General features: G+C 42.5%; 7 protein-coding genes and 1 long non-coding RNA gene across 16 annotated transcripts; 5 read left to right on the top strand and 3 right to left on the bottom strand.

The window, feature by feature from the left end:
- Nucleotides 1-55155: 55155 nt before the first annotated feature.
- On the bottom strand, nucleotides 55156-69523 carry LOC106572199 (thioredoxin-like protein 1). 3 transcript variants are annotated; one of them, XR_014379022.1, is made up of 9 exons: nucleotides 69228-69471; nucleotides 68202-68298; nucleotides 67788-67961; nucleotides 62247-62369; nucleotides 57512-57581; nucleotides 57104-57276; nucleotides 56292-56396; nucleotides 55359-55777; nucleotides 55156-55323 (listed from the first exon to the last, which is right to left on the bottom strand). XR_014379022.1 is itself a non-coding variant. In XM_014146194.3 (8 exons), exons 2-8 carry the CDS (start codon nucleotides 68259-68261, stop codon nucleotides 55748-55750), a joined length of 735 nt encoding a protein of 244 aa, XP_014001669.3. In that variant the 5' UTR covers nucleotides 68262-68298; nucleotides 69395-69523; the 3' UTR covers nucleotides 55156-55747. The 3 variants fall into 3 exon arrangements, 2 of the variants coding, with proteins under 2 accessions (XP_014001669.3, XP_014001635.3); XM_014146194.3 differs by having other exon boundaries at nucleotides 55156-55777; nucleotides 69395-69523; XM_014146160.3 differs by having other exon boundaries at nucleotides 55156-55777.
- A 98-nt stretch (nucleotides 69524-69621) lies between these two features.
- LOC123726661 (uncharacterized) lies at nucleotides 69622-71144 on the top strand. Its single transcript, XR_006758757.2, has 3 exons — nucleotides 69622-69913; nucleotides 70241-70276; nucleotides 70666-71144. It is a non-coding gene; the product is annotated as an uncharacterized LOC123726661 (long non-coding RNA).
- Nucleotides 71145-74093: 2949 nt separating this feature from the next.
- On the top strand, nucleotides 74094-81854 carry LOC100195197 (syncoilin, intermediate filament protein). Of its 2 annotated transcripts, XR_014381815.1 has the most exons (16): nucleotides 74094-74309; nucleotides 74805-74887; nucleotides 75020-75085; nucleotides 75175-75267; nucleotides 75544-75633; nucleotides 75812-75890; nucleotides 76511-76581; nucleotides 76714-76800; nucleotides 77026-77247; nucleotides 77816-78015; nucleotides 78222-78357; nucleotides 78602-78715; nucleotides 79114-79245; nucleotides 79516-79647; nucleotides 79917-80613; nucleotides 81027-81854. XR_014381815.1 is itself a non-coding variant. In NM_001140226.1 (15 exons), the coding sequence occupies exons 1-15, from the start codon at nucleotides 74267-74269 to the stop codon at nucleotides 80046-80048; spliced, it is 1680 nt and encodes a 559-aa protein (NP_001133698.1). In that variant the 5' UTR covers nucleotides 74189-74266; the 3' UTR covers nucleotides 80049-80968. The 2 variants fall into 2 exon arrangements, 1 of the variants encoding a protein (NP_001133698.1); NM_001140226.1 differs by lacking the exon at nucleotides 81027-81854 and having other exon boundaries at nucleotides 74189-74309; nucleotides 79917-80968.
- A 2672-nt stretch (nucleotides 81855-84526) lies between these two features.
- On the top strand, nucleotides 84527-91410 carry LOC145850137 (asparagine--tRNA ligase, cytoplasmic-like). Of its 2 annotated transcripts, none has more exons than XM_082956930.1 (15): nucleotides 84527-84730; nucleotides 85242-85324; nucleotides 85457-85522; nucleotides 85612-85704; nucleotides 85981-86070; nucleotides 86249-86327; nucleotides 86948-87018; nucleotides 87151-87237; nucleotides 87463-87684; nucleotides 88253-88452; nucleotides 88659-88794; nucleotides 89039-89152; nucleotides 89551-89682; nucleotides 89953-90128; nucleotides 90354-91410. In XM_082956930.1, the coding sequence occupies exons 1-15, from the start codon at nucleotides 84688-84690 to the stop codon at nucleotides 90409-90411; spliced, it is 1650 nt and encodes a 549-aa protein (XP_082813056.1). In that variant the 5' UTR covers nucleotides 84527-84687; the 3' UTR covers nucleotides 90412-91410. The 2 variants fall into 2 exon arrangements, with proteins under 2 accessions (XP_082813056.1, XP_082813046.1); XM_082956920.1 differs by having other exon boundaries at nucleotides 84528-84730; nucleotides 89953-90084.
- Nucleotides 91411-95804: 4394 nt separating this feature from the next.
- Nucleotides 95805-103651, top strand: LOC106596693 (asparagine--tRNA ligase, cytoplasmic). 2 transcript variants are annotated; one of them, XM_082956945.1, is made up of 15 exons: nucleotides 95805-96008; nucleotides 96520-96602; nucleotides 96735-96800; nucleotides 96890-96982; nucleotides 97259-97348; nucleotides 97527-97605; nucleotides 98207-98277; nucleotides 98411-98497; nucleotides 98724-98945; nucleotides 99514-99713; nucleotides 99929-100064; nucleotides 100309-100422; nucleotides 100821-100952; nucleotides 101222-101397; nucleotides 101623-103651. In XM_082956945.1, exons 1-15 carry the CDS (start codon nucleotides 95966-95968, stop codon nucleotides 101678-101680), a joined length of 1650 nt encoding a protein of 549 aa, XP_082813071.1. In that variant the 5' UTR covers nucleotides 95805-95965; the 3' UTR covers nucleotides 101681-103651. The 2 variants fall into 2 exon arrangements, with proteins under 2 accessions (XP_082813071.1, XP_082813070.1); XM_082956944.1 differs by having other exon boundaries at nucleotides 95806-96008; nucleotides 101222-101353.
- Nucleotides 103652-103848: 197 nt separating this feature from the next.
- On the top strand, nucleotides 103849-125764 carry fech (ferrochelatase). Its single transcript, XM_045694003.2, has 11 exons — nucleotides 103849-104096; nucleotides 105055-105181; nucleotides 105899-106018; nucleotides 107095-107243; nucleotides 109090-109224; nucleotides 111722-111828; nucleotides 114240-114338; nucleotides 114804-114911; nucleotides 118448-118612; nucleotides 120342-120401; nucleotides 123212-125764. Exons 1-11 carry the CDS (start codon nucleotides 104057-104059, stop codon nucleotides 123341-123343), a joined length of 1242 nt encoding a protein of 413 aa, XP_045549959.1. The 5' UTR covers nucleotides 103849-104056; the 3' UTR covers nucleotides 123344-125764.
- Nucleotides 125765-149346: 23582 nt separating this feature from the next.
- LOC106572165 (one cut domain family member 2) lies at nucleotides 149347-181932 on the bottom strand. 3 transcript variants are annotated; one of them, XM_014146081.3, is made up of 3 exons: nucleotides 180601-181932; nucleotides 176337-176423; nucleotides 149347-149633 (listed from the first exon to the last, which is right to left on the bottom strand). In XM_014146081.3, exons 1-3 carry the CDS (start codon nucleotides 181715-181717, stop codon nucleotides 149347-149349), a joined length of 1491 nt encoding a protein of 496 aa, XP_014001556.3. In that variant the 5' UTR covers nucleotides 181718-181932. The 3 variants fall into 3 exon arrangements, with proteins under 3 accessions (XP_014001556.3, XP_045549935.2, XP_045549940.2); XM_045693979.2 differs by lacking the exon at nucleotides 176337-176423; XM_045693984.2 differs by lacking the exon at nucleotides 176337-176423 and having other exon boundaries at nucleotides 149515-149633; nucleotides 180591-181931.
- Nucleotides 181933-198575: 16643 nt separating this feature from the next.
- On the bottom strand, nucleotides 198576-219060 carry LOC106572171 (alpha-N-acetylneuraminate alpha-2,8-sialyltransferase ST8SIA3). Of its 2 annotated transcripts, XM_014146093.3 has the most exons (5): nucleotides 218338-219060; nucleotides 215905-215967; nucleotides 213244-213366; nucleotides 211866-212423; nucleotides 198576-204807 (listed from the first exon to the last, which is right to left on the bottom strand). In XM_014146093.3, exons 1-5 carry the CDS (start codon nucleotides 218499-218501, stop codon nucleotides 204525-204527), a joined length of 1191 nt encoding a protein of 396 aa, XP_014001568.1. In that variant the 5' UTR covers nucleotides 218502-219060; the 3' UTR covers nucleotides 198576-204524. The 2 variants fall into 2 exon arrangements, with proteins under 2 accessions (XP_014001568.1, XP_014001595.1); XM_014146120.3 differs by lacking the exon at nucleotides 215905-215967.
- Between the last annotated feature and the right edge of the window lie 5940 nt (nucleotides 219061-225000).

Raw genomic sequence — 225000 nt, 5'->3', positions numbered from 1 at the left:
CTTCATCTGTATGGGGCTGCATGTGCTGTATGGGGCTGCATGTGCTATAAGGGCTGTATGGGGCTGTATGAGCTGCGTGGGGCTTTATGGGTCAGTTCAAACACTCTTCATCTTAATCGCCTGGAGAACAGTAGCCAAGCTCCATATGTCCTTCTATCCTGCTGATTATCTTCCGCAATTAGAAGGAGCATTCTCCCACAGGGACAATGCCCTCTCTACTGTATGTAGCTCAGCCATACTGGAGAGAGAGAATTAAATAACAATGGTAAAATCACAAACTCAACTAAACAATGCTTAGCCAATGAACCAGTGCAGAATTAAAAACATTGACTGCAACGTCACACATGACTGAGTCCACAACAATTAAATTAAACCCTCAAGTGCCTCTGCAGTCATGTGGAACAAAGACACCCTGGATTGACCTCGGTGTGAGAACGTCAACGTTCCAGGTGTTAGAACACAGAACACGGAACACTTTCTCCGGGTCCTTCCGTCTGGGAAGGATTCTTAGAAGGCAGGTTGAGAGTTCTACAGTTCTATCAGTGATGTAATACTATAGTGATGTAATACTATAGACTTAATAATGTTTTAGTAATATTAACATACCCAGAATTGGTTAGATAATAATACTGAGAATAATAAAATGGGTAGAGACTACTGGTTTGTTAGCGTGTGAAGAAGGAAAATGATCTTGTATACATTTAGCCTGGGATGGTAGTAGTAAGCATTCTAAAAAAAATGTATAAAAAACTGGCCAATTCTCTGAATCACTGGCAGCGAAATGATTCCTGTCTCAGCCATTTCCTACACAGGGTCAGTGCATCGTTTAGGGATCAACGAAATGAAGGTGTGGCAAAATGAACTTTGTGCTTGTGGGCATTTGTGTCGAGTTCATCGCCTTGACAACAGGGATAACTCCAACAGCAAGCACATCGTTGGAGAACCTTCAACAGCTCTTAGAACCTTCAACAGCTCTTAGAACCTTCAACAGCTTTTAGAACCTTCAGCAGCTCTTAGAACCTTCAACAGCTCTTAGAACCTTCAACAGCTCTTAGAACCTTCAACAGCTCTTAGAACAAAACTCATAACAGATCATCGAAAAGGCCGTTGTTTCAAAACTCTAAGCACATTTTCAATTGAATATAGGTTCAACACACAAAATCGTACAGTCACTTTTTTACACCAAACTTAATCATTGTTTCCATCTAGAAATACATGTCTCACATTGCAGTACATGTTCGTATGAAGTTGTTGCCTTTCACAATGCAACGGTCACATTACTTTTCATACGATTCTCTTTTCTTTTGTTCAAAGACATTTTAGTATTACTTCATCTGACTGCTCTTATGATAATTACTAAACAGTTTGGCAAACCTAGAGCTTTTAAACTGGTTTACATAATGAAAATATTTGTCTGGTAAAGCAGAAAGAATTGTATGTACTATTACTAATATCATAATTTTAATTTACAGTAAGTTAAAAAACTAAAATCTAATTGACAAGATCAAAGATATACTGTATGTCACGATGGCATCCCCTATACAGGTAAACAGGTATTCCGGTATCCAAAGTGACAACAGTGATTCCACACATTTTGGTATGTGGACCCCCAGTGGGAATCGAACCCACAACTCTGGTGTTGCCAGAGCCATGCTCTTATGAACTGAGCCACGTACAGGACCACTCCCTTACATAAGTACAATACAATACTGTAAAATACAATACTGTAAAATACAATACACGATTACAATACAATACTGTAAAATACAATACACAATTACAATACAATACTGTAAAATACAATACACGATTACAATACAATACTGTAAAATACAATACATGATTACAATACAATACTGTAAAATACAATACACGATTACAATACAATACTGTAAAATACAATACATGATTACAATACAATACTGTAAAATACAATACATGATTACAATACAATACTGTAAAATACAATACACGATTACAATACAGGTGGAAGATGTATTATTGCCAACCCCATGAGCACACCACCCGCGTTGATACCAACCACGTTTACACCACCCACGTCTACACCACCCACGTTTACACCACCCACGTTGACACCACCTGCGTTCACACCACCCACGTTCACACCACCCACATTTACACCACCCACATTTACACCACCCACGCCCACACCACCCACGTTCACACCACCCATATTCACACCAGCCATATTCACACCACCCACATTCACACCACCCACGTTCAAACCCCCCACATTCACACCACCCACGTTCACACCACCCACATTCACACCCCCCACATTCACACCATCCGTGTTCACACCACCCGCGTTCACAACACCCACATTCACACCACCCGCATTCACACCACCCACATTTACACCACCCACATTTACACCACCCACGCCTACACCACCCACGTTTACACCACCCACATTCACACCACCCACATTTACACCACCCACGTCTACACCACCCGCGTTCATACCACCCACACCTACACCACCCACATTCACACCACCCACATTCACACCACCCGCATTCACACCACCCACATTTACACCACCCACGTATACACCACCCACGTTCACACCACCCTCATCTACACCACCCACGTTCACACCACCCACATCAACACCACCCACGTCAACACCACCCACGTCAACACCACCCACGTTCATACCACCCACGTCGACACCACCCACGCCTACACCACCCACGTTTACACCACCCACGTTCACACCACCCTCATCTACACCACCCACGTTCACACCACCCACATCTACACCACCCACGTTCACACCACCCTCATCTACACCACTCACGTTCTCACCACCCTCATCTACACCACCCACGTTCACACCACCCACGTCTACACCACCCACGCCCACACCACCCACGTTTACACTACCCACGTTCACACCACCCTCATCTACACCACCCACGTTCACACCACCCACGTCTACACCACCCACGTTGACACCACCCACATCTACACCACCCACGTTCACACCACCCTCATCTACACCACTCACGTTCTCACCACCCTCATCCACACCACCCACGTTCACACCACCCACGTCTACACCACCCACGCCTACACCACCCACGTTTACACTACCCACGTTCACACCACCCTCATCAACACTACCCACGTTCACACCACCCACGTCTACACCACCCACGTTTTCACCACCCACGTTCACACCACCCTCATCAACACCACCCACGTCTACACCACCCACGTTCACACCACCCTCATCTACACCACCCTCATCTACACCACCCACGTCTACACCACCCACGTTCACACCACCCACGTTCACACCACGGATGAGACATGCAATGACGTCCATCCCAGACCAACGTCAGGCTTGGATTCGCTACGCTAAAAAGGTTTTTCCACAGGTGCACGGACAATGAGGATATTTCCTGTGATGTCGATGAGACCCTACGGCCAAATGTTCGAGACAGGCTTGATGCTAATTGGTGCCTGTTCAGCATTATGTTTCTGTCATTTGATTACAGTACACCTATTTATTTTTGTTGCGTTAATGATTGTGAAAGATGTCGTCGGTGATCGTACCTTGGGATATAAATGATGGTGATGTGATGTTCATTTTAACGGGTAGTGAGTGTGTATCGCCTAAAGTGAAAGCAGTGTAATCTACTGTAATTTGTAGCATATTACATTCAAAGGACAATTTTGAAACATGAATCTTGCATTTTTTTTTGCCTAATTGGTTGTTAAAATAACTAAATTCAGAAGATATGTCATCATGTTGTGTTTTGGTGAAAGATGTCTTCAAACAAAAACGAAGGCACAATAAAAAAAAGTTTGAAATATGAAACTTGCAGCGTTACAAGTATAGTCTGTTTGTAGTTTTGAAAATTCACCAAATACTTGTGAAAATAGCACTAAATCGATTTAAAAAAAAACTGTAATGAATCTAAAACTGGCTCAGATATCCATCTCTGGCAGTAAAGGGGTGTGTGTGTGTGTGTGTGTGTGTGTGTGTGTGTGTGTGTGTGTGTGTGTGTGTGTGTGTGTGTGTGTGTGTGTGTGTGTGTGTGTGTGTGTTGTGTGTGTGACAGAGGATCTACAGGAAACAGGCACCATTTGGCGTTTATGCAAATGAGAGAAACAAGATGGCCGCCTGCCAAACCCTGTCAGTAAACAAAGCTTGTTTGACTGCTATGGGGGAAAAAAACTGTTAAGGTGGTCGAATCAAGATACAGTATGTGTTGACGGTAGATATGTTAGACATGAGCAGTCCACCTTAAACTACTTAAAAGATCCATTAACTTGTGATCCATTGTGAGTCTGTTGGTCTTGAATATCAAATGGCATCCTATTCCCTATATAGTGCACTACTTTTGACCAGAGCCCTATGGAACCCTATTTCCTATATAGTGCACTACTTTTGACCAGAGCTAATTTGGGATGCAAACTCTGTTGGTCTGCATCCTAATCCTCTACATTGTTGCCTGGCCCCTTCTATAGGGACACTGGGTAACCATGGCAGCCACACATCCAATGCCAACCCAACCCACTAATTAGCCAATGGTTGAGGTTGGACATCGGACGATCTCAGGGTTAGAAAACACCTCGTTTGAATTGAATAGACGAACTGCACTGTAATTTACTCCAGATAGCATGATGAAATCACACAGACTGGAGGAATAGCAGATGGCAGTGGAGGAGTCGTTACTAGGTCAAGATAATGTCGAACGAATGTGGACCTTTTTTTAAATTTACAGAACAGCCATTAGAGATGTGGTCCGTTCTACTGGTCTGGTTCCATAGTAACGCAGAACAGCCATTAGAGTTGTGGACCGTTCTACTGGTCTGGTTCCATAGTAACACAGAACAGCCATTAGAGTTGTGGACCGTTCTACTGGTCTGGTTCCATAGTAACGCAGAACAACCATTAGAGTTGTGGACCGTTCTACTGGTCTGGTTCCATAGTAACACAGAACCGCCATTAGAGTTGTGGACCGTTCTACTGGTCTGGTTCCATAGTAACACAGAACAGCCATTAGAGTTGTGGACCGTTCTACTGGTCTGGTTCCATAGTAACGCAGAACAGCCATTAGAGTTGTGGACCGTTCTACTGGTCTGGTTCCATAGTAACGCAGAACAGCCATTAGAGTTGTGGACCGTTCTACTGGTCTGGTTCCATAGTAACGCAGAACAGCCATTAGAGTTGTGGACCGTTCTACTGGTCTGGTTCCATAGTAACACAGAACAGCCATTAGAGTTGTGGACCGTTCTACTGGTCTGGTTCCATAGTAACACAGAACAGCCATTAGAGTTGTGGACCGTTCTACTGGTCTGGTCTGGTTCCATAGTAACGCAGAACAGCCATTAGAGTTGTGGACTGTTCTACTGGTCTGGTTCCATAGTAACACAGAACAGCCATTAGAGTTGTGGACCGTTCTACTGGTCTGGTCTGGTTCCATAGTAACGCAGAACAGCCATTAGAGTTGTGGACCGTTCTACTGGTCTGGTTCCATAGTAACGCAGAACAGCCATTAGAGTTGTGGACCGTTCTACTGGTCTGGTCTGGTTCCATAGTAACACAGAACAGCCATTAGAGTTGTGGACCGTTCTACTGGTCTGGTTCCATAGTAACGCAGAACAGCCATTAGAGTTGTGGACCGTTCTACTGGTCTGGTTCCATAGTAACACAGAACAGCCATTAGAGTTGTGGACCGTTCTACTGGTCTGGTTCCATAGTAACGCAGAACAGCCATTAGAGTTGTGGACCGTTCTACTGGTCTGGTTCCATAGTAACGCAGAACAGCCATTAGAGTTGTGGACCGTTCTACTGGTCTGGTTCCATAGTAACGCAGAACAGCCATTAGAGTTGTGGACCGTTCTACTGGTCTGGTTCCATAGTAACGCAGAACAGCCATTAGAGTTGTGGACCGTTCTACTGGTCTGGTTCCATAGTAACACAGAACAGCCATTAGAGTTGTGGACTGTTCTACTGGTCTGGTTCCATAGTAACACAGAACAGCCATTAGAGTTGTGGACCGTTCTACTGGTCTGGTCTGGTTCCATAGTAACGCAGAACAGCCATTAGAGTTGTGGACCGTTCTACTGGTCTGGTTCCATAGTAACGCAGAACAGCCATTAGAGTTGTGGACCGTTCTACTGGTCTGGTCTGGTTCCATAGTAACACAGAACAGCCATTAGAGTTGTGGACCGTTCTACTGGTCTGGTTCCATAGTAACGCAGAACAGCCATTAGAGTTGTGGACCGTTCTACTGGTCTGGTTCCATAGTAACACAGAACAGCCATTAGAGTTGTGGACCGTTCTACTGGTCTGGTTCCATAGTAACACAGAACAGCCATTAGAGTTGTGGACCGTTCTACTGGTCTGGTTCCATAGTAACGCAGAACAACCATTAGAGTTGTGGTCCGTTCTAGTGGTCTGGTCTGGTTCCATAGTAACACAGAACAGCCATTAGAGTTGTGGACCGTTCTACTGGTCTGGTTCCATAGTAACACAGAACAGCCATTAGAGTTGTGGACAGTTCTACTGGTCTGGTCTGGTTCCATAGTAACACAGAACAACCATTAGAGTTGTGGACCGTTCTACTGGTCTGGTTCCATAGTAACACAGAACAGCCATTAGAGTTGTTAACCGTTCTACTGGTCTGGTTCCATAGTAACGCAGAACAGCCATTAGAGTTGTGGACTGTTCTACTGGTCTGGTCTGGTTCCATAGTAACGCAGAACAGCCATTAGAGTTGTGGACCGTTCTACTGGTCTGGTTACATAGTAACGCAGAACAGCCATTAGAGTTGTGGACCGTTCTACTGGTCTGGTCTGGTTCCATAGTAACACAGAACAACCATTAGAGTTGTGGACCGTTCTACTGGTCTGGTTCCATAGTAACACAGAACAACCATTAGAGTTGTGGTCCGTTCTACTGGTCTGGTCTGGTTCCATAGTAACACAGAACAGCCATTAGAGTTGTGGACTGTTCTACTGGTCTGGTTCCATAGTAACGCAGAACAACCATTAGAGATGTGGACCGTTCTACTGGTCTGGTTCCATAGTAACACAGAACAACCATTAGAGTTGTGGACCGTTCTACTGGTCTGGTCTGGTTCCATAGTAACACAGAACAGCCATTAGAGTTGTGGACCGTTCTACTGGTCTGGTTCCATAGTAACACAGAACAGCCATTAGAGTTGTGGACCGTTCTACTGGTCTGGTTCCAAAGTAACGCAGAACAACCATTAGAGATGTGGACCGTTCTACTGGTCTGGTTCCATAGTAACACAGAACAACCATTAGAGTTGTGGACCGTTCTACTGGTCTGGTCTGGTTCCATAGTAACACAGAACAGCCATTAGAGTTGTGGACCGTTCTACTGGTCTGGTTCCATAGTAACGCAGAACAGCCATTAGAGTTGTGGACCGTTCTACTGGTCTGGTTCCATAGTAACGCAGAACAACCATTAGAGTTGTGGACCGTTCTACTGGTCTGGTTCCATAGTAACGCAGAACAGCCATTAGAGTTGTGGACCGTTCTACTGGTCTGGTTCCATAGTAACGCAGAACAGCCATTAGAGTTGTGGACCGTTCTACTGGTCTGGTTCCATAGTAACAATGAACAGCCATTAGAGTTGTGGACCGTTCTACTGGTCTGGTTCCATAGTAACGCAGAACAACCATTAGAGTTGTGGTCCGTTCTACTGGTCTGGTCTGGTTCCATAGTAACACAGAACAGCCATTAGAGTTGTGGACCGTTCTACTGGTCTGGTCTGGTTCCATAGTAACACAGAACAACCATTAGAGTTGTGGACCGTTCTACTGGTCTGGTTCCATAGTAACACAGAACAGCCATTAGAGTTGTGGTCCGTTCTACTGGTCTGGTTCCATAGTAACGCAGAACAGCCATTAGAGTTGTGGACCGTTCTACTGGTCTGGTTCCATAGTAACGCAGAACAGCCATTAGAGTTGTGGACCGTTCTACTGGTCTGGTCTGGTTCCATAGTAACACAGAACAGCCATTAGAGTTGTGGACCGTTCTACTGGTCTGGTTCCATAGTAACGCAGAACAGCCATTAGAGTTGTGGACCGTTCTACTGGTCTGGTCTGGTTCCATAGTAACGCAGAACAGCCATTAGAGTTTTGGACCGTTCTACTGGTCTGGTTCCATAGTAACACAGAACAACCATTAGAGTTGTGGTCCGTTCTACTGGTCTGGTCTGGTTCCATAGTAACACAGAACAGCCATTAGAGTTGTGGACCGTTCTACTGGTCTGGTTCCATAGTAACACAGAACAGCCATTAGAGTTGTTGACCGTTCTACTGGTCTAGTTCCATAGTAACGCAGAACAGCCATTAGAGTTGTGGACTGTTCTACTGGTCTGGTCTGGTTCCATAGTAACGCAGAACAGCCATTAGAGTTGTGGACCGTTCTACTGGTCTGGTTCCATAGTAACGCAGAACAGCCATTAGAGTTGTGGACCGTTCTACTGGTCTGGTCTGGTTCCATAGTAACACAGAACAACCATTAGAGTTGTGGACCGTTCTACTGGTCTGGTTCCATAGTAACACAGAACAACCATTAGAGTTGTGGTCCGTTCTACTGGTCTGGTCTGGTTCCATAGTAACACAGAACAGCCATTAGAGTTGTGGACCGTTCTACTGGTCTGGTTCCATAGTAACGCAGAACAACCATTAGAGATGTGGACCGTTCTACTGGTCTGGTTCCATAGTAACACAGAACAACCATTAGAGTTGTGGACCGTTCTACTGGTCTGGTCTGGTTCCATAGTAACACAGAACAGCCATTAGAGTTGTGGACCGTTCTACTGGTCAGGTTCCATAGTAACACAGAACAGCCATTAGAGTTGTGGACCGTTCTACTGGTCTGGTTCCATAGTAACACAGAACAACCATTAGAGATGTGGACCGTTCTACTGGTCTGGTTCCATAGTAACACAGAACAACCATTAGAGTTGTGGACCGTTCTACTGGTCTGGTCTGGTTCCATAGTAACACAGAACAGCCATTAGAGTTGTGGACCATTCTACTGGTCTGGTTCCATAGTAACGCAGAACAGCCATTAGAGTTGTGGACCGTTCTACTGGTCTGGTTCCATAGTAACGCAGAACAACCATTAGAGTTGTGGACCGTTCTACTGGTCTGGTTCCATAGTAACGCAGAACAGCCATTAGAGTTGTGGACCGTTCTACTGGTCTGGTTCCATAGTAACGCAGAACAGCCATTAGAGTTATGGACCGTTCTACTGGTCTGGTTCCATAGTAACACAGAACAGCCATTAGAGTTGTGGACCGTTCTACTGGTCTGGTTCCATAGTAACGCAGAACAGCCATTAGAGTTGTGGACCGTTCTACTGGTCTGGTTCCATAGTAACAATGAACAGCCATTAGAGTTGTGGACCGTTCTACTGGTCTGGTTCCATAGTAACGCAGAACAACCATTAGAGTTGTGGTCCGTTCTACTGGTCTGGTCTGGTTCCATAGTAACACAGAACAGCCATTAGAGTTGTGGACCGTTCTACTGGTCTGGTCTGGTTCCATAGTAACACAGAACAACCATTAGAGTTGTGGACCGTTCTACTGGTCTGGTTCCATAGTAACACAGAACAACCATTAGAGTTGTGGTCCGTTCTACTGGTCTGGTTCCATAGTAACGCAGAACAGCCATTAGAGTTGTGGACCGTTCTACTGGTCTGGTTCCATAGTAACGCAGAACAGCCATTAGAGTTGTGGACCGTTCTACTGGTCTGGTCTGGTTCCATAGTAACACAGAACAGCCATTAGAGTTGTGGACCGTTCTACTGGTCTGGTTCCATAGTAACGCAGAACAGCCATTAGAGTTGTGGACCGTTCTACTGGTCTGGTCTGGTTCCATAGTAACGCAGAACAGCCATTAGAGTTTTGGACCGTTCTACTGGTCTGGTTCCATAGTAACACAGAACAACCATTAGAGTTGTGGTCCGTTCTACTGGTCTGGTCTGGTTCCATAGTAACACAGAACAGCCATTAGAGTTGTGGACCGTTCTACTGGTCTGGTTCCATAGTAACACAGAACAGCCATTAGAGTTGTGGACCGTTCTACTGGTCTGGTTCCATAGTAACGCAGAACAACCATTAGAGATGTGGACCGTTCTGCTGGTCTGGTTCCATAGTAACACAGAACAACCATTAGAGTTGTGGACCGTTCTACTGGTCTGGTCTGGTTCCATAGTAACACAGAAAAGCCATTAGAGTTGTGGACCGTTCTACTGGTCTGGTTCCATAGTAACACAGAACAGCCTTTAGAGTTGTGGACCGTTCTACTGGTCTGGTTCCATAGTAACGCAGAACAACCATTAGAGATGTGGACTGTTCTACTGGTCTGGTTCCATAGTAACACAGAACAACCATTAGAGTTGTGGACCGTTCTACTGGTCTGGTCTGGTTCCATAGTAACACAGAACAGCCATTAGAGTTGTGGACCGTTCTACTGGTCTGGTTCCATAGTAACGCAGAACAGCCATTAGAGTTGTGGACCGTTCTACTGGTCTGGTTCCATAGTAACGCAGAACAACCATTAGAGTTGTGGACCGTTCTACTGGTCTGGTTCCATAGTAACGCAGAACAGCCATTAGAGTTGTGGACCGTTCTACTGGTCTGGTTCCATAGTAATGCAGAACAGCCATTAGAGTTATGGACCGTTCTACTGGTCTGGTTCCATAGTAACGCAGAACAGCCATTAGAGTTGTGGACTGTTCTACTGGTCTGGTTCCATAGTAACACAGAACAGCCATTAGAGTTGTGGACCGTTCTACTGGTCTGGTTCCATAGTAACGCAGAACAACCATTAGAGTTGTGGTCCGTTCTACTGGTCTGGTCTGGTTCCATAGTAACACAGAACAGCCATTAGAGTTGTGGACCGTTCTACTGGTCTGGACAGGTTCCATAGTAACACAGAACAACCATTAGAGTTGTGGACCATTCTACAGGTCTGGTTCCATAGTAACACAGAACAGCCATTAGAGTTGTGGTCCGTTCTACTGGTCTGGTTCCATAGTAACGCAGAACAGCCATTAGAGTTGTGGACCGTTCTACTGGTCTGGTTCCATAGTAACGCAGAACAGCCATTAGAGTTGTGGACCGTTCTACTGGTCTGGTCTGGTTCCATAGTAACACAGAACAGCCATTAGAGTTGTGGACCGTTCTACTGGTCTGGTTCCATAGTAACGCAGAACAACCATTAGAGTTGTGGACCGTTCTACTGGTCTGGTTCCATAGTAACACAGAACAGCCATTAGAGTTGTGGACCGTTCTACTGGTCTGGTTCCATAGTAACACAGAACAGCCATTAGAGTTGTGGACCGTTCTACTGGTCTGGTTCCATAGTAACGCAGAACAACCATTAGAGTTGTGGTCCGTTCTACTGGTCTGGTCTGGTTCCATAGTAACACAGAACAGCCATTAGAGTTGTGGACCGTTCTACTGGTCTGGTTCCATAGTAACGCAGAACAGCCATTAGAGTTGTGGACCGTTCTACTGGTCTGGTTCCATAGTAACACAGAACAGCCATTAGAGTTGTGGACCGTTCTACTGGTCTGGTTCCATAGTAACACAGAACAGCCATTAGAGTTGTGGACCGTTCTACTGGTCTGGTTCCATAGTAACGCAGAACAACCATTAGAGTTGTGGTCCGTTCTAGTGGTCTGGTCTGGTTCCATAGTAACACAGAACAGCCATTAGAGTTGTGGACCGTTCTACTGGTCTGGTTCCATAGTAACACAGAACAGCCATTAGAGTTGTGGACAGTTCTACTGGTCTGGTCTGGTTCCATAGTAACACAGAACAACCATTAGAGTTGTGGACCGTTCTACTGGTCTGGTTCCATAGTAACACAGAACAGCCATTAGAGTTGTTGACCGTTCTACTGGTCTGGTTCCATAGTAACGCAGAACAGCCATTAGAGTTGTGGACTGTTCTACTGGTCTGGTCTGGTTCCATAGTAACGCAGAACAGCCATTAGAGTTGTGGACCGTTCTACTGGTCTGGTTACATAGTAACGCAGAACAGCCATTAGAGTTGTGGACCGTTCTACTGGTCTGGTCTGGTTCCATAGTAACACAGAACAACCATTAGAGTTGTGGACCGTTCTACTGGTCTGGTTCCATAGTAACACAGAACAACCATTAGAGTTGTGGTCCGTTCTACTGGTCTGGTCTGGTTCCATAGTAACACAGAACAGCCATTAGAGTTGTGGACTGTTCTACTGGTCTGGTTCCATAGTAACGCAGAACAACCATTAGAGATGTGGACCGTTCTACTGGTCTGGTTCCATAGTAACACAGAACAACCATTAGAGTTGTGGACCGTTCTACTGGTCTGGTCTGGTTCCATAGTAACACAGAACAGCCATTAGAGTTGTGGACCGTTCTACTGGTCTGGTTCCATAGTAACACAGAACAGCCATTAGAGTTGTGGACCGTTCTACTGGTCTGGTTCCATAGTAACGCAGAACAACCATTAGAGATGTGGACCGTTCTACTGGTCTGGTTCCATAGTAACACAGAACAACCATTAGAGTTGTGGACCGTTCTACTGGTCTGGTCTGGTTCCATAGTAACACAGAACAGCCATTAGAGTTGTGGACCGTTCTACTGGTCTGGTTCCATAGTAACGCAGAACAGCCATTAGAGTTGTGGACCGTTCTACTGGTCTGGTTCCATAGTAACGCAGAACAACCATTAGAGTTGTGGACCGTTCTACTGGTCTGGTTCCATAGTAACGCAGAACAGCCATTAGAGTTGTGGACCGTTCTACTGGTCTGGTTCCATAGTAACGCAGAACAGCCATTAGAGTTATGGACCGTTCTACTGGTCTGGTTCCATAGTAACACAGAACAGCCATTAGAGTTGTGGACCGTTCTACTGGTCTTGTTCCATAGTAACGCAGAACAGCCATTAGAGTTGTGGACCGTTCTACTGGTCTGGTTCCATAGTAACAATGAACAGCCATTAGAGTTGTGGACCGTTCTACTGGTCTGGTTCCATAGTAACGCAGAACAACCATTAGAGTTGTGGTCCGTTCTACTGGTCTGGTCTGGTTCCATAGTAACACAGAACAGCCATTAGAGTTGTGGACCGTTCTACTGGTCTGGTCTGGTTCCATAGTAACACAGAACAACCATTAGAGTTGTGGACCGTTCTACTGGTCTGGTTCCATAGTAACACAGAACAGCCATTAGAGTTGTGGTCCATTCTACTGGTCTGGTTCCATAGTAACGCAGAACAGCCATTAGAGTTGTGGACCGTTCTACTGGTCTGGTTCCATAGTAACGCAGAACAGCCATTAGAGTTGTGGACCGTTCTACTGGTCTGGTCTGGTTCCATAGTAACACAGAACAGCCATTAGAGTTGTGGACCGTTCTACTGGTCTGGTTCCATAGTAACGCAGAACAGCCATTAGAGTTGTGGACCGTTCTACTGGTCTGGTCTGGTTCCATAGTAACGCAGAACAGCCATTAGAGTTTTGGACCGTTCTACTGGTCTGGTTCCATAGTAACACAGAACAACCATTAGAGTTGTGGTCCGTTCTACTGGTCTGGTCTGGTTCCATAGTAACACAGAACAGCCATTAGAGTTGTGGACCGTCCTACTGGTCTGGTTCCATAGTAACACAGAACAGCCATTAGAGTTGTTGACCGTTCTACTGGTCTAGTTCCATAGTAACGCAGAACAGCCATTAGAGTTGTGGACTGTTCTACTGGTCTGGTCTGGTTCCATAGTAACGCAGAACAGCCATTAGAGTTGTGGACCGTTCTACTGGTCTGGTTCCATAGTAACGCAGAACAGCCATTAGAGTTGTGGACCGTTCTACTGGTCTGGTCTGGTTCCATAGTAACACAGAACAACCATTAGAGTTGTGGACCGTTCTACTGGTCTGGTTCCATAGTAACACAGAACAACCATTAGAGTTGTGGTCCGTTCTACTGGTCTGGTCTGGTTCCATAGTAACACAGAACAGCCATTAGAGTTGTGGACCGTTCTACTGGTCTGGTTCCATAGTAACGCAGAACAACCATTAGAGATGTGGACCGTTCTACTGGTCTGGTTCCATAGTAACACAGAACAATCATTAGAGTTGTGGACCGTTCTACTGGTCTGGTCTGGTTCCATAGTAACACAGAACAGCCATTAGAGTTGTGGACCGTTCTACTGGTCAGGTTCCATAGTAACACAGAACAGCCATTAGAGTTGTGGACCGTTCTACTGGTCTGGTTCCATAGTAACACAGAACAACCATTAGAGATGTGGACCGTTCTACTGGTCTGGTTCCATAGTAACACAGAACAACCATTAGAGTTGTGGACCGTTCTACTGGTCTGGTCTGGTTCCATAGTAACACAGAACAGCCATTAGAGTTGTGGACCATTCTACTGGTCTGGTTCCATAGTAACGCAGAACAGCCATTAGAGTTGTGGACCGTTCTACTGGTCTGGTTCCATAGTAACGCAGAACAACCATTAGAGTTGTGGACCGTTCTACTGGTCTGGTTCCATAGTAACGCAGAACAGCCATTAGAGTTGTGGACCGTTCTACTGGTCTGGTTCCATAGTAACGCAGAACAGCCATTAGAGTTATGGACCGTTCTACTGGTCTGGTTCCATAGTAACACAGAACAGCCATTAGAGTTGTGGACCGTTCTACTGGTCTGGTTCCATAGTAACGCAGAACAGCCATTAGAGTTGTGGACCGTTCTACTGGTCTGGTTCCATAGTAACAATGAACAGCCATTAGAGTTGTGGACCGTTCTACTGGTCTGGTTCCATAGTAACGCAGAACAACCATTAGAGTTGTGGTCTTTTCTACTGGTCTGGTCTGGTTCCATAGTAACACAGAACAGCCATTAGAGTTGTGGACCGTTCTACTGGTCTGGTCTGGTTCCATAGTAACACAGAACAACCATTAGAGTTGTGGACCGTTCTACTGGTCTGGTTCCATAGTAACACAGAAAAGCCATTAGAGTTGTGGTCCGTTCTACTGGTCTGGTTCCATAGTAACGCAGAACAGCCATTAGAGTTGTGGACCGTTCTACTGGTCTGGTTCCATAGTAACGCAGAACAGCCATTAGAGTTGTGGACCGTTCTACTGGTCTGGTCTGGTTCCATAGTAACACAGAACAGCCATTAGAGTTGTGGACCGTTCTACTGGTCTGGTTCCATAGTAACGCAGAACAGCCATTAGAGTTGTGGACCGTTCTACTGGTCTGGTCTGGTTCCATAGTAACGCAGAACAGCCATTAGAGTTTTGGACCGTTCTACTGGTCTGGTTCCATAGTAACACAGAACAACCATTCGAGTTATGGTCCGTTCTACTGGTCTGGTCTGGTTCCATAGTAACACAGAACAGCCATTAGAGATGTGGACCGTTCTACTGGTCTGGTTCCATAGTAACACAGAACAACCATTAGAGTTGTGGACCGTTCTACTGGTCTGGTCTGGTTCCATAGTAACACAGAACAGCCATTAGAGATGTGGACCGTTCTACTGGTCTGGTTCCATAGTAACGCAGAACAACCATTAGAGATGTGGACCGTTCTACTGGTCTGGTTCCATAGTAACACAGAACAACCATTAGAGTTGTGGACCGTTCTACTGGTCTGGTCTGGTTCCATAGTAACACAGAACAGCCATTAGAGTTGTGGACCGTTCTACTGGTCTGGTTCCATAGTAACACAGAACAGCCTTTAGAGTTGTGGACCGTTCTACTGGTCTGGTTCCATAGTAACGCAGAACAACCATTAGAGATGTGGACCGTTCTACTGGTCTGGTTCCATAGTAACACAGAACAACCATTAGAGTTGTGGACCGTTCTACTGGTCTGGTCTGGTTCCATAGTAACACAGAACAGCCATTAGAGTTGTGGACCGTTCTACTGGTCTGGTTCCATAGTAACGCAGAACAGCCATTAGAGTTGTGGACCGTTCTACTGGTCTGGTTCCATAGTAACGCAGAACAACCATTAGAGTTGTGGACCGTTCTACTGGTCTGGTTCCATAGTAACGCAGAACAGCCATTAGAGTTGTGGACCGTTCTACTGGTCTGGTTCCATAGTAATGCAGAACAGCCATTAGAGTTATGGACCGTTCTACTGGTCTGGTTCCATAGTAACGCAGAACAGCCATTAGAGTTGTGGACTGTTCTACTGGTCTGGTTCCATAGTAACACAGAACAGCCATTAGAGTTGTGGACCGTTCTACTGGTCTGGTTCCATAGTAACGCAGAACAACCATTAGAGTTGTGGTCCGTTCTACTGGTCTGGTCTGGTTCCATAGTAACGCAGAACAGCCATTAGAGTTGTGGACCGTTCTACTGGTCTGGACAGGTTCCATAGTAACACAGAACAACCATTAGAGTTGTGGACCATTCTACAGGTCTGGTTCCATAGTAACACAGAACAGCCATTAGAGTTGTGGTCCGTTCTACTGGTCTGGTTCCATAGTAACGCAGAACAGCCATTAGAGTTGTGGACCGTTCTACTGGTCTGGTCTGGTTCCATAGTAACACAGAACAGCCATTAGAGTTGTGGACCGTTCTACTGGTCTGGTTCCATAGTAACGCAGAACAACCATTAGAGTTGTGGACCGTTCTACTGGTCTGGTTCCATAGTAACACAGAACAGCCATTAGAGTTGTGGACCGTTCTACTGGTCTGGTTCCATAGTAACACAGAACAGCCATTAGAGTTGTGGACCGTTCTACTGGTCTGGTTCCATAGTAACGCAGAACAACCATTAGAGTTGTGGTCCGTTCTACTGGTCTGGTCTGGTTCCATAGTAACACAGAACAGCCATTAGAGTTGTGGACTGTTCTACTGGTCTGGTTCCATAGTAACACAGAACAGCCATTAGAGTTGTGGTCCGTTCTACTGGTCTGGTTCCATAGTAACACAGAACAGCCATTAGAGTTGTGGACCGTTCTACTGGTCTGGTTCCATAGTAACACAGAACAGCCATTAGAGTTGTGGACCGTTCTACTGGTCTGGTTCCATAGTAATGCAGAACAACCATTAGAGATGTGGACCGTTCTACTGGTCTGGTTCCATAGTAACACAGAACAACCATTAGAGTTGTGGACCGTTCTACTGGTCTGGTCTGGTTCCATCGTAACACAGAACAGCCATTAGAGTTGTGGACCGTTCTACTGGTCTGGTTCCATAGTAACGCAGAACAGCCATTAGAGTTGTGGACCGTTCTACTGGTCTGGTTCCATAGTAACACAGAACAGCCATTAGAGTTGTGGTCCGTTCTAATTGTCTGGTTCCATAGTAACACAGAACAACCATTAGAGTTGTGGTCCGTTCTACTGGTCTGGTCTGGTTCCATAGTAACACAGTACAGCCATTAGAGTTGTTGACCGTTCTACTGGTCTGGTCTGGTTCCATAGTAACACAGAACAGCCATTAGAGTTGTGGTCCGTTCTACTGGTCTGGTCTGGTTCCATAGTAACGCAGAACAGCCATTAGAGTTGTGGACCGTTCTACTGGTCTGGTTCCATAGTAACACAGAACAGCCATTAGCGAGAGAGAGAGTTGGTTAAGTATGGTGGGTATTATAACGACTTTACTGTAATTATGGCTGTAATGTACTGTAATTATGGCTGTAATGTATGGTTGTAATGTATGGCTGTAATGTATGGCTGTAATGTATGGCTGTAATGTACTGTAATTATGGCTGTGATGTACTGTAATTATGGCGGTAATGTACTGTAATTATGGCTGTAATGTACTGTAATTATGGCTGTAATGTGCTGTAATATACTGTAATTATGGCTGTGATGTACTGTAATTATGGCGGTAATGTACTGTAATTATGGCTGTAATGTACTGTAATTATGGCTGTAATGTACTGTAATTATGTCTGTAATGTACTGTAATGTATGGCTGTAATGTATGGCTGTAATGTATGGCTGTAATGTACTGTAATGTATGGCTGTAATGTATGGCTGTAATGTACTGCAACGTATGGCTGTAATGTACTGTAATGCATGGCTGTAATGTACTGTAATGTATGGCTGTAATGTATGGCTGTAATGTACTGTAATGTATGGCTGTAATGTATGGCTGTAATGTACTGTAATGTACTGTAATGTATGGCTGTAATGTACTGTAATGTATGGCTGTAATGTATGGCTGTAATGTATGGCTGTAATGTACTGTAATGTGCTGTAATGTATGGCTGTAATGTACTGTAATGTATGGCTGTAATGTATGGCTGTAATGTACTGTAACGTATGGCTGTAATGTACTGTAATGTATGGCTGTAATGTACTGTAATGTATGGCTGTAATGTATGGCTGTAATGTACTGTAATGTATGGCTGTAATGTATGGCTGTAATGTACTGTAATGTACTGTAATGTATGGCTGTAATGTACTGTAATGTATGGCTGTAATGTATGGCTGTAATGTACTGTAATGTACTGTAATGTATGGCTGTAATGTACTGTAATGTATGGCTGTAATGTATGGCTGTAATGCATGGCTGTAATGTATGGCTGTAATGTACTGTAATGTATGGCTGTAATGTACTGTAATGTATGGCTGTAATGTATGGCTGTAATGTACTGTAATGTACTGTAATGCATGGCTGTAATGTATGGCTGTAATGTACTGTAATGTATGGCTGTAATGTACTGTAATGTATGGCTGTAACGTATGGCTGTAATGTACTGTAATGTATGGCTGTAATGTATGGCTGTAATGTATGGCTGTAATGTACTGTAATGTATGGCTGTAATGTACTGTAATGTATGGCTGTAATGTATGGCTGTAATGTATGGCTGTAATGTATGGCTGTAACTTACTGTAATATATGGCTGTAATGTATGGCTGTAATGTACTGTACTGTATGGCTGTAATGTACTGTAATGTACTGTAATGTATGGCTGTAATGTATGGCTGTAATGTATGGCTGTAATGTAGTAGTCGTTGTGTCCGAATACACCTGATAATGATCTCTTAACCCATCCAGTGGCTGTCACTCACTGTTCTTGCATCAGGAACCCATAGGCCACAGTACTCACCATATACAGTACATCACACTATCCCTGGTTATACAGTACATCACACTATCCCTGGTTATACAGTACATCACACTATCCCTGGTTTATACAGTACATCACACTATCCCTGGTTTATACAGTACATCAAACTATCCCTGGTTTATACAGTACATCACACTATCCCTGGTTTATACAGTACATCACACTATCCCTGGTTTATACAGTACATAACACTACCCCTGGTTTATACAGTACATAACACTATCCCTGGTTTATACAGTACATCACACTATCCCTGGTTTATACAGTACATCACACTATCCCTGGTTTATACAGTACATCACACTATCCCTGGTTTATACAGTACATCACACTATCCCTGGTTTATACAGTACATCAAACTATCCCTGGTTTATACAGTACATCAAACTATCCCTGGTTTATACAGTACATCACACTATCCCTGGTTTATACAGTACATCAAAAACACCCAACAGTTTTCCCTCCATCTCTCTATCCCTCTATCCCTCCATCCCTCTATCCCTCTATCCCTCTACCCCTCCATCCCTCCATCCCTCAGTCCCCATCCCTCCATCCCTCTACCCCTCCATCCCTCCATCCCTCAGTCCCCATCCCTCCATCCCTCTACCCCTCCATCCCTCCATCCCTCAGTCCCCATCCCTCCATCCCTCCATCTCTCCATCTCTCTATCCCCATCCCTCTACCCCTCCACCCCTCTATCCCTCTATCCCTCTACCCCTCCATCCCTTCATCCCTCTATCTCTCCATCCCTCTATCTCCATCCCTCCATCCCTCCATCCCCCCATCCCCATCCCTCCATCCCTCCATCCCCCCATCCCATCCCTCCATTCCTCTATCCCCATCCCTCTATCCCTCTACCCCTCCATCCCTTCGTCCCTCCATCCCTCTACCCCTCCGTCCCTTCGTCCCTCCATCCCTCCATCCCTCTATCCCTCTATCACCATCCCTCTACCCCTCTATCCCTTCATCCCTCTATCCCTCCATCTGTCCATCCCTCTATCCCCATCCCTCCATCCCTCAATCCCTCTATCCCTCAGTCCCCCATCCCCATCCCTCTATCCCTCTATCCCCATCCCTCCATCCCTCCGTCCCTTCGTCCCTCCATCCTTCAATCCCTCCATCCCTCTATCCCTCTATCCCCATCCCTCTACCCCTCTATCCCTTCATCCCTCTATCCCTACATCTCTCCATCCCTCTATCCCCATCCCTCCATCCCCATCCCTCCATCCCTCCATCCCCATCCCTCTACCCCTCCATCCCTCCATCCCTCTATCCCCATCCCTCCATCCCTCTACCCCTCCGTCCCTTCGTCCCTCCATCCCTCTGTCCCTCCATCCCTCTACCCCTCCATCCCTTCGTCCCTCCATCCCTCTATCCCGCAGTCCCCCATCTCCCCATCCCCATCCCTCCATCCCTTCATCCCACGCAGCCCCCATGAAGAGTGTTTAAAGCGTGCAGCGCCCAGGAGGGAAAAGGAAGTGATAGTAGGTTTTTTGTTTGGGTTACAAAATGGAAAACAGATCATTAGGAAATGGGGAGTCTGTTATTTAACTCTCCAAACTTACTCAGGCAAGGCCCAGAGCCCGTCAGTACTGTTACTGCAGCACAGCATATTTGCTAAGCTATTTGCTTACCTTGTCATTATGAAAAAATATATATATTAGCTAATTATTAATTATTTTGAATAGTGCAATTAAGATATGCATATTTAGCATAAATTACACACACAATGAGAAGTGCATCAGTCAGCAGATAGTTGGTCTGTAGTGTAGTGTGTGGTGTGGTGTGGTGTGACGTGGTGTGTAGTGTGTAGTGTGGAGTGTGGGGTGTGTGGTGTGTGTGTGGTGTGGTGTGGTGTGTGTAGAGTGTAGTGTGTGGTGTGTAGTGTGTGGTGTGTAGTGTGTAGTGTGTAGTGTGTAGTGTGTAGTGTGTAGTGTGTGGAGTGTGGAGTGTGGAGTGTGGAGTGTGTAGTGTGTGGCGGTACAGAGCAGTCTCTGGTGGCAGCACGGCTGAGAGGAGCGGGAACCTAGGCTGGGCACACTGGCTGACACAACATTCATCTCTGGCTGTGCCAGGGGTCCGAACGATATGGTACAAGCTGGGGAGAACGCAGACAGACAGACAGACAGACAGACAGACAGACAGACAGACAGACAGACAGACAGACAGACAGACAGACAGACAGACAGACAGACAGACAGGCAGGCAGGCAGACAGACAGACAGACAGACAGACAGACAGACAGACAGACAGACAGACAGACAGACAGACAGACAGACAGACAGACAGACAGACAGACAGACGTCTAGTATGTATTAGTTTTGATATAATATATGCCATACCCCAGGTGTGTGCCAGCCAAGCACAGCTCTCTCTCCCTGGAGTGGGCACCTCTGTGAGGGGAATGGTGGGCGGCAGGCGGGCGGAATCCATACCTGCCCTCCTAATGAGCTGCAGCTGTCTGTGGTACTGTGGAGGAGAGGAGAGGAGAGGAGAGGAGAGGAGAGGAGAGGAGAGGAGAGGAGAGGAGAGGAGAGGAGAGGAGAGGAGAGGAGAGGAGAGGAGAGACAAGGAGAGGAGAGACAAGGAGAGGAGAGACAAGGAGAGGAGAGGAGAGACAAGGAGAGGAGAGGAGAGACAAGGAGAGGAGAGGAGAGGAGAGACAAGGAGAGGAGAGGAGAGGAGAGGAGAGGAGAGGAGAGGAGAGGAGAGGAGAGGAGAGGAGAGGAGAGGAGAGACAAGGAGAGGAGAGGAGAGGAGAGGAGAGGAGAGGAGAGGAGAGGAGAGGAGAGGAGAGGAGAGGAGAGGAGAGGAGAGGAGAGGAGAGGAGAGGAGAGGAGAGGAGAGACAAGGAGAAAAGAGGAGAGGAGAGACAAGGAGAGAGTGACTGAGGGAGCAGGGCTGGTCTAACTCTTTCCCAGTAGACAGCAGCTGTCACAGACTGACATGACAGATTTGACTCTGTGTAGGGTGGGGAGAGAGGGGAGAGAGGGGAGGAGAGAGGGGAGAGAGGGGAGAGAGGAGAGTAGAGAGGGGAGAGAGGGGAGAGAGGAGAGTAGAGAGGGGAGAGAGGGGAGTAGGGAGGGGAGAGAGGGGAGAGAGGGGAGTAGGGAGGGGAGAGAGAGGAGTAGAGAGGGGAGAGAGGGGAGAGAGGAGTAGAGAGGGAGAGAGGGGAGAGAGGAGGGTAGAGAGGGGAGAGAGGGGAGTAGAGAGGGGAGAGAGGGGAGAGAGGGGAGTAGAGAGGGGAGAGAGGAGAGAGAGGGGAGAGAGGAGGGTAGAGAGGGGAGAGAGGGGAGAGAGGGGAGTAGAGAGGGGAGAGGGGAGAGAGGAGGGTAGAGAGGGGAGAGAGGGGAGAGAGAGTAGAGAGGGGAGAGAGGGGAGTAGAGAGGGGAGAGAGGAGAGAGAGGGGAGAGAGGAGAGAGGGGAGGAGAGAGGGGAGAGAGGGGAGAGAGGAGAGTAGAGAGGGGAGAGAGGGGAGAGAGGAGAGTAGAGAGGGGAGAGAGGGGAGTAGGGAGGGGAGAGAGGGGAGAGAGGGGAGTAGGGAGGGGAGAGAGAGGAGTAGAGAGGGGAGAGAGGGGAGAGAGGAGTAGAGAGGGGAGAGAGGAGAGAGAGGGGAGAGAGGGGAGTAGAGAGGGGAGAGAGGGGAGAGAGGGGAGTAGAGAGGGGAGAGAGGAGAGAGAGGGGAGAGAGGAGGGTAGAGAGGGGAGAGAGGGGAGAGAGGGGAGTAGAGAGGGGAGAGGGGAGAGAGGAGGGTAGAGAGGGGAGAGAGGGGAGAGAGAGTAGAGAGGGGAGAGAGGGGAGTAGAGAGGGGAGAGAGGAGAGAGAGGGGAGAGAGGAGAGAGGGGAGAGAGGAGAGGGGAGAGAGGGGAGAGAGGAGAGAGAGGAGAGAGAGAGGAGAGAGGGGAGAGAGGGGAGAGAGGGGAGAGAGGAGAGAGGGGAGAGAGGGGAGAGAAGAGAGAGGGGAGAGAGGGGAGAGAGGAGAGAGGGGAGAGAGCAGAGTAGAGAGGGGAGGGAGGGGAGGGAGGGGAGAGAGGGGAGTAGAGAGGGGAGGGAGGAGAGTAGAGAGGGGAGAGAGGAGAGGAGAGAGGGGAGTAGAGAGAGGAGAGAGGAGAGTAGAGAGGGGAGAGAGGAGAGGAGAGAGGGGCGAGAGGAGAGTAGAGAGGGGAGAGAGGGGAGAGAGGGGAGTAGAGAGGGGAGAGAGGAGAGTAGAGAGGGGAGAGAGGAGAGTAGAGAGGGGAGAGAGGAGAGGAGAGAGGAGAGAGAGGGGAGAGAGGAGAGTAGAGAGGGGAGAGAGGAGAGTAGAGAGAGGAGAGAGGAGAGTAGAGAAGGGAGAGAGGGGAGAGAGGAGAGTAGAGAGGGGAGAGAGGGAAGAGAGGAGAGTAGAGAGGGGAGAGAGGAGAGTAGAGAGGGGAGAGAGGAGAGTAGAGAGCAGCTGTCACAGACTGCTATGACAGATTTGACTCTGTCTACCTTTCTTGTCTGAGCAAATATGGCTTCTTACATTTGGAACTGTGAGACGTCATGGTGTGAATCAGCCCACACCACGTACCCCATCATCACATCCAGTGTTCCCCACTTCCACCACCCAGGGGTAGACTGGGATCAGAAATCGTCTCTGGCATTTCCAACACAGTGGCCCATGTTTTTTTTCCCCTTGAGGCCCCCATTATCTGCAAGATAATGATAATTTTGTTAAACAAAAAAAAAGTTATACAGGCCCACAGGGCAAAAAAATGGACCAGTTCTTCTGGCATTTGCCAAAAATGCCAGATGGCCAGTCCGCCCTTGCACCACCATTATCACCACAACCAAGCCCCTACAGAACAGACAGGAATACATCTCAGAAGAGCACACTAAGGAGACTAAGGAGGGGAGAGGGGAGAGTAAAGAGAGGAGAGAGAGGAGAGAGGAGAGGAGAGAGGAGAGGAGAGAGGAGAGTAGAGAGGGGAGAGAGGAGAGGAGAGAGGAGAGAGAGGGGAGAGAGGAGAGTAGAGAGGGGAGAGAGGAGAGTAGAGAGAGGAGAGAGGAGAAGAGAGAGGGGAGAGAGGGAGAGAGGAGGGGAGAGAGGAGAGTAGAGAGGGGAGAGAGGAGAGTAGAGAGGGGAGAGAGGGAGAGAGGAGGGGAGAGAGGAGAGAAGAGAGGAGGAGAGTAGAGAGGGGAGAGAAGAGAGGGGAGAGAGGGAGAGAGGAGGGGAGAGAGGAGAGAAGAGAGGAGGAGAGAGGAGAGTAGAGAGGGGAGAGAAGAGAGGGGAGAAAGGGAGAGAGGAGGGGGAGAGATGGAGAGTAGAGAGGGAGAGAGAGAGAGGGGGAGAGAGAGAGACAGGAGGTTGTATATGAAAGAGAGGAGAAAGAGGAAGAGTAAGCTGTGGCCTGCAGCTCCAGAGATGTGGTGGTGGGAGGGAGGGAGGGAGGGAGGGAGGGAGGGAGGGAGGGAGGGAGGGAGGGAGGGAGGGAGGGAGGGAGGGGAGGGAGGGAGGGAGGGAGGGAGGGAGGGAGGGACCCAGCTGGCAGTACAACCATGAGTTTCAACAGTACGTGTTGTTGTGCACAACAGCTAACTGGAACAGCTGTAAATATGCATGCTACTCACACACGTATAGTGAAAAGTTTCACTGTCACGTCTGAATTTACATAATGATACTTATCCATTTAATTTATTCATTGGAGAATAAACTTCCTCTTGGATGAGACAGCGGATCAGTAGCATTTGCTCACAACATCAGGTCCAATGAAAAGTTGCTGTTTTAAGGTCAAGCGGACCTGCAGTATGTGGGGAACAAAATGACTAGAATAAGGTTGCAACATTCCGGAAAGGTTCTTAAAATTCCAACATTTTCCCAGAAATCATGGTTGGAGGATTCCTGGATTTCCTGTTTATTCCATCTTGTTATCTTCCAACCAGGATTTCTGGAAAACCTGGGAATTTGGGAGAAAGTTACCGGAATGTTGCAACCCTAGACCTGAGTATGACATCATCAGCTTTCTGCTGCAGCCCTCCGTAGGAGGAGAGGGTCCAGAGTCTCTCCGTAGGAGGAGAGGGTCCAGAGTCTCTCCGTAGGAGGAGAGGGTCCAGAGTCTCTCCGTAGTAGGAGAGGGTCCAGAGTCTCTCCGTAGGAGGAGAGGATCCAGAGTCTCTCCGTAGGAGGAGAGGGTCCAGAGTCTCTCCGTAGGAGGAGAGGGTCCAGAGTCTCTCCGTAGGAGGAGAGGGTCCAGAGTCTCTCCGTAGGAGGAGAGGGTCCAGAGTCTCTCCGTAGTAGGAGAGGGTCCAGAGTCTCTCCGTAGGAGGAGAGGATCCAGAGTCTCTCCGTAGGAGGAGAGGGTCCAGAGTCTCTCCATAGGAGGAGAGGACCCAGAGTCTCTCCGTAGGAGGAGAGGGTCCAGAGTCTCTCCATAGGAGGAGAGGACCCAGAGTCTCTCCGTAGTAGGAGAGGGTCCAGAGTCTCTCCGTAGGAGGAGAGGATCCAGTCTCTCCGTAGGAGGAGAGGGTCCAGAGTCTCTCCGTAGGAGGAGAGGATCCAGAGTCTCTCCATGGGAGGAGAGGGTCCAGAGTCTCTCCATGGGAGGAGAGGGTCCAGAGTCTCTCCATAGGAGGAGAGGACCCAGAGTCTCTCCGTAGGAGGAGAGGGTCCAGAGTCTCTCCATAGGAGGAGAGGACCCAGAGTCTCTCCGTAGGAGGAGAGGGTCCAGAGTCTCTCCGTAGGAGGAGAGGGTCCAGAGTCTCTCCGTAGGAGGAGAGGGTCCAGAGTCTCTCCGTAGGAGGAGAGGATCCAGAGTCTCTCCATGGGAGGAGAGGGTCCAGAGTCTCTCCGTAGGAGGAGAGGGTCCAGAGTCTCTCCGTAGGAGGAGAGGGTCCAGAGTCTCTCCGTAGGAGGAGAGGGTCCAGAGTCTCTCCGTAGGAGGAGAGGGTCCAGAGTCTCTCCGTAGGAGGAGAGGATCCAGAGTCTCTCCGTAGGAGGAGAGGGTCCAGAGTCTCTCCGTAGGAGGAGAGGGTCCAGAGTCTCTCCGTAGTAGGAGAGGGTCCAGAGTCTCTCCATGGGAGGAGAGGACCCAGAGTCTCTCCGTAGTAGGAGAGGATCCAGAGTCTCTCTGTAGGAGGAGAGAATCCAGAGTCTCTCCATGGTGGGGAATTAGAGGTTGGGGGTGGAGGAATCCCGTAGGTTGTCGGAAGGAGACTAAGCCCTGGGGGCCATTCTCCACAGCCGCCCCCTGGTGCAAGGAAATGATGCGTGAGGCATGATCCCATTCCGGATGGTTCACTCTGGGAACAGACGCTCTCTCTTATCCTGCCCTCCCAGAGCGCTTATTCTCCTCACTTTCCTCTCTCTCTCTTTCTCTCCTCTCCTTCCTCCCCTCTCTCCTCTCTCTCTCTTTCTCTCCTCTCCTTCCTCCCCTCAATCCTCTCTCTCTCTCTTTCTCTCCTCTCCTTCCTCCCCTCTCTCCTCTCTCTCTCTTTCTCTCCTCTCCTTCCTCCCCTCTCTCCTCTCCTTCCTCTCCTCTCTCCTCTCTCTCTCTTTCTCTCCTCTCCTTCCTCCCCTCTCTCCTCTCTCTCTCTTTCTCTCCTCTCCTTCCTCCCCTCTCTCCTCTCCTTCCTCTCCTCTCTCCTCTCTCTCTCTTTCTCTCCTCTCCTTCCTCCCCTCTCTCCTCCCTCTCTCTCCAGCGTGACCGCCCCGACCGCCCGCCTTAAAAATAACTGCAGATTAGGAGATGGAGCATGTTTAATGTAATTACACATTGACTTCTTGTGATGCAGGAGCACGTGAGGCAGAGCTAATCCCTAAACAGCTACCTGCGGGGAGGACGATGTGGAACAGCTGTTTGGACTACAGGAACTGAACCGTGTGAACTAGGATGCTCTGCTCCAACACTACAGCCACACTTTTGTACTGAAGCAGTGGTGCAGCCAAGCCCACGGTTTCATCATGGCTGTACAGCTCCGTACACAATCACAACAAAAGGCTAAAGCTGCGGCGGCTACGCGGGAGGGCCTTGAAAAGACACGAGGCCGATGATAGTCCTGATGTCTGGCCCTCACACTGTGCTCAACCACGACAGTGAGGACTGTCTCTGTATCTGAGACTAGATTAGATTCATGTAAATTGTAAGGAAAACAGGAGATAGATAAGAGGGACATTGATGTGTCCGAGTGTGACATAATGCACCAGATAACAATCGACTTCACAATCAAAGAATAGATAAACAATTCCACCATAACATGATAGTGTTTTTTTCAATTACATTTTTATCATGATGCTATTTTCTACAATGATAACAATTTCAGTCTTGTATGTGAAAGTCTGTGACTGACATGGTACATTAAATTGTCAATTACTGGCTTTATAACATTCTTGTTACAGTACTGGCTAGGTAAACTGAGAGAGACAGAGAGACAGAGAGACAGAGAGACAGAGATAGCCATGTCATCCCTAAGCAAACTTAGGCAAGACATGCCAGCAACAAACGCTGACACTACACATCCAGGTATATCTGACCAAATTATAAAAATACAAGAATTGTACTTTGAATTCCATGAAGACAGTGTGGAAAAGGTGAAAAGCCACCGGGGTCTGACAATCTGGATGGAAAATTACTGAGGATAATAGCGGACGATATTGCCACTCCTATTTGCCACATCTTTAATCTAAGCCTATTAGAAAGTGTGTGCCCTCAGGCCTGGAGGGAAGCTAAAATCATTCCGCTACCTAAGAATAGTAAAGCCCCCTTTACTGGTTCAAATAGCCGACCAATCAGCCTGTTACCAACCCATAGTAAACTTCTGGAATTAATTGTGTTTGACCAGATACAATGCTATTTTAAAGTAAACAAATTGACAACAGAATTTCAGCACGCTTATAGGGAAGGACATTCAACAAGCACAGAACTGATACAAATGACTGATGATTGGCTGAGAGAAATTGATGATAAAAAGATTGTGGGGGCTATTTTGTTTGACTTCAGTGTGGCTTTTGACATTATCGATCATAGTCTGCTGCTGGAGAAACATGTGTGTTATGGCTTTACACCCCCTGCTATAATATGGATAAAGAGTTACTTGTCTAACAGAACACAGAGGGTGTTCTTTAATGGAAACCTATCAAATATAACCCAGTTAGAATCAGGAATTCCCCAGGGTAGCTGTCAAGGCCCCTTGCTTTTTTCAATCTTTACTAACGACATGCCACTGACTTTGAGTAAAGCCAGAGTGTCTATGTATGCTGATGACTCAACACTATACACGTCAGCTACTACAGCGACTGAAATGAGTGCAACACTTAACAAAGAGCTGCAGTTAGTTTCAGAGTGGGTGGCAAGGAATAAATTGGCCCTAAATATTTCTAAAACTAAAAGCATTGTATTTGGAACAAAACACTCACTAAACCCTAAACCTCAACTAAATCTTGTAATAAATAATGTGGAAATTGAGTAAGTTGAGGTGACCAAACTGCTGAGAGTAACACTAGATTGTAAACTGTCATGGTCAAAACATATTGATACAACAGTAGCTAAGATGGGGGAGAAGTCTGTCTATAATAAAGCACTGCTCTACCTTCTTAACAACACTATCAACAAGGCAGGTCCTACAGGCCCTAGTTTCTACCTTCTTAACAACACTATCAACAAGGCAGGTCCTACAGGCCCTAGTTTCTACCTTCTTAACAACACTATCAACAAGGCAGGTCCTACAGGCCCTAGTTTCTACCTTCTTAACAACACTATCAACAAGGCAGGTCCTACAGGCCCTAGTTTCTACCTTCTTAACAACACTATCAACACTATCAACAAGGCAGGTCCTACAGGCCCTAGTTTCTACCTTCTTAACAACACTATCAACACTATCAACAAGGCAGGTCCTACAGGCCCTAGTTTTGTCGCACCTTGACTACTGTTCAGTCGTGTGGTCAGGTGCCACAAAAAAGGACTTAGGAAAATTGCAATTGGCTCAGAACAGGGCAGCACGGCTGGCCCTTGGATCTACACAGAGAGCTAATATTAATAATATGCATGTCAATCTCTCCTGGCTGAAAGTGGAGGAGAGATTGACTTTATCACTACTTTTATTTGTGAGAGATATTGACATGTTGAATGCACCGAGCTGTCTATCTAAACTACTGGCACACAGCTCGGACACCCAGGAAAAGTAGCTTCTGCTTTGGCAGCATTTAATGGGGATCCATAATAAATACAAGTACCTACAGAGAAATGAACCTGGAGAAGAGTCCCCTAAGCAAGCTGGTCCTGGGACTCTGTTCACAAACACAAACAGACCGAACAGAGCCCTTGGACAGCAACACAATTAGACCCAACCAAATCATGAGAAATCAAAAAGATAATTACATGACACATTGGAACGAATTAACAAAAAACAGAGCAAACTAGAATGCTATCTGACCCTAAACAGAGAGTACACAGTGGCAGAATACCTGACCACTGTGACTGACCCAAACTTAAGGAAAGCTTTGACTATGTACAGACTCAGTGAGCATAGCCTTGCTATTGAGAAAGGCCGCCATAGGCAGACCTGGCTCTCAAGAGAAGATAGGCTATGTGCACACTGCCCACAAAATGAGGTGGAAACTGAGCTGCACTTCCTAACCTCCTGACACATATTTCCCTCAGATTACACAGATACACAAAGAATAAAAAAAAATAGAGGGGGGGGGGGTGAGATAGAGAGGAGGGAGAGAGAGGAGGGGAGAGAGAGGGGGGAAGAGAGAGGAGGGTAGAGCGAGGAGGGGAGGGGGAGCGATGAGAGGGGGGAGAGAGGAGTGGTAACACTTTATTTGGTAGATGCTCTACAGACTATCAGTAACATTTCAACTGAGAGAGAGAGAGCTCTGTCTCTCTCCATCTATCTCTGTCTCTCTCAGTCTCTCTCTGTCTCTCTCCATCTATCTCTGTCTCTCTCTGTCTCTCTGTGTCTCTCTCAGTCTCTCTCTGTCTCTCTCCATCTATCTCTGTCTCTCTCAGTCTCTCTCAATTCAATTCAATTCAAATGGACTTTTTTTGGAACACCATTATTTTAGTCTTATTGAGATTGACTGACAGAATCTGTGCAGAAGATCCCCCCCCCCCCCCCACTCAAATTCTTTGTGGATCTGTGTAATCTGTCTCTGTCTCTGTCTCTGTCTCTGTCTCTCTCTCTCTCTCTCTCTCTCTCTCTCTCTCTTTCTCTCTCTCTCTCTCTCTCTCTCTCTCTCTCTCTCTCTCTCTCTCTGTCTCTGTCTCTGTCTCTCTCTCTCTCTCTCTCTCTCTCTCTCTCTCTCTCTTTCTCTCTCTCTTTCTCTCAGTAGGAATAGATCAATGAACAGAGATGTCCACAGTAGCAGTGGTGATGTGAGGTCCCTGCTCTAACAGCCAGGCACCATAACATCACACGTAGAAACGAAGCATGGTGTTAGACTAGACTAGAATCAGACCGTATCTCAAGGGCTTCAAACTGCGGTGGCCACGCTGACAAAATCGAAAACTATGAGTTGAATTTGAATTTGATTTTTTTTTTAAACTCAAAACAATTGTTTTGGTGGTCCGTCTGTCCTATTATCATACAGGTGTAGAGGGAGGATATCTGTTGTGAATATCTCGCATCGCTCTCTGACTCTGCTCTTTCTACTTTCTCCCCTGTGGATGTCTCTCTGTGGAAACCCTTCAACCCTGAACCAGTGTCTGAAATTGGAAATCATTGAGCTTGTCTGTGTTTTCCATCCAATGTTTGTTTTTTTTAGACATTAAAAAAACGATTTATGATGCAAAGTATTAATTTTTTTTGTCACCTGCTTTTATGTATATGGACTATGATTTGGAAACCTTTAGGGACAAATGCACTTTTAAACCCAAATTACTTTTCATTTTGCACAACAACAACAAAAAAAAACAGACACTTAAAAGAAGCTTAAAAGCAATGGGGGGAAAATCATGTCTTGGAAATCAATTAGATTTGATGCCCTGCAACAAGATAACTACATTGGTTGGTCTGTCCAGGAGGCTTTGGCCAATGATTAGCTCACATGCTTTCTTTTGATTCTCTATTTGGTTCCAGAACGATAGAAAATAAACAGGAAAACAGCGGTTAAAAGGCTGTAGTTTGGGGTTTCAGGGTCGTCGTAAATAGCTAGTGAATGAATGTGTATGTGTGTGTAGAGGGGGGGGGCGCTTTGGAAATGTTACTGCTGTTATAACCCCTGCTGGCTAGCTCAGAAACCCCAGTGGACAGTTATAATGTTTTCACACAGTACACAGAAACATTTAAATCCTTCATCTGATAACACAAAGACTGCTTTAACAACAACAGTCGAAAGAGTAGTCGTGCTATCTGACGTAAGACAACGATCCACGACTGGGAAGGAAAAGCGGAGCAACATTTGTGCTGAACTGTATCGCACTTTACTTTCACTCGAGTCACTTGTGAACTTTGCCACAACTATCCAAAGTGAAGAAGTATACCCAGTCGAGGCAGCCATTTTGAGATCTCAGCCTCATAGCTCTGCTCTGTTCTGTAGGGATTGTGTAGGGATTGTGACTGTCACGTCCTGATAACTGTAGGGATTGTGACTGTCACGTCCTGACCAGTATAGGGGTTATTTGTATTTGTAGGTTGGTCAGGACGTGGCAGAGGGTATTTGTTTCATGTGGTTCGGGGGTTATGTATATTGTAGGGGTGTTTGATTTAGTATTTTCGGGTTTTGGTTTATGTTCTATGTTTTGTATTTCTAGGTTCATTCTAGTTCTTTTGTATTTCTATGTCTAGGTAATTGGGTGTTGGACTCTCAATTGGAGGCAGGTGTTTTTAGTTGCCTCTGATTGAGAGTCCTATATATTGGTATGTGTTTTGTTTGTAGTTTGTGGGTAGTTGTATTTCGCACTGCTGTTATTATTGTAGCCTGTGAAACTGTCGGTCTGTCGTTCTCGTGTTCACAAATAAATAATATGATGAACATGCAACCCGCTGCGCCTTGGTCCTCTCTCTCTCTCCTACGACAGCCGTTACAGTGACGACGCATCAACATCACACAGGAGGCTACGTTTACATCCCACTGTGGTTAAACTGTGGATATATATATAGTCGGGTGGAAAGTCTAAACACATAATTAATGAGAGGGGTTCTTAGGCCTCAGCGTTAATGTTACCGTTTGTTCCTTAAAAAAAACGTTCATAAATCTTCTTTCATAAATAATTTAAGGAAATTATTGCAGTAAACATGAAGTGCTATTCCACATTGTGTAGTGAAAAATGAATGTTTTTTTTAAGTAAAAAAATTTGGTCATGGGGCTTTTGTCCTTCCTATCGCATGTCTGCTGCAGTTCCTTCACCAGTCAAGACATGTTCATTTCAGGGTGTGAAAAAAGCAACACTTTATTGTGACAACATTGTAGTAGCAAGAGTGTCTTCCCCAAAACACAGTGTGCATTCCAAACTGCAACTTATTACCTAGATAGTGGCACTACTTTTGACCAAAAGCCCTATAGGGAAGTAGTGCATCACATAGGGAATTTCTTGCCAATTGAGATACATATTTTCTTTCATAGTGTGAAGGAGAAGTACTCTTTCGGGAACAGCACTGTATCACTAAGAGGGGTTTTCCTAAACAACGTCATTTTCCCTCAGATGAAAAACACAAATCATGTTTTTTTTTTTTCTTTCTTCTTCTTCTTAATCTCGCCAAAATATTACCCAAAATATTAATATATTAATATTAATTACCCAAAATATTACCCAAATACATTTATTGCAATGATGGTCGAAGCATAAAGAAAGGATTATTTTTATACTGAGAATATACTGTACGTTGGTATTAGTTTAATGAGAATCTGTTGCATATAAATAGTATAATGTACTGTATGAGAGTCATGTCGGTGATTTGTTGCTTATTTGTTAAATACATTTCCTCAATAAATGTTTTGTTTATTTGGATCTCCATTAGCTGTTGCATAAAAGCCAAAGCTATTCTTCCTTGGGGGTCTTCCAGGGGTCTTGTTAATATATTAAGTAACAGCGAGACATCTGTTTGTTTTTTTGTTTGAAACCCATCCAGCCTGTTACAGCTGGTCCGTGAACAGGAAGTACAGGAGGGGACTGGTCCGTGAACAGGAAGTACAGGAGAGGACTGGTCCGTGAACAGGAAGTACAGGAGGGGACTGGTCCGTGAACAGGAAGTACAGGAGAGGACTGGTCCGTGAACAGGAAGTACAGGAGGGGACTGGTCCGTGAACAGGAAGTACAGGAGAGGACTGGTCCGTGAACAGGAAGTACAGCAGGGGACTGGTCCGTGAACAGGAAGTACAGGAGAGGACTGGTCCGTGAACAGGAAGTACAGGAGGGGACTGGTCCGTGAACAGGAAGTACAGGAGGGGACTGGTCCGTGAACAGGAAGTACAGGAGGGGACTGGTCCGTGAACAGGAAGTACAGGAGGGGACTGGTCCGTGAACAGGAAGTACAGGAGGGGACTGGTCCGTGAACAGGAAGTACAGGATGGGACTGGTCCGTGAACAGGAAGTACAGCAGGGGACTGGTCCGTGAACAGGAAGTACAGGAGGGGACTGGTCCGTGAACAGGAAGTACAGGAGGGGACTGGTCCGTGAACAGGAAGTACAGGAGGGGACTGGTCCGTGAACAGGAAGTACAGGAGGGGACTGGTCCGTGAACAGGAAGTACAGCAGGGGACTGGTCCGTGAACAGGAAGTACAGGAGAGGACTGGTCCGTGAACAGGAAGTACAGGAGAGGACTGGTCCGTGAAACAGGAAGTACAGCAGGGGACTGGTCCGTGAACAGGAAGTACAGGAGGGGACTGGTCCGTGAACAGGAAGTACAGGATGGGACTGGTCCGTGAACAGGAAGTACAGGATGGGACTGGTCCGTGAGGGGTCCCAACTTCTCACTAAAACCATTTAACATATTCCTAAATCATTAATAATAAAACAGGATTCCTATTAAATTACAGTTAAGTATTGTAATTCCTAATTCTATGATTCCAACTGACGTTCCTGTGAGAAAGGGCAGAAATACGGGTCCTAGACTCAGTCATGTTTAATGTTGACATCCACAATGTAATATCACAATATTATTCTCATTACTATAATTTTTTTTTACAGTATTTTATGTTTCTGGATAACAAAAGTTATAAATATGTTTTATGAGTCGTGTTTGACCGTTGAACGGTAACAAATGAATCCTAAATAGTTTTAATGTGTTTTGTCCATTCAGATGGTTTTATACTCAACCAAACTAGGACCAAACTGACAGTGAAATAGTCCAATTTATAGAACTTTTCATTTATTTAGCAATGTATCGTTATACCTTTTATAGAAAGTATGTAACAAAGTATCCATATTGGTATGCGTTAAAAAATGAAATCTTGCCCAGCCTTGATCCACACTAATATGGCTCTGGTGAAACCTTGTCGGCCCTGGTGAACTACATAGGGAATAAGGTGCCATTAGAATTATTTTTAACCTTTATTAAACCAGGCAAGTCAGTTAAGAACAAATTCTTATTTTTAATGACGGCCTAGGAACAGTGGGTTAACTGCCTTGTTCAGGGGCAGAACAACATATTTTTACCTTGGTCAGCTCGGGGATTCGATCTTGCAACCTTTTGGGCTTTCATCTTGGGGCGGCAGGTAGCCTAGTGGTTAGAGCGTTGGACTAGTCCTACCTACCTGCCGTCCCAAGATGAAAGCCCTGTGATGGTAGAGAGGAGGAGGGTCCACCATGGCTGTGATGGTATAGAGGAGGAGGGTCCACCATGGCTGTGATGGTAGAGAGGAGGAGGGTCCACCATGGCTGTGATGGTAGAGAGGAGGAGGGTCCACCATGGCTGTGATGGTAGAGAGGAGGAGGGTCCACCATGGCTGTGATGGTATAGAGGAGGAGGGTCCGCCATGGCTGTGATGGTAGAGAGGAGGAGGGTCCGCCATGGCTGTGATGGTAGAGAGGAGGAGGGTCCACCATGGCTGTGATGGTAGAGAGGAGGAGGGTCCGCCATGGCTGTGATGGTAGAGAGGAGGAGGGTCCGCCATGGCTGTGATGGTAGAGAGGAGGAGGGTCCACCATGGCTGTGATGGTAGAGAGGAGGAGGGTCCGCCATGGCTGTGATGGTAGAGAGGAGGAGGGTCCACCATGGCTGTGATGGTAGAGAGGAGGAGGGTCCGCCATGGCTGTGATGGTATAGAGGAGGAGGGTCCACCATGGCTGTGATGGTAGAGAGGAGGAGGGTCCACCATGGCTGTGATGGTAGAGAGGAGGAGGGTCCACCATGGCTGTGATGGTATAGAGGAGGAGGGTCCACCATGGCTGTGATGGTAGAGAGGAGGAGGGTCCACCATGGCTGTGATGGTATAGAGGAGGAGAGTCCACCATGGCTGTGATGGTAGAGATGAGGAGGGTCTACCATGGCTGTGATGGTAGAGAGGAGGAGGGTCCACCATGGCTGTGATGGTATAGAGGAGGAGAGTCCACCATGGCTGTGATGGTAGAGAGGAGGAGGGTCCGCCATGGCTGTGATGGTAGAGAGGAGGAGGGTCCACCATGGCTGTGATGGTAGAGAGGAGGAGGGTCCACCATGGCTGTGATGGTAGATAGGAGGAGGGTCCACCATGGCTGTGATGGTAGAGAGGAGGAGGGTCCACCATGGCTGTGATGGTAGAGAGGAGGAGGGTCCACCATGGCTGTGATGGTATAGAGGAGGAGGGTCCACCATGGCTGTGATGGTAGAGAGGAGGAGGGTCCACCATGGCTGTGATGGTAGAGAGGAGGAGGGTCCACCATGGCTGTGATGGTAGAGAGGAGGAGGGTCCGCCATGGCTGTGATGGTATAGAGGAGGAGGGTCCACCATGGGCTGGTTGGATTATTCACCTCTCTGTGCTACGCTGGCCTCTTACAGGGATGCCAGGGTCTAATCTGACCAGCGTATCAGAGGGAGATAAGGCTGAGTTCAGTACAGAAAGAGGATCTGACCCCATTTTGATGAGCAGAAAACTAATTGAATAATGCATCATTTTATATTATATTATATTATATTATGTTATATTATATTATATTATATTATATTATACAGCTACTTACAGTAGGGGGACTCTGCCTTTCAGCGCAGGGCAGCTTTTTGTATCTCCCTCAGGTAGTCTCGCGATAGCCTCGCAAGCCGCCTGATCTCGTGAGCCTACATGGATGGTTCGCTGCTCAGCGGTAATCAGGCTGGTAATTGCGAGTCTCGCAAGGCCATCCTACCAAATGTCTCCTCATTGACTCGAGGAGAGCCTGGGTACAGTACCCTCAGACAGAAGGAGAGGAGACATTCAAAAAACAAAATTATTTCACCTTTATTTAACCAGGTAGGCCAGTTGAGAACAATTTACAACTGCGACCTGGACAGTGCATTTTCACATACTGTGAAGTAACATTTCATCACCTGAAGAAGGCAATAATTCCTTATATCCACAGATGTAGTAATGTCTCTGTCATTGCCTGTTGTCCCTAGATACAATGTAGATAAAAAAAATATATATACATATATTGTTTATATGAAACACATTGCCACACAAATACATTATGTAAAACATTCAATCTCGTATTTATTTGTGTTTACATACAAGTGATATCCGTTTAAAATGCACTGTTGCTGCATGTTATCATATACATATATTATCACCAAGATACAGTGTTGATATTTAACGGTTTAAAAGGATGAATGAAGCTGTAGTATTCTGTCAGGGTACGTGTGTATTGACCTCCTCCTCACTGTCTACTGAAATATGATAGTTTTGTTCCTGTCACGCCCTGGCCATAGAGAGGGTTTTATTCTCTGTTTTAGTTAGGCCAGGGTGTGACTAGAGTGGGCATTCTATGTCCTTTTTTCTATGTTTTTGTATTTCTTTGTTTTGGCCTGGTATGGCTCTCAATCAGGGACAGCTGTACACCGTTGTCTCTGATTGGGAGCCATACTTAGGTAGCCTGTTTTCCGTTGGGTTTTGGTGGGTGGTTTTATTTCTGTTTAGTATTTCTTACCTGACAGAACTGTTTGGCTGTCGGTTTCTGTTTCTCTGTTTATGTGTTCTCAGTAAAATAAATACATGATGAGCACTAACCACGCCGTTACGGTAGTACAGTATGTATAATACAGTTATACAGTTAACCACGCTGTGCCTTGGTCTACTCCATTTGACGGCCCTTACAGTTCCACAGCGCAGATCTTAATAGCATAGTGGTGTAGCTAAGTCAGTGATCAGGTCCCTTGATCCATCTTATAACAATGTGTCTACCTACTGGGGGACAGACGTCAGTTCAACGTCCAGTTTTGATTTACATTTGGTTGAGTTGGGAACTAATGTGAATACAATGTGAAATCGACACCCCAAATAAAATAAAAAAATGTCACCATGTCGATGGATTTAGGTTAAAAAGTTGGATGAAAAACTAAACGTTCTTACGTTGATGACTTTTTTTGCAAATCCAAATCACGGTTACACATTGGTTCGACGTCGTCACGTAGATTTAGGGGGGAATTATGTGGAAACAAAGTTGATTTAACCAATTTTTGTCCGATGGGTCTGCAAAATATCTAATTTATGTTTCCTGTCTTTGTGTTTAATTGTAACGATCGTCGTAGAGAGGTGACCAAGATGCAGCGTGGCACGTGTTCACCTGCGGGACAGGTACAGGATGGCAACAACAACTGCCTGAGTTACACCAGGAACGCCCAATCCCTCCATCAGTGCTCAGACTGTCCTCAGTAGGCTGAGAGAGGCTGGACTGAGGGCTTGTAGGCCTGTTGTAAGGCAGGTCCTCACCAGACATCACCGGCAACAACGTCACCTTATGGGCACAAACTCACCGTCGCTGGACCAGACAGGACTGGCAAAAAGTACTCTTCACTGCCGAGTCGCAGTTTTGTCTCACCAGGGGTGATGGTCGGATTCGAATTTATCGTCGAAGGAATGAGCGTTACACCGAGACCTGTACTCTGGAGCGGGATCGATTTGGAGGTGGAGGGTCCGTCATGGTCTGGGGCGATGTGTCACAGCATCATCGGACTGAGCTTGTTGTAATTGTAGGCAATCTCAATGCTGTGTGGTACCCTTCCTGCAGGCTCATCCTGACATGACCCTCCAGCATGACAATGCCACCAGCCATACTGCTCGTTCTGTGCGTGATTTCCTGCAAGACAAGAATGTCAGTGTTCTGCCATGGCCAGCGAAGAGCCCGGAACTGAATCCCATTGAGCACGTCTGGGACCTGTTGGATCGGAGGGTGAGTGCTAGGGCCATTCCTCCCAGAAATGTCCGGGAACTTGTACAGTGGGGGAAAAAAGTATTTGATCCCCTGCTGATTTTGTACGTTTGCCCACTTACAAAGAAATGATCAGTCTATAATTGTAATGGTAGGTTTATTTGAACAGCGAGAGACAGAATAACAACAAAAAAATCCAGAAAAACGCATGTCAAAAATGTTGTAAAATGATTTGCATTTTAATGAGGGAAATAAGTGCTAATTTCATGTTGAATTCACATCCCTAGTCAAAACATCTATCAGAATCCTATCGGACAAAATTTTTCCAATTGGAATTCAAAAGTAATCCTATTGGATCCTGTAGGATTCTGTGTCACCTCTATCAGAATCCTATCAGAATCCTATGGGAATCCTATCAGAATCCTATCGGAATCCTATTGGAATCCTATCAGAATCCTATTGGAATCCTATCAGAATCCTATCGGAATCCTATCAGAATCCTATCGGAATCCTATCAGAATCCTATCAGAATCCTATTGGACAAATTTTTTCCTATTGGAGTCTTGTAGGATATTGTCACCCCAATCAGAATCCTATTTTGTTGTTAATTGAACCCATTAAATTATAGTTTGTTGTCATTTGTTCCATTACAATACAACAACATTAAAACCTCTTGAGGCCACCCCTTCCCGTTCTAATCCCGGTAACGGGATTGCTTGACAAGATACATGGCGCGAAATTCAAAACAGCAAAAATCAAATAATTTCAATTTCTCAAACAATCAACTATTTTACACCATTTGAAATATAAACATCTCCTTAATCCAACCACATTGTCCGATTTCAAAGAGGCTTTACGGCGAAAGCATAAAGTTAGATTATGTTAGGACAGTACATAGACAAAAAATTACACACAGCCATTTTCAATGCAAGGACAGGCGTCACCAAAAGCAGAAAACCAGCTAAAATTATGCACTAACCTTTGACAATCTTCATCAGATGACACTCCTAGGACATTATGTTAGACAATACATGCATTTTTTGTTCTGTCGAGTTCATATTTATATCCAAAAACAGCATTTGACATCGGCGCGTGACGTTCAGAAAATGTATCTCCCCCAAAACTGCTGGTGAATTTACAAAAATACTCATTATTAACATTGATAACATATTAAACTGTTATTCAAAGAATTATAGTTTAACATCTCCTGAATGCAACCGCATTGACAGATTTCAAAATAACTTTACTGGGAAAGCACACTTTGCAATAATCTGAGTACTGCACTCACTAGGCAATACAGATAGTCGCCATTTTGGAGTCATCTAAATGCATAAATAACATTAGAAATATTCACTTACCTTTAATAATCTTCATCAGAAGGCACTTCCAGGAATCCCAGGTCCACAATAAAGGTTGTTTTGTTCGATAAAGTTCATAATTTATGTCCAAATAACTCCATGTTGTTAGCGCGTTCAGTAAGCTACTCAAAATGTAGGACGCGCGAGGAAAATGTCACGACGAAAAGTCCCCCAAAAAATCTAAACATGTCAAACGTTGTATAGCATCTATCTTTAGAGCCATTTTAACGTGAAACTTCAGTAATATTCCAACCTGACCATTCCAGTGTCTTGAAAAACGTTTTGGAACAGAGCTTCCTCTCTCGTGAATGCGCGCCAATGAAGTGATGTCATTCCCTGGGTTACCAACTTCCCAGCCTTCTTGTTCGGTCTCTGTTCATCATAGACGCCTCAAACAACTTTCTAAAGACTGTTGACATCTAGTGGAAGCCTTAGGAAGTGCAAAATGAATCCTTAGTCACTGTGTGTTCGATTGGCAATGACTTGAAAAAACTACAGGCACCAGATTTTCATTTCCTGCTTGTATTTTTCTCAGGTTTTTGCCTGCCATATGAGTTCTGTTATACTTACAGACACCTTTCAAACAGTTTTAGAAACTTCAGAGTGTTTTCTATCCAAATCTACTAATAATATGCATATGCTAGTTTCTGGGCCAGAGTAGTAACCTGTTTAAATTGGGTACGTTTTTCATCCGGCCGTGAAAATACTGCCCCCTAGCCCCAACAGGTTTTAACTTCAACATTTTTGTTGATTGGAAACAACAGTTATTATTTATTCATTTTGGTTTTATTCACCACTAGAGAGTGATTGAAGGCCTCAAGTTATTTTCAGTATGAGCACCAGTATAGTACACCTTTCTCAACAAAACACTCACTTGAGTTATTTGATCAGATTCTTATTCATGCAACTTCTTGTCTTTGAATTGGAAATAAATTATCTGGGGTTTTCTGAGAATCTTTACAATGCTTATACGCAAATAAAAAGTACAATGAAAATATATTTTTAAGGACGAGTAATACAAAGATATGAGCATTTCTTTCATTTAATATGTAATAGTCAGCTATGCATATAAATATGTTTCCTTTACCCTCTTTATGTAGGGAGAGGAAAATAAAAACCTAAAGATAATGAGACCTCCCTCTCCCTCCCTACCTTCCTCCTTCCTTTCCGTTCCACCCTCCCTTCCTTCCTTCCTCCCTCACAGGGTTATATCACCCCCTCTCTCTCTCTCTCCCTACCTTCCTCCTTCCTTTCCGTTCCTCCCTCCCTTCCTTCCTCCCTCACAGGGTTATATCACCCCCTCTCTCTCTCTCCCTACCTTCCTCCTTCCCCTCCGTTCCTCCCTCCCTTCCTTCCTCCCTCACAGGGTTATACCACCCCCTCTCTCTCTCTCCCTACCTTCCTCCTTCCCCTCCGTTCCTCCCTCCCTTCCTTCCTCCCTCACAGGGTTATACCACCCCCTCTCTCTCTCTCCCTACCTTCCTCCTTCCCCTCCGTTCCTCCCTCCCTTCCTTCCTCCCTCACAGGGTTATATCACCCCCTCTCTCTCTCTCTCCCTACCTTCCTCCTTCCCCTCCGTTCCTCCCTCCCTTCCTTCCTCCCTCACAGGGTTATACCACCCCCTCTCTCTCTCCCTACCTTCCTCCTTCCCCTCCGTCCCTCCGTCCGTCCGTACCTTCCTTCCTTCCTTCCTTCCTTCTTTCCTCCGTCACAGGGTTGTACCCTCTCCCCTGCCTCCCTCCCCTCCAAAGCCCCCCCCCCCCCTCCATCCCTAGAAGGTGATCCCTCCCCATCTTCCCTTTCTCCATCCTGGGTGTAACTACCAGTCCTCCTGGGTGTAACTACCAGTCCTCCTGGGTGTAACTACCTGTCCTCCTGGGTGTAACTACCAGTCCTCCTGGGGGTAACTACCAGTCCTCCTGGGGGTAACTACCAGTCCTCCTGGGTGTAACTACCAGTCCTCCTGGGTGTAAATACCAGTCCTCCTGGGTGTAACTACCAGTCCTTCTGGGGGTAACTACCAGTCATCCTGGGTGTAACTACCAGTCCTCCTGGGGATAACTACCAGTCCTCCTGGGGTTAACTACCAGTCCTCCTGGGGTTAACTACCAGTCCTCCTGGGTGTAACTACCAGTCCTCCTGGGGTTAACTACCAGTCCTCCTGGGGTAACTACCAGTCCTCCTGGGCTAACTACCAGACCTACTGGGGGTAACTACCAGTCCTCCTGGGCTAACTACCAGTCCTCCTGGGGGTAACTACCAGTCCTCCTGGGGTAACTACCAGTCCTCCTGGGGTTAACTACCTGTCCTCCTGGGTGTAACTACCAGTCCTCCTGGGTGTAACTACCTGTCCTCTTGGGTGTAACTACCAGTCCTCCTGGGGGTAACTACCAGTCCTCCTGGGTGTAACTACCTGTCCTCCTGGGTGTAACTACCAGTCCTCCTGGGGGTAACTACCAGTCCTCCTGGGGGTAACTACCAGTCCTCCTGGGTGTAACTACCAGTCCTCTTTGGTGTAACTACCAGTCCTCCTGGGGGAAACTACCAGTCCTCCTGGGGGTAACTACCAGTCCTCCTGGGTGTAACTACCAGTCCTCCTGGGGTAACTACCAGTCCTCCTGGGTGTAACTACCAGTCCTCCTGGGTGTAACTACCAGTCCTCCTGGGGGTAACTACCAGTCCTCCTGTGTGTAACTACCAGTCCTCCTGGGGGTAACTACCAGTCATCCTGTGGTAACTACCAGTCCTCCTGGGTGTAACTACCAGTCCTCCTGGGTGTAACTACCTGTCCTCCTGGGTGTAACTACCAGTCCTCCTGGGGGTAACTACCAGTCCTCCTGGGGTTAACTACCTGTCCTCCTGGGGTAACTACCAGTCATCCTGGGGGTAACTACCAGTCCTCCTGGTTGTAACTACCAGTCATCCTGGGGTAACTACCAGTCCTCCTGGGGTAACTACCAGTCCTCCTGGGGTAACTACCAGTCCTCCTGGGGGTAACTACCAGTCCTCCTGGGTGTAACTACCAGTCCTCCTGGGTGTAACTACCAGTCCTCCTGGGGGTAACTACCAGTCCTCCTGGGTGTAACTACCAGTCCTCCTAGGGGTAACTACCAGTCCTCCTGGGGTTAACTACCAGTCCTCCTGGGGTTAACTACCAGTCCTCCTGGGGTTAACTACCAGTCCTCCTGGGGGTAACTACCAGTCCTCCTGGGTGTAACTACCAGTCCTCCTGGGGTTAACTACCAGTCCTCCTGGGGTTAACTACCAGTCCTCCTGGGTGTAACTACCAGTCCTCCTGGGCTAACTACCAGTCCTCCTCGGTGTAACTACCAGTCCTCCTGGGTGTAACTACCAGTCCTCCTGGGGTTAACTACCAGTCCTCCTGGGTGTAACTACCAGTCCTCCTGGGGTTAACTACCAGTCCTCCTGGGTGTAACTACCAGTCCTCCTGGGGGTAACTACCAGTCCTCCTGGGGTTAACTACCAGTCCTCCTGGGTGTAACTACCAGTCCTCCTGGGTTAACTACCAGTCCTCCTGGGGTTAACTACCAGTCCTCCTGGGTGTAACTACCAGTCCTCCTGGGCTAACTACCAGTCCTCCTGGGGTTAACTACCAGTCCTCCTGGGGTTAACTACCAGTCCTCCTGGGTGTAACTACCAGTCCTCCTGGGCTAACTACCAGTCCTCCTGGGGTTAACTACCAGTCCTCCTGGGGTTAACTACCAGTCCTCCTGGGTGTAACTACCAGTCCTCCTGGGCTAACTACCAGTCCTCCTGGGTGTAACTACCAGTCCTCCTGGGCTAACTACCAGTCCTCCTGGGCTAACTACCAGTCCTCCTGGGTGTAACTACCAGTCCTCCTGGGTGTAACTACCAGTCCTCCTGGGGGTAACTACCAGTCCTCCTGGGGGTAACTACCAGTCCTCCTGGGGTTAACTACCAGTCCTCCTGGTGGTAACTACCATATAGTGCGCTCTTGGCACACCTGATCCAGGTGTTGTAAAAAAATATAAATATGATAACCTGTCACTAAGATTAGTTAAACTAGTTAACCTGTTCTGTTAGGTTGTAATGACACACGGATCACCTTGTAGACACAAACTTAAACAACCTTGCAGACAGTCACAGTAGGTTTCACAGCCGTTGCAGTTGCAGTTGGCACAACAACTTTAAGGTGTGCTGCAGATGGTCCAGATGTTTACTCCCGTTGTGTCCCTTGGACCTCTGGGAGTGGGATGGGGCAGCGTGAAATCGCTACTGGGTAGAGGGGACATTGCCGGCGGTTTCCCACTATAGGGTACCCATCTCAAGTGGCAAGGGTGGCAGTTCAAGATTGAATACTTATGACGTTATTATAGTTCACGTGTGTCCACCATCATAGATAATTGTCTAGGTTTGGAAGGTGGGTTCTCGATTATGTTAAGCATCCAAGTTAACTATAGTGTATAGCCACGTTTTGAGGATAAATCCTTTAAAATGTAATGTAAATATCTATACAATTCCCATCGACAAAATGTATATAAATCCTAAAGGATAAAAAAAAAAAACAACATTGAATCTTATAGGATCTGGCCACCTGTCTGCCGACATTAAACACTTTCTATGACTCTCTCTAAACGTCTCCCTATCTGAACTTACATCTGTCCTGTAAAAAAAACGTTTCACTCAGATCTCCCAAAAAGAAAATACAATTTTACCCTAGTAAAAATAATCCTATAGGATGTTGGAACCAGTCCTATTGGACTCCTAGAGGATACTATCTATAGGATACTAATATATATATATACATGGTACAATCTTATAAAATAGGTTCTAAAATCTGATTGGATATTTTTCGGGTTTTTTTATTAATTGAAATCCTGAAGGAATTTTGGACTAGGGGTAAATCAAACCCAGTAGGCACCGTCCCCCCCCCCCCCCCCCCCCCCCCGATATCAATCATGTCTTTAAGAGGTACCGTAACTAGCTTGCTTACAATTTGTGATGCCGCGTGTGTTGTTGCAGAAATCAATAGGCCTATGTTAAAAAAAATGAGGGAGGGGTGGGGGATTTCATTTTGAGCACCTGCCCCCATGAAAGGTCTGTGCACTGTCCTGTCATGGACACATTCCAGTGGACTCCTGTGTGGGTAGAGGTAGAGAGACAAACACACACACACACACACACACACACAAAAACACAGAGTGATGTGAAAGGCCATGTTCTCAGAGCAACACAAAGAGCTCTAAAGACACGGGAGAGGAATGGTGGCAGGAAACAAAAAGTGTTCTACTTGTTGTGTCTCTGATGACATACTCCTGATGTGCCAAACATCAGAGACACAAAGGGTGAACTTGGTTTGAGTGGTTGTCTCGATGCTCTATTTTGAGGTCTGCGAGATAGTCATGTTTGGAAGGGACTTGTTAGATCTCTTGGGCTGTATAACAGACAGTCCACATACCTTGTGGTTTGGAGAAACACAATTTCTCTGGATAAAACGATGTTTGTAATGTTAATAGAAAATGTTCGCAGCTGCAGATGAAAGTCGTTTTCTAAAGCGTCATGAAAGTGAAAACAAAATGGATACATGTAAAATGTTTCAGTATCATTAATATCACTTGAACATGATCATAATGCAGTAATCTGATCAGAGTCACACCACGACTTAATCCCACCATACAGCCGTTGAATTGACCAACCACTTTTAGACAACATCCCATCCCATGTATAAATCTCAGGTCACCCCTATCTGAGGAATTCATCAAGACCACTAGAGGACAGCAGATTGTTGATAGCTGGCTGCTTCCCAACTTCAAAACATAGCTCTCTGGTCCTTATGTCCAGGGACACATTCATTAGACACCAAACAGAAGAAAATGGGCCGAAACAGGGACGGTTAATTTGAATTTGACCAATAACAAACCCTTATTTTCTTAGCAAATTGTTTTATTAGGGTGTGCACTAATGCATATGACCCAGTTCTCTTCCATCCTATTCTTCCATTCTCTCCCTGCAACTAGACAGGAGTACAACCTGTGAGGAGAGGATTAGGATGTATTCTTTACAATGTGATCAGAGACTTATTAACCAATGGAATTATATGCCTCTAACAGATGCCCCTACACATTTTACTATATCTAAATTATACCACATTTTTATTTATTTTACTAAGCAAGTCAGTTAAGAACAAATTCTTATTTACAATGACGGCCTACCGGGGACCAGTGGGTTAACTGCCTTGTTCAGGGGGCAGAACGACAGATTTGTACCTTGTCAGCTCAGGGATTTGATCTTGCAACCTTTCGTTTACTAGTCCAACACTCTAACCACTAGGATACCTGCCGCCTCTACACTCTAACCACTAGGCTACCCTGCCGTCACATGAATGCTGTATATGTAGCTAACAGCAGCAACATCTGGAAAACAGTCAAACAACTGGATACCAATAAATGGCAGAGTTTAGAAAAGGTATAGTTGTTTTTGATCATTAAAGAACATCATTAGTTTCCAGTTGTTCCCAGTCCGTTACCAGTGGCTCCCAGAGGGTTCAAATTAAGGCCTATATGGTTTAAGCTTTCCTTTCTGCCATTTAAAATGGCTGTGATTTATTGAAGAACTCACGTTGGCTTCTTCTCTTCTTCTTTTTAAATACACAGCCTTAAGTATTCCTAACCCTTTTAATTATAACACATTTTGTTGTTACAGCCTGAATTCAAAATGTATTAAATCTTTCTTCTTTTTTTTTGTTGCTCTCACCCATCTACACACAATACCCCATAATAACAAAGTGAAAACATGTTTCTAGAAATCTTTGAAAATTAAATAATATAATTTACATAAGTATTCACACCCCTTGAGTCAATACATGTTAGAATCACCTTTGGCAGCGATTACAGCTGTGAGTCTTTCTGGGTAAGTCTCTTAAGAGCTTTGGACACCTGGATTTAACAATAGATGCACATTATTATTTTATAAATTCTTCAAGCTCTGTCAAGTTGATTTTTGATCATTGCTAGACAGCCATTTTCAAGTCTTACCATAGATTTTCAGGAACATTCAATGTTGTGGTAAGCAACTCCAGTGTAGATTTGGTCTTGTGTTTTAGGTTATTGTCCTGCTGAGAGGTGAATTAATCTCCCAGTGTCTGCTGGAAAGCAGACTGAACCAGGTTTCCTCTAGGATTTATCTGTGCTTACCTCTATTCAGTTTATTTTTATCCCCCCCCCCAAAAATCCCTAGTCCTTGCCGATGACAAACATACTCATGACATAATGCAACCACCTTGAAAATATAAAGAGTGGTACTTGGGGGGGGGGGGGGGGGGGGATGTTTTGGAAATTGTTTTATTCTGTTCAAGCGTCCTTCTTTTCACTGTCATTTAAGTTAGTATTGTGGAGCAACTACAATATTGATCCATCCTCAGTCCTATCACAGCCATTAAACTCTGTTTTAAAGTCACGATTGGCCTCTTGGTGAAATCCCTGAGGGGTTTCCTTCCGCTCCGACAACTGAGGTTAGGAATGACGCCTGTATCTTTGTAGTGACTGGGTGTATTGATACACTATCCAAAGTGTTATTAATAACATCACCATGCTCAAAGGGATATTCAATGTCTGCCTTTTTACATTTTTACCCATCTACCAATAGGTGCCCTTCTTTGTGAGGCATTGAAAAACCTCCCTGTTCTTTGTGGTTGAATCGGTGTTTGAAATTCACTGCTGGACTGAGGGACCTTACAGATAATTGTATGTGTGGGGATACAGATATGAGGTAGTCATTCAAAAACCATGTTAGACACTAGTATTATTGCACACAGCGTGTGACCATGCAACTTATTGTGACTTGTTAAGCAAATATTTACTCCTGAACTTTATGTTTTCCATAACAAAGGGGTTGAATATTTATTGTCTCAAGACATTTCAACTTTTCATTTTTTTTATTCATTTGTAAAAATGTCTAGAAACATAATTTAAAAAAAATCTCAATGTAAATCAATGTTGAATTCAGGCTGTAACACAACAAAATGGGGGAAAAAGTCAAGGGGTGTGAATACTTTCAGAAGGCACTGGTATGTCTTCAGGCAACAGCCACACCTACCAAAGATTTTTTGTCATAACACAATTTATGAAAACCTTTTATAATATTGGCTACTACTGTCCTCTTCAATCAATCAATTTATAATCGCATTCAAATAATTAAATACAATGACAAATACGAACAGTACACATACACATTAGTCAGAGAAAATATAATTTGATAAAGAAAATAAACCTATAGGCCTTGACTGCCAATGCAATTGGCAGATGATAGACTATTCAAAACAACAAGGCTTTTTCACAGAATGGTAAATTATCTTCGTCATAAATTAACAGACAAAGTGCCAAGCTAAGAATTAAAATAAATACACAGGCCTAAAATAGCCTATGACAAAAAAACAAATGCAGCCGTCTAGCAGCTTTTACAACGATTTGAATAAGAGAAGCGTCGTCAACAATTATCTTTAATATTACTACTATGTTATTATATTTTTCCCAGCTTAAAGAATAATTATACTAGATTGTTTTTAATAGAAATATCACCAATAATCATATTTTTGTTATATAAACATATTGATATTTGTTATTTGAAACAAATGAAAACATAATTAAAAAATGTTTTGGTATCCACAGAAAAATGACCAGCAACATTTGTTGCTTTAATTCAAAGTATAAATGTTAATTCATTCCTAAGTAATTCATTACTAAGTAATCCTGTGTAATTGCAAAATTACAAAATTATTTAAATCATGGACTTTCTGTATGTTATGTTCATACAAAAAAATTAAAAAGGGGTACTGTAAATATAGCTCACGAATATCTGAAATCACTTCATACAAATATTGGTTTACCAAAACCTTCATAACATAGGCCAAAACGACCAATATAACTGAGAACCTGTATTTCTGATGAAATCAACCGTTCAATGGAAAGAAAGGCTCTCTGAAGTGAACCAGGCTACATCTGTTGCGTAAGAGGGGATAGCGTAGGCTTTGGTGACACCATGCGGTCACAAATAACATTACAGCTCATCCCTCATTTAGAAGTGGACTCAAGCACCTGCATCTCCTCCATTTTCTTCACCAGGAATTATTACCTTTTTTTTGCATTGTAAACATGGAATTAGTCATAATTATTTCCACAGGGATGCTCAGTCCTTGTAGCGAACTGAAATATAGGTGCGGGGTAGTTTACATTTCTGTGCCCGAACTGTAATATTTTATAAGAGATACAGGAACTCAAGTAGCATGAAGTGAGGTGCCGGCAACGTTACCTCTAACCACGTCCGCAGTAACCCCAAGACTTCCACGTAGAGAACATTATAAATATCAGCCCACACAGAGAAGCACGAGATTGAACTTCCCCGTTAGTTAATACTATCAACGTTTCCCTTTACTGTGGAAATTGTGATCGAATCAACCCAATATTAGCCACTTTCGAGGCAACATACAGAAACAAAACGAAATATGCAACAGATTTTGTTGTAGGCAGAACACATCAGGAGTAGGATTCTATTGGTGAGCCGGTGAGGTATAACCAATCAGAGCTGCAGTAGGACCTATATGCAAATAGACCATTGCCATATATGGATCTGTGCCATTTACTTTGAACTGGACTGTGTTTACAGAATGAGTGGTTTTGAGAAAATGTATTTGTTTTGAGATCAAAGCGAGAGCTGCATTTAGCCACGTGTGCATATTTTGTTCATATCCTAGTTAGTGAGTTATTAGCCTGGTTATAGATCATTAGTCGTCAGCAATAAGGGAGCGAATGCTTCCTACATCGTTAAGATGGCGCCGAAGAGGATGGCTAACATTTACATGCTCCTAACCAATTGTGCTATTTTGTTAGTTTTTTTCCCTTGTTTGTAACTTGTTTTTTTTTTACTTATTTTGTACATAATGTTGCTGCTACCGTCTCTTATGACCGAAAATAACTTCTGGACATCAGAGCTGCGATTACTCACCTCGAACTGGAAGAAGCTTTTTCCTTTAATGAGTCCGACGAGAAGGATATACTGCTCTCCCGGGAACAGGCCCAGATCCACGTCAATTGCGTGAAGAAAAGACGGAGGAAAAGAGGACGCAGATCGGGCTGCCTTCTGAGAAACCATAGGTGAGCGAGTAAACTCCCACTGCCATCCGTCCTACTTGGTAACATGCAATCATTGCAAAATGAAATTGATGACCAACGATTACGATTATCCTACCAACGGGACATTAAGAACTGTAATATCTTATGTTTCACAGAGTCGTGGCTGAACGACGACACGGATAATATAGAGCTGGCGGGATTTTCCGTGCACCGGCAGAACAGAGACGATACCTCTGGTAAGACGAGGGGTGGGGGTGTGTGTCTTTTTGTCAATAACAGCTGGTGCCCGATGTCTAATATTAAAGAATTCTCGAGGTATTGCTCGCCTGAGGTAGAGTACCTCATGATAAGCTGTAGACCACACTATCTACCAAGAGAGTTCTCATCTGTATTATTCGTAGCCGTCTATTTACCGCCACAAACAGATGCTGACACTAAGACCGCTCTCAACCAACTCTATAAGGCCATAAGCAAACAAGAAAATGCTCATCCGGAAGCGGTGCCCCTAGTGGTCGGGGACTTTAATGCAGGCAAACTTAAATCAGTTTTACCAACAATTTTTTTATTTTTACCAAACATGTGCAACCAGAAGGGAAAAAACTATAGACCACCTTTACTCCACACACAGAGATGCGTACAAAGCTCTCCCCTGCCCTCCATTTGGCAAATCTGACCATAATTCTATCCTTCTGATTCCTGCTTACAAGCAAAAACTAAAGCAGGAAGTACCAGTGACTCGCTCAATACGGAATAGGTCAGATGACAGAATGTTCCGGGATTCATCCAATGGCATTGAGGAGTCATCGGCTTCTTTAATATGTGCATCAAGATGTCGTCCCCAGAGTGACCATACGTACATATCCCAACCAGAAGCCATGGATTACAGGCAACATCCACATCGAGCTAAAGGCTAGAGCTGCCGCTTTCAAGGAGCGGGACACTAATCCGGACACTTATAAGAAATCCCGCTATGCCCTCAGACGAACCATCAAACAAGCAAAGCGTCAATACAGGATTAAGATTGAATCCTACTACACCAGCTCTGACGCTCGTCGGATGTGACAGGGCTTGAAAACTATTACGGACTACAAAGGGAAACCCAGATGCGAGTTGCCCAATGACTTAAGCCTACCAGACGAGCTAAATAACTTCTATGCTCGCTTCGAGGCAAGCAACACTGAAGCATGCACGAAAGCACCAGCTGCTCTGGATGACTGTGTGATAACACTCTCGGTAGCCGATGTGAGCAAGACCTTTAAACACTTCAACATTCACAAAGCCGCAGGGCCAGACAGATTACCAGGACGTGTACTCAAAGCAAGCGCAGACCAACAGGCAAGTGTCTTCACTGACATGTTCAACCTCTCCCTGACTGAGTCTGTAATACCTACATGTTTCAAGCAAACCACCATAGTCCCTGTGCCCAAGGAAGCGAAGGTAACCTGCCTAAATGATTACCGCCCCGTAGTACTCACGTCGGTAGCCATGAAGTGCTTTGAAAGGCTTGTCATGACTCACATCAACAGCATCCTCCCTAACACCCTAGACCAGGGGTGGGCAACTCCTCACACTTTTTCTCCATCCCTGGCAAAGACAGCATCAATGCATCAAATTGCATTCTAAACTGAAGATCATGATTAGGTGATTACTGGAGTCAGGTGTGTTAGCTGGGGCTGCGACAAAACTGTGAAACCAATCAGGTCCTCGAGGACAGGAATTGCCCACCTAGACCCAGTCCAATTTGTATACCGCCCCAACAGATCCACAGATGACGCAATCTCAATCGCACTCCACACTGCCCTTTCCCACCTGGACAAATGGAACACCTACAGTAAGTGAGAATGCTGTTCATTGACTACAGCTCAGCGTTCAACACCATAGTGCCCAAAAAGCTCATCACAAAGCTAAGGACCCTGGGACTAAACACCTCCATCTGCAACTGGGTCCTGGACTTCCTGACGGGCCGCCCCCAGGTGGTAAGGGTAGGCAACAACATGTCTGCCACGCTGATCCTCAACACTGGGGCCCCTCAGGGGTGTGTACTTAGTCTCCTCCTGTACTCCCTGTTTACCCACGACTGCGTGGCCAAACACGACTCCAACACATTTATTAAGTTTGCTGATGACACAACAGTGGTAGGCCTGATCACCGACAATGATGAGACAGCCTATAGGGACGAGGTCAGAGACCTGGCAGTGTGTTGCCAGGACAACAACCTCTCCCTCAATGGGAGCAAGACAAAGGAGCTGATAGTGGACTACAGGAAAAGGCGGGCCAAACAGGCCCCCATTATTTACAGTGACAGGGCTGTCGTGGAGCAGGTTGAGAGTTTCAAGTTCCTTGGTGTCCACATCACCAACGAACTATCATGGTCCAAACACACCAAGACAGTGGTAAAGAGGGCACGACAACACCTTTTCACCCTCAGGAGACTGAAAAGATTTGGCATGTGTCCCCAGATGCTCAAAAGGTTCTACAGCTGCACCATCGAGAGCATCCTGATCGGTTGCATCACCGCCTGGTATTGCAACTGTTCGGCATCTGACCATGAGGAGCTAGAGAGGGTAGTGCGTACAGCCCAGTACATCACTGGGGCCAAGCATCCTGCCATCCAGGACCTATATAATAGGCCACCGGACTATTACATTGACCCCCCCCCCCCTCCATTTGTTTTGTATACTGCTGCTACTCGCTGTTTATTATCTATGCATAGTCACTTCACCCCTACCTACATGTACAAATGACCTCAACTAACCTTTACCCCCTCACACTGACTCGGTACCGGTACCCCCTGTATATAGCCTCGTTACTAACCTGTACCCCCTCACATTGACTCGGTACCGGTACCCCCTGTATATAGCCTCGTTACTAACCTGTACCCCCTCACACTGACTCGGTACCGGTACCCCCTGTATATAGCCTCGTTACTAACCTGTACCCCCTCACACTGACTCGGTACCGGTACCCCCTGTATATAGCCTCGTTACTAACCTGTACCCCCTCACACTGACTCGGTACCGGTACCCCCTGTATATAGCCTCGTTACTAACCTGTACCCCCTCACACTGACTCGGTACCGGTACCCCCTGTATATAGCCTCGTTACTAACCTGTACCCCCTCACACTGACTCGGTACCGGTACCCCCTGTATATAGCCTCGTTACTAACCTGTACCCCCTCACACTGACTCGGTACCGGTACCCCCTGTATATAGCCTCGTTACTAACCTGTACCCCCTCACACTGACTCGGTACCGGTACCCCCTGTATATAGCCTCGTTACTAACCTGTACCCCCTCACACTGACTCGGTACCGGTACCCCCTGTATATAGCCTCGTTACTAACCGGTACCCCCTGTATATAGCCTCGTTACTAACCGGTACCCCCTGTATATAGCCTCGTTACTAACCGGTACCCCCTGTATATAGCCTCGTTACTAACCGGTACCCCCTGTATATAGCCTCGTTACTAACCGGTACCCCCTGTATATAGCCTCGTTACTAACCGGTACCCCCTGTATATAGCCTCGTTACTAACCGGTACCCCCTGTATATAGCCTCGTTACTAACCGGTACCCCCTGTATATAGCCTCGTTACTAACCGGTACCCCCTGTATATAGCCTCGTTACTAACCGGTACCCCCTGTATATAGCCTCGTTACTAACCGGTACCCCCTGTATATAGCCTCGTTACTAACCGGTACCCCCTGTATATAGCCTCGTTACTAACCGGTACCCCCTGTATATAGCCTCGTTACTAACCTGTACCCACTCACACTGACTCGGTACCGGTACCCCCTGTATATAGCCTCGTTACTAACCTGTACCCCCTCACACTGACTCGGTACCGGTACCCCCTGTATATAGCCTCGTTACTAACCGGTACCCCCTGTATACAGCCTCGTTACTAACCGGTACCCCCTGTATATAGCCTCGTTACTAACCGGTACCCCCTGTATATAGCCTCGTTACTAACCGGTACCCCCTGTATATAGCCTCGTTACTAACCTGTACCCCCTGTATATAGCCTCGTTACTAACCGGTACCCCCTGTATATAGCCTCGTTACTAACCGGTACCCCCTGTATATAGCCTCGTTACTAACCGGTACCCCCTGTATATAGCCTCGTTACTAACCGGTACCCCCTGTATATAGCCTCGTTACTAACCGGTACCCCCTGTATATAGCCTCGTTACTAACCGGTACCCCCTGTATATAGCCTCGTTACTAACCGGTACCCCCTGTATATAGCCTCGTTACTAACCGGTACCCCCTGTATATAGCCTCGTTACTAACCGGTACCCCCTGCCTCGTTATTGTTATGGTGTTACTTTTTTATTATTTACTTTATTTAGTAAATATTTTCTTAACTCTTCTTGAACTACATTGTTGGTTAAGGGCTTGTAAGTAAGCATTTCACGGTAAGTTTATACACTTCTTGTATTCGGCGCATGTGACAAATAAAGTTTGATTTGATTTACAAGAGCACAAAACGTGTTCATTTCTAGACATCTTTGAAAAGCCAGTCAGGTAAAGAGCTTTGTTTTTGTCTTAAAGTGGCAGTGTTGTATTTTGAGACAGCTTATTCAAGGCTAAGTAGCCAATAGGCAGAGGGTAGAATAATTTGTCTGATTCTCTGTAATAATGGTATGGGAATAATAATGCATTTTATTTTGTAAAAGTGGTTTCTTGCATCAAACAACACAGCATTTTCAGTCACATCCTTGTCTGAAGGACAAGCGGACAAACAGGTTCATGTCAAGCCCTGTGTGTTTATTTTCAAAAGTCTCATGGAATGTAGTCCTACATTGAATACCACACATTGGCTGCTACTGTAGGCTGAATGATAGAACAGCTATTTCCATGTTAAAATATTTTGGGATACATTTTCTCCATTGTTTTTGATGGTAGGCCACTCTGATAGGCCTAGATTATGATCAAATAGTCACAGTAGTCACAGCCTGTGTTCACAGTAAAACTGAAACTTAAAGTGGGTACAGCCTCAGTGTTCACAGTAAAACTGTAAGTTAGACCAGGTAGTTTCAGTGTTCACAGTAAAACTGGAACTTAAAGCAGGTACAGCCTGTGTTCACAGTAAAACTGTAACTTAAAGCGGGTACAGCCTCAGTGTTCACAGTAAAACTGGAACTTAGTGCAGGTAGTTTCAGTGTTCACAGTAAACAAACGTGCACTGGAAGTTGTACAGAATTTTCACAACTTTCAAGTTTGACTCAGCAGACCTGAAATTTGGTCATCGCTGAAAATCTGAGGGAACCTTGGGTGTCAAAGATCTCTTTTCCTTGTCTTTGTGACGTGGTGTGGAGCAACCTTACTTTCTTTATTAAATTCAAGAGACATCAAATACCAACAAGCCTTTTTGGATTGTGTTTTTATTTACAGTGTTTGTCTGAATTACAATAAAAATGTTTGAATGAATTGATTGAGATGCCTCATCTTGGTAATTTCACTGGCGGACATGGACGACAGCTCATAGACTTTCACATCCAAAACAGCACCCTATTCCCTATATAGTGCACTACCTTTATAGAACCCTATTCCCTATATAGTGCACTACCTTTATAGAACCCTATTCCCTATATAGTGCCCTACTTTAGATCTCAGACATGTCTTTGGATCCTGGATCAAAGCCCTAACTTCAGGATGAATACCAGGTCCAACAAAAAGCATTGTAGTATAAAGGGTCAAAAGCAGTGCACTATATAAAAGGGAATATGTTGCCATTTTGGACACATCGTTGGTTGTCAGTGTTGTATTACAGTAGAGCTGACTCTGACCCGGACCCATCCAGCAGCTTTGGCAGAAAGACAGGGATCAACCGCAGAAATATGGCCATTCCTCTCCTCTCCTCTCCTCTCCTCTCCTCTCCTCTCCTCTCCTCTCCTCTCCTCTCCTCTCCTCTCCTCTCCTCTCCTCTCCTCTCCTCTCCTCTCCTCTCCTCCTTATTCAGTGACTCTCTCCTTTCTTGCCCACAACCTAGTCAAACAAAAACACAGCCATGTGGAAAAAAAAAAAAAATGCAAACAATTAAAACTATCAAAAAGTTTCTATCCAATTGTTCTAGAGATTCCCCAAAAAATTCCCAACAATGTGTTTCCAACAAACAGACTTGTTGCAGATAAAAACCAGTGTGTGATGAGGTAAGGCAGACAAAATGGAACTTTTTGCTTATATATATATATATATATATATATATATATATATATATATATATATATATATATATATATATATATATATATATATATATATATATATATATATATATATATATATATATATATATATATATATATATATATATATATATATATATATATATATATATATATATATATATATATATATATATATATATATATATATATATATATACATACACATCATTGCAGATCTCATACAATCTTGACAAGGACATTGTGAACATACTTTAATAGACCGGTTCCATCTAACATGAAATACTACGCTGTTGGTAGAGGGCAGAACTCACCCGTTTGAAGTCATTCATGTTCGTTGCCTGTACAGGGGTTCCAATAAAAGTAAGGTAATTGATTTTAGTCGTCTCTTCATCCCCTTGGTTGTTCTTCACAAACATCTGTTAGAACAAAAACGGAACAACTTACAGATTATATATTATTACAGGGGACACAACCGGTAGAAAATAAAGGATGTCACTTCACGCAGGGTTGGTTGGAACCTAGATTGCAAATCAAGAAGTATTGCAACACCTTATAAGCATTATTAAGATAGATTCTTTATATCACAGCTAGAGTAATAAACTCCAGTTGAACAGGAGAGGAAAGTATTGCCACTAGATGACAGCATTGTCCTATATTTACATAACTAATTACACCAGGGCTACATCTCAATAGTTAAAACTGGTTTCCTCCCTCTCCTCCATTACACCAGGGCTACATCTCAATAGTTAAAACTGGTTTCCTCCCTCTCCTCCATCAAAAACAGAGTTAAGAACGGGACAAGTGAAAGGAATTTCCTGAAAGGCTTAAACTACATATACATATATATATATATATATATTTCTTTTTTATTCATCTGTTATTTAAGAAGACAGGGCTCACTCTTTTTCAAGTGAGCCCTGTCCAAGAAAGCGAGATATATATATATATATATATATATAATATAGTTACACTGGAGACAACATAAAACATAACCATGAATGATATCGAAGTAGTCAGTTCGCAGATGCTCTCATGAACGAGCAGTGCATTGAACTCCAAGTACCTTTGCCGATCATTTCAAACTATATCACAAAGTAACACCTTCAAAACAGTTGCTACTTACGGTGACGCTCTGAACGTTCTGGAACTTGACGTATCTCAGTGGAATCAACCCGTCGTCCTTGAAGTCCTCCTCTGCCAGGTCCAGGGTCTGGGTGGCTTCGCTCCGCTCAGCATCGTCAAAGTCCATGGAGCGAGGCAGGTTAATGAAGATCTTCACACACTTTGGTGCCTGGGCTGTAACAGGGAAAAAAGGAATGTACAAGAATGTATGACACAACGAGGCAACCCAAGCTATCATGGGAACTCAACACAACACATGACTGTGATCATTCCAGTAAAACACCAAAATATACTCAATGGGTAAAGGATGATATTTCAAAGGCTTTTCTTGAATAAAATTAGACTAGTACGGGTGTTTTACTAGGAACGGAGAAACCTTTATGTGCACCCAGGAAGAGTAAGGACTCACCGAAGTCAGAGGACTGCAGCTTCATTGAGTACAGCTTGACGGGTTGGTTAAAGGCCATCGTAACGAGGAGCTGTAGGGGTGAAAATATGGGTTAAGTGAGGAGTGTAACTTCACAGACACGTAAATCTACTAAGACGGTTTACCCTGCAGGTTGGAATGAGGTGACACCAGCCAGGAAGACTGTTTACCCTGCAGGTTGGAATGAGGTAACACCAGCCAGGAAGACTGTTTACCCTGCAGGTTGGCCTGAGGTAACACCAGCCAGGAAGACTGTTTACCCTGCAGGTTGGCCTGAGGTAACACCAGCCAGGAAGACTGTTTACCCTGCAGGTTGGCCTGAGGTGACACCAGCCAGGAAGACTGTTTACCCTGCAGGTTGGAATGAGGTAACACCAGCCAGGAAGACTGTTTACCCTGCAGGTTGGAATGAGGTAACACCAGCCAGGAAGACTGTTTACCCTGCAGGTTGGAATGAGGTAACACCAGCCAGGAAGACTGTTTACCCTGCAGGTTGGAATGAGGTAACACCAGCCAGGAAGACTGTTTACCCTGCAGGTTGGAATGAGGTAACACCAGCCAGGAAGACTGTTTACCCTGCAGGTTGGAATGAGGTAACACCAGCCAGGAAGACTGTTTACCCTGCAGGTTGGAATGAGGTAACACCAGCCAGGAAGACTGTTTACCCTGCAGGTTGGAATGAGGTAACACCAGCCAGGAAGACTGTTTACCCTGCAGGTTGGAATGAGGTAACACCAGCCAGGAAGACTGTTTACCCTGCAGGTTGGAATGAGGTGACACCAGCCAGGAAGACTGTTTACCCTGCAGGTTGGAATGAGGTAACACCAGCCAGGAAGACTGTTTACCCTGCAGGTTGGAATGAGGTAACACCAGCCAGGAAGACTGTTTACCCTGCAGGTTGGAATGAGGTAACACCAGCCAGGAAGACTGTTTACCCTGCAGGTTGGAATGAGGTGACACCAGCCAGGAAGACTGTTTACCCTGCAGGTTGGAATGAGGTAACACCAGCCAGGAAGACTGTTTACCCTGCAGGTTGGCCTGAGGTAACACCAGCCAGGAAGACTGTTTACCCTGCAGGTTGGCCTGAGGTGACACCAGCCAGGAAGACTGTTTACCCTGCAGGTTGGAATGAGGTAACACCAGCCAGGAAGACTGTTTACCCTGCAGGTTGGAATGAGGTAACACCAGCCAGGAAGACTGTTTACCCTGCAGGTTGGAATGAGGTAACACCAGCCAGGAAGACTGTTTACCCTGCAGGTTGGAATGAGGTGACACCAGCCAGGAAGACTGTTTACCCTGCAGGTTGGAATGAGGTAACACCAGCCAGGAAGACTGTTTACCCTGCAGGTTGGCCTGAGGTAACACCAGCCAGGAAGACTGTTTACCCTGCAGGTTGGCCTGAGGTGACACCAGCCAGGAAGACTGTTTACCCTGCAGGTTGGAATGAGGTAACACCAGCCAGGAAGACTGTTTACCCTGCAGGTTGGAATGAGGTAACACCAGCCAGGAAGACTGTTTACCCTGCAGGTTGGAATGAGGTGACACCAGCCAGGAAGACTGTTTACCCTGCAGGTTGGAATGAGGTAACACCAGCCAGGAAGACTGTTTACCCTGCAGGTTGGAATGAGGTAACACCAGCCAGGAAGACTGTTTACCCTGCAGGTTGGAATGAGGTGACACCAGCCAGGAAGACTGTTTACCCTGCAGGTTGGAATGAGGTAAGACCAGCCAGGAAGACTGTTTACCCTGCAGGTTGGAATGAGGTAACACCAGCCAGGAAGACTGTTTACCCTGCAGGTTGGAATGAGGTAACACCAGCCAGGAAGACTGTTTACCCTGCAGGTTGGAATGAGGTAACAGCAGCCAGGAAGACCGTTTACCCTGCAGGTTGGCCTGAGGTAACACCAGCCAGGAAGACTGTTTACCCTGCAGATTGGAATGAGGTAACACCAGCCAGGAAGACTGTTTACCCTGCAGATTGGAATGAGGTAACACCAGCCAGGAAGACTGTTTACCCTGCAGGTTGGAATGAGGTAACACCAGCCAGGAAGACTGTTTACCCTGCAGGTTGGCCTGAGGTAACACAAGCCAGGAAGACTGTTTACCCTGCAGGTTGGAATGAGGTAACACCAGCCAGGAAGACTGTTTACCATGCAGGTTGGCCTGAGGTGACACCAGCCAGGAAGACTGTTTACCCTGCAGGTTGGAATGAGGTAACACCAGCCAGGAAGACTGTTTACCCTGCAGGTTGGAATGAGGTAACACCAGCCAGGAAGACTGTTTACCCTGCAGGTTGGAATGAGGTGACACCAGCCAGGAAGACTGTTTACCCTGCAGGTTGGAATGAGGTGACACCAGCCAGGAAGACTGTTTACCCTGCAGGTTGGAATGAGGTAACACCAGCCAGGAAGACTGTTTACCCTGCAGGTTGGCCTGAGGTAACACCAGCCAGGAAGACTGTTTACCCTGCAGGTTGGCCTGAGGTAACACCAGCCAGGAAGACTGTTTACCCTGCAGGTTGGCCTGAGGTGACACCAGCCAGGAGAAGCATACTAGAGGTCGACCGATTAATTGGGGCCGATTTCAAGTTTTCATAACAATCGGTAATCGGCATTTTTGGACACCAATCATGGCCGATTACATTGCACTCCACGAGGAGACTGCGTGGCAGGCTGACCACCTGTTATGCGAGTGCAGCAAGGAACCAAGGTAAGTTGCTAGCTAGCATTAAACGTATCTTATAAAAAAAACAATCAATCTTAACATAATCACTAGTTAACTACACATGGTTGATGATATTACTAGTTTATCTAGCGGGTCCTGCGCTGCATATAATCGATGCGGTGCCTGTTAATTTATCATGGAATCACAGCCTACTACGACAAACGGTTATTTAACAAGCGCATTCGCGAAAAAAAGCACTGTCGTTGCACCAATGTGTACCCAACCATAAACATCAACGCCTTTCTTAAAATCAATACACAAGTATATATTTTTAAACCTGCATATTTAGTTAATATTGCCTGCTAACATAAATGTATTTTAACTAGGGAAATTGCGTCACTTCTCTTGCGTTCTATGTAACAGATTCAGGCTATATGCAGCAGTTTGTGCCGCCTGGCTCGTTGCGAACTGTATCAAGACCAACTTCGCCAAACGGGGGATGACTTAAGAAAAGCTCATTTGCGAAAAAAGCACAATCGTTGCACGACTGTACCTAACCATAAACATCAATGCCTTTCTTAAAACCAATACACAGAAGTATATTTTTTTAAACCTGCATATTTAGCTAAAATAAATCCAGGTTAGCAGGCAATATTAAACTAGGGAAATGGTGTCACTTCTCTTGCGTTCATTGCATGCAGAGTCAGGGTATATGCAACAGTTTGGGCCGCCTGGCTCGTTGCGAACTAATTTGCCAGAATTTTACATAATTATGACATAACATTGAAGGTTGTACAATGTAACAGGAATATTTAGACTTAGGGATGTTATCCGTTAGATAAAATACGGAACGATTCCGTATTTCACTGAAAGGAAAAACGTTTTGTTTTTCGAGATGATAGTTTCCGGATTTGACCATATTAATGACCTACGGCTCGTATTTCTGTGTGTTTATTATGTTATAATTAAGTCTATGATTTGATATTTGATAGAGCAGTCTGACTGAGCGGTGGTAGGCACCAGCAGGCTCATAAGCATTCATTCAAACAGCACTTTTGTGTGTTTGCCAGCAGATCTTCCCCTGTGCTTCAAGCATTGAGCTGTTTATGACTTTAAGCCTATCAACTCCCGAGATTAGGCTGGTGTAACCGATGTGAAATGGCTAGCTAGTTAGCGGGGTGCGCGCTAATAGAGTTTCAAATCGGTGACGGCACTCCCTCTGAGACCTCGAAGTAGTTGTTCCCTTTGCTCTGCAAGGGCCGCGGCTTTTGTGGAGCGATGGGTAACGATGCTTCGAGGGTGGCTGTTGTCGATGTGTTCCTGGTTCGAGCCCAGGTAGGAGCGAGGAGAGGGACGGAAGCTATACTGTTACACTGGAAATACTAAAGTGCCTATAAGAACATCCAATAGTCAAAGGTATATGAAATACAAATCGTATAGAGAGAAATAGTCCTATAATTCCTAGAATAACTACAACCTAAAACTTCTTACCTGGGAATATTGAAGACTCATAGTTAAAAGGAACCACCAGCTTTCATATGTTCTCATGTTCTGAGCAAGGAACTTAAACGTTAGCTTTTTTACATGGCACATATTGCACTTTTACTTTCTTCTCCAACACTTTGTTTTTGCATTATTTAAACCAAATTGAACATGTTTCATTATTTATTTGAGGCTAAATTGATTTTATTGATGATAAGTTAAAATAAAAGTGTGCATTCAGTATTGTTGTAATTGTTATTACTACAAATAAATAAATAAAATTGAAAAAAAACAATAATTAAAAACCGGCCAATTAATCGGCATCCGGATTTTTTTTGGGGGGGGGGGTCCTCCAACAATCGGTATCGGCGTTGAAAAATGATAATCGGCCCATTATTAACCAGGTGAGTGAGATTTTATCCTTGTAAATATAGAAAAAGGACAACAGATGCAAGTTCTAACCTGTAAAGTGTACTAGAAAGTACCCACACTGAAGTGAACAATTTCAACACGCTCAGACCGCTCTGAACTAATGAAGGAGACGGTGATGGCGATATATCCTCAGACTCACCTGCTCATCACAGTCAGACTCCAGGTAGGTGGTGTCCTTGACTAAGCAGTTGTCAAAGCCGCTTTCGTCACTCTCATTTAGGCACTCACAGCCAGCTTTGTTCACAAACGGCATCAGGTCCATCTGAACACACAGACACAGTATCAAAATGATTCAGACAAGGCAAGCCCATGTTAAGTCCACATTAAAAGCCCATGTTAAGTCCACATTACAAGCCCATGTTAAGTCCACATTACAAGCCCATGTTAAGTCCACATTACAAGCCCATGTTAAGTCCACATTACAAGCCCATGTTAAGTCCAAATTACAAACACAAGAGCAGCTTCACAGCATGCAGCAGCCCCACCTGAAATGTTAACTTTGCTTTAGAGAAATGGAGTATCCTTTTGTAGTGGATAGTTAGCTCTGCTTCTGTCTTTTCTGTGACGTTTAGATTTGAGCCATTTAAACAGACGTTCTTATCCAGAGCGACTGAGGGTTTTTAAGTGAATTCATCTTAAAAGATAGATATGTGGTTGTCCCACCTAGCTAAGTCACAGTAATTAGGGCCGGGACGACACCAGTATCTCAATGGGGTTTTTTTACTGGCAAAAATGAAAACCCGAAGCAGACCAAACTCTTTGATCCTTTAAAAACCTGCTGTATGTAAAATATTGTGCTATAGTTGTGAAAATAAATAAATAAGACTCTCTCTGACAACATAATGACCTTTGTTTCCAACATGCTATTTTCCTAAAGAAGTGAAATCTGCTTTGTACGCCGATACTGGTATAATCCCAGCCCTAATAGTAGCTACACGTTTCCTCAATAAAGTAACTATCAGCAAAGTCAGAGCTAGTCAGAGACCTGTCCAGAAGTACTGCCATACTGGATCCAGAATTGTCTTGGCTTGGCTCTGTTGTATTAATGGAGCTTCTGCAGTACGCTGTGTTACAGTCCAGAAGCTTCTGAGTTGGAATCCACTCTGTTATGGGGCAATTCCACTGGAAACAGAATGATGCTGAAACGAATCGCCAAGCCGACTAGGTCTGTCGATGTTGAACCCTAATTGCTACTGTGAGTCACTATGGATAAGTGCGTCTGCTAAATGACTAAATTGTAACTTAAAATGTTAACAATCGGAGTCTCAGCATCATTATTTTACTATGGAATTGCCCCCTTATAGAGTGAGTACACCAAACATTAGGAAAACCTTCCTGATGTCAAATAGGGGAGAGGTGTTGTGCTGCGAGGTGTTGCTTTATCAGGTTTGCTGTTCATCTGAGCAATATGAGATGGAAGGAAGTTCCATGCAATAAGGGCTCTATATAATACTGTACATTTTCTTGAATTTGTTCTGGATTTTGGGACTGTGAAAAGACCCCTGGTGGCATGTCTGGTGGGATAAGTGTGTGTGTCAGTGCTGTGACTTTGCAAACAATTTGGGATTTTCAACACATTAATGTTTCTTCTAAAAATAAGTGATGCTGTCAGTCTCTCCTCAACTCTTAGCCAAGAGAGGCTGGCATGCATAGTATTTATATCAGCCCTCTGATTACAATTAAGAGCAAAATGTGCCACTCTGTTCTGGGCCAGCTGCAGCTTAACTAGGTCTATCCTTGCAGCACTGGACCAATTGTCTCAAGGCTTAAAAATCCTTCTTTAACCTCTGTCCTCCCCTTCATCTACATTACTTGAAGTGGATTTAACAGGTGACATCAATAAGGGATCATAGCTTTCACCTGTGTAACCTGGCAGGTAGGAGCATTGGGCCAGTAACCGAAAGGTTGCTGGATCAAATCCCCAAGCTGACAAGGTAAAAACCTGTTGTTCTGCCCCTGAGCAAGGCAGTTTGCTTTGCTTACTTAGGGGATACAGGGTCCTCGATGGGATCATTTCTTTGTAGAAGGACTGAAAACCTCATTTCTGGTGACTTTTTAAAAAGGACATTCTACTCTAAAATGAATAGGAAAAAAAGTATATAAAATAAAATGTCCACCTCCAGTAATGAGCCCAATAACATACTGGTAAAAAAAATATGTTACAATTATTTTATTAAAATATTGGATCACATAGCCTATGGTCTATATGATCAGATGTGCTATTAGCAATAAGCATTATTACCTATAGCCCAACTGATGAAGCATAGTGGCCGTAAAATGTACATAGGCTGAAGCATTAGGGTTTGTCCATCTGCATTTACCGCATTGGACACAGCATCCTGATTGTTATTAAAGCTGCAATATGTCACTTTTTTGGTGGGATCCTGACAAAATTCACATAGAAACGTGAGTTAAAGATCTGTCACTCATTGAAAGCAAGTCTAAGAAGCGGTATAGCTGTTATATGCACTATTTCTATGCTTCCCGTTCTTAAGTTCTCTTTTTGCATCTTTCCAACAAGTCAGTTTGTCAAATTTCTGCCCTGCTAGAGCTGCCCCCGGTCATCCGTAAGCGTATTGTGAAGTTGGGATAATCTCTGGCTGGAGCACATAAAGCAGTAGCAACAGAACGCGGATCGGGGAGCCAAATGAACGGCTCTTTCAAAAACCCGATTCGGTTCCTGACCTTCACCAAAAAGAGCCTTTAGTTCGCAAACTACCATCAATATTGCCCCTAAGCCATTCTTGAAACTCTGGTTGTCACTGTATTTGTAAGATGACCCCACTTGCACAATTGAAGGAGTAGTGAAATAAATGTAGTAGAAATGGAAAACTGGGATGCCCCTCTTCTTTTTTCTTTTTTTAACAAACCAAAACTGATTTCAAAAGAGTTTCCCCCGTAATTGCATTAAGAATTGTTGTGCATTGACTGCTTGTAAGAATACATGTTTCCCTCGCTATGGGTCTCACAACTTGAATGTGCGTGGAGAGGAATATTTAAGAGTATATTTGATTTATCTTGCATTGAACACACATCAAGCCGACTAGGTAAATAGGTAAACTATTCTGCTATGGGGTTGTCTGATTTTGTTTTAATAACGTTACAAAAATAGTAGCACTTGCAAGTAATCCATCCACCTGACAGGTTTGGCATATCAAGAAGCTGATTAAAACAGCATGATTATTACACAGGTGCACCTTGTGCTGGAAAGAAGACCACTAAATGTGCAGTTTTGACACACAACGCCACAGCTGTCTCAAGTTGAGGGAGGGTGCAATTGGCATGCTGACTAATGAATGAAATGAAATGTATGCATTCATTACTGTAAGTCGCTCTGGATAAGAGCGTCTGCTAAATGACTAAAATGTAATGTATATGAATGTCCACCAGAGCTGTTGCCAGATAATTGAATGTTCATTTCTCTACCTTAAGCCTACAACCTTGTTTTAGAGAACATGGCAGTATGTCCAACCAGTCTCAAAACCGCAGACCACGTGTAACCATGGCAGCCCAGGACCACCACATCCAGCTTCTTCACCTGCGGGATCGTCTGAGACCAGCCACCTAGACAGCTGATGAAACTGAGGAGTATTTCTGTCTGTAATAAAGACCTTTTGTGGGGAAAAACTCATTCTGATTGGCTGGTCCAGGGTACCCAGTGGGCGGGCCTGGCTCCCAAGTGGGTGGGCCTATGCCCTCTCAGGCCCACCCATGGCAGCACCCCGGACCAGTCATGTGAAATCCATAGATTATGGCCTAATGAATTTATTTAAATTGATTGAGTTCCTTATATGAACTCAGTAAAAATGTTGAAATTGTTGCATGTTGCATTTATATTTTTGTTCAGTATACTTTGCCATTATTTTTTTACTTTTGTTTATTTGGTAAATATTTTCATAACTCTTCTTGAACTGCACTGTTGGTTAAGGGCACCTCTTGGGGCTAGGTGGGACGCTAGCGTGCCACCCGTGGTGCACTCCATCAACAGCAGGTGCATTTCAAGAGCGGCAAATTTGAATCCAAATAAATGTCAAAATTCAAATTTTTCAAAAATAGAACTATTTTACACCATTTGAAAGATAAACATCTCCTTAATCTAACCACGTTTTACGATTTCAAAAAGGTTTTACGGCGAAAGCATAAATTTAGAGTATGTTAGGACAGTACATTTACAAGAGTTGTGTGTAATGTTTTGTCAAGTCAAAGACAGGGTCACCAAAACCATAAAACCAGCTAAAATGATGCACTAACCTTTTACAATCTCCATCAGATGACACTCCTAGGACATTATGTTAGACAATGCATGCATTTTTAGTTCTATCAAGTTCATATTTATATCCAAAAACAGCGTTTTACTATGGCATTGATGTTGAGGAAATCGTTTCCCTCCAATAACCGGCAGTCAAGTCAGCGTCACAAATTAAATAATTAAAATTAGAAAACATTGGTAAAATATTATATTGTCATTTAAAGAATTATAGATTTACATCTCTTGAACGCAATCAACTTGCCAGATTTAAAAATAACCTTACTGGGAAATCACACTTTGCAATAATCTGAGCACTGCGCCCAGAAAAATACGCGTTGCGATACAGACTAGACGTCATGTTGGGGAGATCTAAAATCGAAAATACTATGTAAATAATCCATTACCTTTGATTCTCTTCATCAGATGTCACTTCCAGGTATCACAGGTCCATAACGAATGTAGTTTTGTTAAAAAAAGCTCATCATTTATGTCCAAAAATCTCCGTCTCGTTAGCACATGATGTAAGCCAGCCGGACTTCTCGTCATGAACGAGGGGAAAAAATATATTTCCGTTCGTTCAAACATGTCAAACGTTGTATAGCATAAATCATTAGGGCCTTTTTTAACCAGAACATGAATAATATTCAAGGTGGACGAATGCATACTCTTTTATAACGTATTGGAACGAGGGTACCCAACATGAACTCGCGCGCCAGGTGTCTAATGGGACATCATCTTTCCATGGCTCTTGTTCGGTCAGATCTCCCTCCAGAAGACTCAAAACACTTTGTAAAGGCTGGTGACATCTAGTGGAAGCAATAGGAAGTGCCAAAATATTCCTAAACCCCTGTGTTTTTCAATGGGATAGGTTTAAAGTCAATACAACACATCAGGTATCCACTTCCTGTCAGAAAATGTCTCAGGGTTTTGCCTGCCAAATGAGTTCTGTTATACTCACAGACACCATTCAAACAGTTTTAGAAACTTTAGAGTGTTTTCTATCCATATATAATAAGTATATGCATATTCTAGTTACTGGGTAGGATTAGTAACCAGATTAAATCGGGTACATTTTTTTTATCCAGACGTGCAAATGCTGCCCCCTAGCCCCAACAGGTTAAGGGCTTGTAAGTAAGCATTTCACAGTAAGGTCTACACTTGTTGTATTCGGCGCATGTGACAAATAAAGTTTAATCTGATTTTAATATATGTATTGATTTGGGAATATATGTATAAGGCTACGCCATCTCCAAACCTGCCACACCCACTGGAGATGTGAATTGCTACACTGAACTCAAAAAAACAACCTCTCCAGAATCCATAAGACGGAAATCTGTTGCAGTGACTGAGAACTTCGACCCCTTGCTTCAGTCATTCACAGAAGTTTAAGTAGACAGAATGTCTGAGTGATACAATTCATCATATACTCACATATCCCTTGGGAATGTCTGAGTCCTCGTTGCTTCCAGGGTCATTTTCTACATGCTGCTTGATCTTCTCCTCTAGTCCTGAGGCATCTGCACCCTGATACAGATCAACGCGCACTTTGTTACGGAAAAACAAAAACGTTGGCGTTGCAGAGATGTTGTTGGTGGCAGCCGTTGCCTGAGAGAGAAAAGAGGGAGATTGACATTGAAGTCACATGCCCAATCACACACACACACTAGATTTCTTCATCTGTATTGCTCAATGAATGACATGAGGATGTCGACATGTTTGAGGCTATAAATCATTTTTTTTGTTTACAGCGTCTCCTATGAACACATGAACAACAGAATACCTGGTGTTTCGATTATGATACAGTAGGCTGTATTATCAAAACTCTTTATGCAAAAAGAACCTCACCTGACAGACTTGTACATCTACTTCAAGGAAAACCACGTGTGGGTACTTGTTACTCAGCATGTTGAAAGCAGGGGATATTCTGACACAGGGTCGACACCTGGGGAGAGAAGGAGTTTATTATGAAGCTTGTATTGTCCGACTACTGTTGTTGTTATTTTTGACGTTAGCGAAAGTTGTCAACCATACACATGGATTAACTAAAGCTAAAATAATAGCCAGGTACGTGTTCTTCACCAGGGGTGTATTCCTTCAGGCTATTCTGTTGCAAAACGTTTCTTAAACGGAAACAAACAAAACGTGCCTACCTGGGGTGTATTCATTAAAGCAAAAACGTTTACCGGAAGCAAACAGAACAATACGGGGAGGGGCCTACATGAATTTGTCCAATAGAAACTCTTTTTTTTTTTTTGCCTTTTCCGTTTGGAGTAAACGTTGTCTGTTGCACGTTTTGGAACAGAATGTGCGTAATGAATACACCCCTGTCCAATATAAACTGTCGTTTCAGTTTGCCAACTGTTTGGCGGAATGAATACACCTCGGAGCCCGCTAGTTAAAAGATGTCTGTGTGTCCCCCTTTCACTGGGAAATGCATTCTAGATTCCTATCAAAACCACCAGATAGCTAGCTAACATTGTTGTACCACAAATTATACAGAAAACATTTCACTCTATTGCTAACTAATATCAGACTACTGGGTTGCCAAGTACCGCAACTCCTCTGTGGAGTTAGCTTATCTTGCTATCTTAGCCTGTCTGATATTGCTAAGTCACAGCTGGCTAATTACCGTTAGCTAGTTAGCCAACGTTCGCGTAGCTAACAGCGTGGTGATGTCTTTGAGTTATTTCTCACGCTTTTAAGTAGCTTGTTTGAAAGTATTCAACAACCGATACACTACGAAATCCGAAACCAGTTGACCTACTAGGTAACTATACATTTGTCAATGAAATTGGATCACCCAGTTCAGTTTAGATCCTGTCTAGCATGCTAGCATCTAGCCAAGGCCTGGGAATATATTTTGAACCTTACCCTGCCATTGTGAACTTCACTACGGCAAGCCTCGAACCGGCGGCTGCTAGCTCAGGTTGGAATTCTGAATCATTCCCGATTACTTTTACCCCGACCATTTTACAGAATACAGTTGTAAATATGTATTTTATTATTTATTTTTCCGATTATATACAAAACAGTGTCACCTGTAGTATACACACTGTCCAAACTCAACTCGTCTCTCGAATCACACACTTTCTTGAGTTCCTTGACGAAAGTTAGCCATTAACCAATGAAAACCAAGCAGGGCGTGGTCAACTGGCTGAAATAAGAACTGATCCGAGGTCTGGTTAAAAAACTAAACGGGTAGCTTATTGATTACATATTTTACCATACATCTGATCCAGGAACACATGAGTGTCTACAGAACATATAGAGAAAACATTCGGCTCGGAATGTCCCACACGAGACTTGTCATTCAAAAATGAACGGATTATTAACGGATTTTTTATTTTTAAATTTAATTTTGTTATTTCCTAGTCTCTCAGTCAACACAGCCAGCTGAGCAACACTGTATTCTTCCCATAGCATAGCTAACCTAGTTAGCTAAAGCTAAGTTGCTCAACACATCTCTACAGTGGCTTTGATAACTGTCAAGATGGTGTCAAAAATACTAATTTCACTTGTATTGTTAACAAATGTTTTCGTGAACCTGAGAGCGATGGGTAAGTAGACATAGCCAACTAGCTAAAGTTCTGCGATTATTTAAAAAAAAAACAACTGTAACGATGTCTTTGAGAGACAAGTGTTCATTTTGCACACTTATTTATGTTTTTAAACTGCATAAAAAAATTATGAAGCGTAGTCGTATTCAGTTCCTGATTGGTCAACAAGCTTATTTGATGCGTCAAATAGTGTTAATTGAGGTGAATCTTTGTTTCTATGTTTGGGTCTTTGCAAAGACAAAGCTGACCGTAGATTAGTTTTCTAACTAGCTACTCATAACTAACATTAGCTTTCCATGTCTAAGCATTCTAATTCTATTGTAACAGATCCTCCGAAAACAACCGACTCCAAAGACTCTGGTGGTAAGTTGACTTTGGCTATCTAGCTAGCTAGCTATCAGTGGAGGCTGGTTGGAGGAGCTATAGGAGCTGCAATGGAATCAATAGAATAGAGTCAAGCATTTGGTTTCCGTATGTTTCCATTCCAACCATTAATGAGCCTGTCCTCCTATAGCTTCTCCCACCAGCCTCCACTGCTAACTATGTATTTTGACCATCAAAGGCCCTTACTAATTTGGTCTGACCTTGAGACTTTTTGAGGTCATGATAGGGTTTTAAATAGTTTCTCATGTTCAGGGAAAATATATTTCACATACATTGAAATGAATGACCAATGAACATCAGGGAGAATTTGAAAGAGAATGCCTTCAATCACCATCCTGCATTGTTCAAAAGTTGTTTTGGTTTCACAGACTCAAGGGTCCAAGAATCGAAGAAGAGGTGGCAAGGAGAAAGACAGGAGTTGTTGAAATTCCCTTTTTTCCTTAAAAAGGATCCTGCAACTAATGTAAAAGGAATGCAAGCCAGTGATGTAAGTTATTTGTAGGGCATCTTTGTTATGAATTAGGCTGTGGTTCTGGTGGGGGTTTCATATATTGGCATTGAGTATGGGGCATCACCATTTTAAAATGTTTTATCACTTAGAAAACACTTAGTTTTTTCACATTTATCAAATTAGGCCCAATACACACTTCATTTGTAGTCTTTGCTCACTCAGATTAGCGGCCTACTTAGCCAGGTTCAGTAGATTTTACTGATATATTTATGAGAAAAAATAAGAAACCCACACACTGCTCTTGCTACTATCACTGCTCTTTATTACGTTTTATCAAATATAACAATGTGCATTTCATAAATATTCTAATAAAGTGTGCACATAAAAAGTATTAAACATGTCTGTAAAACGTGTGTAGAAAAGAAACGAACAGAAATACTCCATTACAGGGGGACAGCTTCCACCATGAGCAATTAAAAAGAGGACTTCCAAGAAGCCAGTTTTTCAGACTGCGCCGTATATGCCACTCCACAGAGGATTATCTAGAAAAAGAAGCGGAGATGCGCAGTAGGTTTCTAAGAAGAGGCTACTGTCGACAATGTGTGAATGAAGCTCTTAATTTGGCATTAGGGAAAACATGAGATGAACTGCTACTAAAAAAAGACCCACTAAAGCTAAAGAACACGCTGTATTGTTGATTTGATTTTGTTCACCACCCCATACACTTTTGAACTCGCGTAAAGTGGGAGATGCTGTCAAGAAACCCTGGTATGTTTTATCATCGGACCCAGCTTTGCCAGCTGAATTTAAGAATCCACAATTTATTGTATATATAAGAGGTCGCAATTTAGGCATTAAATTGTTCCATGCCAACTGCCAGCCACAAAAGAAAACGAGCCAGTCTCTTTCATGCCCTCTTCTGAATGGTAGCTATAAATGCAGAGGTCGCGCACAGTGCAACAATATGATGAAGTGTGAATATTTCTCCCACATACAGGAAACGATTCCAAATTAAATGACATTTCTAACTTTAGATTTTGTGGCATAAAGAAAGTTAAGATATCAGACAAGGGGAGGTGATATAAATAATATTCTGAGTAAAATACAATGTTTTGGGATTTTGACCCTCCAGACATGATTTCCTAAAGGTCTTAATGATGAAATGCCTATGTATGTTATGGTGTAAATGTGAACATGAATTAATGCCTCCATTTCAGATTACTTTGACGTTTTTCTTACGCTGTTCCCAATGATTTATAAAAACTAGCTTGATGGGTTGATGTCCTCATTGTGGTTTTACAGACGTGTTTTATGTACACAACTTTATTAGAATAATTATGAAATTAACATTGTTATATTTGGTAAAACGTACTTATTTCCCACGATTCCAACCCCATTCGATGTGGGTGGAGCTATGTATACATAAGGGTGCTAATCATTTTTTCAAAACTCACAAAAGCTCTGACTAAGGCCTTGAGGTCGATACATAGAGCTTAATAAAAAGCAGTGATACTAGCCAGAGCAGTGATACTAGCCAGAGCAGTGATACTAGCCAGAGCAGTGATACTAGCCAGAGCAGTGATACTAGCCAGAGCAGTGATACTAGCCAGAGCAGTGAAACTAGCCAGAGCAGTGAAACTAGCCAGAGCAGTGATACTAGCAGTGATACTAACCAGAGCAGTGAAACTAACTAGAGCAGTGATACTAACTAGAGCAGTGATACTAACTAGAGCAGTGATACTAGCCAGAGCAGTGATACTAGCCAGAGCAGTGATACTAGCCAGAGCAGTGATACTAGCCAGAGCAGTGATACTAACTAGAGCATTGATACTAGCCAGAGCAGTGATACTAGCAGTGATACTAGCCAGAGCAGTGATACTAGCAGTGATACTAGCCAGAGCAGTGATACTAGCCAGAGCAGTGATACTAACTAGAGCATTGATACTAGCCAGAGCAGTGATACTAGCAGTGATACTAGCCAGAGCAGTGATACTAGCCAGAGCAGTGATACTAGCCAGAGCAGTGATACTAGCCAGAGCAGTGATACTAACCAGAGTAGTGATACTAACAGTGATACTAGCCAGAGCAGTGATACTAGCCAGAGTAGTGATACTAGCAGTGATACTAGCCAGAGCAGTGATACTAGCCAGAGTAGTGATACTAGCAGTGATACTAGCCAGAGCAGTGATACTAGCCAGAGCAGTGATACTAGCCAGAGCAGTGATACTAGCCAGAGCAGTGATACTAGCCAGAGTAGTGATACTAGCAGTGATACTAGCCAGAGCAGTGATACTAGCCAGAGCAATGATACTAGCCAGAGCAGTGATACTAGCCAGAGTAGTGATACTAGCAGTGATACTAGCCAGAGCAGTGATACTAGCAGTGATACTAGCCAGAGCAGTGATGTGTGCAGTTTTTTTTCTTTCATCTGTTACCATGCACCTGCAAAAAAGATGGCTCAGGTTTGTGACTACCTTTTGAACTGATACATTTATGAAAACTGTTTAAGCACTTGCTAATGCATTAAAACGTTGGTTGACTTTTTCAACATTTCAGTATAAAGATGAAATGCCCCTGACATACTCCATGCTCTTTGAAAACACCATCTACATCGAAACATTCTTCTTTTGCCTTGTTGTAGTGTATGGAATACTACATTTACCCATTTGGGTCACTGTAAGTACTTATTCTTAATGTATGCAGCTTGATATGTTTTATTAATGATAACATTTGGCTCAATAAGGGGAAATATATTTGACTGAAATTCTGAGTTTATTTCTGGTGCTTTACAAGACTCTTATATGAAATACATACTTGATCTGATGTATCTACTCTTCTTTTTTGTGATACAGTTGTATGAGAAACTGCACAGGGGTAAAGTTGAACCGCATCCCACTGATCACATGACTGAAGACTTGGAAATTAACGAGACCCATACTAAAAATGTGAACTTCTCAAAGTGATCCATAGCTGTTGTATTCATCCAGTCCGGATGAATTATGAGATGAATTTATTATTCACAGCCACAGAGGCATTTTTCCATTGGAAGATTGGTTCTATAATATTTCAAGCATTATTAACAAAAATGTATTGATAAAAAAAATGGAAGCAACGTTTTTGTCTTTTCTTTTGTAGTTGTCACATGCACAGGGTGCCCTAGGTGTAAAACAGTACAGTGAAATGCTTAATTTGCGAGCTCTTTACATGATGCAATGGGTTGAATTAACAATGAAATAAGCATGAATCATATCTAGCCACATCTCTCGAGCCATAAACCACACCGTATTGGTCCTTTCATCATTTCAGGGCGGAACGACAATGAATGGCAGGGACTGGGTACGAATCCACGTTCAATTTACTGCACACTGTAACCAATCACCGTTCACGATCTATGCGGAAATTGTATGCACCATACGCATGCGCACAAACACCAACGAGAGCAGGTTCATATTCGTATTATTATTAGCTAGCTAGTAATCCGTTAAAATATACACATTTTATACAATTTCTACGTGGGTATGGCAGAGGAGGTAACGAAAACCACAGGCGGACTCTCAGTGGGTAAGTAGATAACATGGCTAGGTAATTTACAACCATTGTAACAATGATGAACTCATGCGATGTGTTGCATCAGACCGGTGTTGCTAGCTAGCTTTCATAGCACCAATGTCATGACTTAAAAAATTTTAAAAATCATTGCATAGCTCAAGCTTATCTTGACTGTCTAGTTAGTTAAAACAAGTTAAGCTTACTACGCATCGGTGTGAGCTCTACTTTCGTTTGAGCTTTTTTTCCTCCATTTCTGTCGTCCCTGTACCCAAGCATGTGGTAACATGTCTGTCACGCTCCTGTTATCTAGCCAACGAGCATCTTGCCTAGCTAGCATAATCACTGTCATGCTTCATCAGATCTCCAACCTTTGGGTGGGTGAAATAGGCTGCATAGTGGGGTGTTGAATACAGGAGTTTTCATCATGAATGACCATGTCAAACTAGGTTTAGTTAGTTGAAATAACACATTCAGAATCAAGTGTTGAGTTGTTTCCACTTCTTCCAGGTGGGCTGTATGTGTCTGACAAAGAAGGAAATGACCAGGATGGTGATGGAACAGAGCAGAAGCCTTTCAAGACCTCATTGAGGGTAAGATGAATCAGTGTTGTGTACACCTATTTGTGTTTAATTATGACTCCATCCAACAGAACTGATATGTCTACGCATCTTTGAATCAATCAAAATTAAGTGAATTGCTATAACAACTATTTGATTTCAAAGGCTTTGACATTTGCTGGAAAGGAGCCATTCCCCACCATCTATGTGGACTCTCAGAAGGACGGAGAGGTACATAGTTAGAAGCATTGAAAACGAAGTCGTTTGGTTTCACTTTCATTTGGTTTCACGTTCTGATTTAGTTTCCCCTATTTCTCTAGCGTTGGGCAGTGATCTCCAAGACGCAGATGAAAAATGTGATGAAGGTATTTGCTAGAGAGCAGATGAAGAGCGACTCCAAAGACAAAAAGGAGGTATGTGGGAGAGGCGGCAGTGTGGGGAAATAGTCTGAGGCATGTTCATTCCAAATGGAACCCTATTCCCTATATAGGAACCCTATTTCCTATACTTCTGGTCAAAAGTAGTGCACTTTGTAGGGAATAGGGTTCCTTTTGGGATGCCACTTTTATAATTATTCACACAGTCTCATATTTGGCCATAAACTGTTGTGGCTATCAGTAAAATATTCACAGGCAGCAGTATCCCATGTGAGCTACTATTTATAAGTTATTTTCAACGTTGATTTAAAGGCAGAGGATTCTGAGAGACGAGAGAAGAACCTGGAAGATGCTAAGAAAATCACCATTGAGAATGACTCAAGCCTTCCAGAGCCCAAAACGGTCAGATCCACTATATTCTCTTTTGTCAGCATCCTGTGAAATTCATCTTTGTATGTTTTGTATTGTTTAAAAAGGATTAAAACAAATACAAATAAAAAGTCACGTTTGGAAATAAGAATCACATCTTTATCTTCCATTGTGTTGAATTCTAGAAATGTAATCAACCCTTTCCCAACAGGTGAAAATCTATCAGCTGGAGCCTCTCCGGGGGGAGAGAGTGAAGGTGTTTGGCTGGGTGCACCGAATGAGAAAACAAGGTGAGGATTGTTAGTTAATGTGTGTCTAACCCAGCAGTTGTCAGCATGCCACAACACTGTAACTAGATTATAACATACAGGTTGTTAACTAACAGTATATGCTCAGGATACAGTCAACACAACACCCTCTGAGTTTCCTATTTACTACAGCAGGGATCATCAACTAGATTCAGCCGCGGGACCATTTATTTCTGGTCAGGGGCCGGAACATTATTACAAATAATTTGGAGACTGCAAATTGAACGCAACAATCTCAAACCGATATAATATTTGACTAAATAGTTCAAACCTTTCTTCCATTTGTAAACAATCACGTTATTTATTATGCGTGCGAATACTTGAACAGATTTACACAATCACTTGAAGCTGATTTCCTGGTGTTTTGTACTGTTTTATGTCCAACAATGAAAATTCCCCCAAAAACCAACATGGGGGGAATAAAACCACTGGTCCTCCAGCTAGAGAATCCAGCACTACAGACTTATTTGGAGTGCTTTGTTGGCAGCTGGATGAGAGGGGCTTCATGGCTCATAGTGTGTTTTATTATTCTCTTTATTTTGTATTTGACCATTATTTTACCAGGTAAGTTGATTGAGAACATATTGTCATTCTCTTGCTAGGAAAGAACCTGCTGTTCATCGTGCTGAGAGATGGAACTGGTTTCCTGCAGTGTGTTCTCAACGATAAATTGGTAAAAAAAAAAATACAAAAATCTCTTAAATAAATGTGTTCATTTCTTTCTTTTATTACAAAATGGAATAATATGCTTTCTTTTATTTTTTTCTCATTTGTTAAATTCGTTTTGTTTTTGTCACCATTATAGTGTCAGTGTTATAATGCCCTGGTGCTGTCCACTGAAAGCACAGTGGCTCTGTATGGGACAGTGAAGCAAGTACCTGAGGGAAAGCAGGTACAGATTTTTCACTTACTTACTTTAATTACCCACATTAAACTGTAATATTTTCCTTCAAACCTTGTTTTATTTTTTTTGGCCCAGGACTAGGCCCAATCTGGTTCTGGGAAAACTGTCCCTTTTTAACTCTGAATCTAATTCATGTATTAAATGGTTTGTTATTTTCTTGTTAGAGCTATGACTGACTAGGATGTCCTCTCTCCTCTCTTCCTCCTTCTCCAGGCCCCTGGTGGTCATGAGCTGCACTGTGACTTCTGGGAGCTGGTGGGTCTGGCGCCAGCTGGAGGAGCTGACAACCTGCTGAACATGGAGTCTGATGTTGACGTTCAGCTCAACAACAGACACATGATGATCCGTGGGGAGAACGTGTCCAAGATACTCCGGATCCGCTCCACTGTCACACAGTGTTTCAGGGATCACTTCTTCAACCGTGGATACTATGAGGTAAGAGTGGGTACACTGTACAAACGTCCTCTGTTTGAGCTCTTTGAAGCTTAAAACCACCTAAATAAATAGAACATAGAATAGTAATATACAGATGCAGTCAAATATATTCTCACCTTTGCGTAATTCACAATTTCTTCTAAAATAAGTTGAACTTGAAAAAATGTGGTGTTTACACATATTTGATTGATTTAAAACTGCACAGGACCAAGAGAAACACTAAATCACAACTGAAATTGAGATTTTTTTTCTCTTCAAGGGGAAAAAAATGTCCTGGACTAAAGTATTCAACATTAAAATGTTATTTGGTTGGAGGCCATGATTCTGGTTTAATGTGTAATTTATCTGGTATGTGGTAAATTGCAGGTGCCTATTATCTGTCGGATTTATAAAATTGTACTGAAACGGCCTGTTTCCATCACTGCTGTTGTGATTTATCGTTTAATGTGACTTGATTCACAAAATGGATGGCAATGTGGTTAGTGGGAAGCCATGAATCTTGAATTGTATATTTTCAGCCTTGTGCGTGTATGTCTAAATCTCTGATTTTGTATTTGTTCCCCCAAAGATCACCCCACCCACTCTGGTGCAGACCCAGGTGGAGGGAGGTTCCACCCTGTTCAACCTGAACTACTTTGGGGAGGAGGCGTTCCTGACCCAGTCCTCTCAGCTCTACCTGGAGACCTGCATCCCTGCTCTGGGAGACACCTTCTGTATCGCTCAGTCCTACCGCGCAGAGCAGTCCCGCACCCGCAGGCACCTGTCTGAGTGAGTGCTGGAATTGTTTTATTTTGCTGTTTCAAATTGGAGTCATTCTGATAGCAAAACATGACCTTAGGAAACCCTCTATTTGTTTTATTTATACAGGTTAGTTTCACTGACAACCTATTCTTCAACAGACACTTTCTAGTGTTTAACATAGTATAACTACATACTATAGGGCACTCTGCCTCTGCTTCTCATCCCTTGTGTAGGTACACTCACATAGAGGCAGAGTGCCCCTTCATGACCTATGAGGACCTACTGAGCAGGCTGGAGGATCTGGTGTGTGATGTGGTGGACAGAGTCCTGAAGTCTCCTGCTGCTTCTCTACTCTACCAAGTCAACCCTGTACGTCTGACGTCTCATTGGCCGCTATTAGTTATCTCTGTTTGACTCCCTCTCCCCTTCTCTCTCGTAGTCTTGTTCCCTGAGACGGATGTATTCTTAAAGGGTTTATCTTGAAAGAATGTTTCCTTTTTAAGATTCAAGTTTCCTTGACCTTTTTTAGAATCCTTGTGTGGTGGTGAAAGGCTAAACATGAGAATAGCACAGTACTAATGTGGCCTGTCCTTTTCCTTTCCATCTTCTCCAGGACTTCAAGCCCCCCAAGAGGCCCTTCAAGAGGATTAACTACTCAGATGCCATCATCTGGCTGAAGGAGCATGACATCAAAAAGGATGATGGGACATACTATGAGTTCGGAGAGGTACATTTGACTATGAATAAATGACATTTGATAAATGGTTTAGGGTCGGCATGTACCACTGTCAATTATAATCACTCCATCTATTCACTATCTCCCTCAGAAATAATATTTGGACAGTGTCGACCTGTGGTTGTTTGCTGACATTTTTAGGACCGGTTTTCAGGACACAGATTGAGCCTAGTCCTGGACTACATATTACTTTCAAAGGAGAATCTGTTGAACCAGCTTTTGAGTCCATAACTTAATCTGTTTCCAGGAAACTGACGTAAAGAGAAAAGCGGAATGTCCGCTCGGTGTTTAGCTACTCCATCAATGTATTATTGTTCAGTGGATCTTCTCTTCGTCCAGCTCCTGTTATTGTGATGTGTTATAAAACCTTCTCCCTCCTTTTGTTTCAGGACATCCCAGAGGCCCCAGAGAGGCTGATGACTGATGCCATCGGTGAGACCATCCTGCTGTGCCGCTTCCCTGCTGAGATCAAGTCCTTCTACATGCAGCGCTGTCCTGAGGACCGACGCCTCACTGAGTCGGTGAGTCACTGACCAGCAGAGAGCTTACATCACGGAAACCATGACCTGAAAAACCACACCTCAGAGAAGCCATCATGAACCTTACCCAGGGCCTGATTAAAAAATGTCTCTGGGTTCTGATCTGAGATCAGTTTTGTCCTGTTAGATAATAATGAATAAGAATATGGACAGGGGGGGAGCTGATTCTAGATCAGGACTCTTTCTCTGAGAGGCTTTTTGAATATGGGCCCTGAAAGACATCCTCATTGTCCCTGCTGCTCCTCTCCCCAGGTGGATGTGCTGATGCCTAATGTTGGAGAGATAGTAGGAGGGTCTATGAGGATCTGGGATGCTGAGGAACTGCTGGAGGGATACAAGAGGGAAGGCATTGACCCAGCCCCTTACTATTGGTACACTGACCAGGTATGTACATCTACCCAACCCTCTAATACTGGTACACTGACCAGGTATGTACTCAGCCAGGAAGAGAAAATCAGACCTGTAAATCTTATTAATGATTTCAGGAAAAATACACAAGGGGGTGTTCTTCATTGCGATTTTAGTATGGCAGTTGGGGTCATAGGTTAGACACCCTAGTGTTTCCAGAAATGTTTTATGAAAATAAATAGAGAATCTGTTAGACATTTTTGATGGTGTGTTTCCTTAATAATGTCAACATTTGTGTCTTCCAGAGGAAGTATGGGACCTGTCCCCATGGTGGCTACGGGCTGGGCCTGGAGAGGTTCCTAACCTGGCTGCTGAACAGACACCACATCAGAGACGTGTGTCTCTATCCCCGCTTCATCCAGCGCTGCCGACCCTGAACTACCAACTACCCTGCCCCCTGCTGGAGATGGATCACACTGCCTTTCAAGAGACCAAGAATCAAATCAAATGAAATTGTATTTTGTCAGATGCGCTGAACAGGTGTAGACCTTAGCTTGAAATGCTTACTTACAAGCCTTTAACCAACAATGCAGTTCAATAAATAGATTTAAGAAAATATTTACTAAATAAACTTAAAAAAATCTAATCAATCACAAGGTAACACATGCTAACTATGTATTTTGACCATCAAAGGCCCTTACTAATTTGGTCTGACCTTGAGACTTTTTGAGGTCATGTTAGGGTTTTAAATAGTTTCTCATGTTCAGGGAAAATATATTTCACATACATTGAAATGAATGACCAATGAACATCAGGGAGAATTTGAAAGAGAATGCCTTCAATCACCATCCTGCATTGTTCAAAAGTTGTTTTGGTTTCACAGACTCAAGGGTCCAAGAATCGAAGAAGAGGTGGCAAGGAGAAAGACAGGAGTTGTTGAAATTCCCTTTTTTCCTTAAAAAGGATCCTGCAACTAATGTAAAAGGAATGCAAGCCAGTGATGTAAGTTATTTGTAGGGCATCTTTGTTATGAATTAGGCTGTGGTTCTGGTGGGGGTTTCATATATTGGCATTGAGTATGGGGCATCACCATTTTAAAATGTTTTATCACTTAGAAAACACTTAGTTTTTTCACATTTATCAAATTAGGCCCAATACACACTTCATTTGTAGTCTTTGCTCACTCAGATTAGCGGCCTACTTAGCCAGGTTCAGTAGATTTTACTGATATATTTATGAGAAAAAATAAGAAACCCACACACTGCTCTTGCTACTATCACTGCTCTTTATTACGTTTTATCAAATATAACAATGTGCATTTCATAAATATTCTAATAAAGTGTGCACATAAAAAGTATTAAACATGTCTGTAAAACGTGTGTAGAAAAGAAACGAACAGAAATACTCCATTACAGGGGGACAGCTTCCACCATGAGCAATTAAAAAGAGGACTTCCAAGAAGCCAGTTTTTCAGACTGCGCCGTATATGCCACTCCACAGAGGATTATCTAGAAAAAGAAGCGGAGATGCGCAGTAGGTTTCTAAGAAGAGGCTACTGTCGACAATGTGTGAATGAAGCTCTTAATTTGGCATTAGGGAAAACATGAGATGAACTGCTACTAAAAAAAGACCCACTAAAGCTAAAGAACACGCTGTATTGTTGATTTGATTTTGTTCACCACCCCATACACTTTTGAACTCGCGTAAAGTGGGAGATGCTGTCAAGAAACCCTGGTATGTTTTATCATCGGACCCAGCTTTGCCAGCTGAATTTAAGAATCCACAATTTATTGTATATATAAGAGGTCGCAATTTAGGCATTAAATTGTTCCATGCCAACTGCCAGCCACAAAAGAAAACGAGCCAGTCTCTTTCATGCCCTCTTCTGAATGGTAGCTATAAATGCAGAGGTCGCGCACAGTGCAACAATATGATGAAGTGTGAATATTTCTCCCACATACAGGAAACGATTCCAAATTAAATGACATTTCTAACTTTAGATTTTGTGGCATAAAGAAAGTTAAGATATCAGACAAGGGGAGGTGATATAAATAATATTCTGAGTAAAATACAATGTTTTTGGATTTTGACCCTCCAGACATGATTTCCTAAAGGTCTTAATGATGAAATGCCTATGTATGTTATGGTGTAAATGTGAACATGAATTAATGCCTCCATTTCAGATTACTTTGACGTTTTTCTTACGCTGTTCCCAATGATTTATAAAAACTAGCTTGATGGGTTGATGTCCTCATTGTGGTTTTACAGACGTGTTTAATACGTTTTATGTACACAACTTTATTAGAATAATTATGAAATTAACATTGTTATATTTGGTAAAACGTACTTATTTCCCACGATTCCAACCCCATTCGATGTGGGTGGAGCTATGTATACATAAGGGTGCTAATCATTTTTTCAAAACTCACAAAAGCTCTGACTAAGGCCTTGAGGTCGATACATAGAGCTTAATAAAAAGCAGTGATACTAGCCAGAGCAGTGATACTAGCCAGAGCAGTGATACTAGCCAGAGCAGTGATACTAGCCAGAGCAGTGAAACTAGCCAGAGCAGTGAAACTAGCCAGAGCAGTGATACTAGCAGTGATACTAACCAGAGCAGTGAAACTAACTAGAGCAGTGATACTAACTAGAGCAGTGATACTAACTAGAGCAGTGATACTAGCCAGAGCAGTGATACTAGCCAGAGCAGTGATACTAGCCAGAGCAGTGATACTAGCCAGAGCAGTGATACTAACTAGAGCATTGATACTAGCCAGAGCAGTGATACTAGCAGTGATACTAGCCAGAGCAGTGATACTAGCCAGAGCAGTGATACTAGCCAGAGCAGTGATACTAGCCAGAGTAGTGATCATAGCCAGAGCAGTGATACTAGCCAGAGCAGTGATACTAACTAGAGCATTGATACTAGCCAGAGCAGTGAGACTATCAAGTGATACTAGCCAGAGCAGTGATACTAGCAGTGATACTAGCCAGAGCAGTGATACTAGCCAGAGCAGTGATACTAACTAGAGCATTGATACTAGCCAGAGCAGTGATACTAGCAGTGATACTAGCCAGAGCAGTGATACTAGCCAGAGCAGTGATACTAACTAGAGCAGTGATACTAGCCAGAGCAGTGATACTAACTAGAGCAGTGATACTAGCCAGAGCAGTGATACTAGCAGTGATACTAGCCAGAGCAGTGATACTAGCCAGAGCAGTGATACTAGCAGTGATACTAGCCAGAGCAGTGATACTAGCAGTGATACTAGCCAGAGCAGTGATACTAGCCAGAGCAGTGATACTAGCAGTGATACTAGCCAGAGCAGTGATACTAGCCAGAGCAGTGATACTAGCCAGAGTAGTGATACTAGCAGTGATACTAGCCAGAGCAGTGATACTAGCCAGAGCAGTGATACTAGCCAGAGCAGTGATACTAGCAGTGATACTTGCCAGAGCAGTGATACTAGCCAGAGCAGTGATACTAGCCAGAGCAGTGATACTAGCCAGAGTAGTGATACTAGCCAGAGTAGTGATACCAGCCAGAGCAGTGATACTAGCAGTGATACTAGCCAGAGCAGTGATACTAGCCAGAGCAGTGATACCAGCCAGAGCAGTGATACTAGCAGTGATACTAGCCAGAGCAGTGATACTAACCAGAGTAGTGATACTAGCAGTGATACTAGCCAGAGCAGTGATACTAGCCAGAGTAGTGATACTAGCAGTGATACTAGCCAGAGCAGTGATACTAGCCAGAGCAGTGATACTAGCCAGAGTAGTGATACTAGCAGTGATACTAGCCAGAGCAGTGATACTAGCCAGAGCAATGATACTAGCCAGAGCAGTGATACTAGCCAGAGTAGTGATACTAGCAGTGATACTAGCCAGAGCAGTGATACTAGCAGTGATACTAGCCAGAGCAGTGATACTAGCCAGAGCAGTGATACTAGCCAGAGCAGTGATGTGTGCAGTTTTTTTTCTTTCATCTGTTACCATGCACCTGCAAAAAAGATGGCTCAGGTTTGTGACTACCTTTTGAACTGATACATTTATGAAAACTGTTTAAGCACTTGCTAATGCATTAAAACGTTGGTTGACTTTTTCAACATTTCAGTATAAAGATGAAATGCCCCTGACATACTCCATGCTCTTTGAAAACACCATCTACATCGAAACATTCTTCTTTTGCCTTGTTGTAGTGTATGGAATACTACATTTACCCATTTGGGTCACTGTAAGTACTTATTCTTAATGTATGCAGCTTGATATGTTTTATTAATGATAACATTTGGCTCAATAAGGGGAAATATATTTGACTGAAATTCTGAGTTTATTTCTGGTGGTTTACAAGACTCTTATATGAAATACATACTTGATCTGATGTATCTACTCTTCTTTTTTGTGATACAGTTGTATGAGAAACTGCACAGGGGTAAAGTTGAACCGCATCCCACTGATCACATGACTGAAGACTTGGAAATTAACGAGACCCATACTAAAAATGTGAACTTCTCAAAGTGATCCATAGCTGTTGTATTCATCCAGTCCGGATGAATTATGAGATGAATTTATTATTCACAGCCACAGAGGCATTTTTCCATTGGAAGATTGGTTCTATAATATTTCAAGCATTATTAACAAAAATGTATTGATAAAAAAAATGGAAGCAACGTTTTTGTCTTTTCTTTTGTAGTTGTCACATGCACAGGGTGCCCTAGGTGTAAAACAGTACAGTGAAATGCTTAATTTGCGAGCTCTTTACATGATGCAATGGGTTGAATTAACAATGAAATAAGCATGAATCATATCTAGCCACATCTCTCGAGCCATAAACCACACCGTATTGGTCCTTTCATCATTTCAGGGCGGAACGACAATGAATGGCAGGGACTGGGTACGAATCCACGTTCAATTTACTGCACACTGTAACCAATCACCGTTCACGATCTATGCGGAAATTGTATGCACCATACGCATGCGCACAAACACCAACGAGAGCAGGTTCATATTCGTATTATTATTAGCTAGCTAGTAATCCGTTAAAATATACACATTTTATACAATTTCTACGTGGGTATGGCAGAGGAGGTAACGAAAACCACAGGCGGACTCTCAGTGGGTAAGTAGATAACATGGCTAGGTAATTTACAACCATTGTAACAATGATGAACTCATGCGATGTGTTGCATCAGACCGGTGTTGCTAGCTAGCTTTCATAGCACCAATGTCATGACTTAAAAAATTTTAAAAATCATTGCATAGCTCAAGCTTATCTTGACTGTCTAGTTAGTTAAAACAAGTTAAGCTTACTACGCATCGGTGTGAGCTCTACTTTCGTTTGAGCTTTTTTTCCTCCATTTCTGTCGTCCCTGTACCCAAGCATGTGGTAACATGTCTGTCACGCTCCTGTTATCTAGCCAACGAGCATCTTGCCTAGTTAGCATCTTGCCTAGCTAGCATAATCACTGTCATGCTTCATCAGATCTCCAACCTTTGGGTGGGTGAAATAGGCTGCATAGTGGGGTGTTGAATACAGGAGTTTTCATCATGAATGACCATGTCAAACTAGGTTTAGTTAGTTGAAATAACACATTCAGAATCAAGTGTTGAGTTGTTTCCACTTCTTCCAGGTGGGCTGTATGTGTCTGACAAAGAAGGAAATGACCAGGATGGTGATGGAACAGAGCAGAAGCCTTTCAAGACCTCATTGAGGGTAAGATGAATCAGTGTTGTGTACACCTATTTGTGTTTAATTATGACTCCATCCAACAGAACTGATATGTCTACGCATCTTTGAATCAATCAAAATTAAGTGAATTGCTATAACAACTATTTGATTTCAAAGGCTTTGACATTTGCTGGAAAGGAGCCATTCCCCACCATCTATGTGGACTCTCAGAAGGACGGAGAGGTACATAGTTAGAAGCATTGAAAACGAAGTCGTTTGGTTTCACTTTCATTTGGTTTCACGTTCTGATTTAGTTTCCCCTATTTCTCTAGCGTTGGGCAGTGATCTCCAAGACGCAGATGAAAAATGTGATGAAGGTATTTGCTAGAGAGCAGATGAAGAGCGACTCCAAAGACAAAAAGGAGGTATGTGGGAGAGGCGGCAGTGTGGGGAAATAGTCTGAGGCAGGTTCATTCCAAATGGAACCCTATTCCCTATATAGGAACCCTATTTCCTATACTTCTGGTCAAAAGTAGTGCACTTTGTAGGGAATAGGGTTCCTTTTGGGATGCCACTATTATAATTATTCACACAGTCTCATATTTGGCCATAAACTGTTGTGGCTATCAGTAAAATATTCACAGGCAGCAGTATCCCATGTGAGCTACTATTTATAAGTTATTTTCAACGTTGATTTAAAGGCAGAGGATTCTGAGAGACGAGAGAAGAACCTGGAAGATGCTAAGAAAATCACCATTGAGAATGACTCAAGCCTTCCAGAGCCCAAAACGGTCAGATCCACTATATTCTCTTTTGTCAGCATCCTGTGAAATTCATCTTTGTATGTTTTGTATTGTTTAAAAAGGATTAAAACAAATACAAATAAAAAGTCACGTTTGGAAATAAGAATCACATCTTTATCTTCCATTGTGTTGAATTCTAGAAATGTAATCAACCCTTTCCCAACAGGTGAAAATCTATCAGCTGGAGCCTCTCCGGGGGGAGAGAGTGAAGGTGTTTGGCTGGGTGCACCGAATGAGAAAACAAGGTGAGGATTGTTAGTTAATGTGTGTCTAACCCAGCAGTTGTCAGCATGCCACAACACTGTAACTAGATTATAACATACAGGTTGTTAACTAACAGTATATGCTCAGGATACAGTCAACACAACACCCTCTGAGTTTCCTATTTACTACAGCAGGGATCATCAACTAGATTCAGCCGCGGGACCATTTATTTCTGGTCAGGGGCCGGAACATTATTACAAATAATTTGGAGACTGCAAATTGAACGCAACAATCTCAAACCGATATAATATTTGACTAAATAGTTCAAACCTTTCTTCCATTTGTAAACAATCACGTTATTTATTATGCGTGCGAATACTTGAACAGATTTACACAATCACTTGAAGCTGATTTCCTGGTGTTTTGTACTGTTTTATGTCCAACAATGAAAATTCCCCCAAAAACCAACATGGGGGGAATAAAACCACTGGTCCTCCAGCTAGAGAATCCAGCACTACAGACTTATTTGGAGTGCTTTGTTGGCAGCTGGATGAGAGGGGCTTCATGGCTCATAGTGTGTTTTATTATTCTCTTTATTTTGTATTTGACCATTATTTTACCAGGTAAGTTGATTGAGAACATATTGTCATTCTCTTGCTAGGAAAGAACCTGCTGTTCATCGTGCTGAGAGATGGAACTGGTTTCCTGCAGTGTGTTCTCAACGATAAATTGGTAAAAAAAAAAATACAAAAATCTCTTAAATAAATGTGTTCATTTCTTTCTTTTATTACAAAATGGAATAATATGCTTTCTTTTATTTTTTTCTCATTTGTTAAATTCGTTTTGTTTTTGTCACCATTATAGTGTCAGTGTTATAATGCCCTGGTGCTGTCCACTGAAAGCACAGTGGCTCTGTATGGGACAGTGAAGCAAGTACCTGAGGGAAAGCAGGTACAGATTTTTCACTTACTTACTTTAATTACCCACATTAAACTGTAATATTTTCCTTCAAACCTTGTTTTATTTTTTTTGGCCCAGGACTAGGCCCAATCTGGTTCTGGGAAAACTGTCCCTTTTTAACTCTGAATCTAATTCATGTATTAAATGGTTTGTTATTTTCTTGTTAGAGCTATGACTGACTAGGATGTCCTCTCTCCTCTCTTCCTCCTTCTCCAGGCCCCTGGTGGTCATGAGCTGCACTGTGACTTCTGGGAGCTGGTGGGTCTGGCGCCAGCTGGAGGAGCTGACAACCTGCTGAACATGGAGTCTGATGTTGACGTTCAGCTCAACAACAGACACATGATGATCCGTGGGGAGAACGTGTCCAAGATACTCCGGATCCGCTCCACTGTCACACAGTGTTTCAGGGATCACTTCTTCAACCGTGGATACTATGAGGTAAGAGTGGGTACACTGTACAAACGTCCTCTGTTTGAGCTCTTTGAAGCTTAAAACCACCTAAATAAATAGAACATAGAATAGTAATATACAGATGCAGTCAAATATATTCTCACCTTTGCGTAATTCACAATTTCTTCTAAAATAAGTTGAACTTGAAAAAATGTGGTGTTTACACATATTTGATTGATTTAAAACTGCACAGGACCAAGAGAAACACTAAATCACAACTGAAATTGAGATTTTTTTTCTCTTCAAGGGGAAAAAAATGTCCTGGACTAAAGTATTCAACATTAAAATGTTATTTGGTTGGAGGCCATGATTCTGGTTTAATGTGTAATTTATCTGGTATGTGGTAAATTGCAGGTGCCTATTATCTGTCGGATTTATAAAATTGTACTGAAACGGCCTGTTTCCATCACTGCTGTTGTGATTTATCGTTTAATGTGACTTGATTCACAAAATGGATGGCAATGTGGTTAGTGGGAAGCCATGAATCTTGAATTGTATATTTTCAGCCTTGTGCGTGTATGTCTAAATCTCTGATTTTGTATTTGTTCCCCCAAAGATCACCCCACCCACTCTGGTGCAGACCCAGGTGGAGGGAGGTTCCACCCTGTTCAACCTGAACTACTTTGGGGAGGAGGCGTTCCTGACCCAGTCCTCTCAGCTCTACCTGGAGACCTGCATCCCTGCTCTGGGAGACACCTTCTGTATCGCTCAGTCCTACCGCGCAGAGCAGTCCCGCACCCGCAGGCACCTGTCTGAGTGAGTGCTGGAATTGTTTTATTTTGCTGTTTCAAATTGGAGTCATTCTGATAGCAAAACATGACCTTAGGAAACCCTCTATTTGTTTTATTTATACAGGTTAGTTTCACTGACAACCTATTCTTCAACAGACACTTTCTAGTGTTTAACATAGTATAACTACATACTATAGGGCACTCTGCCTCTGCTTCTCATCCCTTGTGTAGGTACACTCACATAGAGGCAGAGTGCCCCTTCATGACCTATGAGGACCTACTGAGCAGGCTGGAGGATCTGGTGTGTGATGTGGTGGACAGAGTCCTGAAGTCTCCTGCTGCTTCTCTACTCTACCAAGTCAACCCTGTACGTCTGACGTCTCATTGGCCGCTATTAGTTATCTCTGTTTGACTCCCTCTCCCCTTCTCTCTCGTAGTCTTGTTCCCTGAGACGGATGTATTCTTAAAGGGTTTATCTTGAAAGAATGTTTCCTTTTTAAGATTCAAGTTTCCTTGACCTTTTTTAGAATCCTTGTGTGGTGGTGAAAGGCTAAACATGAGAATAGCACAGTACTAATGTGGCCTGTCCTTTTCCTTTCCATCTTCTCCAGGACTTCAAGCCCCCCAAGAGGCCCTTCAAGAGGATTAACTACTCAGATGCCATCATCTGGCTGAAGGAGCATGACATCAAAAAGGATGATGGGACATACTATGAGTTCGGAGAGGTACATTTGACTATGAATAAATGACATTTGATAAATGGTTTAGGGTCGGCATGTACCACTGTCAATTATAATCACTCCATCTATTCACTATCTCCCTCAGAAATAATATTTGGACAGTGTCGACCTGTGGTTGTTTGCTGACATTTTTAGGACCGGTTTTCAGGACACAGATTGAGCCTAGTCCTGGACTACATATTACTTTCAAAGGAGAATCTGTTGAACCAGCTTTTGAGTCCATAACTTAATCTGTTTCCAGGAAACTGACGTAAAGAGAAAAGCGGAATGTCCGCTCGGTGTTTAGCTACTCCATCAATGTATTATTGTTCAGTGGATCTTCTCTTCGTCCAGCTCCTGTTATTGTGATGTGTTATAAAACCTTCTCCCTCCTTTTGTTTCAGGACATCCCAGAGGCCCCAGAGAGGCTGATGACTGATGCCATCGGTGAGACCATCCTGCTGTGCCGCTTCCCTGCTGAGATCAAGTCCTTCTACATGCAGCGCTGTCCTGAGGACCGACGCCTCACTGAGTCGGTGAGTCACTGACCAGCAGAGAGCTTACATCACGGAAACCATGACCTGAAAAACCACACCTCAGAGAAGCCATCATGAACCTTACCCAGGGCCTGATTAAAAAATGTCTCTGGGTTCTGATCTGAGATCAGTTTTGTCCTGTTAGATAATAATGAATAAGAATATGGACAGGGGGGGAGCTGATTCTAGATCAGGACTCTTTCTCTGAGAGGCTTTTTGAATATGGGCCCTGAAAGACATCCTCATTGTCCCTGCTGCTCCTCTCCCCAGGTGGATGTGCTGATGCCTAATGTTGGAGAGATAGTAGGAGGGTCTATGAGGATCTGGGATGCTGAGGAACTGCTGGAGGGATACAAGAGGGAAGGCATTGACCCAGCCCCTTACTACTGGTACACTGACCAGGTATGTACATCTACCCAACCCTCTAATACTGGTACACTGACCAGGTATGTACTCAGCCAGGAAGAGAAAATCAGACCTGTAAATCTTATTAATGATTTCAGGAAAAATACACAAGGGGGTGTTCTTCATTGCGATTTTAGTATGGCAGTTGGGGTCATAGGTTAGACACCCTAGTGTTTCCAGAAATGTTTTATGAAAATAAATAGAGAATCTGTTAGACATTTTTGATGGTGTGTTTCCTTAATAATGTCAACATTTGTGTCTTCCAGAGGAAGTATGGGACCTGTCCCCATGGTGGCTACGGGCTGGGCCTGGAGAGGTTCCTAACCTGGCTGCTGAACAGACACCACATCAGAGACGTGTGTCTCTATCCCCGCTTCATCCAGCGCTGCCGACCCTGAACTACCAACTACCCTGCCCCCTGCTGGAGATGGATCACACTGCCTTTCAAGAGACCAAGAATCAAATCAAATGAAATTGTATTTTGTCAGATGCGCTGAACAGGTGTAGACCTTAGCTTGAAATGCTTACTTACAAGCCTTTAACCAACAATGCAGTTCAATAAATAGATTTAAGAAAATATTTACTAAATAAACTTAAAAAAATCTAATCAATCACAAGGTAACACATGCTAACTATGTATTTTGACCATCAAAGGCCCTTACTAATTTGGTCTGACCTTGAGACTTTTTGAGGTCATGTTAGGGTTTTAAATAGTTTCTCATGTTCAGGGAAAATATATTTCACATACATTGAAATGAATGACCAATGAACATCAGGGAGAATTTGAAAGAGAATGCCTTCAATCACCATCCTGCATTGTTCAAAAGTTGTTTTGGTTTCACAGACTCAAGGGTCCAAGAATCGAAGAAGAGGTGGCAAGGAGAAAGACAGGAGTTGTTGAAATTCCCTTTTTTCCTTAAAAAGGATCCTGCAACTAATGTAAAAGGAATGCAAGCCAGTGATGTAAGTTATTTGTAGGGCATCTTTGTTATGAATTAGGCTGTGGTTCTGGTGGGGGTTTCATATATTGGCATTGAGTATGGGGCATCACCATTTTAAAATGTTTTATCACTTAGAAAACACTTAGTTTTTTCACATTTATCAAATTAGGCCCAATACACACTTCATTTGTAGTCTTTGCTCACTCAGATTAGCGGCCTACTTAGCCAGGTTCAGTAGATTTTACTGATATATTTATGAGAAAAAATAAGAAACCCACACACTGCTCTTGCTACTATCACTGCTCTTTATTACGTTTTATCAAATATAACAATGTGCATTTCATAAATATTCTAATAAAGTGTGCACATAAAAAGTATTAAACATGTCTGTAAAACGTGTGTAGAAAAGAAACGAACAGAAATACTCCATTACAGGGGGACAGCTTCCACCATGAGCAATTAAAAAGAGGACTTCCAAGAAGCCAGTTTTTCAGACTGCGCCGTATATGCCACTCCACAGAGGATTATCTAGAAAAAGAAGCGGAGATGCGCAGTAGGTTTCTAAGAAGAGGCTACTGTCGACAATGTGTGAATGAAGCTCTTAATTTGGCATTAGGGAAAACATGAGATGAACTGCTACTAAAAAAAGACCCACTAAAGCTAAAGAACACGCTGTATTGTTGATTTGATTTTGTTCACCACCCCATACACTTTTGAACTCGCGTAAAGTGGGAGATGCTGTCAAGAAACCCTGGTATGTTTTATCATCGGACCCAGCTTTGCCAGCTGAATTTAAGAATCCACAATTTATTGTATATATAAGAGGTCGCAATTTAGGCATTAAATTGTTCCATGCCAACTGCCAGCCACAAAAGAAAACGAGCCAGTCTCTTTCATGCCCTCTTCTGAATGGTAGCTATAAATGCAGAGGTCGCGCACAGTGCAACAATATGATGAAGTGTGAATATTTCTCCCACATACAGGAAACGATTCCAAATTAAATGACATTTCTAACTTTAGATTTTGTGGCATAAAGAAAGTTAAGATATCAGACAAGGGGAGGTGATATAAATAATATTCTGAGTAAAATACAATGTTTTTGGATTTTGACCCTCCAGACATGATTTCCTAAAGGTCTTAATGATGAAATGCCTATGTATGTTATGGTGTAAATGTGAACATGAATTAATGCCTCCATTTCAGATTACTTTGACTTTTTTCTTACGCTGTTCCCAATGATTTATAAAAACTAGCTTGATGGGTTGATGTCCTCATTGTGGTTTTACAGACGTGTTTAATACGTTTTATGTACACAACTTTATTAGAATAATTATGAAATTAACATTGTTATATTTGGTAAAACGTACTTATTTCCCACGATTCCAACCCCATTCGATGTGGGTGGAGCTATGTATACATAAGGGTGCTAATCATTTTTTCAAAACTCACAAAAGCTCTGACTAAGGCCTTGAGGTCGATACATAGAGCTTAATAAAAAGCAGTGATACTAGCCAGAGCAGTGATACTAGCCAGAGCAGTGATACTAGCCAGAGCAGTGAAACTAGCCAGAGCAGTGATACTAGCAGTGATACTAACCAGAGCAGTGAAACTAACTAGAGCAGTGATACTAACTAGAGCAGTGATACTAACTAGAGCAGTGATACTAGCCAGAGCAGTGATACTAGCCAGAGCAGTGATACTAGCCAGAGCAGTGATACTAGCCAGAGCAGTGATACTAACTAGAGCATTGATACTAGCCAGAGCAGTGATACTAGCAGTGATACTAGCCAGAGCAGTGATACTAGCAGTGATACTAGCCAGAGCAGTGATACTAGCCAGAGCAGTGATACTAGCCAGAGCAGTGATACTAGCCAGAGTAGTGATAATAGCCAGAGCAGTGATACTAGCCAGAGCAGTGATACTAACTAGAGCATTGATACTAGCCAGAGCAGTGAGACTATCAAGTGATACTAGCCAGAGCAGTGATACTAGCAGTGATACTAGCCAGAGCAGTGATACTAGCCAGAGCAGTGAAACTAGCCAGAGCAGTGAAACTAGCCAGAGCAGTGATACTAGCAGTGATACTAACCAGAGCAGTGAAACTAACTAGAGCAGTGATACTAACTAGAGCAGTGATACTAACTAGAGCAGTGATACTAGCCAGAGCAGTGATACTAGCCAGAGCAGTGATACTAGCCAGAGCAGTGATACTAACTAGAGCATTGATACTAGCCAGAGCAGTGATACTAGCAGTGATACTAGCCAGAGCAGTGATACTAGCCAGAGCAGTGATACTAGCCAGAGCAGTGAAACTAGCCAGAGCAGTGAAACTAGCCAGAGCAGTGATACTAGCAGTGATACTAACCAGAGCAGTGAAACTAACTAGAGCAGTGATACTAACTAGAGCAGTGATACTAACTAGAGCAGTGATACTAGCCAGAGCAGTGATACTAGCCAGAGCAGTGATACTAGCCAGAGCAGTGATACTAACTAGAGCATTGATACTAGCCAGAGCAGTGATACTAGCAGTGATACTAGCCAGAGCAGTGATACTAGCCAGAGCAGTGATACTAGCCAGAGCAGTGATACTAGCCAGAGCAGTGATACTAGCCAGAGTAGTGATAATAGCCAGAGCAGTGATACTAACTAGAGCATTGATACTAGCCAGAGCAGTGAGACTATCAAGTGATACTAGCCAGAGCAGTGATACTAGCAGTGATACTAGCCAGAGCAGTGATACTAGCCAGAGCAGTGATACTAACTAGAGCATTGATACTAGCCAGAGCAGTGATACTAGCAGTGATACTAGCCAGAGCAGTGATACTAGCCAGAGCAGTGATACTAACTAGAGCAGTGATACTAGCCAGAGCAGTGATACTAACTAGAGCAGTGATACTAGCCAGAGCAGTGATACTAGCAGTGATACTAGCCAGAGCAGTGATACTAGCCAGAGCAGTGATACTAGCAGTGATACTAGCCAGAGCAGTGATACTAGCAGTGATACTAGCCAGAGCAGTGATACTAGCAGTGATACTAGCCAGAGCAGTGATACCAGCAGTGATACTAGCCAGAGCAGTGATACTAGCAGTGATACTAGCCAGAGCAGTGATACTAGCCAGAGCAGTGATACTAGCCAGAGCAGTGATACTAGCAGTGATACTAGCCAGAGCAGTGATACTAGCCAGAGCAGTGATACTAGCCAGAGTAGTGATACTAGCAGTGATACTAGCCAGAGCAGTGATACTAGCCAGAGCAGTGATACTAGCAGTGATACTTGCCAGAGCAGTGATACTAGCCAGAGCAGTGATACTAGCCAGAGCAGTGATACTAGCCAGAGCAGTGATACTAGCCAGAGTAGTGATACTAGCCAGAGTAGTGATACTAGCCAGAGTAGTGATACCAGCCAGAGCAGTGATACTAGCAGTGATACTAGCCAGAGCAGTGATACTAGCCAGAGCAGTGATACCAGCCAGAGCAGTGATACTAGCAGTGATACTAGCCAGAGCAGTGATACTAACCAGAGTAGTGATACTAGCAGTGATACTAGCCAGAGCAGTGATACTAGCCAGAGTAGTGATACTAGCAGTGATACTAGCCAGAGCAGTGATACTAGCCAGAGCAGTGATACTAGCCAGAGTAGTGATACTAGCAGTGATACTAGCCAGAGCAGTGATACTAGCCAGAGCAATGATACTAGCCAGAGCAGTGATACTAGCCAGAGTAGTGATACTAGCAGTGATACTAGCCAGAGCAGTGATACTAGCAGTGATACTAGCCAGAGCAGTGATACTAGCGAGGGCAGTGATACTAGCCAGAGCAGTGATGTGTGCAGTTTTTTTTCTTTCATCTGTTACCATGCACCTGCAAAAAAGATGGCTCAGGTTTGTGACTACCTTTTGAACTGATACATTTATGAAAACTGTTTAAGCACTTGCTAATGCATTAAAACGTTGGTTGACTTTTTCAACATTTCAGTATAAAGATGAAATGCCCCTGACATACTCCATGCTCTTTGAAAACACCATCTACATCGAAACATTCTTCTTTTGCCTTGTTGTAGTGTATGGAATACTACATTTACCCATTTGGGTCACTGTAAGTACTTATTCTTAATGTATGCAGCTTGATATGTTTTATTAATGATAACATTTGGCTCAATAAGGGGAAATATATTTGACTGAAATTCTGAGTTTATTTCTGGTGGTTTACAAGACTCTTATATGAAATACATACTTGATCTGATGTATCTACTCTTCTTTTTTGTGATACAGTTGTATGAGAAACTGCACAGGGGTAAAGTTGAACCGCATCCCACTGATCACATGACTGAAGACTTGGAAATTAACGAGACCCATACTAAAAATGTGAACTTCTCAAAGTGATCCATAGCTGTTGTATTCATCCAGTCCGGATGAATTATGAGATGAATTTATTATTCACAGCCACAGAGGCATTTTTCCATTGGAAGATTGGTTCTATAATATTTCAAGCATTATTAACAAAAATGTATTGATAAAAAAAATTGAAGCAACGTTTTTGTCTTTTCTTTTGTAGTTGTCACATGCACAGGGTGCCCTAGGTGTAAAACAGTACAGTGAAATGCTTAATTTGCGAGCTCTTTACATGATGCAATGGGTTGAATTAACAATGAAATAAGCATGAATCATATCTAGCCACATCTCTCGAGCCATAAACCACACCGTATTGGTCCTTTCATCATTTCAGGGCGGAACGACAATGAATGGCAGGGACTGGGTACGAATCCACGTTCAATTTACTGCACACTGTAACCAATCACCGTTCACGATCTATGCGGAAATTGTATGCACCATACGCATGCGCACAAACACCAACGAGAGCAGGTTCATATTCGTATTATTATTAGCTAGCTAGTAATCCGTTAAAATATACACATTTTATACAATTTCTACGTGGGTATGGCAGAGGAGGTAACGAAAACCACAGGCGGACTCTCAGTGGGTAAGTAGATAACATGGCTAGGTAATTTACAACCATTGTAACAATGATGAACTCATGCGATGTGTTGCATCAGACCGGTGTTGCTAGCTAGCTTTCATAGCACCAATGTCATGACTTAAAAAAATTTAAAAATCATTGCATAGCTCAAGCTTATCTTGACTGTCTAGTTAGTTAAAACAAGTTAAGCTTACTACGCATCGGTGTGAGCTCTACTTTCGTTTGAGCTTTTTTTCCTCCATTTCTGTCGTCCCTGTACCCAAGCATGTGGTAACATGTCTGTCACGCTCCTGTTATCTAGCCAACGAGCATCTTGCCTAGCTAGCATCTTGCCTAGCTAGCATAATCACTGTCATGCTTCATCAGATCTCCAACCTTTGGGTGGGTGAAATAGGCTGCATAGTGGGGTGTTGAATACAGGAGTTTTCATCATGAATGACCATGTCAAACTAGGTTTAGTTAGTTGAAATAACACATTCAGAATCAAGTGTTGAGTTGTTTCCACTTCTTCCAGGTGGGCTGTATGTGTCTGACAAAGAAGGAAATGACCAGGATGGTGATGGAACAGAGCAGAAGCCTTTCAAGACCTCATTGAGGGTAAGATGAATCAGTGTTGTGTACACCTATTTGTGTTTAATTATGACTCCATCCAACAGAACTGATATGTCTACGCATCTTTGAATCAATCAAAATTAAGTGAATTGCTATAACAACTATTTGATTTCAAAGGCTTTGACATTTGCTGGAAAGGAGCCATTCCCCACCATCTATGTGGACTCTCAGAAGGACGGAGAGGTACATAGTTAGAAGCATTGAAAACGAAGTCGTTTGGTTTCACTTTCATTTGGTTTCACGTTCTGATTTAGTTTCCCCTATTTCTCTAGCGTTGGGCAGTGATCTCCAAGACGCAGATGAAAAATGTGATGAAGGTATTTGCTAGAGAGCAGATGAAGAGCGACTCCAAAGACAAAAAGGAGGTATGTGGGAGAGGCGGCAGTGTGGGGAAATAGTCTGAGGCATGTTCATTCCAAATGGAACCCTATTCCCTATATAGGAACCCTATTTCCTATACTTCTGGTCAAAAGTAGTGCACTTTGTAGGGAATAGGGTTCCTTTTGGGATGCCACTTTTATAATTATTCACACAGTCTCATATTTGGCCATAAACTGTTGTGGCTATCAGTAAAATATTCACAGGCAGCAGTATCCCATGTGAGCTACTATTTATAAGTTATTTTCAACGTTGATTTAAAGGCAGAGGATTCTGAGAGACGAGAGAAGAACCTGGAAGATGCTAAGAAAATCACCATCGAGAATGACTCAAGCCTTCCAGAGCCCAAAACGGTCAGATCCACTATATTCTCTTTTGTCAGCATCCTGTGAAATTCATCTTTGTATGTTTTGTATTGTTTAAAAAGGATTAAAACAAATACAAATAAAAAGTCACGTTTGGAAATAAGAATCACATCTTTATCTTCCATTGTGTTGAATTCTAGAAATGTAATCAACCCTTTCCCAACAGGTGAAAATCTATCAGCTGGAGCCTCTCCGGGGGGAGAGAGTGAAGGTGTTTGGCTGGGTGCACCGAATGAGAAAACAAGGTGAGGATTGTTAGTTAATGTGTGTCTAACCCAGCAGTTGTCAGCATGCCACAACACTGTAACTAGATTATAACATACAGGTTGTTAACTAACAGTATATGCTCAGGATACAGTCAACACAACACCCTCTGAGTTTCCTATTTACTACAGCAGGGATCATCAACTAGATTCAGCCGCGGGACCATTTATTTCTGGTCAGGGGCCGGAACATTATTACAAATAATTTGGAGACTGCAAATTGAACGCAACAATCTCAAACCGATATAATATTTGACTAAATAGTTCAAACCTTTCTTCCATTTGTAAACAATCACGTTATTTATTATGCGTGCGAATACTTGAACAGATTTACACAATCACTTGAAGCTGATTTCCTGGTGTTTTGTACTGTTTTATGTCCAACAATGAAAATTCCCCCAAAAACCAACATGGGGGGAATAAAACCACTGGTCCTCCAGCTAGAGAATCCAGCACTACAGACTTATTTGGAGTGAGAGGGGCTTCATGGCTCATAGTGTGTTTTATTATTCTCTTTATTTTGTATTTGACCATTATTTTACCAGGTAAGTTGATTGAGAACATATTGTCATTCTCTTGCTAGGAAAGAACCTGCTGTTCATCGTGCTGAGAGATGGAACTGGTTTCCTGCAGTGTGTTCTCAACGATAAATTGGTAAAAAAAAAAAATACAAAAATCTCTTAAATAAATGTGTTAATTTCTTTCTTTTATTACAAAATTGAATAATATGCTTTCTTTTATTTTTTTCTCATTTGTTAAATTCGTTTTGTTTTTGTCACCATTATAGTGTCAGTGTTATAATGCCCTGGTGCTGTCCACTGAAAGCACAGTGGCTCTGTATGGGACAGTGAAGCAAGTACCTGAGGGAAAGCAGGTACAGATTGTTCACTTACTTACTTTAATTACCCACATTAAACTGTAATATTTTCCTTCAAACCTTGTTTTATTTTTTTTTGGCCCAGGACTAGGCCCAATCTGGTTCTGGGAAAACTGTCCCTTTTTAACTCTGAATCTAATTCATGTATTAAATGGTTTGTTATTTTCTTGTTAGAGCTATGACTGACTAGGATGTCCTCTCTCCTCTCTTCCTCCTTCTCCAGGCCCCTGGTGGTCATGAGCTGCACTGTGACTTCTGGGAGCTGGTGGGTCTGGCGCCAGCTGGAGGAGCTGACAACCTGCTGAACATGGAGTCTGATGTTGACGTTCAGCTCAACAACAGACACATGATGATCCGTGGGGAGAACGTGTCCAAGATACTCCGGATCCGCTCCACTGTCACACAGTGTTTCAGGGATCACTTCTTCAACCGTGGATACTATGAGGTAAGAGTGGGTACACTGTACAAACGTCCTCTGTTTGAGCTCTTTGAAGCTTAAAACCACCTAAATAAATAGAACATAGAATAGTAATATACAGATGCAGTCAAATATATTCTCACCTTTGCGTAATTCACAATTTCTTCTAAAATAAGTTGAACTTGAAAAAATGTGGTGTTTACACATATTTGATTGATTTAAAACTGCACAGGACCAAGAGAAACACTAAATCACAACTGAAATTGAGATTTTTTTTCTCTTCAAGGGGAAAAAAATGTCCTGGACTAAAGTATTCAACATTAAAATGTTATTTGGTTGGAGGCCATGATTCTGGTTTAATGTGTAATTTATCTGGTATGTGGTAAATTGCAGGTGCCTATTATCTGTCGGATTTATAAAATTGTACTGAAACGGCCTGTTTCCATCACTGCTGTTGTGATTTATCGTTTAATGTGACTTGATTCACAAAATGGATGGCAATGTGGTTAGTGGGAAGCCATGAATCTTGAATTGTATATTTTCAGCCTTGTGCGTGTATGTCTAAATCTCTGATTTTGTATTTGTTCCCCCAAAGATCACCCCACCCACTCTGGTGCAGACCCAGGTGGAGGGAGGTTCCACCCTGTTCAACCTGAACTACTTTGGGGAGGAGGCGTTCCTGACCCAGTCCTCTCAGCTCTACCTGGAGACCTGCATCCCTGCTCTGGGAGACACCTTCTGTATCGCTCAGTCCTACCGCGCAGAGCAGTCCCGCACCCGCAGGCACCTGTCTGAGTGAGTGCTGGAATTGTTTTATTTTGCTGTTTCAAATTGGAGTCATTCTGATAGCAAAACATGACCTTAGGAAACCCTCTATTTGTATTTACCTTTTATTTATAACAGGTTAGTTTCACTGACAACCTATTCTTCAACAGACACTTTCTAGTGTTTAACATAGTATAACTACATACTATAGGGCACTCTGCCTCTGCTTCTCATCCCTTGTGTAGGTACACTCACATAGAGGCAGAGTGCCCCTTCATGACCTATGAGGACCTACTGAGCAGGCTGGAGGATCTGGTGTGTGATGTGGTGGACAGAGTCCTGAAGTCTCCTGCTGCTTCTCTACTCTACCAAGTCAACCCTGTACGTCTGACGTCTCATTGGCCGCTATTAGTTATCTCTGTTTGACTCCCTCTCCCCTTCTCTCTCGTAGTCTTGTTCCCTGAGACGGATGTATTCTTAAAGGGTTTATCTTGAAAGAATGTTTCCTTTTTAAGATTCAAGTTTCCTTGACCTTTTTTAGAATCCTTGTGTGGTGGTGAAAGGCTAAACATGAGAATAGCACAGTACTAATGTGGCCTGTCCTTTTCCTTTCCATCTTCTCCAGGACTTCAAGCCCCCCAAGAGGCCCTTCAAGAGGATTAACTACTCAGATGCCATCATCTGGCTGAAGGAGCATGACATCAAAAAGGATGATGGGACATACTATGAGTTCGGAGAGGTACATTTGACTATGAATAAATGACATTTGATAAATGGTTTAGGGTCGGCATGTACCACTGTCAATTATAATCACTCCATCTATTCACTATCTCCCTCAGAAATAATATTTGGACAGTGTCGACCTGTGGTTGTTTGCTGACATTTTTAGGACCGGTTTTCAGGACACAGATTGAGCCTAGTCCTGGACTACATATTACTTTCAAAGGAGAATCTGTTGAAGCAGCTTTTGAGTCCATAACTTAATCTGTGTCCAGGAAACTGACGTAAAGAGAAAAGCGGAATGTCCGCTCGGTGTTTAGCTACTCCATCAATGTATTATTGTTCAGTGGATCTTCTCTTCGTCCAGCTCCTGTTATTGTGATGTGTTATAAAACCTTCTCCCTCCTTTTGTTTCAGGACATCCCAGAGGCCCCAGAGAGGCTGATGACTGATGCCATCGGTGAGACCATCCTGCTGTGCCGCTTCCCTGCTGAGATCAAGTCCTTCTACATGCAGCGCTGTCCTGAGGACCGACGCCTCACTGAGTCGGTGAGTCACTGACCAGCAGAGAGCTTACATCACGGAAACCATGACCTGAAAAACCACACCTCAGAGAAGCCATCATGAACCTTACCCAGGGCCTGATTAAAAAATGTCTCTGGGTTCTGATCTGAGATCAGTTTTGTCCTGTTAGATAATAATGAATAAGAATATGGACAGGGGGGAGCTGATTCTAGATCAGGACTCTTTCTCTGAGAGGCTTTTTGAATATGGGCCCTGAAAGACATCCTCATTGTCCCTGCTGCTCCTCTCCCCAGGTGGATGTGCTGATGCCTAATGTTGGAGAGATAGTAGGAGGGTCTATGAGGATCTGGGATGCTGAGGAACTGCTGGAGGGATACAAGAGGGAAGGCATTGACCCAGCCCCTTACTACTGGTACACTGACCAGGTATGTACATCTACCCAACCCTCTAATACTGGTACACTGACCAGGTATGTACTCAGCCAGGAAGAGAAAATCAGACCTGTAAATCTTATTAATGATTTCAGGAAAAATACACAAGGGGGTGTTCTTCATTGCGATTTTAGTATGGCAGTTGGGGTCATAGGTTAGACACCCTAGTGTTTCCAGAAATGTTTTATGAAAATAAATAGAGAATCTGTTAGACATTTTTGATGGTGTGTTTCCTTAATAATGTCAACATTTGTGTCTTCCAGAGGAAGTATGGGACCTGTCCCCATGGTGGCTACGGGCTGGGCCTGGAGAGGTTCCTAACCTGGCTGCTGAACAGACACCACATCAGAGACGTGTGTCTCTATCCCCGCTTCATCCAGCGCTGCCGACCCTGAACTACCAACTACCCTGCCCCCTGCTGGAGATGGATCACACTGCCTTTCAAGAGACCAAGAATCAAATCAAATGAAATTGTATTTTGTCAGATGCGCTGAACAGGTGTAGACCTTAGCTTGAAATGCTTACTTACAAGCCTTTAACCAACAATGCAGTTCAATAAATAGATTTAAGAAAATATTTACTAAATAAACTTTAAAAAATCTAATCAATCACAAGGTAACACAAGAAATGTACATAACAATAACGAGGCTACATACAGGGGGTACCGGTACTGAGTCAATGTGTGGGGATACAGGTTAATCGAGGTAATTTGAATGCATTCCAAATGGCAACCTATTCCATATATAGTGCTATTTTTTTTACAAGAGCATCCCAAAAGCAACCTTTTCCCTATATAAAAAATTGTTAGAAAAAATATAAAGGTAAACCACCTTCGGGATCAGTGTCCCTCCACCGGGACAGTTGAGCTAACATGCGCTAATGTGATTAGCATGAGGTTGTAAGCAACAAGAACATTTCCTGGGACATAGACATGTCTTATATGGGCAGAAAGCTTAAATTCTTGTTCATCTAACTGCACTGTCCAATTTACAGTAGCTATTACAGTGGGAAAAAAAGACCATGCTATTGTTTGAGGATAGTGCACAACAACAAAACATTTGTCGCAGCAACTGGTTTGATACATTCACCTCTGAAGGTAAATAATGTACTTACATTCAGTAATCTTGCTCTGATTTGTCATCCTGAGGGTCCCATAAATAAAATGTAGCAAGCATATTTTTGTTTGATAAAAATCAATTTTTATATTCAAATGTAGGAACTGGTTTCTACAGTTTCAAACCCTGCTGTCTCTAGCTCCTGGCCATCTAGATGTGTATAAGTCAATTATCCATCATGTATGACATTCCTGGGAGTGTGTGAACTTTAATTTTATATAACCACCGTACTTGAAAATGTATCAATTGACCAATTTGGGCAGATACAAAATATTGTCCAGTATTGAAATGTTTCACTGGATCAATCTGAAACTTTGCTGCCTTCTAGTGGCTGAAATCTAAACTGCAATAATACATTATGGCCTTGCTCTTGCATTTCACCAGATCTAATGTGTTATATTCTCCTGCATTAATTTCACATTTCCACAAACTTCAGTGTTTCCTTTCAAATGGTATCAAGAATATGCATATCCTTGCTTCAGATATGTCAGACCCATTTATTAACTAGGCAAGTCAGTAAAGAACATTCTTATTTACAATGACGGCCTACACTGGCCAACTGTGTGTCACCCTTATGGGACTCCCAATCACGGCCGGATGTTAAACAGCCCTATATAGTGCTATTTATTTTTTATCAGAGCATCCCACATGGCATCCTATTCCCTGTATAGTGCTATTTTTGACCAGAGCACTATCCCTATATAGCACCCTTATTTTGACAGGGACCAACAGTAGTGCACTATATAGAGAATAGAGTGCCATTTGGAAAGAAGCCCCATCATACTTTTTTTCTGTACTGGCCCCCCCGTGGGAATTGCACCCACAACCCTGGCGTTGCACACACCATGCTCTACCAACTGAGCCACAGGGAAGACAACAGTACTGCAAGAGGCCAACATACAAGGCTGGAGAACTAAGACAAGATCACTTAATTACACTAACAAATCCCTGCAAATGTAAGATTTGAAATGTGTTTTCAAACATGAAATTCATGCTGTCCATCAAATACTATTTGTCTGCCAATAATTGTATACTGCATACGCTACAATGTCTGTCTGGAATGTTCTGTGGAGACACGCATCCTGTTAACATCTCTTGTATATTGTGACAAATTACTGATCCACTACTGTTGCAATAATCCTGTTAAACAAAGTGAAATACAAGGGTTAGAATTTGACAGATATTTTCTTGAGTAACTTCCTTCTCTAGACTTCCTTGTGTTTTTTGTTACAGATACATTTCCTTGTACACCAAAGAAAATGAAATATGTATCCAAAACTCACTATGTATGTGGTTTGGTGGAACAGAACAGCACCAAAAGTTAGGCAAGGCTAAGGGGAGTGCACAGCATCCCTACGTCAGAGCACAGGCATGGCTTGTAAAACCCACATGACAAGTGTTGTTAGTGTGCTTTTTCTGTCAGTGTCAAACCCTCGGCTGTAGAGGCTGGAAGGAATTTTAACTTGAGACCACACAATTTGTTATAAAGACAAATAGGGATCCGCTGACCGGATCAAATCACTCTTACGAAGAAGTACATCAATCCTCCGTTGAAACGTGTGAAAGGGGACGCTAACGAAACATGATGTCTGTATTGGGAAGCTCGATTCGGCTTATTCAATGTAAGTGGATGTTTAGTTAGCTACTTTTTGCTAATGTTAGCGAGCTAGCTATACAGATAGCTGGTTAATGCTGAAGTTGGTTAGCTAGTAAATTAGCAGCAGCACAAGAACATGAACACAGACATAAAGTTACCAGTGTCTTTGACATGCAATTTGCTGGTTGGCTAGCTAAGCTAGCGAAATGCTAGCTTATATAGCCCACTACCATGCCCTTTACCAACACTCGCTAGCTAGTCGGCTAACTAGCATTGCTTTTTAACCTTCAGGTTGTGAATGAGTAAGGTATTTCGTGAGAGACGAACTTCACTGATGCCTCAAAACACAGAATTATACTAACAACTATTTTATTTTCGTAAATATTTCAGTTTTTAATTTAATCGCAATAATATGCCAAGTCAAAAGCTAGCTAGCAAGTATTGCTTATAGCTGGCTTGTTTGAGGACTAACTAATGTTTACTAAACCTTTGTCAAACTGCTTCATGTCATATTATTGAGCTCTTCCAGGAGTTAAATTACATGTCAAAAATAGCTACGTCGGCTAAAATTGAGGCAATGTAACGTTTTTATTTAGCTAACGCAATTCAAAGTTACACAACTGACATTTCTTTCAACTTGCATAACCCTGCGCCGCTTAGCGTTCACTGATTGTTGCTGCAGACAGTTCAAATATATATATATATATATATATATATATATATATATATATATATATATATATTGGTAAGTACTACTAGTCTACTGAGCTATTTCTTAATAACAAATACTAAAGTTACTGCTCCCAAGTTTGACAGATAGTACATGTTGGTAATGCCTTAAAATAATAACAATAACAAGTTTTGCTTTCAGTATGATTATAAAATGTCATGTTTTTCCCCATCTGTTTTAGGCTTAGAAGGAAGTATTTCAATTTAAATGTCTGATTTTGACTTTCATCTTGTCACCTCCCTCTCCCCTTCAGTTGCCAGGTGCAGTAACGCCATAAGCCTGTGTGTTACGACACCTCTCAGAAGACAGTCTAGTAGTGCAACTGCTGCAGCCTTCGTCCAGCCAGCCTCCACAGCGACCCCAGAAGCTGTGGAAAACAGGTCCAGTACAATAGACTAGAGAGAGGGAATAAATATCCCTCTGATTCCAAGTTCTATTTCACCCTGTCGTCATTCATACTGAAATGTGTTGAGTTAGAAACTGCACATAGACACTATTTTGATGAAAGGACTAAATTGAGGTCAGGAGTCCTGCACCAAGTAAATCAAATGCAGATGCATAAAGCTGTGTATGTGAGCTGTGTTGCTTACACACACCCCAAAAAAATATCGCAGACTGAAGTTCAATGCAAGAGATGGGGGATCTCTAAAAAGGCAGCAGCCAAAATGTAGGACCATGCTAAGCTTCAATGGGTTCATTAAATGTAAGACTGAGCAAGAACAAACTATAATTTTGTGTCACTTCCTTCAATACAGGGCCTGGATAAATACCTACTGTCCGCAGTATAGTACAGTAGTATAGACCTAATTTGGGGGGGGGGGGGGAGACGTATGCGTGCCAGTTAGTTATGTACGTGGTAGAGCCCTCGTACAGCCTTGCTCCATGTGTTTCAATGGCAGCTCTTTCTGGATACATGCCTAGATATCAGATTTATACAAGGGATATCTGCTTGGCTCTTTCAGTTCTGAATAGCACAGTACTAACTACTGTACATGTCCACACAGAAACCTAAATACTTGGATACTTGCTTAGACGTCTTGAGTTACAATTGTAAATAATGATACAGTATTAATGTAGTACTGTACATATCCTTGCAGAAAGCCCAAAACGGGGATCCTAATGATGAACATGGGAGGACCTGAGAAACTGGACGATGTTCACGATTTCCTGCTGCGCCTCTTCTCCGACACCGATCTGATGAAGCTTCCTGTTCAGAAGTAAGTGCGCGCGCACACACACACACACACACACACACACACACACACACACACACACACACACACACACACACACACACACACACACACACACACACACACACACACACACACACACACACACACACACACACACACACACACACACACACACACACACACACACACACACACACACACACACACACACACACACACACACACACACACACACACACACACACACACACACACAGACACACAGACACACAGACACACAGACACACACACACACACAGACACACACACACACACACACACTGTGATGGCCCTGAAGTTATTTCCAATGTTTTAAGGGTTTATGAAAAGAGTATTTCCGTATTGACTTTTACATGAGTCCTTTGTATGACTGACCAGATGGGACTTATTCCCTCCCAAACAAAAAAGGAGAAAGCAATATTTTCAACCTACCTGGCACCCCTACAAACAATAACCTCAAGTCAAAACCGTTACAACACACACACAAGGACAAGGTACATTTATGTTTGCCTTTCCCAAGATCTGTTTGTGCCGTCTTGCCATAGATAGATTACACTAACAGCAATATAAACACAACATGTAAAGTTTTGGTTTCATGAGCTGAAATAAAAGATCCCATAAATGTTCCATCCCTGAACAGTTTCCTTCTTCTCCAGCAACTGAGTTAGGAAGGACGCCTGTATCTTTCCATTGACTGGGTGTATTGATACACCATCCAAAGCCTGATTAATAACTTTACTCAAGGGGATATTCAGCGTCTGTTGTGTTAAAAAAACAAAAAAAACATCTACGAATAGGTGCCCTTAAATTCATTACTGAGGGACCTTGCAGATAATTTTATCTGTGTGGTACAGAGATGAGATAAGACAACTGTTTTTGCTTTCTCATTATGGGGTATTATGTGTAGATTGATGAAGAATAAGGCTGTAACGTAAGAAAATGTGGAAAAAGTCATGGCGTCTGAATACTTTGCGAATGATCTGGGACCAAGCTACATTTATTACTCCAGAAGTTGACATGATTTATGACGATGTGAATCTCTCTTCCTCCCTCCTCAGTCGACTTGGGCCGTTCATAGCGAAGCGGCGCACCCCTAAGATCCAGGAGCAGTACAGCCGGATCGGAGGAGGCTCCCCTATCAAGGCCTGGACCACCATGCAGGGAGAGGGCATGGTCAAACTGCTGGATGAGATGTGTCCAGAAACAGGTCAGTCCGTAACACTTCATAGCCCATACATAACACTTCATAGCCCATACATAACACTTCATAGCCCATACATAGATCAGCGTTCAACACCATAGTGCCCACAAAGCTCACCACGAAGCTAAGGACTCTGGGACTAAACACCTCCCTCTGCAACTGGATCCTGGTCTTCCTGACAGGCCGCCCTTACGTGGTAGGGGTGTGTACTTAATCCCCTCCTGTACTTCCTGTTCACACACGACTTTGTGGCCAAGCACAACTCCAACACCATCATTTAGTTTGCCGACGACACAACGGTGGTAGGCCTGGTCACTGACAAAGATGAGACAGCCTATAGGGAGGAGGTCAGAGACCTGGCCAGGTGGTGCCAGGACAACAACCTCTCCCTCAATGTGAGCAAGACAAAGAAGCTGATCGTGGACTACACGCCCCCATTTACATTGACGGGGCTGTAGTGGAGCAGGTCAAGCGTTTCAAGTTCCTTGGTGTCCACATCACCAACAAACTATCATGGTCCAAACACACCAAGACGGTCGTGAAGAGGGCACGACAAAACCTATTCCCCCTCAGGAAACTAAAAAGGAGACTGAAAACAATTGGCATGGGTCCCCAGATCCTCAAAGTTCTACAGCTGCACCATCGAGAGCATCCTGACCGGTTGCATCACCGCCTGGTATGACAACTGCTTGGCATCCGACCATAAGGCGCTACAGAGGGTAGTACGTACGGCCCAGTACATCACTGGGGCCAAGCTTCCTGCCATCCAGGACCTCTATACCAGGCGGTGTCAAGAGGAAGGCCTAAAGAATTGTCAAAGGCAAGACCACATGGCAAGTGGTACCAGAGCGCCAAGTCTAGGAGCAAAAGGCTCCTTAACAGCTACTATGAAATAGATTTACATAATTAAAATCACTTAGAGCTAATTTCCTGGTGTTTTTACACTCTTATGTCCAACAATAAATTATATATTTTTATAATTTTTTGTTGTTGCTGCTCAGAACTTGGCCAAATAAAACCCCCCCCGTGGGCAGGCAGTTGGGGGAACAAGGACCTGTCTGATAATATGTGGCTGCTGTGTTAAACTAAAAGCTTTTATTTTCTCTCTAATCTATTGATGACCAGATACTTCAGTTGTAACTGGCTCTGTTACACTCACATTTTACAGTTGATCGACAACATTAACACTGTTACAATACTTAGACTCCTCTTCCTTTTTTGAACAATAGCCTTTATAAAAACAACATTTCTCTGTTGCTGCTGCGTGGGTTTATTGGTTGTCTTGCTGTGACTCAAACAAGCTATCGCCTATTTTAAATTTTTTAATTTAAGTTTATTTAACTAGGCAAGTAAGTTAAGACCAAATTCTTATTTACAATGACGAGCTAGGAACAGTCCTCCTGCCGGGATGGGGGCTGGGATTAAAAATTTAAAATATAGGACCAAACACATGCCACATTCAAACTCACACACTGGTACCTAGCCTATATGCTTTAGGCAGCAGCACTAACACTGTGCCACACAAGATTCCACAGTCCCCACAACAAACAGGCTGAATGTTGCATCTGTTGAGTGTTTTTTTTTTTAACTGTCGTTGACACTGGCTGGGTGTGGTGGGGAGATAGTTGAGGAGTGTTGCTCCACACCCCTACACCACACCTTACTGATAACGGGGATCTGTTTTAGCTTTACGTGGGCATGTCTTACATAAGACCACTCAGGCCAAACACAAACTTGGAGAGCTTTGTAATTCAATTATATTCCCTTTACTAATGCTTAGATAGATGTGAAATGAGGAATTCCAGTTATAATCAGCTTTTACAGTTCTCACATTCATGTTTTATGTCTACAGCGCCTCATAAATTCTACATAGGATTCCGCTACGTGCATCCGCTGACGGAGGAGGCTATTGAGGAGATGGAGAAGGATGGAGTAGAGAGAGCAGTGGCTTTCACCCAGTACCCACAATACAGCTGTTCTACAACAGGTAGACCCAGTACCCACAATACAGCTGTTCGACAACAGGTAGACCCAGTACCCACTACAATACAGCTGGTCTACAACAGGTAGGCCCAGTACCCACAATACAGCTGTTCGACAACAGGTAGACCCAGTACCCACAATACAGCTGTTCTACAACAGGTAGGCCCAGTACCCACTACAATACAGCTGGTCTACAACAGGTAGGCCCAGTACCCACTACAATACAGCTGGTCTACAACAGGTAGGCCCAGTACCCACAATACAGCTGTTCGACAACAGGTAGGCCCAGTACCCACTACAATACAGCTGGTCTACAACAGGTAGGCCCAGTACCCACAATACAGCTGTTCGACAACAGGTAGGCCCAGTACCCACTACAATACAGCTGTTCTACAACAGGTAGGCCCAGTACCCACTACAATACAGCTGGTCTACAACAGGTAGGCCCAGTACCCACTACAATACAGCTGGTCTACAACAGGTAGGCCCAGTACCCACTACAATACAGCTGGTCTACAACAGGTAGGCCCAGTACCCACTACAATACAGCTGGTCTACAACAGGTAGGCCCAGTACCCACTACAATACAGCTGGTCTACAACAGGTAGGCCCAGTACCCACTACAATACAGCTGGTCTACAACAGGTAGGCCCAGTACCCACTACAATACAGCTGGTCTACAACAGGTAGGCCCAGTACCCACTACAATACAGCTGGTCTACAACAGGTAGGCCCAGTACCCACTACAATACAGCTGGTCTACAACAGGTAGGCCCAGTACCCACTACAATACAGCTGGTCTACAACAGGTCGAACTGGGGCCGAGCTGACAAGGTAAAAAATCTTAGGTATCCCCCCCTTTCCTTTCCCACCTTCCCTAATAAAAGTTTGATTTACATTTTCCAATGTCCTCATAGTGCTTTACATTGTAACTCACCTCATCCACTACTGTCCCTGTTCTGTCCCTGTTCTGGACCTGTCAGCCACTCACATCTTGTATTTTTTTAAAGTTATTATGAGTAGAGTTAGTCTTGGCCTGGGAGTTACTGATAAGCGGGCCCTAATCTCTTTCTTAGCAACACAAAAAGACACAGGAAGACTGAATACTCCACACCCTACATCCCATCTACTTAGTATTACTTTTGTAAAGCACTGTGTAAATCTGAAGGGTTATATAAACACAATACCGTTCAAAAAGTTTGGGGGTCACTTAGAAATGTCCATGTTTTTGAAAGAAAAGCAATTTATTATAATTTTTTTTGTCCATTTTTAAAACAACATCAAATTGATCAGAAATACAGTGTAGACATTGTTAATGCTGATATAATATATATATATATTTTTAATGGAATATCTACATAGGCCTGTTATCAGCAACTCCTGTGTTCCAATGGCACGTTGTGTTAGCTAATCTAAGTTTATGATTTTAAAAGGCTAATTGATCATTAGAAAACCCTTTTGCAATTATGTTAGCACAGCTGAAAACTGTTGTTCTGCTTAAAGAAGCAATACAACTGGCCTTCTTTAGACTAGTTGAGTATCTGGAGCATCAGCATTTTTGTGGGTTCGATTACGGGCTAAAAATGGCAAGAAACTGAAGATATCCCGTACAACGCTGTGTACTACTCCCTTCACAGAACAGCGCAAACTGGCTCTAACCAGAATAGAAAGAGGAGTGGGAGGCCCCGGTGCGAAACTGAGCAAGAGGAAAAGTACATTAGAGTGTCTAGTTTGAGAAACAGACGCCTCACAAGTCCTCAACTAGCAGCTTCATTAAATAGTACCCGCAAAACATCAGTCTCGACGTCAACAGTGAAGAGGCGACTCCGGGATGCTGCCCTTCTAGGCACAGCGTTGTACGGGATCTTCAGTTTCTAGGCAATTTCTCACATGGAATAACCTTCATTTCTCAGAACAAGAATAGACTGACGAGTTTCAGCAGAAAGGTCTTTGTTTCTTGCCATTTTGAGCCCGTAATCGAACCCACAAATGCTGATGCTCCAGATATTGAACTAGTATAAAGGACAGTTTTATTGCATCTTTAATCAGAACAACAGTTTTCAGCTGTGCTAACATAATTGCAAAAGGGTTTTCTAATGATCAATTAGCCTTTTAAAATGATAAACTTGGATTAGCTAACACAACGTGCCATTGGAACTCAGGAGTGATGGTTGCTGATAGTTGCTGATAATGGGCCTCTGTACGCCTATGTAGATATTCCATTAAAAAATCAGCCGTTTCCAGCTACAATAGTCATTTACAAAATTAACAATGTCTACACTGTATTTCTGATCAATTTGATGTTATTTTAATCGACAAAAAATGTGTTTTTTTTTTCCAAAAACAAGGACATTTCTAAGTGACCCCCAAACTTTTGAACGGTAGTGTAGATGCATGCAATTTGATTTTCTCAACCGATGTTTCTCTATGCCATTACCTCTCCGACATGGTTGCAGTTAAAAGATGGTCACGGTAAAGAGATGTTTTGTTGTTGATAACAGGCAGCAGTCTGAACGCTATCTATCGATACTACAGCAGCAGAGCAGACAGGCCTAAGATGAGGTGGAGTGTCATCGACCGCTGGCCCACACACCCCCTGTTGGTCGAGGTGAGACTCCTTTACCGTCTACAGTCAAAATGATTCCGCACATAAAGTTACAGGGGTCTCAATTTCCTCTGATAACCTCAATGTGTTTTGACGTTTTTCCCTGGATGGCTGTAGTATATCTGTATTGTCTCTGCAGTGAGTCATGGTCTAAATGTGTGTCTAGTAGTATCTGTATTGTCTCTGCAGGGAGTCATGGTATAAATGTCTGTATTGTCTCTGCAGTGAGTCATGGTATAAATGTCTGTATTGGCTCTGCAGTGAGTCATGGTATAAATGTCTGTATTGGCTCTGCAGTGAGTCATGGTATAAATGTGTGTCTAGTAGTATCTGTATTGTCTCTGCAGTGAGTCATGGTATAAATGTGTGTCTAGTAGTATCTGTATTGTCTCTGCAGTGAGTCATGGTATAAATGTCTGCCTGGTAGTATCTGTATTGTCTCTGCAGTGAGTCATGGTATAGGTCACTATCAATACAACGTCACAGTACGTTGCAGAGTGTTCGATCTGGCTGCTGGGGGGGGACAAGGAGACCCGCAGCTCCGCTAAAACCATTGACAACTATGTGCCGTTTTCAAGGGATTGTTAAATAAATGTTAGAACTATTTGGTTGTTATATCATCACCTCTTGAAGAGCAGAGTCACAACTAAGTCGGAAGTTTACATAAACTTAGGTTGGAGTCATTAACTTCTTTTTCCAACCACTCCACAAATTTCTTGTCAACAAACTATATCGTTTTGGCAAGTCGGTTAGGACATCTACTTTGTGCATGACACAAGTAAATTTTCCAACGATTGTTAACAGATTGATTATTTCACTTATAATTCACTGTATAACAATTCCAGTGGGTCAGAAGTTTACATACACTAAGATGACTGTGCCTTTAAACAGCTTGGAAAATTCCAGAAAATTATGTCATGGCTTTAGAAGCTTCTGATAGGCTAATTGCCATCATTTGAGTCAATTGGAGGTGTACCTGTGGATGTATTTCAAGGCCTTTGTTCAAACTCAGTGCATCTTTGCTTGACATCATGGGAAAATCAAAAGAAATCATCCAAGACCTCAGAAAAAAAAAAAATGGTAGACCTCCACAAGTTTGCTTCATCCTTGGGAGCAATTTCCAAATGCCTGAAAGTACCACGTTCATCTGTACAAACAATAGTACGCAAGTATAAACACCATGGGACCACGCAGCCGTCATACCGCTCAGGAAGGAGACGCATTCTGTCTACTAGAGATTAATGTACTTTGGTGTGAAAAGTGCAAATCAATCCCGGAACAACAGCAAAGGACCTTGTGAAGTTGCTGGAGGAAACGGGTACAAAAGTATCTATATCCACAGTAAAACGAGTCCTATATCAACATAACCTGAAAGGCCGCTCAGCAAGGAAGAAGCCACTGCTCCAAAACGGCCATAAAAAAGCCAGACTACGGTTTGCAACTGCACATGGGGACAAAGATCGTACTTTTTGGAGAAATGTCCTCTGGTCTGATGAAACAAAGGTAGTACTGTTTGGCCATAATGACCATCGTTATATTTGGAGGGAAAAGGGGGAGGCTTGCAAGCCAAAAAACACCATCCCAACTGTGAAGTACGGGGGTGGCAGCATCAAGTTGTGGGGGTGCTTTGCTGCAAGAGGGACTGGTGCACTTCACAAAATAGATGGCATCAAGAGGCAGGAAAATTATGTGGATATATTGAAGCAACATCTCAAGACATCAGTCAGGAAGTTAAAGCTTGGTCGCAAATGGGTCTTCCAAATGGACAATGACCCCAAGCATACTTCCAAAGCTGTGGCAAAATAGCTTAAGGACAACAAAGTCAAGGTATTGGAGTGGCCATCGCAAAGCCCTGACCTCAATCCTATAGAAAATCTGTGGGCAGAACTGAAAAAGTGTGTGCGAGCAAGGAGGCCTACAAACCTGACTCAGTTACACCAGCTCTGTCAGGAGGAATGGGCCAAAATTCACCCAACTCATTGTGGGAAGCTTGTGGAAGGCTACCCGAAACGTTTGACCCAAGTTAAACAATTTTAAACGCAATGCTACCAAATACTAATTGAGTGTATGTAAACTTCTGACCCACTGGGAATGTGATGAAAGAAATAAAAGCTAAAATAAATCATTCTCTCTACTATTATTCTGACATTTCACATTCTTAAAATAAAGTGGTGATCCTAACTGACCTAAGACAGGGAATTTTTACTAGGATTAAATGTAATGAATTGTGAAAAACTGAGTTTAAATGTATTTGGCTAAGGTATATGTAAACCTCCGACTTTAACTGTAGTTGTCAATGGTTTAGCAGAGCTGGGGGTCTCCTTGCCCCCCCCAGCAGCCAAATGGAACACGCTGTACCTTTTTATATTGTTTATGACATGTGTCCTAATAATATATCTGTATTGTCTCTGTAGTGTTTCTCCCAGCATGTCCTCAACGAGCTGCAGAAGTTTCCCCCAGAGAAGAGGGATGATGTGGTTATCCTGTTCTCAGCTCACTCACTACCCTTGTCTGTGAGTACAGGATTGTTGCTAAGGACACACATTTTAATCGCCATGACATCGGCATGTGTTGTACACTAGACCTACAGCTACTCACATGCCAGACATTTATCAGTGGAAATTAAACATGGCTACTTTTTTTTGTAGGGATTTGTGACTGTTCTCTGAGTACAGTACTGACCATTCATAGAATACATATTCCTCTACGACGTTATCAGGGCGTTGCTAATTGAGGATTTCATTGAAGACTCATGATGCATGTTTTACCAAAAATAAACATCGGTAACTAAAACCACTTTATGTTGACGTTTAGAAGGGCTATATAAATATATTTTATTGATGCATTTTGCTTTGAAAAGTACAATGAGAAAGAAAGGGGTAAGTGTTGTCTGTCCAAGATGGGTTACCCAGTGTTGTCTGTGTAGATGGTCAAACAGGCTAGTTTTCTGTGTCATTCTTCTCTCTCTCTCTCTCTAGGTGGTGAACAGGGGAGATCCGTACCCTCAGGAGGTTGGAGCCACTGTGCAGAGAGTCATGGAGAGACTACAGCACTGTAATCCTTACCGCCTGGTCTGGCAGTCCAGGGTAAGGACCACACACACACACACTTTCATCTGTGGTGCAGAGAGAATTACAGACTCAAAACTTAGATGACTTCTACACTCGTGGTTACCTCGACACGTTTCTAGTTCAGGCTAAACGCACAGAGCCACTGGCTAGATAAGTCTTTTTCAGGACTGTATTGTTGTACTGTAGTAGTCTTGTGGTGAAAAGGTTTCTCCATCAGGGCTGATGCAATACGGTGAAGGCTGTCCACTCTACCCAGAATGAGTGTGAACGCGCTTTGGTTGGTGATGAAATCGCACTTCCTTTTGTTATGAAATACATTTTACCAAGACAAATGTTACATTTTGTGGTCGTAAGTCTTCATAGTCGTTTTTCGACGGGACGCAAAAAAGCTAAATTAGCATCATGCCACGAGCTGAATTAAATGTAAAAAGGCTTTGAAAATAAGAAGCTTAATATACGCTCAGTGGTCCGTTGACAGTTCAATGATACGCTTGTTTTTGTGTGCGAAATCATTGTAAAAAAGATCAGGAGTTTTGAATTAGTATGAAAAGCATATACAAAACAATATGAAAAATGCTACATGTCGTCTCAAAATCAGTATCCGTAAGATATCCACTGCTTGAGGCGTCACTACAGCCCCGGGTTCGATCCCAGGCTGTGTCACAGCCGGCCCTGACCGGGAGACCCATGAGGCAGCGCACGATTGGCCCAGCGTCGTCCAGGTTAAGAGATTTCGATTTTTGGCCCCCGGGCCGCGATTTCCTTGTCCCGTTGCGCTCTAGCGACTCTTTGTGGCAGGCCGGGCGGCTGCAAGCTGACGACGGTCGCCAGCTGTACGGTGTTTCCTCTGACACATTGGTGCGGCTGGCTTCAGGGTTAAGCGAGCAGTTTGTCTAGAAGCAGTCGGGCTTGGCAGGGTCGTGTTTCAGAGGACGTATGGCTCTCGACCTTCGCCTCTGCCGAGTCCATACGGGAGTTGCAGCGACGGGACAAGACTGTAACTACCAATTTGGATGTCACGAAAAAAGGGGCTAAAACAAAATGAATGACTACATATCCATCTGACCTCTATATAGTTTTATGTCCTGCGGATTTGAGAAGAAATAATGACTTAGTTCAACGGGAAAGTGAGCCTGTCCGGTATCCAGTAGCCATAACACAGCATCCAGCCTAGCTGACACAACAAAAATAAAATCTAGGTTAACCACTTTATTCCTCTGGCCTCCATTTTGAATTATTCACCCTAGTTCTGGCCGCTTTACAAGGGCGTAAACTGGGGCACTCTACAAGGGCGTAAACTGGGGCACTCTACAAGGGCGTAAACTGGGGCACTCTACAAGGGCGTAAACTGGGGCACTCTACAAGGGCGTAAACTGGGGCACTCTACAAGGGCGTAAACTGGGGCACTCTACAAGGGCGTAAACTGGGCCACTCTACAAGGGCGTAAACTGTAAATAACCTCTGAACGGATCATGATAGAGACATGCGGTTTGAACGATTGGGTTTCTTAGAGGATTATCTGCATAATTAACATATTTTACCCATTGGTCAAAAGATGCATTTTTAATTGGACACTACGCTGTGGTCACATGGCTGAGATCATTGGATGTTATTGAGGTAGAAACACAGGGCTGATATTATTGTAGTAGAAACACAGGGCTGAGATCATTTGATGTTATTGAGGTAGAAACACAGGGCTGAGATCATTGGTATTATTGAGGTAGAAACACAGGGCTGAGATCATTGATCTTATTGAGGTAGAAACACAGGGCTGAGATCATTGGTATTATTGAGGTAGAAACACAGGGCTGAGATCATTGATCTTATTGAGGTAGAAACACAGGGCTGAGATCATTGGTATTATTGAGGTATAGTCACAGGGCTGAGACTGAGAGCAGACAGTGGTGATCAGTATGTAATGCCAGTCTATATATGGTGGCCCTGACCCTTGACCCCTAACCCTCACCAGGTTTCGTAACTGACACATCACATAATAATTAGTTCAGCCACAGTTACAATGACGGCCAAACCCGGACGACGCTGGGCCGCCCTATGGGACTCCCAATCACGGCCGGATGTAATGCAGCCTGGATTCGAACCAGGAACTGCAGTTTTAAACACCCATGGATCTTCTAAATACAATACTATATTATCAATTTGGTTAGAACTCTTAATGTATTCACATATCTAATGCTCTGTCTTAATTTGAAAAGCCTGAATTGCTTTTAAAGGATGTAGAGTCTGTTATGACTCATGTGAAATGAACTTAAAGTTGTATTTTTACCTTGTCATTTCAGAAAATGTCCATAATATATCTGCATTAATAGTGGAATGATAGTGTTTCACAGTATTACTAACCTGCCGGTGTTGTGATTGGCTGTGATATTCGCCTATTGATTTCTCCTGCTGGAGCGGCGTCTGTTTCTCGAAATGGGAGCGCTGGTTCAACTTGGTGGCTATGTTTTATCTAGTAGAAATCGCTCTGTCATTTCCTGGTTGCAAAATTGGTTTTACTTCTCTCAGTTTTAGTTTATGTGAGAAAACAAACACTGAATAGTATAGGGAATCATTGTACCATTTAAATCGCTGTGCAATATCTTTTTCGATAACAAAAAATATATATTTTTCCAGCTGGTGGGCCGAAACCGGAAGTCAAAGGCTAAAGCATCAGTCTTCGATGTTAAAAAACTTTTTTTATTATTTTTTATTTAACTCGGCAAGTCAGTTAAGAACAAATTCTTATTTACAATGACGGCCTACACCGGCCAAACCCGGACGACGCTGGGCCAATTGTGCACCGCCCTTATGGGACTGCCAATCACGGCCGGTTGTGATACGGACCTGGATTTGAACCAGGGTGTCTATAGTAACGCCTCTTAGCACTGAGATGCAGTGCCCTTAGACCGCTGCCCCGGAGCCCGAGTGGTGGAGAAATGGGATGTGGAGGGAGATTTTGTTTTTAATGCAGCCTAGTGCTGTTGCAATTCACCTAGCTTCCACATAGGAAATTCAGAGAAATTCTTGCTGTAGCAGCTTTTCAAAATAAATCGGGACTCGATTGTCCTCTCGAGGTTGGTCCTATGCCGTGGCTGGGCCCTCCAGACATATGATTGTGTTTCTGTCCTCTCTAGGTTGGTCCTATGCCGTGGCTGGGCCCTCCAGACATATGATTGTGTTTCTGTCCTCTCTAGGTTGGTCCTATGCCGTGGCTGGGCCCTCCAGACATATGATTGTGTTTCTGTCCTCTCTAGGTTGGTCCTATGCCGTGGCTGGGCCCTCCAGACATATGATTGTGTTTCTGTCCTCTCTAGGTTGGTCCTATGCCGTGGCTGGGCCCTCCAGACATATGATTGTGTTTCTGTCCTCTCTAGGTTGGTCCTATGCCGTGGCTGGGCCCTCCAGACATATGATTGTGTTTCTGTCCTCTCTAGGTTGGTCCTATGCCGTGGCTGGGCCCTCCAGACATATGATTGTGTTTCTGTCCTCTCTAGGTTGGTCCTATGCCGTGGCTGGGCCCTCCAGACATATGATTGTGTTTCTGTCCTCTCTAGGTTGGTCCTATGCCGTGGCTGGGCCCTCAGACAGATGATGTCATCAAGGGTCTTTGTGAACGGGGGAAGAAGAACCTGCTACTGGTCCCCATCGCCTTCACCAGCGACCACATCGAAACGCTGCATGAACTGGACATCGAGTACTCTCAGGTGCTGGGAGAGGAGGTACGTGTCTGTGAGAACTGGACATTGAGTACTCTCAGGTGCTGGGAGAGGAGGTACGTGTCTGTGAGAACTGGACATTGAGTACTCTCAGGTGCTGGGAGAGGAGGTACGTGTCTGTGAGAGCTAGACATCCAGTACTCTCAGGTGCTGGGAGAGGAGGTACGTGTCTGTGTGAGCTAGACATTGAGTACTCTCAGGTGCTGGGAGAGGAGGTACGTGTCTGTGAGAGCTAGACATTGAGTACTCTCAGGTGCTGGGAGAGGAGGTACGTGTCTGTGTGAGCTAGACATCCAGTACTCTCAGGTGCTGGGAGAGGAGGTACGTGTCTGTGTGAGCTAGACATTGAGTACTCTCAGGTGCTGGGAGAGGAGGTACGTGTCTGTGAGAGCTAGACATCCAGTACTCTTGATGGGAGAGGAGGTACGTGTCTGTGTGAGCTAGACATCCAGTACTCTTGATGGGAGAGGAGGTACGTGTCTGTGTGAGCTAGACATTGAGGACTCTTGATGGGAGAGGAGGTACGTGTTTCTTATGTAACTACTTACCTAACAAGACGATGTCATAACTTATGATGATGTGTAAAACTGAGGAGTGAAGATTAAACATGACAGATGTTGTATAGAAAAGAGAGTCCTTCCATCAAGATTGTGTTGAAGTAGAATAGTAGAGCGTGTGTGGGAGACAGGAGGACTATAGCCACCATACTAATCACAGATCAGTTAGGAGTCTCGTCTCTGTCTCCCTCTCCCGTCTGTTTCTCCCCATCGCTGTCTCTTCCCGTCTCCGTCTCTGTCTCTCTCGCTCTCCGTCTCTGTCTCTCTCGCTCTCTGTCTCCCCGTCTCTCGCTCTCTGTCTCCCCGTCTCTCGCTCTCTGTCTCCCCGTCTCTCGCTCTCTGTCTCCCCGTCTCTCGCTCTCTGTCTCCCCGTCTCTCGCTCTCTGTCTCCCCGTCTCTCGCTCTCTGTCTCCCCGTCTCTCGCTCTCTGTCTCCCCGTCTCTCGCTCTCTGTCTCCCCGTCTCTCGCTCTCTGTCTCCCCGTCTCTCGCTCTCTGTCTCCCCGTCTCTCGCTCTCTGTCTCCCCGTCTCTCGCTCTCTGTCTCCCCGTCTCTCGCTCTCTGTCTCCCCGTCTCTCGCTCTCTGTCTCCCCGTCTCTCGCTCTCTGTCTCCCCGTCTCTCGCTCTCTGTCTCCCCGTCTCTCGCTCTCTGTCTCTCTGTCTCCCCGTCTCTCGCTCTCTGTCTCCCCGTCTCTCGCTCTCTGTCTCCCCGTCTCTCGCTCTCTGTCTCCCCGTCTCTCGCTCTCTGTCTCCCCGTCTCTCGCTCTCTGTCTCCCCGTCTCTCGCTCTCTGTCTCTCTGTCTCCCCGTCTCTCGCTCTCTGTCTCCCCGTCTCTCGCTCTCTGTCTCCCCGTCTCTCGCTCTCTGTCTCCCCGTCTCTCGCTCTCTCTCGCTCTTTCCCCGTAGACTGATCCCTGACCTGTCACTGATATTACGGGAGACTGTGAACTCCCCCGAGTCATTTAAAGGAGGACATGGTTTCTGTAGGTTGATGTTGTGTTTGTCTGTAGACCCTTAGTCTACCACGACTGAAGTTTTTAAAGTACACTGTCCCGTCCACCAGTCTTAACGTCTCGAGAGGTATTACTGACCGTACAGGAGAATTCAATGTCTTACTGTTGTTTTACCTTCCTGCTTGTTGTGGTGCCGAGTTAACCAAGTTCTATGTTCTCTCACAGTGTGGCGTAGAAAACATCAGAAGGGCTGAATCTCTGAATGGAAACCCAATATTTTTCCAGGTAGGAGAGGCAACTGACATATTCAATCTGCTTTTCTTCACAGTACAATACTGGGTCCTATGTCGTCCTTAGCAAAAAGCGTGAACTTGCCCTGCCTTGTTTTACACCTGAAACTATTCCAGGTGTTTAGTCCTGGTCATTCTCAGATTATTTATTCATTTTAACCACTGCTGCCTTCAGATTTAGAAACTGTTGAAGGGTTTGTAGCGTCGTTAGCTAACGTGTGTTGGCCTTCTCCTGTAAAGCCAAAATTGTGTGTCACACAGATTCCAGGTTGGTAAGTGGTTAAAAGATGGCATTGTAATTCCAGATGAGGTTAAACAGGTTCCAGGTGATATGAATGGCAAAAAAGGTCACATCCCAAAGTACAAAATGATAAGTGGCAACATGCAAATGAAATGGTAGAAATCTGTCTCTCTACTAGGAGTCTTCCATCAGGTCAATCAGCTGTCCTCGTTAGTTAATGACGCCATCTTTACCCATAACCCTTCATTCTCTGTTCTTACAGGTAAACCATAGGTTTCCATCAATCAAATGTATTTATAAAGCCCTTTTTACATCAGCTGATGTCGCAAAGTGCTGTACAGAAACCCAGCCTAAAACCCCAAACAGCAAGCAATGCAGGTGTAGAAGCACGGTGGCTAGGAAAAACTCCCTAGAATGGCCAGAACCTAGGAAGAAACCTAGAGAGGAACCAGGCTATGAGGGGTGGCCAGTCCTCTTCTGGATGTGCCAGGTGGAGATTATAACAGTACATGGCCAAAATGTTAAAACATGACAAGCAGGGTGAGATAATAACAATCGCGGTGGTTGTAGAGGGTGTAACAGGAGAAAATGTCAGTTGGCTTTTCATAGCCTATTCAGACGTCGAGACAGCAGGTGCGTAGAGAGAGAGTGGAAAACAGCAAGTCTGGGACAAGGTAGCACTTCTGGTGAACAGGCCAGGGTGTCCCTGGACGTAGGCAGAATAGTTTAAACTGGAGCAGCAGCATGACCAGGTGGACTGAGGACAGCCAGGAGTCATCAGGCCAGGTAGTCTTGAGGCATGGTCCTCTGGGAGGGGAGAGAGAGAATTAGAGAGAGCATACTTAAATTAACACAGGACACCAGATAAGACAGGAGAATTACACCAGGTATAACAGACTTACCCTAGCCCCCCATCACATAGACTATTGCAGCATAGATACTGAGGCAGTGGTGGGTGGGGACACTGGCCCCGTCCGACGATACCACTGGACAGGGTCAACCAGGCAGGATATAACCACACCCACTTTGTCAAAGCACAGCCCCCACACCACTAGAGGGATATCTTCAACCACCAACTTACCATCCTGAGACAAGGCTGAGTATAGCCCACGAAGATCTCCCCCACCACACAAACCCGAAGGGGCTTAAAACCGGACAGGAAGATCACGTCTGTGACTCACTCAAGTGACCCATCCTAGGGACAGCACGGACCATTGGCTAGGCAAGACCATTCCATAAAGATGGAGGTTTCCGTCTCTCACATGGCTAGGCAGACCATTCCATAAAGATGAGGTTTGTGTCTCTCACATGGCTAGGCAGACCATTCCATAAAGATGGAGGTTTGTGTCTCTCACATGGCTAGCCAGACCATTCCATAAAGATGGAGGTTTCCGTCTCTCACATGGCTAGGCAGACCATTCCATAAAGATGAGGTTTGCGTCTCTCACATGGCTAGGCAGACCATTCCATAAAGATGGAGGTTTGTGTCTCTCACATGGCTAGCCAGACCATTCCATAAAGATGAGGTTTGTGTCTCTCACATGGCTAGGCAGACCATTCCATAAAGATGGAGGTTTGTGTCTCTCACATGGCTAGCCAGACCATTCCATAAAGATGGAGGTTTCCGTCTCTCACATGGCTAGGCAGACCATTCCATAAAGATGAGGTTTGTGTCTCTCACATGGCTAGGCAGACCATTCCATAAAGATGGAGGTTTGTGTCTCTCACATGGCTAGCCAGACCATTCCATAAAGATGAGGTTTGTGTCTCTCACATGGCTAGCCAGACCATTCCATAAAGAAAACACCAGGTGTCACAATAGCATCAATAAAAGGCTACTAATTTACATATTTGACATAATGAAGTTTACATACATTTTTATTTCTGAGTGTCGGATAAAGCACTCCGTCACTGTTGATCATTCAATATCCCCAGTATAAGTTCCAAGAAAATACTGGGCACATACTGCTTCTCTCTCTGACTCGGAGAGATGGTGAGATTTAAACAGTAGTGCTGGAATCAAAGATGTTCAGAGAGCCGTTTTGAAGCAGCAGCCCTTCCATGACCTCTTACTTCTCACTATCTGTCAGGGGTTAATTTAGAGAGGGAGAGAGAGAGAGGCACCATGGGTAGTGCTACTCAGACCCCAGCTAGCTAGCTGAGCTGGGAAGAAAGCCCTGGGGAACAGCTGGTCAACAAAGGGATTGGCCTATCCCTCCCTCCGGCCACGCTCAGCCCTCCTACAAGGCTGTCTCTCTCTCTGTCTCTCTCTCTGTCTCTCTCTCTGTCTCACTCCCCCTCTCACTCCCCCTCTCACTCCCCCTCTCACTCCCCCTCTCACTCCCCCTCTCACTCCCCCGCTCGCTCCCCCTCTCGCTCCCCCTCTCGCTCCCCCTCTCGCTCCCCCTCTCGCTCGGCTACTCTGCGTACTATGTGTTTAGTTTTGGAGGTGTTCATTTTGTTTATGGCGAGGTCGCTTATGGGTAAGCATTTCAATGTATTTTTTATATATATATATATATGACAAATAAACCGAACTTTGACCCTTGACCCTCCTCTCTCAGGCTCTGGCAGACCTGGTCCAAACCCACCTGAAGTCAAACGAGTCCTGCTCCCGTCAGCTCACCCTGCGCTGCCCACTGTGTACCAACCCCACCTGCGGAGAAACCAAGGCCTTCTTCGCTAATCAGAAATGACCCTCTTCCTCAACCATTTTCTAGTGTTGCAAACTGCAGGTAACTATCCCCCCCCCCCCCCCAAAAAAGTCCTGGTTTCCCTGAAATCCTATTTGAGGGATTCTGGATTTCCTACTTATTTCTTCCTGATTCCTGGATTCTTCCAACCCGGGATTTCTATAAAAGCTGGGAATTCTGAGAGTCACCTACCCATCTGTTACTATGGGACAGAGCACACGTTTCTAAGTAACTACCAGAAGAAGAAGCAGACAAACTAGGATAGAAGCTGTCAGTACGAATCGCATTAAAGCTATAAGACAAGAAGAGTTGCACTTATTTTGTCCCCCTTGCCGCTCGCTCACATTCCATCCGTCGAATCCCTGGAAAACTATGTCCATTTCATCCCTCCATCCTTTCCAAAGAGGAACTGGACTGTATCCTTTCTCACCTGGTACTTGTCCAGTTGGTTTGTACGTCGTGCTCGGGGACGGTGGCGAAGCGTGTGTCCCCCCACCCCATTCTGGTATGTCATCCACAGTGTCTCTTTGAGACCCTTTCTGGAGTCTGGTGGACTGTCCCCTGCTTCGAGACCCTCTCTGGAGTCTGGTGGACTGTCCCCTGCTTCGAGACCCTCTCTGGAGTCTGGTGGACTGTCCCCTGCTTCGAGACCCTCTCTGGAGTCTGGTGGACTGTCCCCTGCTTCGAGACCCTCTCTGGAGTCTGGTGGACTGTCCCCTGCTTCGAGACCCTCTCTGGAGTCTGGTGGACTGTCCCCTGCTTCGAGACCCTCTCTGGAGTCTGGTGGACTGTCCCCTGCTTCGAGACCCTCTCTGGAGTCTGGTGGACTGTCCCCTGCTTCGAGACCTCTATCTCCACTCGGCCTCTAGAGGATCCCTGCTTCCATCCTTGTAGAGGCACGGCTCATCCAGAGTCAATGCTCTTAACCTCTCCCACCCAGCAACCTCCTCTCACCTCTCCGCTGACCTCTAATCTCTTATAGGGCACCATAATCCCTGGTTCCACTTCCACAAAGTGCTGCTGCACATCTTGCCCCTGCACATCTTGCCCCAGCACATCTTGCCCCTGCACATCTTGCCCCTGCATGAGTCCCTGTCTCTCCCCGGCTGACCTCTCACCTTCCTGCTGCAGTGTCCCCCATCCCTGTCTCTCCCCGGCTGACCTCTCACCTCACCTCCCTCAGCTCTGAACCTGTTACCGGTCTAACTATGGTCTCCATGGCCTCATCCTTCTAACCTGAGCTGTGTTATAGCTGCTGCTGTTTAGACAGACAGACATATATATTCTTAGCGACTAGCAGCTTTGACATGCTTCTCCGTTGTCTTCGGGGTCAGTCCAGCCACTGAGAGTAACATGACATAACGTGCCTTTTTACATTGATTCAACTCTGTGCTTTTTATATGTCATTTACTCAAATGTGATAATTTACCAGGGTCGTGTTCATCAGGGCACACAGTAACTAAACGTTTTAAATCATTTTGCTACCCCCCCCAAAAAAAGAGAGTTTGTTATTGGATAAGTTGGAAGAGTACATCTGTTTTCAGACGTTTTCTTCTGTTACGTGCCTGCTGAACACAATCCCGATTTTCTAATGTATTTAAGAAGTCATCTGTAAAATCATGTTGAAGAATCTTGACGTATACAAATTGAGGTTTTGTTTTTATAGATGTGTGGATACCCTAGTTCAATAAGACATTATAGCATCTCATTGTTGAGCGGTCGTTTCTGATTGGCTTGAAGAGCATTCTAGAGCGTGCGTTACTTCCCTAAAACGCGCTGTGCATATCATCACGGTTGAATTCAATGGCTTCCGTTCAGTCTTACATGTTTTTTGTTTTTAAGCTGATTTTTGAAAGCGAAAGTCGAATTGTGAACAGTATTGGCGGTGTTGAATTCAATTTTCATCATAGCAAACTAGGACTTTTTAGTTTGGTTTAGTTAAACTAGCGAGTCTGTCTGTTTGGTTACCACGGCAACCGCCGTAGCTACCTAGTCAACTCGCTAGCTTCTTCGGTGGGACGTTGAACACAATTTCTACCGGCAAAATGTGTTCAATTACAGTCATGGTGTCAATGGGATAATCGACTCGGGGGGGGGGGCTATATGTGTTCTCTGGAGAATAATGCAACTCCGTGGGAGGTCAGTTCCACTCTACTAGGACCTTTTCACGGCGCTTAATTATTTTCCATAGAACACACAGCCCTCATTGATTATCACTTACATATATGATGTGTGTGTGTGTATATATATAGTGAAGAGATGCTGCTTCACGTTATATCATTGTTATTTTTAGGTTTATTTATTTCTGTCTGTCATAAAACACCACCAGCTCCGCTGTTCAAAATGTGTTCATATAATTTTTACTGGAATAAAACATTAACAAGTCTTCCACCACATCTAATAAAATGGACAACATTAAAAACATTTTTTGCATCATTTCATCAGATCTTCAATAAACCAGTCCTACATCTGGGGGGAGGGGGGCTATTGGGGGAGGGGGGCTATTGGAGGAGAGGGAGGGGGGCGATTACAGGAGAGGGAGGGGGCTATTGGAGGAGAGGGAGGGGGGCGATTACAGGAGAGGGAGGGGGCTATTGGAGGAGAGGGAGGGGGGCGATTACAGGAGAGGGAGGGGGGGTTGGAGGAGAGGGAGGGGGGGCGATTACAGGAGAGGGAGGGGGCTATTGGAGGAGAGCGAGGGGGCTATTGGAGGAGAGCGAGCGGGCTATTGGAGGAGAGGGAGGGGGGGGTTGGAGGAGAGGGAGGGGGCGAATACAGGAGAGGGAGGGGGCTATTGGAGGAGAGGGAGGGGGGGGGGGCTATAGGGGGAGGGGGCTATTGGAGGAGGGGGAGGGGGCGGTTGGAGGAGAGGGAGGGGGGGTTGGAGGAGAGGGAGGGGGCGATTACAGGAGAGGGAGGGGGCTATTGGAGGAGAGGGAGGGGGGGGTTGGAGGAGAGGGAGGGGGGGGTTGGAGGAGAGGGCTATTGGAGGAGAGGGAGGGGGGGTTGGAGGAGAGGGAGGGGGCTATTGGAGGAGAGGGAGGGGCTATTGGAGGAGAGGGAGGGGCTATTGGAGGAGAGGGAGGGGGGTTAGGACAGCAGCAGGAGCTCCTGGTAATTGAAAAGCTGGCGCTTGGCTGGAACTCGGCTGCCGACTCCACCTTGTGACCTCTAATTGAGAGCCCTCCCATTGATTTCTTGAGCGAGGGGGGAAGAAGAGAGGAGAGTGTACAGGTTGGCCGGCGGGGGGGACAGGTGGATGAAGAAGAAGTGTGTTCAGCAGCAGGTTACTGAGAGGTGAGGAGGAATGAAAGGAGAGAATGAGTGTGTCCCAGGCCAGAGTGAATTGACTGAAGGTGGGATTGGAGAAAAAGGGGTTGGTGGGGCCCGGCCGAGTAGGGAGGGAGATTAAGGAGTTATAACAGTAGGGAGGGAGTTATAACAGGGAGATTAAGGAGTTATAACAGGGAGATTAAGGAGTTATAACAGTAGGGAGGGAGTTATAACAGGGAGATTAAGGAGTTATAACAGGGAGATTAAGGAGTTATAACAGTAGGGAGGGAGTTATAACAGGGAGATTAAGGAGTTATAACAGGGAGATTAAGGAGTTATAACAGTAGGGAGGGAGTTATAACAGGGAGATTAAGGAGTTATAACAGGGAGATTAAGGAGTTATAACAGTAGGGAGGGAGTTATAACAGGGAGATTAAGGAGTTATAACAGGGAGATTAAGGAGTTATAACAGTAGGGAGGGAGTTATAACAGTAGGGAGGGAGTTATAACAGGGAGAAGATGTGGCAGACATCCATTTCATGGTTCTCCGTTTCACCCATAATATGTGATTATTATTATTTTTTTCTTTCTTCGTGACAGATTGAATGCATGTATTAACACAAGACACCTTTTATGCAACAAGGGTCTAGCTCTGGTCCAGGGCTTTGTGATGCTGAGATATACATTAACCTCCTGGACCGGAGCGAAGAGGAAACTATCCTCTGTACTATTAGAAGTAGGTCATCATCACTGAACTCGCCATCACTCTTGACGCTGAGACACAAGCGTCCAAATGGTGTATGTATATTGTACCCGTATTCAATAGGACTTCCATAGTCTCAACAGATACTAGTATCGCTGTCGACCGTCCAGACTTAGGAGCTGGTGTAGCCTTGGAAACCCGTAAGGGATTAGTCCATGTAAAGACTTCACACAATGGAACTGCCTCACAACTGTGAACAGAGAACTGCTTCTCTAATTGTTCCAACATTGTCTTGGGAGGTTTTTTTTCCGACGGTGAGTAGCGTAGGAAGGATGTTGCTAGTTTGGAGTTTCTTGATTGCCAGATTGGAGACGGTTGGATCCTTCTCGTGTGAACAGACTGCGCCAACACGGAGGAAGCAGGCAGGGATAACATTTTGTTCAGTTACTGTGATGGATGTATCGATACATATGTAGACATTCATTTAATATGTTATCTATGTTATATGAAAATAAATGTTTGATGCATTTGTCAAATTTTTAACGTTTTTTTTTTGTCACGTGCGCTAGTATAGTGTAATGCCTTTCTTGAATGCTCTTTCTCAATAACAAAGTCAAGTAGAACAACACAAGAAATTGAATTCAGAAGAACACGAGAATGTAGGTAAGCTATATACAGGGTAATTTCCAGTACCATATTAACAATGCGCAGGGATACTGTAGTGATGGAGGTAGATATGTATAGGGGGAAGGGATTAGGGATACTGTAGTGATGGAGGTAGATATGTATAGGGGGAAGGGGACAGGGATACTGGAGTGATGGAGGTAGATATGTATAGGGGGAAGGGGACTAGGGATACTGGAGTGATGGAGGTAGATATGTATAGGGGACAGGGATACTGGAGTGATGGAGGTAGATATGTATAGGGGGAAGGGATTAGGGATACTGGAGTGATGGAGGTAGATATGTATAGGGGGAAGGGGACAGGGATACTGGAGTGATAGAGGTAGATATGTATAGGGGACAGGGATACTGGAGTGATGGAGGTAGATATGTATAGGGGGAAGGAGACAGGGATACTGGAGTGATGGAGGTAGATATGTATAGGGGACAGGGATACTGTAGTGATGGAGGTAGATATGTATAGGGGACAGGGATACTGGAGTGATGGAGGTAGATATGTGTAGGGGGAAGGAGACAGGGATACTGGAGTGATGGAGGTAGATATGTATAGGGGGAAGGGGACAGGGATACTGGAGTGATGGAGGTAGATATGTATAGGGGACAGGGATACTGGAGTGATGGAGGTAGATATGTATAGGGGACAGGGATACTGGAGTGATGGAGGTAGATATGTATAGGGGTAAGGTGACTATATATCAGGATATATGATAAACAGAGTAGCAGCAAACGTATATGATGGTTGTATGTAAGTGGGTGTAGAGTCAGTATGAATGTGTGGGTGTGTCTGTGTGTGTGAGTGAGGGTAGAGACAAATAAAATAGCATGGTTCAATGCAGATCAATCAGTCAAATGTATTTATAAATCCCTTTTTACGTAGTCTTCTGTTGGTAGAGCATGGCTTTGCAACACCATGACAGTGGGTTTGATTCCCAGGACTACCCATATATAAAATCTATGCTCATAAAAGCGTCTGATAAATAGAATATATTATTATATTACATCAACAGATGAACACAAAGTGCTTATACAGAAACCCAGCCTGTAAACCCCAAACAGCAAGCAATGCGGATGTAGAAGCACGGTGGCTAGGGAAAAACTCCCTAGAAAGGCAGGAACCTAGGAAGAAACCTAGAGAGGAACCAGGCTCTTGGGGGTGGCCAGTCCTTTTCTGGCTGTGCCAGGTGGAAATTATATGAGTACATGGCCATTTAAGGCCAGATCGTTCTTCAAGATGTTCAAATGTTTATAGATGACAATAATCAGTGGTTATAGAGGGTGAAACAGGTCAGTACATCAGGAGTAAATGTCAGTTGGCTTTTCATAGCCGAGCATTCAGAGGTCAAGACAGCAGGTGCGGTAGAGAGAGAGAGAGAGATATAGGGTGAAGGTTTGATTCGCAGGACTACCCATATATAAAATCTATGCACACGACTGTAAGTCTCTTAACTCCAACCCTGTTCCTGGAGAGATGCTGTTCCTGTAGAGATACCCTCCTGTAGGTTTTAACACCAACCCTGTTCCTGGAGAGAAACCCTCCTGTACGTTTTAACTCTAACCCTGTTCCTGGAGAGATACCCTCCTGTAGGTTTTAACGCCAACCCTGTTCCTGGAGAGATACCCTCCTGTAGGTTTTAACTCTAACCCTGTTCCTGGAGAGATAACCTCCTGTAGGTTTTAACTCTAACCCTGTTCCTGGAGAGATACCCTCCTGTAGGTTTTAACTCCAACCCTGTTCCTGGAGAGAAACCCTCCTGTACGTTTTAACTCCAACCCTGTTCCTGGAGAGCTACCATCCTATAGGTTTTAACTCCAACCCTGGTCCTGGAGAGATACCCTCCAGTAAGTTGCTCTGGATAAGAGCGTCTGCTAAATGACTTAAATGTAAAATGTAAATGTAAGCTAGATGCCCTCAATTTCACACAAATTATCAAGGAACCTACCAGGTACAACCCTAAATCCATAACCATGGGCACCCTCTTAGATATCATCCTGACCAACTTGCCCTCTAAATACACCACTGCTGTCTTCAACCAGGATCTCAGCGATCACTGTCTCATTGCCTGCGTGCGTAATGGGTCCGCGGTCAAACGACCACCCCTCATACTGTCAAACGCTCCCTAAAACACTTCAGTGAGCAGGCCTTTCTAATCGACCTGGCCCGGGTATCCTGGAAGGATATTGACCTCATCCCAGCTGCCCACTGCACTGAGGATAGGAAACACTGTCACCACCGATAAATCTACGACAATCAATCATCTCAATAAGCATCTTTCTATGGCTGGCCATGCTTTCCACCTGGCTACCTCTACCGCGGTCAACAGCCCTGCACCCCTCACAGCAACTTGCCCCATTTCTCCTTCACCCAAATCCAGATAGCTGATGTTCTGAAAGAGCTGCAAAATCTGGAACCCTACAAATCAGCTGGGCTAGACAATCTGGACGCTCTCTTTCTAAAATTATCAGCCGAAATTGTTGCAACCCCTATTACTAGCCTATTCAACCTCTCTTTCGTATCGTCTGAGATCCCCAAAGATTGGAAAGCTGCCGTGGTCATCCCCCTCTTCAAAGGAGGAGGCACTCTAGACCCAAACTGTTATAGACCTATATCCATCCTGCACTGCCTTTCTAAAATCTTCGAAAGCCAAGTTAACAAACAGATCACCAACCATTTCGAATCCCACTGTACCTTCTCCGCTATGCAATCTGGTTTCCGAGCTGGTCATGGGTGCACCTCAGCCACGCACAAGGTCCTAAACGATATCATAACCGCCATCGATAAAAGACAGTACTGTGCATTTGTCTTCATCGACCTGGGCAAAGCTTTCGACATTGTCAATCACCGCATTCTTATCGGCAGACTCAATAGCTTCGGCTTTTCAAATGACTGCCTCGCCTGGTTCACTGCCTCGCTGCCAAACATACCCTCGTAAAACTGAATATCCTACCGATCCTTGACTTCGACGATGTCATTTACAAAATAGCCTCCAACAATCTACTCAGCAAACTGGATGCAGTCTATCACAGTGCCATCCGTTTTGTCACCAAAGCCCCATATACTACCTACCACTGCGACCTGTATGCTCTCGTTGGCTGGCCCTCACTACATATTTGTCGCCAAACCCACTGGCTCCAGGTCATCTACAAGTCTCTGCTAGGTAAAGCCCCGCCTTATCTCAGCTCACTGGTCACCATAGCAACACCCACCCGTAGCACCCGCTCCAGCAGGTATATCTCACTGGTCACCACCAAAGCCAACAGACCCTCATAGAATTATATAGAACACTAATGTATGATATATAATATATTGATATAATATCACAATATACTGTGTGTATCTCCATGGACCCTCATAGAAAGACAGGAGGCAGAGACGGAATGTGAAGAAATCGAAGCTGTTTATTTGATATTAATAGCAGAATATACAACACTACCATTTGATGATAGTGGGGATATAAAAAAAAAAACGAAAAACTGAGATACTAAGGGGGGGAAAAAACGTATTTAGCATGATGCCTACAAAATACAGATGCAATGTAAAGCAGAAAATACAAACAGCACACAAACACACAGCTGAATCATCTGAGAAAAGACTTGGATGTTCGGCAAATGGTTTAAATTGCCGAATACATCAACAATATTAAAGCTCCAATGTATGCGCTTGTACATGTGACACTGGTTAGTTGGTATTTTCATCATTACCTTTCAAAACTTTTTTAAATCTTTTTTTTTTATATATTTTTAAAAATATTTTCTTTTTACACCTAATAATATTGTGCAGATGAGAGATGGAAATAGTATTTTTTTGAAGTCCTACCTGTTTTGTAGTGTAGGGATCATATACAGAGCTTTAGAAATAATCCAGCCCCGTTATGCATTGTTTTCTCAGATTGAAAAGGAAAATATTGAAATGCATGCATACAGAGATATAAGTATGTCTGAACATTGTGTAAATATTTTCACAGATTTAAACTGTTGGGAAGTTATGTTGAGTTAAAGTGACCGCGGTGGAAACACTGTGAACAAGTCAGTGGATCAAAACAACTCTAGAGCTCCAGATGGCTGTATAGTTTCTATAGGTTAGTGTGTATCTGTAGGTTAGTGTGTATCTGTAGGTTAGTGTGTAGGTTAGTGTGTATCTGTAGGTTAGTGTGTATCTGTAGGTTAGTGTGTAGGTTAGTGTGTATCTGTAGGTTAGTGTGTATCTGTAGGTTAGTGTGTAGGTTAGTGTGTATCTGTAGGTTAGTGTGTAGGTTAGTGTGTATCTGTAGGTTAGTGTGTATCTGTAGGTTAGTGTGTATCTGTAGGTTAGTGTGTATCTGTAGGTTAGTGTGTAGGTTAGTGTGTATCTGTAGGTTAGTGTGTATCTGTAGGTTAGTGTGTAGGTTAGTGTGTATCTGTAGGTTAGTGTGTAGGTTAGTGTGTATCTGTAGGTTAGTGTGTATCTGTAGGTTAGTGTGTATCTGTAGGTTAGTGTGTAGGTTAGTGTGTATCTGTAGGTTAGTGTGTAGGTTAGTGTGTATCTGTAGGTTAGTGTGTATCTGTAGGTTAGTCTGTAGGTTAGTGTGTATCTGTAGGTTAGTGTGTATCTGTAGGTTAGTGTGTAGGTTAGTGTGTATCTGTAGGTTAGTGTGTATCTGTAGGTTAGTGTGTATCTGTAGGTTAGTGTGTAGGTTAGTGTGTATCTGTAGGTTAGTGTGTATCTGTAGGTTAGTGTGTATCTGTAGGTTAGTGTGTATCTGTAGGTTAGTGTGTAGGTTAGTGTGTATCTGTAGGTTAGTGTGTATCTGTAGGTTAGTGTGCATCTGTAGGTTAGTGTGCATCTGTAGGTTAGTGTGTATCTGTAGGTTAGTGTGCATCTGTAGGTTAGTGTGTATCTGTAGGTTAGTGTGTAGGTTAGTGTGTATCTGTAGGTTAGTGTGTATCTGTAGGTTAGTGTGTATCTGTAGGTTAGTGTGTATCTGTAGGTTAGTGTGTAGGTTAGTGTGTATCTGTAGGTTAGTGTGTATCTGTAGGTTAGTGTGCATCTGTAGGTTAGTGTGCATCTGTAGGTTAGTGTGTATCTGTAGGTTAGTGTGCATCTGTAGGTTAGTGTGCATCTGTAGGTTAGTGTGTATCTGTAGGTTAGTGTGTATCTGTAGGTTAGTGTGTATCTGTAGGTTAGTGTGTAGGTTAGTGTGTAGGTTAGTGTGTATCTGTAGGTTAGTGTGTAGGTTAGTGTGTAGGTTAGTGTGTATCTGTAGGTTAGTGTGTATCTGTAGGTTAGTCTGTAGGTTAGTGTGTATCTGTAGGTTAGTGTGTATCTGTAGGTTAGTCTGTAGGTTAGTGTGCATCTGTAGGTTCGTGTGTATCTGTAGGTTAGTCTGTAGGTTAGTGTGTATCTGTAGGTTAGTGTGTATCTGTAGGTTAGTCTGTAGGTTAGTGTGTATCTGTAGGTTAGTGTGTAGGTTAGTGTGTATCTGTAGGTTAGTGTGTATCTGTAGGTTAGTGTGTATCTGTAGGTTAGTGTGTATCTGTAGGTTAGTGTGTATCTGTAGATTAGTGTGTAGGTTAGTGTGTATCTGTAGGTTAGTGTGTATCTGTAGGTTAGTGTGTATCTGTAGATTAGTGTGTAGGTTAGTGTGTGTCTGTAGGTTAGTGTGTATCTGTAGGTTAGTGTGTAGGTTAGTGTGTATCTGTAGGTTAGTGTGTATCTGTAGGTTAGTGTGTATCTGTAGGTTAGTGTGTATCTGTAGGTTAGTGTGTAGGTTAGTGTGTATCTGTAGGTTAGTGTGTATCTGTAGGTTAGTGTGTATCTGTAGGTTAGTGTGCATCTGTAGGTTAGTGTGTATCTGTAGGTTAGTCTGTAGGTTAGTGTGTATCTGTAGGTTAGTGTGTATCTGTAGATTAGTCTGTAGGTTAGTGTGTATCTGTAGGTTAGTGTGTAGGTTAGTGTGTATCTGTAGGTTAGTGTGTATCTGTAGGTTAGTGTGTATCTGTAGGTTAGTGTGTAGGTTAGTGTGTATCTGTAGGTTAGTGTGTATCTGTAGGTTAGTGTGTATCTGTAGGTTAGTGTGTATCTGTAGGTTAGTCTGTAGGTTAGTGTGTATCTGTAGGTTAGTGTGTATCTGTAGGTTAGTGTGTATCTGTAGGTTAGTCTGTAGGTTAGTGTGTATCTGTAGGTTAGTCTGTATCTGTAGGTTAGTCTGTAGGTTAGTGTGTATCTGTAGGTTAGTGTGTATCTGTAGGTTAGTGTGTATCTGTAGGTTAGTGTGTAGGTTAGTGTGTATCTGTAGGTTAGTGTGTATCTGTAGGTTAGTGTGTAGGTTAGTGTGTATCTGTAGGTTAGTGTGTATCTGTAGGTTAGTGTGTATCTGTAGGTTAGTGTGTATCTGTAGGTTAGTGTGTAGGTTAGTGTGTATCTGTAGGTTAGTGTGTATCTGTAGGTTAGTGTGCATCTGTAGGTTAGTGTGCATCTGTAGGTTAGTGTGTATCTGTAGGTTAGTGTGCATCTGTAGGTTAGTGTGTATCTGTAGGTTAGTGTGTAGGTTAGTGTGTATCTGTAGGTTAGTGTGTATCTGTAGGTTAGTGTGTATCTGTAGGTTAGTGTGTATCTGTAGGTTAGTGTGTAGGTTAGTGTGTATCTGTAGGTTAGTGTGCATCTGTAGGTTAGTGTGCATCTGTAGGTTAGTGTGTATCTGTAGGTTAGTGTGCATCTGTAGGTTAGTGTGCATCTGTAGGTTAGTGTGTATCTGTAGGTTAGTGTGTATCTGTAGGTTAGTGTGTATCTGTAGGTTAGTGTGTAGGTTAGTGTGTAGGTTAGTGTGTATCTGTAGGTTAGTGTGTAGGTTAGTGTGTATCTGTAGGTTAGTGTGTATCTGTAGGTTAGTGTGTATCTGTAGGTTAGTCTGTAGGTTAGTGTGTATCTGTAGGTTAGTGTGTATCTGTAGGTTAGTGTGTATCTGTAGGTTAGTGTGTATCTGTAGGTTAGTGTGTATCTGTAGGTTAGTGTGTATCTGTAGATTAGTGTGTAGGTTAGTGTGTATCTGTAGGTTAGTGTGTATCTGTAGGTTAGTGTGTATCTGTAGATTAGTGTGTAGGTTAGTGTGTGTCTGTAGGTTAGTGTGTATCTGTAGGTTAGTGTGTAGGTTAGTGTGTATCTGTAGGTTAGTGTGTATCTGTAGGTTAGTGTGTATCTGTAGGTTAGTGTGTATCTGTAGGTTAGTGTGTAGGTTAGTGTGTATCTGTAGGTTAGTGTGTATCTGTAGGTTAGTGTGTATCTGTAGGTTAGTGTGCATCTGTAGGTTAGTGTGTATCTGTAGGTTAGTCTGTAGGTTAGTGTGTATCTGTAGGTTAGTGTGTATCTGTAGATTAGTCTGTAGGTTAGTGTGTATCTGTAGGTTAGTGTGTAGGTTAGTGTGTATCTGTAGGTTAGTGTGTATCTGTAGGTTAGTGTGTATCTGTAGGTTAGTGTGTAGGTTAGTGTGTATCTGTAGGTTAGTGTGTATCTGTAGGTTAGTGTGTATCTGTAGGTTAGTGTGTATCTGTAGGTTAGTCTGTAGGTTAGTGTGTATCTGTAGGTTAGTGTGTATCTGTAGGTTAGTGTGTATCTGTAGGTTAGTCTGTAGGTTAGTGTGTATCTGTAGGTTAGTCTGTATCTGTAGGTTAGTCTGTAGGTTAGTGTGTATCTGTAGGTTAGTGTGTATCTGTAGGTTAGTGTGTATCTGTAGGTTAGTGTGTAGGTTAGTGTGTATCTGTAGGTTAGTGTGTATCTGTAGGTTAGTGTGTAGGTTAGTGTGTATCTGTAGGTTAGTGTGTATCTGTAGGTTAGTGTGTATCTGTAGGTTAGTGTGTATCTGTAGGTTAGTCTGTAGGTTAGTGTGTATCTGTAGGGTTAGTGTGTATCTGTAGGTTAGGGTTAGGTTAGGGTTAGGGTTAGGTTAGGGTGTATCTGTAGGTTAGGGTTAGGTTAGGGTTAGGTTAGGGTGTATCTGTAGGTTAGGGTTAGGGTTAGGTTAGGGTTAGGTTAGGTTAGGGTTAGGGTTAGGTTAGGGTTAGGGTTAGTTTAGGGTTAGGTTAGGTTAGGGTTAGGGTTAGGTTTGGGTTAGGGTTAGGTTTGGGTTAGGGTTAGGTTTGGGTTAGGGTTAGGGTTAGGTTAGGGTTAGGTTGGGTTAGGTTAGGGTTAGGGTTAGGTTAGGGTTAGGTTGGGTTAGGTTGGGTTAGGTTAGGGTTAGGGTTAGGTTTGGGTTAGGGTTAGGGTTAGGTTGGGTTAGGTTAGGGTTAGGGTTAGGTTAGGGTTAGGGTTAGTTTAGGGTTAGGTTGGGTTAGGTAGGGTTAGGTTAGGGTTAGGTTAGGGTTAGGGTTAGTTTAGGGTTAGGTTAGGGTTAGGTTAGGGTTGGGTTAGTTTAGGGTTAGGTTAGGGTTAGGGTTAGGTTAGGGTTAGGTTAGGTTAGGGTTAGGTTTGGGTTAGGGTTAGGTTAGGGTTAGGTTGGGTTAGGGTTAGGGTTAGGTTAGGGTTAGGTTGGGTTAGGTTAGGGTTAGGTTTGGGTTAGGGTTAGGTTAGGGTTAGGTTAGGTTTGGGTTAGGGTTAGGTTAGGGTTAGGGTTAGGTTGGGTTAGGTTAGGTTAGGGTTAGGTTTGGGTTAGGGTTAGGTTTGGGTTAGGGTTAGGTTAGGGTTAGGTTGGGTTAGGGTTAGGGTTAGGGTTAGGTTAGGGTTAGGTTGGGTTAGGTTAGGGTTAGGGTTAGGTTAGGGTTAGGTTAGGGTTAGGGTTAGTTTAGGGTTAGGTTAGGTTAGGGTTAGGTTTGGGTTAGGGTTAGGTTAGGTTTGGGTTAGGGTTAGGTTAGGGTTAGGTTAGGGTTAGGTTTGGGTTAGGTTAGGGTTAGGTTAGGGTTAGGTTAGGGTTAGGTTAGGGTTAGGTTTGGGTTAGGGTTAGGTTAGGGTTAGGTTAGGTTTGGGTTTGGGTTAGGGTTAGGTTAGGTTAGGGTTAGGTTAGGGTTAGGTTTGGGTTAGGGTTAGGTTAGGGTTAGGTTAGGGTTAGGGTTAGGTTAGGGTTAGGGTTAGGGTTAGGGTTAGGTTAGGGTTAGGTTAGGTTAGGGTTTGGGTTAGGGTTAGGTTAGGGTTAGGTTTGGGTTTGGGTTAGGTTAGGGTTAGGGTTAGGTTAGGGTTAGGTTAGGTTAGGGTTAGGTTAGGGTTAGGGTTAGGTTTGGGTTTGGGTTAGGGTTAGGTTAGGGTTAGGTTTGGGTTTGGGTTAGGTTAGGGTTAGGGTTAGGTTAGGGTTAGGTTAGGGTTAGGGTTAGGTTTGGGTTTGGGTTTGGGTTAGGGTTAGGTTAGGGTTAGGGTTAGGTTAGGGTTAGGTTAGGGTTAGGGTCGCTGTACTGTTACCTTCCAGACTGGTTCCATATGAATGAATTTAGCCATATTGTATGTACGTGTTATTTCGCTGTTGTTGTTGATGATGTTGTTGGTATTCATCACATCGACTCATCTCAGTCTTACCTGGTAAAATAAAAGTTTATGTATTTAACAAAATATTACCCCGTCAATGCACATTTATGCTACACGTTAGTTGTTGCTTTACATTAGGACATACTTGTTTCAAAGTGCATGGATTTGAAATCTCTTCTCAGTCTTTATTTCCCACGACAGAAATCACTTCTAGCAATATTAGGCAGTGGGACACTCACTACCCACTCACTATTATAAATACTGTGGGTCTCATTGACACAGGTAAACGTGAATTGTGTGTGTTTTAAAGTAGTTAAATTGTTCTACGGTAGTCTAGTGATTCAGGCCCGATACATTGTTACTATCTCTTTGTTCAAAATACTTCAATTCAAAGGAAAGAAAGAAAACTAATGCATTATTTTTAAATGGTCTTATTTTCCCTCCTTGTTTTAAGAAAAAAATACATTGCAGAACTGCAACATTTATAGTCTATTTGAGACATGGAACAAACAAAAAAACTTATACAATAATTTTCATCTGAAAAATGCATTTTTGGTTTTCAAGTCATGAGGACAAATGTATTTTGTCTTTACAGAGACAGGGTTTATTTTGTCTTTACAGAGACAGGGTAAGCGAAACAACATTAACTCTGAATATTTCCTTCATTTTTGATCATAATTGAATTGCTTATCAATAGGTTATCCATACGATTCCAATACAACATCACAATTTTAATACCAGTTCTCATTCGTGTTCCAACTAATGAAAATAAAGAAGAAAAAAAAAAAAAAAAAAAAATAATCATGTTTTTCTTTTACAAAAAATAAAAATACAAAAAACAGACACAGAAACAAATCAGTCAAAATCTACAGAAAATTGTAAATGTATAATTATACTTTGGGATAGACAGCATATTGGCTTTGTTTTCATCTTTGGAATGAAGCTTTTGCTTAGAATATTCAACCACTACCACACAGTCGAGCCTGATCCCAGATCTGTCCGTGCTGTATATCTAACTCCTACGGTGGTTGTCACACAAACTGACCTGGAACCAGGCTTCTCAACCACCTCCTGTGAGGTCATCCTTTCCAGGTGTAATTTAGCCATTGTCGTCAGATTGTAACAACACCTTGCCTTTGGTTTAGAAAACACTCCTCTCTAAGTACCCCTTTTCACACTATCATGCCGACCTGAACAAAACCGGGTCAGTACAGTATGGCTCGGCTCAGTTCGGTTCGGCTCAGTGGTGTGAAAAGGCTTTATATAAGACCCTTACTGAGCCAACGTACATGTATGTATCAAGCATAGACACATTAAGAGAATCCAACTGTGGAGAGTGAGATTGATGGATCAAAGTTAAAAGTTATTGTTCAATATTCTCATGTTCTACTAAATGAACGAGTGATTTGATTCATCAAGGTTATTTTGGTTATCATCACACTGACCTCTGAACTCTAACCCCCTGTGGTCGTCGGACTGTCTGACCCTTCTCCTACGACCCCCTGAGGTAGGTTAGTGGCCTTGCTGTAGATCTCTTTATGTGTGGTTTAATTATTATTATTATTTTTTTAAATTATTAACCCAGTGAGGACCAGAGTAACAGTACAATCACTTCATCCTAAACTCATTTGTGGTATTTTAATCAGACACTGATTGGGTGCTGCTGTCTAATAAGAGGGTTTTATTTGTCAGTTAGCTAAGTGGAAGGTCAAAGAGAGGCATAGATTGTCAGGCACAGTGCCTTCAGTGACATCATTAAGTTGAGTCTTTTTTCCGTAATATTCTTTGAAAGATGTATTTTTTTCCTACTGTGTTTTCAGGTCTATTGTTGTTGGTCAAAATACTACATGGTTTGTCCATCGATGTCAAATTCTGCGCTGTGTAAGTTACTATACGAAGGCTATTATCAAAGTTGTGGACTACTGTCTCAAAATGGGTCTCAGAACAGGTTTTCGACTCATTCTATTTATATCTCATCTGTCACTCTTTGACAGTATGTTAACAGTTAGCCTTGTGTTAGCCTTGTGCAGTATGTTATTAACAGTTAGCCTTGTGTTCATAACCTTCTACTCAGAATATGGACGCTTCAGCTAATTCACTTATTACCCAAAGGGTACACTATGACAGTGGAGGGTCAATATATACACAACTGAGCCACACTCTCAGCAACCACATGCAGTCCATAGAGTGGTACGGGATTCTGAACTTAAAAAGTAATGAAGTCACAATGCATTACACTGCTAGCTAATTGTAAATATACTCATGCATAAAATCTGGGCTATAGCACTGTTGTTTGGCAGTTGCTAAACATAATGCTACACTTCAACACAGAAGAATAGGACATAAGACAAAGAAGGAAACATTTACAAAATGGTGGTCAGAAACTAGGTCGTAAGACAAAGAAGGAAACATTTACAAAATGGTGGTCAGAAACTAGGTCGTAAGACAAAGAAGGAAACATTTACAAAATGGTGGTCAGAAACTAGGTCATAAGACAAAGAAGGAAACATTTACAAAATGGTGGTCAGAAACTAGGTCATAAGAACGGGGGGGTTTTTCTCTTTTTTTTCCTATTTTTTTTTTTACATTGTAACATGTAAACTGTGGGCTTAATCTGCAATTATCCTCATTACAGAAAGCTGAGTGAATAACCGGAGCCCCTCCAACAACAACAAAAAAATAAAACCAGAAACAATTAAAAACCCAAACCACAAAAAAGACAAGCATTTGTTTTTGGTAAGCGCACCTCTTCAACTATTACAGAAATCACAACTTAAAATGTATCAAGATTTTTTTTTGTTTTTTTTTTGTCTCGTAAAGTCACACAGTTACCAAAATAATAATTTATTACATATGCTAGAATAACATTACCCTAACCACTAGTATCTCTGAGGTATATCTGAAAACATTAAGGAGAGCACGATCTGCGCTGTTGACATGCCACAACTTTTTCATTTTTTCATTTTTTTTTTTTTTTAATGTAAAGCTTTGTAACCATTTGGTAGAATAAGAAGAGGAAGAGGAAACAGATATATTTGGAAAACCTTTGGTATCATTTCTCTTAGTTGTTTGCTTAGTGATTGCATTGCAAAGTACCACAGAGCCGGACTAATACATTGTCCACTAGTCAACAACGCGACGGCCAGCTAGAAGCTGAGGTAAGTACAGAGAGGTCTACACTTTGCTTTGGTTCAAGCAAGGCACTCGTCCCATGGTTATCTCATACTTTGCAACAAAAGCGCTGTTTACGTCTTTGTTAAAGCAGCCCCAGTGGAAAAGTAATATAGCTGGCTGAATATAGGCCTTTAACCCTATTAGTAATATAGGCATATAACCCTATTAGTAATATAGGCCTTTAACCCTATTAGTAATATAGGCCTTTAACCCTATTAGTAATATAGGCCTTTAACCCTATTAGTAATATAGGCCTTTAACCCTATTAGTAATATAGGCATATAACCCTATTAGTAATATAGGCATATAACCCTATTAGTAATATAGGCCTTTAACCCTATTAGTAATATAGGCATATAACCCTATTAGTAATATAGGCATATAACCCTATTAGTAATATAGGCCTTTAACCCTATTAGTAATATAGGCCTTTAACCCTATTAGTAATATAGGCCTAAAAGCCTATTAGTAATATAGGCCTTTAACCCTATTAGTAATATAGGCCTTTAACCCTATTAGTAATATAGGCCTTTAACCCTATTAGTAATATAGGCATATAACCCTATTAGTAATATAGGCATATAACCCTATTAGTAATATAGGCCTCTAACCCTATTAGTAATATAGGCCTCTAACCCTATTAGTAATATAGGCCTCTAACCCTATTAGTAATATAGGCATATAACCCTATTAGTAATATAGGCATATAACCCTATTAGTAATATAGGCATATAACCCTATTAGTAATATAGGCCTCTAACCCTATTAGTAATATAGGCCTCTAACCCTATTAGTAATATAGGCCTCTAACCCTATTAGTAATATAGGCCTAAAAGCCTATTAGTAATATAGGCCTCTAACCCTATTAGTAATATAGGCCTAAAAGCCTATCATGTCAGCTCTAGAGAGAGAATCCATTGGAGTCAGTATTGTCATATGGTTCCAGGAGTCTCACATCAACTGTTGCCACTCCCATATCTTAAGTATATTTGCATAATGTATTATATGCTAATTTGTATAGGCTACACATAGATGAAGGTGGTAACACGTGATGAACTCCCGTACTTTCATAGATGACAATGGTCCCAAGTTCCCACTAGATTCAGCATTATTTCACTCTCTCTCTCATTTCAACTCCATATTACCTTTCCAAACAGGAGCTAGAGAATGATTAGTATAATGATGTGTTCGTAACCAAGTGGGAAGTGGGAATTTCTCACATGTAACTGGGAAAAATCCCATTGAAGACCCCTCCAACTGGTAATTACTAGTGGGGAAACTCGTCCCTCCCACTTCTCTCGCATGCTGACCTTTGACATCACCTACTTTATTTAACTATGCAAGTCAGTTAAGAACAAATTCTTATTTACAATGACGGTCTACACCGGCCAAACCCGGACGACGCTGGGACAATTGTACGCCGCCCTTATGGGACTCCCAATCACAGCCGGTTGTGATACAGCCTGGATTCAAACCAGGGTGTCTTTAGTGATGCCTCTTGCACTGAGATGCAGTGCCTTAGACCGCTGCGCCACTCAGGAGCCTCAGTGGCTCCCTACTAAGAGAATGGCCTCTATAACAGCATTTCCAGCAGTTAAATGCAACAACAAAACATTATTTATAAAAAGCTATCTATTCATATGGTTTGTGAACACTATAATTTGTTAACGAGCATGATAGCTGTACTTTTAGTTCATGGTTAAGTAGCTTGTTGACCTTTAGCCAATCTGCGTTTCTCAACGAGTTCAAAGCACGTGAATTCATCCTACTGGTATTTAATACTTCACAACTGGCATATTCCCACCTCCCACTTGGTTACGAACACAGAATTAGTTCCAAGGAGTACACTACTGCTATTATAATTATTACAGCTGTTCTGTTCTTGTCTGAACCAGAATGCATCAGGGTTACATTTTGGTATGTGTCTTTCAGAGAGGCCTTTCACCAGTGCCTTTGGTTTCTTTGGTTTGGTTTGGTTAAAATCACAACGTTGCACTGGAACAGTAGGCAGGGAGGAGGATTGTGGCTTTTGAAGTCCATTTACAGTATATTGTCCATTGTTTTATTTCCATTAAGTCTGATTGTTTAGGAGTGATACTTGGGGGATTGAGGGAAGCATTTTCAAATGTATGGACTGTAGCCTTCTTTGCAAAGGCACTAGTAAAAACACAGCTACTATAATGGACACTGTGATAAGATGGACATTGTGGTTTTTGGGCTAATCATTCTGACTCTCCTGTGTTTGTAGATTTATGAAAACGTTTTTTTCTTTTTTCCGGCACTGCTTGTTTGGCCGTTACATAAAAAATAAAAATAAAAAAAACAATGATTAAACGTTCATCCCTAGATGTCTGGGAATTATAGTAGTATGTATATATATATATATATATATACCTTCTTTATATAGAGTATGTGGTTGTATTTTATCCAGCCATACCTTCTTTATATAGAGTATGTGGTTGTATTTTATCCAGCCATACCTTCTTTATATAGAGTATGTGGTTGTATTTTATCCAGCCATACCTTCTTTATATAGAGTATGTGGATGTATTTTATCCAGCCTCTTTGTTGTCTCAATGCTTCAGTGCAAAAACAGCGTTAACTTTGGGGTTTGTCACAACAACTCAATGTGTGGTTTGGACACAATGTGTACTGTGATCTGGTGAAGGGCTTTCTGAAAGCCAGCATTAATCATGTATCCCTGACACACACCCTCACCCTCACCTTCCCTCACCCTCACCCTCACCTTCTCTAACCCTCACCTTCCCTAACCCTCACCCTCACCTTCCCTAACCCTCACCTTCCCTAACCCTCACCTTCCCTAACCCTCACCTTCTCTAACCCTCACCTTCTCTAAGCCTCATCTTCCCTAACCCTCACCCTCACCTTCCCTAACCCTCACCTTCCCTAACCCTCACCCTCACCTTCCCTCACCCTCACCCTCACCTTCTCTAACCCTCACCTTCCCCCTTCGTCCCTATTATTTTAGGGGAGGAGAAGACATGTGTTTGAGAGAACAAGAGAAAGGAGAGGGAAGGAGAAAGAGAGAGAGAGAGATAATATCAAAATGAAAGCATGGGTCAAGCGCAGACCGTACTAGAGAAAACAAATCTTTGGTATCTTTGGTTTCATCAACACGATTAAAATGACAAATGGAAAGGTCAGTGAGGTAGCCTCTTTGGTTCTCACTATAGAAATAGAAATAGTTTTTTTTTTTTTTTGATTTTTTTTTTTACACAAGTCATTCTTGGAAGCAGCTAGTTTAAGGGAATCCTCTGTTTTCCGTTATCAAGTGAAACAACGACCAACCTCTCAAATGCTCCAGTTATCTTTGGTGAGTCTGTCTCATTCAACGTGCGACCCTCCTCTATCAGTGGCACAAACATCCGTCTGAAATTCATTGCTTGGTAAACAGAATAATGCAAAGGTCTCGCAAATGAAACAAATAAATTAATTAATAATAAATCACAGAAGGGAAAAAAAAAAAACAATGCAGTGCTCATTCATTATCTTGTAAAAATCAACAGATTGTTTTCATCAGGAAGAATAAAGTTAATGGAGAGAAAAAAAAATATTCTGTATAGGAAAAAGATTTAACTAAATGTGTTATAATAATTATATAATGGTGACATTCATCGTTACAACTACCCTGACATTATTTCATTAAAAAAAAACATTGTTCTGTCATTATTCACTAAACAATTGAACACCCTCTTGTTGCTTTTTAAAGTAAAGCTTTTACTAATAATAAATTAACGTGGGTAGGACAGAAGCACTGCATCTTTGATTCTCTAACTCTCTTAAATACCCATAAATATTCATCCCCCCCAAAAAAAATTACATCTAATTAAATAACAGTAAATAATTAAGTAAAAAAACGATCATGTGTACTAACACACCTCATAAATAAATAGTTTGACAGCATCCTCAAAAGAAAACAGGACAAACAATGTAAACTTTGGTAAACTTATCAAGGTAAAGGATTCCAAGTGAGATTTGGCAATTTTAAATGAATTCTCAATTAATTAAAACAAATATAAATTACATAAATAAAATCATATATTACATAAACCTAGGAAAGACAACATAATTGTACATTAGGCATTGGCAAACAAACATAAATACTAAAGACAAGCAATGAAAACCTCTTTGGATTTTAGTTTCATACCCATGTTTGGTACATGTTCCTCAAGACCAGACTGAGTATGAAAGTGGACTCCACCAGGCTCCGAGCCTCAAGACCAGGGCTAGGACCAGAACCAAGAGGGCTAGGACCAGAACCAAGAGGGCTAGGTCCAGGACCAAGAGGGCTAGGACCAGGGCTAGGACCTGGACTAGGACCAGGACCAAGAGGGCTAGGGCCGTGGTGGAGCATCTTTGTACTAGAAGCCTCACAGAGAGACAACTAGAAAAGGATAAAGCTATTTGACCGATATTTGAGCAGTTTCTCTCAACAGGTTGAACTACTAGTCTGTTTTGTATTTTTGGTTTTGCTTATTTTGAACGTGTGGAGTAGTAGAGTTTGTTTTCCCCAAAAAAGTCATACAGGATGTGCCTATGAGCACCCAACCCCTCTGTCCCCTACTGTACCCTCCTTCACTAACACGGACGCTGTGATTCAGCAGTGGACTGGAGAGTGAGGTGAATAGATGAGAGAGAGAGAGAGAGAGAGAGAGAGAGAGACAGCTCTTTGTTATCTTTGGTGTGTACTGTAGTTTCACATAGTTTCACAGAATCATGTTTCTCTACAGACTGCAGTGACAGATACAGCTGAATCCTCCGGGCATGATGATCCCTAGTGGACTGGACAGACGGAGAACCGAGGTAATCAGTGTCCAGTGAAAGGGAGTGATGGAGAGGATGCATCATACCTACTGAATCACACAGTGTCATGTTGAAGAAGGAGCGTACCCTTAACATCATACATACATGTACTACTATACATGCATGTACTGGGTAGCGCTAGCTATACGGTATGCATGCATGTATACATATGTGGCTGTATGTATGGTCAACATTGTCAGGAAAATAAACTTTGGGGGAAAACTTCTGTAGGAATAATTATGAATCTTTGGTTTTGTAGCTGATGAGGTTTTCGTTGTTCTTTTCCATTTTTCTTGAAAAACTGCATAGGCACACGTTAAAGACAACCTTCCAACTTTCAGAGACACGTCATTCTGCCTTAGGAAACAACTGCCGCAGCGGCATAGTTCCCACACGTGTTTTAAACCCTTTCAGTCTCATCCTGCTTCCCCTTAAAATGTCCTGACCAATCAGAACAGAACAAAGCTACTTCTCCGTTCCCCCTGATGTCTGTCCTCCTCCTCTTCCTCTTCATCATCATCATCATCGCTGCTCACATTTATAATTATCTTCCTCTTTAGAACAGTTTTGTTGTAGAACAGTTAGGTGCAGAAAAAGTTTCTTTGGTTTTGATTTGTCAATAAATAGAAAAAAGTCTCAAATGTCCATTTCTGGTCCGTCAAGCCTTTGGCTCACTTTTATATCACGAAAAAACCTGTGTACCACGGGACAAGGGGCTGCTTACCGGACTTTTTGCTTTGGTTGTTTGATCGATGGCTGATAGAAGGATAGACGAGTTTGACATGATTGAACTCTAAAGATCTTATGTATGGGGTTGACTTGAAAAGTAGCAGGTTGTATATATTTACAGAATGTGTAATATAATGAATGGTTGCTACTGTGTTGAGTGGAGTCCTCAACACAGGCATGTGTATATAATCATCATTGGTGTACCATACAGATGGAGTATCAGCACAGCAGTTAAGAAGCAGACTCTGGGGTCTGCGTCCCAAATTGCACCCTATTCCCTACACAGTGCACTAAAAGTAATACACTATATAGGGAATAAGGTGCCATTTGGGGCACAGACACACTCTTCCTGGTTTGTTTCTTGGTCTGTTTCTTTCTTAGCCTGGTGCCCAGGGTGTTGCCTCTACAAGACTAGTAGAGTCCAGTGGAGACTAGTAGAGGCTAGTGGAGGTTAGTGGAGACTAGTGGAGACTAGTGGAGGTTAGTGGAGGCTAGTGGAAGCTAGTGGAGACTAGTTGAGGTTAGTGGAGACTAGTGGAGACTAGTGGAGGTTAGTGGAGACTAGTGGAGACTTGTGGAGACTAGTAGAGGCTGGTGGAGGTTAGTGGAGACTAGTGGAGACTAGTGGAGGTTAGTGGAGACTAGTGGAGACTAGTGGAGGTTAGTGGAGACTAGTGGAGACTAGTGGAGGTTGGTGGAGGCTAGTGGAGGTTAGTGGAGACTAGTTGAGACTAGTGGAGGTTAGTGGAGACTAGTGGAGACTAGTGGATGCTAGTGGAGGTTAGTGGAGATTGTGGAGACTAGTGGAGGTTAGTGGAGACTAGTGGAGGTTAGTGGATGCTAGTGGAGGTTAGTGGAGACTAGTGGAGATTAGTGGAGGCTAGTGGAGACTAGTGGAGGTTAGTGGAGACTAGTGAGGTTAGTGGAGACTAGTGAAGGCTAATGGAGACTAGTGGAGACTAGTGGAGACTAGTGGAGGTTAGTGGAGGTTAGTGGATACTAGTGGAGGTTAGTGGAGACTAGTGGAGGTTAGTGGAGACTAGTGGAGGTTAGTGGAGGTTAGTGGAGACTAGTGGAGGTTAGTGGAGAATAGTGGAGGTTAGTGGAGACTAATGAAGGTTAGTGGAGTATAGTGGAGGCTAGTGGAGACTAGTGGAGACTAGTGGAGGTTAGTGGAGACTAGTGGAGGTTAGTGGAGACTAGTGGAGGTTAGTGGAGACTAATGAAGGTTAGTGGAGTATAGTGGAGGCTAGTGGAGCCTAGTGGAGGTTAGGGGAGGTTAGTGGAGACTAGTGGAGATTAGTGGAGACTAGTGGAGATTAGTGGAGACTAGTGGAGGTAAGTGGAGACTAGTAGAGGTTATTGCAGCTGATTGATATTGTCATTAAAATAGAATTGATGGTTACTATGTTAAGATAAACCATGTTAAGCCAGGGTAGAATAATAACTTTAGTCTTACCAGAAAGCTTCTATAATACAAAGTTAGGAAACAGGGGGAAATGGCTCCTCAGGGTTGTGGCCTACTGTCCTATTTAGTGTTTATTTGGACATGGGTGGTTTGTCGAGATTATACTATAGAGAGTATAGTACTATACTGTGTGTGTGCAAGAGTGGGTAGTATAGTAGTAATTGTAGTATTAGTAGTAGTTGTAGTATTAGTAGTAGTTGTAGTATTAGTAGTAGTTGTAGTATTAGTAGTAGTAGTCAGTGTTCTTCAGCCTCTGTTTAGAAATGGCATCCTGAGTTTTCTAATATGTGAAGAACATTCTACATTGAGCTGCAGCTCCAGTTCTATTGCAAATAAAATGTGCTTCAAGATTGTGCTCAAATAGTTTACAGACCACGACATATGTTGAGAGAGAGCTACGTGTAGTATTTACTTTACACTGTAAAGAGTCAATGGTGTGTGTGTGTGTGTGTGTGTGTGTGTGTGTGTGTGTGTGTGTGTGTGTGTGTGTGTGTGTGTGTGTGTGTGTGTGTGTGTGTGTCGGTCATGTGTGTGTCGGTCATGTGTTGTGCTTGCATACTTGCCAGTAGCTGGCTGTGGAAAGGTCTCTTAAGTCCTAAACCTCCCTCTCCCCTCAGAGGATTCTCTGATGATGTTTCAGCCATCCTCTCTAATATCATGCCTCTCTCTCTATCTGCTGTCTATTGGTCTGTTCTCAAGTTATGAAATCACACTAGGGTTGCTTTCTCAAAATTCTTAGGTTTTCCCAGAAATCCTGGGCGGAGGGTTCCGGATTTCCTGTTAATTCCCTCCTGATTCCGGGAGCTTCCAACCGGGTTTTCTGGGAGAAAAAAAAAAAACCCAGGCAGATAGCAGGCTAACTAGAGGTAGACCCCGTCTATACAGGATTTCTCTGCCCTCTGTTCTCAGTTCCTAGGGAAAAGAATTGCACAACTAAATTGTAAAGCTGGCTAAACATGGATATTAAACTAATTATTATTCCATTGACATGGGTAAGATCAATACCTGTATATAGTCAGTCTTTTCTGCTTTTGACATTTTTTTTTTGACCTGGATTTGTGTCAACAACATTCATCTGAAACATATCAGAACTTGTCTCCATCATTGGAGATAATACTAGGTATTTGGAGCCAAATGTTTTATTTCCTAACATAAGTATGCTATATGACGATCTCAAAGAAGTCCTTTACCGGGAGATTGCTAGAACATTCTGTGGTTAAGTCTTTGGTGGGTTAGCTAACCCTGTAGTTTCAATCCAATATTACATATAGATAATTTACATAATATATATATATGTTAGCATATTATACTTGGTCTTTGGTTTTGTGGGCTAATGTTTTGAGTGACATTATAAAAAAAACTAGAATAGAGCAGATTAACTGTGGTTCATTATAATAAAGCTATAGTTTTCAGATAGACATTAGTCATGAATAGCCTTGTATTGGTGGTATCATTCAGGCAGTGTGCAAAGGGGGGTGGGATTAACCCTATAGTGCTTCATCAATGCATCAATGTTTTATAAATGGATCTGATTTCTTTTTTTTGCTAAATCGGCCAGTAAACAACCCCTTTCCTTTTTAACTCATCCTCAAAAAAAGCAAAATGTAAAAACGTTTTGGTTTTCCAGTGGTGCTGCGAAGCCCCTCCCCCCTCCCCCCTCCGCCCCTCCCCCCACCCATCAACCCCAACCCTCACCTAACCCCCCCACCCCCCCCCCCCACCCCCATCGATCACACTTTGGTACAAGAGCTGGAGGCTGTAGATGCTCCTCCCGGACTCCCCTCGTCCATCCATTTGTCCAGGCTGCGCCTGCGGGCGTTCATGAAGAAGTTGCTGACGGTGGTGAGTTCCAGTCCCAGCTGCTGAGAAATGGTTATCTGCATCTCTTTGGACGGACGCTTGTTCTCCTTGAAGATGGCCAGCAGGGTGCGACGCTGCAGGTCAGTAAAAACCAGGCGCGATTTCTTTGGTGTATTGTTCCTTTCCTTGCTTGGGTCTTGTTCTTTTCTTTTGCACGCTTTAGGAGGGAAAGGGAAGGGAGGGAAGACAAAACACAGAGAGAGACAAGGGTAGGATGAGAAGAAGAAGAGAGAGAATATGTTAGTAGTCATACGGAGGAATGATCCTACAGAGAGAGAGAGGTGAAGATGTGATGCAGGTGATCTTGGGTGAGGTAGAACAGACAAGTGTACCTGTCTTAGGTAAGTCTCAACTTATAAACTTAGAACAGACCTTATATGACTAGTGTGTGTGTGTGTGTGTGTGTGTGTGTGTGTGTGTGTGTGTGTGTGTGTGTGTGTGTGTGTGTGTGTGTGTGTGTGTGCGTGTGTGCGTGTGTCGGTCTTGTTAAGGTTTTCTGCATGTTTATATAATTTGTGTCATGCAAGTCAAGCATTTCTCCAGTGCATTCGGAAAGTATTCAGACCCCTTGACTTTTCCAACTTTTTGTTACGTTACAGCCTTATTCTAAAATTAATGTTTTTTTTTTCATATCAATCTACATACAACACCCCGCAATGACAGAGTGAAAACAGGTTTTTAGAATTTTTGCAAAGTTATTTAAAAAACAGAAATACCTTATTTACATAAGTATTCAGACTGTTTGCTATGAGACTCAAAATTGAGCTCAGGTGCATCCTGTTTCCATTGATCATCCTTTATGTTTCTACCACTTGATTGGAGTCCACCTGTGGTAAATTCAATTGATTGGACGGGATTTGGAAAGGCACACACCTGTCTATATAAGGTCTAACAGTTGACAGTGCATGTCAGAGCAAAAACCAAGCCATGAGGTCGAAGGAATTGTCCGTAGAACTCTGAGACAGGATTGTGTCGAGGCACAGATCTGGGGAAGGTTACCTTCCTTCCTTTCTATCATTAATAAATCTGAAGTCAAAATCACCTTTAAATGTCGTACACACAAACAACAACATATTTTACCTCATTCTACCATGTGTCCAGACACTTTCAGAGCAACCATTTGTTTGGGTTACAAGATGTGTTATGGAAAAGCCACTCTGCACTCATAGTAACCATGTGGTAGTCTTTCAGTTTGTAGGGTTTACAACCCAACACTACCCATATAATAGTCTTCAGTCTGTGGGTTTACGACCCAAAACTACCCATATAGTAGTATTCAGTCTGTGGGCTAGGAATGAGGTGGAGGATAAAGGATAAAGAAACAGCTCTTCTTTATTGACAGGAGAAGTATGTCATCAAACGGCAACATTCCATTGCAAGATGGTTGCCATGCCTCCCACACAGGAGTACACACACACACACAGATGCAAATAGTCTGGGTAGCGTGCTCGGTCCTCCTTTTCCTGTAGTCCACAATCATCTCCTTTGTCTTGATCACATTGAGGGAGAGGTTGTTGTCCTGGCACCACACTGCCAGGTCTCTGACCTCCTCCCTATAGGCTGTCTCATCATTGTCGGTGATCAGGCCTACCACTGTTGTGTCATCAGCAAACTTAATGAAGGTGTAGAAGTTGTGCCTGGCCGTGCAGTCATGAGTGAACAGGGAGTACAGGAGGGGACTGGGCACGCAGTCGTCCAGAACAGCTGATGCTCTCATGCATGTTTCAGTGTTACTTGCCTCGAAGCGACCATAGAAGTTATTTAGCTCGTCTGGTAGGCTCGTGCCACTAGGCAGCTCTCACCTGTGCATCCCCTTGTAGTCTGTAATAGTTTGCAGGCCCTGCCACATCCGATGAGCGTCGGAGCTGGTGTAGTACGATTCAATCTTACTCCTGTATTGACACTTTGCCTGTTTGATGGTTCGTCGGAGGGCATAGCGGGATTTCTTATAAGCTCCCTGGTTAGAGTCCAGCTCATTGAAAGTGGCAGCTCTATCCTTTAGCTCAGTTTGAATGTTGCCTGTAATCCATGGCTTCTGGTTGGAGTATGTACGTACAGTCACTGTGGGGACGATGTCCTCGATGCACTTATTGATAAAGCCAGTGATAGATGTGGTGTACTCCTCAATGCCATTGGAATAATCCCAGAACATATTCCAGTCTGTGATAGCAAAACACTCCTGTAGTTTAGCATCTGCTTCATGTGACCACTTTTCATTGCTTGTAACCAGGAATCAGGAGGATAGAATTATGGTCAGATTTGCCTAATGGAGGGCGAGGGAGAGCTTTGTATGTGTCTCTGTGTGTGGAGTAAAGGTGGTCTAGAATTGTTTTCCCTTTGGTTGCACATTTAACATGCTGATAGAAATTTGTTAAAACTGATTTAAGTTTCCCTGGATTAAAGTTACCGGCCACTAGGAGTGCCGCCTCTGGATGAGCGTTTTCCTGTATGCTTACGGCGGAATACAGCTCATTGTGTGCGGTTTTAGTGCCGGTATCGGTCTGTGGGGGTATGTAGACTACGAAAAATACAGATGAAAACTCTCTAGGTAGATAGTGTGGTCTACAGCTTATCATGAGATACTCTACCTCAGGCAAGCAAAACCCTGAGACTTCCTTAGATTTTGTGCATCAGCTATTGTTTAGAAATATGCATAGGCCCCGCCTCGTGTCATACCAGAGGCTGCTGTTCTTTCCTGCCGATAGAGTGAATAGAGTGTTCTTAATGTCGTCGTTCAGCCACGACTCGGTGAAACATAAGATATTACAGTTTTTAATGTCCCGTTAAGTAGGATAAATGTGCTTTCAGTTCGTCCCATTTATTTTCCAGTGATTGACCGTTAGCTAGCAGAACGGAAGGCAAGGGCAGATTAGCCACTCGTCGCCTGATCCTCACAAGGCAACCCGATCTCTTTCCACGAAACCTACGTTTCCTTTTCCAGTGAATCACGGGGATCTGGTTCCTGGTCGTGTGTCCGTAGTATATCCCTCGCTTCCGACTCATTGAAGAAGAACTCCTCGTCCAGTTTGAGGTGAGTAATCCCAGTTCTGATGTCCAGAAGCTCTTTTCGGTCATAAGAGATGGTAGCAGCAACATTATGTACAAAACAAGTTACGAACAACGCGAAAAAACAAACAAAATAGCATGATTGGTTGAGAGCCGATAAGACGGCAGCCCTCCCCACCGGCACCATCTTGTTCTGCTTATTATTCTGTATATAACCATTATTCTGTATATAACCATTATTCTGCTTCTTATTCTGTATATAACCATTATTTTGTGTATAACCATTATTCTGTATATAACCATTATTCTGCTTATTATTCTGTATATAACCATTATTCTGCTTATTATTCTGTATATAACCATTATTCTGCATATAACCATTATTCTGCTTATTATTCTGTATATAACCATTATTCTGTATATAACCATTATTCTGCTTCTTATTCTGTATATAACCATTATTTTGTGTATAACCATTATTCTGTATATAACCATTATTCTGCTTATTATTCTGTATATAACCATTATTCTGTATAACCATTATTCTGTATAACCATTATTCTGTATGTAATCATTATTCTGTTTAACCATTATTCTGTAAATAATCATTATTCTGTATATAACCATTATTCTGTATAACCATTATTCTGTATAACCATTATTCTGTATATAATCATTATTCTGTATATAATCATTATTCTGTATATAATCATTATTCTGTATATAACCATTATTCTGTATATAATCATTATTCTGTATATAACCATTATTCTGTATATAACCATTATTCTGTATAACCATTAATCTGTATATAATCATTATTCTGTATATAATCATTATTCTGTATATAACCATTATTCTGTATATAATCATTATTCTGTATATAATCATTATTCTGTATATAACCATTATTCTGTATATAATCATTATTCTGTATATAACCATTATTCTGTATATAATCATTATTCTGTATATAACCATTATTCTGTATATAATCATTATTCTGTATATAACCATTATTCTGTATATAATCATTACTCTGTATATAACCATTATTCTGTATATAATCATTATTCTGTATATAACCATTATTCTGCTTCTTATTCTGTATATAACCATTATTCTGTATATAATCATTATTCTGTATATAACCATTATTCTGTATATAACCATTATTCTGTATATAACCATTATTCTGCTTATTATTCTGTATATAACCATTATTCTGTATATAACCATTATTCTGCTTATTATTCTGTATATAACCATTATTCTGTATATAATCATTATTCGGTGTATAACCATTATTCTGCTTATTATTCTGTATATAACCATTATTCTGTATATAACCATTATTCTGTATATAATCATTATTCTGTATATAACCATTATTCTGCTTATTATTCTGTATATAACCATTATTCTGTATATAACCATTATTCTGTATATAACCATTAGTCTGTATATAACCATTATTCTGCTTATTATTCTGTATATAACCATTATTCTGTATATAATCATTATTCTGTGTATACCATTATTCTGCTTATTATTCTGTATATAACCATTATTCTGCTTATTATTCTGTATATACCCATTATTCTGTATATAACCATTATTCTGTATATAACCATTATTCTGCTTATTATTCTGTATATAACCATTATTCTGCTTATTATTCTGTATATACCCATTATTCTGTGTATAACCATTATTCTGTATATAACCATTATTCTGTGTATAACCATTATTCTGCTTATTATTCTGTATATAACCATTATTCTGTATATAATCATTATTCTGTGTATAACCATTATTCAGCTTATTATTCTGTATATAACCATTATTCTGTATATATAATATAACCTCCCAGTGGAGACAGAAACATATTGAGACCCTGTACGTGTCTGGCACTGTATCCTCAGATCATCAGCATCAGATCCTCCTCTCCACCCTCTCCGAGCTGGGCATCTCCGGCGCGGCCCACGCTTGGATTGCGTCCTACCTGACAGGTCGCTCCTACCAGGTGGCGTGGCGAGAATCTGTCTCCGCACCATGCGCTCTCACCACTGGTGTCCCCCAGGGCTCTGTTCTAGGCCCTCTCCTATTCTCGCTATACACCAAGTCACTTGGCTCTGTCATATCCTCACATGGTCTCTCCTATCATTGCTATGCAGACGACACACAATTAATCTTCTCCTTTCCCCCTTCTGATAACCAGGCGGTGAATCGCATCTCTGCATGTCTGTCAGACATATCAGTGTGGATGACGGATCACCACCTCAAGCTGAACCTCGGCAAGACGGAGCTGCTCTTCCTCCCGGGGAAGGACTGCCCGTTCCATGATCTCGCCATCACGGTTGACAACTCCCTTGTGTCCTCCTCCCAGAGTGCTAAGAACCTTGGCGTGACCCTGGACAACACCCTGTCGTTCTCCACTAACATCAAGGTGGTGACCCGATCCTGTAGGTTCATGCTCTACAACATTCGCAGAGTACGACCCTGCCTCACACAGGAAGCGGCGCAGGTCCTAATCCAGGCACTTGTCACCTCCCGTCTGGATTACTGCAACTCGCTGTTGGCTGGGCTCCCTGCCTGTGCCATTAAACCCCTACAACTCCTCCAGAACGCCGCAGCCCGTCTGGTGTTCAACCTTCCCAAGTTCTCTCACGTCACCCCGCTCCTCCGCTCTCTCCACTGGCTTCCAGTTGAAGCTCGCATCCGCTACAAGACCATGGTGATTGCCTACGGAGCTGTGAAGGGAACGGCACCTCCATACCTTCAGGCTCTGATCAGGCCCTACACCCAAACAAGGGCACTGCGTTCATCCACCTCTGGCCTGCTGGCCCCCCTACCTCTGAGGAAGCACAGTTCCCGCTCAGCCCAGTCAAAACTGTTCGCTGCTCTGGCACCCCAATGGTGGAACAAGCTCCCTCACGACGCCAGGACAGCGGAGTCAATCACCACCTTCCGGAGTCACCTGAAACCCCACCTCTTTAAGGAATACCTGGGATAGGATAAAGTAATCCTTCTAACCCCCCCCTTAAAAGATTTAGATGCACTATTGTAAAGTGGTTGTTCCACTAGATATCATAAGGTGAATGCACCAATTTGTAAGTCGCTCTGGATAAGGGCGTCTGCTAAATGACTTAAATGTAAATGTAATGTAAATGTATCCCTGTGACTGTATCTCTGGCACTGTATCCCTGTTACTGTATCCCTGTCACTGTATCCCTGTTACTGTATCTCTGGTACTGTATCCCTGTTACTGTATCTCTGGTACTGTATCCCTGTTACTGTATCTCTGGTACTGTATCCCTGTTACTGTATGTCTGTCACTGTATCCCTGTTACTGTATGTCTGTCACTGTATCCCTGGTACTGTATCCTTGGCACTGTATCCCTTGTACTGTATCCCTGGTCCCTGTATCCCTGGCACTGTATCCCTAGCACTGTATCCCTATCACTGTATCCCTGGCACTGTATCCCTGGCACTGTATCCCTAGCATTGTATCCCTGGCACTGTATCCCTAGCACTGTATCCCTAGCACTGTATACCTGGTCACTGTATCCCTAGCACTGTATCCCTGTCACTGTATCCCTGTCACTGTATCCCTAGCACTGTATCCCTGACACTGTATCCCTATCACTGTATCCCTGTCACTGTTTCCCTGGCACTGTATCCCTAGCACTGTATCCCTGTCACTGTATCCCTAGCACTGTATCCCTGTCACCGTATCCCTGTCACTGTTTCCCTGGCACTGTATCCCTAGCACTGTACCCTATCACTGTATCCCTGTCACTGTATCCCTAGCACTGTATCCCTGACACTGTATCCCTCACTGTTTCCTTGTCACTGTATCCCTAGCACTGTATCCCTATCATTGTATCCCTAGTACTGTATCCCTGGCACTGTATCCCTGGTCACTGTATCCCTGGCACTGTATCCCTGGCACTGTATCCCTATCACTGTATCCCAACACTGTATCCCTAGCACTGTATCCCTTGCACTGTATCCCTATCACTGTATCCCTGGTACTGTATCCCTATCACTGTATCCCAACACTGTATCCCTAGCACTGTATCCCTAGCACTGTATCCCTGGCACTGTATCCCTGGCACTGTATCCCTAGCACTGTATCCCTGGCACTGTATCCCTATCACTGTATCCCTAGCACTGTATCCCTGTGACTGTATCCCTATCACTGTATCCCTAGCACTGTATCCCTAGCACTGTATCCCTGGCACTGTATCCCTGGCACTGTATCCCTGGCACTGTATCCCTAGCACTGTATCCCTGGCACTGTATCCCTATCACTGTATCCCTAGCACTGTATCCCTGTGACTGTATCCCTATCACTGTATCCCTAGCACTGTATCCCTAGCACTGTATCCCTGGCACTGTATCCCTGTTCACTGTATCCCTGGCACTGTATCCCTGGCACTGTATCCCTGTCACTGTTTCCCTGGCACTGTATCCCTAGCACTGTACCCTATCACTGTATCCCTGTCACTGTATCCCTAGCACTGTATCCCTGTCACTGTATCCCTGTCACTGTTTCCCTGGCACTGTACCCTATCACTGTATCCCTGTCACTGTATCCCTGTCACTGTTTCCCTGGCACTGTATCCCTAGCACTGTATCCCTGGCACTGTATCCCTATCACTGTATCCCTAGCACTGTATCCCTGGCACTGTATCCCTATCACTGTATCCCTAGCACTGTATCCCTAGCACTGTATCCCTTGCACTGTATCCCTATCACTGTATCCCTGGTACTGTATCCCTATCACTGTATCCCAACACTGTATCCCTAGCACTGTATCCCTAGCACTGTATCCCTGGCACTGTATCCCTGGCACTGTATCCCTAGCACTGTATCCCTGGCACTGTATCCCTATCACTGTATCCCTAGCACTGTATCCCTGTGACTGTATCCCTATCACTGTATCCCTAGCACTGTATCCCTAGCACTGTATCCCTGGCACTGTATCCCTGGCACTGTATCCCTGGCACTGTATCCCTAGCACTGTATCCCTGGCACTGTATCCCTATCACTGTATCCCTAGCACTGTATCCCTGTGACTGTATCCCTATCACTGTATCCCTAGCACTGTATCCCTAGCACTGTATCCCTGGCACTGTATCCCTGTTCACTGTATCCCTGGCACTGTATCCCTGGCACTGTATCCCTGTCACTGTTTCCCTGGCACTGTATCCCTAGCACTGTACCCTATCACTGTATCCCTGTCACTGTATCCCTAGCACTGTATCCCTGTCACTGTATCCCTGTCACTGTTTCCCTGGCACTGTACCCTATCACTGTATCCCTGTCACTGTATCCCTGTCACTGTTTCCCTGGCACTGTATCCCTAGCACTGTATCCCTGGCACTGTATCCCTATCACTGTATCCCTATCACTGTATCCCTGTCACTGTTTCCCTGGCACTGTATCCCTAGCACTGTACCCTATCACTGTATCCCTGTCACTGTATCCCTATCACTGTATCCCTGGCACTGTATCCCTATCACTGTATCCCTATCACTGTATCCCTGTCACTGTTTCCCTGTCACTGTATCCCTGTCACTGTTTCCCTGGCACTGTATCCCTAGCACTGTATCCCTGGCACTGTACCCTATCACTGTATCCCTGTCACTGTATCCCTAGCACTGTATCCCTGTCACTGTATCCCTGTCACTGTTTCCCTGGCACTGTATCCCTATCACTGTATCCCTGTCACTGTATCCCTGGCACTGTACCCTATCACTGTATCCCTGGCACTGTATCCCTATCACTGTATCCCTATCACTGTATCCCTGTCACTGTATCCCTGGCACTGTACCCTATCACTGTATCCCTGGCACTGTATCCCTATCACTGTACCCTATCACTGTATCCCTGTCACTCATCACCGCCGGGCCTGGGCTGATTTGATTACCTCCCTGAATTAAGTATGCACAATTGAGACCCAGAGAGATCAATATGAATCAGGTTAAGAGCTCAATTGAGTACAAAACTATTTTACAAGGGGGAAACTATTCAAGAGAGCTGGTTGGAAAATGAACACAAAGTCTATCCAGGCATCTCCTATCCTCCGATCCTTATCGCCAACACATATGGGGACACGGACTGCCCAAGATCCTTATAGAATAGAATCAGGATCATTTTTCTAACTCTTTCTCTTGTTAAATTCTCCAAAGATATAGATGTACTATTGTAAAGTGGTTGTTCCACTGGATATCATAAGGTGAATGCACCAATTTGTAAGTCGCTCTGGATAAGTGCGTCTGCTAAATGACGTAAATGTAATTGTTATAATATACTATCCACCAGCCTCTTCACTGTCGTGACATGATCATGTAGACTACACTCATACCTGCGCATGTTAATATTTCTGAAACTCTTTCTTTAATAGAAAACTGGTCAGTTTATAGCAGATTTTTTACGGTACCATCGGCCCATTCAGAAATATTTTTTTTTAAATGTTTTTAATTTCACCTTTATTTAACCAGGTAGGCAAGTTGAGAACAAGTTCTCATTTACAATTGCGACCTGGCCAAGATAAAGCAAAGCAGTTCGACACATACAACAACAACACAGAGTTACACATGGAGTAAAACAAACATACAGTCAATAATACAGTAGAAAAATAGGTCTATATATAAATGTGAGCAAATGAGGTGAGATAAGGGAGGTAAAGGCAAACCTCACGGACAGGTTTGGTTTGCAGACTTTGCGAACAGCAGCCATAATACTTGTGGACATTCTCCTTTCACTAAAGGATAGTTTAACAAATGGATATCTTCTATAATTTTTTATTTTTACTACCACAGAATGCTGTGGGCTCTGTCCATGGTGCTGGAAAAAAGGCTACCGTTGAGCGACCATTGGATTCAGACTTCTTTCTGTACTGTAGGTTCTTAATGTGCAACACATCTTAGTTCTGAGTTAACCTCGAACATATAATCCTAGCCTATAGCTAGCTCTGGACGTTAGCATATACTGCTGACACAATGGCAAAAGTATGTAGTCCTATTGAATATACAGCCAGTAAACAGTAGGCTACTATAGGAAGCGTGACTAAAGATGAAGAAACAACAACATGACACCAGTTAACTTAGAAAGGATAGCATATTACTCCTTTCATAGAAAAACACACTCTCTTTGTCACCACCGAGCTCTCCCATCACTCTTGCTGTGAAATGTGAAACAATAAAAACTGAACTTACAAGATTCTACCAGAAGGTGGCAGTATTCACTGACAATATTCTCTCAGACTGACACCACTGATATGCTTGTAATGGCAATAGTGAGTTTCTTCTTGCTAACTGGGTCTTCCACCTAAAGGGCTTCATTAGAACAGATTAAAAAAACAACGCCCCATTCCATCTGGATATGATAGATTATTTGTTTCAGTGTAAAGCTTGTTACAGTGTTAAGCTTGTTGCTGCTATTAAGCTTGTTGTAGTGTTAAGCTTGTTACAGCTGCTAAGCTTGTTACAGTGTTAAGCTTGTTACAGTGTTAAGCTTGTTGCAGCTATTAAGCTTGTTGTAGTGTTAAGCTTGTTACAGCTGCTAAGCTTGTTTCAGTGTTAAGCTTGTTACAGCTATTAGGTTTGGTACAGTGTTAAGCTTGTTACAGCTGCTAAGCTTGTTGCAGTGTTAAGCTTGTTACAGCTGCTAAGCTTGTTACAGTGTTAAGCTTGTTACAGTGTTAAGCGTGTTGCAGCTATTAAGCTTGTTGTAGTGTTAAGCTTGTTACAGCTGCTAAGCTTGTTTCAGTGTTAAGCTTGTTACAGCTATTAGGTTTGGTACAGTGTTAAGCTTGTTGCGGTGTTAAGCTTGTTGCTGCTATTAAGCTTGTTACAGTGTTAAGCTTGTTACAGCTGCTAAGCTTGTTGCAGTGTTAAGCTTGTTGCAGTTATTAAGCTTGTTACAGTGTTAAGCTTGTTACAGTGTTAAGCTTGTTGCAGTGTTAAGCTTGTTGAAGTGTTAAGCTTGTTGCTGTGTTACGCTTGTTGCAGTGTTAAGCTTGTTACAGTGCTAAGCTTGTTGCAGTGTTAAGCTTGTTGCAGTGTTAAGCTTGTTACAGTGTTAAGCTTGTTGCAGTGTTAAGCTTGTTGCAGTGTTAAGCTTGTTGCAGCTATTAAGCTTGTTACAGCTATTAGGCTTGGTACAGTGTTAAGCGTGTTGCAGTGTTAAGCTTGTTGAAGTGTTAAGCTTGTTGCTGTGTTAAGCTTGTTGCAGTGTTAAGCTTGTTACAGTGCTAAGCTTGTTACAACTATTAAGCTTGTTGCAGCTATTAAGCTTGTTACAGTGTTAGGCTTGTTGCAGCTATTAAGCTTGTTGTAGTGTTAAGCTTGTTACAGTGCTAAGCTTGTTACAGCTATTAGGCTTGGTACAGTGTTAAGCGTGTTGCGGTGTTAAGCTTGTTGCAGTGTTAATCTTGTTGCAGTGTTAAGCTTGGAATCATGTAGTAACCAAAAAAGCGTTAAACAAATCAAAATATATTTTATATTTGAGATTCTTCAAAGTATCTACCCTTTGCCTTGATGACAGCTTTGCACACTCTTAGCATTCTGTATGTGTTGTGATAATTGCGTGGTTTGCTCTTTAACCTGCTAATTAAGTTGCCTTTCGACAGTGATATATAGGCCTAAAGGCCGAGACAGGAAAACAGAGTGGCAGAGTAAATTCAACTACACCTTTGTTTTCTGACAAAACCGGATAGCAACCTCTGTCCAGTGAAGTCCACATAGCATATTGCATGTACAGTAACAGACAGTTACATGCAGCTATTAAGCTTGTTGCAGCTATTAAGCTTGTTACAGTGTTATGCTTGTTGCAGTGTTAAGCGTGTTGTAGCTATTAAGCTTGTTACAGTGTTAAGCTTGTTGCAGTGTTAAGCTTGTTGCAGTGTTAAGCTTGTTACAGTGTTAAGCTTGTTACAGCTATTAAGCTTGTTGCAGTGTTAAGCTTGTTGCAGTGTTAAGCTTGTTGTAGCTGTTAAGCTTGTTACAGTGTTAAGCGTGTTACAGTGTTAAGCTTGTTGCAGTGTTAAGCTTGTTGCAGTGTTAAGCTTGTTGCAGTGTTAAGCTTGTTGTAGCTATTAAGCTTGTTACAGTGTTAAGCTTGTTGCAGTGTTAAGCTTGTTGCAGTGTTAAGCTTGTTACAGTGTTAAGCTTGTTACAGCTATTAAGCTTGTTGCAGTGTTAAGCTTGTTGCAGTGTTAAGCTTGTTGCAGTGTTAAGCTTGTTGCTGTGTTAAGCTTGTTGCAGTGTTAAGCTTGTTGCGGTGTTAAGCTTGTTAGTGTTAAGCTTGTTACAGCTATTAAGCTTGTTGCAGTGTTAAGCTTGTTGCAGTGTTAAGCTTGTTGCAGTGGTAAGCTTGTTACAGTGTTAAGCTTGTTACAGTGTTAAGCTTGTTGCAGCTATTAAGCTGGTTGCAGTGTTAAGCTTGTTACAGCTATTAAGCTTGGTACAGTGTTAAGCTTGTTGCAGTGTTAAGCTTGTTACAGTGTTAAGCTTGTTACAGTGTTAAGCTTGTTGCAGTGTTAAGCTTGTTACACTGTTAAGCTTGTTACAGCTATTAAGCTTGGTACAGTGTTAAGCTTGTTGCAGTGTTAAGCTTGTTACAGTGTTAAGCTTGTTACAGCTATTAAGCTTGTTGAAGTGTTAAGCTTGTTGCTGTGTTAAGCTTGTTGCAGTGTTAAGCTTGTTAAAGTGTTAAGCTTGTTACAGCTATTAAGCTTGGTACAGTGTTAAGCTTGTTGCAGTGTTAAGCTTGTTACACTGTTAAGCTTGTTACAGCTATTAAGCTTGGTACAGTGTTAAGCTTGTTGCAGTGTTAAGCTTGTTACAGTGTTAAGCTTGTTACAGCTATTAAGCTTGTTGAAGTGTTAAGCTTGTTGCAGTGTTAAGCTTGTTGCAGTGGTAAGCTTGTTACAGTGTTAAGCTTGTTACAGTGTTAAGCTTGTTGCAGCTATTAAGCTGGTTGCAGTGTTAAGCTTGTTACAGCTATTAAGCTTGGTACAGTGTTAAGCTTGTTGCAGTGTTAAGCTTGTTACAGTGTTAAGCGTGTTACAGTGTTAAGCTTGTTGCAGTGTTAAGCTTGTTACACTGTTAAGCTTGTTACAGCTATTAAGCTTGGTACAGTGTTAAGCTTGTTGCAGTGTTAAGCTTGTTACAGTGTTAAGCTTGTTACAGCTATTAAGCTTGTTGAAGTGTTAAGCTTGTTGCTGTGTTAAGCTTGTTGCAGTGTTAAGCTTGTTAAAGTGTTAAGCTTGTTACAGCTATTAAGCTTGGTACCATGTTAAGCTTGTTGCAGTGTTAAGCTTGTTACAGTGTTAAGCTTGTTACAGTGTTAAGCTTGTTGCAGTGTTAAGCTTGTTACACTGTTAAGCTTGTTACAGCTATTAAGCTTGGTACAGTGTTAAGCTTGTTGCAGTGTTAAGCTTGTTACAGTGTTAAGCTTGTTACAGCTATTAAGCTTGTTGAAGTGTTAAGCTTGTTGCTGTGTTAAGCTTGTTGCAGTGTTAAGCTTGTTGCAGTGTTAAGCTTGTTGTAGCTATTAAACTTGTTACATTGTTAAGTGTGTTACAGTGTTAAGCTTGTTGCAGTGTTAAGCGTGTTGCAGTGTTAAGCTTGTTGCAGTGTTAAGCTTGTTGTAGCTATTAAGCTTGTTACAGTGTTAAGCTTGTTGCAGTGTTAAGCTCGTTGCAGTGTTAAGCTTGTTACAGTGTTAAGCTTGTTACAGCTATTAAGCTTGTTGCAGTGTTAAGCTTGTTGCAGTGTTAAGCTTGTTGCGGTGTTAAGCTTGTTGCAGTGTTAAGCTTGTTGCTGTGTTAAGCTTGTTGCAGTGTTAAGCTTGTTAGTGTTAAGCTTGTTACAGCTATTAAGCTTGTTGCAGTGTTAAGCTTGTTGCAGTGTTAAGCTTGTTGCAGTGGTAAGCTTGTTACAGTGTTAAGCTTGTTGCAGCTATTAAGCTGGTTGCAGTGTTAAGCTTGTTACAGTGTTAAGCTTGTTGCAGTGTTAAGCTTGTTACAGTGTTAAGCTTGTTACAGCTATTAAGCTTGGTACAGTGTTAAGCTTGTTGCTGTGTTAAGCTTGTTACAGTGTTAAGCTTGTTACAGCTATTAAGCTTGGTACAGTGTTAAGCTTGTTACAGTGTTAAGCTTGTTACAGTGTTAAGCTTGTTGCAGTGTTAAGCTTGTTACACTGTTAAGCTTGTTACAGCTATTAAGCTTGGTACAGTGTTAAGCTTGTTGCAGTGTTAAGCTTGTTACAGCTATTAAGCTTGTTGCAGTGTTAAGCTTGTTACACTGTTAAGCTTGTTACAGCTATTAAGCTTGGTGCAGTGTTAAGCTTGTTGCAGTGTTAAGCTTGTTACAGTGTTAAGCTTGTTACAGCTATTAAGCTTGTTGAAGTGTTAAGCTTGTTGCTGTGTTAAGCTTGTTGCAGTGTTAAGCTTGTTGGAGCTATTAAACTTGTTACATTGTTAAGCGTGTTACAGTGTTAAGCTTGTTGCAGTGTTAAGCGTGTTGCAGTGTTAAGCTTGTTGCAGTGTTAAGCTTGTTGTAGCTATTAAGCTTGTTACAGTGTTAAGCTCGTTGCAGTGTTAAGCTTGTTAGAGTGTTAAGCTTGTTACAGCTATTAAGCTTGTTGCAGTGTTAAGCTTGTTGCAGTGTTAAGCTTGTTGCAGTGTTAAGCTTGTTGCTGTGTTAAGCTTGTTGCAGTGTTAAGCTTGTTGCAGTGTTAAGCTTGTTAGTGTTAAGCTTGTTACAGTGTTAAGCTTGTTACAGCTATTAAGCTTGGTACAGTGTTAAGCTTGTTACAGTGTTAAGCTTGTTACAGTGTTAAGCTTATTACAGCTATTAAGCTTGGTACAGTGTTAAGCTTGTTACAGTGTTAAGCTTGTTACACTGTTAAGCTTGTTACAGCTATTAAGCTTGGTACAGTGTTAAGCTTGTTGCAGTGTTAAGCTTTTTACAGTGTTAAGCTTTTTACAGCTATTAAGCTTGGTACAGTGTTAAGCTTGTTACAGTGTTAAGCTTGTTACAGTGTTAAGCTTGTTGCAGTGTTAAGCTTGTTACACTGTTAAGCTTGTTACAGCTATTAAGCTTGGTACAGTGTTAAGCTTGTTGCAGTGTTAAGCTTGTTACAGTGTTAAGCTTGTTACAGCTATTAAGCTTGTTGAAGTGTTAAGCTTGTTGCTGTGTTAAGCTTGTTGCAGTGTTAAGCTTGTTACAGTGCTAAGCTTGTTACAGCTATTAAGCTTGTTGCAGTGTTAAGCTTGTTGCTGTGTTAAGCTTGTTACAGTGCTAAGCTTGTTACAGCTATTAAGCTTGTTGCAGTGTTAAGCTTGTTGCAGTGTTAAGCTTGTTACAGTGCTAAGCTTGTTACAGCTATTAAGCTTGTTGCAGTGTTAAGCTTGTTGCAGTGTTAAGCTTGTTACAGTGTTACGCTTGTTGCAGTGTTAAGCTTGTTGCAGCTATTAAGCTTGTTACAGTGTTAAGCGTGTTGCAGTGTTAAGCTTGTTGCAGTGTTACGCTTGTTACAGTGTTAAGCTTGTTACAGTGTTAAGCTTGTTACAGTGTTAAGCTTCTTGCAGTGTTAAGCTTGTTGCAGCTATTAAGCTTGTTACAGTGTTACGCGTGTTGCAGTGTTAAGCATGTTGCAATGTTAAGCGTGTTGCGGTGTTAATCTTGTTGCAGTGTTAATCTTGTTGCAGTGTTAAGCTTGGAATCATGTAGTAACCAAAAAAGCGTTAAACAAATCAAAATATATTTTATATTTGAGATTCTTCAAAGTAACCACCCTTTGCCTTGATGACAGCTTTGCACACTCTTAGTATTCTGTATGTGTTGTGATAATTGCGTGGTTTGCTCTTTAACCTGCTAATTAAGTTGCCTTTCGACAGTGATATATAGGCCTAAAGGCCGAGACAGGAAAACATAAATTCAACTACACCTTTGTTTTCTGACAAAACCGGATAGCAACCTCTGTCCAGTGAAGTCCACAAAGCATATTGCATGTACAGTAACAGACAGTTACATGACCTACAGCATGGTCAAGCAAGTTAATGTTTCAGACATTTTCGAACCACTAAACAACTATTGATTTAGTACCACAGAGACTTACCGCAAATCGCAAAGAAAACAGGAGCTGCCTCCACTATTCCAGCACCATTTCAACTTCAACATTTCAACATCATCAAATCACCTCTTCTTTGTCTAATACAGTGACAATTAAAATACACCAAAAAAACGATTTAGTCCAATCAACGTAAGCTAAATATGATGTGGCTTTCCATGGTTCTGATTTCTGTTCGTGTTCGGGCAAATAAAAAACATATTGATTCACCGTAAATGTAGACAAACGCCATCCTCCTCTCTCATGTTGAGGAAACAGTCTATCCCTCTGTCATACAGTACATGCTTTTATTTGTTGTTGTCCGAGGCTACTTGGCTAAAATGCTTGATCGCTAGCTTAACTTCCATTCATGGGCAACGTTAGCTAGTTAACATTAGCCTTTTTACATCTAGTTACATATTGAACTTCCATCCTCTCCGGCAAGGGGCAAAACAATGTATGAATTAATGGTTGGATCAGAATCGCCATTATAATCATTGGCCAGAACGGAGAATGAATTAAAACCCAAGTCCAAATCCCTATCTCCATCCATGGCTAATTTAGGAAAGGTACAGTTTATCTAGCTCAACGCTGATTGGCAAACATTTTATACTTTTTTGACAAGGGAGGCCAGATGTTCGCTGGATTTCCTTGCCTTCAATGCTACTACAGGCTGCAACAATGTCATACTCTTTTTGACCAGACTGCATCAGATAGATGGCCTACACATACTGAGACAGAGGGGGCGCTGTTTTGCTCGCTCGGATGCTTTCTCCGGTGAGATACATTCAGCCTCTTGCGAATTGAAGGAAAATGATCAAACACAGATAGTTCGAAAGATAAATGATTTTATGTATTTACTTTTTTTTTTTTCTTGGGCTTTCAATTCCTTTTTACAAAGGCTATTCACACTGTGGATGCAACCTTTCGTCTTTGTAATTCATCTTAAATACTAGAAATGGGGAAGATAGCCTATTGGTTATTGCTATTCTAACTATCGCATCAAACAAATCACAATTTACATTTCATGGCCATAAATGATGTCACAATAGGCTACTATTGTCTAGGTTTCCTTCAGATTACTGATTTTTTTTTTTTTTTTAAAACATCAACAAGGCTTCCTGACATAACCACAACACCAAGGCCAACACCTTTGTGTGATGATGAAATTATCTCTCATAATTTTCTATTATGCTTAGGCTACAGTCACCGAACCCCCCCCCCGCCCCCCCCCCCCCCCCCCCACAGAGCAATTGCTAACCCAGGACGCACCGAAACTGCCTACACCTGGAGAAGGAGAAATCTCCTCCGACAATGAAAGTCCACACTCCAGTGATTCAATCAAGGTTTCTTTCCACATAGGACAGGTTACAGTAGGATCAAAAAACGTAATTATATTATTCAGAGAGAAGAGTTTAACGTTTCCAGAGGAGAGGGAAATGAGGCGTTAAGGTAAGGGTTTTCTTTTGTAAGGTTCAATCAATCAGTAGCCTATGATCGATAAGGTAGAGTTCCTCCTCTCTTTTATCAGAGGGATAACGACCCGTCTTACCCATGGTTAGGAACGCCTTCCTAATATTGAGTTGCATCCCCACCTTTGCCCTCAGAACAGCCTCAATTCGTCGGGGATTCTATTTTTAATTTTTTGTCTTTTTTATTTAACCTTTAAGAACAAATTCATATTTACAATGACCTCTACAAGGCGTTGAAAGCGTTCCACAAGGATGCTGGCCCATGTTGACTCCAATTTTTCCCACCGTTGTGGTCAAGTTGGCTGGATGTCCATTGGGTAGTGGCCCCTTATTGATACACACGGGAAATTGTTGAGGTTGAAAAATCCAGCTGTGTTGACAGTTTTTGACACCCTCAAACCAGGCACTTAAATATATAGTCTTTCCCATTCACCCTCTGAATGGAACACATACACAATCCATGTCTCAATTTTCTCAAGGCTTAAATATCCTTCTTTAACCCATCTCCTCTCCTTCACCTACACTGGACTGAAGTGGATTTAACAAGTGACATCAATAAGGGATCATAGCTTTAACCTGGATTCACCTGGTCTGTCTATGTTATGGACAGAGCAGGTGTTCCTAATGCCTTGTACAGTCAGTGTATATGAGGATGTGATGCATTTCTACTGGCACACTGCCAAGCGCATAGGGAGATCCACCCGTTGAAGTTGGAACGAATTATTATGACGAGTGCAACATTTTCTGAGCTAAACTGACCAAGACACACCTCCAAAAACAACACATAAAACCTCACATAATTCTGCCCCAGAAATAATCATTTATCTCAACCGTCTGGGCTTTTTAGGTGAGCGCTAATGTCGCCCTGTGGTAAGCAGTGCCCACTTTGTCAAAGGCAAAAGGGACACACAATATGTATCTTATCCATTCCCAGCATGCCTCTCCAGGGTGCTGTTGGAGGGATGCATTGCTGCTGCGCTCCACCAACGTTCCGTCCAAAATAATATCATCTGACATAAATCATGTAGCAGATACGGGATATGGTAGAAAGAGTACGCAGCCTTTTCTGTAGCCTTCAGGCTGGAAATAAAATGGATGACAATGTAATGAGGCTTACGTTTTTTTTTTACATCATGCAGGTTTCTCCAATCAAATAGCCTAACCTAAAATGGTGGCCAATCAAATATAGTCAAGCCTGCAAAAAAAATGTGCTGTTATGTTAACAAACAACAAATCCTAAAAACAGGACAGGTCAAAGTAAAATGGACGATATGGAATGGACAATTAGTCTACTCACAATTGCTTTCCAGGAGATTCATCCCGTGCGCTAAATTGTTATGATCTGTGGTTTCAAGTTTGTATCCATAAAAAAAAAATTTACGAGCTGATCATAGCGTAAAGGAAAATACTTCTACATTTCCCGCTGTGTAAACACATTGCAAATAGTGTCACGATACCTCCTGATAAAGTTGGGTAGCTGGTAATCAGAGCTTAAATAAACAAAATGATGAGTCACAGGAATCAGGACTAATAAAGTCAAAACAACGGCCTGCTTTACAAATGCAAGGCCTACCACATAGTCGGGCCTTCATACATTTAAATGTCAGGCAACACTGTAGGCTACACCCCAGTAAGCACGGACCGACGCCTACGCCTTTTGGGCGTCTTTTTTTGGTCTTGTCCGAACCATCCTTGATTTCCATGTCCACGGACATTGATTTTTGGTCTGGTCCGGACATGTTTTAGAGCCTGACATTACATACTGTAGTGTAAACCAAGTGTTATAGAGTCTGTAATTACATACTACAGTAGGTAAAGGTAGGCACTAAGACATGTTGTAGAGCCTGACATTATATACTTTACTGTAGTGTAAACCACATGTCATAGTGCCTACCTTTACCTACTGTAGTCTAAATCAAGTTTTAGAGCCTGACATTACATACTTTAGTGTAAACCACATTTTTTAGAGCCTGCATTACATACTGTAGTGTAAACCACATGTTTTAGAGCCTGATATTACATATTATTATGTGTCAAGTAAGAGTGTTTATGTATAAACGAGAACAGAAAGGACTGTTTGTTTGGCTCACCACATTAAATGTTTTGAATTTTTTCCCCCAGAATTAACATTACCCTGGTCAGCAAAGTGATTATATGGTATCCTATCATAAAGTCTATCTTACTACCAAGCTACAAGAGAGAGAGAGAGAATCCCTCTATTGTTCTCAGACCATCAACATGACACTGTATTTTCAGAATTAATTCCAAATTAACATAGTGCTTAGATCCAACATGAACCATTAAAACCCATATACAGTAAGATGAACAGATCCATAAAAACATTTTATCCGTACGGTGTGTCAGAGTTACTTCACACTACATTCCAATTAAGATCCAGCAATGTAAAGTCAGCTAATAGGTCTGAGATCAGCTGTATGGTTGCTTCCCAAGTGGCACCCTTTTACCTAAGCACTAATTTTGACCAAAGCCCCTAAGCCCTATTGGCCCTGGTTAAAATAAGTGTACTAAATAAGGAATAGGGTGTCATTAGAGGACGCAATCAATAAGTACATAAGGAGAGGAGGCTAGAGTAGTGACATGGAGGATGGAGGGTGTCCTGGAGATAGATCAATATTCTACCACAAAACATAAGCAGTAATGATGTCTGCACTTGTTCACAGACACACAGAGAGACACAAACCAACCAGAACACAGCAGGGTCATGTTTATCAGCTTTTATACAAGCATCAGGAAAGCTTTAAGAATACAATACATAGCCTATCTAAAAAAAAATATTCTGGCTAGCACTCGCTTTTTCTCTCTGATTTCAAAGCATCACTTTATATTCCTTAAAAGGCAGTTTCTGTAAAATTCCAGAGGAGGTATAGAATATGTCTCTAAAAGCCAGTGGCTTGCCCCGCCTCTGATTTTAAAACATCTGTATATCACTTAAAGGCTGTTTACTGTACTGTAAATTCCAGAAATATATTTGGGTGAAAGAATACTCAACAAGCATAGCACTTATAAAAATGACTGATGATTGGCTGAGGAGAAATTGATGATCAAATGATTGTGGGGACCGTCTTGTTAGACTTCAATGCTGCTTTTGTCATTATCGATCATAGTCTGCTGCTGGAAAAACATGTGTTATGGCTTTACACCCCCTGCTATAATGTGGATAAAGAGTTACCTGTCTAACAGAACACAGAGGGTGTTCTTTAATGGAAACCTATCAAATATAACCCAGTTAGAATCAGGAATTCCCCAGGGTAGCTGTTTAGGCCCCTTGCTTTTTTCAATTTTTACTAACGACATGCCACTGACTGAGTAAAGCCAGAGTGTCTATGTATGCTGATGACTCAACACTTAACAGCTACTACAGCGACTGAAATGACTGCAACACTCAACAAAGAGCTGCAGTTAGTTTCAGAGTTGGTGTCAAGGAATAAGTTAGCCCTAAATATTTCTAAAACTAAAAGCATTGTATTTGGAACAAAACATTCACTAAACCCTAAACCTCAACTAAATCTTGTAATACATTATGTGGAAATTGAGCAAGTTGAGGAGACTAAACTGCTTGGAGTAACACTGGATTGTAAACTGTCATGGTCAAAACATATTGATGCAGTTGTAGCTAAGATGGGGGAGAAGACTGTCCATAATAAAGCGCTGCTCTGCCTTCTTAACAACACTATAAACAAGGCAGGTCCTACAGGCCCTAGTTTTGTCGCACCTTGACTACTGTTCAGTCGTGGGGTCAGGTGCCACAAAAAAGGACTTAGGAAAATTGCAATTCGCTCAGAACAGGGCAGCACGGCTGGCCCTTGGATGTACACAGAGAGCTAATATTAATAATATGCATGTCAATCTCTCCTGGCTGAAAGTGGAGGAGAGATTGACTTCATCACCACTTTTATTTATGAGGTATTGAAAAGTACTAAACTACTGGCATACAGCTCGGACACCCATGCATACCCCAAAAGACATGCCACAAGAGGTCTCTTCACATTCCCCAAATCCAGAACAGACTATGGAAGGCGCACAGTACTACATAGAGCCATGACTACATGGAACTCTATTCCACATCAAGTAACTGACGCAGCAGTAAAATTAGATTTAAAAAAGAGATCAAAAAACACCTTATGGAACATCGGGGACTGTGAAGCAACACAAACGTTGGCACAGACACACACACACACACACACACACACACACTATACATACACATGGGTTTAGTACTGTAGATATGTGGTAGTGGTGGAGTAGGGGCCTGAGGGCACACAGTGTGTTGTGAAATCTGTGAATGTATTGTAAAGTTTTAAAATTGTACAAAATGCTTTAATTTTGCTGGACCCCAGGAAGAGTAGCTGCTGCTTTGGCAGCAGCTAATGGGGATCCATAATAAATACAAATACAAATACATGTAGTTTTACACATTCCTTCAGATAAATAGTTCTACATTGCTGCACTCTACTGAATGCCAATAATACAGTCAGTGCATAATGTTGTTGCTCTTAGCTCTCCAGCCTAGCTAGCTAACAGATGTCCTTAATGTGTTGTTGCTCTTAGCTCTTAGATGAGATTGTTCTGACCAACACTTCCTGCTAACAACAGACAGGCAGACACTTCCTGCTAACAACAGACAGGCAGACACTTCCTGTTAACAACAGACAGGCAGACACTTCCTGCTAACAACAGACAGGCAGCCACTTCCTGCTAACAACAGACAGGCAGACACTTCCTGCTAACAACAGACAGGCAGACACTTCCTGTTAACAACAGACAGGCAGACACTTCCTGCTAACAACAGACAGGCAGACACTTCCTGCTAACAACAGACAGGCAGACACTTCCTGCTAACAACAGACAGGCAGACACTTCCTGCTAACAGCAGACAGGCAGACATTTCCTGCTAACAACAGACAGGCAGACACTTCCTGTTAACAACAGACAGGCAGACACTTCCTGCTAACAACAGACAGGCAGACATTTCCTGTTAACAACAGACAGGCAGACACTTCCTGCTAACAACAGACAGGCAGACACTTCCTGCTAACAACAGACAGGCAGACACTTCCTGCTAACAACAGACAGGCAGACACTTCCTGCTAACAACAGACAGGCAGACACTTCCTGCTAACAACAGACAGGCAGACACTTCCTGTTAACAACAGACAGGCAGACACTTCCTGCTAACAACAGACAGGCAGACACTTCCTGTTAACAACAGACAGGCAGACACTTCCTGCTAACAACAGACAGGCAGACACTTCCTGTTAACAACAGACAGGCAGACACTTCCTGCTAACAACAGACAGGCAGACACTTCCTGTTAACAACAGACAGGCAGACACTTCCTGCTAACAACAGATAGGTAGACACACACACACACACACACTGTGTCTCCTCTTTCTCTAATCAACAGGATGATGGTTGGAGCCCGGCAGCCTATCTAGGAATCACAGTGTCCACACCAGCCAGCAGTCCAAAGGTTCATAACCAGACTTATTTATTAGCTCTGTGAAACAACCAATCACAGCTCCCTCTCATTGACTTCTGGTGATGTCACTGTACTGATAAGGAAATTGTCTCAGAGGGATTTGGGGGACTAAAATCCTGTTCCACTTATCTACCGTCAAGGTTTTCACACACACACACACACACACACACACACACACTCACACTCACACTCACACACAGAATAAACTCAGACCCAAAACATGCAACAGTGTTTTGTGCTTTTCTATGACAAATAATCCTCTTAATACTAATTATACTACTCCTTATAACACCCCTTATAATACTCCTTATAACACTCCTTATAATACTCCTATAACACTGCTTATTATACTCCTTATAACACTCCTTATAACACCCCTTATAATACTCCTTATAATACTCCTTATAACACTAATTATACTACTCCTTATAACACTCCTTATAATACTCCTTATAATACTCCTATAACACTGCTTATTATACTCCTTATAATACTCCTTATACTACTCCTTATAACACTCCTTATAACACTCCTTATAATACTCCTTATAATACTCCTTATAATACTCCTATAACACTGCTTATTATACTCCTTATAATACTCATTATAACACTCCTTATAACACTCCTTATACTACTCCTTATAATACTCCTTATAACACTCCTTATAATACTCCTTATAATACTCCTTATAACACTGCTTATAATACTCCTTATAATACTCCTTATAACACTCCTTATACTACTCCTTATTATACTCCTTATAATACTCCTTAAAACACTCCTTATAATACTCCTTATAACACTCCTTATAATACTCCTTATAACACTCCTTATAACACTCCTTATAATACTGCTCATAATACTCTGTATAATACTCCATATAATAATCCTTAAAATACTGCTCGTAATACTCCTTATAATATTCCTTATAATACTCCATATATTGCGCATTATAATGCCCATTATAATACACTGTATATTGCTCATTATAATATTCCTCATAATACTCCGTATAATACTTATCATGATACTCCGTATAATAATCCTTATAATAGTCCTTATAATACTACTTATAATACTAATTATAATACTCCATGTAATACTAATTGTAATTCTCCTTATAATACTCCTTATAATACTCCTTATAGTACTACTCATAATAGTCATTATAATACTGCCTAAAATACTCTGTATATTACTCATTGTAATACTCCTTATAGTACTTCTCACGATACTCCGTATGATACTCCTTATATTACTCCTTACAATACTCCTTATATTACTCCTTACAATACTACTTATATTACTCCTTGCAATACTACTTATAATACATAAATAACTGATACTTCAGACACACTATAGCCCTGTATCAACCATATATTAGTGTCCAGCATTTTGGTTGCTTCAAAGTCGAATATGACCGACAAATATATCCAAATAAAAATCACAAAACCAGTAAGATTCTGAAAAGTATAATTTGTTTGATTACTACATAATTTACATATCCAAGCATGGTTTTGGTTCAGTGCTTTTGTCTATAGACAGACAGGGGTTGCATGTGACCAAGAGTGAGTGAATCAGGGTATTTTTGGTTTTAGAAGCGAGCGGAGGGGGGGGGGGGGGAATCAACTTTGCCCTTTTACACAAGCTGTGTGTTGACAGCATGAAGAGATGACAAGGTGATACAGAGAGTCACTGTTGGACTGTGTGGCCAGTCAGACCAGGCTAGCAGATGATCTAATAGCTACTGCTTTAACTGGAGAGGAGAAACACTGCTACTCAGCCTTCTGTTATCTAGACTGGGGTTGGAAAACACACTGTGATAGAGAGACACATGTTGTTCAGTAAAACAGATCTGTGAGAGAGAGACACATGTTGTTCAGTAAAACAGATCTGTGAAAGAGAGACACATGTTGTTCAGTAAAACAGATCTGTGAGAGAGAGACACATGTTGTTCAGTTAAACAGATCTGTGATAGAGAGACACATGTTCAGTAAAACAGATCTGTGAAAGAGACACATGTTGTTCAGTAAAACAGATCTGTGAGAGAGAGACACATGTTGTTCAGTAAAACATCTGTGAGAGAGAGACACATGTTGTTCAGTAAAACAGATCTGTGAAAGAGACACATGTTGTTCAGTAAAACAGATCTGTGAGAGAGAGTCACATGTTGTTCAGTAAAACAGATCTGTGAAAGAGAGAGACACATGTTGTTCAGTTAAACAGATCTGTGAAAGAGAGAGACACATGTTGTTCAGTAAAACAGATCTGTGAAAGAGAGAGACACATGTTGTTCAGTTAAACAGATCTGTGAGAGAGAGACACACATGTTGTTCAGTAAAACAGATCTGTGAAAGAGAGAGACATGTTGTTCAGTTAAACAGATCTGTGAGAGAGAGAGACACATGTTGTTCAGTAAAACAGATCTTTATATTGTAAGTTTATAAAATTGGCTAATCTCAAAGCAATGTGAACTCATCAACTCACTGGATAATTTAGCACTGTCAAAGAACCCATGCACACATTACCTACTGACAAAATATATATATATATTTTACTTTTCTAAACAACCCCCCTCATCATTTTTAAAACGGATAAATGTCTGGGTTAATGGTTGTTTTTTCATCACAATGTAACTAACTAAGACCATAAGTAGACCTACTTTACCTTAAAATGGCCTTCAACCACACATTAAAGACTATTACCCACAATTGGATCTTTCCAATCCAGCATTACTTTTATTCCAATACCGGATATATTCTTTTTAATATGAATCCAATAACCCTATTCAATCAATTAAAGAGGGATTTCATTCTAAATACACATCTACTAACTACACATAATACTAGGTATATAATACTAGGTATATAACACTAGGTATATAATACTAGGTATATAATACTAGGTATATAACACTAGGTATATAACACTAGGTATATAACACTAGGTATATAATACTAGGTATATAATACTAGGTATATAACACTAGGTAAATAATACTAGGTATATAATACTAGGTATATAATACTAGGTATATAATACTAGGTATATAACACTAGGTAAATAATACTAGGTATATAATACTAGGTATATAATACTAGGTATATAACACTAGGTATATAACACTAGGTATGTAACAATAGGTATATAATTCTAGGTATAACACTAGGTATATAATACTAGGTATATAATACTAGGTATATAACACTAGGTATATAACACTAGGTATATAACACTAGGTATATAACACTAGGTATATAACACTAGGTATTAGGTATATAACACTAGGTATATAACACTAGGTATATAACACTAGGTATATAACACTAGGTATATAATACTGGGTATATAACACTGGGTATATAATACTGGGTATATAATACTAGGTATATAATACTAGGTATATAACACTAGGTATATAACACTAGGTATATAACACTAGGTATATAACACTAGGTATATAATACTAGGTATATAACACTAGGTATATAATACTAGGTATATAATACTAGGTATATAATACTAGGTATATAATACTAGGAATATAACACTAGGTATATAATACTAGGTATATAATACTAGGTATATAACACTAGGTATATAACACTAGGTATATAACACTAGGTATATAATACTAAGTATATAATACTAGGTATATAATACTAGGTATATAATACTAGGTATATAATACTAGGTATATGTGTATCTGTTGAGCATTACTACATATTTACTTTATTGTTTTTGACATACCATAGTTTTGAGTCCCTGTGCACAATGTTGTCAGTGTCTGACAGTGCATCCCATTTGACCCAATCATGGCGTGCTCTCTATTGGTACCTGTAAGGGAGGAGGCACACAGGGAAAAGGCTTGGTGTGGTGATCTGTTCTCTAGCCACTGTATGTTTAAGTCAACTACAACATTAGGATAAATACACACTCATTTATTATTACTCTGCATTTGAAATGTCATTGTTAAGGATTTCCCGCTTCAGTGTACATGAGATAGAAACGACATATTATATATATATATATATACATACTGTACTTCACTCTTCAAATGTAGATTTTAAAAATCAAAAATCAATAAAGCAGGAGATCATGTTGAATATTAATTGATTAATAATGTCCCCATTTCTGGATGAGAGCACCTATATGAATATATGCAAATATGCAAACATCAAACCTGGAAACTGGAAACCCCACACACTGTCACTCTTAATTTATGCATTAAATACAAGGTTAAATCACATTTAAAACATGTTATTTTAGGCTGCAATAATACTCTTTACACACACACACGTTTAAATCCAGTCTTTGTCAAAGTGCACTGTCAATCTAACAGACAGTGTTTGGTCTGAGAATAGGTTGATGTGGGTGTTATGAGAGGAGACGCTGCAGAGATAGCTCCAGTGATGGGAAGAGGGCATCACCCCGCCTGATTCGTCAGCATTACTGGAACGACTCCGGATCGGGTTCTGTAGATCAATGAGATCTGGGTCCACACGTTTATGTTATTGTTGTCAGCATTAATGCCCTTTTAATCTTGTGGGGATTATCGCCATTGATCCACTGCCTAACAGATTTGTTTGAAAAAAGTGACATAACCGCATGACTTAACTGAAAGACAGGAGTGACAGTAAACAAAAACAAAAAAATGTGTGTTGTCTTAATTCTGAGCCTGGTCTTGTGTTTTTGTTCGTTAATCACGTTTCCATTTTGTTTTCTGTGTTTAACATAATTTTCCTTCAGTAAAGATGTAACTATGTAATTTAATGTTACATGTGATTTTGAATAACTATTTTAGTTTGTGTTTAATTTCACAATGACGCCAGATGAATATTGTGAAACGTAGCCTCCTGGCGTTTTTTTATTTCACGACATTTTGGTAAGGTATTAACCTACTGATATATATATATATATATATATATATATATATATATATATATATATATATATATATATATATATATATATTTATTTATTTTTATGTAGGAATTGTTCTAGTGTTATAACATAGCTAATGTTCACAAAATCTCCATAAATCTGACATTTTATTTAAACACCTAAATAAAAGCCTTAGCCTAGAGTATATATATAAATATAAACAAGGAAATGTTCAATAGTCTATAGGTGTATTATTATAAAACGTTGGGTTTTCTTATGTCTCTATAGGCCTATTAATTTGTTTATTGTGCCTATATATATATATATATATATCCACCCGTTCCTTAATTCTTCAGTGGGCTATAAGGTCCACCTGGTCGATCTCAACCGTCCATAATTCTATCATGACGCCTATCCCGTGTGATTATTTATTTGGAAAAGTTAGTTCAGCTGGACTTGTAAGAGTTGCATGTCAATGATGTAGGCTAGGCTAGCTGTAACAGGGAATGTTTGTCGGCTCCGTGGCAGGCACCTCGAGGTGTCAGGCAGGACCAGGACAGACTGATTGCATGCGGCAATGTGAGTGCGCGTGGAATAAGCTTGAGTCAAGTGTCACGTTTGATTTGACCGGACTAATAAAACCAAGACGAGTCCATTTTCCCCGGTGCTGAGACCCTGCAGCGAAAGAACACCTGGAGATGTTCTATTTCCTCCAGTAGAAACTGTATCCAATAATTACTATACGACCAACAACTACTGTAATGGTTGTTAATGCTTATATACCTATTGATACGCCTGTAAGAATACTATATACATGTATTTTATATAAGGTGATTAACTGGGACAGTAAAAACATCCCTTCATTTCCAATTATATTACAACCACATCTTTCACATAATTCTATGATTCAGCATTTTCAATCCGTGATATTTATTTACGTCATTACACCTACTGCACAACGAACAACGAACAAAAGCCCGGGCGCCCTTGTCTCCTCCACATTTTGCCTAGCTGGTTAACCCCGCGACAAGCTGTTGGTCACGCAGAGATTTCTATCAATAATTCATTGAGCCCCGTGCGCTGCAGCTTCTGTTCCCTCTATTCAATTCCCTGGCTGCTGCCTCGCTAGCCGAGCCGATCACATAACACCTTCCCCCAAAGCCCTGAGCCGCATGGCCATCTGTAAACTATAGTGTTCTGCTGCGGGGAACAAGGGAAGCCATTTCCTCTGTCAAAATAGGCTACCAGTGATTGGCTATATTTGGTGATAATTTAATGATGCCAATTATTTTACAATAGTTCCATAACTAATACGAATATTACATTTTTTTTTTTAAAGGCCTGATTCAATGTTCACCGGATTCCGGTCCAGGCATTTTCCGCTGCTCATAGAAGGGACACACACATATATATATATATGACAGATAGCATATGGAGCAACCTAATATCTTTCCATCTAAAGAGAGTATTTTCCCGTGTGGCTCAGTTGGTAGAGCGTGGCTTTTAGAACGCCCGGCTTTTGGGTTCGATTCCCGTTGGGGACAAGCACGAATGAAACTATATATATACTTACTAGTGTAATTCGCTCTGGATAAAAGCATCTGTTAAATGACTCAAATGTGATCAGTTACTGCATTATAGCCTCGTTAAATGTCATTATCGCCAATACATTAAGAATTTATATATAAATGAAATCTAATGTAGTTGTTCTGGTCTTACAGTAAAGCAGGCTGCATATTTTGTTTTTTATATATAATGCCTTGTTAGAAAATGCGCACAATTTTTGAAATATTGATCCACTATTCGCCGATGGTCTGTCTTCCTCTCTAAATCTCATCTCAATTAGGCAGTATCCCCTTCGGTTTTAGTCAAAACAGTCAACTTTCCACACTATACATGTAAACGTCAATATACAGCCTGTAATAGTTTACATTTAGGATTACGTAGCTATATCGAGTTATTTATCAGTGAAGAATAAATAAATAGCATTTACTGATATAATAGCAAATGTTTGTTTGCGTCAATATAGTCTACTACATATTTAAACAATTTTTTTTTTTTTTGAGGATCGTGAGAACAGTGAACTAAAATAAAAGGAGAAACCTTTAGTAAATACAATCTACAATCAATTCTGAAAGGAAACCGACGGTTCATTTTTTCGCATTGGCGGAACAAAAGAAATCTGGTCTAAGTCGTTCTACGCGTTCTCGCTAGAGGGGGCACCAGCCTTACTATAGACCAACCTTAGATATATTTGGCCTGTTTTCAACGCATCTCTGGCTTTGATTGGAAAGAAAAAGCTCATCACACTCAACAGCATTTTGGCATTCTCTGTCTGAAATGGTCCAGTCTCTATTTTCTCTCTTTCTCTCCCTCTCCCTGACGGAACACCCACAGAAAAAGTCCAAGATTTACACAATATTCCTTAAGCTGCTTACTCCAGGAATATGTCTATTCAATAAAATAAATAAAAAATACAATAACATTTAAAAAAATAAAAAATAAAATAAAACATCAAAATACAATTTTGAAGGGTATTTCAAATGAAGGGACTGGTGCTGTTTTCAACGTTGCACATGTTGAAAAGCGGTGGTATCTCGCTATAATAATATCATATAAAAATGAAAATATAAGTGATATTTCATCAGAAGAACTTGCTCGTCACTAAAAGAGAATTCCCCCCCCCCCCCCCCAAAAAGGGTTAGGCTACACTAAGTACAGAATATTAATATCATAAATAGCTTATTATTAAATAGAGAAATAATTTTAGACAGATAAATAAATTGACCTTGTCATTGATATCGATTGTTATTATGGATCAATGATAACAATACTACTACTGTAATTTGGACGAAATTCATTCATCTAGGCTTGTCAGCAGTGAGATAGATAGATAGATAGATAGATAGATAGATAGATAGATAGATAGATAGATAGATAGATAGATAGATAGATAGATAGATAGATAGATAGATAGATAGATAGATAGATAGATAGATAGATAGATAGATAGATAGATAGATACTGAACTGTATTTGAGTGCAGGGCTATAGCCTGACTACTAGCAGAGAGAGGCAGGCGGACAGGCTGCAGCAGAAACGGTTGTTTTATTGAGGATACCTTGTCTTACCTGCAAGCCGTAGGGCTGACATCCTCTGAAACTCGGGTTCCTGCAGCCACTTCCACATCCTTCGAAAGGTCTCCCTTCCAGATTTAAGTTTACTCCAAGGTTTGGGGTTCCTTAAGAGGTCTGAAAGGGTGCCTTGCGAGCGACACAGCACCCTCTGAGCGAATATAGCCTGAGGGATGCTATACCGCTTCAGTTCAGCTGTGATCCTTTGTGCCACTTCTTTGGTGTTGATCTCTTCAAGCTGCCCCGAGTTGTTACCTTGTTGTCCCGAGGAGGAGGGCGGTCTGTCCCGGTTGGAAGCCAACACAGGCCCGTGGGATTGAGAGTGGCCCGGGTGCCCGCTGTGGTGCATCCCGTTCAAATGCGGCATCATACCTGCCGTGGGGCCACCGAGGCCTCTTGAGAGATGTTGATCCCCCCTGGCCAGCATGGCAGTGTGGGCATCGAAGTTGGAGCTTAGCATCTTGTCGTGCCCATGTGTGCCATAGTTATGGAGGTTTTGCTGTGTATTATGAAGAGGACCCAAGCCATTGCCAAGAGGGCTGCTGGCCAGCGGGGATAAACTCTGACCCATCCCGGTCATGTCCTTATGATAGGGACTGTAGATGTTGTTCATTGCTGGTAAACATCTCTCGTCACGCATCAGCGTGAAACTCCCGCTTACGTTCCCAGAGAGACGCTGGTGGTGATGATGATGGTGATGCGGATGGTGGAATTTGTCCGAAACGGTTGAAATTGGGGGTAAAGGTTGAAGTGGTGTTAACGTGGTGTATGTACCGTTCATACCCATCCCCGGTGGGGATATATCACACGGCATACTCATAGCGTGATGAAGCGGGTGAGATAATTCTGGTCGGTACTCTCCGGCTCCGTCCAGAATCGTTGCCATGCTGGACACCATGGCGGACCGCGACGATGCAGCAGCCAGATCCTGATGTAACCGCAAAGAAGCCCCCGCGTTCCGGGTGTGATGGGGGCTGTGGCTGTTCATCAAGTCCTGGTCATGGTTCAGTCCGCCATGCAGATTGCCAATGCTGTCCATTGTCATCTCTGGGTTCATGGCGTAGGCATCCAGATCCTTGGACAGGCATCGATAGGCGTTATAGGCAGTCTTCATTCAGCCCTCATTCAGTCCATTGATTTATTTAATGTTTTGTGCCGGGATGGGTTTCGCTAATTCCTTCAGTTTCTTTTTTCTAAGGCCTCTCGGTTTTTTATTTATTTTTAATATAAATTAAAAAAAATTACCGCTCTCTATCAGACGGGCCAGTGCTGAGTCTTCCTAGATCCATGTCCGAGCCCTCTCCTCCTCCTACGTATTCTGTTTAGGACACTGGAGCTGTCCAGGATGGGCTTGCTGAACGGACAGCCTAACACGCTGGCGGGGGAGGGCTCTTTGTTAAGGACGGCTGATCTGACCACCCGCAGTCGCTCTTTGGTTTAAACAAAGGCTTTTCATTGGCTGCCTCTCCCGTATCCATGTTTACTGGGTAGAGTGCCAGTCAGATATAACGGTTGGTAGAGATTTATACGCATCTCTTGCATTTGGAGTGTAACGTCAGAATGTCTAAATGTCTACTCAACTCCGCTCTGTAACTCCTCTCTGTAACTCCTCTCTGTAACTCCTTCCTCTCTGTAACTCCTCTCTGTAACTCCTTCCTCTCTGTAACTCCTTCCTCTCTGTAACTCCTCTCTGTAACTCCTCTCTGTAACTCCTCCTCTCTGTAACTCCTCTCTGTAACTCCTCTCTGTAACTCCTCCTCTCTGTAACTCCTCTCTGTAACTCCTCTCTGTAACTCCTTCCTCTCTGTAAATCCTTCCTCTCTGTAAATCCTTCCTCTCTGTAAATCCTCTCTGTAACTCCTCTCTGTAACTCCTCTCTGTAACTCCTCTCTGTAACTCCTCTCTGTGACTCCTCTCTGTAACTCCTCTCTGTAACTCCTCTCTGTAAATCCTCTCTGTAACTCCTCCTCTCTGTAACTCCTCTCTGTAACTCCTCTCTGTAACTCCTCTCTGTAACTCCTCTCTGTAAATCCTCTCTGTAACTCCTCTATGTAACTCCTCCTCTCTGTAAATCCTCTCTGTAACTCCTCCTCTCTGTAACTCCTCTCTGTAACTCCTCCTCTCTGTAACTCCTCTCTGTAACTCCTCTCCGTAACCCCTTCCTCTCTGTAACTCCTCTCTGTAACTCCTCTCTGTAACACCTCTCTGTAACTCCTCTCTGTAACTCCTCTCTGTAACTCCTCTCTGTAACTCCTTCCTCTCTGTAAATCCTCTCTGTAACTCCTCTCTGTAACTCCTCTCTGTAACTCCTTCCTCTCTGTAAATCCTCTCTGTAAATCCTCTCTGTAAATCCTCTCTGTAACTCCTCTCTGTAACTCCTTCCTCTCTGTAAATCCTCTCTGTAACTCCTCTCTGTAACTCCTCTCTGTAACTCCTCTCTGTAACTGCTCTCTGTAACTCCTTTCTGTAACTGGGGCGGCAGGTAGCCTATTGATTAGAGCATTGGACTAGTAACCGAAAGGTTGCAAAATCGAATCCCTGAGCTGACAAGGTAAAAATCTGTCGTTCTGCCCCTGAACAAGGCAGTTAACCCACTGTTCCTAGGCCGTCATTGAACACTGACATGCCTTGTTAAATGTAAAAAAAAACTCCTCTCAGTTTCACTCATGAACAGTGAGAGACTTTGCTGATAACATTGGCTAAATAGGCATATTGTCACGCCCTGACCTGAGAGAGCCGTTTTTCTCTGTTTGGTTAGGTCAGGGTGTGACATGGGGTGGGCATTCTATGTGTCATATTTCTATGTTTTTTTTCTTCTTCTTTGATTGGCCTAGTATGGTTTCCAATCAGAGGCAGCTGTCTATCGTTGTCTCTGATTGGGAATCATACTTAGGCAGCCCTTTTTCCCTCCTTCAGTGTGGGATCTTGTTTTTGTACAGCTCAATAAAGCCTGCAGAACGTGACGTTCGTTTTTTTTTCTTTGTTTGTTATTTTGTTTGAGTGTTCTGAGTTACAATAAATATAAATATGAGCACTTTCCACGCTGCACCTTGGTCTACTCATTGTGACGATCGTCACACATATGGTCAACATTGGTCCATGTATACATATATTTGAAATCATTTTGCATATAGGCCTACAATAACAAACATAATTTAGAATCAGCTACTCAGGATGACCAGTGGGTGCATAATTAGATTCATAAATTGCACTTTAATTATTCATGTTATGGTTTATGTTGTAATAATAAACCAGTTCTAGCCTACAGTGGGCTTAAGTTAGTTTATGTTAAGAAAGTCATAACTTTATAGAGCTATAGTCATAATGTACACATTTCTACTGCTTTGGTAATTTGACAAAAGATATAGAGAAATACAACATAGAATTATGAGCTGTAACAGTAGTGGTCATGTTATGATGTAATAAAGAGTAACATTCTAAGACCAGTGGTGTAAAAAGTACTCAACTGTAATACTTGAGTAAAAGTAAAGATACCTTAACAGAAAATAACTCAAGTAAAAATGAAAGTTACCCAGTAAAATATTACTTGAGTAAAAGTAAAGATACCTTAACAGAAAATAACTCAAGTAAAAGTGAAAGTTACCCAGTAAAATACTACTTGAGTAAAAGTAAAGATACCTTAACAGAAAATAACTCAAGTAAAAATGAAAGTTACCCAGTAAAATACTACTTGAGTAAAAGTCTAAAAGTATCTGGTTTTATGTGTACTTAAGTACAGTAGTAGAAGAAAATTACTAAATAGTGATACAAAGTAAAAGTACAAAGTAATAGTAAATGCTTTGCATCAAATTCCTTATATTAAGCAAACTAGAAGCCACTATTTTCATATATTCATTTTAATTACAGACAGACAGGGGCACACTCCAACACTCAGACATAATTTACAAACACAGTTGTTGTGTTTTGTGAGTCCGCCAGATCAGAGGCAGGGATGACAAAGCATTATATTGATAGGTGCCATAATTCTGTCTTGTATTTAGAATGTCTTTACATTCTAAATGTAAAGAGTACTTGTAAGTAGTAAAAAATAAATTATTTTATTTAGGAATGTAGTGGAGTAAAAGTAAAAGTAGTCAAAAATATAAATAGTACAGTAAAGTACAGATACCCCCAAAAACTACTTAAGTAGTACTTAAAAGTATTTGTACTTTAAGTACTTTACACCACTTGCTAAAACAAAGTGCAGATAACCTTCTGTTCACTTTTCATCACATTTCCAAGGTGAGTTAGAACAAACTCTCTCAATTCAATTCAATTAAGGGTTTTATTGGCATGGGAAACATATGTTAACGTTGCCAAAGCAAGTGAAATAGATAATAAACATATGTGAATATATATATATTTTAAAGTAAACATTACTCTCTCTCTCTCTCTCTCGCTCTGTTTTTCTCCACTCTCACACAAACACACGCACTCACGCACACACACACACTCACACACTCACACACAAACACACACACACAAGCACACACACACTCACACACACACAAATACAACTTGAAACTTGAAACACATACAGTCTATCATGTGATAGTTTGCCATATCACCTCGTATACATTCTCTCTTCTCCATCTTACCCAGGTATACATTCTCTCTTCTCCATCTTACCCAGGTATACATTCTCTCTTCTCCATCTTACCCAGGTATACATTCTCTCTTCTCCATCTTACCCAGGTATACATTCTCTCTTCTCCATCTTACCCAGGTATACATTCTCTCTTCTCCATCTTACCCAGGTATACATTCTCTCTTCTCCATCTTACCCAGGTATACATTCTCTCTTCTCCATCTTACCCAGGTATACATTCTCTCTTCTCCATCTTACCCAGGTATACATTCTCTCTTCTCCATCTTACCCAGGCCTATTCAAGTTTACCCGTATACATTCTCCACATCTTTGTCTCTTTGGTCTTTCAAGGCAGGCAGGCAGGCAAGTTAAACACTCAGTATGATGTCGAACTTCCCCACTATAATTGGGTGACACAAAAACGTATTTTGAGAGCACTGAGAGATGGCACAAAGAAACAGCATTGGTCACATTTGGTTTGAACAGAAGAGCTTTAAAAGTGACAGATTTCTCGGAAGCCGCGGTTGCTTTTAGTTTGGGAAGATGGCTATTTTCGTTTGGAAATCACGCAGCAGATGTTGCTTTCGGTTTGAAGACACTGTAATTAAAGGAAGAAGGACAGAAGTCTGAAAAGCGTGTCCTATTTTTCTTTTCTTTCTTTTGATCAGCTGTCAAAGGAGGAGCAGGGGGTCCCTTCAAGCACGGGTCTATTCTAAAACTTTCAGCTAACAGCAGACGAGACCGCAAATTGGGGGGAACAACAGTGTTGTACCTGTGGGGCTTCCCCCCCCCCCCCCCCCTTTGTTTGGTCGTTTGGACAATGCGTTTGGCACTGCACCGACACAATTACCTTCCGCGGATATTATGATTGAATGATCAACAAACGTTTAGGCTCGCTTTGCTTTCACATCTTTTGACAGGCGTATTTGTATTATTTCCATGTTGAGGGGACTCCAACCTAGACTATGCGTCAAAATACTTGCTGCTGGACATTGTTTATAGTAGTCAACAAATCAATGTAGGCTATTCTAAAATGAGGCCCGAATCAACATGGTTTCTAAGCTATTCTATATGTGGTTCTGAGGTCTATTTTATAGGGCCGAGTAGCCTACATTTCCCCCCAATGTATGGAGACAAAACATGGGTTGTGTGCTGACTACTCTGTAGAGTAATGTATAGCTAATATACAAATCACAGTGCTGAACTAATTGACATGTCTTGTAACATTGTCTGTGAAAACGAGACTTTTTCTTCTAATTTGTAGTCTGAGTCTATATCAATTTAAGAAGCGAAAGATTACATTATTATATATTTTTTTTGCAATCTGTAAAGTCATACGTTTCCAAATACATGAATAATGATTACGATTAGCCTATAAAGTAGGCTAATATTAGATGCCTATGCAGAGACACACAAAAAAAAAAAATCTGTCAGAAAACAAGATAGGTGCAAATATCATCGGCCACAAATTAAAATCCAATCCCCCTCATAAATGAACCTTAACATGTAAACTCCAGAAAGATACGGTGGCCTATAGCTAATGAAATATCACGTTCCAGTCCCTCTGAGTATGGTCGTTTCTTAACCAAAACGCAAAGATAAAGTATAAATCATTCCGGGTTGAGATTGCGACATTTTTTCTTATTTTCTTCTTTCATGTTGGTCCTGATCTGTCCTGCCATATGCTCAGTAGGCTAGTATTGATTAGAATCATTGTGCTGCAGAGCCCATGCTAATCTATACCGTTACTGGCAATCAGTTGGCGCTTTGCATTTCATCTGTCCCTACGCTGCTATAGCTAGGCGCGATGTGAGTCCATTACCCAGCGCCCTACATGCATTGTTCCCTGTTTCAGAAGGCGTTAGGTAAGTGGCCCACATTCCTTTGTTACCAGCCTGGGTTGTTGCTGTCATTGGATTCGTGGACTAAACATTTTAATGAGCAGCTCTTAAATAAAGGAAAGCTTCACTAGACAGAGAGAGAGAGAGAGAGAGAGAGAGAGAGAGAGAGAGAGAGAGAGAGAGAGAGAGAGAGAGAGAGAGAGAGAGAGAGAGAGTGAGAGTGAGAGAGAGAGAGACAGAGAGAGAGAGATAGGCCGGGATTCTTTCTACAGGCGGTGCTGACTGACTGGCTGGCTGGCCGGGAGACACACACTCAGCCCTCTGTGGGCTATGCAGAAATATGTGCTGTATCCTAAAGTGTGTGAAGAAACCAAGTTGATATTTAAAATATATTTGTTTCAATTTAAAGTCGTTGGTAAATTGTATACCAATGAAAATGAGCGAATCATTCGAATGGCTTGGTTGAACTTTAATTGTCCACAGTTATTTCCATTCAATCACAAACAGGCTTCTCTTAAAGTGTGTGTCCAACGAATCCTAGCTTGAACCATGAAATAATATGCATTCATGCTACTTTAGGATTTATGCAAATTGTAGTCCTAAAATAGACGATGAATATTTGATTCATATTCTTAATGTTATTATTACCATTATAATTGTAATTCATTATAATAATATTATCATTACGATGCCTGTTATTATGCATTTATTGCTATTATTAATATTATTATTATTATTATTATTATCAGGCCTAGGATTTACATTGCGTTAATCAACCAGACATGTTAGGGTATACATCCACTACTAATTATATCTAACAACTGGTATGCCTACAGCCGGTTAGTGAAAGTCTTCAATTGTCTTTATTTATTACTGAAAAAAATATATATTAAAAACGCAAATAACCTCTATTTTCAACAGGATACACGTGGGCCTCCTCCTTCACCCATCTTTATTTAATGTATATATATATTGTAGTCTACACCTCGGCATACAGATCTACCATTTCAGATAGTTAGACATTAACAAACGACTTGCTGACAATTTATTAGTTTCTAGATAGTGAAAGGAAACGCATCATCCTCCCCCATTCTTCTTCTTCTTCTCTTTCTCTCTGTCCAAACTTTGACACGCGGTCTCATTGTTCGTGTTATGTTATGCGTGAAAGCTGTTTTAATAAAAAGGGCACAGCAAGAAGATGTTTTACTCATCTTTAGGAGAGATCAACAGAACTCAAGTTTTGACCGCAGCGCGTAGCCAAGCCACATGCCACCTCCATTCACATCCCTTGTTCTCCAGGAGGAGATGTATAGACTCTTGTTGCTTGGACTACAGGCTAACTATCTGCGTTTCAGACTATCTTACACTCTGATATTTTTATGACCGTTTTTTATTTTCGAACATGGTATAGTTCATGAATTATAGTTTTTCACTGAAGTTTCTGTAATACAAAGTATTAATAATAACTTTACACGTTGCATGTATTTATTTATTGACAATACACACATTACAAATGAATTTACTTCCGATATTTAAAAGTAAAATGTGATTTGCTAAGGCAGGGAAGGCAATACATGGAATACAGAGTAATTAGTTGTTAGTCGCAGAAATACTTTCATTGGTCATTTACGGTCAGTCAGATTGAAAACATGAAAGATTCAGAAATGTCCATAATTGTGGTATTTTGTTGTTGACCCTTTCGTGTCATATTAACGCTGATTTTAATATACATCAACGGTATGTGATTGGGAATAATATAATACAGAAAAACCCGGCACTTGAAACGCAACAGATACACACAGATACACACATCGTCTTCCCTGTGGCTCAGTTAGTAGAGCATGGTGTTTGCAACGCCAGGGTTGTGGGTTCGATTCCCACGGGGGACGAGTACAAAACAAAAATGAAATGTATGCATTTCACGACTCTAAGTCGCTCTGGATAAGAGCGTCTGCTAAATGACTAAAAATTATAATGTAAAATACGGACAGGAGTCGTCATTTATAGGAGAGGAAAGAAAGACTCTTCTATCTCAACGTCATAATTATTTAATATCCTCAGGCGCGCGCGGTTTTTAGTTTAATCACAACATTTGATTGAATTATTGATTCACGTGTAGTAAGACAGCAACAATTAGAACAAAAATATGTACACTTCTTCCTTTTGGAGCTTATTATACATGTCATATTATACATTACACATTTAACCTTCACACTCAGGTATGTGACTGTCGTAAACGTGTGTGCATCATGACGCCTATACAATTAGGTTATAATGACAACTAATATAAAACAAATATAACACTATAGCCTATCGGTAGTTGGCCAGTAGAATAACTTTAGGAAGAAAATATACGTTTTTTGTATTTTTTTTATTACCAGCACCTTGTTTGTTATACTTTGTAGTCAACTTCAATAATGATCAACTATTATATTTCATACAAGTCTGACTAATAACGTGAACGTCTAAATATATGCGACTTGGGTTATACTAGTTTACCGCCAACAGGTCACGAGTAAAGTACAGCCTTAAACATTCTGGCTTTACAAAATCTTCTTCTCAACATTTAAAATTTCCATCCTCAATGACCGGTTTGTTTTCAGCACGATGCTTTTGAAGGGCATTCTGTCGTAGGGCCTCTTTACAAGCACGGGACATTAGGAGACAAGAATGAGCGGTCATCAGAGATCAGAGGTCAGGCCCTCAGCTCGAGCCATCTGACCCCTCACATTTGCATATTATATCCTGTTGCGATGACTCGCTTTTTCCAAGGAAGATTTTTTTATATATATATATATATATATATATATATATATATATATATATATATATATATATATATATATATATATATATATATATATATATATATATATATATATATAGCAACAAAACATTCGAAGTGAATTAATATTCTTATTTTAAATATTTAGATCTAGTCGACATTTCTACTGAAATAAACTAATACATTATTGGATTTAATATAAGAAGAAACTAGCAAATAACAAATTATTGTGGTACTTTATAAAGACTAAAAATTAAAAAATGATTTACATTAATGTAGGAATTATTACTTTATTTCAGAAATCAAGAAACACTTTGGGAAGTAAAACAAATATTTTCTTTATTATTATTATTATTATTATTATTATTATTATTATTATTATATGATAGAGATGTTATCCATTCAACAGCTTTAAAGACAACTGTGTATGTATCTACATTAGTTTAAAGCCACAATTTTGAGTCAAACAATTTTGAGTGGAGAAGCCTTTGTCCAGAAGTTTGGGTAAACTATTACCAATGCTAGTTATCACCTGATGTATATGTATGTCTCTTCTAAATATAGTGTATTCTGACAATCTTCTCTCACTCAATTTTGTATATTTTTTTTGCCTTGCATAGAAATATTTACAATTGAGTTATCTAGCCTTTTCAACACCCCATCGACGTGTTCTCATTGCGATACAGTATAATACTGGAGTTCTGTTTAATTCTGTGGTGTTTCTTCTCCAACGCTGTACATAGTCTTAGCTTCCCTTGTATAGAAACATCTATAATTTTGTTATCTATTCAACTACTCTATTCATCAATGTTTCCTTCTTTTTAAGTTTTAAACTAGCTGTGTGTAAAGGGCCTCTCACTCTGTAGGTTCACAGTGTTATACCTAACTTCTCCCAGGGTTGTTGCACCTAGTCTCAGCAGGCAAATATAAACACTCTCCTCGTGACACCTGACCTTTGATATTTAACCCCCTCTATTACGCAGACCACCAAGCTGCCTCCTGACCAGGCACAGCCACACAACAGGACAGGACAGGACGACCACTCAGGCCTCTTATGTGAACATAGAACATAGAACACATAGAACATAGAAGACACTAGAACATAGAAGACATAGAACATAGAAGACATAGAATACATAAAACATAGAAGACATAGAACATAGAAGACATAGAACATAGAACATGTAAGACAATAGAACATAGAAGACATAAAACATAGAAGACGTAGAACATAGAATACATAGAACATAGAAGACATAGAACATAGAAGACAATAGAACATAGAAGACATAGAACATAGAAGACAATAGAACATAGAAGACATAGAACATAGAAGACATAGAACATAGAACATAGAATACATAGAACATAGAACATAGAAGACATAGAATACATAGAACATAGAACATAGAAGACATAGAACATAGAAGACGTAGAATACATAAAACAGAGAATACATAGAACATTGAAGAAATAGAACATAGAATACATAGAACAGAGAAGACAGAACATAGAATACATATAACATAGAACATAGAAGACATATAATACATAGAACATAGAACATAGAAGACGTAGAACAAAGAACATAGAAGACATAGAAGACATAGAACATAGAAGATATAGAACATGGAATACAGAACACATAGAATGGATAGAACATAGAATACATAGAACATAGAATACATGGAACATACAATACATAGAGCGTAGAAGACATAGAACATAGAAGACATAGAACATAGAACATAGACTACATAGAACACAGAACATAGAAGATATAGAACATAGAACACAGAACACAAAGAATACATAGAACATAGAATACATAGAACATACAATACACAGAATGTAGACGATATAGAACATAGAACACATAGAATACATAGAACATAGAAGACATAGAACATAGAAGACATAGAATACATAGAACATAAAACATAGAAAACATAGAACATAGAACACATCGAATTCATAGAACATAGAACACATATAATTCATAGAACATAGAACATAGAACACATATAATTCATAGAACATAGAACACAGAAGACATAGAACATAAAACACAGAAGACAGAATACATAGAACATTGAACGTAGAAGACATAGAACATAAAACACACAGAATACATAGAACATAGAACATAGAACACAGAAGACATAGAACACAGAAGAGAGAATACATAGAACATAGAAGACATAGAACACAGAACATAGAACATAGATGACACATAAATACATAGAACATAGAACACAGAAGACATAGAATGTAAAACACAGAAGACAGAATACATAGCACATAGAACATAGAACACACATAATACATAGAACATAGAACACAGAAGACATAGAACACAGAAGACAGAATACATAGAACATAGAACACAGAAGACATAGAACACAGAAGAGAGAATACATAGAACATAGAAGACATAGAACACAGAACATAGAACATAGATGACACATAAATACATAGAACATAGAACACAGAAGACATAGAATGTAAAACACAGAAGACAGAATACATAGCACATAGAACATAGAACACACAGAATACATAGAACATAGAACACAGAAGACATAGAACACAGAAGACAGAATATATAGAACATAGAACATAGAACACAGAAGATATAGAACACAGAATACAGAAGACATAGAACACAGAATACAGAAGACAGAACATAGAAGACATATTACATCCACATCAACGGGTATGTTTATTAATTAAACTACATACCATTTATATGTATTAAACCTACCTATATAAATGGGGATTGTTATTGTAGTCATATTATTATTCAGTAAGATATCATTATCATTATTTTACTCATTTACTCTTATTGGACTTCTCATTGACGACAATTACAGAATAAATTATAGACAATATAATGTGTTTTACAAATAGCCTACAGATATCATGTTCATTTTGAAACCAGATCCTCTTAGAATTGGTATATGAACTCACAGTACAAAGAACCAGAAATACTGTCAAATCTTCAGGCTTGAAATTAAATAAGTATTTGTGCTAATTTTATCATACAGTATGGATTCAATGTCCTTCAGTATGGGTTCAATGCCCTTCAGTATGGGTTCAATGTCCTTCAGTATGGGTTCAATATCCTTCAGTATGGGTTCAATGTCCTTCAGTATGGGTTCAATATCCTTCAGTATGGGTTCAATGTCCTTCAGTATGGGTTCAATGTCCTTCAGTATGGGTTCAATATCCTTCAGTATGGGTTCAATGTCCTTCAATATGGGTTCAATGCCCTTCAGTATGGGTTCAATGTCCTTCAGTATGGGTTCAATGTCCTTCAGTATGGGTTCAATGTCCTTCAGTATGGGTTCAATGCCCTTCAGTATGGGTTCAATGTACTTCAGTATGGGTTCAATGTCCTTCAGTATGGGTTCAATGTCCTTCAGTATGGGTTCAATGTCCTTCAGTATGGGTTCAATGTCCTTCAGTATGGGTTCAATGTCCTTCAGTATGGGTTCAATGTCCTTCATTATGGGTTCAATGTCCTTCAGTATGGGTTCAATGTCCTTCAGTATGGGTTCAATGTCCTTCAGTATGGGTTCAATGCCCTTCAGTATGGGTTCAATATCCTTCAGTATGGGTTCAATGTCCTTCAGTATGGGTTCAATGCCCTTCAGTATGGGTTCAATATCCTTCAGTATGGGTTCAATGTCCTTCAGTATGGGTTCAATATCCTTCAGTATGGGTTCAATGTGTTTCAATATGGGTTCAATGCCCTTCACACCAGTATGATTCCTCTGGATTGTCCATTTTTAATTCAAAATAATGAATTACTAAAACAAATAGACTATGAATGTAATAGATTATTTCCATGTGATGCACCATTTTTGCAATTGACATGTTGTCTTTGTTGTTTGTCTTGAGGTGTATCTGCGTGGGATCTGTCAAATCGGTCAGCAGTTACTCTTGTAGTCATTGTCAGGTGCCACACCCTTCCTTACCACTTGTGTTAGAAGTTCTGAAAGAGATCGTGCAGGCTATAGGACTAGCCTATAGAAATAATGACGCTCAAAATTGAAAATCATTTAAGGAAAATAATGAGGATTTCTATCAGCCTAATCGAGGTGTAGATTACAGTGTTCAAACTTATAAACAAAGTCGCATGGGATTTCTCTTAACGCGACCCAGTGCAGCCAATGGCAATGTCCCGTAAAACAACCGCTATTGTAGATGTTTGTCTGAAGGTGATCTGATTGAATCGAGCCCTCGCTGTTTACTGGGAACACAACCGCTGTGACTGTTCCATCAGGGTCTGACCTGCTCCAACAGTGACTGGATCATCAGGGTCTGACCTGCTCCATCAGTGACTGTTTCATCAGGGTCTGACCTGCTCCATCAGTGACTGTTCCATCAGGGTCTGACCTGCTCCAACAGTGACTGGATCATCAGGGTCTGACCTGCTCCAACAGTGACTGTTCCATCAGGGTCTGACCTGCTCCATCAGTGACTGTTCCATCAGGGTCTGACCTGCTCCATCAGTGACTGGATCATCAGGGTCTGACCTGCTCCAACAGTGACTGGATCATCAGGGTCTGACCTGCTCCATCAGTGACTGTTTCATCAGGGTCTGACCTGCTCCAACAGTGACTGGATCATCAGGGTCTGACCTGCTCCAACAGTGACTGGATCATCAGGGTCTGACCTGCTCCAACAGTGACTGGATCATCAGGGTCTGACCTGCTCCATCAGAGACTGTTTCATCAGGGTCTGACCTGCTCCAACAGTGACTGGATCATCAGGGTCTGACCTGCTCCAACAGTGACTGGAACATCAGGGTCTGACCTGCTCCATCAGTGACTGTTCCATCAGGGTCTGACCTGCTCCAACAGTGACTGGAACATCAGGGTCTGACCTGCTCCAACAGTGACTGTTTCATCAGGGTCTGACCTGCTCCATCAGTGACTGTTCCATCAGGGTCTGACCTGCTCCAACAGTGACTGCAACATCAGGGTCTGACCTGCTCCAACAGTGACTGGATCATCAGGGTCTGACCTGCTCCAACAGTGACTGGATCATCAGGGTCTGACCTGCTCCAACAGTGACTGGAACATCAGGGTCTGACCTGCTCCAACAGTGACTGGAACATCAGGGTCTGACCTGCTCCAACAGCGACTGGAACATCAGGGTCTGACCTGCTCCAACAGTGACTGGAACATCAGGGTCTGACCTGCTCCAACAGCGACTGGAACATCAGGGTCTGACCTGCTCCAACAGCGACTGGAACATCAGGGTCTGACCTGCTCCAACAGCGACTGGAACATCAGGGTCTGACCTGCTCCAACAGCGACTGGAACATCAGGGTCTGACCTGCTCCAACAGTGACTGGAACATCAGGGTCTGACCTGCTCCAACAGTGACTGGAACATCAGGGTCTGACCTGCTCCAACAGTGACTGGAACATCAGGGTCTGACCTGCTCCAACAGTGACTGGATCATCAGGGTCTGACCTGCTCCAACAGTGACTGGATCATCAGGGTCTGACCTGCTCCAACAGGTCAAGCTGTGTGCATTCTGTGAGTTAAATGTGGTCCTAATACATTCAGCCTCGTTGTCATCTTCTCTTTCACAACAGTGAGTTTGATGTTTACAATTGATAACTAAAGACAGTGACTGAGGCACACACACACACACACACACACACACACACACACACACACACACACACACACACACACACACACACACACACACACACACACACACACACACACACACACACTCTTCTTCTATAACACAGAGGGAGGGTACTTCCTCCCCGACTGATGATCAAAGTTAGTCATCATATGATCGATCCTCATACTGTGTTGTTCCAGAATGTCTTTTGGTCGATCCTCATACTGTGTTGTTCCAGAATGTCTTTTGGTCGATCCTCATACTGTGTTGTTCCAGAATGTCTTTTGGTCGATCCTCATACTGTGTTGTTCCAGAATGTCTTTTGGTCGATCCTCATACTGTGTTGTTCCAGAATGTCTTTTGGTCGATCCTCATACTGTGTTGTTCCAGAATGTCTTTTGGTCGATCCTCATACTGTGTTGTTCCAGAATGTCTTTTGGTCGATCCTCATACTGTGTTGTTCCAGAATGTATTTTGGTCGATCCTCATACTGTGTTGTTCCAGAATGTCTTTTGGTCGATCCTCATACTGTGTTGTTCCAGAATGTCTTTTGGTCGATCCTCATACTGTGTTGTTCCAGAATGTCTTTTGGTCGATCCTCATACTGTGTTGTTCCAGAATGTCTTTTGGTCGATCCTCATACTGTGTTGTTCCAGAATGTATTATGGTCGATCCCCATACTGTGTTGTTCCAGAATGTATTATGGTCGATCCTTCATACTGTGTTGTTCCAGAATGTCTTATGGGTGAATTTATGTCATTTATTATAAACAGAGTGCTGACAAACCCTTATAAAAATGTAAAATGACCAACCTTTAAAATAAGCCTGACATAATATGCTTAGTATTCCTGTAGTTACACTGGTACTTGCCTTGTCTTACTAAGACTGACTGTTCTGACAGCTGCTATTGTGCTGACTATGACTGTAATGTGGTTGTCTGAGCTGTCTGACTGTGATGTGGTTGTCTGAGCTGTCTGACTGTGATGTGGTTGTCTGAGCTGTCTGACTGTGTTGTGGTCGTCTGAGCTGTCTGACTGTGTTGTGGTCGTCTGAGCTGTCTGACTGTGTTGTGGTCGTCTGAGCTGTCTGACTGTGTTGTGGTCGTCTGAGCTGTCTGACTGTGTTGTGGTTGTCTGAGCTGTCTGACTGTGTTGTGGTCGTCTGAGCTGTCTGACTGTGATGTGGTCGTCTGAGCTGTCTGACTGTGTTGTGGTCGTCTGAGCTGTCTGACTGTGTTGTGGTTGTCTGAGCTGTCTGACTGTGATGTGACTGTGATTAAGGCCTAGTTAAATAAAGGTTAAATATAAAGGGGGCTCCAGTTTCACCGCACCACGTGTATGACTGATCAGCTGTGAAAAGGACCCTCTATTTAATTATATTATGATAACACTTTCCATTAGAGAGTCCATTTCTACTAACATTTGAATTGCTACATTTGCCTAATATTTGTGAAATTATTAGACTAAGTCTAATATTTACAATATCTCCTGTATGTACAGTATATTATGATTATTTGAGGGGTCCAACGTCATAAATCATCATTAAACTTCTATTAAACTTCTATTAGACTTAGACAAGTGTACACATGTCATGACGTTTCCCTCTTTGGGTACAGCGAGCACCATCCCCCTCTCCCTCTCTATACCCCTTTCACCAGGCTCTGTAAGAGAGGTCGTAAATTCCTATGAGGAGACCCTCTCCTCATGGCCACGGTATAGAGAGAGAGAGTGAGTTTCATAGAGAAAACAAAGGAATTTCTTCCACCTCACAGAACTGGAGAACTGAAAGACATTTATGTTCTGGAGAAGGTATAAAAGATCGGTGAAGAATCCAGCTATGAACTGGTCCATTTGGTACAATTTTGTGAAACTCATGAGAGACAATACGGCCACATTACCATAACTCTGTTTATACAATAGCCTCAGCTATGAGACTTACATCTAATTGTTGTATAAAATGAATGAATAAGGATGGAACTGTTTGTGAAATTGTGTAATGTGATTTTGGACTGTTTAATGAAGGGAACTCCAATTCCCTTTGGAGTTTATCTAAATCAGAGGACCGCCCATGAGCACATTTATGGTCTGGCGTCATGGGACAGGCCCTTTTCTGCTCTTCCGAATAAAACCCCCACCTAGGTTTTCTATCACCAGACCGAGTTTACCTCGATAACGAGAAGGCCAAGGTTTGAGAGGAGACCGAGCTTACCTCAATTACGAGAGGGCCAAGGTTTGAGAGGAGACCGAGCTTACCTTAATTACGAGATGGCTAAAGGTTGCAGACCATGCATTTCTCTTGCTGAACTTTTAACCATACCACGTGGTTAAACTCTTAGAATACGAACAAGTCTTTGATATTAATTACTAGTCTGCAGGTAGGAATTCAGTATCATTGAACGCGAAGACCGACAACCGCCGAAAACATCTATTCTATAACGGCATGAATGAATGTCACTCTGAACTATCCATCCAAACCACGACAGAGAGAGAGAGAGAGGGCGGACAGACTCTCCAACAGAAACAAACTTTTCAACAGAGATCCCGATGACACACTGAGCGTAAATATATATATTGATTGCAATTGTTCCCGAATGAGTGAGCGTTCATGTGCAAAGGATTAGTATTTCAATTGTTATAATTATAGTAGTGCCTTCTCAGCTGACCCCCACTCCCCTTTTGTCTAACAAGCCGCCATGCCGGTTTAGCCCACTAGGGCACATTCTCCTATCATTTCCTTGTAAACATATCTACTGTTTGTTATGCATTTCTGTGAATTACTTAGTTAGTAAATAAATGATTTTAAGACAATTGATGTATGGATGACTGAGTTCGTGCAGATAACCAACAATTTACGACGTTTGGAATGAGACTAACGTGAGGTAAATAATAATTCATTAATTCGAAGACTAATTGATCAGATATTAAAATATCTGAAGAGTTATATTAGGAAAATTATAACTTTGTAATCTGAATATTTTCCTTGGTGCCCCGACTTCCTAGTTAATTACAGTTACACGATAAATCAGTTTAATCGCGTAATAATAATTACAGAGAGTTATTTGATAAATACATCTTCAGTTTTAATGATTCCAAAGACACGACACATGTAAATAAATGACACTTTTATTGATAAACTTGAAATGTATTTGTCGCAGTACTCTGCACCAGAATATTCCTGGTGTGAGACACAAGAATCACAACGGTGTGTTTTTACATTCACAAGACTGGAGGACAGGAGGATGCCTTTTCCTGACGGACACATCATCAGACCAATCACATCCGGTATATGATCATTCAGTTGTTTCTATAGGCTAGGTTGTGATTCCTCTGTATCCTATAGCGTTAAAGGAGTCATAAACATACACGTAAATCATTGTATACCTCCGTCACCAAGTCATATGTTCATTCAAACATCCAAACACAATGATATGCACACATCGTTTTGTTCAAAAAAATAATAAAGGAACTCTAATTTAATCAAATATTGAAACAGACCTGGAAACTGATCACAAAAGGGGAAATGTTGTGACTGAGATGTACTTTAGTAAGACACTGAGAAACATTTCAATGATACACACACACACACACACACACACACACACACACACACACACACACACACACACACACACACACACACACACACACACACACACACACACACACACACACACACACACACACACACACACACACACACACACACACACACACATGATTTTACAATCTATGACTGTCAAAGTCATCAAGTGCTATCATTCTCGAGTAACAGGGAGAAATATACAAACATTGGCTTGTAGTAAAGTTCATGAACCCCTTGTAAAATAAACTGGTCACATGGGTTTGAGCATAAACCAGGAAAAGCAGCTAATTGATCTAACATGTGATGACAACACCAACAGCACTCATATGGGATTTCCATAGAGGCCTTTTGCTGTATGATATAGGCCTGATCCATTTCCTTTCAGGGAGGAAAATAAAGGGTCATTGCAGACAACCATAGAAGAAGATGAGAGAGTAGAAAAGAAGGACTTCATAACCCGTGAGCTTTGGAAAGCCTAAAAGCTCTTCAGTCAAGGGCTGGAAGACAGACGGAATACAAATAATTGATTCCAAAGGAAAGTCAATGAAGCAGCCTTTAATGATTGTGTGTATTGGACTGTGGACAGGAGCCATGTGGTGAGAGTCAGAGGTGGTGAATAAACAGACAGAGAGAGAGAGAGAGAGGAGAGAGAGAGAGAGAGAAGAGATCGAAAGGAGAGAGAGAGAGACAGAGAGAGAGAGAAGAGATCGAAAGGAGAGAGAGAGTCAGAGAGAGAGAGAGAAAGGAGAGAAGTAGGGAGAGAGAGGAGAGAAGGAGAAAGAGAAAAGAGAGAAAAGAGAGAGAATGTGAGAGAGCGAGAGAGAGAGAGAGAGAGAGAGAGAGAGAGAGAGAGAGAGAGAGAGAGAGAGAGAGAGAGAGAGAGAGAGAGAGAGAGAGAGAGAGAGAGAGAGAGAGAGAGAGAGAGAGAGAGAGAGAGAGAGAGAGAGAGAGAGAGAGAGAGAGAGAGAGAGAGAGAGAGAGAGAGAGAGAGAGAGAGAGAGACAGAGAGACAGAGAGAGAGGAGAGAGAGAGAGAGAGAGAGAGAGAGAGAGAGAGAGAGAGAGAGAGTTTTATATTATTATTATTCATACATTTATTACAATGCATATTGTTTACATTGTTGCTTTGGCAATATTGACGCAATGTTTTCCACGGCAATAAAGCAGCTTGAATTTGAATTAGAATTTTGAGAGAGAGAGAGAGAGAGAGAGAGAGAGAGAGAGAGAGAGAGAGGAGAGAGAGAGAGAGAGAGAGAGAGAGGGAGAGAGAGAGAGAGAGAGAGAGAGAGAGAGAGAGGGGGGGGCCTTGCTTATGTTATGCTCTGTATTGTATGTGTGAGGTAAATTTCAAACGATACTGAGCTTGTTTGAGCCTGTCTGACCCGTCTAGCCTGTCTGAGCCTGTCTGACCTGTCTAGCCTGCCCTGAGCCTGTCTGACCTGTCTAGCCTGTCTGAGCCTGTCTGACCTGTCTAGCCTGCCCTGAGCCTGTCTGACCTGTCTAGCCTGTCTGAGCCTGTCTGACCTGTCTAGCCTGTCTGAGCCTGTCTGACCTGTCTAGCCTGTCTGAGCCTGTCTGACCTGTCTAGCCTGTCTGAGCCTGTCTGACCTGTCTAGCCTGTCTGAGCCTGTCTGACCTGTCTAGCCTGTCTGAGCCTGTCTGACCTGTCTAGCCTGTCTGAGCCTGTCTGACCTGTCTAGCCTGTCTGAGCCTGTCTGACCTGTCTAGCCTGTCCTGAGCCTGTCTGTCCTGTCTGACCTTGTCTGAGCCTGTCTAGTCTGGACCAGTACCTTTACTGTTCTGTAGTAGTCTGGACCAGTACCTTTACTGTTCTGTAGTAGTCTGGACCAGTACCTTTACTGTACTGTAGTAGTCTGGACCAGTACCTTTACTGTTCTGTAGTAGTCTGGTTCTATGGATACATAATACTACTTTTATTATACTTTATTATACTTGAAATACTTTACATAATAATACTTTTATTATACTTAATTATACTTGAAATACTTTACATAATAATTATTTTTCATTCATTTCAGAGGCTATGACTCTTGTTCTTGGTTCAAATATAAAATTATTTTGTAGCTACATTGTAGCATTGTAGCTATATAAGAGTTCCCAAGCTGCTCTGACGGAGTTTCTATTAGCTTGCTAATAAGGCTGTTTTGCAATAAATCTAATCTCTGTAGTCTTTGGTGTACAATAAGATGACATTACAGTAACCATGTTGTTGACATACATCCAATTTATAGATGATGCTAGCAATTTTCCTTATAAAATTACAATTCTTCAACGATTCCTCCTTAAGTTAGCCTAGTGGTTAAAGCGTTGGGCTAGTAACCGAAAGGTTTGCTAGATCAAATCCCCGAGCTGACAAGGTAAAAATCTGTCGTTCTGCCCCCCGAACAAGGCAGTTTAACCCACTGTCCCCCGGTAGGCCGTCATTGTAAATAAGAATTCGTTCTTAACTGACTTGCCTAGTTTAAATAAAGTTTAAAAAAAAAAATATGTAAATGCCTCTATGTTTCTCAGGATATATCAAATGTGTTGTAGCTATGTGCTATTTGCTGTGGCTTTGCAGGAGCTTTGAGTATTAACAGAAAACATTCCCAGGCTGGTAAATATTAACAGCATTATTCCAAGGCTGTAAGAATTGATTCATCTGTAAGCAAGTCAAAGAGTAAATTATGTCATAATTAAAAATGGTAACGTGATAATTAGAAAAACAATAAAAAAAATCATCATTGGCATCGAGGAAACAACAATACAAAACAAGAAAATAACATCCTGCCCAATATCCTCCAATAAAATTTGATAATTCGTTACATCATTAATATCTATGTCATTATTTCAGGTTGACATATCGATATATTGAAATAAACAAGTATCATAGATATGTAAAGTATATCAATATACATACAATATCTGATTATTCATTTAATAAGTCATCCACAGATAAGGAGCAAGTTAACTTTCAACAAGGACAAACAAATGCCACGTAAACTTTGTAAGACCAGGAGAAAAATAGCTATTTGAAATTAGTTAAGATTACAAAAATAGTTGTGTTTGTTCAACAACAATTAGTTAGTCTCATTTGTATATAATAATAACTCAGAATTTGAATGAACAGTACACAGTATCCTATTAGAACCAGTTGTGGTATTACCGTCTCACCCCACACCATCCCAGCCTGGTTATGCCACATTAACCAGCCCAATCCATCTCAAAACAGAAAAACCCATCCTCAATCCATCTCAAAACAGAAAAACCCATCCTCAATCCATCTCAAAACAGAAGACCACATTCCCAATCCTTCCCACCAAGACACTACATACACAGAGCCCTTGAACGAGCATGGATACAGATATAAATCCCATCACAGACCCATTGACTTGAATGGGAATCCCCGTTGTAGAAGTTAGATATCTGTATAGTTCTATTTCAGGATAGATATCTGTGTAGTTCTATTTCAGGATAGATATCTGTGTAGTTCTATTTCAGGATAGATATCTGTGTAGTTCTATTTCAGGATAGATATCTGTGTAGTTCTATTTCAGGATAGATATCTGTATAGTTCTATTTCAGGATAGATATCTGTGTAGTTCTATTTCAGGATAGATATCTGTGTAGTTCTATTTCAGGATAGATATCTGTGTAGTTCTATTTCAGGATAGATATCTGTGTAGTTCTATTTCAGGATAGATATCAGTGTAGTTCTATTTCAGGATAGATATCTGTATAGTTCTATTTCAGGATAGATATCTGTGTAGTTCTATTTCAGGATAGATATCAGTGTAGTTCTATTTCAGGATAGATATCTGTATAGTTCTATTTCAGGATAGATATCCGTGTAGTTCTATTTCAGGATAGATATCTGTGTAGTTCTATTTCAGGATAGATATCTGTGTAGTTCTATTTCAGGATAGATATCTGTGTAATTCTATTTCAGGATAGATATCTGTGTAGTTCTATTTCAGGATAGATATCTGTGTAGTTCTATTTCAGGATTGATATCTGTATAGTTCTATTTCAGGATAGATATCCGTGTAGTTCTATTTCAGGATAGATATCTGTGTAGTTCTATTTCAGGATAGATATCTGTGTAGTTCTATTTCAGGATAGATATCTGTGTAGTTCTATTTCAGGATAGATATCTGTATAGTTCTATTTCAGGATAGATATCTGTGTAGTTCTATTTCAGGATAGATATCTGTGTAGTTCTATTTCAGGATAGATATCTGTATAGTTCTATTTCAGGATAGATATCTGTATAGTTCTATTTCAGGATAGATATCTGTGTAGTTCTATTTCAGGATAGATATCTGTGTAGTTCTATTTCAGGATAGATATCTGTGTAGTTCTATTTCAGGATAGATATCTTCTGAGAAAAAACCCCCCAGAATAATCAACATAATAATTTTGTATAAATATAACCAGCTTGCACCAGCACATGTATAACATAAACACAGGAATTTCTGTAGTTTCTATTTCTGTTGTTTCTATTGTGCCATAAGTTAACCACAGCTCTGATAAAGAATGATGAGCTCAGGTTATAAAGATATAGGCTGATATTACTGTCTTGTAGTTTATCTGTTGTAGTTTATCTGCTGTAGTTTATCTGTTTTAGTTTATCTGCTGTAGTATATCTGCTGTAGTATATCTGCTGTAGTATATCTGCTGTAGTTTATCTGTATCAAAGCATAGCACTAGCAGGCAGCAACATGGCAGCCATCTTGGGCAGCCATCTTGGGCAGCCATCTCGGATCAGATAGCACAGGCGCTAGTGCCTATTGCTCTCACGCACTCATCGCAGCGGGCAAAGTTGGTCGCAATGACATCACAAAGACATATTTTATGACGTCATGGTCAGGTTGTACACTCAGAAAAAAAAGGTGTTCTCAATAACCAAAGGGTTCTTCAGCAGTCGCCATAGGAAAACTCAAATCATACTTTATTTGTCACATGCGCCAAATATACTCACTTAAGAACCCTTTTTTTGGTTGCAGGTAGAACTCAGGTACCTGGAAGCAAAAAAAAGGTTATCCTACTGGGACAGCCGAAGAACCCTTCTGGAACCCTTGTTTCTAGTCAACCAGAAAATAAGTCTATCTCAACCAGACAACAACCAAAAATATTTATTGATGTTGTCATAAAACAGACGTTACCTTTATACTTGGTTGTACAGTAACAGAGACCAGTTGGTTGTGATCTGGTTGTATAGCACCTTCTTAACCAGAAAACTTTTAGTCTGATCTAGTCCATGCTAGTCTGGTCCGGTCTGGTTCGGTCCAGTCCAGGTCGGTCATGGTCCAGTCTGGTTCGGGCCAGTCCAGTCAGGTCCTGGACAGTCCAGTCCAGTCTGGTTCGGTCCAGTCCAGTCAGGTCCAGGACAGTCTGGTCCAGTCTGGTTCGGTCCAGTCCAGTCAGGTCCAGCTCGGTCCGGTCCAGTCTGGTTTGGTCCAGTCCAGTCAGGTCTAGGCACAATGTGAGAGTGTCAGTTTGATAAGTCCCTCTGTGTGCATCCTATAGAGCAGTTTGAACTCTGCTGGCAGCTGGTGGGACTCCTGCCACTTGGTGGTGAACTTGGTACCCTTCTTGTCGTAGTAGTGGTAGGGAAGCTCCTTGCCCGTGTTGGGGTCCCAGCCAAAGGGCCAGAAGCCGTACAGGTGGATCTCCTCACACATGGAAGAGGCCAGAGTGTACATGAGGATCCCCGTGCTCAGACGCTTCGGTGACAGCTGCTTGGTCTTCCAGTATCTGCAGCACAGACCAACAGAACAGACAGGGTTAGAATGGACACTGTTAGAATGGATACTGTTAGAATGGGTACTGTTAGAATGGATACTGTTAGAATGGGTACTGTTAGAATGGATACTGTTAGAATGGATACTGTTAGAATGGGTACTGTTAGAATGGATACTGTTAGAATGGATACTGTTAGAATGGGTACTGTTAGAATGGGTACTGTTAGAATGGATACTGTTAGAATGGATACTGTTAGAATGGATACTGTTAGAATGTGGGTAGAATGGATACTGTTAGAATGGATACTGTTAGAATGGATACTGTTAGAATGGGTACTGTTAGAATGGATACTGTTAGAATGGATACTGTTAGAATGGATACTGTTAGAATGGGTACTGTTAGAATGGATACTGTTAGAATGGATACTGTTAGAATGGATACTGTTAGAATGTGGGTAGAATGGATACTGTTAGAATGGATAATGTTAGAATGGATACTGTTAGAATGGATACTGTTAGAATGGGTACTGTTAGAATGGATACTGTTAGAATGGATACTGTTAGAATGGGTACTGTTAGAATGGGTACTGTTAGAATGGATACTGTTAGAATGGGTACTGTTAGAATGTGGGAAGAATGGATACTGTTAGAATGGATACTGTTAGAATGGATACTGTTAGAATGGATACTCTTAGAATGGATATTGTTAGAATGGGTACTGTTAGAATGGATACTGTTAGAATGGATACTGTTAGAATGGATACTGTTAGAATGGGTACTGTTAGAATGGATACTGTTAGAATGGAATCTGTTAGAATGGATACTGTTAGAATGGATACTGTTAGAATGGGTACTGTTAGAATGGGTACTGTTAGAATGGATACTGTTAGAATGTGGGTAGAATGGATACTGTTAGAATGGGTACTGTTAGAATGGGTACTGTTAGAATGGATACTGTTAGAATGTGGGTAGAATGGGTACTGTTAGAATGGATACTGTTAGAATGGATACTGTTAGAATGGATACTGTTAGAATGGGTACTGTTAGAATGGATACTGTTAGAATGGATACTGTTAGAATGGATACTGTTAGAATGGGTACTGTTAGAATGGATACTGTTAGAATGGATACTGTTAGAATGTGGGTAGAATGGATACTGTTAGAATGGATACTGTTAGAATGGATACTGTTAGAATGGATACTGTTAGAATGGGTACTGTTAGAATGGATACTGGTAGAATGGATACTGTTAGAATGGATACTGTTAGAATGGGTACTGTTAGAATGGATACTGGTAGAATGGATACTGTTAGAATGGATACTGTTAGAATGGGTACAGTTAGAATGGATACTGTTAGAATGGATACTGTTAGAATGGATACTGTTAGAATGGGTACTGTTAGAATGGATACTGTTAGAATGGATACTGTTAGAATGGATACTGTTAGAATGGGTACTGTTAGAATGGGTACTGTTAGAATGGATACTGTTAGAATGGATACTGTTAGAATGGGTACTGTTAGAATGGGTACTGTTAGAATGGATACTGTTAGAATGTGGGTAGAATGGATACTGTTAGAATGGGTACTGTTAGAATGGATACTGTTAGAATGGGTACTGTTAGAATGGATACTGTTAGAATGGATAATGTTAGAATGGGTACTGTTAGAATGGATACTGTTAGAATGGATACTGTTAGAATGGACACTGTTAGAATGGGTACTGTTAGAATGGATACTGTTAGAATGGATACTGTTAGAATGTGGGTAGAATGGATACTGTTAGAATGGATACTGTTAGAATGGATACTGTTAGAATGGGTACTGTTAGAATGGGTACTGTTAGAATGGGTACTGTTAGAATGGGTACTGTTAGAATGGATACTGTTAGAATGGTTACTGTTAGAATGGGTACTGTTAGAATGGATACTGTTAGAATGGATACTGTTAGAATGGGTACTGTTAGAATGGATACTGTTAGAATGTGGGTAGAATGGGTACTGTTAGAATGGATACTGTTAGAATGTGGGTAGAATGGGTACTGTTAGAATGGATACTGCTAGAATGGGTACTGATAGAATGGATACTGTTAGAATGGGTACTGTTAGAATGGATACTGTTAGAATGGGTACTGTTAGAATGGATACTGTTAGAATGGATAATGTTAGAATGGGTACTGTTAGAATGGATACTGTTAGAATGGATACTGTTAGAATGGACACTGTTAGAATGGGTACTGTTAGAATGGATACTGTTAGAATGGATACTGTTAGAATGTGGGTAGAATGGATACTGTTAGAATGGATACTGTTAGAATGGATACTGTTAGAATGGGTACTGTTAGAATGGGTACTGTTAGAATGGATACTGTTAGAATGTGGGTAGAATGGATACTGTTAGAATGGGTACTGTTAGAATGGGTACTGTTAGAATGGATACTGTTAGAATGGTTACTGTCAGAATGGGTACTGTTAGAATGGATATTGTTAGAATGTGGGTAGAATGGGTACTGTTAGAATGGATACTGTTAGAATGGATACTGTCAGAATGGGTACTGTTAGAATGGATACTGTTAGAATGGATACTGTTAGAATGTGGGTAGAATGGGTACTGTTAGAATGGATACTGTTAGAATGTGGGTAGAATGGGTACTGTTAGAATGGATACTGTTAGAATGGGTACTGATAGAATGGATACTGTTAGAATGGGTACTGTTAGAATGGATACTGTTAGAATGGATACTGTTAGAATGGTTACTGTTAGAATGGATACTGTTAGAATGGATACTGTTACAATGGATACTGTTAGAATGGATACTGTTAGAATGGGTACTGTTAGAATGGATACTGTTAGAATGGATACTGTTAGAATGGATACTGTTAGAATGGATACTGTTAGAATGGATACTGTTAGAATGGATACTGTTAGAATGGGTACTGTTAGAATGGATACTGTTAGAATGGGTACTGTTAGAATGGATACTGTTAGAATGGGTACTGTTAGAATGGATACTGTTAGAATGGGTACTGTTAGAATGGGTACTGTTAGAATGGATACTGTTAGAATGTGGGTAGAATGGGTACTGTTAGAATGGATACTGTTAGAATGGATACTGTTAGAATGGATACTGTTAGAATGGGTACTGTTAGAATGGGTACTGTTAGAATGGATACTGTTAGAATGGATACTGTTAGAATGGGTACTGATTGAATGGATACTGTTAGAATGGGTACTGTTAGAATGGGTACTGTTAGAATGGATACTGTTAGAATGTGGGTAGAATGGGTACTGTTAGAATGGATACTGTTAGAATGGATACTGTTAGAATGGGTACTGTTAGAATGGGTACTGTTAGAATGGATACTGTTAGAATGGATACTGTTAGAATGGATACTGTTAGAATGGATACTGTTAGAATGGATGCTGTTAGAATGGAGACTGTTAGAATGGGTACTGTTAGAATGGATACTGTTAGAATGTGGGTAGAATGGGTACTGTTAGAATGGATACTGTTAGAATGGATACTGTTAGAATGGGTACTGTTAGAATGGGTACTGTTAGAATGGATACTGTTAGAATGGATACTGTTAGAATGGATACTGTTAGAATGGATACTGTTAGAATGGATACTGTTAGAATGGATACTGTTAGAATGGGTACTGTTAGAATAGATACTGTTAGAATGTGGGTAGAATGGATACTGTTAGAATGGATACTGTTAGAATGGATACTGTTAGAATGTGGGTAGAATGGATACTGTTAGATGGATACTGTTAGAATTGATACTGTTAGAATGGGTACTGTTAGAATGGATACTGTTAGAATGGATACTGTTAGAATGGATACTGTTAGAATGGATACTGTTAGAATGTGGGTAGAATGGGTACTGTTAGAATGGATACTGTTAGAATGTGGGTAGAATGGATACTGTTAGAATGGGTACTGTTAGAATGGGTACTGTTAGAATGGGTACTGTTAGAATGGATACTGTTAGAATGTGGGTAGAATGGATACTGTTAGAATGGATACTGTTAGAATGGATACTGTTAGAATGTGGGTAGAATGGATACTGTTAGAATGGGTACTGTTAGAATGGATACTGTTAGAATGGGTACTGTTAGAATGGATACTGTTAGAATGGGTACTGTTAGAATGGATACTGTTAGAATGGATGCTGTTAGAATGGATACTGTTAGAATGGATACTGTTAGAATGGGTACTGTTAGAATGGATACTGTTAGAATGGATACTGTTAGAATGGATACTGTTAGAATGGGTACTGTTAGAATGGATACTGTTAGAATGGGTACTGTTAGAATGGATACTGTTAGAATGGATACTGTTAGAATGGGTACTGTTAGAATGGGTACTGTTAGAATGGATACTGTTAGAATGTGGGTAGAATGGGTACTGTTAGAATGGATACTGTTAGAATGGATACTGTTAGAATGGATACTGTTAGAATGGGTACTGTTAGAATGGGTACTGTTAGAATGGATACTGTTAGAATGGATACTGTTAGAATGGGTACTGATAGAATGGATACTGTTAGAATGGGTACTGTTAGAATGGGTACTGTTAGAATGGATACTGTTAGAATGTGGGTAGAATGGGTACTGTTAGAATGGATACTGTTAGAATGGATACTGTTAGAATGGGTACTGTTAGAATGGGTACTGTTAGAATGGATACTGTTAGAATGGATACTGTTAGAATGGATACTGTTAGAATGGATACTGCTAGAATGGATACTGTTAGAATGGGTACTGTTAGAATGGATACTGTTAGAATGGGTACTGTTAGAATAGATACTGTTAGAATGTGGGTAGAATGGATACTGTTAGAATGGGTACTGTTAGAATGGATACTGTTAGAATGGATACTGTTAGAATGGATACTGTTAGAATGTGGGTAGAATGGATACTGTTAGATGGATACTGTTAGAATGGATACTGTTAGAATGGGTACTGTTAGAATGGATACTGTTAGAATGGATACTGTTAGAATGGATACTGTTAGAATGGATACTGTTAGAATGTGGGTAGAATGGGTACTGTTAGAATGGATACTGTTAGAATGTGGGTAGAATGGATACTGTTAGAATGGGTACTGTTAGAATGGGTACTGTTAGAATGGGTACTGTTAGAATGGATACTGTTAGAATGTGGGTAGAATGGATACTGTTAGAATGGATACTGTTAGAATGGATACTGTTAGAATGTGGGTAGAATGGATACTGTTAGAATGGGTACTGTTAGAATGGATACTGTTAGAATGGGTACTGTTAGAATGGATACTGTTAGAATGGATACTGTTAGAATGGTTACTGTTAGAATGGGTACTGTTAGAATGGATACTGTTAGAATGGATTCTGTTAGAATGGGTACTGTTAGAATGGGTACTGTTAGAATGGATACTGTTAGAATGTGGGTAGAATGGGTACTGTTAGAATGGATACTGTTAGAATGGATACTGTTAGAATGGATACTGTTAGAATGGGTACTGTTAGAATGGGTATTGTTAGAATGGATACTGTTAGAATGTGGGTAGAATGGGTACTGTTAGAATGGATACTGTTAGAATGGATACTGTTAGATGGATACTGTTAGAATGGGTACTGTTAGAATGGGTACTGTTAGAATGGATACTGTTAGAATGGTTACTGTTAGAATGGATACTGTTAGAATGGATACTGTTAGAATGGGTACTGTTAGAATGGATACTGTTAGAATGGGTACTGTTAGAATGGGTACTGTTAGAATGGGTACTGTTAGAATGGGTACTGTTAGAATGGATACTGTTAGAATGGATACTGTTAGAATGGGGAGGAGGAGGAGGAGGCATGGTAATAGGATGGTTAGGAAAACAGGGCGGGGCGATAACATCGGTGAAGCCATGACAACGTGTGTGTGTGTTTATGTGTGTTTATGTGTGTTATATGTGTTTATGTGTGTCTTTATGTGTGTGTGTTTATGTGTGTTTATGTGTGTTATATGTGTTTATGTGTGTCTTTATGTGTGTGTGTGTCTTAATGTGTGTGTGTGTGTTTGTGTGTTTTTGTGTGTCTTTATGTGTGTTTATGTGTGTGTGTGTTTATGTGTGTTTAAGTGTGTTTATATGTGTGTGTGTCTTAATGTGTGTGTGTGTTTATGTGTGTGTTTCTGTGTGTTATATGTGTTTATGTGTGTTTATGTGTGTTTATATGTGTGTGTGTGTTAATGTGTGTGTGTGTGTTTATGTGTGTTTGTGTGTTTATCTGTAATTGCTCCAGTATTAAGTAGAAAAGTAATTTAAACCGTTGATGCTTTATCACATTCCCTACTGGAAGGAAAATACAACTGGTCCCTTATCAATGGGCACAACAGACAGTTCAGGTGTTTTAAGGCAGACTGAGCTTCTTAAACGGAGCAATCCTGTCCGAGCAGGTTACTTTAATGGGATTGAGGGAGATTACAGCACAACCAGTCCATGTCCCAAATGGCACCCCATTCCCCACGTAGTGCACTACTTTCGACAACGGCACGTAGGGCTCTGGTCAAAAGTAGTGCACTACGTAGGGAATAGGGTACCATCTGGGACGCATCCCCAGTCTCTTCTGAAATTAAACTCAGACTAGTTCACAGACAGATCTCCCTCTCTGTTTCAGACCCGTTCACAGACAGATCTCCCTCTCTGTTTCAGACCCATTCACAGACAGATCTCCCTCTCTGTTTCAGACCCGTTCACAGACAGATCTCCCTCTCTGTTTCAGACCCATTCACAGACAGATCTCCCTCTCTGTTTCAGACCCATTCACAGACAGATCTCCCTCTCTGTTTCAGACCCGTTCACAGACAGATCTCCCTCTCTGTTTCAGACCCGTTCACAGACAGATCTCCCTCTCTGTTTCAGACCCGTTCACAGACAGATCTCTCTGTCCAATACTATTTTGGGTGTGTCCAGTTGTGATTCTATGTAACTTCTGAGCAGTGGAAACATTTTTCCTCTTGAAGGACAATAACATCATCAACCAATCAATCAATAAATTAACCATAAATCAATCAATCAATCAGTCAGGTGTGTCCAGTGTTACCTGTTGACGTACTGCATGATGTTGCCAGGCCACGCCAGCTGAACCTTCAGCTGTCCTCTGTGCTCCACAAAGAAGTCGACCAGGGTCCTGGTCACCGTGGCCGAGGTGTGGAAGAAGAAGGCAGGGATCCAGAGTATGGCCCTGTCCAGCTTCTTCAGACTCAGGAAGAAGTTGTTCCTGTCTTGGATGGTCAGCAGGTTGTTGTAGTACTTCTCCAGGATGCTGGGGTTAAAGGTCGTGAGGTTCGTCCTCCGCCCCACGTCCCGGCGGAAGATCTCGGTGGGAGCGAAGTTGCAGCGGAAGACGAAGTCAAACTTCTCGATCTCGGGGCCGCAGCGACTCCCTGTGAGGATGCCGCTGTTCCCCACCACGGCACACACATTGTAGTGCTTGTTGACGATGGGGGAGGCCTCGGGAAGCAGGGACTTGAAGTTCTCACCGATAGAGAAGACGTACTTGTGGCTGGAGTAGTCGTAGTGCATCAGCTGACCCACGCGCACGCTGCTCCGGGTCAGGGTGAAGTTGTGGGCGATGTCGATGTGATGAGAGATCTCTTTTCTTGAAGAGATGGGGAGATCAGATAGGGGGGGGAAATGTTAGGCTGAATTCCAAATGGAACCCTATTTCCTATTCAAGGCCGATAGGGCCCTGGTCAAAAGTAGTGCACTATATAGGGAATAGTGTTCTATAGGGCTCTGGTCAAAAGTACTGCACTATATAGGGAATAGGGTGCCAAATGGGATGCACACTTATTGTAAATATTGTAAATATACACCCCATAAATTAGCAGACCTGGGTTCAAATACTATTTTAAGTATTTAAATTACTTTCACATTTCGAAGTATTTGGAAAAAAAATATTAGAATGTATTTGGAAATACATTTGGCAAGTATTGGCATGTATTTGAAAATACGCAAATACACAGAGTGTTTTTTCAAATACAAATATTTAAATACTCCATGAATTTGAACCCAGGTCTGTTTGGCCCTAAGGGTATTTGAAATGTATATGGAAAATAGTTTCAAATAGCCTAGTATTATTTGAAAATACTTTCAAGTACCCAAAATACGATGGGGGATTCAGCTACATTATTTGAAAACACTCAAATACACAGAAAATAAGTATTTAAAATACAAATACTTGAATACTCATGCATTTGAACCCAGCTTAGTATCTGGTTTAAATAATCTTGGCACCAAAATCAGAACCAAACCAGCTGCTAATATTTGACTCTTCAAGGCTGTAACCGGAGACTATGCCTGGTCTGGGTCATGTTCATTAGGCACAAAGCGTTTTGAAACGGTGAGGGTACAACCTGAATGTGTACAATAACAACTGGTTTTACAGCACCCAGATGTATCCTATAGGGCTACTTCACCTCTGTTCTGTGAACGCTGTTCTGTTATAGCGCCATTTGGAGGCGTTCTCCTGCAGGCCCTCGTTCAGGGCCTTGGTCAGAGGGGTGAAAGCCGGGTCCAGGTACTTCATAGCCAGCTGAGACCTGTTGTACGGAGACATTGATACACACTAGAGAAGGCTTGGACCAAAATGGAAGTGTCTATCCGTAAATTGTCTATTTTTCCCATGCTACTTGCAACTCCAAGACAGAAAAACAAAATTGGCGAAAGGAATATTTGTTTTTCTGTTTTGCAAAAAGGAATATTCTGTAGTTTGTTTATTAAGTGTAAGAAGAACCAACCTCCTTTTTTTTGACAGAGACAACCACAGAAACAGTGTGTTGTGTCCATTAGAGAGGGAAGGGAGGCCAACCCAGTTGGTTCTGATGTTACTGATAGGCAGGAAGCTGGTAGAAGCAGGGCCTGATTAGCGTCCAACACCCTCTCCTCCACCCTCCTCTCCTCCACCCTCCTCCACCCTCCTCTCCTCTCCTCCACCCTCCTACACCCTCCTCTCCTCTCCTCCACCCTCCTCTCCTCCACCCTCCTCTCCTCCACCCTCCTCTCCTCTCCTCCACCCTCCTCTCCTCCACCCTCCTCTCCTCCACCCTCCTCTCCTCTCCTCCACCCTCCTCTCCTCTCCTCCACCCTCCTCTCCTCCACCCTCCTCTCCTCTCCTCTCCTCCTCTCCTCCACCCTCCTCTCCTCCACCCTCCTCTCCTCTCCTCCTCTCCTCCACCCTCCTCTCCTCCACCCTCCTCTCCTCCACCCTCCTCTCCTCTCCTCTCCTCCACCCTCCTAGGCAACAGTGACAAGGTTCTAGTTTCAATGACAGACTCTTTTGGCAACTTCGAATAAGGGAAAGAAAAAATATATAAGGGAAAAAAAATTGTTGTCTGTCTTCAACAAATGACGAGGCAGAACTGCCAGAATGTTGCAATTCAAAACCAATGTTTGCAGGCAAAAACTTTGCAGTGTTTTTTTTTTAATCCTTTATTTAACTAGGCAAGTCAGTTAAGAACAAATTCTTATTTACAATGACGGCCTAGGAACAGTGGGTTAACTGCCTTGTTCAGGGGCAGAACGACAGATTTGAACAACCAGCTCGGGGCTTCGATCTAGCAACCTTTCGGTTACTGGCCCAACGCTCTAACCACTAGGCTACCTACCGCCTCTACTTTCTAACCACTAGGCTACCTACCGCCTCCACGCTCTAACCACTAGGCTACCTACCGCCTCTACCCTCTAACCACTAGGCTACCTACCGCCTGTTTTAGTGAAGTTAGTTGATCCAAAATGGCCAATTGCGAAATGCACTCATTAAAAATCTTGCAAGCTACTATTTTATATTTTATTTTAAGTGGATAAAGTAGAGCCGTAGTTTCTCTAAAGAGTCCATAACTGAAACCAGATCCTAATCATTGTTGCCTAGGGTTGGGTTTTCAAGCCTACACCATCCTCCTCTTCTCTAGTCTCCTCTCCTCTACCCTCCTCTCCTCTCCTCCACCCTCCTCTCCTCCACCCTCCTCTCCTCTCCTCCACCCTCCTCTCCTCTCCTCCACCCTCCTCTCCTCTCCTCCACCCTCCTCTCCTCCACCCTCCTCTCCTCTCCTCCACCCTCCTCTCTTCTCCTCTACCCTCTCCTCCACCCTCCTCTCCTCTCCTCCACCCTCCTCTCCTCTCCTCCACCCTCCTCTCCTCTCCTCCACCCTCCCCTCCTCTCCTCTCCTCCACCCTCCCCTCCTCTCCTCCACCCTCCTCTCCTCTCCTCCACCCTCCCCTCCTCTCCTCCACCCTCATCACTCCCCTCCACCCGCTTCCTCTCCTTGTTCCACAATTCCTGTCACTCTATTTCCTAATAAAGTAATTAACAAGCTCCACCCTCCTCTCCTCCACCCTCCTCTCCTCCACCCTCCTCTCCTCTCCTCCACCCTCCTCTCCTCTCCTCCACCCTCCTCTCCTCCACCCTCCTCTCCTCTCCTCCACCCTCCTTTCCTCTCCTCCACCCTCCCCTCCCCTCCTCTCCTCCACCCTCCTCTCCTCTCCTCCACCCTCCCCTCCTCTCCTCCACCCTCATCACTCCCCTCCACCCGCTTCCTCTCCTTGTTCCACAACTCCTGTCACTCTATTTCCTAATAAAGTAATTAACAAGCTCTGTAAAGAACTATAGTGCCATTGTTATGTTTCCCATTTTAAAGCGGTAGCTAGCCGTCATTCTATTTCATTGCGGTGTTATTATTAGACTCATGCAATGGGACATTATTACCAGATTCACACAATGGTGCTGACTCGAAACCGTACTGTGCTGGCTTGCCCAGTACAGCACGGCTTGGTCTGGGTCAGTATTGTGAAAAGGGTATGATGCCTGTCTGCTCCTCTAACTGACCTGTTGACAGGTAAACAAGGCTAGCAATAGCATTAGCATGTAGGCTAGTTAGCTAGCAAGCACTGCCATTATTAGTTTTACGGGAGGATAGCATCATGCACTGCCTGGTTGTGTCCCAACTTGCACCCTATTCCCTATGGGGGCTCTGGTCAAAAGTAGTGCACTATATAGGGAATAGGGTGCCAGTTGGGGGGGGCACACACGGTGTAGCCTACACTGGCAGTCTATAATGAACTTTTTTGAACCATTAAGCCACCTGATGTCAATTGGTTGCATGACGTCCTGATGGTATCGTACTTGTGAAGGGATTGGACCGTGGCTGTTGGGATAAAACATAGAGTGTTATGACGATGTTATGATTGTGGGGGGTGGAGTACTTTTAAAAACACAGTGTGGGTGTGTTCCAAATGGAACCATATTCCCTATAAGGATCGGGTCAATAGTAGTACACTATGTAGGGAATAGAATGCCATTTGGGACGCGTCCCATATAATTTATTCATATATACAGTACCAGTCAAAAGTTTGGACACACCTACTCATTCAAGGGTTTTTCTTTATTTGTACTATTTTCTACATTGTAGAATAATAGTGAAGACATCAACACTATGAAATAACACGTATGGAATCATGTAGTAACCAAAAAAGTGTTAAACAAATCAAAATATATTTTATATTTGAGATTCTTCAAATTAGCCACCCTTTTCCTTGATGACAGCTTTGCACACTCTTGGCATTCTCTCAACCAGCTTCATGAGGTAGTCACCTGGAATGCATTTCAATTAACAGGTGTGCCTTGTTAAAAGTTAATTTGTGGAATTTATTTCCTTCTTAATGCATTTGAGCCAAATAGTTGTGTTGTGACAAGGTAGGGGTGGTGTCCAGAAGATATCCCTAATTGGTAAAAGACCAAGTCCATATTATGGCAAGAACAGCACAAATAAGCAAAGAGAAACGACAGTCCATCATTACTTTAAGACATGAAGGTCAGTCAATCCGGAACATTTCAAATACTTTGAAAGTATCTTCAAGTGCAGTCACAAAAACCATCAAGCGCTATGATGAAACTGGCTCTCATGAGGATCCCCACAGCCTCAGAAATTACGGCCCAAATAAATGTTTCACAGAGTTCAAGTAACAGACATCTCAACATCAACTGTTCAGAGGAGACTGCGTGAATCAGTCCTTCATGATTGAGTTGCTGCAAAGAAACCACTACTAAAGGACACCAATAATAAGAAGAGACTTGCTTGGGCCAAGAAACACAAGCAATGGACATTAGACCTTTCTGCAGCGATATGGCATCCCATCTGGTTTGCGCTCAGTGGGACTGTCATTTATTTTTCAACAGGACAATGACCCAACACACCTCCAGGCTGTGTAAGGGCTATTTGACCAAGAAGTAGAGTGATGGAGTGCTGCATCAGATGACCTGGCCTCCACATTCACCCAACCTCAACCCAATTGAGATTGTTTGGGATGAGTTGGATGGCAGAGTGAAAGAAAAGCAGCTAACAAGTTCTCAGCATATGTGGGAACTCATTCAAGACTGTTGGAAAAGCATTCCAGATTAAGCTGGTTGAGAATTCCAAGCGTGTGCAAAGCTGTCATCAAGGCAAAGGGTGGCTACTTTGAAGAATCTAAAATATTTGTTTAAAACTTTTTGGTTTGTTACTACATGATTCCATATGTGTTATTTCATAGTGTTGATGTCTTTGCTATTATTATACAATGTAGAAAATAGTCCAAATTAATAAAAACCTTTGAATGAGTAGGCTTGTACTGTACATGCAGTAACTGTAGCCAAATCATTGATGTTGAGGATTCCCTTCACAGTAGCCTAATTATAATCAAAACAAGAATAAAATAGAACAAAATATGGCGAGGGGGGGTTACTGGGTGGAATGGCTAGTTATATGTCCCCTGAAGTGAATTTCTCATTGCTGCAAAATGGCTCCCTCCTTCCTTCCCTCCCTCTCCACATAACCTTGGCTTCCTGCAACAAAGGAAGGAATGATTACAGGGTGGAAATGAATCTACCGCCACTTGTAAATCAGGACCAAGGACAGCTCCCTCGAGCTAGAGAATACAAACCAGCCGGTGCCAACATCAGTAAGAGACAGAACTGTGCTTCTTCTTCCTGACGAACCCGGGGACTAAACGATGCTATATAATCGACGGGGTTGGGCAGTATTGTTGTTGTAGGTTAGGCTATTCATTCATTCGACTGAGATTCGACTTGATATCAGGTGAATAAAAAAAATAAAAAAAATAAACGGACAGTCTGTAATTCACTAAATCAATAATCGTGGGAAATGTGGATGTGTGGATTATTTATATAACCTTAGATTACGATGAGAGAACAGACAGAGGCGTTTGGTTTCTACTGTGACAAGTGCAGGCCTTTTTTGGTTTGTGGTGTAGCCTACTAGCTATCTACGACATAAACCTCCCTAATATGAAACCTCTGGTTTGAGAATCAGTCTCCCCCCCAAAAAACTGCTATTCTCTTAATAAAAATGTACCTTTACATGGTGCATGATAATAAAGACAGTTATACATTATATCGTACGAATAATGTAGCTGTCAAATCGTGCACAGTTCAGTAGGCTATACCCACATGTACTAGTAACCCTACGCATTTATATTACGAAACCTTGCATAACTTACCGAAACCTTGCATAACTTACCGAAATCCCGCATGGAACAGATACATCCGAGGCCCACCTGAATTTGCATATTTGGGTGTCATGAAGAGAAAATCTTTTTTTATTGACACGTAGCTGATCAATGAGAGTATGAGCAGAGCGACACTGAACATCATCAAACCCAGGACGCTCGCTATGCGGACCATCTTGCGGTGTTGACATCCCCGTCGGTACAACGACAAGGGCAGTTGTTGTCGCGCTATCAGCGGAGAAGAGACACGTTTCGAGAGAAAAAGGACACGGTCCGCTAGCTTGACATATTACATTACATAAGTAAAGAGGCAGAGAGAAATGCCAGCTGGTTCTTGTTTTAACGGTACATCTCTGGGCTCAGAGCGGTTCTCGTTCTCCCTGTGCACCGGTCCTGTCCTCTGCTCGTGCCATTCCGTTCCCTCGCGGCGAAAATTGATGCGGTGCGAATAATGTCGCCAGGAAGATGCATGTATTTAGAATCTACTTAATTAACCGTACCGGATGCTTAAAGGAGCAGCTAACCTATAGCGGAAATCAAAACATATAAACAACGGCGTTTAGGTCCCAGTGTCGACGCGGAGTCTTCCTTTAGACTATCTTCAAAGGGTGATTTAGCCTACACGCTGCTTTACAAACCCCAGCATAGATTAGGTCCTGTTCAGCATGCATTACATTTTAACCTGCTTCCTAGAGATGTGTTCCGTGCTATTGTGATCTTCATCTCAGGAACATAGGTCAGGGAGCATGTGAAGTAGGGCGATTCATTTGCGGACTGTCCTAAAAAGTCCTTTTTAATTTTTTTAATACACCCTAAAACATGTTGTTTTGCTGTATTGTGTTAAAGTCGTTCAGAGCGGTATCATGTGTGACAATATATGAACATGTTATGTATGCCGTCTGTCATGATCGTTTATTGTAGCGATACACCGAGGTACGTTAGGAGGGAGACGGTAAACTGTACGTTACAGAGTTGTTGTTATACAGGAGGATTGTTTGTTCATTAGAACTACAGTGACAAGTCAGCCGTGCCTCTGTCATATTGTTTATTGTGTCTCTGAAACACACAGACACACACACACACGGTAAAAAGCTTTTCCATATGACACTAAACTGCATTCCTTACAATGAGTCCATCTGTTTGTTTCTCTGTTTCCTATAGTATAGATAGACATCCCTGTTTGTTCCTCTGTTTCCTATAGTATAGATAGACATCCCTGTTTGTTCCTCTGTTTCCTATAGTATAGATAGACATCCCTGTTTGTTCCTCTGTTTCCTATAGTATAGATAGACATCCCTGTTTGTTCCTCTGTTTCCTATAGTATAGATAGACATCCCTGTTTGTTCCTCTGTTTCCTATAGTATAGATAGATATCCCTGTTTGTCCCTCTGTTTCCTATAGTATAGATAGACATCCCTGTTTGTTCCTCTGTTTCCTATAGTATAGATAGACATCCCTGTTTGTTCCTCTGTTTCCTATAGTATAGATAGACATCCCTGTTTGTTCCTCTGTTTCCTATAGTATAGATAGACATCCCTGTTTGTTCCTCTGTTTCCTATAGTATAGATAGACATCCCTGTTTGTTCCTCTGTTTCCTATAGTATAGATAGACATCCCTGTTTGTTTTTTCCTCTGTTTCCTATAGTATAGATAGACAGCCCTGTTTGTTCTACTGTTTCCTATAGTATAGATAGACATCCCTGTTTGTTCCTCTGTTTCCTATAGTATAGATAGACATCCCTGTTTGTTCCTCTGTTTCCTATAGTATAGATAGTATAGATAGCTACAGTAGAGCAGAGGGGCCCCTTCTCTCTGTAATGGCCTTTCCACTTCTATCAGTCCCAGAGGTCACCTCACCCCCCTCCTCCTCTCGCTCCAGACCTCTTCTTCTCATCTCACCCCACCCCACACCCCCTCCTCTTCCTGTCACCACTCTCTTCTTCCTCTCACCCCTCCTCTTCCCCTCAACCCTCTCCTCTTCCTCTCACCCCGGTCCTCTTCCTCTCACCTCACCCCTCTCCTCTTCCTCTCACCGCTCTCCTCTTCCTCTCACCGCTCTCCTCTTCCTCTCACCCCTCCTCTTCCTCTCACCCCTCTCTTCTTCCTCTCACCCCCTCCTCTTCCCCTCAACCCTCTCCTCTTCCTCTCACCCGGGTCCTCTTCCTCTCACCTCACCCCTCTCCTCTTCCTCTCACCGCTCTCCTCTTCCTCTCACCCCTGTCTCCTTCCTCTCACCTCACCCCTCTCCTCTTCTTCTCACCCCTCTCCTCTTCTTCTCCCCATCTCCGTTTCCTCTAGCCTCCCCCTCTCCTCTTCCTCTCACCCCCTAATCTCCTCTCTTCTCCACCTCTCTTCTCCACCCTCTCCTCTTCTCTCCTCTCCTCTCCTCTCCTTTCCTCGCTCTCCTCTCCTCTCCTCTCCTCTCCTCTCCTCTCCTCTCCTCTCCTCTCCTCTCCTCTCCTCTCCTCTCCTCTCCTCTCCTCTCCTCTCCTCTCCTCTCCTCTCCTCTCCTCTCCTCTCCTCTCCTCTCCTCTCCTCTCCTCTCCTCTCCTCTCCTCTCCTCTTCTCTTCTCTTCTCTCCTCTCCACCTCTCCTCTCCTCTCCTCTCCTCTCCTTTCCTCTCCTCTCCTCTCCTCTCCTCTCCTCTCCTCTCCTCTCCTCTCCTCTCCTCTCCTCTCCTCTCCTCTCCTCTCCTCTCCTCTCCTCTCCTCTCCTCTCCTCTCCTCTCCTCTCCTCTCCTCTTCTCTCCTCTCCACCTCTCCTCTCCACCTCTCCTGTCCTCTCCTGTCCTCTCCTCTTTCCTCTCCATCAGAGATGGGAGTGATCACCAGGGTTGGCTATATTAGGCGTTAGAGGGCTATCTCTCTGTCTGTCCATACTCGGCGCCGCTCCTGTCACATGGGACTCTGTGCTCAATGGGCCAGAAGAAGAAGAGGCTCCATGAATCGTCCATTAGCCCAGTTGGGTTAATAACCTGGCCAATAGGCTTCAAACTGCTTTCCAGCCAAATTGGCAACAACATACATCACCATTTGTTCGTTTTTCTTTCAGCCCTCTGTAGTCAGTGTTTGCATCCCAAATGGCATCATATTCCCTATATAGTGCACTACAACCCTATGGGCTATGATCAAAATTAGTGCACTATATTGGGAATAGTGTGCCTTTATAGATGCAAACAGTGTGTTGCATTCTGCATGGGGTGATGGATTGACAGGGAATGAGTCAGGGACACTCGTGGAGTTGCAAAGTAGTATATTTGGATGTCATTCCATGCCACATACAAGTTTAAGATCTTCATTTAAGACAGTTTTCTACAGCAGTAAAATAATCCTGCAGCAACAGGAAATGTGAATTATTATGTGAATTATAATTCATGGATATTTCTGCAGGGGTTGATACATGTTTTTTGTAAGGTCAAAGTCAAATCTGAAATTTCGAAGTGGGAAATTACAATTAACTTCAGAAGCCTGTTGTAAATATTCTGCATTACAGGAATGTTATCCTGCAACAGGGTGATCAAATTAAGATCATACATCTGTACTGAACTATGACTGAAACTGTAGTATCTAATACATCTTTTTGGAATGTTTCTATGGCTTCCACATTCCATGAACATGAGTTCATATTCCATCGACGCTGACCTGAGACAAGACAACACAAGCCCAAACACAAAATAATGTAGGTTAGCTCGAGAGGAACAGTGTTACTGACGAGGAGGGGGAGGAGGAGGTGGTGGAAGAGAAGGAGATGGTTGTGGAAGAGGTAGAAGGAGGAGGTAGAGGAGGTAGAAGAGGAGGTGGTGGAGGGGGAAGGGGAGGTAGGGGGAGGTCAAGATGGAGGAGGTGGTGGAGGAGGAGAAGAAGGTGGAGGAGGTGAAGGAGGAGATGTAGGAGGAGGTGGAGGAGGTAGAAGGAGGAGGAGGTGGTGGAGGAGGTGGTGGAGGAGGAAGAGGAGGTAGGGGAGGTGGAGATGGAGGAGGTGGTGGAGGATGAGGAGAAGGTGGAGGAGGAGGAGGAGGAGGTGGAGGGGGTAGAAGGAAGTGGAGGAGGAGGTGGAGGTAGAAGAGAAGGAGAGGGTGGTGGAGGAGGTAGGAGGAGGTAGAAGGTGAAGGAGGTAGAAGGAGAAGGAGGTGGAGGAGGTGGTGGAGAAGGAGGAGGTGGAGGTAGAGGAGGAGGAAGTGGAGGAGGGGGTGGAGGAGGAAGAGGAGGAGATGTAGGAGGAGGTGGAGGAGGTAGAAGGAGGAGGAGGTGGTGGAGGAGGAGGTGGAGGTAGAAGAGAAGGAGAGGGTGGTGGAGGAGGTAGGAGGAGGATGAGGTGGAAGAATGAGATGGTGGTGGAGGAGGTAGGAGGAGGTAGTGGAGGAGGGGGTGGAAGAGGTAGAGGAGGAGGAGGTGTAGTAGGAGGTCTTCATAATTGTTCACTTGACGGTTGTGCCTTTGTCTCAATGAAAGAAGCTTGAAATTGCACTTCTCATAGTTAGCCGTGTACACTAGCAACACACAGTCAGCACAGGATCTAGGGAAATGAAGGACCTGTGTGTGTAGGCCGAAACACACACTCCCTCCGTCTCTCTCTCTCTCTCTCTCTCTCTCTCTCTCTCTCTCTCTCTCTCTCTCTCTCTCTCTCATATATATATATATATATATATATATATCAAATAATTGCCCTTTTCCCACTGAATGATGGCCTAGAAAAATAGTTGCCGTTTTGCATGTCTTAAAATTGGTTTCACCACTTGAAATCATGTGCTTGATGATGGCTGTGGGAGTGGTGGCCAGGTGGCTAGCAGTAGTGGCTAGGATGGATTAGCAGTAGTGGCTAGGATGGATTAGCAGTAGTGGCTAGGATGGATTAGCAGTAGTGGCTAGGATGGATTAGCAGTAGTGGCTAGGATGGATCAGCAGTAGTGGCTAGGATGGATCAGCAGTAGTGGCTAGGATGGATCAGCAGTAGTGGCTAGGATGGATCAGCAGTAGTGGCTAGGATGGATCAGCAGTAGTGGCTAGGATGGATCAGCAGTAGTGGCTAGGATGGATCAGCAGTAGTGGCTAGGATGGATTAGCAGTAGTGGCTAGGATGGATCAGCAGTAGTGGCTAGGATGGATCAGCAGTAGTGGCTAGGATGGATCAGCAGTAGTGGCTAGGATGGGTCAGCAGTAGCGGCTAGGATGGATCATGGGCTCTATCTCACTATCTCAATTAGTTTTTATGTGATTCCTTACATCCTATCTCCTCAATTCCTTCTCAACCATATTGGAGGAGACATTTGATCATTTCTACTCCAGGGCAGGGCTGTGGTACCTTCCTATTCTGAGGAGTAAATGGACTTTCATACAGTGCTTTGTTATTTCATGAATAGACAGCAGACCGTATCGACAATAGACAAAAGACGAGAGTGTGGCATCAGTCATGGTTTAGAGGTGGACAGCTGGAATGGACTGACTTATGAGGCAGAGAGAGGAGAGGAGAGGTCACTGGACAGGGCGTTGATCTGGCCAATCTAGGGCTAAATGCTGGCTATTTGTGATGGGACGGGGCTAAGATGAGGACAGGGCTAAGATGAGGACAGGGCTAAGATAAGGACATGGCTAAGATGAGGACAGGGCTAAGATAAGGACAGGGCTAAGATAAGGACATGGCTAAGATGAGGACAGGGTTAAGATGAGGACAGGGTTAAGATGAGGGTCAGGGCTAAGATGAGGACATGGCTAAGATGAGGACATGGATAAGATGAGGACATGGCTAAGATGAGGACAGGGCTAAGATGAGGACAGGGTTAAGATGAGGGACAGGGCTAAGATGAGGACGGGGCTAAGATGAGGACAGGGCTAAGATGAGGACAGGGCTAAGATGAGGACAGGGTTAAGATGAGGGTCAGGGCTAAGATGAGGACAGGGCTAAGATGAGGACAGGGTTAAGATGTGGGTCAGGGCTAAGATGAGGACAGGGCTAAGATGAGGACAGGGCTAAGATGAGGACAGGGCTAAGATGAGGACAGGGCTAAGATGAGGACAGGGCTAAGATGAGGACATGGCTAAGATGAGGACAGGGCTAAGATGAGGACAGGGCTAAGATGAGGACAGGGCTAAGATGAGGACAGGGCTAAGATGAGGACAGGGTTAAGATGAGGACATGGCTAAGATGAGGACAGGGCTGGGGTAGGTGGGGGGGGGGGGGGGGGGGGGGGGGTCGGCGAGTGGGCGTACCGACCGGCTGGCCGCGCCGGCCAACTGAGAGGGGAGCTGTGGTTGCCTAGTAACGTGCTGACCAAGGGGAGCGGTGCCCTGATTACGGTCACTCCGGATCAATTTCGGCGTGCGTAGAACTGACCAGTTTCAATCACCCTGACTCACAGAGGGGAAAACTCATTCATTAGATGAGTTTGGGGGCCGGTGACGGGGAGAAGAGAGAAAGAAACAACGGAATGAGTTCACGGCAGCGCAGTGCAGGAGTGGTTTAACACTGACCAAAATACATAAATCTCCTTTGGGGGGAGACAGTTTTACATTTAGTTGTCACTTTGGGACTAAGATTGATGGAAGTACTGTACAACAGTATTGATGGAAGTACTGTACAACAGTATTGATGGAAGTACTGTACAACAGTATTGATGGAAGTACTGTACAACAGTATTGATGGAAGTACTGTACAACAGTATTGATGGAAGTACTGTA

The sequence above is a fragment of the Salmo salar genome, chromosome 01 (assembly GCF_965601325.2).
Source record: "Salmo salar chromosome 01, fSalSal1, whole genome shotgun sequence".
Classification (NCBI taxonomy): domain Eukaryota; kingdom Metazoa; phylum Chordata; class Actinopteri; order Salmoniformes; family Salmonidae; genus Salmo; species Salmo salar.
The sequence above is the reverse complement of the archived record's forward strand: the minus strand, read 5'-3'. Positions and strand labels throughout refer to the sequence as shown.

Excerpts from the sequence above, each read along its gene's own strand:
- LOC106572199 (XM_014146160.3), bottom strand. The coding sequence starts at position 69,325 with ATGGTCGGGGTAAAAGTAATCGGGAATGATTCAGAATTCCAACCTGAG. Across the intron at positions 57,582-62,246 it reads AGTCTGACTGTGATGAGCAG|CTCCTCGTTACGATGGCCTT; the intron begins GTGAGTCTGAGG and ends TCACCCCTACAG. Across the intron at positions 56,397-57,103 it reads AGAACGTTCAGAGCGTCACC|ATGTTTGTGAAGAACAACCA; the intron begins GTAAGTAGCAAC and ends TTGTTCTAACAG.
- LOC100195197 (NM_001140226.1), top strand. The coding sequence starts at position 74,267 with ATGGCAGAGGAGGTAACGAAAACCACAGGCGGACTCTCAGTGG. Across the intron at positions 78,016-78,221 it reads ACCCGCAGGCACCTGTCTGA|GTACACTCACATAGAGGCAG; the intron begins GTGAGTGCTGGA and ends TCCCTTGTGTAG. Across the intron at positions 79,648-79,916 it reads ACTATTGGTACACTGACCAG|AGGAAGTATGGGACCTGTCC; the intron begins GTATGTACATCT and ends TGTGTCTTCCAG.
- LOC145850137 (XM_082956920.1), top strand. The coding sequence starts at position 84,688 with ATGGCAGAGGAGGTAACGAAAACCACAGGCGGACTCTCAGTGG. Across the intron at positions 87,019-87,150 it reads GTGTTCTCAACGATAAATTG|TGTCAGTGTTATAATGCCCT; the intron begins GTAAAAAAAAAA and ends TCACCATTATAG. Across the intron at positions 87,238-87,462 it reads AAGTACCTGAGGGAAAGCAG|GCCCCTGGTGGTCATGAGCT; the intron begins GTACAGATTTTT and ends CTCCTTCTCCAG.
- LOC106596693 (XM_082956944.1), top strand. The coding sequence starts at position 95,966 with ATGGCAGAGGAGGTAACGAAAACCACAGGCGGACTCTCAGTGG. Across the intron at positions 98,278-98,410 it reads GTGTTCTCAACGATAAATTG|TGTCAGTGTTATAATGCCCT; the intron begins GTAAAAAAAAAA and ends TCACCATTATAG. Across the intron at positions 101,354-101,622 it reads ACTACTGGTACACTGACCAG|AGGAAGTATGGGACCTGTCC; the intron begins GTATGTACATCT and ends TGTGTCTTCCAG.
- fech (XM_045694003.2), top strand. The coding sequence starts at position 104,057 with ATGATGTCTGTATTGGGAAGCTCGATTCGGCTTATTCAAT. Across the intron at positions 107,244-109,089 it reads TGAGATGTGTCCAGAAACAG|CGCCTCATAAATTCTACATA; the intron begins GTCAGTCCGTAA and ends TTATGTCTACAG. Across the intron at positions 118,613-120,341 it reads CTCAGGTGCTGGGAGAGGAG|TGTGGCGTAGAAAACATCAG; the intron begins GTACGTGTCTGT and ends GTTCTCTCACAG.
- LOC106572165 (XM_014146081.3), bottom strand. The coding sequence starts at position 181,717 with ATGAAGACTGCCTATAACGCCTATCGATGCCTGTCCAAGGATCTGGAT. Across the intron at positions 176,424-180,600 it reads GTCAGCCCTACGGCTTGCAG|GTACCAATAGAGAGCACGCC; the intron begins GTAAGACAAGGT and ends CCTCCCTTACAG. Across the intron at positions 149,634-176,336 it reads CACAGGGACTCAAAACTATG|CGTGCAAAAGAAAAGAACAA; the intron begins GTATGTCAAAAA and ends TCCCTCCTAAAG.
- LOC106572171 (XM_014146093.3), bottom strand. The coding sequence starts at position 218,501 with ATGGTCCGCATAGCGAGCGTCCTGGGTTTGATGATGTTCAGTGTCGCT. Across the intron at positions 213,367-215,904 it reads ATGCAACCAATTGACATCAG|GTCTCAGCTGGCTATGAAGT; the intron begins GTGGCTTAATGG and ends TCCGTACAACAG. Across the intron at positions 212,424-213,243 it reads ACAGCGTTCACAGAACAGAG|AAAAGAGATCTCTCATCACA; the intron begins GTGAAGTAGCCC and ends CATCTCTTCAAG.